We start from the raw sequence: 236,095 nt of genomic DNA on the forward strand, positions 1-236,095 counted from the left end.
GGATAAGAAATTTAGTGAGGATTCCAAAAATGTGCTTAAAACACTCATTTTCCCACTCCAAGTGAGTTTTACACGCGATTTTGTGCCTGTCTGTCCTTCCAAACAGTGTTTCTGGCAGTTCAAACCTTGACACCGCTTTTCTTCCTGACTGTACCTCTTTTTGTAGCGTTTTTAATGTCATTGGATAAGAAATTTAGTGAGGATTCCAAAAATGTGCTTAAAACACCAATTTTCCCACTACAAGTGGGTTTTACACGCCATTTTGTCCCTGACTGTCCTTTCAAACTGTGTTTCTGGCAGTTCCAATTTTGACACCGCTTTTCTTCCTGACTGTACCTCTTTTTGTAGCGTTTTTAATGTCATTGGATAATAAATTTAGTGAGGATTCCAAAAATTTGCTTAAAACACTTATTTTCCCACTCCAAGTGAGTTTTACACGCGATTTTGTCCCTGTCTGTCCTTCCAAACACTGTTTCTGGCAGTTCAAACTTTGACACCGCTTTTCTTCCTGACTGTACCACTTTTTGTAGCGTTTTTAATGTCATTGGATAATAAATTTAGTGAGGATTCCAAAAATGTGCTTAATCCCTCATTTTCCCACTCCAAGTTGGTTTTACACGCGATTTTGTCCCTGACTGTCCTGTCAAAAAGTGTTTCTGGAAGTTCAAACTTTGACACCGCTTTTCATCCTGATTGTACCAAATTGTGTAGTGTTTTTTAGGTTATTGGATATAAAATTTAATGCGGATTCCAAAAATGTGCTTAAAACACTCATTTTCCCACTCCAAGTGGGTTTTACACGCGATTTTTTCCCTGACTGTCCTTTCAAACTGTGTTTCTGGAAGTTCAAATTTTGACACCGCTTTTCTTCCTGACTGTACCAAATTGTGAAGCGTTTTAAATGTCATGGGATAAGAAATTTAGTGAGAATTCCAAAAATGTGCTTAAAACACTCGTTTTCCCACTTTAAGTGGGTTTTACACGCGATTTTCTCCCTGACTGTCCTTTCAAACTGTGTTTCTGACAGTTCAAATTTTGACACCGCTTTTCTTCCTGACTGTACCTCTATTTGTAGCGTTTTTAATGTCATTGGATAATAAATTTAGTGAGGATTCCAAAAATGTGCTTAATCCCTCATTTTCCCACTCCAAGTTGGTTTTACACGCGATTTTGTCCCTGACTGTCCTGTCAAAAAGTGTTTCTGGAAGTTCAAACTTTGACACCGCTTTTCATCCTGATTGTACCAAATTGTGTAGTGTTTTTTAGGTTATTGGATATAAAATTTAATTATTAATTATTTGTTTGATTGTAGCAGCTCTTACATGGGAGTGTATAATTTTTTTAACTCCAAACATTTTTACTAATTTTAAACATAAAGGTCACAGAAAAATATCACTTAAAACTTAGAATACCAAGTCAAAGTATTATGCATACACTTTTAAATTAGGTTGTTTATATTAAGTTGACTATAGTTGGCAAAACTGTTTTAAATTGACAGCTTTTATATTAAAGTTTGATTAGGTGTAAAATGAAACAGTTAACCATCCAAGAAAGTTGACACATTTATTTGATGTAGAACTTGATAAAATAAGTTTGTACAACTTCTTTGAACTCAAATTTTTGGTGTAAAGCCCGCATAACAATTGTTCTGCAAATATTAATATTTTGAAATCAATAATTTTCCAAGAAGTCAAATTAACATCCCCAAAAATTATTGATAACTTTTAAAAGAAGTTAATAAACAGTCTTGATTATTGTCAAACAGTCGATAGAATTCATTTTAAACAACTAATTTTAATTTTTTACTATTTTTTTAAATAAAAGTTGGGAGACCTAAAGTTTTAAAAATGGTGTTTTTGACATTTATTTGAAGAGTATTGAAAATCATTATAGAGTATGTTGCATGAAATATGTTAAGAATTGTTTGTAGAATCCAAAATCTCCCTTGGAAATAAAACATAAGGTACTGAATGGTTTTGTGAAAACTACCTAACCTAACCTAACCTAAGTCCCTTCCCTAAATTTATGCAGTACTTTATAAAGACACTGTATAATACATATTAACTCAAGGTTGAGCAATGCAGTTTACTAAAGTGTATAATGAAAATTATTGTGTTAAACATAAAACAATAATGAAAACTGCAATGCTTTTCAGCATATACAGGAAACAGATCTGTGAAATAGGCCCAATTTGTACTTAAACCATCCTTAAAAAAATGTCAAGACTATAAAAATTTGGTAGTAGGTTTGAAAAATTGCTATTGCAATCTTACCTGGGCCAGCAGGCATTGTATCCATTATGACCATTGAAAAATATACTGTTACGGTTTTCCCGTGGTTACTACACTACTAACTACTACGCCCAGTCTGGTTTTCAACTTGAAACGTATCGCACGTCTGTTTCGTGGGTGCCATTTTTTTGTCGCTAAGAAACCACGTTTCTTGAAACGGTGCTCAGAGAAATTTGAAGTTGACGACCGAACTCCGCAGCCGGTCGAGTGGAGATGGTGGGAGCTCTAAGTGGAAACGTCGATTCCTAAAAGTCTACGGGGAATTGTCTTGTGCGGTGCACTTCCAAAAGGCGGAAAGGGTGAAAACCTAGGAGAAGACCACGTGGATGTGACAGTGACGGTTATAGTTTCCACGAGGAAGGACTACATCTTTTGCTCGGATCGTGCCTTTAAGCGATTTTTTAGAACTTTTAGTAGCTATCTGGGGCTCAGGGGCACAAGCCCGACTATCTGAGCCTCTTTCGTATCGAGCTGGCAAAATACCCTAGTTGGTGACGCCATTAAACAGAGCAAAAAAAAAAAAAAAAAACTACTACGCCGTCGTCAACGCCGCTTCTTTTATATTCGCAAACCACGTTCTAGAATGACCGCGAAACGCTTCGTGATTTGCCTCGATTCTTCCAGGTATGCCGCTTCCTAAGTGTGGCCTACTTTAATACGCGCCCGGCCAGATATTGCGGCGCATCGGTTCATCCCGACTCGAGTATAGTAGGCCCAAACCGTAACAATACATTTACTTAATTTTAGTGTATAATCTTCACCAATTATTGGATTAAAATTGTAATAAAAATACAATCATTATTTTAGCTGCACGTTAATTTTTTTGACACAACGACAACAATCAACAAAACAAAAACCAAAGCAAAGTCACAAGTTGGCATTTGACAACACAACAGATCCAAGATGGCCATATCAGCGGAACTTGTTTACGCAAAGCGATCCGCCGGGTGACGTCACAGTGGATGCTCAGGTGGACAATACAGTGTGGTCCAAATTGGTGATGCATGTGTGGGGATATCCGTTATCGTAAGAGAAACAGGATCGGTTAAATGGGAAAAGTTTTAGAGAATTCAATGACAAATTCATTCCCGGTTTTGAAATTAGATTATCATTTGCCGTTTTCCGGGAGATTGGGAAAACGTGAAACACTGCATTTTTAACTTTGCCTTATAGGTCCTTAACGAAGATAAAAATGTTTTTCAAAATGTTACCTTATTAGAGCACTTTTTGACGTAGAATACGATGGTGTAATGAGAAATTTTTTATCGGCACCTGTTTCGAAGTTATGCATGTTATATCAGGGTCACCACCAAGACCATCTAGAAGCGGACATCGACCCATTAAATTGCCAACTCAGCTTAACGGAAATAGCGTTACGAAATAGTTATAATAGTTGAATTGTGCAATAAAGCTAAGTCAGCTGAACTACATTATAAATTAAGTATCAAAGTTTCAATTTGCGGATATTATCGTCTATACGTGTTAAAAGTTAGTAGTACCATTATTTTTATTTATTTTATTAGAAAGTGTAATCTTTAAAATGATAAATAATTTTTTAAAAAGTGCTTTTTAAGAATAAGCACCCAACATGCATAACTACTTTGGAAAATCTTATAGGCGCCATCTTAGATTTTTAAATTTTCGGAAAGTGCTCAAAAAGACCTTTTCAATAATGTACCTATTGATGCCCTTGTGAGACTTACCAAGTGCAAAATGGCCATTTTTCTATTTTCGACATAGTAGGCTTTGAACATTTGGGCAGCCATTATGAAAAAACAGAAGATAATCGTAGCGCCAAAAACCAAAGGCAAAACTGAAAGGTGCGGGCTATTGAAGTGTCAAAATTTAATCGTTATCGTTAGAGTGCTTTATTAAAAGTAACAGAAATGCTGAGGTGGCATTAAATAGATATTCGGAAAATTTTCCAGAAAGGCGGCAACCTAATATAAGGTATTTTGCAAAATTGGTAACAAATTTACGGTTGCATGGCAGTTTCGCGAAACCGCGTCCAAAGAAATATGCGAAAGACAATGACAATCGCAATGATCAAATTGTTAATTATTTTAATGACAATCCAACATCATCTACAAGAAAATGTAGCTGGGAGATAAATCTTCCGAGAACAACGGTTCTAAGAACTTTGAAGACCCGAAAGTACCATCCGTACCAGCCTATTATTGTGCAAGGACTTCACGAAGGCGATTTCCAGAGGAGAATAGAATTATGCAACTGGTACGTCCACAAATGTGAGAAAAATGCTCACTTTAGCAACAACGTCATATCGACTGAGGAGACATACAGTGCGTTTTTTTTAACGCGCAACATAGGATTTTACGTGTTAATTTTTTAAGCATATGTTAGACCATGTTATTTTAGAACTACAGGTGTAAAACTTGACGAGTGGCTGTTTCGTACCCTGAAGCTTAAGTAGGGTTACCAATTTGGTCAAAAAAGTGATTAGAAACTGGCAAAAACCATCTTCTTTCAAAAATATTTTCTTTCCATACTCCCTGTATGTATGGTAGGTGGTGTGTGGTTTTTGATACTGGCAGGACAGGTAGCAGATAAAATTTGGCATAGTAAGTAAAACCGGGTGGTCAAAATGCGAATATTATCTTTATATCAAGAAAATTAAGTAGAAAAGAATTAAAAGAAAAAATAAAAAGAATTAAACGGTCATAAAATGCCCTTTTGACGTTCAAAAGATGTCGGGCAGCGATGCTTCGAGGCGCCTCAATAATGCGATCCTTCAGATCTTGCACATCCGCAGGCCTTCCTCTTGAATTATCGTACACTTTCCCTGCAAGATATCCCCAATAAAAGTAATCTAATGGCGAGATATCTGGACCTCGCGCTGGCCATTTAAAAGGTCCAAAACGCCCAATCCGAAATGTGTCATTCAAGAATTCCTTCACAACTGCGGCACTGTGGGCTGGAGCTCCATCATGTTGAAAAATTACTTCTCCGATAATGTTTAATACTTCAAGAACCGGGCCCATTTCAGTTTGAAGAAGTTCCAAATACTTCTCCGCTGTACGCAAGCCTTCTATAAAAATTGGACCGATAATTCTATAACCTAGAATTCCCGCCCAAACATTCACTTTTTTACGCATTTGAGTATGTGTTTGTTGGATTACGTAGGGGTTATCTCTAGCCATCCAGTACTCACAAAACTCCATCCTAGCAAAATAATCATGTGGTAACAGCTTTTGGACATTACGTATTTTAAAGGATTTGTACTTTTCTTTCTTGAGGGCTTTATAGCAACTACTTCGAGATCTTCTATTATTTTCAGCCAGATCCGTAATAGTAGCTGATGGGTTCTCTGTGATTTCTAGACAAATGTCCCTTACAAAGTCTTTATTGAATACAAAACTGCTTCTTTTTCGCTTTACGTGAGAATTGACGACACAGCCTGTTGTCATAAATTGTTTGTACATCCGAAATACCGTTGTCCTGTTAATAATTGGTCGTTCTGGATAAGCGGCTGCAAAGTTGTCGGAAACTTCTTGAAAACTCATTCCCCTTACACAATTAGGAACCATTTCTATCCGCTCCTTAATAGTATAAATCGACATTTTGTGAGCCAAATCAAAATATGTCACTCTACCTGCTACCTGTCCTGTCAGTATCAAAAACCACAAGCACCTACCATACATACAAGGAGTATGGAAAGATAAAATATTTCTGAAAGAAGATGGTTTTTTTGCCAGTTTTTAATCATATTTTTGACCAAATTGGTAAACCTACTTAAGCTTCAGGGTACGAAACAGCCACCGGTCAAGTTTTCGAGCTGTAGTTCTAAAATAACATGGTCTAACATGGGCTTAAACTGTGGAATTTTTAATAAGCACAATTACCATCATTGGTAAAAACGAAGAACGAAGAACGTTTGAAAGTGACCAAAAAGGTCATGTTCAAACACTTCCACCTTTTACATACTAAACATAATTCTAACTTGTCGTATTTAAGATTATTATAACAAAGTTTAACAGAGTTCTCATTTGATCAGTAGGTATAATGTGAGATGTGAGGTCCTGTGAAATGGTTGCATTGGATTACTAGCAGACTTTTTCTCTTTAGAGACTTACTCGGGATTGTAGTTCCGCAACTAGACATTCAAACACTCTCTGCTCACTAAACATTCCTAAGGTAATATCTACTTTCTGAGGCGCTTAAGGACAAAATGTCTCTCGAAAGTTTTGGTAGATAATTAATCTAGCTACAATTTTTCCTTTAGACGTTTTCTCAATTCCGCCAAGCGAAAAAATACAGAAGGTTGAAATTGTTTTTCAGGAAATTTGATAATTTTAGGCACGAGAAACCAGTGATGAGCGCGTAGTCTACATGATGTAGAATATATCGCATCGCGGCGCAGAGAGAAGACAGCACACGTCTTCCAATGGACGTCCAGATACATTGTCATGAGTACATACATTGTTAGTAGATTCTTTCTTCTTTCATTTGCCAAACTTGTGCGTCACATAAGTTTTACTTGTCAAAGTTGACTTTTCGGGTGAGGTAGACGGTAGAGGGGGTTTTCTTTTGGCGTGGGGAAAAGAGCTAAAAAGCATTTTTTGGTTTTCTCGAAGCTTTCTAGTTTTTCCGACTTTCCCAGGTTTTTTTTAACGTTTTTTGGCAAAGTTTGCGAGCTACTAAACTCCTACACAGTATCTGACAGGGGGCGCCACCTATGTCAAGGTAAGTAAGCAATGCGTCTTCTTGCTTCTTGTAATGCTAGTCTAGAGGTTAATAATAATTGGCACCAAAAGAGAAAAGACTGGAAAAAAGAACCTGCATATTACAAAAATTGCACCGGCTTTTCCGTGTTTACAGTATAGTACAATATGATAGTATGGACAAAGAATAGCTATTTAACAAGAAGAGACAGTTGAAAAGAGAAAGCGAATTAGAGAGAGATAGACTTTACCTACCAAAGTTAAGAGACAATCGACTGATATCGGCTTTGATCTGTAATTATCAGGAGTTTCATTGGTTGATCATTCAGGTTGTTAAAGAACGTTGCCATATCTCAGACCACATTAAATATTTATTTTAAAACATCAGTTTAAAGTTAATAATAGTTAATAAGAATTGATATCTTCCAATGATTAAGAGACGAACTTAAAACACTGACTCAAAAAAAGTAAATAATGATTATAAGAAATTAGTTTATACTTGATCCTGAAAATTGGATGCAATTTTTATTTCATAATGAAATAAGATAAGGGACAACCGGCAACATGTTGCCTACCAAAGGCAAACCGAGGTCAGCCTTAAAGTTTAAGGTGTTTTAATGAAGAAAACTTAAGTAAACATTTATTAGTGGTATTGAAAAGAAGTAGTCCATATGCATCCAGTGGAGTAGTGAGTGTAAGTGAAAGCAAACTCAAAGTCGACTTTGTGGAGATTCAGTTTGCTTTCACTTAAATTTATTAGTTTAATAATCAAATTAAATGTTTAATTTATTAGTTTGTGTTGTGGGCTGTATAAATACGTTTTATTAATACAATGCCAAAAGTTAGTCGAACAAATTATCGCCATGCTGCAAAATTCAAAGCTAATAGTCCTACTGAGACTCAAAGTTCACACAGTGATTTTCAAACATCTTCTGAGGTCCCTCCCATAAATGAATCAGAAAAGTGTTTTCAACATCTAGTGATAGAAGAACATGGGCAACCTTATTTTGATATCCAAGTGAAGAACAAACAAGCCCCACTGAAATATTTTCAAATTATAATATAAATCCCGATAGCTCTGATAATCGAGCTGGAGAGCAAGGCTCTCAAGATTCTCGCCTCAGAAATAGCTTAGCAGAATGGGCCTTAAAACATAATGTTACTCATGTGGCAATAAATGACCTACTAGTTATGCTTCACCCATTTCATAAAAGTTTACCCATTGATGCTAGAACAACTAAAGTAATAGCCCCTGGACATTATTATTATTTTGGGTTGCGTGAGTGTGTCTTAAACCTTTTATCCCAATGTGATATTAACATTTCTGTTAAAAATAATGTTAAAGAAATTAGGCTTTATAGTAATATTGATGGATTACCTATAGCAGAAAACCCTCCGTGAACTATACCTAATATTATGTTGTTTAGACATAAATCCAACTATAATAGAAATGGTAAATCAGGGATCACAAACACCCCAAAATTCAAAGACTTTATAATAGACATAACTTCACTTGCGGAAACAGGAATAACTTTTAATAATGAACTTTTTTCAGTAAAAATCAAGGGATATATTTGTGATGTGCCTACCAGAGCTTTTATTTTACAAACAAAAGGCCATTCAGGATATTACTCTTGTTTCGAATGTGATATTCGAGGGTCTTATAATGAGAGACAGGTTTCTTTCTGTAATAGGAATTTTAATTTAAGGTCAGATGAAAGCTTTATAGATCAGAGTCAACCCGAACATTCTTGCGGCAGAAGAAACTTAGAATTAATACCTAAACTAAATATGATTCTTCTTTCAGATCCGATGCATCTCATATATCTGGGCATTGTCAAAAAGCTTATACTTTTACGGTGTTCCTCAAAACCTACCAAAGGAAAGTTGTCTCATAATCAAAAAAGTTTAATTTCATCTGCCTTAAGTTCTATAGGTTTAAATATTCCATCTGAGTTCAATCGGACGCCAGATTCTCTCTATACAAGTCACAGATGGAAGGATTCAGGGGCTTTCTGGATACTTTTCAAGTTTTATATGGATAAGACAAAATTCCTCGACCTCGCTGCGCTCGCCCTACAAACATTCATTCGTTACACAAAATCGAACTTTTCGTAACTGGTTACATAAATAGCTATTTGTTTTATGCTTACTTAAGCTATATTTTGTTTTAACACAAATCCTTCTATAATAACTTATATTATTTCTATACAAAAAAATCAACTTTTTATTATGCGACTTTGAAAACTATCTATTTCTCGACTGATTCATTGTCGAAAAAATGTACCTTTTCCGTGCATCTCGAACAGTAACAGCCCTACTAATTTCAGACAAATTAGAAAACCAAACTTTGTCATCGTTCAGTAAAGCTAAAAACATTTTTTCAAATATTTTTTTACTTTGTGCTATGTTTAATTAGAGGTTTAGTTATAATCTCTTACTTTCATTTCGATAATTATCTGACAGCCAGGCAGAAAACCAAAACAGCTGAGGCATTTAGTGATTTAAGTTAAGAAAATTGATGGTCTCATCTACCACCCCCTTTCAGATATATCGGTGAACCAACACCGTCAAACTTATTTCACAGAGGAAAGATGATGCAATTTTAAAAAGAAACAAAAAAAAAATAGCAATTGCTATGAGATTAACTTCCCCGTTTGAGTGTTTTAAAAATATGCCCTCTCTAGTTCTTCAATTAAATAAATGAAATCGGATATGTTTACTTATATGCTGTTTTGCTTTAAAATGGCCTCACAATTCCTCTGTCAAAGTTTTAAGGTAAGCTAAAAAATCACCATCAATGTATAAGTACATACAAGTATAATTGATTAAATTACATAAATAGGGACAGAAGAGTTTTGTATAAGTTGCTATGAGCTGACAAAACTTTTTTTCTTTCACCTTATACTATACTCCAAACTAAAAAAATATTTTTTTTTGGATTTAATTTTTTTTTATTCAAACATGACTTATTTTTAGGTGAAAATAGTGCTTCAAACATAAATAGAATGTCCCCACATGATTCTCAAGCAAATAGTAAGTTTTAACTTTTATTTCTTCAAATTTATTTTATTTTTTCAGTGAATAGGTATCATCCAAATGGTTACCGAACAACAACGTCCTCAAAATTTATCATGTGATCACTCCAAAATTGGTATGTTTTTGTCAATTAAATAGATAACAATACAATTTGGCTATTTTGTTATCTGCGTTTCAGCATGTAACAAATTCGCAATTGAGATATTTTTTTGCCTCAATTCACATAATAGTACTGTTTTTAGAAAACATGCTGCAAAAAGTGTTAGATGCCCAAAACAGCTTGCCGGCTCAAGTTCTTCAGTTTAGAGAAGATGTCATCGCTGCAGGGAGTGGAAATTCAACTAATGCCCCAAACTCCTTAATTGAACATTGTCCATTAGATAATGGTGTCCTAATAGATAGATGTTTACTTATATGATGTTTTGCTTTAAAATGGCCTCACAATTCCTCTGTCAAAGTTTTAAGGTAAGCTAAAAAATCACCATCAATGTATAAGTACATACAAGTATAATTGACTAAATTACATAAATAGGGACAGAAGAGTTTTGTATAAGTTGCTATGAGCTGACAAAACTTTTTTTCTTTCACCTTATACTATACTCCAAATTAAAAAAATATTTATTTTTGGATTTAATTTTTTTTTATTCAAACATGACTTATTTTTAGGTGAAAATAGTGCTTCAAACATAATTAGAATGTCCCCACATGATTTTCAAGCAAATAGTAAGTTTTAAGTTTTATTGTTTAAACTTCAAATTTATTTTATTTTTTCAGTGAATAGGTATCATCCAAATGGTTACCGAACAACAACGTCCTCAAAATTTATCATGTGATCACTCCAAAATTGGTATGTTTTTGTCAATTAAATAGATAACAATACAATTTGGCTATTTTGTTATCTGCGTTTCAGCATGTAACAAATTCGCAATTGAGATATTTTTTTGCCTCAATTCACATAATAGTACTGTTTTTAGAAAACATGCTGCAAAAAGTGTTAGATGCCCAAAACAGCTTGCCGGCTCAAGTTCTTCAGTTTAGAGAAGATGTCATCGCTGCAGGGAGTGGAAATTCAACTAATGCCCCAAACTCCTTAATTGAACATTGTCCATTAGATAATGGTGTCCTAATAGATAGATGTTTACTTATATGATGTTTTGCTTTAAAATGGCCTCACAATTCCTCTGTCAAAGTTTTAAGGTAAGCTAAAAAATCACCATCAATGTATAAGTACATACAAGTATAATTGACTAAATTACATAAATAGGGACAGAAGAGTTTTGTATAAGTTGCTATGAGCTGACAAAACTTTTTTTCTTTCACCTTATACTATACTCCAAATTAAAAAAATATTTATTTTTGGATTTAATTTTTTTTTATTCAAACATGACTTATTTTTAGGTGAAAATAGTGCTTCAAACATAATTAGAATGTCCCCACATGATTTTCAAGCAAATAGTAAGTTTTAAGTTTTATTGTTTAAACTTCAAATTTATTTTATTTTTTCAGTGAATAGGTATCATCCAAATGGTTACCGAACAACAACGTCCTCAAAATTTATCATGTGATCACTCCAAAATTGGTATGTTTTTGTCAATTAAATAGATAACAATACAATTTGGCTATTTTGTTATCTGCGTTTCAGCATGTAACAAATTCGCAATTGAGATATTTTTTTGCCTCAATTCACATAATAGTACTGTTTTTAGAAAACATGCTGCAAAAAGTGTTAGATGCCCAAAACAGCTTGCCGGCTCAAGTTCTTCAGTTTAGAGAAGATGTCATCGCTGCAGGGAGTGGAAATTCAACTGATGCCCCAAACTCCTTAATTGCATTGTCCATTAGATAATGGTGTCCTAATAGATAATAAAAGTGTCCTATTAGAATAATATGTATTTATTTAGCATAACATCTATCCAATAAACAACTTAAAAAGTATACAATGCAAAAAAATGACTTATACAAAACACAGATAGAAAAAATAAGAAAAATAAAGAATTCAACATTTGACTAGAATGACATTTTTTCATCAATACAAAATTTGAACAATTTCTTGTGCCATAACTATGTACATCTTTAAAAACCTTAATCCTATCACAAACATATGAGGGCAACAAATTATTTTTTATTTTAGATACAAACACATACACACTACTCACTACAAAGTCAATTTTTTGCTTAACAGACAAAAAGTTTAAAACATTGAGCATAGTTGCGATCGGAGTATAACGGTTCCATTTCAGAATAGTTCTCATTGCTCGGTTTTAGATTTTCTGGATCTGGTCAATTTTAAAAGCTGGTAAGTTATACAGTATGGAGGAACAGAATTCGAGATGACGAGCAGCTATCGTGTTATACAATAACAATTTTGTAGCGAGTGATAACTGATGTCCTAGTCCTAGACAGACAGAAGAAATTCATGAAATTGAAGAATTCCCTCAAACACGCGAAGTGTAATACAATAATTATAGTTTCCGTAAATTACTAATTAATATTTATTAGTAATTTTCAATTGCAGGGAAAGGAGTTCTGTAATATGGGAGGGAGAAATGCCTATGATCTGGTAAAAAGATGCCTCTCTGCAATCTTAACCAACAGTCTAGTACAGAAGTTCTCAGTCAGTGCCTATCCTCTATGGATGTTGGCAATCATGTTGCTCCATATAATCCTGTCGACAGCCAGGGCGTACGTCATTTCCGTCCACTGTCTAATATTTTTCAGCCACGATGTTCGTCGGCGCCCCTTACCTCTTCGAACAATATTAGCTACTCTAATAAATCACTTATTTTTATATAGCATGTAATGTAAGTATGTATGTATTTGTAAGCAGCAGAAGTAGGAGAAAAATCTGTGAAAAAGTGGCTGAAAAGAGCTAAAGAAAGAAAAGATAATTAATGATAATTAGGTTTCTAATTATTGATAGATAATTATGTTAGTAAGAATACGTATGTTTGGGTTATATTTTTTTATTTTTTATCTTTGAGAGAGATGTGGCTTATTTTTTTTCCTTTTGATGTCAATAAAAGCAAAATTCATGTTAAATCGTTTAATTTATAGCTAAAATTATACTAGAAAGCTATTCCTTAATAGTTAAGAGAAGACACATTTCCACAAATTTACTTTAATTTTTATACGACTGGTATTATCTATTTTTTTGTGATTATGATATTGAACAGCAAGATTAAGCAATGCGGGTAAGTATATTTTTGATGCGTGTATTTTCAGTCAAAATCCAATTAAATTTATAGTGAGTGTCAAATTGCCATTGGCTATTTTTGTAAGCACTTTACTGCACCATGAGGAGTACAATTATAGTACAAAATAAGTCTATTTTCATATCGATTGACGTCCATTGTGCCTTCATTGGACATCCAAGTATGTATGTATGTATATCCGCCTAACAATGTACAGGGTGTCCCAATAAGCCGTGCACGCGGCTGTTTCTGGAAAACTATACATAGTATGGCTACAAATTTTTTTTTATTAGTAAATGTGGCCAAGAGAAAATGCTGGAAATAATTTTCAGCTTTCTAAATCCACCGCTAGGAGGCGTTTCGACACCACTAAAATGAAAAATGTCGAAATACTATGAAAATGTAAATGGAAAGGTATAGTAAAAATCTCATTTCTCAACGAAGAATTTTCCTATTTAACTTCTTTTTCTATCTCTTCAAATAAAGTGGTGGGAGTAGTCTAAAGTTTGCTTTAAAAGAAATGAAATATCTCGAAAACGGCTAATCGTAGAGACTTCGTTTTTGCGGCATTTTAAAGAGCATTTTCTGTCCTGTAGAGTGTCATAAAACAATATTCCATTTAGTTTTCGGTCTTTTCGATAGAGGGCGTCTTAATAAAAAATGCACTTTTATCTTAGATATCTCGAAAAAATCAAATGCAATGATAATGCTTTCTATTACATGTTCTATAAAGAATCCGATTATCTAGCGTGCTAACGTGCTGTGAAAACTGCAGTACTCTATCTCTTCTGTAACACAAAATATCTTTAAAAAATCGTTAAAAAAAAGGTCTTTTTACAGGTGTAAATATTACATTACTAACTAAATAAGATTATTATATGTTTCAAAATGGCTAGTTATAATAGCAGTAATTAGTGTAACCAACTCCGTTTCCATTAGAAGCATTAGAAGCGTTTCCATTAGAAGCAAGTGTACTTTTACGCCAATGGGCTTAAAGTTAAAAAAAAAACGCTCAGCCGAGTTTTTATGTTTTTTTCAGCGAAACCTCGTGAAATAAAGTCAACATACGAGATGACTAAAGTGATACTTACTTACCTTAAAGGTTAAACATATAATTATTTAATTATTCCCGTCGTACAAAAAATGTTGTTTGCACCTCTGGCGTAAGAAAGGTTGAATATTTAAATGTTAATATTTGTTCTACTTTTTTACAAAATAACGAATATCTGAAAAACTGTAAAGTTTAGACCCATCAAATATTAGTGAAATTACCTTTTGGAAATATGCAAAGAAAGTTAATTTTATTTCTAGAGTTGGAAAAAAATTGTCATTGTACACCAAACTATTGCTATATAATAGTATCGCTTCGCCTCATTTGCAGTTCTGTTCCACTCTTTATGATCTACCCAGTTTTAAGGTGCGGGAGTTTGAGATCGTACAGAACAGAGCGATGAGAACCATCCTTAAGTGTAACAGATATGTCTCAATAAGTACCATGCAGAAAACTTTGAATATGTTGTCCGTAAGTCAGATGATAATGTTTGATGTGTATTTGTTTATTTTTAAAATGAAACGGGGGTTACTGCCGGAATACCTGTGTAGAAAAATAACAACCTTTTCTGAGGTCCATAGTTACAGCACAAGAAATTGTGATGATTTTATTATTTTAAGACATTGTAATACAGATCAAGCCCTAAATTCGCCTTTATATAGAGGACTTCTTAATTATAATCAGCTACCAAAATGTATAAAACAATGTAATACTGTGAGATTGTTTAAAGTCCATTTACGCGAACACATTGTAAATATGTCCGCATTTTGAAAATATTTAGAATTGTATACCTATACTTACTGTTGTGTGTTTTTTGTATATAGCTATTAGCTAAATAAACAAATATATTATTGTATTATTATTATTTTCAACGTAGATACTGAAAATAAAGTAATTACTAGGTGTTCCATTTGAAAAAACATGACTTTGATACTTTTCCTGCATTTGGGACAACTGGTACATTTTAAAAATGTTTTTAAAAGATACCTTCAATTGGTCTATATCTATCCCAGAATCAAAACTTTTTTGAAAGTGAATACTTTAGTCACAATCTTCCGTGTCGAATAACGTGAATAACCCTGTATATACACTACACAAAATGTTTGGTTTTACCAATAAAATATTTACAACATTAAACATGGTTTCAATTGGTGTGTATCTGTTACACCGCAGTACAGATCTCATAGCGCGGTTCTGAATCATTTGAATTGCCTTGATTTTAAAATTAGGTAGGCCGTAGAGTAAAGTGGAGCAAAACTCAAGATGAGGCGCAGCTCTGCTGTTATATAACAGCATTTTTGTTCCCAAAGACAACTGTCTACCAACTCTGGCAATAAAACCAACGTTTTTAGAAAACTTTCTAGTGGTGTAATTTGCATGTTCATAAAAGTTTAAATTTGCGTCAAAAATTACTCCTAGGTATTTGATTTGTGTTTTGTATTGTATTGGACTCTTATTAATTGCTATTTTAATACTTTCAGTAGTAATATTTTTTAAAGTTATGCTTTTCTCCAAATAGTCAATATTTAAACAGTAGTATTAATAGAAAGTTTGTTCAGGCAAAGCCAGTCATAAAGCCTATCGAATATTCAAATCCTGGTTAACAATCTGCTACATCTCATCCAAATCCGCTCCAGCCAAATACATCATCATATCACCCACAAACAATTCAACATTACATCCGCTCATCACCTTTGCTACATCATTGATATACAGAAAGAATAACAACGGACCCAGCACAGTACCCTGAGAAACACCATGCGGAACATACAACGAATCAGAAAAAGAAATTTCAATATCTATCTTCTACCTGCCAAATACGATTTAAACCATCTTAAAACCGTACTTTCAACTAGTTTAGATATCAAAATATCCCTGTCAAGTGTTTCGAATACTTGTTTGAAATACAGCCAACCCTTATCTAATTCTTTTTTTTAATTATCCCAAATATTAATGACTGCAGTTTAACATGAGTGCCATTCCCGAAATCCGGACTGATTTTCAACTAAGACGTTATTATTTTTGCAATGATCTTGAAGTTGCTTCTTAACAGCAAATTCCAAAACTTTTTCATAAATTTCAACAGTGTTAACATGTTTAAATTCATTATACTTCTTCGTACACTGTATCTTTGGAACAGGAATCACAACCGATTCCCTCCACTTATGTGGAACTAGACCACTTGAAAGAGATGTATTTATAACATCAAAAAAACGATCACCAACAACATAGCACACATCACACAATTTTTATTTAGAAATACCGGACCCCCAACCCCTAACATGTTTTAAATCCCTTAAAATATTTTTCATTTCTAACATAGATAATTGTTCGAATTTGGAAAAATTATTTTTAACTTAGGGATTGAAAGAAGAGTAACCTCTCCTAGATGGGTAGGTACACTGTGGGATGCCATTCACACTAGTAACGAAGTATTCATTGAATTTATTTGCAATAGACACCTCATCAGAAAATGCATCATCTTATCAAATTTAATTTCATCAGGTGCTGATGCACTTTTCCAGAAAGCAAACTTGGCAAGTTTTTTCCGTTACAGCTCTCACATACAAATATCCTTAAGTCTCATATTTTCCTTAATATCTTCAGTTATCCAAAGTTTGTTCATACATTTTTCTTTAATTACTTTCTTTACAATAGGGCACATTAAGTTCAAAATATTTTCTACACCATTTACAAAACAATTTGCCAAAACATCAACATTACCACTATCACCCGTCCATACAGTATCAATCATACATTCTTGCATTCTGTCAGGATTATATCTGTTAATATTTCCACTTTTATTATTGTCAGATTCACGGTGTACTAACTAAAAATTCAATGATCACTTATTTTTGGTGTTTTATGTACGTTAGTCTTCAGCATTTTGTTATGATATACCTAGTCTATTAATGTTTCACTTTTATCGGTTATTCGTGTGGGAGAATTGACTATTTGCCTGAAACCATTTAATTACACATTTTCTAACAATTTTTCACCATAAGAAAAACGTTTTAATAAATCAAAATTTAAATGTTCCATCACAATATTAAGGCCATCAAACATACTCACATCATTCAAATAATTATTAAAATACTCTACAAATGTTCCATTTTTCGTTTGAGGAGGGTGGTATAAAACTGTAAATTACTATGAAACTATTTCAATTACTCTGAAAGCAATTGAATTACTTTAAATAATTAAACTACTGAAAAAGCTGTAACAACAACACAATAAGTGTGTTTTTGACAAGTGATCCAATTACAGTAGGTAGTTCAATAATTACTTAAAAATAATTGAATTACATTTTTCAATTAAAGTAATCCAACAATCCACAGCTCTGTTTAAAACTGACTATAAAAAATACATCAAAACTGGACAGTTGCTTTAAAAAATGTCGATGCCATATAATTTGTAGGGAAGAATACTTGAAATTCGAAACATCACTGGTTTTGAAATCTCAATTACAACGTTGCCAGCAAGGTTTGGTTTTCTTGGATGGGGTGGAACGGTGGAAATAAATATGTATAGTACAAAAGACTTTTTAATTCGGGACATTTAAAAATTAGGGAAACCTAGTAAAGCCTAGTCTTATTAGTAAATATAGATAATACTGTGGAAGTGAGCTTTTAATATTGAAAACTGTTTAAACTAAATTACTTATAGTTTGAAATTGACAGATTCTGTTTTAAGTGTCTTAAATATACGCAACTTTTACAGTTCAAGATTTTAGATCCTTTATTTAATATTAGAAATTAAATATAGCATATTTAAGAAATTACAGTGAGCCTAAAGATAAACTTTCGTCCATCTAGGTATTTTAAATAGTAGTAGTAGCCACTTGGCAACCTTGCATCAACGTCAGTCATCAACGGTTACCGATTTGGACGGTGATCATAGGAGTCCATTAATTTGTACACACGAGATGTACAATATTTTATCTACGATTAACACAGAAATTAGTAATTTTTTAACTCTAACTTTGAGTTACGTAATGAGAGATTTTACAGCCACTAGTGCGATAATTATTGTTTTATTGTACTCTTATGGTATTTCATCACACTAGTGCGATAAAATTGCTCATTACGTAACTCAAAATGAACTACGTAATGAACCGTAATTACCATGCTAGGAGCATAGATAAAATAATTAATCATTAATAATTAGTTGTTTTATCAGAAAATCTAGACGTATTGGAAGAAATAAAATGTGCGTATATTTTATGTTACAGAGTGTTTATTTTCTTCTTTCAAGCCTTAGGTTCTAGTTAAAGTTTTAGATACATATAAGTACAGTTTACTAACAATACTCTACAATTAAACTAGTGGCATATTAAAATTTACATTTATTTTAAACAAAATCAGTTATCTATAAATATTGTACATGTGTTTAAATTAAACAAAAGTAATGCTTGTAAGAACCGTATAAACCAACGTCTTTATTTTCATAACAATCATGCACAATCAAATATTTTCCATATTATATTTATGGTTTTCAACTGCTCAATTTGATCAATTTTGAACTTAGTAATAATTATATATAAAAAATAATTAAATGTTACAGTAAACCAAAACATACCAAAGAGTCTCAAATTACATGAAAAATAAGTAGGCATTTCTTGTTATGTCACCATTTTACATTATTGTGAATGACGAAATAGAAATTATGTATTCTATAAAAAATGTTTATCACATTAGGTATAATTGTTTTACCTTAAACAGAAAAGAAGAACCAACCTTTTTAAAGAAGCTTTTTTCATTTTTAAATGTTTATCCCATTTGCTACTTAGTAATTGTTTATTTGTGGATGATGCTGTATGTACGATGATGAGGATGTTGGGTATTAAATGGTCCAGGTTGAGGTTCAAATAACTCATAAGATCCTCTAGGATCGGAAGACAAACTAAAAAAATAATATTAAATAACAATTATAAATATAAAAAATGCTAAACTTACCATTGAACAGCCTCTGAAGATACATTTCATCTTCATCTACTATTTCATCGTTTTGAAGACTGCAATAAAAAATATTTAGTTTTTAAGCATGTCACAAAACAAAACTTTTTCTGAATAATAAAATAAATCATTTACACATACGGGGGGTTCCGAAACTATTGTGCCAAAATTAGGGGGTTAGTTAGTAGTTTGCTTATAAACCCATAGGCGCAATCGTCTTGTTTCCATACTACAAGTGTCACAAAATAAAAAAACCTTAAACTTTGGCACAATAGTTTTGGAAAACCCTGTATACAGAAAAAAAAACTAAAAAAAGACATATACCTTTCAATTCCACTTAAGAACCTGCCTTCTCATCTTTAGTCTCAACAACTTGAGCACTAGGACTTGATGAGCTAAAATATTGGAAATATTTTAATTACAAAAAGCTTTTAATATAAATGAAAGTTAAAAAATTACCTAGATCACACAGGAAATTCAACCATCTTTGGTACAGCATCCCTGTTGATTGAGCTATTTTCTACCATCTAATTTATAATGATAATCAGATGGCTGAAAACGGGATGAACACACCAAAGCATTTGGGTCAATTGCCAATGCTGCAACCCAAACATTTCGTTTCTCTACATTGGCAGGAAACCTAAAACATTGATGTTAGGTATTATTAGTTACTTATAGCTTTCAAAAAACTTTGTCTTTTAGGTGGGGCTTCCCATATTAATGGTCGTAATCGTGATCAAAATCTTCATCAATTCAATTCAATTCAATCTATATGATAAAATTCCATAATGCGGGACTAAAATTGTTAACTTAGGCCGAGTTGTACAATCACGGTCTAGATAGGAGTATACTGAAAGGAGCAACAGGAAAATACTACTAATATACTACTAATATACAGCAACACTTTAACTTGGCTATATGTTTTAACTGTTCCGGATTTGGACATGTTGGGAAACATTGTAGGGAAAAGACATGTTGCCAGAAATGTGGAGAAGAACACCAAACTAAAGACTGTATAAGTGAAACATCATATCTTTTTGAACTGGCTCAAATAGTAAAGATATGTAAAAATTCTCAAAGTTGTAATTCAAAAAGATTATATAATGATCATGGCATAACCCAGGGTAGTATATTCGGACCGCTCCTGTGTGTAATTTTCATCAATGACATCTGTTGTCTGATACAAAGTCCTAAGCAAGAAATAATTAATTATGCAGATGATACTAGTCTGTTAATTACAAAGGACAATCTTTGTCAACTCTCAACAAACACCAATCACCTTATGGAGACAGTAAGTAAATGGTTTGCCAAAAATCGTCTAATCATAAACGTTCAAAAGACTAATACGTAGTTATTCTTCTATTTCAAACCAGACAGTACCCTTTAGAAAAAAACAATTATGTAAATATAGGCAGTGACAGCTTTCCTACAACAGAGAATACAAAGTTTTTGGGTCTGTGGGTGGATCAGCATTTGGATTGGTCATTTCACATAAATAAATTAATTAAAAAATTAAACTCCTGTCTGTTATGGCATTAGAGTGATTGCAGGTAGGTATATGGGTGAGAAATGTATGAAAATATTGTATTTTGCAAATTACGAATCCATATTAAAATATGGAATAATTTTTTGGGGTAGAAGTGCAGGTATTCAGGATTGTTTTGTTGCTCAGAAGAGGGTTATTAAGATAGTTAAAAAAATGGACTTTAACCAATCCTGTAGAAATGTTTTCAGACAATTGGGAATTCTGACAGTGTATGCATTATATATTTTTGAATGCCTCATGTTTCTGTATAGAAACAAACATCTTTCCCAACAATTAAGTTTGCATCAAAACTACAACACAAGATCTGAATATTTTTGTTACCCTAGGCACAGAGTGAACCTGAGTGAAAAAAGTCCAGAATATATGTGCATAAATTGTTTAACAAGTTACCTCGACAAGTTAGTCAACTAAAAAGCATATCAGTATTTAAGAAAAAAATTAAAAATTGCTTATTAGCCTTGAGCCATATACTCTGGATGACTACATGAATATGTAAAAATACCTATAGTTAACTTTAGAACTTTCATTTAGATTAATATGATTTTAACAATGTATACAGGCTGTTACAACTTTATTATTGATTATTTCAAAAAACCAATGGCACTTTCTGGAGGCACTTTTTTGTGCTCTTCAAGAAAATAGTTTTAGTTTTAGGCTACGACATTTCGTTTTTTAGATACCATTATCAACTTCAATTTTTCAAACATGACTCTGTACTTTTTATTTCATTTTTTAGGAGCTACAGACTTTCCGAAACCAATGATATGTCACACTTGTCAAAAAAGTACGTCTAGTGTATTACATACTTGGTACTTTAAGTTTTTTAAATAAAGTAACCAGTTGAATTAACCAGAATATTTCCCTCATGTGTTAAATGTCCCATATGAGCAGTGCATTTTCACCAGAATGACAGCAATAATTGCATTCTAAAGTGATAATTGCATTTCTATAATTGCACTGTACGTTTCTATAACAACTGCATTGTTGTAGAGCCTATTGCTAGTACACTAATTGTTGTCCATGCGCATTTTTTTGACTTTTTATAACCAAAAAATGTCAAACGCGATGTCAACAAAAATTAATAAACGGTTTGGTTGCTCATTGAGCTCCATTGAGCAATCTATAGTTGCAGCAAAATGAAAACATTTTCTCCACCTTCGGTGTCGGGCTCTTTCGCCAAAAAAATATGAAAACAAACTCATGCAGTTAAGAGATAACAAGTTTTCATGCAAAATTATCGGTAATTTTTATGCACTCGTGCAATTACCCCCGACAATTCCACTCATGTACAAAAAATGCCATATATACGTCATCGAAACACGGTTTGCTATCGGCTAATAAGGAAGGAAGAGAGTTTGCTAGCGGATAAAAAAATCGGATAAATTTTGTTGTTGATTTCATCGTTTCCCCGGATTTTCACTACACTTCTATTGTTGCAATGTCTCACCTTGAGGTGAGGCTGGCACTGTCAATTTTGATTTTTGTTTGTATTGTTTTGGTTATGGCTCGCTTCGGATAGAATTCTACTGCATAAAATCAAAAGAACCAGAAAAATGTATTTCTGCACAAGGCATTCGCAGTCTTATTATATTATTAATTATATTCATGGAATTGTCTTATCAAATACCATTCGAGCTCAGATTTTGAACAGGATAATTTTTCCGCTTGTCTTCTCATACTTTCTTTATGGTACAAAACTCGACCTATTTGGCAAAATCACTCGAGCTGCGCTCTCGTGATTTAGTTACAACAGGTCTCGTGCTGTTACACCAAAAAGAAAGTGTTCTAAGACAAGCACAAAAATTATCCGGCTAAATCTGAGCTCTTGTGGTATTGCCCCCGATAATTTAGTTTGATGATTATTTATTTTTCAGATACTCACTCACTCATGTTTGAATTCAAAGTTGAATTTTGCCCTATTTTATTATTCTTTGTCTTTTACGGCCTGGAAGCTCCCCCACTGACCGGCAAGCAGCGGCAATTTTAGGTTATTTTCCGGCAATTTTAAGGTTATTTTCCACTTACCTGTGAAATTTTAATTAACACTAACTGAGTTTTTCAGCACAGAAAACACTGATTCACCATAATAATTAATAATAATGAACTAAACTAACCACTTGAAAAGAGATAAGAAACAAAAGATAAACACGAGACCAAACAGCACAAGACAACGGCAACCAAAACAAATCAAATATGGCGTCAGTTTACTACGAAACGGTACTACGGCAAATACGATTTTTGATTCGCTAGAGATGAGGTGACGCATGCTCGAATATCACAAAGAGTTCATATAACATGGAAACTGTTTTTTCGGCGTTGTCACGTTTACAATACAATTATCATAAATGATTATAGTAGCCATGTTTATTAAATTAAATTGTTATGTTGTGTTTGATAACTAAAATTTATCCTTCCGGTTACTCTCAATGCAACTGCTGTTAAATACTAAATAAATTGGATAGACGTCAACCATTGTTTCAACTAGGTATACATTTCCTCGGCACTGCATAGAAATCAACTGAAATTTGAGGAGTTGGCATAAGCGCCTAGTGGACTGTAGTGGGGTGCAAACTGAAGAAAATCGCGTTTATAATTTGGAATTCCCCAAAAAATAACCAAACTTCCTAGCAATAGCAAATTCTAATTTCAAGTTTCAAGACTTTTTATATTTTAAAATGATGGAAATTAAGACCTTTGCATTTCTCGACTTAGAGACAACAGATTTGCCATGCAATGACAATAATACTACCAAGATAATTGAAATTTCATTAATAACAGTTCAAACTAATCATTTATTTGTTGAAAGGTCGTGTTCAATTAAAAACAAATTAAGTCTATGTTTTAACCCCAGGAAAATGATATGCAGTGATACTGAAAGGATGACCAATTTATCCAACGCAGACCTTGAAAACGCAGCCCCATTTAGTGCTGACACTGTGAGCATGATAGTGAACTTTTTGAATCACAACCCGAAACCGATTTGCCTTGTGGCACATAATGGCAACAGATTCGATTACCCGATTTTACGAACGGAAATTTCGAAGAATGGATGCAAGTTTCCAGATGATATTTTGTGTATAGATTCTCTACTTGCTTTTAGAGTGTTGGAAAAACAGGAACCAGTCCAGCTGAGGTTTTATGATCTTGATTTGGCAGTCTTCGAAGATGGATATAACAAAATGCTTTGCAAGGCTGTCGATGAGTATGAGAGCAAAGGCATCACTCGAATTAAATTCAGGGGGTGTAAAAGTGGAAAATCAGCATTGTGCAAACCAAAAATACATGGAAATACTAGACCAATAGCCCAGTTGAGTGAAGGAAGTGGACCCAGTAATGCAAGGACAGCCAAACTGTGTGCACTCAAACAGCAAAGCAAACAACATAGACAGAGGTAAGTTTTCTATGATTTTATTAATGATTGCTGAAATCATTCTGTACCTTGTTTGCCATTTAATGTATTATTTAGAGCAGAACCACAAACTAGACAGGAACTAGTTTTATTTTCAACTATGTATGTAATATAGTATATTACAACGTATATAATATAATATAGTATATATAGTATATTACAATGTATATATAATATAGAATAGTGTATATGTAATATAGTATATTACATACAGGTGTAAAGTGTTTGATTTCTGTCGAGATATTAGGCAGTTTTTTTAGCATCAGCAGAACTTTATCTCGAGACAGAAATTAAACTTTCCACCCTGGTTAAATACTATTTTATTTTCAACCATTTATCAGAATCTTATCAAACTTTGAATAAATCATTTAGTTGAAATATTGATTGCTAATAGTCTCTAACAATAAGATAGTATAGGTGTAGTAGTTATGACTTCAACCATGATAAACGACTGGTGATTTGTTTACAATCTTGTCTACGTCATTATTGTGCTATTGTGTTTTCAATATTTTGAGTTGAAACGTTTTTTAAAGTGCTTTTAATATGGAGATTTCTGAAGATGCAGATATCAGATATTACTTAATAATATAATAATTACTAAACAGATTTTAAATTTTGAACTTCCTCTGTAGCATCTAAGGCAAGTTATATGCATAAATCCTTTTTGTCCTTGCTGTAAAATGTTCCTACCAAATATGGGTATTCTATACTATCATCTAACAATGGAAATACAGTCAACTTTCCAAGAACACTTAAATTAACCTTAACATACTTTAAAAACCCTAAGAAGGTGGTGTTTACTCAATTTAGTTATGATAACAAAAAACAAAGGTAAAAACTAAAAAATATAAGTAAATAGCAGACTATTTAAATTAAGTTTATAAGTGAGTAGTTAGAAGAGTGTAAAACCAATCAACGGCAGCGCGACCAGCTGACCCAGGAAGTCGAGATGTCGACTCTCCTCGGTCAAGAAGATCAAGTTAAGTAGTCCGTTCTCCAAAGTAGTTCCAACGCGAAAGTGACCAAGCCAGCCGCCAGAAAATGCTAAGTCCTTAGCTTATGATATGTAAGTACGAATTGTTAAATTGTCAGCTTTTAGTGTGTTCATGACTGTATTGTTTGGTTAATAGATTTAAGTGTTTAATAGAAAACTCAGTGTTTGATTCCATCCTTAAAACTGAGATCCCGGCACGACGTTTAACGTCGTGAGTCAGTTTAATTGGTGAACCCAGAAGGGCTCATAAATTAAACGTGACATTTGGTAAGGTTGAGTAAGTTCTTTTATATTATAAATGTTGCGAAGCGAACTTTTGATTATTAGTTAGGATTTCTTTAGTTATTTGTTGTTACCCCTGTATGTTACGTTGCTTTGTTTACGTTCTACATTCTTTTGTCTGTGTTCTAGAAAATCCTGGCTCCGTTGCTTATATAGAGAGAGATTAATGTTATAGCTTAATGAGTGTGAGAGAGAAAGTCAATTTCATGAATATTTGGGAACTTTCTAGAAACCATGGAAGCCTATACAGTGCGTTTTTTTTAACGCGCAACATAGGATTTTACGTGTTAAATTTTTAAGCCCATGTTAGACCATTTTATTTTGGAACTGCAAGTCTATAACTTGACGGGTGTGTCTTTAGTACCCTGAAGCTTAAGTAAGTCTACCAATTTGGTCTAAAAAGTGATTAAAAACTGGAAAAAAAATCACTTTTTTTCGAAAAGATTTTATCGTTTCATACTCCCTGTACACATTGTTGTTCCTTGTTGTTTTCGATACTGGCAGGGCAGGTAGCAGGTAAAGTGACATATTTTGACTGCATCACGATCCGACATCTTTTGAACGTCAAGAGGGCATTTTATGATTGTTTGGAATACTGTTTGGCTTCAAACGGAGGTCACTTTGAACAATTCACTTATAAAATAACTTCTTTTGTTCTTAACTTTCTTGATATAAAGTTAATGATCACCCTGTTTTACTTTCTACGCCAAATTTTACCTGCTACCTGCCGTGCCAGTATAAAAAACAACAAAGAACAACAATGCAAGAAGATGATTTTTTGCAAGCTTTTTAACACTTTTTAGGCCGAATTGGTAAACTTACTTAAGCTTCAGGGTACGAAATAGCCACCCGTCAAGTTTTATACTTGTAGTTCCAAAATAACATGGTCTAACATGGGCTTAAAAATTTAACACGTGAAATCCTATGTTGTTCGTTAAAAAAAACGCACTGTATAAGCAGCTGAACCAGGCCTGGTTAGTTAGTTGTTGAGTTGTTGGTTGTAGTGAAGTTGAAGTTGTCAGATAACGAGGTTAAAAGTCAGTGTCAGTTTATTGTTTGTAAACAATATACAGTGTTGTACAAGAAGTGTGTCACTAAGGAGTACGACGGTACAATACCATACTTAATAAAAGTTAAATTGTTTAGTAAAAGCTATCGTAGTAAGTAAGTAGAAAATAGAATAATGCACAGGATATTAAACTTAAAAAAGTCAAAAGTTCTTAAGTTGAATTAGTCAAAACGTATTTTAAATTTTGAACTTCCTCTGTAGCATCTAAGGCAAGTTATATGCATAAATCCTTTTTGTCCTTGCTGTAAAACGTTCCTACCAAATATGGGTATTCTATATTAACTTCTAACAATGGAAATACAGTCAACTTTTCATCATAATACAAAATAATATTTTTATTATTTTGTATTATGTCGGAAAGTTGACATGAGTATAATAATATGCTTTTTGTCACCACCTGAGCAGATATGACAAAATTCTTGTTAATTATCGTCGTCGTTAATTATCAGTACCTAAAGCTAATGGTGTTTCTAATATTTAAATTTTTCCATAAAAATATTATTTTGTACTATGATGGAAAGTTTTTTAAAGGTTTTTAAGGTATGTTAAGGTTAATTTAAGCGTTCTTGGAAAACTGTATTTCCATTGTTAGATGTTAGTATAGAATACCCATATTTGGTAGGAACGTTTTACAGCAAGGACAAAAAGGATTTATGCATATATTTATGCCTTAGATGCTACAGAGGAAGTTCAAAATTTAAAATACGTTTTGTCTAATTCAACTTAAGAACTTTTGACTTTTTTAAGTGGAATATCCTGTGCATTATTCTATTTTCTGATAGCTTTTTCTAAACAATTTAACTTTTATTAAGTATGTTATAAACTTAATTTAAATAGTCTGGTATTTACTTATATTTTTTAGTTTTTACCTTTGTTTTTGTTATCATAACTAAATTGAGTATACACCACCCTCTTAGGGTTTTTAAGGTATGTTAAGGTTAATTTAAGCGTTCTTGGAAAGTTGACTGTATTTCCATTGTTAGAAGTTAGTATAGAATACCCATATTTGGTAGGAACGTTTTACAGCAAGGACAGAAAGGATTTATGCATATAACTTGCCTTAGATGCTACAGAGGAAGTTCAAAATTTAAAATAAGTTTTGACTAATTCATCTTAAGAACTTTTGACTTTTTTAAGTGGAATATCCTGTGCATTATTCTATTTTCTGATAGCTTTTACTAAACAATTTAACTTTTATTAAGTATGTTATAAACTTAATTTAAATAGTCTGCTATTTACTTATATTTTTTTATTTTTGCCTTTGTTTTTTGTTATCAGAACTAAATTGAGTAAACACCACCCTCTTAGGGTTTTTAAGGTAGGTTCAGGTTAATTTAAACGTTCTTTGTTAGACTTTTCAATCTTTCAGCCTCTGATGATGTGCTCGAAACTAGTTAAGCGCCCCCTCTAATAAATATTTTTGTGGAAAAGGCTGTGTGTTCTTTCCTCTCATTTTAAATTGAGTAGCTTATGACTAAACAAATATGCAAGTGTTGTCAAACTCTGTCATGCCAAGTAAGTAAGTTAAGTTTTTTTGTAATTAAGTGACAGAACTAAAACAATTATGAATTTTCTTACGAATTAATTACTTTTTTGTGGCACAGTGGCTCTTGTAGACGTAGTAAAACACTTTGGGAACTTAAACTGTTTAGTGAATGTCTGGTGTCTGGTAAAGTGCGAAAAATGCGAATTATTATATTAAAAAGACCTGCTCCTACTACTTGCCAATTGACGTAAAGTGATGCCACATAAACTAATTTTCATTGTCTTCAGAAATATTTTTTTTTAGACAAATTCATAAATATTTTATCTATGAATGACCGCAAAGAAGCTACTTTGCGCACACTTTTACATATGCAAAGTAGCATTTTCCCACACACTATGCAGAAAAATGTCCAATAAAAATTTAAAATTAAAAATAAAACGTATAGTTATTTCATTCGTAGACAAAAATATTTTTCCTAACACGTGCGCAAAGTAGATTTTCCGCATTTAAAGCTTATCCGAACTCGCGTCGTTTTGTCTACTGCTTCCACCGGGAAGACATAACTTTGCGCACTGATTAGGACACCTACTATTGACTTTTTCTACTCTTACAGGGATATTGGTTAATTCTTTAACAGTTTAAAGAACGGATAAGTGGGCAATTGCCACCAGTTGAACGAATATAGAACCCTAGACTTTCCGCAACTGTGCGATATGAAATAGGCCAATCACAGACAATCTTCAGCGTGCAATATAAAATAGACCAATTACAGCTAATTTTGAACGTAAAGAAAGTTATTTGTTTCATTGTCATCCTCACTGACAATTGGCATCAAAACATTGCATTTTGTTGGAAAACTTACAACAACAATTTAATTTTTTTATATTCTTACTCAATTGATATGTGAAATACAATACTCAGATTTTATTTTAGTAATTGTACAAAAAAACAAAGGTAAAAGTTAAAATTGGAGGATATATGGTTTGTTATTACACCAATACAAAGAATACTCTTATAGCAAATTTAATAAGAAAAACTAGAGACTTCCTAAAAATTAATAATAACATTATTATCTCCACTGCAGACAAAGGAAACACTACTGTCATAATGGATAAAATAAAATACAATGATAAAATTGCCCAACAACTAAACGACAAGACCACCTACCTAGAACTAAAAAAAGACCCCACTACCACCATACAAAATAAAAACAATAAATAAATAGACCTCCTTTTTAAAAAATCGTATATTGATGCAGATCTGTTTAAAAAACTAAAGACAAACACAGGGGTATCCCCTGATATACAGGGTGTCTCCCCCCCACGACGAAAGACATCGATTGATATTAGAAAAAGTATAAATAGGAGAGTTTTGAAAATTTGGGTATGCCCAATCTAACTAAAATATTTTCAAGATGGTTGCACTTTCGTTTATACCGGAAGTCGATCACAACTTTTTTATTTTAAATAGAACACCCTATGTATTATTACATATTTGGATTCCTCACAAAATTCTGACCAACTTTTGTTTACAGTGCCGTATGTCTATCTCTAGCCGTTTTCGAAATATTTGATGTTTTTCCAAAAAAGTGACAGTTGCAACGCTCAACATATTTTTGTACTCTGTCAAAACCGTATTTCATTTTCCAATGAAACTTTGGGTTATTGTAAATAAAGTATCGTTTTATTAAACTGAGGGTGCGTAATGACTCATTTGTATACAGGGTCGTCAAAAAAAAATCATAAACTTGTCACTAAAAAAAATGAAAAATTTCAAGGTTTTTAAATAGAAACCCACATTTTTTATGACGGAATCATTTTTAGCATTAAAAATTACTATACGTTTCAATTTACTTGCCTATACCAAAATCCAACCCATTTCGTTTTATTTGAGAATAAACATTTTTTATTATTAAAACTCCATGTTTCTTGAAAATTTCTCCCTTTAATTACGTGTGGATTTATGTCACACCAGTAGGTAGTGTGAATTATGTCTATTGAACATTCCATTTTTAGTGAATTTGGCTCGGAATTTGGCCTCGTCGCTCTAAATAATATTATTCAAAAACAATTCTTCTCCATAGTGACTAGTCAGCAAAAACGCACTAAAAACCACTCTCTTCAGAAAGTCAACCTCTTTTAAGTGTTGCACTAATTTAAATGAAAAGGGGTGAAATTTATGTTTCTTCAGGATCCTTTGAATTGAGCTTTTGGATATGCCTGATTCTACGGAAACGTCATATTGACGAAGTTGGATTTGCAACAAAATAGCCCAAAATTGCAATTTCTACATTTGTATTATTAAGGATTGGTTTTGTTTTAATAGCTTTTCTCTTCACAGATCCCGTATTTTTAAAATTTTCAATTATTTGCTTGACAGCTTTTGGTGATAGCTTTGGTTTTTCTGGATAACGAGCGGCAAATACCTCACATGTTCTACTCACAACTTTATTACAACACATTCTCCGTAAATGATAAACAGATTTAAGTAATCTTGGTTTGAATAACGTAACCGCGACGGCATATTTGCAGTTGTCAAAACACTCAAAACTAATGTTATTTACATGCTCTGCAGGTCTCCAATATCACCGTGTGTCAAAAGCATGACCAACTAGAGTACCAGCTAATCCCAACCATGCAGCCTAATAAAAAAAAGGTTAATTCTCAAATAAAACGAAATGGGTTGGATTTAGGTATAGGCAAGTAAAATGAAACGTATAGTAATTTTTAATGCTCAAAATGATTCCGTCATAAAAAATGTGGGTTTCTATTTAAAAAACTTGAGATTTTTTATTTTTTTTAGTGGCAAGTTTATGATTTTTTTTTGACGACCCTGTATACAAATGAGTCATTACGCAGCCCCAGTTTAATAAAACGATCCTTTATTTACAATAACCCAAAGTTTCATTGCAAAATGAAATACGGTTTTGACAGAGTACAAAAATATGTTGAGCGTTGCAACTGTCACTTTTTTGGAAAAACATCAAATATTTCGAAAACGGCTAGAGATAGGCATAGCGCATTGTACACAAAAGTTGGTCAGAATTTTGTGAGGAATCCAAATATGTAATAATATATAGTGTGTTCTATTTAAAATAAGAAAGTTGTGAGAGACTTCCGGTATAAACGGAAGTGCAACCACTTCCGATTGATTGATTGGGCATGCCCACATCAGTATCCTGTCAAATTTTCAAAACTCTCCTAAAATACACAATAGTCTCTTTTGTTGGCTCCCCACTATACAGCCTCACAAAGTATTTGTCAAATGTCCTGCAAAATGCATTTACCAAAGATGATAAATATGTTAAAAATTCATTTGAGTTCCCAACATTTATAAGAAATTAAACAATACCGGATAATTATGAAATTAGAGCTCTCAATGTAATTTCCTTATTCACAAACATTCCTACAGACATTGTTTTAGACTTGGTAATTAAAAAATGGGAACTAATAAAAGACCACACTAAAATTCCAAAAACAGAATTCACACAACTTCTAAAGTTTGTGTTTGACAATAATTACTTCCAGTATAAAAATCAATTTTTCAAACAAATATACGGACTAGGAATGGAACTGTCTATCACCAATTTGCACCTCCAAAATACTTGCATTGCTAAGTTGCCATTTACAGTACCCTTCTTCAAAAGGTATGTCGCTATGACATTAGAACAGCTATACCAAAAACTAATGAACAAAAAAACTTTAGACACGTTTAACTTCTACCATACAAAGTTACAATTTACAATAGCAGAATAGTATGTTGCCGTTCCTAGATGTACATGTAATCAAAACAGAGACTGAACAATTGGAAACAGACTGGTACCACAAACCAACATTTTCAGGGAGATTCCTAAACTTGAACTCAGAGCACCCTGAAAACAGAAAATACGTACGAAACCGCAGACCACAAAATAATAAGAATCACTGAAAAAAGCCAAAATACTATAAAAAGTAAATTCTTTTCAAGACTCAAAACCAAAAACCCACCGAACATCAAATCAAATGTCGTCAATAACATCCCTTGTAGCAAATGTAACAAAACATATACATATAGGCCAAACATCTCGATATCTTAAACAACGGATTAAAGAACACCAAATGATGAAAAGAATTATATAAGACAAACCCAACAGCACTTGTGGAACACAAAATAAAAACAGGGCCTAACTTCCTTCGAAGGAACGACAATTTTGGACATACAAACTACAAAAAATGACTTATATCAGAAATGATCAATATACGCAAAAAAAAAAAAAACCAGTGTGAACAAACGTACAGACATAGAGGGGCTACACACAGCATACTTTAACCATCAATGACCATCAAACTACCATCTAAAACCAATCAATGACAAAAACACTAAATCAACTAATAGTAATAGTTATACCAGGTATCCAAGAGCACCCTGGACATAGGAGATTAACATGGGAAAACGGTTTTGATTTTTTTGTGCCTGTACGGTTTATTTAATGGAAAAACGCTTTAGATAAAAGTTGTAGAGCACATTTTCAGCTATCAACTTGTAATTTTTTAATACCGTAGATTTGACCATTAAGACGAAAAACGGATCTAAAATTCGGAAATTTTAAATCTCGCGCCAAGCGGTCGTTAAAGAAAGTTTATATCGGGTCTCGCTAATAACCTCATTGAATGGGTCTACTCAACTTATTTACTTTGTAGCAAAACTCTTTAAGAAAACACTGGTTTTGCTTGCAAATATTTAATGAGAATGACCGAATCACCTATCTCAAGCCTCTTCATAACACTACCAAACGATTTAAAGTGATGAAAACAGTGGACAATGAAGCCAGATCTTTGAAGATAAGTTTCCTACTGGACAGGAACAACAACAAAGGGGCCAAATACTTCCTTCAAAAGTGGTGTGATTTAGCTTCAATGTGCTTAACTTCATTTACTATCATCAGCGAGGGTCTTCATCAGTGTTGCAACTAAAACTTAAAATGATTCAGTGTTGATATCTGACTTAAATCTCAAAATTTGATGTGACTGTGAAATGTGAATAATCTTAAACTGGCTATAAAACCTATGAGAAACCCCTTCTAGGAACAGAATATGGACTTACACAGTCAGGTGACAAAACTTTTTGTATATGGGTAGGTATTGTCAAAAAACCAACTTTTCAATTGAGCTATCTACATGAGCTGTTCTATTCTAGGTTTAGGTATTAACATTATAATTGTGTGCTTTTTTCCACACACTTAATTGTTCCAAATAAAACTTTGTACACTGAACGTTTGTATTAATTATTTATTCACAGTTCAAGGTAGGGTAGGTAAGGTAGTATACATTTTCTTCAAGTGAAAAGCTTAGGTACAATAGGTGGCAGAGCAAACTGGTCTTACCACATAAACAGTGATTGTTCCACAGATTGAGGGTGAGTGGGTGAACCAACCTTTCACCATACAAGCTATGCTAAAAACCACTTTGTCTTATTAACCTAATGTTTGTTTGGATAATAGTGTCCAATCAGCTCCAAATTAGCGAAGGTAGGTGAAATGTAGTGATTGAAAGTCTCTAAAGAGAAACAGCTTGCTTCTAATTCAATACACCATTTCACAGGACATACCTTTACTAATCAAATGTGAACTCGAGTTACACATTTCTTGCAAATAAATAATTTTTGGTTAGTAGACATTTTACCGTATCCTTGTAGGTGAATGATGTTCAAGTTAACTAATAGAGCTAATTAAATATCAGTACTTACCTTACCCTGTAGAACTAGGAAAAAAACATTGACAATCGGTTATAAAAAATGCCTTTTTTTAACATCATACAATATAAAACCACTTAAACACTATGGTGTTTTGATAACACTACAAAACAGAAGGATACAATAAAACTAGCAGTCACATAGGTCACTAAATTAAATCACTTTTGAGGGAAGTACTTGCCCTCTTTTGTGGTTCCTGTATAGTAAAGCAACTTATCTTCAAACATCTGCAGGCCTTCCTAGTCCATTGTTTTTATCACTTTAAATAGTTTGGTAGTGTTATGAAGAGGCTTGAGATAGGTGATTCGGTCGTCCTCATTAAATATTTGCAAGCAAAACCAGTGTTTTCTTAAAGAATTTTGCTACAAAGTAAATAAGTTGAGTAGAGACATTGAATGAGGTTATAAACGCAACTCACCAGATTTTTGAGCTGTGGCTACTGATAAAGTATCTTTATCACGATTTATTTGTATTTTCTTTGCAATATGTGGGTAGTAACCATTGACATACTAAATATGGACCGGCCTTATAGTCGCTCTCCCACATTAAGCATGCGAGCCGGAGGGTGGAGCGAGAGAGAGAGAAACTAGTACGGGTAGCCTGCTCCTACCATGCTCGTATTTGCTCGTACTTTGGAATAATTTTGTGGGCTATTTACTTATCAATGTTTATTTATAGAGTTTTAATAGTTTTGGATATTTCTAAACTAATTTACTGATAAATTTCAACTATAAACTACAAGTTAAAGTCACATCTACATAGAATTATATTATAAAATTATTATTTATTGACGTGTACTTTTTGTCTTAATATAAAATGATTTTAAAAGCATTTGATATTAAGACAAAAAGTGCACTCTCTCTGAGGATCTTGTATGTATACTTGTGTGAGATTGGAAGTACATAAAACCAAGCCTAGACCTAGAACACATTATCGCAATAAGTTCCTAAATAGGTATATTTAAAAGTTTTATAAAACATGAAAGTAATCAAGTTTTCAATTATAGGTATTAATTGAAATTTGAAACTGGTTGAAATAATTTATATAATGGTCTTGATTTATTCTTCATCTGCTGCATGTGAATAAACAATAAAATTCGTTTACATTTGAATATATACCTACCTATATAAAAAGAGAAAAGAAAATCTACATGTAGGTAGGTCTACAAATCCTTTTTAAGCAATAATACAAAACACTCTTACTTATGTTTTACAAATAATATGTGTAACGTGAACTAATAATCTATATCTATATCTATAAGTACCTTATAACCTATAGGTACTATTAATAATAATGGTTTTCTACACAGGAGAATTTATATCCATATCTGGGGGTAGAAAATGTTTATTTTCAAATCCAATTGCATCTTAATATACTTTTTAATAATAATCCCATAAATTAATTTAAAGTTATAATGCTTTTTTTTAGTTTTATGTCATATATTACTTCTATGGTTTAATGGCTTTTTAATTCTACATATTATACAGGGTGTTTCGGGTGGAAAGGGAAATATTTTAGGAATGCGTTCAGGAGGTTAAAATAAGATAAATGAACCCATATTGTTTAATCCGATTCTTAACCGTTGCTGAAATAATCGGTCCTTAAGTTTTGTATGACTGTTTTTCATTTCAAAAGCAATACAAACAAATAATTGTGGTCTAAACAACAAAACTAAACTAATTTAGAATATTTTCGAAAATACCCCCACCAACTTCAATACAAGCTGCAGCACGCTTGCTAATCGGTCGAGTGATACGCTGAATAGCTTTGGGATTGTTTCTAATAAAATTTGCAGAATTGAAAATTAATAAAATAAGTACACCAAAATTTTACCCACCTTCAAAAAAAACGACTCATTTGAAGTTAAATGATTTTGCTTTCTAAGATGGTCAACTAGGGAGTTCATACCGGCTATTTTAGACTCTCGTCGTTTTAAACAGGCCTGCAGAATTTTAGTCTTTCTTGACAACATTTTTAGTTTATCTTGAGTTTGCATCCAATAGCGTTTTCTCTTTATAGGACACTCAAGATCCTTTTCTCTAAAATCCCCAAGGAATACTGGCTCAACTCTGATTCTAAAATAAATCAGCAAACCTTAAAAACATGGTCGAGAACATGGTGATCAAAGAGAGAGTAGTAAAACCCTCTTTTTTCAGTTTTAAAGCCCTATTTGTTTTATTTTAACAATACCTATAAAGGGATTTAGGTACACACTGCTCAATAATATAGCCTTACTTCCATACCTTTTCCTATGACTTGATTTTTTCACTTCGAGGACAGTCTGTGTTTTTAGTAAAACCTCTTTCTCCCCTGCTGTGGTTTGAATAACTTTGTTATCTGGCTTTGATGTGGTAATGTCTAAATTATTAAAATGTTAATGAAAAAATGTTGCCAGCAATATGAATCATGTTTGTTCTTTAACTTACCAAACTGATTAGGGCTGAACTGGGTACTGGCTTGCTCGGGTTCATCATTATTTATATTAGAATTACATACCTCAGCTACTTGCTTAGCTAAAGGCAACAAACATGTATCTATAAATAAAAGTGCATAGTTGAACAACCAAGTTTGAGAACACTATTTAATGATTACCTTCCTCATCTTGTCTTTTTCGAATTAACACTCTTCTAGGTTTGGTTGTAGGGGTTGAGGTATTAATCAATTTGGCAGGAAAGTTGAATAAAGAAGGGACTGCTTCCTTTTTCAGAACCTTAGTTTCCATCACAGTTTCTTTGTAATCACTTTCAAGAAAATGTTTTTGGCAAAGCACTGAAGTTTTGCTAGGCTTGAAGTTTTTTCTCTTAGTGGCGTTTACCCATTTTCTTTGAAGCACAGGATCTTTAGCGAACCTAAGGAATGTTTATTCACTTTAATAGAGACTTATGAACTAATTGGAAGGATTGTTTAGCACAAGTTCAGTGAACTTTGCCTGATGCTAAAATGGCCTAACCTAACCCCATACCTGTGAAACTTAATATTGCACCCGCCAATACTTTTGGATGAACATCCGAACGCAGAGCAACTTTGAACCATTGTTCAGTGGGTTAGGTTTTAAAAAAACCGTTTTTGAGGGTAGGGCTAAAAAACTATTAGAAAAATACACTTGAAAAAGTAACAACGACACTGAAAACACATACAATTAAATGGGTGGGCGTGGCTTGTAATACTGTACTGTAGATCTGTCTCTCTCGTTTAATCTCGATTCGTTCTTCTCTGTCTTTCGCCGCGTCCATTTTAATAATATGTCAATGGTAGTAACTTAAAATTATTACTAAATAAACTTGTTTTGAATGTTTTGATTACAGAATGACTGACAGCGATTTGTTATGATTTTGAAAGGTTGGTAGCACCGCCGGATAAAAACTTTCTTTAACGACCGCTTGGCGGGAGATTTAAAATTTCCGAATTTTAGATCCGTTTTTCGTCTTAATGGTCAAATCTACGGTATTGAAAAAAATACAATTTGATAGCTGAAAATGTGCTCTACAACTTTTATCTAAAGCGTTTTTCCATTAAATAAACCGTACAGGTGCAAAAAAATCAAAACCATTTTCCCATGTTAATCTCCTATGTCCAGGGTGCTCTTGGACACCTGGTATAACAGCCCAAATCAATTGGCGATATTGGAGGCGCTGAAGATGCAAAAATAAATTTGCGAAAGGTCGGCTATACTGTTGTAGTTTGATTCTACGTAAACCCGATGCAACTCCCAAAATAGAAAACATAACTATCAAACCGAGGATCGTAAACCAAAAATCATTGAGTGTTTATTTGTGTGAAATTTGGTAAGTAATTCCAATTAGTCGTAGAAAAAATAGCCTGTAAAACCCGGGCGAATTGTCCATATTGCCCTCGTCCTATTCAAATTTTCGTCCTCGTGCGATAGGGACGTCTTATTCACCCTTGTTGTACAATATACTATTAAACATCTAATGAATAAAAAATTGTTTAAATCGTTGCTAAGCGTTGAATAATTATTGACTACTAACAGGACGAAATATAATAAAATCTTAAACTCCACTATGATCTACGACCCCATTACGGTACGCTATGTTGGACTCTGATAATAATCGTTACTGATTAATTATGTATCATAATACTGTTTTCAATTTGTAATCACTTTACTTATAAAAGATTATTGTTCTAGATTGAGCTATAAGTTGGTCGACGTGTACGAGCGCCTACTAAAGAAAAAAGTTAATCCTAAGCATAGAGCTGAAGATGACGCGACAATGTTGTACTTATGCGTGGCCACCTTAGGGCAAAACTTTGTGGAATGGGCTAATAAAAACCACAAAATATTCAACCAAATGCCCCCTATGCGTTAGTAGTTCTTTTACTCTTTTTCTTAATTTTACTTTTTTAATATCTTTAATCTGTTTTTATTATTTGCATGTTTTGCTGGTTTTTTGTTCGATCTTTTTATTAGGAAATAATTATTTTTATTTCTATATTACCTACGTTTTATATTTGTATATTTTGTGTTTGCAGTACCTATGAGAAAAATCAAACAAAAATTGGATGACGTTACAATAAAATCGACAGATAAATGTTTTGAATGTAACATTTACTTCTTTGTTGGTTGCGTTCAAAATAATTATCTGTTTATTACATTTTTACGTCATCCTATATTTTCGTTTGACTTTTTGCATAGTACCTATAGAGATTATTTTGTGTTGTATTTTCTTTATTTATGTTTTTGGTGATGGATGAATATTAATATATCTGCATGTTCAATAAGTTTATTTGGATACGTTATTTCTTTTGTTTTCTGTTTGGCTGTGCTGATGTCCCTGTAGCAAAAAGTTTTATTGGAAACTTTAATTACGGATTTGGAGGTGGATGCATGTTTACAGGTTGTGGTGATATCTTGTGGACCATTTTAATAAAAAGAGCATTTGCTTTTCCCCGTCAAATTTAAAGTAAATACTTCAAATCTGCTATACCAGTATCTATACTCCTCAAAGCATTTATCTGACATTTTAGAAATACAAGGTGTTTTTAATAATTGCAAAAAATTCACCATCGATTCTACATCGACAAATAATACGAGCGGCTATATAAACCATACTTCAAAAATTAATCGTGGGTTGCCAGTTTAGATCTTAGACGTTTTCAAAAAAATTTCGTACGATTACTATCCTACTACTCGGGAAAAACCAGCATATTTAAATTGTAGCACATTAACAAGTAAATTAAATAGCCACTTAAACAGAACATGTAAAAAATAACTAAATATAGCGCATAATTCAACTATAATAATTTAACGAAAGACATTAAATTATCGTTTGTGTGAAGTTATCCATAAACCGTCAGCCATAAAACCGTGTCGGTCAGAACAGGCGGGCGTAAGGGTTACTATGATATAAACAGGCCCGAATAGAAATAGTAACTTTATTTCAAGATTGTCATAAACAACGTATACAACAAAATGAAATTGCGTCAGCAAAAGAAAGACTACTTAGGTATATTATTATACTTATGATATAGTATACTCATTCAATACAGGAGAGTTCAACCTCTACATGTTTAGGTAATCGTCGAGATGATAGGGTTCCAATTGTATTAATAACTTTTTTAGCTCCCTTTTAAATTTTTGGTTACTCACAATTGTTTTAATATCCATAGGTAACTTATTGAAGAGCTTTATACACATATAGTGGGGAGTTTTTTCTGTTATTTGCAGCCGGTGTGTTGGATACATAATTTGATGGGTTGATCTTGTATTATATTTGTTTACCTGTGGATTCTGAAAAAATAAACTTCTGTTGTTGAAAAAGAACATTAAGCATTCATATATATACAGAGCGTATACTGTCATTAGTCCCATTGACCTGAAAGTGTTTCTACATGATTTCCGATAATCCATTTTTTTAATTATTCTCATAACTCGTTTTTGAGCAATAAAAATGTTCTGAACCCTACCATCTCGACCCCAGAACATAATACCATACTTCAGTCTAGATTCAAAATTGGCGCTATACAGAATTTTTAGACATTGCTCCACTTAGATATTTACCAGTGAATCGTATTCCGTAGCAGATAGTTCCCAAAGTTTTCAAGAGTTTATCCAAATGAAAAGACCAGTCAAGGTTCTCATCCAGATAAACCCCTAGGAACCTCGTGTTTTCAGATACTGTTATGTCTTTCCCGACAATCGGGAGTCCTTCCAGTTTACCAAAGTTTGATTGTTTTGTCCTGAACAGGACTAAATCAGTTTTCTCTGCGTTCAAAATTAAGCCGTTATCAGCAAACCATGCTTCAATTTTAGACGTTAAATATTGACTATTGCTTACTAGGTTCAAACTATTTTTGTCTCCAATCAACAAGTTGGTGTCATCGGCATAGTTAATAATAGTTTACCATGGTTCATCTGCTACCGAATACAAGTGGTTTATGAAGATTACAAAGAGGACCGGCCCTATAATGCTAAATTGTGCTATTCTATAATCGTTCGAAAGAGTACCTGATTTACAAGATTGACCATCATTAGTGACAGCCACTATTTGCTGCCTGTTTTGCAAGTATGACCTTACCCACTCCAATGGTTGCCCCCTTATCCCATATTTTTCCATTTTATTTAATAAGATTTCTCGATGTAGACAGTCATAGGCCTTCGAAAGATCTAGGAATATTCCAAGTGCGGCCTCTCTATTTTCAAAGTGCTTAATGATTGATTGTATAAATTGATATAATGCCGTTTGTGTTGATTTTCCCTTTATAAATCCGTGCTGGTTTGTGTTAATTAGATTACAGTGGTTCATAAATTCTATAATTCTTTTACACATTGCAAGTTCAAAAAGTTTGGAAAATCCTGGCAGAAGGCTTATAGGTCTATAGCTATTCATTATTTCTGGATCACCCTTTTTATACAATGGTTTAACAAGAGCAGTTTTTAGTTGATCTGGAAACACACCAGATTTAAAAGAATTGTTAATTATAAAACACAGTACATCTTTTAATTCGCATATGGAAAGTTTTATTAAGCTGGTTGGTATTTCGTCAAACCCACTGCTGTGTTTATTCTTAATTTCGTGCGCAAGTTCACAGACTTCTTCCGGCGTAAGTGGTCTTAAAAACATTGACTTATCATTAAATGGGATTTCACATTTATAAGAATTCGTATCTACTTTTGGAACTATATTTGGTATGCTGTTTACTAAGAATAAGAAACTATTAAAATTATTGGCTATGGCTTTAGCATTTCCCTTCAACTGTATGTCACGACGATCACTAATTTTTCCTGAGATTTCTTTAGTTATCGTCCACATACATTTCATTTTGTTGTCCGATTTAGTAATCCTATTTTCATAATTTTTCTATCTGACATTCTTTAAAAGCTCATCATATTTTCTTTTGGTAGATTTGTATGCCTCCTTATAGGTATTTGTCATTATAACGGCTCAAGGTAAGAAGTAAATCTAACTTTTGTTTGTAATTGATAACTTCCGGATCGTGTTTAAATGATTTTAACTTTTTTGTTTTGACTATTTTGAGCGGGAAGTTTTGGTTAAAAATTCTTATAAATTTATTTATAAAGATATCCCATTGATTGTTTACGTTATTACTAATTACACTATACACACGTTCCCAATTTTGGCCTTTTAAACAGCGCAAAAAATTATCTTTATTCTTTTGAGAAAATGTTCTTGTTTTGGTATCACTAGAGACTTAGACTGCTTTGTTTCAAAAATAACTTTTTGCGCCTTATGATCTGAGATAAAGTATTCTATCACACTACTATGTACAGGGTGCTGCATTTTCGATGGTTTTACGGGGTACAGAGAAAACGGTAATAGATAGAAAAAAAGTAGCATACGTGTTCTGATCTCTTTTTCTGAGCTGAGATTAGTGGCGAAAAGTGGGCGGCGCAAACTTCTTTTGTTTCAAAGATTGAACGCCCCGTGGTTTTCGAAAATTGTTAATTTTTGAACCTCTTCTGTACAGTTGCTCTTAAAGTTATCAAAAAAGGAAGAACGGTTCCCGGTAGTAGTTTTCATGTAGAATCGAATGGCGTAGTCAGTTTTTTCTATTCCGTTTAGTTTCTGACATAAGACAGTAAGTTACATTTTTTTAAATGGAACATCCTATATATTTTTACGTCATTTAATTCTGTTTATTTTTACCTTTTCAACGGTGTATTACAACATATAAGTTTGTAGAGGTTAATCCGGTTATTTTAAAAAAATACCTTTGCTAAGCTTAAACAAGGCCAATATTTAAAATACCAAACAAAATCGGAAATCATATAAACTAACACATCAGAAAATTAAATATTTTTAATAAATCTTATTAAAAATCTAAGTTACAAACAGTTCTACCGACACTTTAATAAGAAAAGTGGCCATTTCTATTTTCTACTATTTTTAAGGTAGAAGTTGAAAAAACTGTTTATAAACGACATGTAACATGTTAATATGAATATAGCCAAATTTTGTTTCGATTGTGGGTATTTTTATACATATTATTTAGCACTTTTTTGTTAAGGAAACGCTTTTTTTTCTAATTACCAAGATTAACGTTTACAAACTTATATGTTTTAATACACCGTTGAAAAAGTAAAAATCAACAGAATTAAATGAACTAAAAATATATAGGGTGTTTCATTTAAAAAAATATAACTTACTGTCATATGTCAGAAACTAAACGTAATAGAAAAAAAAACTGACTACGCCATTGGATTCTACGTCGAAACTTCTACCGAAAACCGTTTTTCCTTCTTTGAGAACTTTAATAGCAAATGAAATACAGAGGAGGTTCCAAAATGACCAATTATCAAAAACCCCCGTATCTTTGAAACAAAAGAAGTTTGCGCCGCCCACTTTTCGCCACTAATCTCAGCTCAGAAAAAGAGATCAGAACACGTGTGCTACTTTTTTTCTATCTATATATACCGTTTTCTCTGTACCCCGTAAAACCATCGAAAATCCAGCACCCTGTACAGTATTCACATTTGTAAAGATATTGTCAATGCAACTGCTAGACGTTGCAATAACACGCGTGATTACGGTTACAGTTTGTACCACATTAAAGGAACTTGTTAACGATATAAATTCGCACCCTACTTTATTGTCTTTTAACAGCTCTATATTAAACTCACCTGCTAGGATTATCGTTTTGTTTTCTTTGGCCACGCTAGTGATTAATTGTTCTGTTTTTTCCATAAATATTTTTATGTCTCCTTGTGGGGGTCTATAAACGGTAAAACGGTTACTACAACAAAGTTCAAGTCACCAACTTTACACTCTGCTACCGCACATTCAAAAGTTTCACACATCGACAATCTTTTATTTGTTGCACTCACCGTTCTGTGGACATATATGGCTGATCCTCCCTGTCTTCCCTATTCTCGACAGAATGCTGATATTAGGTTAAAGTTATTTATACCTAGGCTTTTTAGTTGTCCCTCTGATTTACAATGCTCCGATAGGCAGAGAATTTTGCAGAGTGGTCTTGTAGCATTTGATTAATCTTATCTATGGAGTTTCCCAGGGATTGTGCATTTTGGTGGATAATACTTGATAAACAGATACATTTTCTTTGGTTTACCTCAACATTGTCATTTTGGAGTTGTTCATCGGTTTTGCTTTCAGTCACACTGTGCATCTGCAAGTCCTCCATTGCCTTATTCTTCATAAAAAATCGCCTGTATAGTTGATTGTATTTCTAACACAACAACAATTCTGCTCTGCGTTTAAATACGGCATTGGTGGTCCCTAGCAGTGTGATTTAAATTTGAAAGTTTTAGTTTTTGGCAGTTTGGGCATTTATATTCTGTTACTTTACACTCTTTGGCACTATGGGTTCCTGCACACTTGTAACAAGTCTCGTCACCTTGGCAATACTTTGAAACATGACCAAAGCCGCAGCATTTGAAGCACATGGCCAAATTAATATGCTCCTGTACTGTATCCTGTATCCTGTACATATACCGTTAGCAAATCAAAATGTATTGTCTGTTTCCTAATAAACCATTTGGTTATTTGCGCAAGGGCTTGTAATATCCAATTCTCTTTGTTCGGGTCACGGCACTGTCATCTTGTAATTACTCTGATTTTGTCTTTTACTGATGTTTTTAGTTCTTCAACGATAGAGTAGTTCAGTCTCTCCAATTCCTCAAGAAATTCATCGTTGCTAAAACCTTTCTGAATACCTGTCACTACAAACATTGGATCTTCACTTTCACTTTCTTTTATTTGAATTTTCTCCACTCCATTCATGGCTTTTTTCAGTTTTTCCTGTTGATCTCGGTCGTGGCCTTCTATTACTAATCCTCCATTTTTTGTGTGCCGTATGTTTTTGAAAGTTTTACCCACATCATTTATATTTATTTTGCTTCTGATTGCCTTGAGTGCTTCCTTTGAAACATTTAGGTTTTCGATTCTTATTATTGTTTCATGTCTGTTTCTCGTTTTAGGTGTTGTCCATACTTCTTTTCCCGTTTGCCGCATTTGTTCCGTTTTATTGGAGCTGTCGCTTGTTGCGTCCGCGTATGTTCTTATGTTGTTCTTCTCTGTTGACTGCATTGTTGTATCTCTGTCATTGTGTTTCTGTGAGTCTTTTTGCAAGTCGAATTTGAGTCTGATGTTTTCTTTTCAGTTTCTCCTAGCTTGAATACTAATTGTGTGAATAACTGACTAATTTTAGACTGTTCTAATCTTAAGAAGGTTATATCAGAGTTACTTAGTTGTCTGTTTCCTTCTTGAGTCGATTTTTGTTCTAAAAGAATCGATATATTCCACATAGATTTTAAAAAAGTGTCAATTATCATCTCAGAGCAACTTGGCGACGGATCACCGTTGATCACTTGATTTGTTTCTTGATGTCCCTCTTTACTCAACTGATGTTTTCCCTGAGGTTGGGGTGTATTCCCGGGGTTGACCCTGTCTTCGCATTGTCGTTTCTCAGGGTTATCATTGATAGGGCTGGTCTCCGACCGTGCACGTTTGTTTCCATCTTTTTTCTCAAATGGACTTCTGGATAACTTGCCCTTCGGAGTAAAGACATCATCATAGTTTTCTTTTTCCGAATTGTCAAACTTTTCGGCGTCCTCTTGTAAGACCAGTGGGTTTGTTTGTTTATCTCTAAGTTCTGCGTGCCAATGATTTCGCTTATTTCTGATGTGGTATAAGTAATCGAACCCAATGAATTGCTCCTTTGTTCTTTAACTCGGGAGGTTTTGAGTTTTACCAGAGGTTTTTGTCTTTCTCTTCATTTACCATGATGATAAAATTCCTTTAAAACGTCGATTTACACTTTAAATAAACGGTTTTTTCGGAACTAACGATTTAACGATACACACGTCCGGCACGCCGTCGTACGTCTATAAGACTATATACAGGGTGATTCCAAAGTTGGTGCTTTCCTTTCACCTGCGAATAGGGCTTTAAAAAATAAGTTTTTTTTTCCTTTGACGCTTTTTCGAAATATGAACAATAACGAAGATAAAAGGGTGTCAAAGTTTTACTGAAAAAAAAGAAATAATAAAAAATAACTTAAATTTAATTTTAACTAACTACAGGTTATTCCTTATCAACAGACATAAACAAAAACAAAAGATTTCAGCCGCCTTTGAACTAAGTTAATAATCTGACATTTTAAATTAAAACAGCATTTAATTTTAGGCACGCATTTTAGGCGATGCACAGAAACGGTGCGTCGTAGCAAAAATAATAAAAGGGGTTTTATTTTTAGAATTGAACAAGGAATTCAATAATAAATTTTATGTTTGAAAAAAAAAACCAGTAGGGTATAATTTTTTTTTTTTAATGTTTTTAAAAAATGATACGCGCGCCACTGGTAAACGCAAGAAAATTTTTTTTTCTTGGAAAATTTGCTTTCCACGTAGCTACTGACACCTACAAAATTTTGTTTAATTACTTCAAGTGGTTTGGCCAAAATCATTAAATTTTTATTTTTTCAGTAAAACTTTGACACCGTGTATCTTCGTTATTGTTCATATTTCGAAAAAGCGTCAAAGGAAAAAAAACCTTATTTTTTGAAGCCCTATTCGCAGGTAAAAGGAAAGCACCAACTTTGGAATCGCCCTGTATAATATATCTTTATTAGAAATAACGAATACATCTTTATTTATAAGGAAGTGCGTTGTTTACAATTTTTTTGAGTGAATGCTTTCATCGAACATTTATGGTTAATGGACATTCCTAAAAATGTCTCACACTCATAAATTGCAACAGGGTCTGCGAAGTTGAAAAAAAACTAAACGCAATTATCGTAATTCATCGCTTAGACTTTGGACAATATCCTGGACCATTTTTAAGTCCGAGGGCCACAACTTGACTGTGCTAAATCGATGTGAGGGATGTCCCTGGACAATTTTAAGGACATCTCATAGAATGCTTCACCGTCTGAGGGGTTAAAAAAAAAAATTAAAAACCTATGCTAATAAACGACATCCGTCGTTTAGACTGTCGTTAACTAGAGTTTGTGGAACAGAAAAGGATGCCTTTTCTAATAGAAAATACTGTCACAAGGAAACAGCACATATAGGTATTTACTTACGCCCAAGAAGAGTTTTTACAAGAACACTACAAAAACCAAGTTTATTCAAGCCAGTGGTTCTCGAAGAAACATGGATATAGAGTAAAGGTGTATTTAGCAGAAGCTGACAAGGTGATTTACCTAATATTATAAAAAGGACTGGTAGAGGTATTAATGAGCTGCTAATACTAAATAGCTTATGTTTCAGGTACCTTTATTTGCCTAATCTGGAGTTTGCTTACCTGCTTTGAAAGGGTCCAAATTTAAAAAGTCGCATTATCAATTGCTCTAAAAGACTGAACAAAAGGTGTTTGAAGCTATGGTTATAATGGTGTTGTCAAAATCCATATGCAGAGTGTTGAAAAAACAAATTTCTAGTTGGGTTCAGGTAATATTAGAAATATATAAGTTACTTAATATGTAAATTTGATCAAATGCCATTATTTTGCAGCATTAGCCCTTATAAATTTTGCCATATCTTCTCTGACTATATATAAGGCTAGAAACAGATGGTGCTACTGTTAAATACTTTTACTATCAGATAGTAGGTTAAATTACTTTTAATTGTATTATTTACACATTATGAAATATACAAATAAAATTTTTAAGAAGTAGGTACACACACACATTTCCTTTTTATCAGTCTAGTTTTCTTCATAAATAACCATAAAATTAGATAATTTCTTGATGACGTAACTGCCACGGGAAAAAAATGAACCATAGGTTTATCAATTCGGTCTAAAAAGTGATTAAAAACCCGCAAAAAATCATCTTTTTGTTCAAACGGACGTAAAGTACTCACTTCACGTACTGTTTAGCGGCCGTGAAATGCACTTTTACGGCCGGTGTCAATAGCAACGGCCGAAAAAAATACTATGTCACCGTCTACGCTTTGGTTGCTGGTTACGATTTCTCTATGTGACCACTGTGTGCACCAATTACAGCAATACATCCATCGTAAACTCGGTCGTAAGACGACCTCGGACGCCAAACTTTCTTTCGGCCGCAAAAATACCATTTCTCGGCCTAGGTATACAAATAACTATTTTTCCATAAAATGCAAATTAGTTCTGAATTCCTTATTCAATTTAGAACAGAAAAGCTGTCTAGTAACTTTTCGGTACACCTTTCCGTTTTCCAATAAAAAATCATGAAAATATAATACATACAATCAATAATAGATCGTTGACTTTTTTAACGATGTAATAAAAAAATTGTTTGTAAGGAAAAAATACTCCCAAGCAGCATTTTAACGACCTGTGACTTTAAAACTACGGTTTTCAAAATTGGAATTCTTACAAAACTAGTCGGTAATACAAACGTTGTCTGCCTGACGTTAACACGTACTACGAGACAACGTTAGGCTAAAATAAGTTTAATATTATACACATTTCCGGACGTTGGGAGAACGTTGAACGTAAACGTCGCTATTATTATATTCCCAACGTTGGCGCAATGTTTAATTTGGTGACTTGAAGTTCCGTTAGTTACTGGTGATACTGCGGAAGTTGGACCACCGTCAAAAGAAGTCAAGGACGGTGTTATGTTGGTTATTCTAGTTTACAAATAATTCTTCAGTCGCAAACGTTGTATGTAACAACGTCGTATTTAACGAAGATTAGTAGTAATAATTTAACTTTTACTTAAGGGCATCGGTAAAGCAAAACGTCTTATGGGAGATTCAATGCATTTTCTGACAATCTTTTAACCCAAATTAAAAAAAAGCTAGGCTAGATATTGGTTTTTTAAACGGCATATGAAAGAAGAAACTTGCTAAAATGTGCGAAAGTCAATATAATTTTAATAGTACGTCAATTAAAATATTTAGAAGCATTTTAACAAAATCCTAAAATTACCATAATTTTCAAGTCACTATTTTTCCTACCTGCAAAACTTTTTTGGTGACAAAAATAACTTTCGCACATTCCCCAAACCTTTAGCTATTTAATAAAAAAAAATCACGCAAATAAGTTAAAAATTAAAGTCGTAATTTGTGACTGCCGTAGTTTTATCGACAGAAACAAAGAACGAACAGTGTTTTTTATATATTTTTCTACACGTAAGCCAAGCATCGCGATCGAAAAACGTAAAGTCTTTACCGATCCCCTTAACCCCAGATATTTTTCGTATTTTGGCACTGGTGTAAAAATTATAAAATTATAATTATATGTAGAATTCTGTCCTAGCGAGTTTTAAGGCGCGCATGTTTTATGGGCTTAACATAATCATATTTATCAATAAACCAAGTTTCTTTATGTATTCAGGTTACATTTATATGATGGTTTTCCAATATTGAAAATCTGAAAATAAATCCGTTCGTGTGTGAAGGAACACGGTGAACAGTGTTTCGTAAGGTTATATTCTTTGTCTACCATCAATGAATAAATTCAAAGTCAAGTCTCAATGTCTCATATAGTTTATATTGGGCAACTACGTGACCCGGGTTTCGCCTTCAAAAGGCATCATCAGACGTTAACACTAACAAGAAAAGACAGGGACGCTGTATTGTTTGGGTTACAATAAAAGAAAATATAAAAACTTACATGGTTAAAACACACGCACACAACTACCACATTTTAAGAGTTCATATAAAATAGAATTTTTAAAATCGAATCATTCGGTACCCTCGCTAGAAAAGTTTATGTATGGCATACCAAGTTTATCAGCGAAAATCCCAATTGGACATTTCATTAATGCAAACAATGTTGGGATTCTTTGCCTTATCAATCTCTAGTTTTTCTCATAAGTTCAACCTTTTACCTTTCGCGCATTCATGGAGTATGTATGTCCACTGAATCAAGGGGCGGCAAGTCATTCCCCGATGTCAGAAGGTGATTAGCAAAAGTAGAATTGCTCTCGGTTACGTCAGAGTCTTTGTATTTGTTGTAAGAGTTGAAATGTTCTCGAATTAAATGAGAAGTCAGACGGAGTAACTTTTAAAAAAGACTTTATTTGTTGAAATAGGACGTTTACTAAACTAAAAACTTAAAATTATGGTGAACAATTAAGCCGAACAGCCTGAAGCTTTGACACGGTCTTAATGATTACGGTTGCAGCGTTACAATCGCCTTTATAAAACTTAATACTAGCGTCAGCAGAAATATTGGGTGCATCAGCAGAAGTACTAGGTGCATATATGGTTTAGGGATATTTCTCCTCCACCCTAAGTTAATTCAACGTCCTCGTTGATAATATTTTGAAGCGTTTTTAAGGGAATAACTTTAACATCTTTATGTTTTTTCCATTGGTAAAATATTACACAAAAAGCACAAATTAAAACTATAATACAAATACTAGTAATAATAACTAAAGTTAAGTGCGAGTTATTCTGCAAAAGTAATTCTTCAAATTTAATAGGTTCTAAAAGATCGTCTTGAACCTGACCTGGATTATCTAAGTGTTTAATTTTAAGATTTAGAGAAAAGTTGGTAATTTGTAAACTTGGTACATCTGGTAAAAGTGTGGTTACATTATTAATAGCTAGTGAATACTTTTGCTTATCAATAATTACATCACATTTACTTTGTAAAAGTGTACAGCCATCTATTAACACTTTTTCAAATCTAAAACAATCTTCATAAATTATTTCTGATGTTTTTGTACAGAACAATAAAGCATGTGCATGTGTTAATGTGTGAACTTTATAATTATTGTAAACTAACGCATATTGACAATTTTTGGATAAAATACAGCTATCAATAAGTGGGTTCGAACATATCCACTTGTCACTTATTTCGTTACAAACTTTATACCAAAGTTCATTACAATAGAACTTGCTAGGTGTAATCACAATTTGCGACTCGTTGTTGGGTACGGGGTAAACAAATTTTAAATCACAAGCACTCACTTCAAACACTGGTATTTTGATTGCAAGAATGACCATATCGTCCATTATTAATAGACCAGTTTTACAGATTAGGGTTAATTCTGTGATATGTTGTATAGGCCATAGAGCTTTTTTAGGATAATGAATTTTTAGATATTTCCAAATTTCATTTATTTCGCTTGGAGACAAAATTTCCAAATCTAGTGTTTCTAAGTGTGCAAAAGATATCATCCTTAATAATTTTTCCAATAGTTGATTTAGATCATTTATTTGGATGTATTGATCTTGTAAACACAAGTTTAATGTTAATTCATTCGATAGTTTTGAAAAACCCATTTTAATGGTGTTTGAATTTTTATTGATGATATCTAAAGTATCCTTGAATTTATTCATTATATTACCTGCAAAGGAACTAAGTTCGTTGATCTTATGCATCGAATTTAGTTGATTTCGCTTTAGTATATCAAAGTTCTGAGTAATTGTATCCAGGTCTTTATCGTCTAGGTTGCCCGTGATAAATTTAATACCACTTCCAAGAAAGTTTATTAGTCCTCGCTTCCTGCGATTTTTGCTTTGCATTAACTTTAGTTTCTCATAATTGCTATATGTATGGTTAATAAGCTTGTATGTATGAAAATATAAAGTGGTTACTGCTTTGTTATTTTGTTCATCTACTAAAGGTTTTAAGACTACAATGTTAGTTAAGAACTGAGATAAAGTAAACTTAATACTAGATATGTTAAATGGTATATACGTAGTATGATAATGGTTAGTAATAAGCGATGGGGATACATTTTCCATGTAGTACCCTGTATTAGGTAGTCGGTGTACTTGAAGGGCCTGCGTCTGAAGGATCAGGATCGGGAGGCTGAAAAGAAGTAGGATTTTTCCTAAGTCTTTTGATTTTTCTTAAATGAACGTTTACAGGTCTTGTTTTAGAAATACCTGTAATTTTATTTCTGTTAGTCTCCGTAACTCTCGTGCGAATGTACTGAGGGTTCATTTTGTTACGAAGCGGGTTTTTTCTGTACACAGTATCATCCGTTTGAATGTTAGGTGTTTGTTCAGGATTTTTGTTTTGTTTTTGGGTATTTTGGGATTGTTTTGTATGTGCTGTCTTATAAACATGCTCGTAAAAGGGTAAAAGTTCTTTCTTTCTTTTGTCGTTATACTGCTCATAAATAGTTAAATCATTATTTAAACTAGGTTCATTGAAATACGGACCGTACAAGATTGAAAAAGGTGAATGTCCAGTTGTTGAATGAATGTTTTGATTGTAAATTAAGATTGCCGATATCATGAGATTTTGAGGTGTTTCATCTGGATTTTGCATTTTTAGTACTCTTAATTTCTCAAGTATTGTTGAATGCAATCTTTCTATTGGACTGTTTGATGATGAATTTCCTGGTGTAGTGTAATGAATTTCTATATTAAATAATTGACAAAATTCTTTGAAGGTGTTATTTTGAAATTCTTTACCTTGATCCGAAACTATTTTTTGAGGAGTGTTATGATGAGCAAAGTAATGTCTAAGTTTATTCAAAATTGTTACAGCGTTTTTGTCTGTAATGTAATATGCTTGGGCGTATTTTGAAAAAGAATCAATGATGGTTAGGAATTGACAGTTCGAAAATTGGAAAATGTCTATGTGAAGAGTTTTAAAAGGTTTATCTGATAGTAGTGGACCTTCGAATGCAATTCTATACGGGTGTCTTTCGTATTTATTTTGTAAACATATTTCACATTTATTTATGTAATTGGTTATTGATTCTCTTAATTTTGGCCAGTAATATTTTGTTTAAGGTGGTTATAGGTCTCAGTTATACCATTATGATTGTGTTGATGGTATTGTGAAATTATTTCTATCTGCTGTTCTGTATTCGTTACATCGGTTAAGTATATGTTTGATAACACAAGTTTAGCGGTGGTATTTAAATTTGCAGCGATTAATCTTTGAAATTCAATCCGTAACTCTGTATTCGGAATATGAACTGTAAAAGTCACGTCTGGTTTAATTATTTCTTTTAGGATTTTCAAAATATGTTCTTGTCTGTCTTCTTGAGAAATGCGAACAAAGTGATGATTTTTATTAAAAGGTCTTGTGAATTTGTGTTCGAAATTTTTGCCGTAATCGATAATTAATCGATTAGAAGCGTGATTTACTGGTAATTCGGAAATAGGAAGGTATTTTCCTTCGGGGTCATTATTTGAGTGAACAGTGGTATCAGTCAAGGTTTCATTTCCTTTCCTTTGTTTATCAGTGGTAGACTGTGGTGTTGTGTTCGGATCATTTTCATTAAGGTATCCTTGAATTAACATATAGTCAGCTAAGTCAAAGTCTGCAAGATTTGCAACTGTCTCGTCGGTGTTAGGTACAATTGACTGCAACTCGTTATCTACGCAAGATCGAGTTTCTTTCGTATTAATGTCTATCCGAGACAATGCGTCGGCAATGACATTTTCTTTTCCTTTTTTGAACTTAATTTCAAAATTGAATTCTTCTAGTTTTAATTTCCAACGTATTAATCTTGAGTTTGGTTCTTTAATTTTTGAAAGCCAAACAAGAGGATTGTGGTCAGTTTCAATTACAAATTTAACACCATAGAGATAGCAACGAAATGTTTAGTTGACTCTACGATTGAAAGAAGTTCTTTTTCTATAGTAGAGTAATTTTTCTCAGCAGAATTGAGAGTTCGAGAGTAAAAGCTATAGGATGGTCGTTTTGAGATAAAACACTACCTATTGCTATATTGGATGCATCAGTTGTCAATTTGAAAGGTTTGTTAAAATCTGGATATTGAAGAACAGGTGAATTACTAATAAGTTCCTTACATTTCTGGAAAGCTTCTTTAAATTCTTGATTTCCGATATAATTTTCACTTCCTTTACGAAGGCATTTTGTCATTGCAAAAGTAATTTTTGAAAAGTTTTTAATAAACCTGCGATAATAACCAACTAGTCCTAAGAAAGCCTTTATCTCTTTTTGAGTTTAGGAATTGGATATCGTTGGATTGCTTCGATTTTTAAAGGGTTTGGTTTAATACCTTCGGACGTTATAAGATGTCCAAGAAAAGCAACTTCTTTACGCAAAAATTCGGATTTATCTAATTGAATTTTTAGATTTACTTCTTTGAACTTTTTGAATATAATTCTGATGTTGATCAATATGTTCTGATAGAGATTTCGAAAATATTACTACATCATCCATATACACAAAACAAATCGGTAGAGATAATCACGTAAAATTTCATCCATCATCCTTTGAAAGGTCGCTGGCGCGTTTTTAAGCCAAATGGCATGCGCAGATACTCATAATGGCCATTATTTACTGAAAAGCTGTTTTTTCAATAGATGAAGGATCCATTTCAATTTGATGAAAACCTTGAGCTAAGTCAAGTGTAGTAAAATAAGTACATTTACCAAGATTATCTAAAATTTCTTCTATTCTGGGTAATGGGTATTTTTCTTCAACAGTAACATCGTTTAGTCTTCGATAATCGATAACCATTCGAAATTTCCGTTTTCCCAGATGCGTCTTGTTTTTTAGGAACTATCCAAACAGGGGCAGAATATGGTGATATTGAGGGTCGAATAATTTTGTTGTCAAGCAGTTTTTGAATCTGAGATTGAATTTCTTGATTCATGCTTGGGGGGTGTCTAAAGGATTTTACATAGACTGGTCTATCGTCTGTAGTTCGTATGAAGTGGTTTTGTTTGAACTTGTAAATGTCAAATCACAATCTTCATTGTACATTATATTTTTAAATTCATGACATAGTGGTAAATTTTTGATTTTTCTAGATGGGTTAAATGATCAAGTCGTAATTGATGTTCAGGGTTAAATTTTATATTACTTGTCGGTGGGTCAAGTAAGTCGAATTGATCTTGCGGGATTACTTTATTCTTTGATGGAAATTAACTTGTACATTTGGTGTTGGATTAGGAACTTTACATAAACCATTATTTACTTCGACTAGTGAGTCTGGTATATATGTTCATTTATGTTAAAAGATGGTAAAATTGCTGTACCTTTTCATAGTTTACTGGTATGACTAAAAGTTGTTGTTTAAATTTTCTATTGGTCTAGTCAGAGGTTTGTTGTATGCAAGAGAAAATGGAATTTTTAGGCCATTAAGGGTTAGAGTTTTAGTTTTATAGCATAAATTAGCATTTAAGTTCTTCAAATCTCGTGTGCCTATAAGCAGCATCAAAATCATTATGCCAATTTAAACACGAAGCTTAAATGTGTAGTTAATACCTAATTCTTCTAGCAAATTTAATTTTAAATTCCTATTTTCTTGATGGATTTGTTTACAAGAAATTATTTCGAAAGGTTCAATGTACATATTATTTGAAAATAATTCTGCAAATTTTGGTGAAATTATAGAATCGGATGCTCCAGAGTCTATAAGAATTGTCATTTGTTTTCGGGGTAGTTGGAAGTAAGGCAACTCAATCATTTGAGCGATATTATTTAAGTCAAGGGTATATCCGAGGCTACTTTCTGAAAATTTTCATTATTTATTTCCTCTGTCTCTTGACAAGTTTCATAGTTTGTGTCACATCATTTTGAAACGCAAGGTTTGTTCAAAATCATTTTGAGGAAAAACGTCGTTTTGCTGTTGAAGGTAATTTTCATCAGATTGATTAGACATAAAGGAGTCCTCATATAGGGGAGTCTGTGAGTTAACTTCAACGTTGGTAAGTTCTTGAGATATAAAGTTACGTGGTCCTGTAGGAATAAATGTATTATGTCTCACTAGGGGTTGTCTTTGTTGATGTAAGAAACGAGAAGGACCGGCAGTTGAAATAGACATAGGTGTAGGTGTATCTTGTCTAGGTCTATTTTGTTGAGGTATTGTCTTGACTTGCCAAAAACTTGTGAGTTTGTGGGATAATGTCTCGGAACAAATCTAGGCTGAACATTTATAGGTTGACTTGGAAAAGGTTGAGGTCGAATTTGGTTAGTATTATGTTGATTAGTATGAGGGTTAATAAAATTATTATTAAAACCTCTGTTATTGTGATTTAATGATTGGTGTGGTTTTTCCATATGATTTCGCATAGGAGAATGGTTGTTAGTAAAATTTACTTGAGATTCAATCATATTATAGTAATGACATGTTGAAGAGCAGTGTCTAATGTGTTAGGTCTTTGTATCATTAACATGGTTTTTAAAGTTTGTGGTGAATTTGCAGTTAGTAATAAAACAGATGTATTTTCTACTTGAGAAAGTAAAGTTGTCTTTGAAGTGACATCGGTAACTTCGCATTGAATTTTAGCAATAATTCGTTGCACAAAGGTCTTTAATCGGTCAACAAATTCTAACATTGATTCATTTCTATTAATTTTAATGTATTGCATTTGTTGCATTAAAACAAGATAAGTGACTGGATCGCCAAACTTTTGTCTAAGTGCTGCTCTAATAGCAAAGCCAATATTTAAATCTGGTCTAGAAAGACAGAAATTCTAGCATCATCAACTAACTTTGATTTAATTGCAGCTGTTACGAGCTGTTTTTGAGCTTCACTATTGCCGTAATATAATGCATAAAATTCGTCGATAGCTAGAATAAAGCTTTCAAGGTGTTCTTGTTTGCCAGAGAAAGTGGCAAAAGAGAGGTATGGAATCTAATATTTTCCATTTTAAAAGTTAATATTATTACTACTTTGTACCTCCTTACTTGTATGACTAGAGTTCTCTAAAATTAAGTTGTCAAATAAATCTACTAATTCCTTTTCTTTAGGATTTGTATCGTATCTTGTTTTCCTCTTCGCTATCTGAGCTTTCGTTCTCACTTGAACTTGAATCTGAACTGTTTCGTTCTTTACTAAACCTAAACGAGCCCTATTTCTATACAAAATTTCTTTAAGTCGTTTTGACGCTTGAGACATGAAAAACAATGGTCATTCAGCAAAACTTACAGTAGAGTCAAGGAAGAATCCATAAAGCCTTGTACTGCAGCGGTTCACAACCATAGGAGTCCTATAAAGGCGTGGCTGATGTCCTGGGTTTTGTTTGTCTTGGAACGTCAATCTTCGTCTTTTCGGGGTGACTTCTTGGTACTCCTCTTACTTGGAATAGTACGACGTCGCGACGAATACCGTTTGGTGTAGCACGTTACACGTACAAACAAAATGTCCCGAAAAATTGGTTACAGATAGTGCACTAAGATTTAAAAACCACTTTCGCACAACGGAATCCGATAAAGGGCGAAACTGCACTATCCTACCGGCTGCGCCAATTAAATGAGAAGTCAGACGGAGTAACTTTTAAAAAAGACTTTATTTGTTGAAATAGGACGTTTACTAAACTAAAACTTAAAATTATGGTGAACAATTAAGCCGAACAGCCTGAAGCTTGACACGGTCTTAATGATACGGTTGCAGCGTTACAATCGCCTTTATAAACTTAATACTAGCGTCAGCAGAAATATTGGGTGCATCAGCAGAAGTACTAGGTGCATATGGTTTAGGGATATTTCTCTCGAACCCTGACAGATATTCTACGGCCTGATTGTCCAATATATGTGGCTGTACACTCTGGCATACACCTTCGATTTCGTGAACTTCTCTGTTTTATCTTTGAGTCTGATTATCTGGCTCCTCAATGTGTCTACCACCCTAAATGCAACTGAGATATTGTAAGGCGAGAAAAAGCGTACGAGGCCCTGGGAAATAGTTCCAAAATAAGTTAAATATTTGAAATGTTTTTGTGTTGTTGTGATTGATTATGTATTATGTTATAGGATAGTTTATATTTGTTAAAAAATTTGTAATGTATTTCATTATAGTTTGTATTTGGTTGCCATTATATATATATAGTATTTATCGCTATTTGCTTAATGATGTCAAGTTCTTTATTGAAGGCTGGCTTGGATAGAGGTAAATTAAATAATCTGTAAAATAGAGAGTTGAATGCTGCAAATTTGTGTGAGTATGGTGATTTGGAACGAAACGGGATGATACTATCAGTATAAGTCAGTTTTCTATACTTCAAATTCCATACATGTGTCTGTCCGGGTCATTAATAGGTGAAGGTTGTTCACAAAGTGAAGAAATTGCGGTAGTAGTGAGGGGGTCACCGTTCCACAAGATAAAAATATCATCCACGTACCTACGGTAAAAAATTAAGTTTACTTTATGCTGGCTGTTCAGTATTTTTTGCTCTACAGCATTCATATAAATTACCATGAAACAGAAAAAGTCCTGATCAAGTACAGTAGAAAGGAGGAGAATCAAGTGATCACAAATTAATGGTGGGACATGTTTTTTAATTAGCAGAGACTTTACTAGCTCAGCCCACTCCGCCGGTGGAATGCTAGGAAAAAAGTTTTTAACGTCTAGTGAGAACATTGCTGAAGAGTGGGCTGTTTCGATGTCCTTCAACTCTTTGGCGAAAGTTATTGAGTTATTGGTGGAAAAGTCTGCAGTGAATCCTATGATATCCCTCAGAATGGTATTCAACCAAGAAGAAAGTTTGTGGCAGGGTGAATCCACATAGTTTAAGCCGTAAAGACGAGAGGTTTTTGGGTTCATGGGGTACAGTTTGTACTTAGAAGTGTTAAAGTATTCTAAAGTTACCTGGCAGTGGTCTAGTGTGTGTTTTAATTTAGTTAAAAAATGTTGTTGTTGGATCTTTGAGGATTAAAGAGAAATCGTCAGAGTACAGAAATTGGGTAACTTCATCCACGTAATCTACCCTACGCATCACAACTGAACAACCCCCCTTGTCAGCTTTACACAATCAAATCGTTGTCCTTAATTTTCTTTTTATAAAATTAAGATATTTTTTCTAATTATGGCATATAAAGTGACACTTTTCAAAACTGATTAGAGTGACAAAACGTTTACTTTATGTAACTAGTTATGAAATGTTCATTTCATCACTCCCTGTTTTTTTGCATTTCCGTAGAAACATATGGGCGACATCCATCATAACATGTCGTTGTCACAGTTTATACAAGGTGCTATGAAAGTGAATATTTGTGTTAAATCACTTTAAAAGATGCTTTTTACCGCTTTTTGGTCAAAATTAGAAAAAATTATGTATGCAACACGTTTCGAAAATGTCTTATTGTGTAACTCGTTCAAATTGTAGGACCTCGCTGCGCTCGCCCTACAAACATTCATTCGTTACACAAAATCGATCTTTTCGTAACTGGTTACATAAATAGCTATTTTCTCATTTTGGGGCTTGTTTTATTTACCTGATTCCGAATTTATAAAATGTGTTATCCTAGCCCGCAGAATATTTTTATTAGGGATATCTGTTGTTTGGATTCTCTGCCTCGACTGCCAAGACCTCCCTCTCCTTCAAAGTAACATGGCGATTAAACTAACTTCACTTCAAGTTGGAATTAAGTAATTTTTCTTCGTTATTATCAAAAACGACGTCAGTCAGATTGAGAAACCTGGAGTGAAAGGAAATATTGTTTTCGTTTTTTGGTACACGTGGTGTATTTGACGGATTTTGAGCCTGTCTTAAATACTTGATCTTATTAAACTTTGAAGGTGAGCTTATTAAACTTTGAAGCCCCGAACGATTCGTCTTCGTCTCTAAATCTAAGATCTGAACTATTAAATTCTACAAACGAAGGTAAAAAAGTCAAATATACAAATTTTAGCTTTGAATTAATAATATTAAGCGTTCTATAATTGCTTAGACGTACCTACCATGTGGTTACTAAATGGGGAATAGCTTTAGCTTTTATAAATGTGTTTTAAGGCATGATTAAAAAAACCAAACCAAAGCCAAAACAAGTAATTTGAACTTAGAACTATGAACATTGATAAAGATTATGAATTTGGAATAGAAACTAGCAATTCCACATTAAGTAGTTTACATGTATTAGGCTTTTATTAATGCAGTTGGATTTACTTCTTTTGCATTATTTTCAATCTTCCAGATGATACTGAAAAGCAAAACATTTGGATAGGACTTTTAGGAAGTCTTAAAGAAGTACATATTCGAGATATTTTAATCCAAAGAATTTTGAAGAAAGAAGGAGCTGTTCCATTACCTATTAAATCTTTCTATTGACAATGAAAAATTTAGAAAATTAATGTAATTATATCCTGCTCTATCGAATGTTTTTGAAGCAGTATGGCAATGCACCAGTTTTGCACTAAACATGTCAATCGAAAAGGCCAACGGTACTCAGAGTACCGAGTTCAATACAACTATTTTTATTGTCTGCTTTACACAAATCACTCGAGGCAGTGTGACTTTGTCTTTGTATATACAAGGAATGTTAAAAACTCTTAAATTAAATTAAACTCGTAAATTAATTTAGTTTTTTCGATGACCCTGTAAAGATGAAATTTAACACCTTTGATGTTGCTCTGCCACAATCCACCAAAGTTAGGTGTATGTGGAGGTATGAAATGCCATGTAATATTTTGATTTGTACATGCAGAAACGATATCCTCTTTTGAAGACATTGAATGTTCATATAAAGTCCTTAATTCATTAAGTGCTCCAAGAAAATTGGAACCATTGTCTGAGTAGTTGTGAAACCCCTCAGAAATGATTCAGTAGTCAGTTATCAGATCTAAATGAACTGCTGAAAGAGTTGAGAAACAGATAAATAAACAAATGTAAGATTTAAAAGTTTTATATCCTTTTCTATCTTTTAAGATAAAAGAAACTGCATAATTTAAACCAGTAATACTAAATGGTGGTGAAATCTCTACTCTATGTTTTGGTAAGTCTGCCATTATTGAAGTTAAAGGCTTAGGTTTATATCTGAAACACTTCACACAATTTCTAACCACAGATTTTGATAAAGATATACCTGATATTATCCAATAATTCCGTCTAACACATGCTAGTAACAACTGTGGACCAGCATGATGCATCTGCAAGTGTTCAAATTGAAAAATCAATTTACTTAGAGGATGATGTTGATCCAATAATAATGGATGCTTTTCATTATGTGAGAGAAGATTTGTTAAGACGACCACCAACTCTTAGTAATAATCGATTGGTAGATGGTAAACATTTGTTATTCTTTAACAACATTATTTCTTTGTAAAATGATTCATTTTGTGCCAATTTAACAAGTTGTAACTTTGCATTATTAAATTCTGTGGCAGAAATTGAGCCCTCATTTCGTTTAGCCCTTATGTTTTTAAGTTTGATATAAATCTCAAACAATAAGTGACAATTCTTATTAACATTATCAAATTTGAAAATTTATTAAACAAAAAAGTCATCTCATGTTCAATACAGGCTAAAACTTGTTTTTTCTTTTTCTCTTCAGGAAAGTCAACTAATGGAGGTATATTTCGAAATTTACTTATTAAGAAATGAACAGTTAAACATTCAGGACCATTAAACCATAAATGAGAAATAATTACTTCATCTCCCACAAAAGCTTGAAGATCTGCTGTGTTACTATTTAACCAATGCAGGACTACCTAAGAATCACACCAGTAAAAAGATTCAAATTTAAATGAAACTGCATGTGTCAAAGTTCTCATCAATCGAACAAGTAATAAACAACTACATAATTCAAGTCGTGGAATTGACAATATCGTTACAGGAGTTACTTAAGTTTTAGCACAAAATAATTTAACACTTATTTGACCCTTAGAATTAATACATCTTACATAAACAGTAGCACAATAACCATTTTTGAGGCATCACTAAAACCATGAAGCTCAATCAAAACTGTATCATATAATAAAACAAACCTTGGATTTTGTAAACGATTCAAATGATCAAGTTTTGAATAAAAACATTTCCATTGCGAACACAATCCAGTAGGAACCTCACTGTCCCAATCCAATTTAAGAGACCATAGCGTATATTTTAGCTATTACTGATAACATAAATCTCTTAGTGACTTTTTTTGATAAGTTAATATCATCAACATAGAATGAAATTGTATCTGCTAGACCATTGTATCCCTAGTGTTTTAATTGTTTCATAATCACCTAAATTTAAAACCTTCAAGGGATCAGAATTATCGGGGGTAATTGCACAAGTGCATAAAAATTACCGATAATTTTGCGTGAAAACTTGTTATCTCTTAACTGCATGAGTTTATTTTCATATTTTTTTGGCGAAAGAGCCCGACACCGAAGGTGGAGGGCTGTTTTAGAAAAAAATATGAAAATGACCGAATGCAGTTTGCAAAGATAACAAGTTTGAACGCAGAATTATCAGGTCATTTTTAAGGCACGAATGTAATTTTGGGGAATATTTCCCGAATAAAGAAAATGTTTTGGTTTTGCTGCAACTATAGATTGCTCAATGGAGCTCAATGAGCAAGTTCCAAACCGTTCATTAATTTTTGTTGACATCGCGTTTGACATTGTTTGGTTATAAAAAGTCAAAAAACTGCGCAAGGACAACAATACTACAGTACTAGCAATAGGCTCTACAACAATGCAGTCGTTATAGATACGTACAGTGCAATTATCGAAATGCAATTATCACTTTAGAATGCAATTATCGCTGTCATTCTGGTGAAAATGCACTGCTCATATGGGACATTTAACACATGAGGGAAATATTCTTTAAAATGATTTTTTTTGAAAATTTTATCACTATTTGAACTCCATTTTCTTAATTTGAAAGAAGCTGATTCTAGAATTGTAACAATCTTATCACATACATTGATTGCTTCACTCTCATTGTTAAAGCCACTAATCAGGTCATCGACATAAAAATCTTTTAGTATAATTTGCGACGCAATAGGGTAATTTTTTTCATTTTTAAATGCCAACTGTCTAACACAGCGCATTGCTAAATATGGAGCATTATTTGTGCCATACGTCACCGTATTTAAGTGATAAGTCGAAATTGGTTAAGATGGATCATTTCTCCACAATATATGTTGCATAGGACGATCCTCTGAATGTTCTAAAACCATTCGGTATATTTTTTCTATATCAGAAACCACTACAATGCCATGTTGTCTAAATCGAAGTAAAATATCTAAAATATTATTTTGAATAGCTGGTAAAGAGTATTGAAGATCATTAAGAGAAATGCCATTAATGGTTGCTGTTGAACCATTAAAAACAACACGTAACTTTGTTGTTAAACTACTTTGTCTCATTACCCCATGATGTGGTAAAAAATAAAATAGAAAATTATTATGATGCAAAGAATTAGTCAAGGTTATGTGATTTAATTTCAAATACTCAGTCATAAATTCTTTATATTTATGTTTAAATTCTGTATTTTTGTTAAACCTATCTTCCAAATTCAATAAACGTTTAGTTGCTAATGGCTTTGAATCACCAATACCCGACTTATTTGATTTCCAAGGTATTTTTACTGTAAATTGTCCATTTGCTGATCTAGTAATAGAAGACTTAGCCATTTCTTCACAAATTTCATCATCTTTAGAATATCAATTTTTTGATACAGGCTCTTCAACCAACCAACATTTTTCAATTGATTAAAATCATAAGATGACTAAGATGTACACTGATGTGAACTTAGCAGCCAATTTCTAGCAGCCAATTTGGCGGAAACACCCGAATGACCAGTGGCGTCGGGTATTTTTTAAATCATCAACTAATTGCGTCAGAGGATTAGTTATGTTTATCATAACTAAATGTTTTGTCATTAACAACTGAAAAAACGTCTTCAGACCACTTGTTATATAATATATTTATAATATTCGAATGCTATTAATGATAAATATTCAAATGCTAATATCTCAAAATCTACACATACTAACACCTTCCAAATTTCAGGACTAATAAAGTACTACCCGAGGTAACAGAATCTGTAGAGAACAGCCCTTGGACAGCCGTCAGACATTTGTTATAACACATTGTTTATATCGGTCGATAAATATTCAAATGCTAATATCTCAAAATCTACACATACTAACACCTTCCAAATTCCAGGACTAATAAAGTACTACCCGAGGTAACACAATCTGTAGAGAACAGCCCTTGGACAGCCGTCAGACATTTGTTATAACACATTGTTTATATCGGTCGATAAATATTCAAATGCTAATATCTGAGAATCTACACATACTAACACCTTCCAAATTTCAGGACTAATAAAGTACTACCCGAGGTAACAGAATCTGTAGAGAACAGCCCTTGGACAGCCGTCAGACATTTGTTATAACACGTTGATTATATCGGTCGATAAATATTCAAATGCTAATATCTCAAAATCTACACATACTAACACCTTCCAAATTCCAGGACTAATAAAGTACTACCCGAGGTAACAGAATCTGTAGAGAACAGCCCTTGGACAGCCGTCAGACATTTGTTATAACACATTGTTTATATCGGTCGATAAATATTCAAATGCTAATATCTCAAAATCTACACATACTAACACCTTCCAAATTTCAGGACTAATAAAGCACTACCCGATATAACACAATCTGTAGAGAACAGCCCTTGGACAGCCGTCAGACATTTGTTATAACACATTGTTTATATCGGTCGATAAATATTCAAATGCTAATATCTGAGAATCTACACATACTAACACCTTCCAAATTTCAGGACTAATAAAGTACTACCCGAGGTAACAGAATCTGTAGAGAACAGCCCTTGGACAGCCGTCAGACATTTGTTATAACACGTTGATTATATCGGTCGATAAATATTCAAATGCTAATATCTCAAAATCTACACATACTAACACCTTCCAAATTTCAGGACTAATAAAGTACTACCCGAGGTAACAGAATCTGTAGAGAACAGCCCTTGGACAGCCGTCAGACATTTGTTATAACACATTGTTTATATCGGTCAATAAATATTCAAATGCTAATATCTCAAAATCTACACATACTAACACCTTCCAAATTTCAGGACTAATAAAGTACTACCCGAGGTAACAGAATCTGTAGAGAACAGCCCTTGGACAGCCGTCAGACATTTGTTATAACACATTGTTTATATCGGTCGATAAATATTCAAATGCTAATATCTCAAAATCTACACATACTAGCACCTTCCAAATTTCAGGACTAATAAAGCACTACCCGATATAACACAATCTGTAGAGAACAGCCCTTGGACAGCCGTCAGACATTTGTTATAACACATTGTTTATATCGGTCGATAAATATTCAAATGCTAATATCTGAGAATCTACACATACTAACACCTTCCAAATTTCAGGACTAATAAAGTACTACCCGAGGTAACAGAATCTGTAGAGAACAGCCCTTGGACAGCCGTCAGACATTTGTTATAACACATTGTTTATATCGGTCGATAAATATTCAAATGCTAATATCTCAAAATCTACACATACTAACACCTTCCAAATTTCAGGACTAATAAAGCACTACCCGATATAACACAATCTGTAGAGAACAGCCCTTGGACAGCCGTCAGACATTTGTTATAACACATTGTTTATATCGGTCGATAAATATTCAAATGCTAATATCTGAGAATCTACACATACTAACACCTTCCAAATTTCAGGACTAATAAAGTACTACCCGAGGTAACAGAATCTGTAGAGAACAGCCCTTGGACAGCCGTCAGACATTTGTTATAACACGTTGATTATATCGGTCGATAAATATTCAAATGCTAATATCTGAAAATCTACGCATACTAACACCTTCCAAATTTCACGACTAATAAAGTACTACCCGAGGTAACAGAATCTGTAGAGAACAGCCCTTGGACAGCCGTCAGACATTTGTTATAACACATTGTTTATATCGGTCGATAAATATTCAAATGCTAATATCTCAAAATCTACACATACTAACACCTTCCAAATTTCAGGACTAATAAAGCACTACCCGATATAACACAATCTGTAGAGAACAGCCCTTGGACAGCCGTCAGACATTTGTTATAACACATTGTTTATATCGGTCGATAAATATTCAAATGCTAATATCTCAAAATCTACACATACTAACACCTTCCAAATTTCAGGACTAATAAAGCACTACCCGATATAACACAATCTGTAGAGAACAGCCCTTGGACAGCCGTCAGACATTTGTTATAACACATTGTTTATATCGGTCGATAAATATTCAAATGCTAATATCTGAGAATCTACACATACTAACACCTTCCAAATTTCAGGACTAATAAAGTACTACCCGAGGTAACAGAATCTGTAGAGAACAGCCCTTGGACAGCCGTCAGACATTTGTTATAACACGTTGATTATATCGGTCGATAAATATTCAAATGCTAATATCTGAAAATCTACACATACTAACACCTTCCAAATTTCACGACTAATAAAGTACTACCCGAGGTAACAGAATCTGTAGAGAACAGCCCTTGGACAGCCGTCAGACATTTGTTATAACACATTGTTTATATCGGTCGATAAATATTCAAATGCTAATATCTCAAAATCTACACATACTAACACCTTCCAAATTTCAGGACTAATAAAGTACTACCCGAGGTAACACAATCTGTAGAGAACAGCCCTTGGACAGCCGTCAGACATTTGTTATAACACATTGTTTATATCGGTCGATAAATATTCAAATGCTAATATCTCAAAATCTACACATACTAACACCTTCCAAATTTCAGGACTAATAAAGTACTACCCGAGGTAACACAATCTGTAGAGAACAGCCCTTGGACAGCCGTCAGACATTTGTTATAACACATTGTTTATATCGGTCGATAAATATTCAAATGCTAATATCTCAAAATCTACACATACTAACACCTTCCAAATTTCAGGACTAATAAAGTACTACCCGAGGTAACAGAATCTGTAGAGAACAGCCCTTGGACAGCCGTCAGACATTTGTTATAACACATTGTTTATATCGGTCGATAAATATTCAAATGCTAATATCTCAAAATCTACACATACTAACACCTTCCAAATTTCAGGACTAATAAAGTACTACCCGAGGTAACAGAATCTGTAGAGAACAGCCCTTGGACAGCCGTCAGACATTTGTTATAACACATTGTTTATATCGGTCGATAAATATTCAAATGCTAATATCTCAAAATCTACACGTACTAACACCTTCCAAATTTCAGGACTAATAAAGTACTACCCGAGGTAACAGAATCTGTAGAGAACAGCCCTTGGACAGCCGTCAGACATTTGTTATAACACATTGTTTATATCGGTCGATAAATATTCATATGCTAATATCTCAAAATCTACACATACTAACACCTTCCAAATTTCAGTACTAATAAAGTACTACCCGAGGTAACAGAATCTGTAGAGAACAGCCCTTGGACGGCCATCAGACATTTGTTAAAGACATCGATCGATATAAGAAAAACTACCGATAGGAAAGTTTGAAATTTGGATTCCATAGTAAAATCAGTCATTTGGTAACATTTTTAATTTTGACTTGTGTCAAAAATTTTGCAACAGTAAAAAAAATTGACATCTGTCAAATTTTTCAATTTGACCACACAATAGTTGTCAAAGAGTTAAGGTAGGAACATGCCGTTATTCTCTATCTCATTCTGGTTAGGAGTTGTAACACTCTAAAATCTGAAAATGTCATTTTTCAACGTCAGTATCTCGAAAACCGTTGCAGGTAATTATAGGTTATGATACACAAAAAATATTTTAAAGCGATAGGAGTATTCAAAAATATAATAATATACAGGGTGTTCCATTTAAAATATGCAAGTTGGTACTTCCGGTATAACCGGTAATGTTATAAGGTTGAAAATGTTTTAGTTGGATTGAGCATGCTGACTTTACTATGTTATCAAATTTTCAAAACTTACCTATCGGTAGTTTTTCGTATATCGATCGTATGTCTTTCGTCATGGAATACCCTGTATAGGTAGGTATACTAACAGTAAGCATTTTAAAAACACTGCAGCATTTAAAAAAAAAGAAGTAATCAAGATGTTCGATTAGGTTAACTTTATGTACATATTAAAAAAATTAGGATCTGTATTATAAACTCGGTACCTACTTACCTTCACTATTTTGTAAGGTAATTATTAATACAAATAGCACAACTCGCATATTCCGTTTTTAATACAACAATGATCACCAAGCTTTATACATTTCGAATGCATTTTTCTTAAACAAGATTGACATTTGACAACACTGTCGGTTGACAAACAATTTCTGGAACAAAACATACATACTGTATTGACACAGGTGGCGTTATTCAAAATTTTGGTCTTTAAATACTTTCTATATTCCACCAAGTTACATTGGACTTCTGCATCCCTTCCTTTGTGAAGTTGTTCAAAAAAGTATATAATTAGAGGACCGCAATTATAACTGTCCTTTTGTAAAAAGTGTTTTTCTATTTTGATTTTTAAGTTTTGAAATTGCATATTAGTATTATGATAATGATTATACCTGTTAAGAAAGTTTTGTAGAATTAATAATTTTGTTTTAGATTTTTCATAGGAGCTTCTATAAGGGTCAATATTACTGAATGTTTGGTTTTGTAAGTCGACCATTGCTAGGCAGAAGTGATTTCCATTCACAATATGCGGCATTACTATTTTTGGTTTATCTAAATAAATATTTTTAAGAAAATAATCGCTGTACAATGTATCAGAAAATATTTTTGTGGCTATTATTTCATCTACTATTTGTGTACGAGAATCTTCGTTTAGTATGTGCATTAGTAAGGACACACTTAATCCAGTGAGCCAATTTTCGTTTGATAGTGAAATGAAATCGCTTATCCTTAGTTCTTTAATTATCAAATTATAATTATTAAAGTTGGCTATTGTAAGGTCCCGACTGCATGGTATTGTTTGGTAATACTCGATATCGTCTACTAGCCCATTTGGTAACAATTTGATATCTTTTAAAGTCCGCCATTTGAACTCCGATGTTAAAGAAGGTCTGATAAATTTTGGAAGATAGTAAAATAAATAAAATTCCTTTAACTTTGGAAAAATAACTTTTGAAAAAAATTTCACACTTCACACAACTTGCATATAAATATGCCCGAAAACGTCAAATTGTGATCAGGATTCAGACAAGATTCGTGAACCCATCCGTCACAAGAATCGCATTGAACCCAAGTGGCGGTGACGTTTAGTCTTCCTTGATAGCAATAAGTACAATATTCTAAATCAAAAACGTCGTCTTCATCAGCTAATTTATTGTTTTTATTCAGTAGTGACAAATCTGTAGACAAAGATTTATTAATCTTATGTAATCCCATTTTAAGGTAAGATCCGTTAAAATGATTACTAACAGTTTTTGATCGTTTATTCCACGATTCCTGTGACACCCTTTCATCATTTTTATGTTTCCTAACTTTGGTTAATCTAGATTTTGAAATATTTAAACTCAGTTCTTTAAATATTGCCAAAACGTGTTCGCGACTTTTTCTCAAAAAGCGTGAAACTTTTAAATTTTTTTCTCCTTCCAAAATGTTAATTTTCAAATTCATAAAATAATTTTCTACATACGAGTTACTGTACCGGTTTTTAACAGGATCTGTTATCATTAAAGCACTCCATAGAGGTACGTAGGGCATGTAGTGATTTAAAAGTATTTCGTGGAACTCTAAGCTATAAAAAGAGTTGGTTACCCCGCTTTTGGCAACTTGTATTTCGTTTTTTATATCATTAAAATGGTGATAAAATGGACTTTTCAAATATAAAGGATCATTATCGTCAAGTTGTGTATATAGGTTCTCACTTTTCAAATTATTATGTATCGAAGGTTCTCCAAGAGAATGATCCATTTCTAATAAAAACTTATAAGCTGCCTCTACTGATGTATCACGATATGGCGATAATATCAGAATTGTTACATTAGAAAACCAATCAGAAATTTGATCTAATGATTTAAGAGTAATACATGCGGCAAATAAGTCTTTAATAACCATTGCATCGTTTTGGTTTGGAAAATGTTTATTGACATGAACGGATATCATTTTTAGAAAGTGAGCACAGCACAAATGAATAGTTATCAGCTGACGTGAAGATTCTTTTTTAGTCGACGCAATATTATATATTTCTTGAAGATACTCCGATAAGTTCATGTTATTACAGGCTTTCACAATTGCATGAATATTTGCAAAACTAAAATCAGTGATAACACTACTAAATAACGGCCATTTAGATTGTTTCTCGCAAAATACACGGAATTCGTAAAACAATTTGAAAATGTCTTTAGCGTAGTGACAGGATGAAACCATTTCAAAAATGGGAACAATTCTTTCGGTTTCTGTGGGTACAACAGCTGAATACAAATAAACGCGTTTGACAGACTGATGTTGCAATGGTTTTCGAACGACTGTTCCTGTTGCATCAAAATACAATACCGGGAGTTTCTGAAAACTTAGTCTTTCTAAAATCGTTATTTGTTCTTCACTAAATACCTTGACTGTGAATGGAATAGTCACCTCTTTAATATACTCACTGTGGTCTAACTGCATTTTAATGATATCCAATAGGTCATCTTTGTCTCGGTCTATAGAACTGATTGCTTCCGATTTTATCTTTCGAATGGTCGGATCTGATTTTATATCTCCCAAATTTCCTGCTTCAGCCAAATTTTTTCGAGCTTTTAAAATACATTCCCGTTTGTAGGTTGACGGTTTTATCGAAAGCAACCTGTGCTTTACTATTTGTCTTTCTACTCGTTTGACGTTCGAAGTTATAGGTGCATTATGCAAAAAATGTAAAGAGGAACTAAACACTTTAACATTTTTACAGCTCTCCAAAATAATTTTAAATTTTTTACAATTTGGATGTTTGCACAAGCCATAAAATGAAAAAGCATTTATCTTTTTACAGTATTTATAGTATTTAAAATTAATAATGCATATGTTGTTGATATCTTTCTTAATTACACTTCTCAGCAAATGATAAGCATAATTTTTTGTCGGTTTTTTATTAACTATTATTAAACTAAAGACTTTATCACTTATGCTGGTCGATCCTTCCAAATAATTACAGTTTTTGAAACTAGAGGGTCCGAGTAAAGGGTCGTTTACTGCACCTACGGGGATCAGATTGGTTCTTGCAGGTTCTGTTGTAAAATTGAGAATTGCACATGGTATGTCAGTTTTAATAGGTGTTATGGATTCAAAATCAGTCTCGTCGTTTTCAAATTCATTGTCGAATTCTAAAAAACTATTTTTGGTTGTGCTAAGTTTGTCTTCGCTGTTATTAATATCAGGGGACTCAGTATTTATCGACTGGTTATCCAAAATAATAGGAGACGTGTTATCTGGAACTACAATATCATAATCGATCAATGAAATATCACTTTTAGGTGTAGAATGACCTAACTTTAATTTAATCGGTAGAACGTCATCAAAATTATTAGAAATTAACCCATCAGATATATCCCCCTGGTTTTTGAAATATTTTACTCCATGGTAGTATATGCGTAATCGATTTTTTAAGTTATATTTTAAACCCAATTTACAACATGCTTTAAAATAAAACTTTGAAACATCGGATCTAACTTTTCTGACGTCATGAATACTAACGGGGTTATTTTGAAATAATTCCAGCAATTGGAGATTATCTAGTTCAGGTTCGGCTTTGTCATCATTAGAACTTTTGTTTGTGTACTTTTTCAAAAATGACTTTAAAACACCAGGAGTTGAAACACGCTTGTCATTTATCGTTTTCACTAATTTTTCTAACACCGGTGCCTCAGCAGTTGCTAATTCGGCAAAAGATAAATGTCCATATTCATGCTTAACCACTTTACTTATCTTAAGTTTTAAGGTTTCAGCTTTGAATACCATCGTGGTTACGTGATTTAAAAAGCTAGAAAATAAACTCAAAAAACTCTCCTTCAAATTAAAATAAAAACAAAAAATAATCCAAACATACTGCTACTAGCTAACTCTAATATATAACTCTAATATATAAAATACCTAAAATATGAATGATAAAAACACGACAAAACAGTCAAATCAACTTTAATATATAGTTTAAAGTAAAAATATTCTTAACTAACCAAACAACAAATAAGTGCTTATTATGCAGCGCCCGTATCCATACAACACAAACTGCGTGATCAAGACACTTCGGGCCGGCCGGCCGGGCTCATAAGGTAAACACGAGAACTTGAGGAAAGATGCAGTTCCAAGCATGTGCCAGTAAACCAGTGGATCAGAGTATAGAATCGTGTGTAGACTCGTAGCGTAATAGGCCAAATTCAAGGATACCGTCGCGATTAAAAATGTATAATGAATATATTATCAGTAGAGGAGGTACCTATGTTAAGACTATTGTTTAAATCATTATGTTAAAATGTAAAGTAAAGTGTAAATTATGATATCAAATGTCTGACGGCTGTCCAAGGGCTGTTCTCTACAGATTCTGTTACCTCGGGTAGTACTTTATTAGTCCTGAAATTTGGAAGGTGTTAGTATGTGTAGATTTTCAGATATTAGCATTTGAATATTTATCGACCGATATAAACAATGTGTTATAACAAATGTCTGACGGCTGTCCAAGGGCTGTTCTCTACAGATTGTGTTATATCGGGTAGTGCTTTATTAGTCCTGAAATTTGGAAGGTGTTAGTATGTGTAGATTCTCAGATATTAGCATTTGAATATTTATCGACCGATATAAACAATGTGTTATAACAAATGTCTGACGGCTGTCCAAGGGCTGTTCTCTACAGATTGTGTTACCTCGGGTAGTACTTTATTAGTCCTGAAATTTGGAAGGTGTTAGTATGTGTAGATTTTGAGATATTAGCATTTGAATATTTATCGACCGATATAAACAATGTGTTATAACAAATGTCTGACGGCTGTCCAAGGGCTGTTCTCTACAGATTCTGTTACCTCGGGTAGTACTTTATTAGTCCTGAAATTTGGAAGGTGTTAGTATGTGTAGATTTTCAGATATTAGCATTTGAATATTTATCGACCGATATAAACAATGTGTTATAACAAATGTCTGACGGCTGTCCAAGGGCTGTTCTCTACAGATTCTGTTACCTCGGGTAGTACTTTATTAGTCCTGAAATTTGGAAGGTGTTAGTATGTGTAGATTTTGAGATATTAGCATTTGAATATTTATCATTAATAGCATTCGAATATTATAAATATATTATATAACAAGTGGTCTGAAGACGTTTTTTCAGTTGTTAATGACAAAACATTTAGTTATGATAAACATAACTAATCCTCTGACCCAATTAGTTGATGATTTAAAAAATACCCGACGCCACTGGTCATTCGGGTGTTTCCGCCAAATTGGCTGCTAGAAATTGGCTGCTAAGTTCACATCAGTAAGATGTACCAGGGAAATGACAAGAAACGTTTTCAATTGGAATAGAACATACTGAACCAGTAACTCCAAACTGAGTATTTTCAAGATAAGGTAGGTTTTTATCTAGCTTTATACGACCATCCAAAAGTACGACCCAAAACAAAGAGGCACCTAATAAAATATCAACTTTACTGCTCACATTAAAATTACCATCAGCTAAAACTACATAAGTTGGAAATTTACATGATGTTATATCAAATGTAAGTTCTGGTAAATGACCTGTGACTTTTCGGACAGCTGTGCATTCAACCTCTACTGAAAAATCATTAATTTAAGACCTAACCTTTACTAAACATTTTTTATTTAAGGAAGACAGAATCATTAAGTCTAATAACACAAATGTTAGCCTTTAAACAATGGTAGTTTAAGTATTTTACAGAAGTTCTCTGTTATAAAACAGGACTTACTTCCAGAATCTAAGATTACTCGAGCATCATGCGCAATATCAAACTGATCATAAACTTTAACCATACATGTGCTTAATAAAACATAACTTTCTGTTAATAAGTTATTACGATTATGCAAAGTGTTAAAAGACTGTAAATTTTCAGTCATTTGATACAAATTCACATTGTTGGTTCTATCGAATAAATCATTTGAATCTTTGTCTTTATGTAACAAAGAATTATGTTTTTTTCTACATACACGAAAACTTCTCCCAGCACATTGCTTACTAGAACGTCCAGTACATAAACAATTATATACCACAGAGTCTTAAATCAATTATTTTTTTCCATCTAGTTATCAGAAATAGAGAGATCAAGAAATTTTTTGCGACTATAAATCAAATGATTACCTTTACAAAAGTTACACATACTCTTACTTTCAATCAAAAATTAAAGTAAAGACTTTTTGTCTTCACCTTTACCTTTATTATAATTATGTTTAAAAATATTCTCGTTAAGATGATCAAAGTTTCTTCGTACTCTACAATCTAGTGTCTCTAAAAAGTCTGCTCTACTCTTTAAAAATTCGTAAAACTCATTTAGTGAAGGTAAAGTTTTATTACATTTAAATTCTTCCCACTCAGTAAAACTGGTTTTATCTAATTTTTGTAAAACTAAGTGAATCACAATTTCATCCCAATGTTCAGTAGGCAAATTTAAGGTTTTTAAAGCGTACAAGTGCTATTTAACAGTGTCAATCAAATTTCTCAACCCGTTAGCTGATTCTTTGACTAAGATATCAATCTCAAATAGTGTGGTTTCACCAATATGGCAGAATTATTGCTGAATCTATTACACAAAGTTTCCCATGCTGTAAATTCTAAATTCTAAATTTTAAATAACCTTTTGAGCATTTTCAATTAAACTGGATCGAAGATAGTGAAACCTTTGAATGTCAGACAAAGTTTTATTGTTGTGAATTAAAGATTCAATAGTTTCTTTCAATTCAGTCCATCTTAAGTAATCACCATTAAAATGGGTAATTTAATTGGAGGTAATTTTACTGCTTTAAGGCCATTAAACATTTGATTATTATTAGAAGTCCGCTTAACATTTACAGAAACTGAACTAGAAGAGCCATGCTCACTTTTTAAATCAGTTGTGCATTTTTTTAATAAAGTCCTACCAACAGAAAGATTTTTGAAAGTAATTCCTCAGTATTTCCTCTGTGTTCATACTCACCAGAAAGTATTATTTGTACATCATCAAATTCTGAGAAAATCTGTTCCAATCTTTGATTATTGAACTCTAATTCATTATTTGATTATCAGTCAGGTTATTAATTGGAATTACTTTAATAAAATCAATACATTTTAAAATTGTATTTGCTTTCTGTTCAACTATAGCTCTTTTTCTGTAAAGTTGTTTAACCTCGGTTGCTTTTAATAGCATTTTGACAAAATTATAAAAAAATCAAAACATTAAGCAAAAGTAGCACAAATTAAATGCAACAAATCAAAATCCTAACAAATATGACTAACTTTAATCCTATAATGTCTTTGAGAAAAAACAACATCAAAAGTCAAATATTTCTGGTAATAAATCAGTAAAAATATCAGCAGTAATCAGAAAAATCTACATCAAAATCACGAAGGTCATTGTAAAAATCAAAAATCAATCACGACCACATCAAAAAGGAAAGTAATTAAATGGAAAGAGGAATGACAGGATAATCGGAAAGATCTTACTTTCCAAACCGATACAAATTTATCCATATTTATTTATTCCACTTATCCGGTTTGTTCGGACCAAATGGTATACTTCAATAGAGTGGACTGTATAATCTTGAGTTTGACTTTTAATTAAATCATTTTAGTTTAAGAAAAGTTTTCCGTTACGTAAAGACCCTCTTTACGCACAGTAAAAAAAACGCACAACTGTAAAAAAAGCTTTTGTTTCCATTTCTTGCTTTATCAGAGTATATTAGATGGAGATCATTGTAATGTTCTTTAATTAACACACCGAGATACTACTCGAACAGAATATTTATTAAATAAAATATGAGACAAAATAGCCTTGTTACTCATTAATTTTACATGTGGCTCATCTCCACATAACCTCTCTTAACCTTGACCGATGTCTAATAACTGTCCCACTGTCGCAGTCTTATTGGCAGATAGTAGACAGCCCAACTTATACCACGATCTTATACTAAAGTTATAGGTAGAAGTGCATAACATGCCCTGACACCTCCCCTTTTAAAACAAACAAAAATTTAAACTTTAATTAAATTAATAACAAACAAAATCCTTATACTTAGCCGGAGCCTTCACAAATCGACCCGATCTTGTCTGTAGTTCCGTCTTATTTTTAACTTCGTCATTATTTAGTGAACGAGATTGTGGCCCAGTGCCACAGGTATTTTCTCTTGTTGCACAAAATGAATGACTAATGGACTGTATTTTCTATTAAAACGTTTATTACTACTTGTCTTAACCCAATTCTAAAAACATGCATGAGAATTCCATTCTATTTTTTGGCGGTGTCGCGGTTCTAAAACCACGCAATGTTAGGTTAGGTTAGGAAGAAAACCGTTTGGCGCTAACTTGGTATTTCTTCCATGAACGACCAATTTAGTACAGCGTTAGGTACCGCATTCTGATTATTAGTCACTATTAGGTTTTCACTCAACACATTTCTTCCCCTTTCACAAGGAAAATTATCTAACTTATCATTATCATTTACATTGTTGAAATCATTTTCAATTACATTAGGGAAATCATCAGTCCCTGCATTCACTGCAAACTCCGTTTGACTAGATTTCAGGTAATTAGATGTTCTACGAACTATATTTCCATTTTGATTTAGAACAGTATATGCTCTAGGACTCTGATGACTCGACAATATTTTAACAGGTTTCCAAGTATTATCATGCACAGTTTTGCTAACCACATTATATCTTTCTTTAAATGAATGATTAAATGGTCTACATCTTTTATCATGATAAAACTTGTACTGAAATTGATTGTTACTGATTTTATTATGAGCTGATATGTCAATTTTTGGTTTCAACAGTTCAGAATGAACTGGCAACTTAGTCCTAGTTGGTCGAGAAAATAAAATTTGAGTTGGCGATAAATCTAGACCAGATATAGGTAAATTACAGTACTCCAGAAGACACATAGAAAGATCATTACCTGATTCTTTACTTTTTTGTAATAAATTTTTTGCTGTTTGTACTGCCCGTTCTGCTTGACCATTGCTCCTTGCATAGTGAGGAGAACTTGTTATTAATTCAGTCATAATCTTTAGTAAACTTCCTAAACTCAAATGAGTCAAATGGTACATTATCACTACAAAGATATTTTGGTATGCCGTGGGTCGAAAAAATAGCTTTTAATTTTTTAATTACTTCTGATGCTGTTTTGTTTTCCAACACTGCTATTTCCAACCACTTTGAGTAATAATCCTGTAACACTAGAAAATCTTTACCAAAACATTGAAACAGATCAGTCCCAACTTTATTGAAAGGAATATCCGGGATATCATGACATAACAATGGCTCTTTAGGCTTAGAATTGGAAAATTTTTCACATACTGAACAAGATTTAATTAACTTTTCAATGTCTGAATTCATAACACGTAAAGCAACTGGCGCGCTCGTTGTTTGGTTTTATTTATTCCAAAATGACCCTCATGTATAGTATTTAGAACTTGTTTTTGCAAATTTTTTGGTACAACTACTCGAAAATGTAAAAACAACAATCCGTCCTCATAATGAAGTTGATTTCTTAGTTTAAAATAAAATTTAGCTTTTCGATTTACCTGATATTCATGACTTGGCCAACCTTGCTCACAATACCTAATAACACTGCTTAAAATTTCATCATTCTGTGTAGCATTTTGAAATTCTTGTTTTCTTACATCTGACATATTCAGGTTTATTGACAGAATGTATTTCTTCAAACAACCAAGGTTCATTACCATCATTACTATTAACATAAGCACGAGACAACAAATCAGCTATATGCATAAATTTTCCAGGTAAGTATTGCAACTCTATTTTATACTTTAACAAGGTTAAAACCATTCTTTTTAATTTACTAGAAATAATATCTGATAAGGACTTTTTTACTAGTGCTAGTAATGGTTTGTGATCTGTAATTACAGTTACTTGGTAGCCATAAATAAAATAGTGAAACTTTTTCGAAGCAAAAATGATACTAAGTAGTTCTTTTTCAATTTTTGGTAGTCTCTGTTCTATTTCTGTTAGACTTCTTGATGCAAAACTTACTGGTTTGTTGTCTTGTAACAAGACACATCCAAGTCCACTTTGTGATGCATCACATTGTATCATAATTGATTTTTTCTACGATTGTTTGCAAATAAGCTACTTTGCATACGTAAAAGTGTGTGCAAAGTGGCACTTTCCCGCACACTATGCGGGAAAAATTTTTTCCCGCACACTTTTTAAAATGCTGATTATACCTTGCAACAGTGGTTTTATATATACTATTATACATAAAATCTGCTTAGAATTTTGCATAGAATTCAAAAATGTAATAATATTCAGGGGTTTCATATAAAAAACACGACTTTTTTCACATTATTCTTCCGTACAGTTTAGGTAAATAAACCACCTTGTCTCTGTCTTTGAAAATGAGGCTTGTTTCCTTAGAAACCAAAGCTCATTGTCAAACAACGCATTTATATGCAATTTAAAGTCTACAACAGTGTTTATTCTTACTTATTTAAGTTAAAAAAACTATTTTAATAATGGATATCTTCTTCTTCTTTCTTCTTCTTTAGCCTATGTCCATCCACTCCTGAATGTAGGCCTCTTCCAATGATTTCCATGTCCGTCTATCCAGGGCAGTTTGAAACCAGTTTCTTCCTGCTATCTTCTGGATGTCATCCCGCCATCGCTTTGGGGGTCTCCCTGCATTTCTTTTTGTGGCTCTTGGGCGCCACTGCATTATTTTATTAGTCCATCTAGATGGATCCTGCCTTGCAACATGACCCGCCCATCGCCACTTTAGTTCGGCTGCTCTTCTCATAACATCGGTTACCCTTGTTCTTTTTCGGATCTCTTCGTTTCTTATTCGATCTCTGAGGCTGATTCCCAGCATGGCGCGCTCCATGGCTCTTTGAGTTGTTCTGAGCCTCTCTGCACTTCTCTCTGTAAGTGTCATAGTCTCCAGTCCGTATGTTGTGACGGGTAAAATGCAGGCCTCATAGACTTTCCGCTTAAGGTTGATTGGGATACTTTGGGATTTCAGAATGTAGCCTAGCCTACCGAATGCTGCCCAGCTGAGTCTTGTTCTCCGGGATATTTCGTTTGTTTGGTTTTGTTTTCCCAGTCTGATAGCGTGGCCCAGGTATATGTATTCCTCAACGTGTTCTAGAGTGCAGCCTTCTATGGTTATTGCCGTCTCTTCGCTGGTCATTATTTTGGTTTTGTTTAAATTCATCTTGAGCCCGATTTGTTTTGATATTTCCTGCAGTTCTTCCAACATATCTTTCAGCTGATTGATGTCGTTACTGATGACAACAATATCGTCAGCAAAACGTAGATGATTCAGTCGGGGGATAATGGATATCACTGAAGATGAACTTCCGGAAGATGTTCTAAAAGCCGCCAACATGGCTAGTTTGCAATTGCTGCCTCTCAAATCGCGAGAAAAATACGAGAAACAGTACGAGTTGTTTACCCAATGGTGCGAACAAAAGGGGATAAAAACCTTAAAGGAAGAGGTACTTTTAGCGTATTTTGTTACTTTAAGCAAAGAATTCAAACCTAACACAATGTGGTCAAAGTATTCAATGCTCAAAAATGTAATAAAAATAAAAAGAGTCATCGATATCGGTGAATTTTATAAGCTCACTGCATTTCTGAAAAAGCAGAATGTTGGTTTTAAACCTAAAAAGGCGAAAATTTTTACAAAAGAAGAAATATTCAGTTTTATGAACTCCGCACCAGATGAAATTTACCTGTTAATTAAAGTTGCCACTATATTCGGACTTGCTGGTGCATGCCGAAGGGAAGAGCCAGCCAATTTAACCACTACAGATATTGAAGACAAAGGAAACCTCATAATTGTTAAAATTAGGGATTCCAAAAATCATACAGCAAGAAACTTTATAATATCAGTAGAAGGTCATAACGGAACCTACCTGCAACTGTACAGAAGATACACCGGCCTACTTCCAAAAAAGTCAAACAATCGTTTTTTTCCTAGTTTACAGAAAGGGTAAATGTTTTTCGCAAAGTGTTGGAGTAAACAGTTTTGGAAAAATGCCTTCTGAAATAGCTATTTTTTTGAAATTGCCAAATCCAGAACTCTACACAGGGCACAGTTATCGTCGATCATCGGCAACGTTCCTGGCCGATTCTGGAGAAGGAATCACTGACATAAAACGCTTGGGGGGTTGGAAATCGGCTACGGTAGCTGAAGAATACATTGATGAATCCACAAGTTATAAAAAAGGATTAAGTAACAAAATTCTGACCTTCAATCCTAAAGAAAGTGAAGCAGTTCCAAGTACCAGTATTTTACCTTCAGTTGCTCAATCTGCGATCAATTTAAAAAACGCGACCAATTGTACATTGAAGCTTATCCGAACTCCGCTTCGCGTCGTTCTTCTAACTGCTTTCGCGTGTGGGAAAACATAACTTTGCACACTGAATAGGAAAACTACTATTTTGACATCAAAATTTGACAAAACTGGTGCACACTTGACTAAATCATTCAGTTTGTTTATGGCATTTGTATGATATTGTTACGGTCTGGGCCTACTATGCTCGATACTTCTTAACGAGCGCTCGCCTCGGGATGAAACCGATGCGCCGCAATATCTGGCCGGGCGCGTATTAAAGTAGGCCACAGTTAGGAAGCGCCGCACCTGGAATATTCTTGAATGATCAAGGCAACCCGCGAAGCGTTTCGCGGTCATTCTAGAACGTGGTTTGCGAATATAAAAGACGCGGTCTCGACCGCAGTAGTAGTGAATTTGGGAACGCGGTTAAGTTTAAATAGTGGAATAATTGTGGAATTGTAGTAGTGTTTTTAGTAGCTGTGTTAATTATTGTACGGAGTGTTTTGAAGTGTAATAAATTTATTAATTGTTGAGTTAAATTGACTTTGTGTGAACCCACGGGAAAATCGTAACAATATGTAAGCCATTTAAACTCAACATTTTTTTTTCAAGAGTTGTCTTAATGGTGCTGATATCTCTGAATATTGTAATATAAATCTCCTTAAATAATTAAACATACCAAGGACACTTTGCAATTGTTTAACATTAGTAGGGTTTTCTATAGCATTAATAGCTGTAATACGGTTTGTATCAACCTCCTCCTGCCTTTGAGAAAATGTGTCCCAAATATTTCACACTATTTTGCCTTAGCTGAACTTTATTACTGTTAAACTTTACACCTAACTGTCTAGCTCTCTGCAAAACCCTTTCTAAAATTTTGTCATGCTCCTCCACTGATTCAGCCGCTATCAATACATCATCAATGTATATCAAAACACCCCCCCAAATCTCCAAAGTTTCATTCATTTACCTGTTGAAAATACTCAGGAGCCATAGATTTTCCAAAAGGCAATCTCAAAAATTTAAAACAACCAAATGGAGTTGAGAATGTGCATAGGTCTGATGATTTGTCATCTAATTTAACTTGCCAAAACCCTTCTTTAAGATCTAACACTGAGAATACTTGCTTACCACTAATCTTTTCTGAAAAATCATTCAGAGTTGGAATAAGTACCTCTGGAGGTCTTTTTATTACTTTATTAAGATCCCTTGGATCTAGACAAACCCTCAATTGACCATTTGATTTTTCAACAATTACTAAATTACTTACCCAACCCTGAGGATTTTCGACCTTTTCTGAATATTACTGAAAGTAGGTAGTACTACTTTTAATACTAATAATACATAATTTAGTTGGGGTGTATAATTCTTAATAACTGTAATGTCACCATAAATAATTATTTTAAGAACAACACTAATAACTAGATAAGTAACATAACATGTGAATTTTTTTTTATTACTTTATTATTTTTTCTTTAGTAGCATAATACCTATGATTATAGTACAAAAAATATGATATTAATACGTTGAAAACATATTTTTTTGTTGAAAAATTACTCTGAATTCTTCCTGCGTAACTTTTTCCATATCGTGCGTAAAATGCTTCTTACAGCACTAGTTACATAATATACCATTTCATAAAGTTGTTAATCAAAATCTGAACGCACGAACACACGTTCCTTAGCAACAGGTAAAAAAAACACACACGTCTAGTCTGCTATCTAGGAAAGGCCTGCAATTGGCTGGCGGCTGGTGTCATGATTGCATAAGAATGAGCCACAGGATCGAGAACGCAAATCACGCGTACGCCATTAAAGATGTGCATTATCGAATAATTGTCTATACTTTTTAATACAAAAGAGTCGAAAATGGGACACCCTCTAGGTACATGTAAATGCAATAAGGCGTGTCAAAGTTGCAATCCATTTAATCAGTAACATTTCTTTTTTACGCAACTCAAGAATAGTTTACAGGGTGTCGAATTAAAAACAAAACAAACACAACATTTAGTCAGCTTTATTATCATTCAGTTTCAGTGGTAGAACCAGTAAGATAAATCAGTCCTTTTCCATTTGTTTCAAATGTCACTTCAGTACCAACCTAAAGTAGAAGTAAATTTTAAAATCCCGCAACTTTTCGATATAAAAAACTTACATCAAAGTATAAATCTAAAGCACACTGCATAACTCTTGCATATTGTAGGGTGCATAGTAAATATTTTTGACCTTTATGTATGCAAAACACCTGTGATGGATGTCCATCTGAGGTTCTCACATCTTGTAACGCCATAGAGATGTGAAATGCTTTTTTCGCTTTTTGGCTGTAGCTTATGTTAGGCTCCATCATCAATTCTATTGGGAAATTAATAATATTAACATTACATTATCCACTACTACAGCTTTTTGTACAAAATAACTTACGCCAAAACATCTTGGATTATGTAGATTTTAGTGTTTCAAAAACTGGGACACGAGACAGGACAATATCACAAACGAGCCGGCGTCCTTTGGCACACTGGTCAACTCAACTGTCAACTGGAAACTGGAAGGTGAACCTGGTGAACGTACGTGGAACAATCGTCATCCTCATTCGTCGGTAGATTAGTTTATGACTGCCCGCACCAAAGTATTTCATAACATATTTATGATCGGTCGCAAAGGTTATTTTTTTAATGTAAAAAACAAAAAAATGCTGAGTAAACCTATGCTAACCAAGTGACTGATCACATATAATAATCAAACAAATACTGTTCTGTTCTCAACATCTCAATTTCAAATGTTTTTCCTGAATAACAATATATTCTGCTGGGAGAAAGCAAAATCTTGCAACACCGTAACTTGTCGCCAGACAAAACAAAAGACCAGACGAGACAAACTTATACGCAGTAGAGAAACCGAAAATTACACAGTTGACCCCACCTAGTTAAAACGCGCAGTGCGCAGTGGAGCAGTCAATGTTGCCAGGTCTACCGTTAAAACGGTGTATGTACCGTTTTTGTGGTTTTTCTACCGTTCTTTTTTTATATAAACTAACGTTTTTGATAATATTGCCATTTTGTGGGTTGTAAAAAATTTTATACAGGGTGGTCCGATTTTAAATTTCAATAATTCACCATTCGAGAGCCCATCAAAAAATAAGTTAACATGCATTATGCCATTTTCCTGAAAAAAAAAACACAACACACAGTTCTTCAACGTAATGTAAAAAATTGGTTTCTTGTCATAACTCTCAGACGGTTGGAGCAACTTTGTTCAAATTTAGAACAGATACATATGAAAATAGTAATCATTATATGTTCATTTTTCCACAACATGTTAATGACGTTTGTCGAAACTGTCCATAGGCGTATAGGTATACAGAGAGATGGTTTTTATTTTTCCGCCATATTTTCTAGGTCACTGAATATTTTTCAAAAAATACAGTTTCTTTTATTTTTCTTCTTCAATTTAAAAAACTAAGTATCTTTTATTAAATTCTGATTTGAAAGTTCGTTTACGAGATAATTGGTTATTACGTTCAAAGACCCAAAATTAACTTTTTTTTTTTTGAAAACGGTGAAATTTGAATTAAGAAGCTTAAAAAATGTTTTTGTAGCAAGTTTTCATAGTTTCCAGACAAATTGGAAAACTTTTGTTTTGAAAATTGACTTGACCAATAAATTTACTTTGAAATGGTGAAAATTGTCTTGAGAGGCTTAAAAGCTGTCTTTATTGTAGTCAGTCGTCATAGTTTTTAGAAAAGTTAAAAAGCTTTAAAGAAAATTGATTTGTAAGCAAGAAAAACTACTTTCTCTACAATTTTTTTAGTACAAATTCACACATTTAAACCTTGAAAATTGACTTGGACACCAAAAAGTTACTATGAACCAATAAAAAGTGATATCAAAAGCTTAAAATTTGCATATGAAAAAAGTTTTCATAATTTGAAAACACATTACAATATTTTAGTCTCGAAAATAGTCTTAAATACAAGATATTGCCATTAGATTCATAAAAATTCCAGGCTATCTTTATCAAGTTTTTGACATGGTAGATTTAAAAAACAATTTTTACATTTTCCATAGGCTTATAAATGTCATTTCAAGCTTTGTCACTATTAAATTGGATTCTAGACACTTCGGGGTTAAAAATTCGAGCATTTCTTAAAAATCTAGATCGATCTTCATACAGTTTTTTACATATCAGGCCTGAAAGCCAGTTCGTACACTGTCCATAGTCTTGAAAATGTTATTTCAAGCTTCTTCACTATTATATTGACTTCTATACTCATCGGTGCAAAGAATTGGAGCATTTCTAAAAAATTCGGAATGTTTTAGTGCTTTAAGACTGAAAAATCGAGTTTAAATTTATTTATAATAGTGAAAGTTAAGTTACAGACTCTTCAGTGATGAAAGTAAAAAATGTTGGCACTAAATGCTAGGATATTAGGCTAACACCCATTTTTAGAATTGAATTAGTCCGAAAATTAAATTTGGACTGTTACCAGTGTTTAATTAAATTCTAGTCTGGTTTTAAAAAAATTGAATTGTACACCAATTAAAGTCTTGAAAATAGACTTTAAGACTAACTTTAGTCTTAGTAAATTCATTTCTAGCCTTAAAAGTCAACTTTTCGACTATTTTTATTAGTAAAAATGAGTTTTATGCACAACAATCTTTGTTTTCATTTCCGGACTGTTTTTAGTGCTTGAAATCCAGTTTCAGACACTCGTCAATGGATGGTAGTAGTAGTAGTATAGTAGTCTAACTATTCCTAGTAGTAAATAACAAGTATTTAGAATATTCAGTACAAATTTGGACTGTCACAAGTCTTGAATGATCAGTTTTACTACTAGTCAAAAAAATTAAACGCCAGTAAAAATTAGTGCAAAAATTCTGTTTTTTGACTATTTTCAGTGTCAAAATTCAATTCGTAAACCTCACAGATGACCAGATTTTAAAACTATTGAATCATTTTAAAGTAAAATATATAATATCCCAAGTAGACATTTTGGTCAATTTTGAATAATATCCAGTGAGCGTAGAAAATAAAGCGGAAAAATGAAGACTATCCCCCTATATAGGCGGCTCTAAACAATTTTGACAATAATGTCATTTCATAAGTACTTATTCCAAATTTGATCAAAATTGGTCCAACGGTCTAACAGTTATAGCAAAAAGACGACTTTTTAAACTTTGGAGATCTATGTCTTCCTTAGAAAGCGTTTGTCAGGAAAATGGCATGTCAACTTACTTTTTGATAGGCTATCGAATGGTGAATTTTAGACACTTAAAAGTGGACCACCCTGTATAATGCGAATTTGCCGGATCCATATGTTTTATTTTCTAGTCTTTTTTTAGATTATTGGAGAGGAAATTTGATGAGGATTTCAAAAATGTTCTGAACCCTACCATCTCGGCCCCAGAACATACTACCATACTTCAGTCTAGATTCAAAATTGGCGCTATACAGAATTTTTAGACATTGCTCACTTAGGTATTTACCAGTGAATCGTATTCCGTAGCAGATAGTTCCCAAAGTTTTCAACCATGCTTCAATTTTAGACGTTAAATATTGACTATTGCTTACTAGGTTCAAACTATTTTTGTCTCCAATCAACAAGTTGGTGTCATCGGCATAGTTAATAATAGTTTGCCATGGTTCATCTGCTACCGAATACAAGTCGTTTATGAAGATTACAAAGAGGATTCGTCCTATAATGCTACCTTGTGCCATTCCATAATCGTTCGAAAGAGTCCCTGACCTACCAGATTGACCATCTTTAGTGACAGCCACTATTTGCTGCCTGTTTTGCAAGTATGACCTTACCCACTCTAATGGTTGCCCCCTTATCCCATATTTTTCCATTTTATTTAGTAAGATTTCTCGATGTAGACAGTCATAGGCCTTCGAAAGATCTAGGAATATTCCAAGTGCAGCCTCTCTATTTTCAAAGTGCTTAATGATTGATTGTATAAACTGATATAATGCCGTTTGTGTTGATTTTCCCTTTATAAATCCGTGCTGGTTTTTGTTAATTAGATTACAGTGGTTCATAAATTCTATAATTCTTTTACACATTGCCAGTTCAAAAATTTTGGAAAATCCAGGCAGAAGGCTTATAGGTCTATAGCTATTGATTATTTCTGGATCACCATTTTTATACAATGGTTTAACAAGAGCAGTTTTTAGTTGATCTGGAAACACACCAGATTTAAAAGAATTGTTAATTATAAAACACAGTACATCTTTTAATTCGCATATGGAAAGTTTTATTAAGCTGGTTGGTATTTCGTCAAACCCACTGCTGTGTTTATTCTTAATTTCGTGCGCAAGTTCACAGACTTCTTCCGGCGTAAGTGGTTTTAAAAACATTGACTTATCATTAAATGGGATTTCACATTTATAAGAATTCATATCTTATTTTGGAACTATATTTGGTATGCCTGTTTACTAAGAAACTATTAAAATTATTGGTTATGGCTTTAGCATTTCCCTTCAACTGTATGTCACGACGATCACTAATTTTTCCTGAGATTTCTTTAGTTATCGTCCACATACATTTCATTTTGTTGTCCGATTTAGTAATCCTATTGTCATAATTTTTCCTTCTGACATTCTTTAAAAGCTCATCATATTTTCTTTTGGTAGATTTGTATGCCTCCTTATATTTGTCATTATAACGGCATAAGGTAAGAAGTAAATCTAACTTTTGTTTGTAATTGATAACTTCCGGATCGTGTTTAAATGATTTTAACTTTTTTGTTTTGACTATTTTGAGCGGGAAGTTTTGGTTAAAAATTCTTATAAATGTATTTATAAAGATATCCCATTGATTGTTTACGTTATTACTATGTAATTACATTATACACACGTTCCCAATTTTGGCCTTTTAAACAGCGCAAAAAATTATCTTTATTCTTTTGAGAGAATGTTCTTGTTTTGGTATAACTAGAGACTTTGGGCTGCTTTGTTTCAAAAATAACTTTTTGCGCTTTATGATCTGAGATAAAGTATTCTATCACACTACTATGTACAGTATTCACATTTGTAAAGATATTGTCAATGCAACTGCTAGACGTTGCAGTAACACGCGTGTTTACGGTTACAGTTTGTACCACATTAAAGGAACTTAGTAACGATATAAATTCGCACCCTACTTTATTGTCTTTTAACAGCTCTATATTAAAATCACCTGCTAGGATTATCGTTTTGTTTTCTTTGGCCACGCTAGTGATTAATTGTTCTGTTTTTTCCATAAATATTTTTATGTCTCCTTGTGGGGGTCTATAAACGGTTACTACAACTATGTTCAAGTCACCAACTTTACACTCTGCTACCGCACATTCAAAAGTTTCACACATCGACAATCTGTTTAAAGTTGGTTTATTTGTTGCAAACAGAACGGTGGACATATATGGCTGATCCTCCGTGTCTTCCCTCTTCTCGACAGAATGCTGATATTAGGTTAAAGTTATTTATACCTAGGCTTTTTAGTTGTCCCTCTGATTTCCAATGCTCCGATAGCGTTTCCCAGGGATTGTGCATTTTGGTGGATAATACTTGATAAACAGATACATTTTCTTTGGTTTACCTCAACATTGTCATTTTGGAGTTGTTCATCGGTTTTGCTTTCAGTCACACTGTGCATCTGCAAGTCCTCCATTGCCTTATTCTTCATAAAAAATCGCCTGTATAATTGATTGTATTTCTAAATCTATCTGCTCTGCGTTTAAATACAGGGGATTGGTGGTCCCTAGCAGTGTGATTTAAATTTGAAAGTTTTAGTTTTTGGCAGTTTGGGCATTTATATTCTGTTACTTTACACTCTTTGGCACTATGGGTTCCTGCACACTTGTAACAAGTCTCGTCACCTTGGCAATACTTTGAAACATGACCAAAGCCGCAGCATTTGAAGCACATGGCCAAATTAATATGCTCCTGTACATATACCGTTATCTAATCAAAATGTATTGTCTGTTTCTTAATAAACCATTTGGTTATTTGCGCAGGGGCTTGTAATATCCAATTCTCTTTGTTCGGGTCACGGCACTGTCATCTTGTAATTACTCTGATTTTGTCTTTTACTGATGTTTTTAGTTCTTCAACGATAGAGTAAGTTCAGTCTCTCCAATTCCTCAAGAAATTCATCGTTGCTAAAACCTTTCTGAATACCTGTCACTACAAACATTGGATCTTCACTTTCACTTTCTTTTATTTGAATTTTCTCCACTCCATTCATGGCTTTTTTCAGTTTTTCCTGTTGATCTCGGTCGTGGCCTTCTATTACTAATCCTCCATTTTTTGTGTGCCGTATGTTTTTGAAAGTTTTACCCACATCATTTATATTTATTTTGCTTCTGATTGCCTTGAGTGGTTCCTTTGAAACATTTAGGTTTTCGATTCTTATTATTGTTTCATGTCTGTTTCTCGTTTTAGGTGTTGTCCATACTTCTTTTCCCGTTTGCCGCATTTGTTCCGTTTTATTGGAGCTGTCGCTTGTTGCGTCCGCGTATGTTCTTATGTTGTTCTTCTCTGTTGACTGCATTGTTATATCTCTGTCATTGTGCTTCTGTGAGTCTTTTTGCAAGTCGAATTTGAGTCTGATGTTTTCTTTTTCAGTTTCTCCTAGCTTGAATACTATTTGTGTGAATAACTGACTAATTTTAGACTGTTCTAATCTTAAGAAGGTTATATCAGAGTTACTTAGTTGTCTGTTTCTTTCTTGAGTCGATTTTTGTTCTAAAAAAACCGATATATCCCACATAGATTTTAAAAAAGTGTCAATTATCATCTCAGAGCAACTTGTCGACGGATCACCGTTGATCACTTGATTTGTTTCTTGATGTCCCTCTTTACTCAACTGATGTTTTTCCTGAGGTTGGGGTGTATTCCCGGGGTTGACCTCAGGGTTATCATTGATAGGGCTGGTCTCCGACCGTGCACGTTTGTTTCCATCTTTTTTCTCAAATGGACTTCTGAATAACTTGCCCTTCGTAGTAAAGACATCATCATAGTTTTCTTTTTCCGAATTGTCAAACTTTTCGGCGTCCCCTTGTAAGACCAGTGGGTTTGTTTGTTTATCTTTGCTTATCTCTAAGTTCTGCGTGCCAATGATTTCGCTTATTTCTGATGTGGTATAAGTAATCGAACCCAATGAATTGCTCCTTTGTTCTTTAACTCGGGAGGTTTTGAGTTTTACCAGAGGTTTTTTGTCTTTCTCTTCATTTACCATGATGAAAAAATTCCTTTAAAACGTCGATTTATACTTTAAATAAAAGGTTTTTTCGGAACTAACGATTTAACGATACACACGTCCGGCACGATCGTCATACGATTAGCAAATTTAATGAAGATTCTAAAAATGTGCTTAAAACAGTTATTTTCTTACTCTAAGTGCCAAGCTAAATTATCCTCTAAAACCAAATTTGCCTAGAATCTGTTAATTATTCTGTTAATAATATAATTATAAAGTTAAACACAGTTTTCGAAACGAGACGTGTTTCTGAGATTTATATTTTGGCATTTATCACGTGACAGTCTAGCTGAATAGAGCTAGCGTGTTCCAGAACCACGTGACAACTGTCACTTACGTCAAAACTGGTTGACCGTCAAAAAGTTGCACAAATCAGGGTTTAGAAAAGTTTGTTCGCAGTATTAGATATAAAACGTGTTTCTTAGATTTATAACAGTTATTTTGACAGTTACTAAATTATCCTGTAAAACCACGTGATATTTATCAAAACTGTCAAACTTTGGTTAGAATTTGTAAAAACTACACTTTAACGCAGTTTTCAAAACGAAACGTTTTTCCGATATTTATGACAGTTATTTTGACAATTGTGACGTGACCGTTAGCTAAATAGTGTTCTGAAATCACGTAACAACTGTCACTAACGTCAAAACTGTTAACCTGTGCTCAAAAGATTACAAATCAGAGTTTAGAAAAGTTTTCTTGCTGTGTTCGATATAAAACGTGTTTCTGAGATTAATGACAGTTATTTTGATAGCTCTCACGTGACTTCCTAGCTAAATTATCTTCTAAAACCACATGATATTTGTCACTAACGTCAAAACTTGACTTGAATTTGCAAGAATTATAGTTTAATACAGTTCTTGAAACAAGACGTTTTTCTGAGTTTTATGACAGTGATTTTGACAATTTTCACATGACTGCATAGATAAATTAACCTCTAAAACCATGTCATACCTCTCACTAATGTCAAAACTGTTAAAATTTGATTAGAATTTACGTGAATTACAGTTTAATACAGTTTTCAAAACAAGACGTGATTCTGAGATTTATGATAGATATTTTGACAATTAGCACGTAACCGTTTAGCTAAATAATGTTCTAGAACCACGTGACAACTGTCACTAACGTTTAAACTGTCAAACTGATCAAAAGTTGCACAAATCAGGGTTTAGAAAAGTTTTCTCGCAGTATTCGATATAAAACATGTCTCTGAGTATCATGTCACGTGACTGCACAGCTAAACTATCCTCTAAAACTACATGATGTTTGTCACTAATGTCAAAAATTGACTTGAATTTGCCAGTTTAACATAGTTTTTAAAACAAGACGTGTTTCTGAGTTTTATGACAGTGATTTAGACAGTTGTCGTGTGACTGCCTAGCTAAATTATTTTCTAAAATCACGTGATATTTGTCACTAATTTCAAAACTGTCAAAATTTGATTAGAATTTGCAAGAATTACAGTTTAGAACGAGGCACGGTGACAAACGAATCAAACGATGTACCTTTGACAGTTTGACATTTGATAATTGATATTGGATAATGGGTACGTTCACCCAACGTCAAGAGATTCGAAGCAAAAGTGAAGTAAGCACTAGCCGGCAGTCATATCTAACCTGATATGATTGTTTAATTTGCTTTTAAATTACTATGTATGTAATTTAATATTTATAAAACCTAAATTATGCGCTGTCGATTTATTTTGAATACACTATTTCAAATCTTGAAATAAAATTCCCGCTCTCGTCTGTCTTTTATGTCATATACCCCCATTTGCACCGTCGTACTTTAAGCCAAGCTTAAGTTAAGGGTGGTTCAGAGTGTGTAGAATACAGTGACAGACTGTGTGAAAAAAGTTACAGTCTGGACCATGCTTAACTTAAGCTGGGCTTGAACTTCCACGCTGCAAATGGCGGATAATGACATTGGACGTATATTTAACAACACCGAACCTCACATTATTCTGAATTAGTGGAATCAACCCTTTTTTACACTATTATTCAGTATACGATACGATTTCTTATTAAGATCTATTAAATGTTAGGCCTTTTGGACGTGGTCTGTAAAAATGATTCGGCTTGCTGTGTGGGTAATTTCTGTTGAATGTTGTAAAATCGTAGTATTGTGTTCCTGTCTACATCAAAATAAATACTTTTGTTGCACCCCTCAAGTTTTACTTAAAAAAAAATCAGAAAAATTACAGTCCAGTTGAATATAAGTTCTTGAAGGTCAGATAGTGCCTTCCCCTTAAAGAATTTGGAACCTGAATATAATTTCAATCCAAATCAGTGTCTTTTACACATTACTCATTTCTCAAAACTAATTAATATATTAGTTCCACCCCTTTAGTTCTAGCAGTATATTGCTAGTATTTACACTCAACAACTATCATAACGTCATTAATTTCACGAATAACGTGGATATCGTTTCCCTCTCTCCCTTTTCTGATTCGTATGCAGGAAAATTGTCTTTTTTTAAATTAGTAGTATAAGTATTTAAGTTTTTATGATTTTGTTATTTAAAACTAGCCAAAACTAGATTTATTACACGGTTTGTAAATACGGCAGTTGCTTTATTCTCCAGTCTATAAAAACAATTGCAGTCCTACTATTACAGTCCCAGGAACTATTAGTTTTCTTCCTATAATGGTGTTTTGATCTACGAAACTCAACCTCCATTCTGTATTGTCACGTTTAGGGGTAGCTCAGAAGAAGGAAACACAGGTGTACAAATAACCCACTTTTATTCAAGATAATAACTACAATGGTCTTACACCCAGATTGCCAACATGGCGAAGATCATGATGTACGGTGTATCAGCGGGAGTAGTTACAGAGGTTCGCGGAGGTCACACGCTTACCGGGGGTGAATAGAACCCTAGACTAGTGTCCCAGGGCATTCACCACGCCGACTAAGACGCTATGGTACTGCTAAAGGGAGATAAGCCGGTAGGGCAACTAATGCTGCTCGCCCGTGCTATTTCCTTTAACAGGCTGATTCCCGTGTGTTTGCACTTGGTTACCACCTGCTCCACTAAAAGCTACACAGATGGTAAACCCAAACTAACCCAAAGTTCAGTCAGTGACCTCCCTCTGGGGAAGACCCCAGAGTTCGGTGATTAGTACGTGCTTTGAAGCTGTATTTATACCCACATCATGACCCCAATGCGCCGATCTTGTTTACATAAGTCTGGTATTGGGGGAGACTGAAGCAAATGCAGATACGGAACATAGTGTAATTACTATGTTACAATATCATTACTTTGTTTACTCCCAAATATTCTAAATTGGTGCAATCCCACCAAAGACGTCAGCGGATTGCGCTCTTGCCTTAGGGACGTCCGAGTGTCTATTGTACCTCCGGAAGCGTGCTCCCGATCATTAGAGAATTTGACTAAACGCTCGTTTTCCGAACGAAACCACTGAATGAATTATATAGAGTGGTCAACTGTCAACTATAAATAAATAAAATCAACACTGGACACCTTACAGGGTGTCTCAAATTCGATGGTGTTACAGGGTAACTCCAAAGCCAGCAACGGTAGAGGAATGCGGTTTTCGCAAACCTGTGATCTATTTTTGTGAAAGGAACGATGGAGTAGTCGTATTTTTCACAGTTTCTGAGCAACAGGATGATTTTGAAAATATGACAATTTGGAACCCAGATCCTATTTTCTTTATTAATAGCGACGCAGAAGAACTACAAATGGTTTCCTACAGAAAATGTAACGTGGATCCCATATAACTAATCCGTTTTTTTTCTGAAACACATCGTTTTTAAGATATGAACCAAATATACTTTTTTTAAAGGGTATATTTTTCAGATTAAGAGTAAGCAAAAAATTACCTTTTCAAAAATATATGGGCAAATGTTTATTGTTTATGGGTCGTTTGTGAACCGGTTTCGGCCCTTTAGGCCATCATCAGCACTCAAATTCGTCAAATCAAGGCCGATCCACCCGTAACCACCACGCAATCAGCCACAGAACAGATATCCAAGGCTGAAGGACAGGACTCAAGACGCCCTGTATATACTTGCTGCCCTTATTAAATTTTTTCTACGAACATTCAATAATGAGGCATTTTTCGCTTCCAACTCTCAACGAAAAGTTACCCTTTACTGAGGAGTTTACTTTATCGTGCGTTGCCAAGGGTAGCGAGCGATAATAGTATATTATTAACCAAAGTTTAGACAGAAGCTCTTATTGAGAATTTCAAATCGAATTACTTATTTTTGGGATTTAAGACATAAGGTCAATAAAAGCTGTCTAAACCGTGGATAATATAGCGTTTTTTTCCACTATTAACCATATTTTTGATGGGCCTTTTATTGAAAATTTAAAAACTTAGGATAACAACATGAAAAGTTAACCTAATTTATCTGTCTCTGTCATGTCAAGTATATTTCATGTGTCATATGTCTTAATAGACATTGACATTATTATTTACCTAGGTCAATAATATTTCCTTTCTGTTGTGTTTGTGCCAGACTAGAACTAGAGATTACACTCTATTTTTGACCTAGGTCAACAATGACCTTTAAGGTAGAGAAAACTAATTTCTCAAGTTACTAATCGGTCAATAATGATATGTTTATCATGTTAGTAGTGGAAACAAATTTTTTCGCTTGCTGTCCAGAGCAACTGCCTCACTGCATACCATTATTGGAAATGTCAGTGTCACCAGTATGATGTCAGTATTTACGAAAATTTTAATCATGTTTTTATAAATGCTATTCTTAGAACGACCAAAGCACTTTGTAGAACGCCGCGGGATTGCGTGGTGATAAGCGGGGATGTACTACTGGAGTTTCCAACGTTTGAAAGTTGACAAATAATTATTCAGTCTGTATATGGATTTTTGGAAGTACGTCTAACTTATTGTTTTGGATGGTCGACTAGAAGTTAATGGTACATACGTTGCGAGTTACATATGCCTGGTAGTACCTCCCAGTAACGTTGTAGTTTTGTGCTGGCTGGGTAACTTGTTTGATTTTTGTTTAAACTAATTACATCCACATACTAAGAATAATAGTCCATAGCCAATAAATATGACTGATTAAACAAATGAAAAACATTACAACTTATTAAATGGTATATTGCTTCAACCTCATGCGAAATCACAGGTTCTGGCTTTTGATACCTTTGATTGGACTAACACAAGTAACAGGACGAAATCATGTTACTTATCTGTAGAGTCCGCATTTCTAGAAATTTTGCTTTTTGTAAATAATAAAAGCAACCAACCTTTGACATGTAATGTGAACGATTCATGCAAAAACACTTCATTTGACAAATTTGTTTCATGTTTTGCTTTTTTTCTTCTTTTTGTGCTTATTTCCTGCTATTTTCTGTATGGTTTAACTAGTTTTTGACAAAAAACGCAGGAGTTTTACGTAATCCTATTGGTTCTATAACGTCGCACAGTGGGTCATTGGGCCCTAACTGGTAATAATGACTTTAGCTATATTGGTATATTGAAAGCTTCTGAGAGACAAAAACATACCAATTAATGTGTTGCAAAATGGGTATCAGTTTACAAATTTAAACTGACCAAAAAATTTCCAAATGCTCCTGAAGTAGCCTAAAAAAATTTAAAGACATTTCAAAACACTATAGAAGCTCTAAAATGCCTTGTAAAAGCTTGCAAAACAGAATAGAAGCGTCCGAAACCTTTTAGAACAGTCTAAAAGCTTCCAAATGCTTTTCATCTTATCTAGAAGCTCGCAAAAGACTTTAAGACAATCGAAAACCTTGTATGCTTCTAGAGCAGTTTAACAGCTTCCAAAAGTTTCTAGACCCGTCTACAAGGTTTTCAATGCCTTAAAAGCTTAAAATTGTTGGTGGGTCATTCTTTTTGCTCACCCTGTACAATTTTTGTTTTGCTCTACACCACTGAAAAGAGTAGTTTAAGACGATTTTTTTGAGTGATTGAACCACACTGAACTCCTAAAAATAACCAAGATACAGGATGTTCAAGTTTTCAGCTAATTTTCGGTAAAAAATGCATCAAAGTAGTTTTTGAAAAATATTCCGAAAACGGTTAGATTTACATAAAAACTACAAGAATGCAAAATTGTTCCTAATTGATCACTAAACCAAACTACGTAACGTTTGAACTTCAATACAGTTACCTGTATACAGGGTGCGCACGAAATTGTTAGTGGGTCATTATTTTTGCTCACCCTGTAAACAATTTTTTAGATACAGTTTTTTGCTCTCCACCACTGAAAAGAGCAGTTTAAGACGATTCTGTTGAGTGGTTGAACCACACTGAACTCTCAAAAATAACCAAGAGACAAGGTGTTTAAGTTTTGAGCTAATTTTCGGTAAAAAAGTAAGTAGTAAAAGTAGTAGTAGTAGTTTTTGGAAAATATCACACACACAACACTACAGAAACGCCAAAATGCTTCTTAAGCAGTCCAAAGTCTTCCAAAACAGTCTCAAAGCTTCCAAAACCTTTTAGAACACCTTAAAGACTTCCAATAAATGATCCTTAGCTAGTTTAAAAGCTCTAAAAAAAATTAAGGCAGTCTAAAAGCTTCCGTATGCTTCTAAAGCAGTTTAAAAGCTTCCGTAAGTTTGTAGAACCGTCCATATGTTTTCAAATGCTTTAAAAGCAGTCCAAAACCTTCAATGCTTTTTCAACTGTCCAGAAATATTCCACATGCTTTTAAAGTAGTCTAAAAAGATTTCAAGAAACTACAAAAACTCTAAAATGTTTCTAAAGCAGTCGGAAGTTTTTCAAAACAGTCTAGAAGTTTCCAAAAGCTTTTAGAACCAAAGATTTTAAAAGATTTCTAATGCTCTTCAACTAGTCTATTCAAAGCTTCCAAAAGATTTCAAAATAGTTTAAAGCTTCCAAAAAATTCTAGAACCGTCTGAGAGTTTGCAAATGCCTCTAAAGCATTCCAGAACCTTCAATATGCTTTTTAAACTGTCCAAAAACCTTCCCAATACTTCTCAAGAAGTTTAAAAAGGTTTTAAAACACGGGTTTCCACAGGTAACCCACATTATTTGAGAAGTTATATCAATTGGTACAGTAATCTTACCCCCAGATTGCCAAGATAGCGTAGAGCATGATGTGATGTGGGATGCAGGATCGAGAAGACGGAAGGTTCACGGAGGGAAAACGCTTTATCGGAGATGAATGAACCGTAGACTCGTGTCCGAGGGCATTTACCGGGTCGGTAAAGTCGTTATAGTTCTAGCAAAGGGAGGTAAGTAGGTGCGGCAACTATTTCCTTTGCTAGGGCTGATACTCGGGTGTGGCACTTGGTTACCGGACTAACCCAGAGATCTATGATTTCTACGTTCTTTTGGTGCTGTATTTATACCCACATCATGACCTCAATTCGCCGATCTTGTTTACACAGACATTGTACTGGGGGAGACCGAGGCAAGATTTGGTAACGGAACAGTGTAATTTCCATGTTACAAAATATAAGAATAAATAATAAATAACGAATATAACTATAACTATTGGCAACACCGATGAAAAATATTGTCTTGACATATTACTTCTATAACCTTTTTTTTTTCCTTTGTTTTTCGGCTCCACCAACTATGGTATTTCGCCAGCTCGAAACGTAAGAGGCTCAGATAGTCGGGCTTGGAGCCCCTGAGCCCCTGAGCCCCAGGAACACACAAAAAAGCCAAAAAAATCGATTATGTGTACAATCCTAAAATAAAATACATCCTAAAATATAATAGTGACGGTTATAGTGAAATATATCACTATAACCGTCACTGTCACATCCACGTGGTCTTTTCCTAGGTTTTCACCCTTTCCGCTTCTTGGAAGTGCACCGAACAAGACAATTCCCCGTAGACTTTTAGGAATCGACGTTTCCACTTAGAGATTCCACCATCTCCACTCGACCGGCTGCGGAACTCGGTCGTCAACTTCAAATTTCCCTGAACACAAAACTGGTAAAAAATGGCACCCAAAACTGACGTGCGGTACGTTCCAAGTTGAAAACCGAACTGTATACCAGGTGTCCAAGAGCACCCTGGACATAGGAGATTAATATGGGAAAACGGTTTTGATTTTTTTGCGCCTGTACGGTTGATTTGATTGAAAAATCGTATTAATGAAAGTTGTAGTATCTATCACGGACTAGTTTTCCGTATTTCAGATCTCTAACTTGAGCCCTTTCGTCGTAAAACACGAACAAAAATGAGAAAATTTAAACTTTTTACCTGCACTGTAAAAGCGGTTGTCGAGCGGTTTTTTTTTTTTTTTTTTTGTGGAGAAGGCTGTGTGTTCTTTCCCATCACTTTTACACTTACACCTCCACTTTGAGAAAAATGGACTACTACTTCACAATAAAGCATTTGCTTTGAGCAAAAAGAACAAGTATCAGGAGGTAGCAAATCCCCCATTTGTGCATTAAGAGACCCGGGACGGAAGTCGCCATCTGTGTCCCCTACATTCACCTACTGCGCAATTGAATGAAACTTCCGAAGTTAGTCGTAAAACAGTTTTGTTTATATTTGGTGGTACGTGAAGTTAGCTAAAAACCGCAAAGATTTGTTTTTGTTTGTTTTGCTTTTCGGTTCGTTAAAGATTAATTTTTGCAAACCTAAATTAGTTGAATTATTATTGACGAGTGGATCTGTGAATAGTGGACAACAGCAGATTGATTAACGTCACTGATTTTCTGACAGTTTACGGCGCCATACTGTCCCCCATTTTTTTTCTCTCTTTGATTGTATTGCTCCTTCCTGCTATATTTTTTTATTCATTGAGTATTTGAATGTGTACTGCTAAAGGTTAGATACATTACAAATTAATGTACTGTTCACACTTGTATACTGCGGAATTAACAACTTAATAGTAGTGCCAAACCTATATAGCTTTTAGCTTTTACCTTAATACAACCAACCAATAAGGAGAGCCATTTCAGACGTTTGACACATGCGTATTTTTGTTGTCGGTTAACTGTTCAAAATTCGAAAATTTGAAACAATGCTTTTTTGTATTTGTTTATGAATGTCTGTTCAGTTTGTACCTAATTATCTTTTTTGAAACAAATACTCGAGGTCTAGGGGATGGTTACTGTTATTAGTATGACGTTTATGTCTTGTGTTTTTGAAATCCTAACCTGATTCCTATTTTCTAATTTTAATTTTGAGTTTATTGTGAATGATGTTATTTGTCTACTTCTTGCAGTGCACTTACCATTAACAAATACACTACATGTTATGTGAATGTTACTTAAGAGTTGCGTTTGTTCCCTATTTTCCTACAATATTGTAGGTTCACTTCTAACTTGAAGGTTACAGGATTCGTACTTTCATTAATAGTTTAGTCTTAATTATCCTTTGTATTACAAAACTTAAAAAATTACAAAAAATATTTAGTTAATAATAAAATCCATTAAGGTTGTTACGTGCTGGTCCATATTACATTTAAAAAAAAATTTTAAAGATGCCTCAACATTGTCGCGGCGCATGCGCACTCCGACTTTTCGACCAATATTTTTTATCGCCCACCTTTATCGAACAAAACTAACGGTATATAACTATAAAGTATTTGGAATCCAGGAATCTCAAGATAGTGGTGGAGAAATATCGATAGCCTTCAACCTCGATAGTTATCGATAGTGGTTTTTTTCCCTATCGATAGTTATCGATTGTGATCGATAGTTCATAGCTCCAGGTTACGTAAAAACTTTTCCATGATCCAGTTATTTCCGGATTTTCCAAATTCCACTTTTATATCACATGTACATAATTTTCCATTAACCACGCTTCTACCACCAGTTTTCACTTTTACTTTTCAACATAACTCAAATGATTACAAATTTTAGGTTAGGGTAATTCTAATTCACAGGTTTGTTTCGTTTTGCTTGTTAGATGGCGCTGCTACAAAGCTATTTGCCAGCACGATTTAAAAAGAAAATATACTAGATACTAGTTTTAGTAATGGTGTTTTATTTTATCGAGTTTTTAATTTTTATTGTCTTAGCTAGTGGGAAATAAAATTCGAAAAATCTCAAATAATCGGCTATCGTCAGCTATCGATAGCTAGTGAAAACTATCGATATTCGCTTGACATCAAAACTATCGATGATTATCGATAGTGTCATCGATAGTTCTCCATCACCATCTCAAGACCGAAAGAAGAAGAGCTTTCCAATAATCCTACCTAACCTCAATTTTTTGTGTACTTGACAATTGTACTTTGAACTTGAGCCCCAGTTTGTTTTGTTTTGATTACAATTTATTTATTTTATTTTTATTTGTTAGATCATTTTACCTATTAAATTCTTATTTAACGCGACTACGGAAATGTTAAGTGCCAGTAATAAGAGGCTACAGAATTTTGTAAGGATTTTGTATGGGGCCAAACCAGAAACTTTGGAGTTTATTAATTTGAGGACATATGTTACTTCTCATACTGTTGCTATAGGCGAAGTTGTTAAGACTGTTCAGCAGCCAGAAAGTCCAGAATATGTCCCAAGAATGTATTGTAAGTGATTTTTTTTTCATTAATTAGGTATTTACAAAAGTTTGGACTTGATTACAGAATCATCATTGCTACAATTAGTACAATTTATTCATCAAATGGTTTTTGTAAACATTAGTACAGGGTGATTGGTTACATTTGCTCTTATCCTTATTTCATAAACTATTGACTTTTTTTTTGAAAACATCATAATCATAATTTAATTAGTATTAATACTTTTTAATATACCTTATTTCCTTAGGAAACAGGCTATCAACCAGCTTTGACTTTCTGCTATTGTGTATAATAATTTATACATACAGGGTATTTACAAAATGTGGTGCTAAAATGATAGATCATTGAAAAATAAGGCCATTTTGATTAATAAAGTAGTGTCTGCAAATCAATACTTTTTAAGATACAGGTTATTAAAGGTGCTTTGTTAGCAGTTTGAATTTTATTTGTAATTTCACCAGTGGAGTACCCAGCAATACCAATCTAGGTATTTTAAAGAAACAAATGCGTACTCCAGTGCTCCTCTTCAAAATAGAAATTATTCACATAATCCCTGTTCTCACCATTCAATCTACACACCAGGTGGTTGGAGAACTGTGTGGTGTAAAGATATGGGTCACAGCTTTTATCGAAAAATTACAGCTTGCTGTATCTGGTGTCAAGAATGTAAGTTCTGAAATACAAGGAGATATGAGAGAATACAAATTGATTTATTTTACATTTTTTTTTGTATCTCACTACTTATTAATCAAAATGGCCTTATTGTTCAATGATCTATCACCCATTTCATTTTGGCACCAGATTTCATAAACACCCTGTATATTGCCTGAATTATATATAGGGTGTTACAAATTCGATGCATTAGAATTGCTATCTCAGAAACTAGAGTTGATAGAGATTTAGTTAAATGGAGGCAAAGTTGCACATTTTATTGCTAAATAATTTGGTAAAAAAAATTTAAACAATTTTCATTACTTTCCGACAAAAAGTGAAAAAGTCAAATTTCTATTTTATTTTTTTACCACTTTATTATTGGTTATTTTAGAAAATCAATGACATCTTTTGGAGGTACTTTTTTATGCTCTTTAAGAAAATGGTTTTAGTGAGAGGTAGATCGCCGAAGTATTTTGGTGTACACACTCGAGGTAATTCGAAGGATTATGAGGCACTTTGCCAGTATTTGGAAACATTTTGAGGTATTTTTAAGGTAAGTAATAATAAGGCATTTCAGAGTATTTTGAGACATTGACTATATATTTCAAAATGTTTTGCAATATTTTTATTGGAATTTTGAGCAAAATAAAGCCTAAACAAAGGAAATTTTGCGATATTTTAAGGAATACATTGTAGTAGACGAAGCAGTAGACAATATAGTGTAATATAACAAAATTGACCGCACATGTAACTATTATGGTAAAATCTTTGTTACATGATATTAAGTTGAAACAATATTCATTACAAATTATTATAATAATTTACCAATTTTTCAACATTTGAACCACATTTTTAAGGTCACGTGACTGTTTTTAACAGGTGTCAACTGGACTTTACAGTGTTGCAAGCTCTAAAATTGCATAATCAAAGTCATGTGATTTGTCTCCTACAATTTCAGCTTTTACAACTGTCTAAAATAGTCTAAATTTAATTTACCAAGTTTTTAAAGTTTAAACCACATTTTAACGGTCACATGATTAATTTTGACAGATTTCAACTGACCTTTACAGTGGTGCAAGCTCAAAATTGTATTATCAACGTCACGTGACGTGTACTTTGCAATTTAAGTTTTTACAACTGTCCAAATCGTATTTATCAATTTTCCAAAGTTTAAACTGCATTTTGAAGGTCACGTTACTGTTATTGACAATGTCAACTAGACTTTACAGTGTTGCAAGCTCAAAAATTGAATTATTAAAGTCACGTGACGTAGTTCTTACAATTTTACCACTGTCTAAATTTAAAATACTATATAGGTCAAGTGGGGTAATTGTAAACGATGTTATTTTCCTGTTTAAAGTGACCCTTAGAAAAACTGGGAGTTTTGACATAACTTTACAGTTCCAGTAAGGCCGCGCGCATTATTTCAGCGCCAAAGGTGCTCGGCTATACATCAAGTTGTGTCGCAGAAAGTTGGTCGCCAAATAAATTAAATTTCAATTCGAAAGTGACAAAGTATTGTGAAGAAATAACATTCCCATCACGGTAAATAATTGTTCTAAAGTTTTCTGTACTTCCAAATGTGTGTTAGCTTTATTATAGTGGGTGTAATTAAATGCTTTTGTAGTAGATTACTCTGAATTTTAAAGTGTTTACATTTACCCCTTTCCTAATCTACTAGAGAAATTGTAAACACGATAATGGGGAAAAGGTAAACGTTAATTTAATAACGTAAGATTGTTCCTATTACTTACGTTTAATTTTTAAAATTTTTGTAGATGCCGAGAAATTATATAAAAAAAAACAGCTGGACCGTCATACCAACAGGAAGATGTCATCAGGGCTGTAGAAGATGTTAAAAATAAAAACTAGACCTACAGACAAGCACAGGCTTTTTATGGAGTTCCTGCATCTGTAATCTGTCAAAGACTAACAGGAAAAATCAACAACATCAACTTCAAATGAACATGTGTTATTGCCACTATTACCAGCAACTACAATTGACACTCAAAAAGACACTGACAGAGTAGAGATAGGCAAAGCAGTGCCATCAACCTCTAGCTGCTATGGAGAGTTGAACACATTGTTTTTTAAAACCCCTGAACAGAACGTTACAGGGGATTCCACAGCTGCACCAAAGTGTCGCCTGAACCATGGGACTTATTGCGAAATTTTAACGACAGCATGCGTCTTTAAACGGTTAAAAGAAGCTGAAGAAAAAAAAACAACATAAAAAGAAAATACAGAAGATTCTTTAAACGAAACTGAAGTAGAAAACAAAAAAGAAACAAAAACAAATTCTTACTGTGGAAAGTGATGATGAAGAAATTTTAGAAATAGATATAAAATCATGTAACATTGAAGAGTTGACTCCAGGAGACTTTATTTTAGTTCAGTTGAAAGGGGGAAAAAGAGGAGCAACTACTTTTAAATATGTTTGTGCTGTAGAAAGCATTCAAAACACAGAAATTGAAGTGGTAGGGTTAAAATCTAGGGACGACACTAAGTGCAATTTTTCTATTGTAGAACGTGACATTAGCTTTATTTCCCTTGACCAAGTAATTGGGATTTTGCCAATGCCCCTCATTAAGAATAAAGGCCAGCGCATTTCTTATTATTTTTATAAACAAGTACCTGTAATAGAACAATATAGTTCTTACTTTTAATATTGCCCTAATTCATACTTTAATGTTTTATGTTCAATAGTTATTATTTCTAAGTTTTGAATTAGAATTCATAAATTTGTTATAAAAAATAATATAAAAATAACAAAAAATTATAAAGACTTTTAATGAAATCACCGACCTAGGGGGTAAATGTAAACATCCGTATGTAACTACTCAGACTTGAATTTAAAACACTTATCAAAACTGTTTACATTTACACCAAATAAAATCTCATAAAGAGCAGTGGTTTAAATGTAGAGTGTTTACATTTTCCCTAATTTTATGGGAAATTGTAAACAGGACCAACAAATTTCAAAGATTAAATAGACAAAATCTGTGATATTTAAGTGTATCTTGACTACCCAATGACATACTAAATACAATAAATGATGGTGCTATGCAGAGTAACTGCATTTTTTGGCTAAAATACAAAAAAAAATTGTATCACTTGGGAAAAAGTAAACAAATATGCAAATATAGTTTTCAATTACCCCACTTGACCCTAGGTATTTAATTTTTCAACTGTTTCTTTTAAATGATAGGTGTCTTTATTTGACGCAACTTGGTTACTTTGACAGTTAGAAGATTCGTTTAAACGTCAAAATATAACCCGTAATTTCAGACAATCGTATAAAAAATATTTTTGTTTGTTAGAATTTGAAAAAACAGTCACCTAACCTTAGAAAATCAATTTTAAGCTTTCGGCACAAGGTCAAATCAAGTGTCAAAAATTTGGAAAAACCTTTACGTTGTCACCTAACCTAACCTAACAACGTCACTTGACTTTTAAAAAAATGAATTTTAAGCCTTTGTGTCTTCAAAATTTGGAAAAGCAATCAGGTAACCTGAGGAAGTAATTTGTTTTTGAATCATTAATCTTTATGTCAAAATGTCATGTACAAATTGTAAAAGCAGACCTACTACTTAATTAATCTGACCTAAAAATTGCCACCTGACCAAAAAAAATTGACAAAAAAAGATTTATCATTGTCTCAATACCAGGGGCCTTATAATTAAATTTAAGAATGCCACAAATGTGTAGGTAAACATTTGAAGGCATTCTGAGGCAGTTTAAATAACTTAAAGGCATTTTGAGGTATTTCAAGGTAATATGAGGCATTTTAGGCAGTTTTAAGGCATTATTACTATGAGGCATTTTCAGCAATAATGAAGCATTGTGAGGTATTTTAAAGACATTTCAAGGTATTTTGTATGCAAAAAGGCATTTTGGTGTACAGAAAAATTATCGGCGGTCTACCCCTCGGGTTTTAGTTTTCAGCTCCGACGTTTTGTTTTTTAGATAGGTACCATCCCTAACTTCAATTTTTCAAATACGGACCTGAACTTTTTATTTCATATGAAGGGTGCACGGGAAAAACAAGCTAAGTCAAATTTTGAAGTTTTTGAGTACAGCAGTTTTATCTCTAAAATCGTTGTTAACTGGTCACCTATAGGCATTAGAAACATAAATATTTTTTTATATATAAAGCAGCATGCTTTTTTATTTAATATAATAATTACAAGGTTTTTGTTGAAGAAGATACAAAAATAGGTCTTGACTTAGCCTGTTTTTCACCAGATTTATATTATAAATATTAAATTCATCAAGCTTAAGTAGCAAACAAGGTAATTCATAAATTAAAATGTATGTCAAAAAATAATTAGTTGAAAACTTGTTTGTTTTTTATTGATAAAAAATTATTAAACTAATTAGTTACTAAAAAGATTGTAAGGTAAGTAGGTCATTCCCGTGTACGCCTATCCTAAAATATGTTCTATTAGACGACGTAGCTCGATTTTCTTCTGACTAAGTTTGGACCCTGTATAGCATCGCTATTGTCTATCAGGTGAAGCTGTTTTCTCAATTTGGCCAAAAATTGACTTAGCTTGTTTTTCCCGTGCACCCTTCATATTTTAGTAGCTATAGACCTCCCCAAACTAATGATGTGCCACACTAGTCATAAAATTATACCTACTGTACTTAGGTACTTGTTTTTTTTTGAATATGCATTTGGATTACATATGTTGTCATAATGAGTAGATAATTTAGTTTGATAGATAGATAGATAGACCTTTATTCATTACAAATGTGTGCCAGGCATGTAACTTGTCAAAGGATTAGCAAATAACCTAGGTAAAAAATCTTAAATCTATTGCTTAATGTATTATTAAAACAACAATCAAACAAGGAATTAGATTCATAATTATTTACAGTTTCCTATATCACATGAAAAATCCTCCAAGGTGTAAAAAGCTTTGCCAATTAAATACCAGGTGTCCAAGAGCACCCTGGACATAGGAGATTAACATGGGAAAACGGTTTTGATTTTTTCGCGCCTGTACGGTTGATTTGATTGAAAAATCGTATTAATGAAAGTTGTAGTACCTATCACGGACTAGTTTTCTGTATTTTTTTCAGATCTCTAACTTGAGCCTTTTCGTTGTAAAACACGAACAAAAATGCGAAAATTTAAACTTTTTACCTGCACTGTATAAGCGGTTGTCGAGCAACCGTACCAGCAACAATGATCTGTTTACCCGTTGCTCGACAACCGCCTATACAGTGCAGGCCAAAAGTTTAAATTTTCTCATTTTTGTTTGTGTTTTACGACAAAAGAGCTCAAGTTAGAGATCTGAAAAAAATACAAAAAACTAGTCCGTGATAGGGACTACAACTTTCATTAATACGATTTTTCAATCAAATCAACCGTACAGGCGCAAAAAAATCAAAACCGTTTTCCCATGTTAATCTCCTATGTCCAGGGTGCTCTTGGACACCTGGTATGTTTTTAGTGTTTGAGCCCCATTGAGTCTAGACAGTCATCTGCAAACACCAGCGTTGCGTCATCCGCATGCAAGACCGTCTTCTCTCCAGTAACCTCTGCCAACTCATTAGTGTAAAGAATGTACAATAGTGGACCCCCTGGGGCACTCCCTTAGTTAATTTAACCTTGTCAGACATATTCATATTTCCTCGGAGGTCATACTCTACAACACGCTGCATTCTCCCGTCTAAATCTAAGATCTAATTAATTCCAAAGGCTTTCCTCTAATTCCATATTCATACAGTTTTCATATAAGAATCGTATGATTTACGCAGTCAAAAGCTTTAGAAAGGAAAATACACATTGCTAAGGTGTTTTTTTTATTATTGAGAGACTCAATTACAGTTGTCAGCGTTTGGTAAATTGCTCTTAACGTTGACTTCCCTTTTCTAAATCCATTTTGTTTATCGGATAAGACTGAATGTTTCTCCAGAAAGTCTATCCTTCTATTATATATGATGCGTTCAAATACTTTGCTAACGTTAGATAATAATGATATTGGCCTACAATTGTTCTCTTCACTCTCAGTTCGGCTTCGCCTCAAGCTGCAATTTTCATGTGCAAGCGGCAAATATGTACTTTCCGCTCTTAATATAGAATATACTATTTTGTTGAAATTTGGAGTGTAGCCTAGCTTGGGTCCAAACTCTATCTAAAATATTTTAAACTTTGCAGTGTTGCCAGAGAACCCCAACTTTTGATTTTCAAATTGAACACCCTGTTTCTAATCTCATTTTTGAATTCCTCTCAAGAAGGCTAGTAATTAATGTTGATACTTTCCTATACCTATCTTGTACTGTTTCTTAGATATTTCATAAAAATGGTAAATTTTAGATCACATGGTTGAAACGTTCAAAGACAATGAAAGAAGAGAGAGAAGAGAAAATGTAAAAAACTACAGGGTGGTCAATATTTACCTTTAAGTCGGATAGCTAGAAAAACTGCCAGAAGTTCGTTTTTTTAAATGGAACCCCCAATGTATTATGGTTTGTAATAAAAGAACATTAAATTCGTAAATGTTTGTTGCAAGATTTTAAATTTCCGAATTTTAGAGCCGTTTTGCGTCTTAATGATCAAACCTACGGTATTAAAAAATTACAAGTTGATAGCCGAAAATGTGCTCTACAACTTTTATCTAAAGCGTCCTTCCATTAAGTGAACCGTACAGGCGCAAAAAAATAAAAACAGATTTTCCATGTTAATCTCCTATGTCCAGAATTCTCCTGGATAGGCTATATATTATACATAGCTATTAAGGGAAAACCGTTGTCTATTGCCATGCGTTCCAAAATTATAAGGTCTTTATTGAAGGCCAGTCTTGAAAGGGGTAAATTAAATAACCTATGTAAGAAAGAGTTAAAAGCTGCCCATTTATGATTGTAAGGGGAGTTAGATGAGAATTGGATGACGTTGTCAGTTGTTATAGGCTTTATGTAGATGTCAATCTCTATTTTAGTTGTTGATTGTCAGTAATAAGTCAAGAAATCTCCATCCAGCTCCACCGAATGCAAAGCTCATTTCTCTCGATTTTAAGAATTTGTTTCCAAGCATTTTCCCAAAGGAGTGTGTAGACTTAATTGAAAGATTGCTAATAGACAAGGGTGTTACACGGTTTTTTGTCAACGATTTAATTAAATTGTTACGGATCAGCATTTTTGGATTTGATATCAATATTCAATTATTTAGTTTATGTCCGAATTGTAAACTTTATGGTGAGTGTTTCCGTCTTGTATTGTATTTAAACTGTTCGTCCCCGATGTACGCTTTCATGGTTTGTTTTGTTTTTATAATAGTGTATTTTGTAACTTTAATTGACAGAACACGTCGAACATTTGCAGAAATTAAAGCCCATCCTATAATATTAATAAATGCTCTAAAGAAGATAGAAAAACAATGTTTAAAATGCGTTAGAGCTAGTGGCTTTCAATTTGAACAATTTCCCTTAATATTTTTTGTTAATTAGTTAATCATTTCTTTTTCAATGTATTATTATTCTATTAACAAGTAAAATATTTAATAAATTGCATAATTCGTTATCAGCAGACTTTTTGTAAAACTATTTAAATTAATTGAAATCATCTAAAACTTAAAAATATTTAGGTATTTAAAGCTAGACTTCACGCCAATTAAAATGTAAATTTTACGCCATTCATTTGTTAAACCGCCATACTATTTTACTCATGATTTGCTAGATTACAAATTAAAATTTGCGATTTATACGTTGTTTTTCAATTTAATTTTCTGATGTTATATATTTTTGAAAAAGTTTTTTTTGCTTATTCCAAATCTGCAAAAATATCATCATCATTTAAAAAAGGTATGTTATGGTAATATCTTAAAAACGATGCACCCCAGAAAAAAATAATACATATTTGGATTCTACGTGAAATTCTCTATGGAAAGCAATCTTTAATTTTCCCATATGGCTAATAATAAAGAAAATACGATGGAGGTTCCAAATTGACCAATGTTCGTTTGACAAAAATCGAGCACAGGTTCGCGAAAACCGCATTGCTCTGTCTTTGCTAGTTTTCGAGATACCCTGTAAAACCATCGAATTTGAGACACCCTGTACCCTTGGAGTTTTTCTTCGATTTTCGTATAATAATAATTTTGTTTAATGTTTTTAACTGGTGTCACGAGGTTGGTAGAAGGTATAAAACGTATGATCGGGCAGTAGATATCCACTATATTACTCAACAAACTCGTGCTAGGCTTAATTTTGCCACTTTTAAATCATTCAATAGTTAAATTTGTTAATGTTGATATCACGAGAGGCTTCACAGGCCACCTAGCAATAATAATGTCTATGACTTTGTAGTGCCCATTATGAAGGGCTTGCAGCCCAATTAATTGGAAAAATATCACATTATAATACTCAGCATTAACTAAATTGTTCTGTATGTAACTTTCTGTAAGTGATTCTTTTACTTGCTTGCCCGGTAATTGAAGTTTTCATAGTCCGCGACAGTGAAGTCAAATTCATTTAGATATAACCCAAAGAATTATTTAAAATATCTATTCTAATAACTACCGAAACGTCTGATCTGAGAGATGATATTGCCACGTTGTAGAGGAGAATAAGTGGCAATGGTAAACTGTTACTTATTTTCAGTAGTCTCATGAAAGAAATCAATAAAAATATAATAACTGAATTCCAAAATTTCGCTTTTTTTGAATATCTCCGGTAATTGAAATTACTAAAATTTGAAACGCTTTATTAGTAAACTCCAAATTGCGAAATTTTGCCTTAATTTAACCAACTCTGTATCTCTTACCGATTCCGAGGTCCACTTACACGCGAGTTTGTGGCACCCTGTATTTACGAGAACGTTTACTAGCAGATGGCTAGTAAATACCGGCCGTTGATATATTATAAAATTTCCCTTTTAAATTGTAACCCTAGTTCATGAGATTGGAACGACTTGTACAGTTTTGAATATTTTTATGTAATTAATTGTAACTTATACTTCCTTTGTTTGAAAAGTAATTGAAAAACGATAGAGATGAAAATTAACAGGACTAACTCATAAAGGGTATGAAAAACAGATTTTTAATTTGTCTGGTTAGTTTACCTAATCAGTACAAAAAGGCTAAGTGGTATTTAATTGCTATTAAATTGTGTTTTTAATCAGTATTAAACTGCTGTTATTGATTGAATTTAAAAAGTTGGTTGACTTAGGTATTGGATGCAAGTATAGCTTGGGGTACAGCGAAGAAAATAATCAGTAATTATTATTTGTACCTATAATTTTCAGAATATTATACTATAGGTATACTAATATTATTATTAAGATAATTATACTCACAGTTTGCTAACAGAATCACAGATTATGGAATTAACAAAAAGTAAATTCGTGATTTTTTTTAGATCGGGATAGTATACCACAAACGACAATTCATCATTTGAGATGGATAATGCAAAAAGATCTTCTTGGCCAAGACGTGTTTCTAATAGGGCCTCCGGGGCCAAGAAAAAGACTCCTAGCAATGCAATATATCGAATTAACTAATAGGGAACACGAATATGTGGCTTTGAGTCGAGATACTACCGAAAGTGATCTTAAACAGAGACGGGAAATTATTGATGGAAGTGCAAAATATTTTGATCAGGTAAGTAAGCAATAATAATTAAAATAATCAGTATGTCTTAAACTTGCTCCAAAACCATTTTATCTACAATTGTATCTACATACTTTTGTACTGTTTTTAGTGTAAAAAGTTAAGTTATAATTGTGCATATTTGCAAAAACTATTGCTCGGTTTGTTTTTTAGTCCAAGCCGCTATTCCAATAAACATAGCTATTTATGTATTAAGTGCGCAATACCTGATTTTTATGCGCAGAGAATGAAGTTTAATGAACAATCATTCGAGAGCATAAAAGCGACATTGTGCGCCTAATACATGTAGAAAAACGTTGCTAAATATCTTTACAACTAACGTACTGCGTAGAGACTCAAAAACAGGATCAAAACTATACACAATTGAAGACTGACATCAAACTGGTAACACTACCATTTTCAATAATGGCATGATTAAATTTTTTTTAATTAAAATTGAGATTATTAATCACTCATTAATATAATAGTTGATTACAACATTTTTCCGTTGTCTGCATTCTATAATAAATGTTTATAATCCTAAAAGGTTTAAAGAAATACTAATTGTCAATTGAATAATTGAATACACAACACCGCAAATTGAAATCACAGGCACCTTTGACAATGACAGTGACAGTTAGTTCGGTCGGTAATGGTGTCTGTCTAAAGAATGTGCGTCTATTTCTCTCTGTATAAAAGATAGAATTATACTATGAGCGTATTTGGTTGCCTACGAAAACTAGTGCTGCAAGAAGCATTTTACGCACGAAATTGAAAAAGTTAAGCACCAAGCCGCTTAGTGTACAGTGTGTAATTCTATAAATGCGTAAAATGCTTTAGAGCACGTGTGACGTACTACACTTTACCTACGACCAAGTGTCAAGTCCTGTTTTCGCCACTCATATAATTCAGAGTAATTTTTGTTCATAAAAAAAGTATATTTTCAACGTATTAACTCTATATTTTATCAAAGATATTATGCTACTAATTTTCACAAAAACATGTTATCTAATTATTGTGTTTTTCTTAAAATAATTATTTATGGTGACATTACAGTGATTAAAAACAAATGCCGTATCTGTTGTCTTGCTTTTCTTATATTACTGGCTTAATACTCCTCAATTGAATTATGTAAGCATTATTAGTATGAGAAATAGTACTTTCAGTAACATTGCTTGTTAGTTTGCTATTGCATATGATATTCTAGACGATCTGGTATTTACTTCAAACTGTAGGAACGTGCATTACGCGATGATCTCCATTTAATATACTCTGATAAAGCAAGAAATGAAATCGAAATCAATTTTTTTCTACTCGCGTGTGCAAAGAATCTATTTTTTGTTCAAACGGACGTGGCCGTGAAATGCACTTTTACGGCCGGTGTCAATAGCAACGGCCGAAAAAAAACTACAGGGAAAAAGGTAAATTAACAATCACTATGTCACCGTCTACGCTTATGGTTGCTGGTTAGGATTTCTCTACGTGACCACTGTGTCCACCAATTACAGCAGTACACCCATCTATATCAGTACAGCAATCTTCGTCTCCCAATTTCATTTTCGCGTATATGAAAAAATGGAAAATATTTCTGACAAAAGTCAGTTTATTATTTAACGTCACATCAACAATGCATAACCAGCAAACATAACAATAAACACCTCAGCCGTATCGTTCGTATTTACGAATCGAAACACCAGTCGATGACAATGGACAATTCGCCCGAGTTTTACAGGCTATTTTTCTACGACTAATTGGAATTACTTACCAAATTTCACACAAATAAACACTCAATGTTTGAAACGTTTCCGTGTTTACATTGTCATTGACGCAGCCAAAGTTTGACTGGTGTCCCAGATTGTCACCGGGTGACAGCTGATTAACTTTGTCTTTTAGGTTGAGGTGTTGAATGGATCTGATTCATTGTAAGTTTGTATCATTTCCTTTATCACATAATAAAGTAGATGTTTTTATTCTTTAATTGAACACTAACTGAAACTTGAATGGCTTTTTCATTGCCTCAAAACATAAGCCAAAATTCAATGTTTTGATGCCAACTGTCAGTGAGGATGACAATCAGAAGAACTATTTGTTAATTTCTACAGCTTCCTTTATCCCTTTATGAACTGGTCAAAGAGATTGAAGATACTTTTATTAGATTTTATTCAACTCTATTTTACTGACATAAAACAATGGAAAGACACTTCCTTAACATGAGTATCTTAAATTGTCAGTAGATGACATAATGTTTATGTAGTATGTTCCGTAAAATTGATTATTTTAACATTCCCTTCCAAGTTTACAATGCATACACATCAGTATAATAGTAAAATGAATATCAATACAAAAACTTACTTCTATAACAATTTCTGGAATAACTTATAAGTTCAAAATATCTACAACATTTAGTTTTTTAATAAAATATTTAAATTTTGGTAGCGGTAGAGCTTTTGTAAATACATCAGCTACTTGCTCTGCTGTACAAACATACTTTAAAATTATTTGTCCTTTTTCAACACAATCTCTTAAAAAATGATGTCGAACATCAATGTGTTTGGACCGTTTGGTCACTAAAGTACTTGGCATCTTGATACAAGATTGATTATCCTCAAAAATCTCAACAGGATAAACATTATTGTTCAAAATATCACACAGAAGAGCGGAAATAAAAATACATTCAGTCACATATGCCGATAAAGATACATATTCAGCCTCTGTACTCGATAAGGCAACAACTGATTGTTTTTTACATTTCCATAAAACTACATTATCATACACATTAATTAAAAATCCTGAAATACTTTATCGATCAAAAACATTATTAGCAAAATCAGCATCGACATAACTAGATATAATGACATTGTTATTTGACTTGTTTGATTTAACATATTGCAGTCCAAAATTTTGAGTTTTCTTTCAAATCCAGAAATTTTAACGGAGTATAAGTCAAATCTCTCATTTCAAATCGATAGGTTAGTCTTAATTTTATTTCTTTTAGGTGCTCTAAAGATTTTGAAATGAGAATTATGTCATCTACATGAATTACCAAATATACATGACTACTGTGATATAAACATAGATATGCATTTGATCGACTAAAATTTATGTTTAACAGATAATCATGCAACTTATCATACCAACACTTGGGCGATTGTTTCAAACCATACAAAGATTTTACTAACTTGCACACTTTACCTGAAGAGTCTTTCATGTCCATGATTAGTTCCACTCCTTTTGGTATTTCCATATACACAGGCTGCGGCAAATCTCCATTCAAAAATGCACACTTAACGTCAAGCTGATGAATGAACATATCATGTTCTACACTCAGGGAAAGTAGAACACGAATAGTTTGCATTCGAGCCACAGGTGAATAAATTTCTTGCTGCACATCACACTGTTTGAATCCTGTGGCCACTAAACGTGCTTTTTTCACTGTTAATTTCTACAGCTTCCTTTGTCCTTTGACATGTATTCACCCCCATTGTCACATCGTAATCTATCTATTTTGCTTTGGAACTTAGCTTCTACCATTGCTACATATTGCTGAAATTTTTCCAGAACTTCACTTTTATTTTTCATAAGATAGCATACTGTAAAATGTGAAAAATGGTCAATAAATGTTACAAAATACTTCATGCCGTTGTAAGTTACAGGAGTTAAAGGTCCACAAACATCTGACGAAATAACCTCTAACAATCTCCTTGCTTTTAAGTTTTCACTTAAAGATTTATAAAGCTTTTGTGTCTGTTTACCTTTTAAACATGTTTCACATAGAGTTTTACTAGGGTATTTAGTAGAGTGTCCCATTCATTTGTGCCATAAATCATTAAGTTCAGATTCAGTTATATGCGCTTTCCCATTATCAATATTCATGCATACTAGATATAAATTATTCTTTATGTTACCTTCTATTATTGTTTGGCCTTTCTTCTTAATCACAACTTGTCTTGTTGTTTGAATTTCAGTTTCCTGCATTCTGATTTTTTGTGTCTCCTTATACCACAATAATGACACTTGTATGGACATGTTTCACTTGAGGTCGCACCGCTTCTATAATCAGGAAATGCATAACGATTTGTAGTTGATGGTCGTTTGTTTACTGGCTGACTTCCTGGATGTCTATATCCTTTTCCAAAATGTTTTCTTTCTTCATCTCCTCTACCATAAAAAGCATGTGGCTGTGATGTGTCTACATTCTCTTCTTTTACCTTTTCTTGTCTTGATTCCTCCATAAGTAATTTGTTTTTTACAAAGTCAAGAGAGATGTTACTTTCACCTTGACAAAAAATAATATCAATTGCAGTGCTGGTATCTACTTGATAGTTCTCTGGCATTGCAGACAATAACTGTGTTACTAGATTTTCCTTTTCCAAAGTATTTCATGTTTCTTAATTTCTTTTGCAAATGTACCTGGTTTGCTATTCCTTGCTTTTGAAAAGTACCTTTCAACTCATTCATGATTTCTTTAGCTGTAGTTTTGGTTTTCACCATTTCAAGAACATTATCAGCCAATAACTGAACAATTAAATTCCGAGCTTTTACATCGTTTTTATTAAAAACTGCAAGTTCATTTGTGGCTGTTGATTCCGGAGGATCTTTCTCCAACATTTCCAAAACACCTTGTTGCTCAAGTCACAATCTCACTCGAAACTCCCAATTTGAGAAGCCGTTTCCATCAAATGGCTTTACAATTAAATTACTTGGGATTGTAGCCATAATTTGTCTTATCCTTCAGGTTTTCAAAATACGTTTCACAACAGGATAATTACTGCATACTTTTCCGGTTTTCCTGGACTGAGCCCATAACTTGTTAATTTCTACAGCTTCCTTTATCCCTTTATGAACTGGTCAAACAGATTGAAGATACTTTTATTAGATTTTATACAACTTTATTTTACTGACATAAAACAATGGAAAGACATAAGCACATTAGATGACATAATGTTTATGTAGTATGTTCTGTAAAATTGATTATTTTAACACTATTTTGTTTACGTTCAAGATTAGCTGTAATTGGTCTATTTCATATCGCAGGCTGAAAATTGCCTGTGATTGGTCTATTTCATATCCCAGGCTGAAAATTGCCTGTGATTGGTCTATTTCATATCGCACAGTTGCGGAAAGTCTAGGATTCTGTAGTCGTTCAACCGTTGACAATTGCCTACTTATCCGATCTCTAAACTGTTAAGGAATGAACCAATATCCCTGTAGGAGTATAAAAAAGTTTTTTTGCTTGCTGTCCAGGGCAACGGCCACAATGCATGCCATTATTGAAAATATCAGGGTCACCAGTTTGATGTCAGTATTTAATTGTGTATGTGTATAATTTGAATCCTGTTTTTGAGTATCTCCGCAGTAATGCTCTAGAATGATTGCTGTGCTCCGTTGTGCGTCGCGCAGCAGACTTCATTCTCAGCGCATTAAAGTCATGTGTTGCGCGCTTAATACATAAATAGCTATTAAACAGTCATTATTCATTTTATAGAGTGCAGTAAAAGCCGCAATTAACGGGAGAATACTAGTATTGGAAGGAGTTGAAAAGGCTGAAAGAAATGTTCTGCCCGTTTTGAATAATTTGCTTGAAAATCGGGAAATGCATCTTGAAGATGGGAGGCTACTCATACCCGCTGAAAGATACGACAAATTACTGATGGTAGTATTTTATATACAAAAAAATAATAATTAAAAATATGCATTGGGTATTTCAGGAACACGGCGCTAAAGAATTGGAGAAGTGGAAACTTGTTAGGGTGGATGAGAATTTTAGAGTGATTGCTGTAGGACTGCCAGTTCCAAAGTGAGTATTAGAGATTTTATTTTACTAAACCAAATTATCGGGGGTCGGGGGTGGTGATAGAAATAAACTGGGCGGTTGTCAAGTTTTATTTCCTAAATGATACAGGGTAATTCAAACTCGACCCTCACCATTGAGATTTAGAAAACTATAAAAAATACGAGAAAGTTTAAATGATGGCACAGTTGCGCACGTTAAACCTGAACCAAATGCTGTTTTAATAATGTCGCCTTGTACTTCCGAAGATATCCGAAAAAAAAACGTCATATTGTTGCTAAGAAGACAAAATAGTGCGTTATATTTTGATGTCAGTTATGTATGTTTTTATGAGCAGTTATGTATGTTTTTATGAGATTCTAATGGTTAGGACTGAATTTTAATTACCCTGTATATTATGGCATTTTTCAGTTACTTTAAAAATAAAGTCCTTTTTTTAAGAAAAAAACATAGAAGAATATTTGGTCAAATTTGACATCTTGTGGTATTTCCTCCTGAAAAAAATATATACAGGGTGTCCCAGGACGAAATACATCGATTGATATTGGAAAAAGTATAAATAGGAGAGTTTTGAAAATTTGGCAGAATACTGATGTGGGCATGCCCAATCTAACTAAAATATTTTCAAGATTAGGTTATACCGGAAGTCGATCACAACTTTCTTATTTTAAATAGAACACCCTATGTATTATTACATATTTGGATTCCTCACAAAATTCTGACCAACTTTTGTGTACAATGCCGTATGTCTATCTCTAGCCGTTTTCGATGTTTTTCCAAAAAAGTGATAGTTGCAACGCTCAACATATTTTTGTACTCTGTCAAAACCGTATTTCATTTTGCAATGAAACTTTGGGTTATTGTAAATAAAGGATCGTTTTATTAAACTGAGGGTGCGTAATGACTCATTTGTATACAGGGTCGTCAAAAAAAAATCATAAACTTGGCACTAAAAAAAATAAAAAATTTCAAGTTTTTTAAATAGAAACCCACATTTTTATGACGGAATCATTTTGAGCATTAAAAATTACTATACGTTTCAATTCACTTGCCTATACCTAAATCCAACCCTTTTCGTTTTATTTGGGAATAAACATTTTTTATTCATAAAACTCCAGATTTCTTGACAATTTCTCTCTCTAATTACGTGTGGATTTATGTCACACCAGTAGTGTGAATTATGTCTATTGATCATTCCATTTTTAGTGAATTTGGCCTCGTCGCTCTAAATAATATTATTCAAAAACAATTCTTCTCCATAGTGACTAGTCAGCAAAAACTCACTAAAAACCACTCTCTTCGGAAAGTCAACTTCTTTTAAGTGTTGCACTAATTTAAATGAAAAAGAGTGCAATTTATGTTTCTTCAGGATCCTTTGAATTGAGCTTTTGGATATGCCTGATTCTACAGAAACTTGTCTTATTGACGAAGTTGGATTTGCAACAAAATAGCCCAAAATTGCAATTTCTCCATTTGTATTATTAAGGATTGGTTTTGTTTTAATAGCTTTTCACAGATCCCGTATTCTTAAAATTTTCAATTATTTGCTTGACAGCTTTTGGTGATGGCTTTGCTTTTTCTGGATAACGAGCCTCAAATACCTCACATGTTCTACTCACAACTTTATCACATTCTCCGTAAATAATAAACAGATTTAAGTAATCTTGGTTGGAAACGAATAACGTAACCTCGACGGCATATTTGCAGTTGTCAAAACACTCAAAACTAGTGTTATTAACATGTCCTGCAGTCTCCAATATCACCGTGTGTCAAAAGCATGACCAACTAGAGTACCCCAATCCCAACCATGCAGCCTAATAAAAAAAAGGTTAACTCTCAAATAAAACGAAATGGGTTGAATTTATGTATAGGCAAGTAAATTGAAACGTATAGTAATTTTTAATGTTCAAAATGATTCTGTCATAAAAAATGTGGGTTTCTATTTAAAAAACTTGAGATTTTTCATTTTTTTTAGTGGCAAGTTTATGATTTTTTTTTGACGACCCTGTATATAAATGAGTCATTACGCACCCTCAGTTTAATAAAACGATCCTTTATTTACAATAACCCAAAGTTTCATTGCAAAATGAATTAAGGTTTTGACAGAGTACAAAAAATATGTTGAGCGTTGCAACTGTCACTTTTTTGTAAAAACATCAAATATTTCGAAAACGGCTAGAGATAGGCATAGGGCATTGTACACATAAGTTGGTCAGAATTTTGTGACGAATCCAAATATGTAATAATATATAAGGTGTTCTATTTAAAATAAGAAAGTTGTGATCGACTTCTGGTATAAACGGAAGTGCAACCATCTTGAAAATATTTTAGTTAGATTGGGCATGCCCACATCAGTATCATGCCAAATTTTCAAAAATTCTCCTATTTATACTTTTTCCCTTAGCTGTGAGTCTAAAATGCGTCTCCCACGGATTTATGAACAACTGTACAGGGTGCTGCATTTTCGATGGTTTTACGGGGTACAGAGAAAACGGTAATAGATAGAAAAAAAGTAGCATACGTGTTCCGATCTCATTTTCCGAGCTGAGATGACTGGCGAAGAGTGCGCTGCGCAAACTTCTTTTGTTTCAAAGATACGGGGGGTTTTTGAAAAATGGTCATTTTTCAACCTCCTCTGTATTTCATTTGCTATAAAAGTTATTAAAAAAATAAAAACGGTATCTGGTACAACTTTTCACGTAGAATTCAATGACGTAGCCGGTTTTTTTCTATTACGTTTAGTTTTTGACATATGGCAGTAAGTTACATTTTTTTAAATGGAACACCCTATATATTTGTACGTCATTTAATTCTGTTCATTTTTACCTTTTCAACAGTGTATTACAACATATAAGTTTGTAAAGGTTAATCGTCTTATTTAAAAAAAAAAGTCGTTTGCTGAGTTAAAAAAATGCCAATATCTAAAATACGAAACAAAAACAATCGGAAATCATATAAACTAACACATTATAAAATTCAATATTTTTAATAAATCCTATAATTAAAAAAAATCTAAATTACAAACAGTTCTACCGTCGCTTTAATAAGAAAAGTGGCCATTTCTATTTTCTACTATTTTTAAGGTAGAAGTTAAAAAAAACTGTTTATAAACGACATGTAACATGTTAATATGAACATAGCCAGATTTTGTTTTGACTGTGGGTATTTTTATACATATTATTTAGCCCGTTTTTGTTAAAGAAACGCCTTTTTTCTAAATATCAAGATTAACATTTACAAACTTATATGTTTTAATACACCGTTGAAACAGTAAAAATCAACAGAATTAAATGACGTAAAAATATATAGGGTGTTCCATTTAAAAAAATATAACTTACTGTCATATGTCAGAAACTAAACGTAATAGAAAAAAACTGACTACGCCATTGGATTCTACGTCAAAACTTCTACCGGAAACCGTTTTTCCTTTTTTGATAACTTTAATAGCAAATGAAATACAGAGGAGGTTCCAAAATGACCATTTCTCAAAAACCCCCCGTATCTTTGAAACAAAAGAAGTTTGCGCAGCGCACTCTTCGCCAGTCATCTCAGCTCGGAAAATGAGATCGGAACACGTATGCTACTTTTTTTCTATCTATTACCGTTTCCTCTGTACCCCGTAAAACCATCGAAAATGCAGCACCCTGTACAGTGTGTTCTAATAAGCCGTCGCCGCTGCTGTTTCTGAGACTGATCTGGTAACACCGCAAAGTTCAAAATATTTTAGATGGAGAGTTTGGATCCAACCTAGGCTGCACTCCAAATTTTAACGAAAAATATTGTGTCGTTCTCTAGATACTTCTAATATACTATCAGCGTGATTCACCCTGTATATATATTTAGAGTTAAGAAGATTAGCAAAATCTCCTTGGGTCCTTGAAAAATATAATGTGTGAAAAATATAATGTAAAAGACAATAACTGACGTTATTGTATGGTGAAAATTGGACGGTAATAACAATTAATAATGACATACAAATCGCGTGGTTTCCTTTGGTTAGCTTTGGGGCACTCCTGCTAAGACGTCGACGTTTCTGATTTGTGCTTGTGTATACAGGGTAATTCAAATTCGACCCTCACCATTGGGATCTCAGAAACCATAAGAGATACGAGAAAGTTTAAATTGAGGCAAAGTTGCGCAATTTAAAGCTCTACCAAATGCTGTTTTAAAAATTTCGATTTTCCGAGTACTTCCGAAGATATCCGAAAAAAACTGAAAATTTGACTTTTTGTTTTTATTTATTTTTAACCTTATTTGAAGAGATATCCCAAAACTAAAAGCATCTTTTCATTGCCACTTTTTCCTAGCTATTCGATGATGGATTCAAATTTGCCACACGACGTTTCGTTTTTGGTCAGTCATCATCAACTTTCTTTTTTCTTATGGGCGCCATATTGGATTTTTATCCCACCAAATATTACGTTTTATTCTGATTTTAGTGATGTATAATAACTTATGATTTGCTTGGTAAATGACAAAATAATTCAGTAAAAACTATTTTTACTTTAGTTATTGGCTTGAGTTAATGGGCCGTTTTCTAAAATGTCATTATTTGACAGTACTTGTCAAACACGATAATTCGGACGAACATTAGAGCAAGTCAATCATAGTTAAAAATGTATCTAGATAAGAAACCCCCCGCTCAAAATGTTATTATTATCAAGCATTGCTGAACTATTTAGGCTAATCGGAAGAAGAGATTTGTTAGCATTATTTCTAACTTAAACAGTTAATTTATGTTTCCAAGAGAAAGATCATCAATTTAGGAACTTTATTTTTTGTCAAATTTCAATTTTTTATAATGTTAAATGCAAGTTTATAGTTATTTATACATTAAGTGACTTAAACCATTTTTTATTCATTCATATTTATTCGAGTGAATAAACCGGTTTAAGTCACGTGTTTTATACAGTATTTTATTAAATTTCGACTTCTTATATTACAAAAAAACTAAAATGACAGTTCTATTAAATTTGCACCGCGCCCCGTAGATGTGATATTGATGTTTGTTTGTTTACATCTGTAAATAGGCGAATGTCATTCAGAGTGATTTAATAGTCATTTATACAGCAAGTGACTTAAACCATTTTTTATTCACGAAAAGAACAACTTGGTCCAGAGCGGAGCGAGTGGCCTAAGCTCTTCGAGTGAATAAACCGGTTTAAGTCACGTGTACACCTTTGTGACACAGAGTATGTTCAGACCAATTGCGTGTGACAAGTACTACCAAGTAATCTTCATGAAATGTCTCATTAACTCAGAGCTAACTAAGGTAAAATTAGTTTTTATTGAATTATTTTGTCATTTATGAAGCAAATCATATGTTGTTATACATCACTAAAATCAGAATAAAACGTACTATTTGGTGGGCTAAAAATCCAATATGGCGCCCATTAGAAAAAAGAAAGTTGATGATGGCTGCCAAAAAACGAAACGTCGTGTGGCAAATTTGAATCTATCATCGAATAGCTGGGAAAAAGTGGCAATGAAAGATGCTTTTAGTTTTGGGATATCTTTTCAAATAAGGGTAGAAATAAATAAAAACAAAAAATCAATTTTTCAGTTTTTTCCGGATATCTTCGGAAGTACTCGGAAAATCGAAATTTTTAAAACGGCATTTGGTTGAGCTTTACATTGCGCAACTTTGCCCCAATTTAAACTTTCTCGTATCTCTTATAGTTTCCGAGATCCCAATGGTGAGGGTCGAATTTGAATTACCCTGTATACAGGGTTATTCACGTTATTCGACACGGAAGATTGTGACTAAACTATTCACTTTCAAAAAAGTTTTGATTCTGGGATGGACATAGACCTATTGGACGTATCTTTTAAAAATATTTTCAAGATGCACCGGTTGTCCCAAATGCAGCACCTAGTATAGTACTTTATTTTCAGAATCTACGTTAAAAATAAAAGATAATTTCATTGTTTGATAGGTCTAAACTTTACAGTTTCTCAGATATTCCTTAATATGTAAAAATGTAGAACAAATATTAACATTTAAACATTCAACCTTCCTTTGAGATTTATTGACCAAAATTGGTTTGGGCGCTGATAAAAGATTAAGTTTCATGATCCAAAAGTGATAAATTGTCTACCTCATACCGGGTATATCAAAAAATTTACTCAAAAACTAAAATGTTTAAGTAAGTATAAACTTGTCAAAATCAAATGGAACCCCAACCAATTTTATGGTTACTGTATACAGTGCGTTTTTTTTAACGCGCAACATAGGATTTTACGTGTTAAATTTTTAAGCCCATGTTAGACCATGTTATTTTGGAACTACAAGTATAAAACTTGACGGGTGTGTCTTTAGTACCCTGAAGCTTAAGTAAGTCTACCAATTTGGTCTAAAAAGTGATTTAAAACTGGAAAAAATCATTTTTTTTCGAAAAGATTTTATCCTTTCATACTCCCTGTATGCATTGTTGTTTTTGATACTGGCAGGGCAGGTAGCAGGTAAAGTGACTTATTTTGACTGCATCACGACCCGACATCTTTTGAACGTCAAAAGGGAATTTTATGATTGTTTGGAATATACTGTTTGGCTTCAAACGGAGGTCAATTTGAACAATTCACTTAAAGTGATTGTTCAGTTAAAATACTTTTTTTGTTCTTAACTTTCTTGATATAAAGTTAATGATCACCCTGTTTTACTTTCTACGCCAAATTTTACCTGCTACCTGCCATGCCAGTATCAAAAACAACAAAGAACAACAATACATACAGGGAGTATGAAACGATAAAACCTTTTCGAAAAAAGATGATTTTTTGCAAGTTTTTTAACACTTTTTAGGCCGAATTGGTAAATTTACTTAAGCTTCAGGGTACGAAATAGCCACCCGTCAAGTTTTATACTTGTAGTTCCAAAATAACATGGTCTAACATGGGCTTAAAAATTTAACACGTGAAATCCTATGTTGCGCGTTAAAAAAAACGCACTGTATGCAAAATTTAATTACTTTTCGAAAATTATTAAAGCTTCATACCGCTAATTGTTTCGACAATGGACATTTCTTAAACTAGAGCTGAATGACTGATTTTTTATATCGTTCAAAGATCACTTGGTTTCTTTTCCAATTACATATCTATTGTTCTAATCTAAGTAAAGCTTAGAATAAAATAAAGGCTTAATACTTTGTAAATTTGCTATACAAGTTACAAAAATAATTCATAAAAATGTTTAAAACGGCGACCATTTGACTACAAACACAAACCTACCAACTCCGTTTTTGAATCCTTCAGCAACATTATTAAGTATCTTAATGGATATACTCCTAAAAATTTCGCTAATTCGCTATTTAAGCTGTCATTTAAAACAGTTTGAATCGGTGGTAATTTCTCAAGGGTATCAAAAATCACTCAAAATCGGTGCGAGTTCGAGAAATGTTGACTTTCCGAGAAAACGCGAACAGTTAGCCATAGGAGACCTCAATATGTTTCGATAGATAATTAAATTTTGCATCTACGTTAACCATAAAATAGGTGGTGTTCAACAAATTGGATTTTGACAAGTTATAAAGTTTAAGGGCGTAAACGCACTGAGCGACCAGGTCGCAACGGCCAGCTCGCTGCGACCATAAATATTATTATATCAAATGGTGCAACACGTATTACCGACTGCGGTGGTCGCTCAGTACGTTTACGCTCTAAAGGTTGCAATTATTGGGTAAAAATTTTGAGACATCCTGTATGAGCTACACAATTTCTCACCCATGGATCCTAAAACTTGATCATTTAGCAGTTCCCAAGCCAATTTTGATTAATAAAAATCAAACAGAGGTTGAGTGATTAAACCTTAAAATTTGTTCTAAATTTTTACAAAATAACGAATATCTGAGAAACTGTAAAGTTTAGACGTACCAAACCTCTATGTAATTACCTTTTATTTTCAACGTAGCTTCTGAAAATCAAATAAAATACCAGGTATTCCATTTGAAAAAATATAACTTTGATACTTTTTCTGCATTTGGGACAAGCTTCTCAGTCTATACAACGTGATGCTGTATCACGTATTGGTGTTTTGCTCCTGCAGTAATGTGCCAAGTACTAGTGGCTCCACTAGCAATACGAGCATTCATCATCGGATGGAGGTTCTCCATTTATTTTTTAATGCTGGTAGATGGCGTGACTGCACAAGTAGTGCGGCCGCCTTTTGCGGATTATTAATGACGTACAAATAAAGTGGTTCTTTAGGTTCTGGTTTTCCTCGTATTACATGCTAACACCGCATGGTACGATGGAAAATATACTACTGCCGAGGGTACAAAGACAAAGGCTAACTGTAACTGATGACGAGTACAGGGACAGGCTCAGAAACGTCGACGTCTTAGCAGGAGTGCTACCTGTGCTACTGCTCCATCGCTAACCGAAACCGAAGAGAGCCACGCGATTTGTATGTCATTATTTTAATAATTGTCATTACCGACCGATTTTCACCATACATCCATACAATAACGTAAGTTATTGTTTTTTACATTATTCTTCACGGTCAAGAACCCACACCACAACATACAATGCCGTATGTCTATCTCTAGCCGTTTTCGAAATATTTGATGTTTTTCCAAAAAAGTGACAGTTGCAACGCTCAACATATTTTTGTACTCTGTCAAAACCGTATATCATTTTGCAATAAAACTTTGGGTTATTTTAAATAAAGGATCGTTTTATTAAACTGAGGGTGCGTAATGACTTATTTGTATACAGGGTCGTAAATAAAAATCATAAACCTGCCACTAAAAAAAAATGAAAAATTTCAAGTTTTTTAAATAGCCCACATTTTTTATGACGGAATCATTTTGAGCATTAATTTACTTGCCTATACCTAAATCCAACCCATTTCGTTTTATTTGAGAATAAACATTTTTTATTATTAAACTTAACTCCAGATTTCTTGAAAATTTCTGTCTCTAATTATGTGTGGATTTATGTCACACCAGTAGTGTGAATTATGTCTATTGAACATTTTTAGTGAATTTGGCCTCGTCGCTCTAAATAATATTGTTACGGTTTGGGCCTACTATACTCGAGTCAGGATGAAACCGATGCGCCGCAATATCTGGCCGGGCGCGTATTAAAGTAGGCCACAGTTAGGAAGCGCTACCTGGAAGATTCTTGAATGGTCAAGGCAGCCCGCGAAGCGTTTCGCGGTCATTCTAGAACGTGGTTTGTGAATATAAAAGAAGCGGCGTCGACGAGAGAGTAGTGTAGTAGTGAATTTGAGAACGCGGTAAAGTTTAAATAGTGAAATAGTTGTGGAATTGTAGTAGTGTTTTTAATAGCTGAGTTAATTATTGTACGGAGTGTTTTAAAGTGTAAATAAACTTATTAATTGTTCAGTTAAACTGACTTTGTGTGAACCCATGGGAAAATCGTAACAATTGGTGTCAGAAGTGCGATCAGACTTTAGTGCGACGTGAATTGGAAGTAAACTTCGGGTTAGAGACTTGTGTTCAGAACCGGACTAGAGATTTTCGGAACAGTTGTGTGTTAAATTTTTTTTATGCCAATAACAAGACGTCAAAGTGCAAACATGGAGGCCCAACTTGCAGCTATTATGGCAATGCTTGAAAAACAAGAAGAGATTCGACAACGAGACAAAGAAGAACAAGAAAGGATTCGAAAACAAAACAAGGAGGAACAAGAAAGGATTCGACAACGAGACAAAGAAGAACAAGAAAGGATTCGAAAACAAAACAAGGAAGAACAAGAAAGGATTCGACAACAAGGAGAAAGAATTCGACAAGAAGACAGAGAGTGGCAAGAAAAGCGTAATGTAGAAATATTGGACGTTCTAGCGAGGACCAAGACAGAAATCCATGAGTATGTAACCCATAGTCTCAATAAAATTCAGAATGATGTTCGGGAGGACATTAATAAAATTCAGAATGATGTCAAGATAAAGCTACGCGACTTAGAGCGGAAAATTGACAGCAGAAGAGTCAACTCTACAGTGATCACCGGAAACGGGCTCAACAAGATCAAGCCTCCCACATACGACGGTCAAACTTCATGGGCAATGTACCAACTCCAATTTGAGGCCGCTGCAAATGCAAATGGATGGAGTACCAAGGAAATGGCTGTAGCACTAGTAGTGGCATTACGAGGACCTGCATTGGAGCTGTTACAGACGGTGCCTATCGCCCAACGAAGCAACTATGAAGCATTAGTAGCTGCATTAGAACGTCGTTATGGGGATCAACATAAGAAAGGACTGTATCGAACGCAATTAATGGCAAGACAGCAGAAAACTGGTGAAAATCTAGAAGAGTTTGAAACCGAAATTCGTCGCCTTGTGCATCTGGCTTACCCAGCCGTCCCGGATGAAATCCAAGAAGAACTTGTGGCACAGTATTTTGTAGATGGGATTCGAGATCCGGAGGTAAAGAAATGGCTGAAGATGTTCAAAGGGAGCAACAACAGCGAATTACTGATTCGAGCGCTGGAAATTGAAGCTGCGTGCAATGACTTTCAGCCAGAGACTATTCAAGAGGAGAGAGAACCGCCAGCCGATCATGTTGCTACATCAATAAATAAAATTGAATCAATGGTCGGCCAAATAGTGCAACAAATGGCAGCATTAGGAAATGGTCTTTCCACACAGTTAGAACGATCACGCCCGATCACGAGAGTGGAGTGTTATCGATGCGGACGTACGGGACACATTAGAAGGAATTGCAGACAGCGGTCTTGTTCTCCAAACCCACAGTGCCGACGAAATCAGGACATTAGAACAAATCACCGGAACTCCTCTGTTAAAAGAAACATTACATGTTATATTTGTGGACGTAAAGGACATTACCAATGGAATTGCAGACAACAGTCTCGTTTACCGACCCCGCAGAACTGGCGTAACCAGGAGCAGGAAATGAAGAACCCGGAGGGACATTTACCGCGATATGTAGAGGATCGTCACTTAAGGTATCGGAAAGGACAAATTCATAATGGTTGGAGGATTGGTCAAATCGCGATGGTGACAGATAAAGAGGCTACAAAAAGAATGAAGAGCAGCGTTTCTAAGGAGGACATAATAAAAGGACAGCGCTCAGACTCTGATTTGAAAGTAATCAGAAGATGGTTGGAGAAGGATTTGAAACCGGATTGGCAACAGATTTCCAGATATGGACCAACAGTAAGGGGTTACTGGTTGCAGTGGAATTCGCTTCGACTGCGAGATGACTTAATTACTCGCAAATGGGAAAGTCCAGACGGAAAACGTTTTATTTACCAAACAATAGTGCCCAATTCCTGCAAAGAGAATGTGCTGCGAGAACTACATGACAGTCGCGGAGGAGGACACTTTGGAGTAAACCAGACTTTGGCTAGAATAAGAGATCGATTTTACCGGATTAACTTCAGAAAGGACGTTGAGGAATGGTGTAAACGGTGTGACCAGTGTTCGTTACAGAAGGGATCCAGCACAATTCGGGAACTTGAGAGAGAGAAGATGAAACCAAACAACGACCGTATGAAGATGACACTGGACCACAGACCAACTGGTGGCAATTATAAGGAAGGTGATGCCGTGTGGATGTTTCAACCCAGGAGGAGCAAAGGATTAAGTCAAAGATGGCAACGACACTGGGTCGACAAGGGGGACCTTACAATGTGGTAAAAAGGTTAAACGACGTCGCATACAGAGTCCAACGCAGCCCCAAAGGCAAGATGAAAATTGTCCATCTGGACAGACTCAAGAAATACCAGGGATTAGTTGAAGCGGATCGGGACGATCAGCTTTAAGAGGGGGGCAGTGTTACGGTTTGGGCCTACTATACTCGAGTCAGGATGAAACCGATGCGCCGCAATATCTGGCCGGGCGCGTATTAAAGTAGGCCACAGTTAGGAAGCGCTACCTGGAAGATTCTTGAATGGTCAAGGCAGCCCGCGAAGCGTTTCGCGGTCATTCTAGAACGTGGTTTGTGAATATAAAAGAAGCGGCGTCGACGAGAGAGTAGTGTAGTAGTGAATTTGAGAACGCGGTAAAGTTTAAATAGTGAAATAGTTGTGGAATTGTAGTAGTGTTTTTAATAGCTGAGTTAATTATTGTACGGAGTGTTTTAAAGTGTAAATAAACTTATTAATTGTTCAGTTAAACTGACTTTGTGTGAACCCATGGGAAAATCGTAACAATATTATTCAAAAACAATTCTTCTCCATGTTGTGACTAGTCAGCAAAAACTCACTAAAAACCACTCTCTTCGGAAATTCAACCTCTTTTAAGTTTTGCACTAATTTAAATGAAAAAGGGTGAAGATTATGTTTCTTCAGGATACTTTGAATTGAGCTTTAGGATATGCCTGATTCTACAGAAACTTGTCTTATTGACGAAGTTGGATTTGCAACAAAATAGCCCAAAATTGCAATTTCTACATTTGTATTATTAAAGATTGGTTTTGTTTTAATAGCTTTTATCTTCACAGATCCCGTGTTTTTAAAATTTTCAATTATTTTCTTGACAGCTTTTGGTGCAACCATGCAGCCTAATAAAAAAATGTTTATTCTCAAATAAAACGAAATGGGTTGGATTTAGGTATAGGCAAGTAAATTGAAACGTATAGTAATTTTTAATGCTCAAAATGATTCCGTCATAAAAAATGTCGGTATCTATTTAAAAAACTTGAAATTTTTCATTTTTTTTAGTGGCAGGTTTACGATTTTTTTTGACGACCCTGTATACAAATGAGTCATTACGCACCCTCAGTTTAATAAAATGATCCTTTATTTACAATAACCCAAAGTTTCATTGCAAAATAAAATACGGTTTTGACAGAGTACAAAAAAATGTTGAGCGTTGCAACTGTCATTTTTTTGGAAAAACATCAAATATTTCGAAAACGGCTAGAGATAGGCATAGGGCATTGTACACAAAAGTTGGTCAGAATTTTGTGAGGAATCCAAATATGTAATAATATATAGGGTGTTCTATTTAAAATAAGAAAGTTGTGATCGACTTCCGGTATAAACGGAAGTGCAACCATCTTGAAAATATTTTAGTTAGATTGGGCATGCCCACATCAGTATCCTGCCAAATTTTCAAAACTCTCCTATTTATACTTTTTCGAATATCAATCGATGTCTTTCGTCGTGGGACACCCTGTATTTTACATTATGTTTTTCACGGTCAAGAACCCAAAGAGATTTTATTAATCTTCTTAAATCTCAATATATACAGGGTGATTAATGTTTTAATACACACATTTTACCAACATATTCTACGTCCAAAAATAATCCTTCTTTGCTCTATAAACTATATCCCGGAAATGCTTATTTCAGGAAATACAGGGTGTTGAGGTTTTATAAAAAAAAATATAAGGGTGCCAATTTTACGAGCAGTCAATTCTTTAGTCCACCATTTTGAATAATTATTATAATTTTTTATCAAATGTTTAGTTCTTTTTTGCTCAGAACAACAGGTTATTGCCTCGATAAGTTCGAATTTCGATTACTCGAAAACGGTGCGTCGCGTCGGTAGGAAAATTTCCAAGAGACCTTTTTCCTTCAAAATTAAACGGGAAATGGAAAAATCAATTTTATTTTTATAACACCGGCGTGTGGGTTTTGGGGTTACTGTAGACGTCCCTGATTGGCATTCCGGACTGTTTTGTTGCTTGAAAAATTTTCCTGGTGAAGAGGCCAGTCCCTTGAAACACATAAGTACATAGGATCAAGCATGTGATCTGTGTTTTATTTATGGACCACAACCCAAGAACCCGCCCACAGTTGTAATTAAAAGGTCCAAGAACAACGCAACGTTCAACACATAGCAACCATAATGTATAAACAATCTTATTTTACTTTTCAGATATCGAGGAAATCCTTTAGATCCCCCGCTAAGGTCGCGCTTTCAAGCCAGGGATGTTTCCAGTTTAACCTATCAGGTAATAAAAGTTCTCACTAGTAAATTATTATTATACATTGTTTGAAACACATTACTTAAACTTAAATGAAGACTTGCTACTACTTAATAAACTACTATCACAATCACTAAATTTTTTACTCGGTAAGTTTGGCATGAAAATATGTAGTTGTCTTCTTTCATAGTTTGGTTTAACATCATCTTCATATTCTTCACTCCTTGTACGTGGTGTTAGCACGTGATAAAAGTGTTCATTATCCACGGTTTGGAGTTCTTCACTACTGTAAATAACCATGTTTTCAGTTTTTTCTTCTCTAGGTGTTTGATTTTTCAATACTGAAGATTCTAATATGTTGTCAAAGTCACAGTTTTTTTTCTCTAAAATTGGTTCTACTGATTCGAAAATTTCGAAATTAGCTCCAGGTTTTTCAATTTGAGTGTCCTGATGGTTTGCTAAGTCTAGCCAAACCATAACTTTTTCGCTTAAACTGCTTTCTAGTACTTTAAATTGACTATCTTCACAGAAACTCACTTCTAATGGTTTTGTTACGGTTGGAGGTTTATATCCACGAATGGTCTCAAAATTCACTTCGTTATTCAAATTTCGGCAGGTTGCTTGTCGGTTGTAAGTAGAACTACTCCAAGTTTTCGGTCTTTCTAGTGACTTTTCTCTGAAGTCTTTACAATTTCGGAACCCTTTCACACCAGTTAAGAGTACTCGCACTGAGGAGACGTTGAAGTTTAGGGATCCAGCACTTTTAGTGGTTCTCTGCGTAGTTGCGGGTGGACGTTTTCTAAAGCTGGGCGATTCTTCCTGGTGTATTTCTTTTGTTTTATCCAGAACAACGTGGTGTTGGCCGTCTTTCCACACCGTACGTATGTACATTGGTCTCTTGCTTGATTCCCAGTGAATCACCATAATGCTCTTAATTGGGTCATCACCTGAAAGAGTTTGGAAAGTTTTGAAAAACTACAACGTGATACAAAGTTGAAGATGAATACAGAAACTTTGTAAACTGCGGTTAGGGATTTCAGGTAAATTATATGTATCGTGTAGTGAAACTATAGGTACATACAGTGAGGACGCGTAGGTTGAAACAAATTCATTTAAAATTAAGGGTTTCGTTTTTTAGAAATACGCTCCTACACATCGATATTTATTTTTGTCTGCGGTTTTTTTGTATGGTAAATGCATGTATACAGGGCGGCCCAACAATAAGTTACTACCATCAATTTCATTTTTTCAAATGGAATTACCTATTTCTGGGATTTAAGACATAAGGTCAATAAAAGCTGTCTAAACCGTGGATAATATAGCGTTTTTTCCACTATTAACCATATTTTTGTGGGCCCTTTTATTAACAATTTAAAAACTTAGGATATCAACATGAAAAGTCAAGCTAACTTATCTGTCTCTGTCAAGTCAAGTATATTTCATGTGTCATATGTCTTAATAGACATTGACATTATTATTTACCTAAGTCAATAATATTTCCTTTTTGTTGTGTTTGTGCCAGACTAGAACTAGAGACTCTATTTTTGACCTAGGTCAACAAAAGTAAAGTACTCACTTTCCACCCGGGTGAATGTCAATATGCGTTTTGTCATATCTGTGCTTACTTTTTATAGTTAGACTGTGCCGCTACTTCTGCAACAGCTCGCAGCTCAGGTGATGATAAGTAACATCTGCGTTTTCGGAAATCTTTATGTTAAAAGCACTTTAAGAAACGTTTTAGCTCAAAGTATTAAAGACAGAATAGCACAATAATGACGTTGTCAAGATTGTAAACAAATCACCAGTCGTTTATTGCGGTTGAAGTCATAACTACTCTTATCTATAATACCTTATTGTTAGAGACTATTAGCAATCAATATTTCAACTGAATGATTTATTAGAAGAACGATGAGATTTTGATAAATGGTTGAAAATAAAATAGTATACAAACCACGGTGGAAAGTTTAATTTCTGTCTCGAGATAAAGTTTACCTCGACTGCGTCTCGGCGAACTACCTAATATCTCGACAGAAATCAAACACTTTCCACCTCAGTACGTAATATACTAATTCGCGTATATGAAAAAATGGAAAATATTTCTGACAAGTCACTTTTTTCCTACTCGGGTGCGGTAAAGTTACTTTTCCACATTGCAAGATTAATTTAGAATAAATGTATAATAAACCTTCAATTTTGAAGTTTTTATGTGTGAGCGAAAATATCCATTTGCACTAACCTTTGCGAAAAAGTAACTTTACCGCACTCATTTTATTTCTCAAAAAAATACATTTAAAATCTCATTTAAATCAAAAAACAATAACTGTATATTTGATTTCTCAATTAACAATACACTTTTAATCATCTTTGCAAACAGAGGCTTTTATTTTAGTAATTGTACTATACATTTTCGTTGCATTTAATAAAAATTGATACTCGTAGGAAAAAAATTTTTTTCTACGTTTGACACGTAACGTCAGACATCATATGATTCATTTCCTACAAGGAAATGATTGTTTTCTAGCAACGGTAAAAATCTCCATATCAAAAAACAGCGCATTAGTAGTCACATTTTACTTGGAGGCAGTATCCGTAACAACAAAGACAGGCGCACGCAATTTTGACACATTCAGTTTGTCAAATGCCAATTTCTCCGGATTAAAATTCGATTTTCTATAATGGATAACAGTTGTAATAGTGATAGTGAGTTGGAGTGTACACAACCAGCTATTCTCGAAAAGCCGCCGGGAGTGCTTCTATGGACCTTATTCCATCTACATCAAAGAATAAGTATATTGGTTACTACAACTCATTAGTGAAGTGACAACAAGGGCAAGGAGTAAAATTATACTCAGAGAATGTTCTCTTGGCTTGTAATGGGTTTAATGGGAGCGTGCCGGCGCGATGAATTGTATTGAATGACTACAAGCGATTTCCAGGATCTCGGTGAAGCTATTTTGGTTCAAACTCCCAGAACAAAAAACAAAATCCAAAGAAAATTTTCAACAACAGGAAAGTATTATGATATATTTAAGAAATATGTTAATTTGCGTCCAAGCAATGTACCAACTAATCATTTTTTTATAAATTACCAAAAAGGAAAATGCACTACCCAAAGAGTTGAGATAAATAAGATAGGCTATATGAGTAAAACTATTGCTACATACTTAAAACTACCTAATCCTGAGTTGTACACTGGGCATTGTTTTAGACGATCTTCTGCCACTGTACTTGTAGACGCTGGTGAAGATATCACTAGTCTAAAGCGCCACGGTGGGTGGAAATCTATGGTAGTGGCGGAAAGTTATATAGATAAATCCTTAAAAAATAAAAAAAATATTGCCAATAAAATTGGATTTTCTATAACAAATGCTTCAGCTAACAACTCCAATACTGCAAACACCAGTTCAAATTCATCCCAAAATTGCACAAACATTAACAACAGTGTTGAAAATATACTATCGACATCAAATACACCAGGTTTTTCTCTAGACAATTGTTATTACGCAACTTTTAATTTTTTTTCATAATGCTAATGCTAATAATAGTTAATACTCTAAATAATAAATAGATAACAAAAATGTTGACAAATGTTTTTTATAATTACAGACGTAGAAAAAATATCGTATATAACTCGCACAGAATGCTTATTTCCTCTACTCATACGATTTACTGCACTCGCCTTACGGCTCGTTCGCAAACATCGTACTCGTAGGAAATAAGTATCATTCCAATGCTTGTAATATAATATGCTAGTACCTAACACATGCGGAAGGGATCTTTTTTGCTCTTTAACTGCTTGCCCAAACTGCACTTTGCGAGGAACTGCAGTCTCGTGCGGTAAAGTACCACTTTCCGCACTTAGGTAAATAACTATTTCCTACTAGCCTGTGGAAAATCGTGCGCAAAATTGAATTCTGCGCATACCTGTCAAGTTTGCAGTACTGTTTTTGCAGGGATGGTGTTTTTCTTGTTGTGTTTGTATTTATGAATCAAATTACAAGTCGTAAAACTTGGTACAGTGAAGTTGAAAGTTATGGTTAAATATGACACAAAAACTATGCATATGACAAGCTGGTACATACAACTTCAAAGTAAACAATATTAAAAGAAGGTTACGAAATTTATATTTATGGTGCAAAATAAACAAAGTATGGGGTTCCTCGTAGCAAAAAAAGGTTTTTCGTGACATTGACAGAAGTTTGTTGATTTTAGGTTAGATAAAATAGGTTTTAGTATACAGTGGTTGTCACAGCAAATCCGTCGATATTTTGCAAATTAAACTGAAGAACGTTTGAAAAAGAATCGGATCACTTACACTGGAGTAGAATGCGATAATTATGTTCCGCTCAGATCTGAGCTCATCAATAATCTTCTATAACATAAATATACAGGTATGGAAAATCTAAAACTGGCCATAGGAAAACCGTGTAACTGACAGAGAAACATAGATAATTCCATGTGCGAGACAAAGACATAAAACGCAATACAATATCTAGTAGGCTATGACTCTGCGGCAGCGTTGCCAGATCTGAACCCATCAACTGGATTAGTTACACTCAGTTGGAGTTACATAATTTTATTATTGGACTATTAGACCAATCAAAATTATTTCGATGAAAGGATATTTACTGTTTGGTTTGGTTACTGCATTTATTTTTAAATATAATGAATGAATGTTTGCTTTTTAGCTGTGTAGCATTCTAATGGCGTGTTTGTAACAGCTCTCTAATGCTTTAATTTATATCTATCAATAGTAAATACGTTCTAACAATCTAAAGTCAAAATCAAACAAAGCTACAAAGCAAAACCTGGCTTTTAACAAACTTTTTGTAACATTTTGACAAAACAGCAAAAGTTTGCCCTACAAAAAGTGCCTCCAGAAGGTCCAGGCCCACTCAGCTTAATGAAGAAAATTCCCCTGTTCAGTTGTCAGTTTTGAGAATCTTGCAGAACTACATAGAAGTTGATTAATGAAAGAAGAAAAGGATTCATAGATCATAGTGTTAGTGAGTTTCATTAAAGTTCCTGTAATTTTTAATAGTGTCTTTAGTACGCATAGTGCAAGTGTGAAAGCTAGCTTAAAAGCAAGATAAACCACAACTTTCAAAGTGTCCCATTAAACCATTCTTAAGAAACCGATCAAATGTTCGAATGATGACTAAAAAAAGGATATAGCATGAGGCTTCAGAAACTTAAAGGGCTTGTTTCACTAAGCAATCTGCAGCAAAATACCAACACTCCATTTGAAGTGAAATGTGATTATAATTATTATTTTTTGATACTCCTGGAAAGTTTTGCTTTTAGAAAAGGAAAACAGCAATCTTTAAACGAAAAATTAAATAAGGTTCTAAAAAAACATAAATAAAATTTACGTATAAAACGATTGTGTCTTTTTTCAACTTCTCTATGCTTCTTCCTTTATTGTGTATAAAACATGGACTCCTTTTTCACTCGAAAAGAAAAATTAGTTATACACTTACCTAAAGAAATCTCTGAGACCAATTTAATGGCGTGTGTACCTACCTATAGTAGTAAGTTGAGACTTACTCTACTTTTACAGTGCGTTATGCTAATTAACCAATTTTTGTTATTTTATTTACTAAATAAGACCCAGTTTTAAATACTTATTATTTATTCATTTATTACATTATTTTACTATTGATATAATAAATACCAAATACATTTTGGGTGCATTCCTCAACAGTATAGCCTTCGAGTCTGCCTGTGTGTTTATAAGTTCTAGGTGGCATTCACGGTATTCTGAAATTAAATAAATAAAATATAAGAAATTAAACAACAGCTATGATTACCTTAGATTTAAGGTCTTGTAGCCTTATTCAACAAGGCCTATTATTAAAGTTGACAATGTCCTCAAAATCCTCCATGAGTTTGCTGGTCTGTTAAATAGAGTTTGCTGCTTTCAGATAACTTGGTAGATCTAGTGATTCCTCATACGAAACATCACAACAACTTTAATAATGCACACAGTACACTATCACTGACTTTCTGTTCTATCATGAACCATTCCGGAAAAAGTTCAACAGAATGCTTATGGATATGAATTCTACATTGAGTTGGTGGTGCTACTGTCTAGAGACTCTCTTATTATGGCCATTTATGGTGTAAATTGGGCACTAATTGTATATTAGTTTGCTAATATCTCACAATGCCCCTAAACGCAAACAATACAGAATTATGGGTGGGTTCTTGGGTTGTGGTCCATAAATGAAACACAGATCAAATGCTTGATCGTATGTATTGTTTTCCACTTTTGAAGGCCTCTTCATCAGGAAAATTTTTCAAGCAATAAAACGCAGCCCGGGAAGCCGATCAGGGACGTCCACAGTAACCCCAAAACACACACCCAGGTGTTCTCAGTCTTCCACACCGGAAACACACCACTCCGACACCGACTCCGACGGTCCATTTCTGGTATTCGGATGGATACGTTTCGGTGGAACCGTTGGGGTGTAATTCGAACATTTTTCCCCAGCCTATTTTGAGACCTATTTTGACCTCTGTGGTACCCCGTACGCGCGTCCCACACACTCACCTTGCAAGGCGACCGTAAGACTGAGAACACTCGGGTGTGTGTTTTGGAGTTACTGTGGACGTTACCTGATCGGCATCCCGGACTGTGTTTTGTTGCTTGAACATTTTTCCTGATGAACAGGCCAGTCAGCCTTGAAACGTCGAAAAAAATACATACGATCAAGAGCATTTGATCTGTGTTTTATTTATGGACCACAACCCAAGAGCCCATCCATAGTTGTAATCAAAGGGTCCCAGAACAACACAACGTTCAACACGTAGCAACCGTAGAATACAGATTTTATTTGACAGATTAAAATCAACTTCTATGTTAGCGACTACTTGCAAGTCGTTAGCAATTTGAACAAATAACTTTATTTCATGGAGGACACACAGAGCGTTTACCGCAATCTAATAACTTAACTAAATATTAAATAAATGGTAATTTAGGAATATCATATTAGCATAATGAAGTAGGTAGAAGTTTATATACGACGAGTTTAGATAAGCTGGTGATAACATGACAACGCCGCGGCAAAATTCATTGCATTAATTAGCAATGTTTCTTTGTCTGTTACATGGATTTCCTATTGCCAGTTTTGGATTTGCCACACCTTTATATGCGTCTTTTTCGAAAACACCCCGTAATTCGTTTTTTAACCAAAAATTGTAAAATCCACAAACATGTCCCGCGATACTAACCAAGCTCATGAAATGATATAAGAATGTGGTAAAATAATCTCAGCTATCAAATGCACTGGATTGAATATAAAGAAATTTGCAGCACATTTTACTTTACCTTGTATATCTGTGAAAAAATACTTGATGCCAAAATGAATGATGGAATTTAATATCTGTTTATTAATTAAAATTATTAATTTTAATAAACAGGGAGTATTAGGATGGTAGCTTTCTAATATTTTGAGTAATATACAAATATTAATGTAGTTGGCTATTATCTGAATGTGCGGTGTGCGGAGCTGGCTTAACGAGTATTATAAGTAATGGTAATCATTACTTCTGAACTTTCTTTTGAATATAAAACTGTGGAGAATATGAGTCAAGGCGAGTTTTGAAATCATTTATACCCATCACATGCGAGAAAATTATATTGTACAAGTATAGTATATCAAGTTTTAAACCCCTAATTAAAATTAGGAGTTTAATACGAATATTTAGGGGAATATTTATTACGAATTAAGGAAGGTAAGAAGTTAAATTAAAACCAACCAGTTTCGAGAAATTTGAGTTTAAAAAATTTTAGCAAAGGACAACAGGTTTTATTGTTGACTAAAATACCAGTTAAGCTCAAATTGGATGGTGGATCAGGGATGAGAAATGTATACATTAGCTAGATATGTGATTTCACGATCGGGGAATGTATTGTTGAATATTGCTCGTGATTGGATATGTGAACGTCTTCTGTCGTCATATATAACCATCACGAGTAATGTTATTTCTCTTTTGTGTAATTGAAACCTTTTCTATTCAACTTGCAATACGACTTGACACATCATCTATGTTTGTCACAAAGTGTCAACTTATTTTGAAAGTTTGAAAACTCGTCCCTAATCCACCTTCTAATTTGATATTAACAGGTAGGTGCCTGTATTCAACAATAAACCCTGTTGTTCCGTGCTCCAAGTTTAACCCTTAACCACAGATATGCGGTCTATTAGGCTTCTAGTAGGTGCCAATTTGGCAGAAAATCTTCTCCATTTCCATTTAACTCGTCGCGCCATCCTGTACCCTTTCAGCTGTCAGAATAATAGTCGCTTTCAGAAAAGGAGTTTGTTCGGCGGAAAAATGAACTAATAATACGCCATATAACCTCGTGTGGGGCCTATGAGACCTCACGTCTGTGTAAGCGCAATTACTTTTGTTTCAACAGACAAACAGATGTTGAGAATGAATTCTCGCAATCCGGGGGGAAGGTCTTGGGACTGAACTCTCCGCCCGCTCGGTCCGTTTATATATGTGCGGTTTATGCTTCTTGCAGCTTCCAGAATGTCTGAAACGTCCTTCTTTATCGGCCACTAAACGATTATGATGTCTCGAACATTCTAGCCAAGCCTTCCTTAATGATACCGGGACGTGTTCATAAGTAGATGTTCGGGGACTTGTATTTTACATGGGGAAAAAGTAAAAATCAACAGAATTAAATGAACTAAAAATATATAGGGTGTTCTGTCTTAAAAATATCCATTCTTTTTAAGATTTGTTTTTTTTTTTTTTTGTGTGCGTAAATTAAAAAATTATAAGGGATGCTAGGGTGATTCAGGTAAAAAAAGAATGTAGAGGATTGTCAATTGTTGACTTGAGATTGATGTCATTACTTTAGAATACGATTTAGTCGCGAATTTTGAGCTGAAAACCGAAGAAAAACGCGGAAACGATAATACGGTTGACGAGTTATCGCGTGGTGAATTTGGTTTTTCTTCCCTGCTTGTTTTTTTGGACAATACTTTGGCTGTGCCCTAATCCTAAACCAGTGCTGGCGTCAAATGAGAAGTTTTGGACGATCGGTTTGAGGTGAACAGGATAGGCCGAGATCTGAAGTACTACACACTGGTACACGACGATACCGACAGTGGGGCCAAAGAAAGCAGATGAGGAGAGGTCCGTCATTGTGACTGACACATAGGAGGGACTCTTTCAATTTAAACAGTGAACCTGAGCCTAAATTAACAATTTCAGAGACTGTAAGTAGTAGATAAGTTGTTTAATCTATTTAGGGATTGTTGGACAGGATGTAAATTTAATTACAGTAGTGATTATTGATTTCCAAACAGTCGCCTGTGTTAGAAATTAGATAGTAAATTAAGTTAGATTCGCGGTAGGTAATTATAGTTAGGTTTAGTTATTTCCCCTTGGAAAAATAAAAAAAATATAAATATATATAAATTCTTTTTGATTTTCATTTTTCTTCAATTTAACTTATATCAAAGAATGGATAAAAATCAAGAAAATCACTCTCGAGAAAGTTTAGATGATATAATTATGCGAATAGATAAAAGTCCAACGGTTCAGGAACGGAGACCTTCGGAACGACCTAGTCCCGAGAGTGATTCGCTTAACAGTTCCACTTAAAAAAATGTAACTTACTGTCATATGTCAGAAACTAAACGGAATAGAAAAAAACTGACTACGCCATTGGATTCTACATCAAAACTTCTACCGAGGACCGTTCTTCCTTTTTTGATAACTTTAAGAGCAACTGAAATACAGAAGAGGTTTAAAAATGACCAATTATGGAAAACCCCCCGTATCTTTGAAACAAAAGAAGTTTGCGCCGCCCACTCTTCGCCAGTCATCTCAGCTCAAAAAAGAGATCAGAACACGTATGCTATGCTATGCGTCAGAATAGTATATTATAAACCTAGGGACTAAAGTGGTTCTTTTAATCCCGCGGCGAAAGGTTTCTAATTCGCTAAGGGATTAAAAGACACTTTAGTCACGAGGTTTATATACTATTTTATGCACTTTAGAATGCGAGAAACTAAAAATAAAAAAAATTACAAAACTAACAGTGGTTACAACGGTACTCTCGTATTACTGATAGTTGTTATTGATTGTTGTTGGCATGGTGGATTCACTTGCCAACAAATTTATTGTGCCCTGGAAGTGTTGCTATGACACAAAACAAATGTCAATCAGTTGTTATCAAACGGTGAGTCCAGAAAAATTGGACTTTTAATCCCTAAAGTGCATAAACTAATTTTTATGTTCAATCACAAATAGTAAGTTAATGTTAAATCCGAGAATTGAGGTGTCAGTTCTGTTTGAGAAATCACACAGCAATGCTTCTGTTTCCTAGTTTGAGTGAAAATCTATCCCATAACTTGAATACAGTAATTTATCTTGCGTGACTTTTCTACTGAGTTCAGATACTAAGCAGGAAACAACACAGCTGTGCGTCACAATATGCGCTTACAGACGCATCACATGCGTGCCTTGCCTTGCGTGGTTTGTGTTTCATGCGTCTCAATTTGCGCCTAGCCTAAGACGCAGCACAGCATAGGTCATGAATGTCTCAATGAAAACGTGCGTCCCTCAGTGATTGAGACACAGATTTCGTGTGCGTCCGTGCGTTTTGCAATTCAAGCAAATGAAAAGATTCCAAAAAGAACTAGTTGAGACTGTATTATTGTTATTAGTCTTTGAAATAAAACATTTATATATATATTTAACAAGTTTAATACAATGGAAGTGGAAAAGTAATTTTTTATATTCTTAGAACATGTTCATGGCTTTTTATCCAATCTTCTAACCTCAAACATCAACTCTGAGCGGAAACGATCTATCACTCAATTAGTTCATACAGTGCGTTTTTTTTTAACGCGCAACATAGGATTTTACGTGTTAAATTTTTAAGCCCCTGTTAGACCATGTTATTTTGGAACTACAGGTCTAAAACTTGACGGGTGTGTCTTTAGTACCCTGAAGCTTAAGTAAGTTTACCAATTTGGTCTAAAAAGTGATTAAAAACTGGCAAAAAATCATTTTTTTTCGAAAAGATTTTATCGTTTTATACTCCCTATATGCATTGTTGTTCCTTGTTGTTTTTGATACTGGCAGGGCAGGGTAGAGTGACATATTTTGACTGCATCACAACCCGACATCTTTTGAACGTCAAAAGGGCATTTTATGATTGATTGGGATACTGTTTGGCTTCAAACTGAGGTCACTTTGAACAATTCATTTATAAAAATACTTCTTTTGTTCTTAACTTTCTTGATATAAAGTTAATATTCGCATTTTGATCACCCTGTTTTACTTTCTACGCCAAATTTTACCTGCAACCTGCCGTGCCAGTATCAAAAACAACAAGCACCTATCATACATACAGGGAGTATGAGAAAGATAAAATCTTTTCGAAAAAAGATTATTTTTTGCAAGTTTTTAATCACTTTTTAGGCCGAATTGGTAAACTTACTTAAGCTTCAGGATACGAAACAGCCACCCGTCAAGTTTTATACTTGTAGTTCCAAAATAGCATGGTCTAACATGGGCTTAAAAATGTAACACGTGAAATCCTATGTTGAGCGTTAAAAAAAACGCACTGTATACTAAACCTAGTCATGATACAGAGACCGTCCGAAATCAGAAACTGATTTCTATGTTCAATCACAAAGAGTTGCATCCGAGAATTGAGGTATTGAATTAAATTCGCCATATTTTTCTATTTTATTCAGGTAATTTTTTTTCCAATATAATTTAGTTTGTTTTTGAGAAATCACACACCAATGCTTCTGTTTCCCAGTTTGAGTGCGAATCCATCCCATAACTTAAATATTGCAATGGGCGCCTAGCCTAAACTCAGATTTCTCGAAAATGACTGAATAAAACTTTGTCAAACATAACCTGCTGATTATAGAAATTATGGAAAAACATAACAATTTAATTAAATGACCCATTCATTTTAAAAAAGAAAGTGGATGTTGCTGGTTCGAAGATTTAGGTCCTAGAAATTTGAAATGACCATCAAGATTAAGATTTTGTAACATTACATGATATTTCCAAAATTGCATTTTTGCGGCTTTCACCTTGTGGAACAAGGTAGATCATTCCAGAACATGGAAGAATATGGTTATGTGGTGTTACTTTTGATTAACCAACAGCTAGTAGAGTAGAATCTAATTTTGAATACAGGGGTTGTGCAGTTGATCATTTTAATTATCACTTGGAAGAAATGTTTTGCTAGTGGTTGAGAGAAACTATTGTTAATTCCACGAACAAAATAGACCTTGTATCTCTTCCGGTTGAACTAAACGGTTTCCGTGATTTCTGTACTTGTCCTCAAATTTGTAACACTATATAAGCATGACAAAAAAGGCAAAACAAATTCAATCAAAAGTATGTTAAAATTACAATAAGTTTTCTTTAAAATTTTTCCTTTATCATAGCGTGACGTTTCAAATTATGTTAAGTATTTCAACATTGCTTTTAGTTTAAAGGTCGAAAGTCTAAATCTTTTAATTGAAAATTTGCGTGTTTTAAATCTTTATTTATTACGAGTTGAGAAACGTTTGACATTGGTTGACCAAATAACAGGTTATATTTGATTGTTAAATTATGAAACAGTGGCTTAATAATATGATTGTTATTGGTTTCTAAGACATACAAATTTATTATACAAAACCACAATAAGGGATAAAAATTAAATTAATAAAACTTACCTATTGTATTTCTAAGTGAATGTCTCGTTGTCACCGCTTGAAAGGGGCTGAATGGGGTTAAGCGAGACAGTGCAACCGCCTTGTCACCAACACAATGCCACAGGAAATAAAGAAAGCGAGACAAACGAAACCAGGCTCGTCGCTTGATCTGGAACAGAGTGGCACACTCTAACGAATTTGCGCAATGGATGCAATGCTGATCCTATACAAACGTATTTCAACACGATTCGGACATTTGATAAGACCAAATTGCACTTTGAAAGAGGTTTCAACCTTTCAGTTTTTAGTAAAACAGTTTAAACGCAGTTTAATTCAATACTAACACAAAGATAAAAGTCCTTGATCCAACTTAGTTTTGCTATAAAGTGCTACTTGGTAACCAACCAACACGTTTTATTTCAAATTGACATGCAACTTTCTGTATATGTATATTTAGGGGATAACGCCCTTGTTTTACTTTCTAATTTAGTTTATTTACCTAATTTAAAGATGGTAAATTAAATTGAACGTTCAAAAACTGATAAGTAGTCAATAATAATTGAAGCGACTTTAAAGAAGAACGTCAATCAGGCACACGACAGCGATATTAACATGAAATATTACCGAAGATTAAATGGAAGTTTTTAGTGGATTGAGGTCAGAGCAGAGACACATTTATGTTCACTTTGACCCTGTTTCGCCCGATGCATATATGCGAAATGTTCCGTCAAGACGGCAATTTTGCAGTCGATCGCTATAATATTATTTGAAAATTTCCTTCTAAATCGATGAAATCTTGCATATTTGTTTTGCTATTCCACTCTCTACAGGGTCGTCTGTTTTTAATTTTAGTCGATTGATTTTTTTTACTACTGTTAAGAGAAATATCGGGGGCAACAGATCTAAATCTGCAGGAGCTGCCGCTTTGATGATTGACTTCGGTAGCTCTTCATCTAACAAATCCATTATATCCATAAGTTTTTGATATGTATGTGTATTATGATTCTGATCACTGATAATAAAAAGTACGCCTTCACGTCATAGATGAGCAATGTAGCCAAATTTCTCAACATTTGTGAGATGAAAGACTGATTCTGCTAAAACAGGTTATTTGTCAAATGACAGTTTTGAGATAGCTTAATACATTTTCATGAGTTTCCATCTGTTAGCCAGTTAACGACTACCTTTATTTTTTCCTTTTAACTTTAGAAGAAATATGCCATTTTGTAGATACTCATTTCATTTATTTTTTTAGACTATATCCGTATTTATAGTTTATTTAAAAACTAGGAGGAGCGATTGTGAATTAGGTTGTCAATAGTGGTCAAATGTAATTGGCGGTATGTTTTACACAGCAGAAATCGTAAATAAACAGGTTATGTCAAAAAACACCGGCTCGGTCACCATTTGAATTTTCAGGTTAGTCACTGTCAATCTGTTTCTTTAGCATCCTTAAGTTTCTTGTTGCATCAGATTCGTTTAAAGTTGTTTTTCTACTCCTACAGGGATATTGGTTCATTCCTTAACAGCTTAGAGAACGGATAAGTAGGCAATTGCCAACGGTTGAACGAATACAGAATCCTAGACCATCTTCAGCGTGCGTAAAGAAATAGACCAATCACAGACAATCTTCAGGGTGCGTAAAGAAATAGACCAAGCACAGACAATGTTCAGCGTGCGTAAAGAAATAGACCAATTACAGCTAATCTTGAACGTAAACAAAATAATTCATCTGAATGTCATCCTCCCTGACAGTTGGCATCAAAACATTGCATTTTGGCTTATGTTTTGAGGCAATGAAAAAGCCGTTCAAGTTTCAGTTAGTGTTCAATTAAAGAATAAAAACATCTACTTTATTATATGATAAAGCAAATGATAGAAACTTACAATTTACAATGAATCAGAAGGCGAACTCCCTAACGATGCATGAAATAGAAAACGTATAGTGATAGACAAGAAAGAAAATTTCTTTCTATTAACAGTTGGTACTCTCTAAGCTGTTTTCTATCACATTCGGTAGACATCGGCAACAGAAAATGGGAACCTATCCGACCTGAAAACATTGACTCATTTCTAGTAATAAATCTAGGGATTTTACTTGTTTCGTTTTATTCCGGTAAATTTTAAATATTTAAATTTTTAGTTCCGTTTGATTGTGGATGGTGGATTTCAAAGTTTACAGTATATTATAAAATAGATCGTTTTGCGTTTCTTTGTCATTATTGTTGTTTTTCTGGTTGTTTCTTATTTCCTTGTTAGACCATAAACTTTTGTTTATTCCTTGTACATAAACATGCTACCAATGTTTATGCATTTTGTGGAGGAAGTAGAAGGCGAAGAAATCCTGGAAGGATTGCGGGTAGAACGAAGAGCACTACGAGACCATTCTAACCCATTTGAGTTTCCTGAAACGGAGTTTCGCAAGCATTATCGCCTAAGCAGAGATTTAACCCGAAATCTTATTGAGGAGCTAACACCTCATTTAAATATGGGCAGAAGGAGCACAAAGATTTCGATACCAGCCAGAATATTTGCCGCTCTTAGATTCTTTGCACAAGGGTCTTATCAAAGAAGTGCTGGGAATGAAGCACATGTTGCATTGGCCCAACAAACTATGAGTAGGGTACTTGATGAAATTTGTCAAGCAATTGAAATCATTGCCCCCCGATGGGTGAAATTTCCGACAAGTCCTGAAGAGAAGGAACAGAAAAAGTTAAATTTCATGAGAGCATTTGAGTTTCCTGGGGTTTTAGGATGTGTTGATGGGACCCACATAGCCATAACGCAACCATTCCATGATGAACATCTTTATTTCAACAGAAAAGGATTTTACTCAAAAAATGTACAAATTATTTGTGACTCTGATTTGTTAATTTTAAATGTGAATACCAATTTTGGAGGGGCTACTCATGATGCTTTCATTTGGCGAAACTCTGCAGTCAAAACCCATATGGAACAGAGTTTTAGGGCAGGTGACAGAACTAGTTGGTTGTTAGGAGATAGTGGTTATCCTCAGGAGCCTTGGCTCATGACACCCATAAGAGGTGCTCCAGAAGATAGTCCTGAAGGTCGGTACACACGGGCTCTAACAAGAACTAGGAATTGTGTGGAAAGATGTATAGGTATGAATATTTACTAGTTTATTATGAGTAACTAACTATATGATACCTCAGTTCTATAGTGTAACAAGTCGAAAATCACAAACACAGATTTGGAACATGATAACAATAATGTATTTTTTGTACTATTATACTTCCATTCCTAACATCTTCTGTACAAATTAACAATTTTTACAATATTGAAATTGGTGGAAAGTTATATTAGAAACATCATGACTTCAATAACTAAAATTTGATATTTTTGGACTTGTTACACTACAGAACTAAGATATCAATAATATGAAATATTACACCCTTGTATGTATTATAAAAAACGTTTTCGTAGGTGTCTTAAAGATGAGGTTTCGCTGTATATTGAAAGACAGAGTATTGAAGTATCAACCCCACAAAGCAGGGCAAATCATAAATGCCACTTGTGTTTTGCATAACATGGAAATTTGCCTTTTGAGGAAGCTGAGATCATCCCTCCAGAAGAAGTTGACCAACAACTACAAAACAATGATTTAGTTGCAAGAGATGACCTAAGACAGGCCCAACAAAGAAGAGAGGAATTAATTCACCAATATTTTAATTAATATTTCATATAACATTAACTGATAACTGTTAAGTACTTTTTTATTACATAAGTACTTGTTTATAGACCATATATTATTCAAGTGTAAATAAAAAGAAGAATATATAAATCCATCATCTTTATTATTAAAAACATGAAACAAACCAAAAATTAATTCTTCATACCCATAGCATTGAAATAAAAATCAGTAAATGGACTCATAACATTAGAGCAATCTTTAATAACTAGTTTTTAACAAATAAATATAAACCAGCTTCAACATTTCTAATACCTTAAAAATATTAAACTTTAAACTCATCACAGAAAAACAACAACAGGAACATCACTTAAATGGTTCTATTCACTAATTAAGAGTACATGTAAGTAAGAAATCACAGCTATTTCAGTCTTAATGAGGCTACTTTTATAGCAGTAATCTTCATAAAAAATATAAAAGAAAAAACCTGAGTAGCCCTAACAATTAATGGTCAAAAACTAAAAAAGGTAAATTCTAAAGTCACAAAAAAAAATAAATAATTAAGGCTGTACAAACATAATAACTAAGTAAGTAGTAACCTAATAATCTTTCATTTTATGTTGACAATAGGCTGTTAGGGCATTGCTCATTTGTACTAGGGCACTTGCCATTGTACCCACATTCTTATCAATACTGCTCAATTTTTCCATGAGCTCTGCGTGCATTCGATTCATATTAACAAATCTTCTGGTTTTTTCACCAGTAGTTCGAATTTTTTTTCTTGGGGGAGCACCTGTTGTACTTGTCTCAGAACCCCTTTTTGCTACTTTTGGAGTCAGAGGTACCAGGGGGGGTAATATTTCATCAGACCCTTTGATGAGGCCACTAGCTTCATCTATGGTTTCTACCACTGCTACTGGGGCCATTGGCAAAATAGTGTATGTTGACTAAGATATTGATTTTTTATGTAAACATTGCAATTTTTTAAATCATGCTTATATAAAAATACTATATAATACTCACAAAGCCTAATTCTTTATTCATGTCCCCGGTGATGGACTTGTACCCCAGAAGGTTCCTTAACCGTTCCTCCGTTGTATTTAGAGGTGGGGCAATAGCTGGACCTCCTCCAGTTCTTTGAGAGTCCAGTCTTATGGCACTGGCTTTGGCCTTAGTTTTTGATTTCCATCTTCCAACTGCCTGGAGAAAATTATATTTTATATTCGGTTAATCACTCTTTATTCCCTATTAAATATTGGACTTACAGCTTGCCATTTGGAGACAGTTCTTATTCCCAGCCCCATTGAATTTAAATGGGTTGCAAGGTTTTCCCACAATTTTTGGTGTTTCTCATAATCACCATCTGAAGATTGAAATTTGTTTTTTAATAGAATGGGATATTCTTCTAGATATCCTACTATTATCTTCCATTGTTCTGGAGACGTTTTAAATTCCCTTTGTCTAGTTTGGTCCTCTGCAATGAGTTAGTGCAATGTAAAGTGATATTAATTTAATAATTTTAAGTGATGTTATCTACTTACCCATTTTGAGAAAGTTTATTCACTTTGATAAAATTCAGTACGGATCAAACTTAACCAAAACTAAACACAAACTCTAAAACAAAAACCACACAAAAACTAGTAAATAAAAAAACAAATTCTAAACTTTTTTTTATTGATTTATTGATTAATCAATATAGCCTATATAGGGCACAACCATCGACCTGGCACAACTCACAACATTTATTATTAAGATGGGTACTTTAACCACACTTTTACGTCTAGGGAAAAGACAACGGAAAAGAAAGATAGACATATGTAAAACTTCATGCCCCAAAAAGAGATAAAATCAATAAAATCATAGCAAGACCTTATTTGGTCTTTCTATTTTGCACATCCCGAATAGCTACGTTAAGTGCCGATCTTCGCCGATCGAAACATAGAGAGTGCCGTGTTTTACGATAGAGAAGAGTTTGCTATAATAGCAAAGAAATTTCCTTGCTATTCGTTAGAGAGTTCGCCTGCAGATCCATTCAAAACCTCAACCTAAAAGACGAAGTTAATCAGCTGTCACCCGGTGACAATCCGGGACACCGGTCAAACTTTGGCTGCGTCAAAAGTCATTTCAAACCAGATTTCAAACATTGAGTGTTTATTTGTGGGAAATTTGGTAAGTAATTTCAATTAGTAGTAGAAGTCCGCCTTCTGCGTCGTGCTCAAATTTTCGTCCTCGTGCGATAGGGACATCTTTTTCACCCTTTTTGTACAATATACTATTTTGAGTCTTTATAAGGGCGTTTGTTGTATTTATATCACAAAATAGTATATCGTACAGCAAGGGTGAATAAGATGTCCCTATCGCATAAGGACGAAAATTTTATCACTTTTGACGCATCCAAAGTTCGGTCGGTGTCCCGGATTGTCATCGTGTGACAGCTGATTAACTTCGTCTTTTAGGTTGAGGCGTTGAATGGATTTGATTCATTGTAAATTGTTGTAAAAGTTTGTATCATTTGTTTTCTCATATGTTGTGAAGTTGATGTTTTTATTCTTTAATTGAACAGTAGCTGTAACTTGAACGGCTTTTCATTGCCTCAAAACATAAACCAAAGTGCAATGTTTTGGATTGACCAATTGTCAGTGAGGATGATAATCACACAAATTATTTTGTTTACGTTCAAGATTAGCTGTTATTGGTCTATTTCATATCGCACGCTGAAGATTGTCTGTGATTGGTCTATTTCATATCGCACCCTGAAAATTGCCTGTGATTGGTTTATTTCATATCGCACAGTTGCGGAAAGTCTAGGATTCTGTATTCGTTTAACCGTTGGCAATTGCCTACTTATCCGTTCTCTAAACTGTTAAAGAATGCACCAATATCCCTGAACGGAGTAGAATTTTTTTTTTTAATCACTCAGAATGACTTTTGCCTATTTACAGATGTAAACAAAAAAACATCAATGTCACATCTACGGGGCGCTGTGCAAATATAATAGAAATGTAATTTTAGTTTTTTTTTAATGAAACACGTCGAAATTTAATAAAATATTGTATAAGACACGTGAATTAAACCTGTTTATTCACTCGAAGAAATTGTTCTTTTCGTGAATGAAAAATGGTTTGAGTTGTATAAATAACTATTAATACCTACTTTGAAATACAACTTTACTAAATACTAGTGTTTAGTACAAATTGTTTAATCAATTTTTCGTCTCCTGATTTTAAAACAGAACGAACAAGCTAAGTTGTTGCATAATCCATTTAAACATTCCATTAAAACATTTCGACGATAACAAATCTAAAGTTTCAATTTATTTCCCTCGTAATGGTGCCAACTTCACCAGCCAAAGTTTCTTCATTTAATTCTAAAAGTTTATTCCGACCGCAACGCGGTTTCACGCGAACCAACCATTATGTTCCTACCAAATTTTGCCAAGTAATTAGAACAGACCACAAACATAGTTTTGTAAAATAAGTTTAATGCAAATGTTAAAACGAGAAAAGTAACGTGCAAAAAGTAAGTATGGTTAAAAAATAGCTATTTATTTAACCAGTTACGAAAAGTTCGATTTTGTGTAACGAATGAATGTTTGTACAATACACAACACAATTTGAATGAGTTACACAATAAGACATTTTCGAAACGTGTTGCATACATAATTTTTTCTAATTTTGACCAAAAAGCTGTGAAAACCATCTTTTAAAGTGATTTAACACAAATATTCACTTTCATAGCACCTTGTATAAACTGTGACAACGACATGTTATGATGGATGTCGCCCATATGTTTCTACGGAAATGCATAAAAACTAGTTACGAAAAGTAAAACGTTTTGTCACTCTAATCAGTTTTAAAAAGTGTCACTTTATATGCCTAATTTAGAAAAAGAATATTAGAGTGGACTTTTTTTGCGGTATAATTTATAAACCACTTTAACAACATAAAACCTAATGAGCAAACTTCTATGTAGCAAACATAATTGTAACAATCGCTAAACTCATAATCTACTCAATCTAAAATATGATCTGTCCTGTCACCATCTAACTGATATTTAACATTTAGAAATGGGGTTTTGCCACGTATTTCGCCAAATTTCAGTATGAAATCGAACATACTACATAAATGACTATTTTTATGCATACTAAAAATTCACGAATAGTTTTGAAATTTCGAACTGTAAATGTAAATGTATGTCGTCAAATAATGACTAACTTTTGTGTTGATCGTAGATTGTACCGGTTGTCCCAATAAGCCGTGCACGCGGGTGTTTCTCGGAAACTAAAATTACATAGCAACGCTCCAGGCAAAAAACTGTCTTGTAAATGTGGCCACGGAAAAATACTGGAAATAATTTTCAGCTTTCTAAATCCGTCGCTAGATGGCGTTTCGATACCTCTAAAGTAAAAATGACCGAAACATTTGAAAATTTAAATGGTATTGCAAAAATACGATTAAGGTTTCCTGTGTTTCCTCCTTCTTCCTGTATTTCCTGTTCTGGACGAACAATTGTGCGATTTAACTTTTTTGTGGTGGGTGTGGTCCAAAGTTTGTTTTGAAATACATGAATCATTTCGAGAACGGCTGATCGTACTGGCGTTTCAAGTAAACCGCCATAAAATCCTCGATATAAACAACGCAGATTAACGATCTGGATTGACTGTAGTCGATCCTAAAATTTAACACGATTGAATTATTTAACACTGAATCCGATTAAAACGCCACTTTTTAAACGAGATATACGGGATTGAATAATCTGGCATTTGATAACTGACGTTAACAAAGACAAGTGAATGAAGTCACAAAGACAACTCCTATTTTTTGTTTTTTCTTTAGAAACAACTTATTTTCTGCTTTGACTTTTCTTTTAAATTTTTTTAAGCGCTCAATTTATTCGTTTTGATTTGTTGGAGAAAAAAAAAACCGAAAACGAAAAAGATCGTTTGACAGCTGACTGCGACAAAATAGGAATGTCATCAGTGTCAATTGTTGTTTGTTTTATTTTGTTGCTGCCATGCTCTGGTTCTATCGGCTTGTCTATATCGATTGACCAATCCAAACAAAGCTAAATACGAATAAAACGGGATTCAACTTATGATTGTTTTATCCGCTTCAATAATCTGATTCAGATTACACGATATAAACGTAGTCAATGTCACTTCATATTTATGAAACCATTGCTGAATTCCTAACCAAAATCAGTGTAAACAAACGGAGAAATGACAGTTGGAATGCCCGAAACTGTTTTCAAAACTGATCACCAGAGGGAATGTCACTTATCTTGAAACGCCAATAGATAGACTTCCTTTTTGTGGCATTTTCTGTCATAGAAGGTTTAAAATAATGTTTTATTTAGTTTTCGGTAGGGGGCGTTTTTCCAAAATGTATGTGGGCGATATGTCGTGCAACTACGGTCTCTCACAAATATTTAGCCAGCCCTTCAATCCCTAAATCTCTATAATATCACGCTGTCATTCCAAGACAGTAGATAGAAGATAGATTTGAATAAGTTCCACTTCACATACTGACGTGTGTATAAGGCAAAGGGCTGACAAGACTTACTGACCAGTCCAAAGGGAGGTTCTGAACCGAAACACACATTACTTTGTCATTCTTCCTCCATAAACTCAAAAAACTACATACTAATTACTGTCATTATTATCACTCCATTTGACACATATAGTAACTTATTTGGTCAGCAATGTACAGTTTACAACTGTAAAAAGAACTTTCTTAACGATTTTTTATTGATATTTCGTGTTACAGAAGAGATAGAGTACTGCAGTTTTCACACCATAATAGATAATCGGATTCTTCTATGGAATAGGTTATTTTGGAAAAACGGCCTCCGCCGGAAACACCGAAACCAAATGGAACATTGTTTTGGGGCACTCCACAAGATAGAAAAGATTTTTCAAATTCTGCTAAACAAAGTCTCTTCTATCAGCCGTCTTCAACATATTTAATTTTTTCCAAAGCAAACATTGAATCCCCACTTCTTTATAAAAAAAGGTAAAAAGCTAAATTGTTAGTCAAGGACAGGAAATTAAATAACCATTAAAAAAATGGTTAAGTTTGAAGCTTTCTAGCGGCCAAACGGTTTAACCTACCAACGAGCATATCTTTAGAAAAGAAACACTGCACTAAAAAAAATGGAAAATAAATTCATCAACTTTGACGCCCTCTAGCGTGCCAATAAATCAACCAACCAGTGTTGCTATATCGTTGAAAAGCCCATTTCATTAGCTATTTATTTGATGTATAAACGTTTACACAAAGTGTAGAAGATTGACGAGACCTTTACGATTAAGTAAAACACTGCTTGTTGACCAACTTTGACGTCCTCTAGCGGCCAAACCTTTAAACCAATCAACCAAAGTTAGTCAAATAAGAAAGTTACTGCGGTTCAAACAAAACAGTGCATGAAAATTAAACAGTCTACCTTGGTCAACTTTGATGCCCTTTAGTGGCAAAACGATTCAACTGGTCAAGCAAAGCCCATTTCATCGGCTTTCCATCGACGTCTAAAGACCATACATTATGTGTCAAAAAAGATAATTATTAACGATTGAATGAAAGAGTGTATGAAAAGTTTTAAAACACGAAAATTTAGCGGTACGTGTCACGTGATCTAGAAAACACATGGAAAAAATGGTTGGGTAATGATGAAAAAAGTTACGTGATTTTTCTTCATTTTAAATGAAAAAAAATTCAGATTTCAGAAAAATTCAGCCAAAAGTCACGTGGCACTTCACCAAAAAATGATCAAAATGGCGGAATTATGGGTGCGTGTGTCACGTGACTTTGACAGGACAGAAAAGTAAAAAAAAATGTAGGGAAGAGAAAATCAAAATAGCCGAGAAAAATCACCACACCAGACTCTTAAAAAAAATGGTTTTGATGTAAGAAATAACACGTTTTAAATATCGCATGGGAAACCCCATCAGTTAAAAACAGCGTACCGAAAATGGGCACTTTCGTGCGTTCTCATGGAAAAGATACATTTTCTTGACAATAAATCAGCCGAGACGTAGACAGTTTTCAAAGTCGTATAATGAAAAACAATTAAAGTTTTAGAGCTAATATTAAAGTTAAATTAAGTTTTTCGACACGTCAACGTCAAAAAGTATTTTCGACGCGTCGACGCCCATCCCTGGTTAAAAGTCATAACTATTGTCAAAACCGGGTTGAACTGTCAAAACCGGGGACAACTGAGCTTCACTTACTAACTCACAAACTTAACATACGGTCAATAATAGCTTCTGTCTAAACCTTGGTTAATAATATACTATTTTCCACTACTAACATGATAAACATATCATTATTGACCGATTAGTAACTTGAGAAATTAGTTTTCTCTAACTTAATGGTCATTGTTGGCCTAGGTCAAAAATAGAGTCTAATCTCTAGTTCTAGTCTGGCACAAACAACAAAAAAGGAAATATTATTGATCTAGGTAAATAATAATGTCAATGTCTATTAAGACATATGAAATATACTTGACTTGACAGAGACCGATAAATTAGGTTGTGTCTTCATGTTGTTATTTGACTTGTTTGGTTGTTAACCTAAATTTTTAAATTTTCAATTTAGTAAAACGTAAAGTATAAAAGTAGTAAGTATAAGAAAATTGTAAAAGGGGAATTTCTACATTGTTTTTTATTTAACTCCATAGTGTCATATACCAGGTGTCCAAGAGCACCCTGGACATAGGAGATTAACATGGGAAAACGGTTTTGTTTTTTTTGCGCCTGTACGGTTAATTTGATTGAAAAATCGTATTAATGAAAGTTGTAGTACCTATCACGGACTAGTTTTGTGTATTTTTTTCAGATCTCTAACTTGAGCTCTTTCGTCGTAAAACACGAACAAAAATGGGAAAATTTAAACTTTTTACCTGCACTGTATAAGCGGTTGCCGAGCAACCGTATCAGCAACAATAACCTGTTTATCTGTTTATTGTAAATAGTTTATTTCATTAGGAGTACAAAAATAAAGGTTTTCCGTGCGCGTATGGCCGAAGTCATGTAAGCACGGAAAATCTATTTTTGGACGAATTTTGAACGATATTTTTCATTATACTTCTTTGAAAACAACGGCATTAAAACCAGACTTGAGAAAAAAAGACATGACTGACACCTAACTGATTATTTCTATGACTAGTTTAAAGTAGTTCAAAGGTGATTTAATTGTTGTAAGTTATCACAGTCAAGCAATGTCCATAAAACGTCAACAAATACTGCGTATAAAAAAAATATAAAATATAAATCTAAAATGTTCCATAATTTACATATTAAATATGACAATGCAAGTTTGTGCTAAATATTTGTCGGCTTATAAATTGTCTTAAATTTATTATATTGTGCAGTACGTTTCTATTTTATAGCCATTTACTCAGCATTTTAATTCAGCGCACGGAAAAAAATTTACACATACTGGCTGCCATTACACACATTACACTCTTGCGCTTTCCTGTTCTTTATAACCCTAACTAACTTAGCTTAAGTTTTAGCTTTTTGCTAATCATACGTCTTTTTTTGCTGGTCTATTACTTTTATCGTGTTTTTGCTGATCGATTTAAATTTTCTTTGGGCATGAGTTTTTGGTCATTTTTCATTTTAGTGGTATCCAAACGCTTCTGGGCCGTAGATTAGGAAGCTGAAAGTTATTTCCAGCATTTTCTCGTGGCCATATTTACTAAACAGATTTTCCAATAATCTGTTTTATAAATTAAATTATTATTACTTAATTATTTTTTTTTATAACAAACTTACCACAACAACACACAAAACAGCTGAGTGCACGGCTTATTGGAACACCTGGTACATACTTTTATTGTGTAGGAATGGTTTAGAGAACTAACCAGGACAGCCGCAGATGCTTCTAAAGACAAAATAGAGAAGCTTCTATCCTGCGCCTTTGCTTTGATTAATCAGGAATCAAGATTTTTAGGACTGCCCGACTTCCCAACAGACAATTTACCTGTAGCCGCGGAAATCTTGGTATGGATGAGGATTTTTATGATAAACGCTTTACTTAAGTACGTTTTTTATTGTTTTAGAGCAAAAACCCAAATATAACAGTCTATGAACTGTTTTATCGACTATATCCTTATAAAGCATTTCTTTCGGACTCTATTCAGAACGTTGAGATGTTATTGAAAACGTTTATTGAAATTCCGGAAACTGGAAAATCTAACTTTAGTGCAGTGTTTCGTGCTCTGTTTAAAGGAATTTCAGAGTCACGTAAGATGTTTTTGCTAGCCACACTTTGTTTGCAAAAATAACGGTTAACTTGCAGCTGTCATTATGGGAGACTATGTGGAGACTGAATACCAAAATACTGTTCTTGAGAGTATGTTCCAAACTGCGCAAGTGGCTGATTTTTGTTTTGTTGGGCCTAGCGGTTCTGGAAAAACCCTTCTATTAAACCAGTTGTCCCGATTGTTAAATAGAGAAATTGAGAACATAGTGCTGTACCAAGATATGACGTCACGGGATCTGCTTCAACAAAGGACTACATTGGAGAACGGTGATACTGTCTGGAATTTCTCTCCTTTAGTTAATGCAGCTTTGGAAGGAAAAATGGCTGTGTTGGATGGGATTAACCGAATCCATCCTAGTACACTTTCAGTTTTGCACAGGTAGTACTACTTCGTACGTATCATTTATCATACATTCAATTTATGCACGGCTTCCGTTCGGGTGTTTGACAAATTAACTCGTCAAGTTAACAAAAGGTTTTTTAGCATCACTTAATATGCTATGATCACATAGAGACATTAGATATTTTATTTTTTAATCTTGGTTTTAGGTCATTTATGGAAATTAACTTCTACATATTAGTTCCTTTAAACATTTATTGACGTTACGATCTTACACGGTCTTCTTTAGAATAAAACATAAGCCATTAGTATCTATAGATCTAGAACGTAAATTTTTGTTTTACGGTCTTCAAAAACTACAATTTTTTATATAAAATGTTGCTTTTTAATGAAATAATGTAACTTTTTGGCCGTTTCATTTTGTTGTTTCTCGTTCTATATCATCACTTGGCAAAAATGTTGATGACACTTAACTTAGATACTGTAATACAAAATGACCGGACCACTTCCAACAGTTGAAAAGTCTTGTGTGGTGTCGTCCTGTTTGTATCTCTAATCGAGTAAGAAAAATTTGTATTGCTGTGGCAACAGATATAGGTACTATTGTTAAATTGCTTTTGTCAACCATTGTCAAAGTTTCGTCGAAAAATACACATTTTAAAATGAGTTCAAGCGATGACCTGCCATCAGACATTGAAAACGAGCTTACAATGTTGTGTCAAATCTTACGCCACAAGAATCAAGAAGAAAATACCAAGAAGGGTTTGAATGTTACCAAAAATTGTGCAGTGAAGAAAGGTTAAATATAACTGTATAAACTATAAACATTTTACCGTTAATATTTATCCATAAATAAAATCTGAGGAATTTTTTGGTAACTTTTAGGCTATAGTAATTCTCGCTTGTTTTGTAATCCAAGCAACTCTTGCAATAAAGTATTACTTTTTACGCTATCTAGCTATCTTTGTAACAATATGGTTGAACATTAAATTTGTGAAGTACTCTGATAACCATACAAGGCTAGCAACTCTGTAAAATGCAAGCAAAATAATGGTATGTGTAATTTTTAAAGTAAAATAGCCAAGTCTTTAATATTTTCATTAAACTTTTTGTATCAATCAATAACTGTTATAATTAAAATATCAATGACCGGAAAGTGTTTTTTGGGTAAAAAGTGAAGCAGAGGGGAACATGGATGATAACCCGGTGACACGTGTATCTGCTTTTTGGCTTCATCAAGCATGTTGCATACAGATGTCTTCATCTGTATGAAAGGAGGTTCAAAAACCAGCTGACATACACATGGTGAAAAATATACGAGTGTCAGCTGGAAAAGGAGGGACAAAAAACAAACATGAATAACACAAACGGCCAGCAACGACCCATTTGTGATTTCCGCAAGAAGATCCACATTATCGTGGACAACATCTCGCTTCAGCACGGGTGAGGCTAAAGCCAACCGTTGCGAGTGATCCTACCCAAGAAATTGCAAAACATGGAAGAGTTTAACGCGAATGACAGGAAAGTGTTTTTTGGGTAACAAGTGAAGCAGAAAGGAACAATAACCCGGCGACACGTGTTTCTGCTTTTTCGCTTCATCAGGCATGTAACTCCATCTGTATGAAAGGAGGTTCAAAAACCAGCTGACATACACATGGTAAAACGTATACGGGTGTAACCTTTTTTTTAACATATACGGGTGTTCCTTGTTCCTTTCTTCTTCACTTTTTTTTGCGGAATTTACCCAAAAAACACTCGTGCGTTTTACTCAATACTGCTAATTTGTCATATGTCATTTGCTATCTATGCCCAGTCCCTTCAGAAAATGTTTGCGTAATTAATCCTTCTTTGTTTCAATTACAGACTAGTGCACGACAGAGATTTGCAACTATACGACGGTAAACGTCTGATTAGTAACGAACGATACAACTTTCTAATTGAAAAAGTCGGCTTGACTCAAGAACGTTTACTAGAAAAAGGTATTTTTGCTATACATCCTGATTTCAGTATAGCCGCAGTAGGTGAACCACCTAACGTTCATTCAAAAGAAGGCAATTGGATGACTCCGGAAATGTTGAGTTTGTTTGTGTTTCACGATTTGAGAACCCTAAGCAAAATAGAAGAGATGCATGTTATTACTTCTAAAGTAAATAGTTTATCAAGTTATTTTTCAGCTAGTGAGTTGAAGTTATTTTTTAGTTTGGGCCAATTGACAAGGAAATTCATAAAATTATTGACTTGGCCCATTTAATTCGTGATAGTAAGGACCAGACTTTACAAAATTTGTCTGGCCACCTATCAACCAGAAAGATATTGCGTATTACCGAGAGACTGGTCCGATTCCCTACTGATAATATTTACGCTCTGTTGAAGGAAACTTTTATGATTAAATTTCTTCCGTCGATTACCAGGAATTCTTTAGAAAAACTCATTCAGAGCGTGGGCATAACGCCTCCAAATAGTATACTAGATCACGATTCATCGAATATCAAATGCGAGGTTGTAGACGGGGTTCTTACCATAGGTACGTAGCTTCTCCAGTTATATATGGTTACGTTCATTTAAAAAGATAAACAATAATAAGTTAGGCTATTTGTTTCACTAAAATAAAAAATGTCCGCGAAACACACGTTCAATCTGTGTCATCAGGTTACAAATTTTCAAATTGTTCTAAAAAACGGAATAGTTTCATATTTAGGACCTTGACTTTTCGCATAGTTCACTTACTTTTAACCCTTCTCAGATTTTGTTCAAACTGTTAAAATAATCAGTTTTACAGAACATACTACATATTATCATGTAGTATGTAATTGTCATCTAATGACAATTTAAGATAGTCAGGTTAAGAAAGATAGACGGTAATTATTATTCGAGTGTGCTGATGTCTTTCCACTGGTTTAATGTCATAAAAATAAAGTTGTATAAAACCAATTAAAAAAGTGTCTTTAGTCGCTTTGACCAATTTACAAAAGGATAAGAGAAGCTGTAGAAATTAACAGGTTATGGACCCAGTCCAGGAAAACCGGAAAAATAAGCAGTAATTAACCTGTTGTGAAACGTATATGGTGACAATCCCAAGTAATCTAATTGTAAAGCCATTTGATGGAAACGGCTTCTCAAATTGGGAGTTTCGAGTAAGATTGTGTCTTGAGCAACAAGGTGTTTTGGAAATGTTGGAGAAAGATCCTCCGGAATCAATAGCCCCAAATTAACTTGCAGTTTTTAATAAAAACGATATAAAAACTCGGAATTTAATGGGTCAGTTATTGGCTGATATGTTCGTGAAATGGTAAAAACCAAAACTACAGCTAAAGAAATCATGAATGAGTTGAAAAGTACTTTTCAAAAGCAAGGAATAGCAAACCAGGTACATTTACAGAAGAAATTAAGAAACATGAAATACTTTCGAAAAGGAAAACTCAGTAAATTTCTTTTTGAGTTTGAGAAAACAATCTCAGAGTTAAAAAACTGTGGTGGAAACATAAATTACACAGGTAGTTACACAGTTATTGTCTGCAATGCCAGAGAACTATCAAGTAGTTATCACTGCAATTGATATTATTTTTTGTCAAGGTGAAAGTAACATCTCTATTGACTTTGTAAAGAACAAATTACTTATGGAGGTATCAAGACAATAAAAGATAACAGAGGAGAAAGAAGACACATCACAGCCACATGCTTTTTATGGTAGAAGAGATAAAGAAAGAAAACGCTTTGGAAAAGAATATAGACATCCAGGAAGTCAGCCAGTAAACAAACGACCATCAACTACAAATCGTAATACATCTCCTGATTATAGAAGTGGTGCGACCTCAAGTGAACATTTTTCATACAAGTCTCAATATTGTGGTACATATAAGGGGAGACAAAAAATCAGAATACAGGAAACTGAAATTCAAACAAGGAAAATGCAGAGGAAGAAGAAGTAGCTTTTTGCAGTTTTATAATGAAAATAGTAAAGCAATGACAAGTGGAACTAGTAATGAGATACAGTTTATTGTGAACAGTGGAGCAACCCATCATTTAATTGGATCAAATCAAGGACAGTATTTAACCCAAGTGAAAAATATTGACATTAAAATTAATATGGCCAAGAAGTGAGAAACTGGAACAGCAAAGAGACAAGGAATTTTAAAACTGGAAACAAGTGATGGTAGAAAAATAACCATGGAAAATGTTCTTGAGTGTGAAGGTTTGATTTATAATCTTCTGTCTGTGAAAAATCTGGAGCAAAAAGGACTAAAAGTTGTTTTTGAACATGGACAAGTTGTGATTAAGAAGAAAGGCCAAACATTAATAGACGGTAACATAAAGAATAATTTATATCTAGTATGCATGAATATTGATAATGGGGAAGCGCACATAACTGAATCTGAACTTAATGATTTATGGCACAAAAGAATGGGACACTCTACCAAATACCCTAGTAAAACTCTATGTGAAACATATTTAAAAGGTAAACAGACACAGAAGCCTTATAAATCTTTAAGTGAAGACTTAAAAGGAAGGAGATTGTTAGAGGTTATTTCGTCAGATGTTTGTGGATTTTTCACTCCTGTAACTTACAACGGCATGAAGTATTTTGTAATATTTATTGACCACCTTTCACATTTTATAGTATGCTATCTTATGAAAAATAAAAGTGAAGTAGGTACTGGAAAAATTTTAGCAATATGTAGCCATTGTAGAAGCTAAGTTCTAAAGCAAAATAGAGAGATTACGATATGACAATGGGGGTGAATACATGTCAAGGAATTTTAAATACTTTTGCAGGGCAAAAGGCATAATAGTTCAATCAACAATACCACATACACCTCAATAAAATGGGTCTGAAAAGATGAACAGATATTATAATGGAAACTGCACGATGTATGCTTTTTAGTTCTGAACTGGAAAAATATTTATAGGGAGAAGCAGTGCTGGTAGTAGTTTATATTATTAATAGACTACCAACAACAACATTACCAACAAATATTACTCCTGCGGAAAAATGGTATAATCAAAAGCCAAACATGGAGAAAATCAAAGTTTTTTGGTCATATGCCTATGTCCACGTCCCAAAAAGTAAACAATCAAGTAAGTTGGACGCCCAAAGTAAGAAACATTTTATGGTTGGTTACATTGAAAATGGATACCGACTTTGGGATCCAGAAAAACAAATTATCACTGTTGGCAGAAATATTAGTTTTGACGAATTTCTTTTGAGACAACACGATCAGCAGAAACGGTTTACATATGACACGGATGAAAATATAGAACATAACGAGTTACCAGAAGAATACCAAGAAAAGAAAATAGAATCAATAGAGCTAGAACTGGAACTGAAAGACCTTAGAGAAATAAAACCACCAAAGTATCTACAAAACTAAGCATACCATATGTGACTATACATCTGATCCTTTTGCTGCTTTATCTATTGGTGACTTTACATCAAATATACCAGACTGTTATGAAACTGCACTGTTAATGGGAAATGGCTGGATTGAGGCAATCAAAGATTAATTGATCTCTCTACAAAAGAACCAAATATGGGAAATTACCACAAACCAGATGGGGAAGAAGTTATAGACTAAAAGAAATTGATAAAAAAAAGAAAAACTGAAAGTACTGAAACTGTTTTGAAAATTCTTAACTAGTGGACAAATATGTCTACCTCGAACATGAAATTAGCGTCTTGAGAGATAACCAAACAGCAGAACTGAACAAAAGAATCAACATGGCATGGACAGCTTACGGAAGACTAAGAGTGACGTTTAACAGTGGTATACCAATCTGCTTAGAAGGAAAGTGTATGACCAAAGTGTTCTACCAGTACTAACGTACGGTGCAAAGACTCTAACTCTAACAGCTGCATGTACGAGAAAATTAAAGATACATCAACGAAAAATGGAAAAGCGAGTCATGCTTGGCATATCACTGAGGGATCACGTAACGAACGACGAGATATCGCGAAGAACAGAAAAAACCAACTTGATCGAGCATGTGGCAAAGCAGAAATAGAAATGGGGCACGTAGCTAGAATGCGGGACATGAGAAAATCGCGGCTTTACACTGGGGGTCTCTTGGGTTGTTTTCTATCAACCGCCGGTGGTGTTTTTGGGTCAATCAACGTGTAGCACTGTTGTGCTGGGGCTTGATTAGGATCAGAGTTTCAAAGGTTTTCAAAGTTTCAGGGTTTTCTTCACTAGCAGAACACAAAAATGTCTGTTTCAACAACCTTAAAATTCGACTTAAAACAGTTGTACTAAAAACAGTAGTATGTGGCAAATGGATAGTTCTCGAAGCCATTAAATACTTTGACGGGTCACACTTCAACTAGAAATAAATACAGTGTGTCCCAACACACCACACCAACCACATTATTAAGGCACTTTTTTACGTAGAACACGATGACGTAATTAGAAAAAATCTATCGTCATTGGAAGTATGTCTATAGTTAATCTTAAGAATCACTGAGATATTAAACTTTTTTGTTTTCATTCAAGTTGGCTTTGACTTAGCTGTCAAAAGTCGTTTATTTATTTCTTGTTTCTATAACAACACTTGAATATTTAAAATTACTGCGTTTTTAACTTTTGAGTCAAAGTTTCATTTTTTTTTTCTTTATTTTATTTTTAATTATGTTCTACCGTTAATTTAACAATTAGTTCTCTACTCGTTAGTTATTTCAATGTCTGTGAAAATACTGAAAAAGTAATTTGTTATTAGGTATCTGTTACTCATTGCAAGTTAACTTCATATTTCAGTCATTTGTAGAAATAACTATAGACATACTTATGGTCGGCGGCACTAATAATGGGAGTGATGCACGTCATCAGTGAGTTTGACGTTTTGAAAATGCATTCGTATTGCTTAGCGATTAGTTGCGACCTGTAGCGCTCTCTTTCTTACACGCGCTTATTAACTGATCGCAATTCTGATACAAACGTAACCTTCTCGATCTCGACGTTTAACGAGTTGTGTGCGTTGTTGCCAGATTGCTAGTTGACCGTTTGCTGTTTTTGTTTATGTTGATGATGACTTGACCATTACTTGATTGAAAACTGCTTACAAAGAGACAAAAAAAAACCTCAATATTGACTAATATTGTTATTCAAAATTCTCTGTTAAAAAACTGCGTCAACTTCTATGTAAGAAGTAAATAAAAATAAAATTTATGTAAAGTTCGGGTTTTAATGAAAAAACCAAACATCTGGCAACATGGTGCGTTAAACGTCAATGACGTGCATCTGCCGATATATTGCCGTCTATTGTATATCATAGTAAATGTTTAAAAACAGACATTTTGTTAATGTTATATTCAATTATGACTTCCATTTAAAATAAGAGTTATGTCAATTATTGAGAAAACGGAAGGCAGTACCAAAAATATAAGCACGCCACTGGAATCACGTCGAAAAAGTGCCTTTGAGAATGTTTTTGTTTCACTTCGATATTTTGATAAACAAAAAAGTTGTGAAGAGTTTTCAAAATGAGCGAAATTCGAAAAACGCCCTCTACTCCGCAAACTGACAAGATATCGAAATACGGTTTTTGACATTAATCTTTTTTCAAAAATCGAGGCTTAGACATGTATACTAGTTTTTTCCTATCTAACTGGGAAATGGGGTTTTCCTGTCAAAACACACTAAATCCGGACACCGTGTATATTCCAAAATTTTAGAAGAAAAATTCTGTTGATGTTTGAACAAAATCTGATAAGGGTTAAGATTAAGTGAACTATGCCAAAAGTCAATGCCCTAAATATGAAAATGTACAACTGTTAGTTAACCAACTGCATTCCTCAAATTTGAGAAAAGTTCTGCAAAAATTTTAACACAGCCGAGAATGTACCAGTCAACTCTGTGCCAAAGGCCAAAGCTCGAAGAAAAGGCAAAGAAAGTTTAATATAGTAATTAAGGTACCAAGGGCATTATAAGGACAATAATGCATGAGGTCGATAGGGCCTCCGGCCCGAGGGGTCTACTTCGACCGTGGGCATTATTTCCTAGAATGCCTGTGGTGTCTTCAATACTTAAGCCAAACACTAGTTAATTGTTACAAAGGTCGGGGCAGTACCTACTGCATTTCGTCAAGTTTGAGAAGGCAAAATATGTAAAAATTTGAACATAACCTCGGAAGGAGTCTAGTCAATTGTGCCAAGAGTAAAGGCTCTATAACGGGAATTGTCATAAAAATGTTTTGCCGTATTAGTGCAACTTTATTAGACATTCATAATAAGATGATCGTAATTTTGGATTTTTCTGTTTTTACGCCGCCTTTTGTGACAAAAAATGTAATAATTTTTTGTTGATTAGATGGTATACCTAACGTAACTAACTATGTATTTTTTAGGGAAAACATCGGTACCGATATTCCAAACCAAACACCACACTAAAGTCCCTAAAGTGTTTTTTTACGACATACCCCAGCACGTTCGACTAATGGAGAGTCTTTTGCAAGATTTCCAGTTAGGTTACCATCTCTTACTAGTTGGAAATCAGGGAGTTGGAAAAAACAAAATTGTTGATCGTTTTTTGGAGCTTCTGAACCGACCTAGAGAGTACATTCAATTGCATAGGTGCGTTAAACAGTTTATCTATAAGATTTCCAGTTAAAAATAATATCTTATTTAATTCAGAGATACAACAGTTCAAACCCTTACCACTCAGCCAACTATTATGGACGGAGTGTTAGTTTACGAAGATTCTCCACTAGTAAAAGCAATCAAGTATGGGCACGTTTTGGTGGTAGATGAGGCGGATAAAGCCCCCACTCACGTGACATGCATTTTAAAAAGTTTAGTAGAATCCGGCCAGATGATACTGAGTGATGGGAGAAGAATAGTAAACCAACTTCCGGCAACAGAAGACAATAAGCAGTACATACAAATTCATCCTGATTTTCGCATGATAGTACTGGCAAACCGTCCAGGGTTTCCTTTTCTCGGGAATGACTTTTTTGGCGCTTTAGGTGACTTATTTAGTAGTCGAGCGGTAGAAAATCCTTCGAGGGAGTCTGAAATGGAGCTTTTAAAGAGTTATGGGCCTGGCGTACCACCAAAGATTATACGTAAATTAATTGATGTATTTGGAGAGTTGAGGAATATGGCCGATCAGGGACTACTGAATTATCCATATTCAACTAGGGAAGTGGTTAATATTGTAAAACACTTGCAGGTAAGGCCTAAAAAAAGTTAAATGGCGGTTACGCATCATTTTATTACGTATCATTTCGTGATAATTCAATGCGAGCGCGTCAAAATTTCGACGTTATACGACAACGTGTTTACAAAAGTTCGTATAAACATAAGTCTGTTTCGGAGATACTTACAGGGGTCAAAGTTTGTTTTACATTTGTTTGACTGCTTGACTTTTAAACTTCTACAGTTTTTGAGCTGAATTTTGGAAAACAACCATAACTACTTAGAGCTTACATCGTTAGGCATGCTAACTATTGTTAGTTTTATTTGCAAATGCTTCTTCTCTGCGGTCCGCCCACTTTTTACCACTCCGTTTTTTTTCCAGCGCAACACTGAAGTACACTGACATTTTCTGCAATTTGTAGTTTAATTTAGAAATTGTTTTGTCTCTTGTATTTTTTTTGTACCTCTCATCCTTTTAAGGTTATTTGCAAAAAAATTGAATTTACATTCTAAATTTAGCTTAGTTTTATAGTACAATTTAATTCAACGTCGGTCCTCTAACCAAAATCTCTTGAGAGAATACTTTCTTACTGGTGCTTAAAGGTTACACACATTTTCGAAAATTATGGTTCTAAAGATCCTGAAAACTGTGAGCCGTATTTTTTCTTAGCTTTAGGCCCGAATTCAGAATCACAATTGAAACCCTCACCTTACAAGCTTCTAAGTTCACTGGAGCATAAACTGAGGCCAACAGCAAAATATTACAAGTGAGGTACTGAAAAAAGATTTAATAAACGAAAATAAATAAATGTACCCGCAATGGCGTCACTGTTGGTGCTGACGGGTCATAGTGTCATGTTGACTTCTTCTTCTAGTGCGTTTTTTGACATCAAAGCGATATACAGGGTGTCCCACGACGAAAGACATCGATTGATATCTCTAGCCGTTTTCGAAATATTTGATGTTTTTTCAAAAAAGTGACAGTTGCAACGCTCAACATATTTTTGTACTATGTTAAAACCGTATTTCATTTTGCAATGAAACTTTGGGTTATTGTAAATAAAGGATCGTTTTATTAAACTGAGGGTGCGTAATGACTCATTTGTATACAGGGTCGTAAAAAAAATCATAAACTTGCCACTAAAAAAAATGAAAAATCTGAAGTTTTTTTAAATAGAAACCCACATTTTTTATGACGGAATCATTTTGAGCATTAAAAATTACTATAAGTTTCAATTTACTTGCCTATACCTAAATCCACCCCATTTCGTTTTATTCGAGAATAAACATTTTTTTATTATGCTGCACGGTTGGGATTATCTGGTGTTCTAGTTGGTCATGCTTTTGACACACGGTAATATTGGAGACCTGCAGGGCATGTAAATAACATTAGTTTTGAGTGTTTTGCCAACTGCAAATATGCCGTCGCGGTTACGTTATTCAAACCAAGATTACTTAAATCTGTTTATTATTTACGGAGAATGTAATAAAGTTGTGAGGAGAACATGTGAGGTATTTGCCGCTCGTTATCCAGAAAAACCAAAGCCATCACCAAAAGCTGTCAAGCAAATAATTGAAAATTTTAAGAATACGGGATATGTGAAGATAAAAGCTATTAAAACAAAACCAATCCTTAATAATACAAATGTAGAAATTGCAATTTTGGGCTATTTTGTTGCAAATCCAACTTTGTCAATAAGACAAGTTTCCGTAGAATCAGGCATATCCAAAAGCTCAATTCAGAGGATCCTGAAGACATAAATTTCACCCTTTTTCATTTAAATTAGTGCAACACTTAAAAGAGGTTGACTTTCCGAAGAGAGTTGTTTTTAGTGAGTTTTTGCTGACTAGTCACTATGGAGATGAATTGTTTTTGAATAATATTATTTGGAGCGACGAGGCCAAATTCACTAAAAACGGAATGTTCAATAGACATAATTCACACTACTGGTGTGACATAAATCCACACGTAATTAGAGAGAGAAATTTTCAAGAAATCTGGAATTTTTATAATAAAAAATGTTTATTCTCAAATAAAACGAAATGGGTTGGATTTAGGTATAGGCAAGTAAATTGAAACCTATAGTAATTTTTAATGCTCAAAATGATTCCGTCATAAAAAATGTGGGTTTCTATTTAAAAAACTTGAGATTTTTAATTTTTTTTAGTGGCAAGTTTATGATTTTTTTTTGACGACCCTGTATACAAATGAGTCATTATGCACCCTCAGTTTAATAAAACGATCCTTTATTTACAATAACCCAAAGTTTCATTGCAAAATGAAATACGGTTTTAACATAGTACAAAAATATGTTGAGCGTTGCAACTGACACTTTTTTGGAAAAACATCAAATATTTTGAAAACGGCTAGAGATAGGTATAGGGCATTCTATACAAAAGTTGGTCAGAATTTTGTGAGGAATCCAAATATGTAATAATATATAGGGTGTTCTATTTAAAATAAGAAAGTTGTGATCGACTTCCGGTATAAACGGAAGTGCAACCATCTTGAAAATATTTTAGTTGGATTGGGCATGCCCACATCAGTATCCTGCCAAATTTTCAAAACTCTCCTATTTATACTTTTTCCAATATCAATCGATGTCTTTCGTCGTGGGACACCCTGTATATCTAGTGTTGTATAGTATGTAATATGGACTGATATTGTTATTAAAATCTATAAATTGAAAAAAACATTTCTGTATAAAAAATAGAAAATACAAAATGTATGTAAAGTTCGGGTTTTAATGATAAAGAACATTGGCAACGCGGCGCGTGTATTTACTACATTAGCAGAGTCGTAATACATCGAATTAGTTGCAACCGTTGTTTCATTATTTTTCTTAAAATTTTCTGAAACTTTCTCATTATGATGGTAGGTATCAAATCAAAGTATCAAATTAAGCTCAATTTTTAGAAATTTCCCAACGCTGATCTGGAGGAAGTGGTTTTTAATGTATTCGACTTTGACAAATATACGCCAGAGGTATTGGAAACTTTAGGCGAGGTATTGGGAAAACATGGATTTTCCAAAAACGTCGTATCCAGTGAATATTTAGCTGCTAAAAGAGCCGCGGAAAATGTTCAAATAACCGTTAACAGATACAGCGGGTAAGTAAAAATTCTTTTAGTAGACAAGATTATTGATAAAATTTAACGGTTTATTTTCTAGCTTAGACGTATCCAGTCCAAAACATGGTAAGGAAGACCCTAACAACGATCCGCATGTGGGTGGAAACACTTGGGCTGGAGGAACTGGTGGTAGAGATACCGCAGGTTTAGGGGGTAAAGGAGGCCCTTATCGTCTCGATAAAGGACATAAAGTACATCAGGTAAACAACAACTTGTAATGTAAAGATTTAGTCATTATTTTTGTTTTCATTTTGCCGGTTAAAGCAACATCAGACATTTTAAATCACAATTAAAGTTAAATTAAAAACGTAACATTTTTGTGTAGATTAAGTTGTTTCGTGTAATATACATATTTAATTGAACTTTAATTGTGGTTTTATAGGTCTGATCCATCCAAACGATACATTCCCAAAACTCTCAGCGTGACGTTTACTACACGTAAAAGTTGGTTTAGAACATGAGATTAAATGAAAGTAAAAAGAACAATAACAGTCGTAAAATTGAAATTTAACAATTAAACTCTGGATCAGTGAACTAGCTTTATTGATACGTGTGCAAACACTCAGGGGTTCAAAGCGCCACCGACTTTAAGTGAGCAGGAACTAAGTCGGAAACCTTCAGAGTATGCTGATCCAAAGTATTACATAGCAAAAGATATTTACAAAATAATTACTCTTACTTACGTGATACTTACTATAACCAATGAAGCTATGAACAAAGCGAGCTAATCATATGATGATAACTAGCTTATTAAAGAACCCTGTGACCTGAGCATTAAAACATCGGCCACAATACAGTACAAGAGCAATCAATTAAAAATTAAGTAAATTAAAGCTAATAAAAGTTATCAAGGAAAAGGACAATGAATAATGAAAGGTACATCAAATAACTCCAATAGGTAGCTCAATCAACGGTAAAAAATCCAATACTATTAATTCAGATGGCCGCCAGAATTACCAGTTATAGCGGTTAGTTAGGTTAGGTAAATGGGCTTGCCTGACAACTCAACTAGGTTTCGGAGGCTCAAGATGGATCAGCCCCAAGATGAATTCCTGTCCCACGACCAAACTGTGCAATGGGAATCTACGGTAATCTGTTCAGGCTACAATTCAGATACAGGCAGTTCCGGTGGTTGCGGACCCAGATGTCAGACCCAACGGGCTTAGTCACGTCACCCTCGAGTTTTGCCCTTTAGTTGATGTCAAACAAGGGTAGGTTTCGCCCTCTGGACACGAATGACTTAGCTGGCTCTAACCCCTGCCGCAAAAGAAAGCACTACAAATCGGCATAAGCGACAACTCTTAAAAACTGGCAAAATCCTGAACAAGTGAGTAACAAAGAGTCGTTTAAGTTGGCCCACTACTGCAGCTAAAGTTACTGGCCAAGAGAGCGTCAAAAGGGCCTCCCTGTGCTTAAATAGCCAGGGCACAACTGGAAACGAGATGGGAGTTCGCGGAGCCAAACGAAATTGCGCATCTTTGTCCTAATTTAACCGAGTTTGTATCTCTTCAAATAACCGAGATCTCCATGGTCGAGCTCGTAAAACGGAGACACGGGTCTGCCTACGCGACGCTTGGTCTGTCTTGGTCGTCAATGTGTTACTCGCGCTGTCCAACTGTCATGGTTCTGTCTGGCCACATGCCCCACCCATTGCCATTTGCTTTCCGAGATACGCCTTATGATGTCCACGACTTTATTTCTTCGTCGGATTTCCTCATTTCTGATTTTGTCTCTTAGACTGATTCCAAGCATGGTGCGCTCATTCGCCACTCACTTATTAGGGTCATAGAAGAACATTTTTGCATTTTGAATCAGATTAGATCACAAACATTTAGAAAGATTTCTGAATTCCGCCCTTAGTCATAATTATATTTTGATTTTTTTTAAATTAACATGTCTTGTTGTATGCGAATGACAACCAGCTGTAGATGGGCTATATTAAGTATGCCCTTGATGCTAAGTTGTCACGTACGCTCGAAATATATTGGGCTTTTGTGGTGAAATTGAGAGCCGAATAAACTTATTGTGGAGAAAACCATGTATTTTTGTTTTAAAAAACTTGTTAGATTTTTATCAGACTAATTACAATAATCTTCATTATCTTATAGGTGTCAGATGAAGAAAAGGCAGACGTTCCAGAACACGTTAAGCGAGCTGCAAGAGAAATGAACAGAAAAGCTTTCGCCGAAAAACTGAAGGAAATTGGAATGTCGGGATATGACCACAACGTTTATTCACAATTCTCCAACGCAGTGGCCAGACAAGTCCAATCACTGCGAGTTATTTTAGGTAATTTACAGGCCAAACAGAAGGAAAGAAATTGGTATAGACACCAGACAATTGGAGAACTGGACGACTCTAAGTTGATAGATGGTAATTCATTCTTTACTTATAGTTTAGTTTGATTAAAACAATAATTGTAATTGATTTTTCGATTACTAAAAAAAGTAGTAGTAGTAGTAAAGTTTTTAGTTTTTTCAGTTGTAATTCAGTCAATTACTTTGTTTTAAATGATGAAAGGAGTACAGTTAATTTTTGGTCTGATTATTTTCTTCTGCCTTAAATTATTTTTATTATATTTGTACCTATCAATTAATTATAAGGGACAAGACCTCTGGGTTCCTGGAAAACAATTTTAACTTTCTGTATTTTCCTTTTTTGTTAGAATTCATCAAAATCAAAAAGTCAAAATCATTCTGATCAAAAAGTTTAAACGGCAAAATTATAGCTAGAGTATTTCTTCTTCGAAAGCGTAGTGAGACGTTTTGTCAATAAGATCTTCAGAAGGTATTGATTTTCTTGGAATGTCTCGTGAGCGCAAATGTATGCTTACTCGGCTACATGGCAAAATTCAGGGAAATGCTAAAAGACAAAAATTGTAATAGTTATTTACATTACTAGTGTGGTATGAGCATTTTTATAGTCACAAGTGGCAAGCATTGTAATCACACGAGTCCATTAATTTGCCATACCACACGAGTATTGTACAATATTTTATCTACGATTAACACAGAAATTATCAATTTTTAACTCTAACGTCATGAGTGATTTTACAGTCACTAGTGCGACTATAGTTATTTATACAACAAGTGACAAACCATTTTTTATTCAGAAAAAAAACAAGTTCTTGGAGTGAATAAACCGGTTTAAATCACGTGTCTTATATAATATTTTATTAAATTTTGACGTCTTATATTAAAAAAAAACCTAAAATCACAGTTCTATTAAATTTACACTGCGCCCCGTAGATGTGACATTGATGTTTGTTTGTTTACATCTGTAAATGGGCGAATGTTATTTAGACTGATTTAAAAAAAATTTAAACCTCTAGTGAATAAAAAATTGTTTAAATCGTTGCTAAGCGTTGAATAATTGACTAATAATAGGACAAAATTTAATAAAATCAATTATTATCGCACTAGTGACTGTAAAATCCCTCATTACGTAACTCAAAGGAAGCTATGTAATTGACCATTACCGTGCTAGTAGTAGATAAAAAAAATATTTTTTATGACAACCTAAGAAAGACATTTTGTCTTCAAGGGCGCCAGAAGAGAGTGATTTTTCGAAAACTAAGATCTGTGAGTATCTGGAAAACATTCAACCTTCTGTAGAATTTTGACAGAATTGAAAAAAAATTCTCAAGGGAAAAACTGTAGCTAGTTTAATTCTCAGAAATTTTGTTCTTAAATGCCTCAGAAGGGAAATATTTGATTAGGAGTGTTTAATAGGGACAAAGTGTCCTAAATGTCTACTTACAGAACTTCAATCCCTTTATATTTTATATATTTTTGCTAAATAAACTGCGCGCCATCTCAACCGGGACAGTGATTTTTTTGGGTGATTTTTATATCTTCGCCATTTCGAAGCGAAATATCAGATTTTGATGCGGTTTGGACTATCATCGAGCTTGATTATTGACTTTTTTCTGATAGAAAAAATTTTGACTTTAATGCACTACAACTGTACTATAAAGGGTGGAAAACGAGCGCGTGCAAAAAAGTTAAATTTTTAAGTAGCCCACAATTAACCAGTATTTTTTTTGTTTTATTTTATTTTAACATAGGAAATTGTTGATTAGGTATACAGGGTGTCCCACGACGAAAGACCTCGATTGATATTGGAAAAAGTATAAATAGGAAGGTTTTGAAAATTTGGTAGGATACTGATGTGGGCATGCCCAATCCAACTAAAATATTTTCAAGATGGTTGCACTTCCGCTTATACCGGAAGTCGATCACAACTTTCTTATTTTAAATAGAACACCCTATATATTATTACATATTTGGATTCCTCACAAAATTCTGACCAACTTTTGTATAGAATGCCCTATGCCTATCTCTAGCCGTTTTCGAAATATTTGATGTTTTTCCAAAAAAGTGACAGTTGCAACGCTCAACATATTTTTGTACTATGTTAAAACCGTATTTCATTTTGCAATGAAACTTTGGGTTATTGTAAATAAAGGATCGTTTTATTAAACTGAGGGTGCGTAACGACTCATTTGTATACAGGGTCGTCAAAAAAAAATCATAAACTGGCCACTAAAAAAAATGAAAAATCTCAAGTTTTTTAAATGGAAACCCCCATTTTTTATGACGGAATCATTTTGAGCATTAAAAATTACTATAAGTTTCAATTTACTTGCCTATACCTAAATCCAACCCATTTCGTTTTATTTGAGAATAAACATTTTTTTATTAGGCTGCATGCTCGGCTGCATGGTTGGAATTAGCTGGTACTCTAGTTGGCCATGCTTTTGACACACGGTGATATTGGAGACCTGCAGGGCATGTTAATAACACTAGTTTTGAGTGTTTTGACAACTGCAAATATGCCGTCGCGGTTACGTTATTCAAACCAAGATTACTTAAATCTGTTTATTATTTACGGAAAATGTGATAAAGTTGTGAGTAGAACATATGAGGTATTCGCCGCTCGTTATCTAGAAAAACCAAATCCATCACCAAAAGCTGTCAAGCAAATAATTGAAAATTTTAAGAATACGGGATATGTGAAGATAAAAGCTATTAAAACAAAACCAATTCTTAATAATACAAATGTAGAAATTGCAATTTCTAACCAACTTTTGTGTACAATGCCCTATTACTATCTCTAACCGTTTTCGAAATATTTGATGTTTAAATAATCTAAAACTGACATGTCTGGCGAGCGGGGTGGCCATTGAAACGGTCCGTTGTTAGCAATCCACCGGTCGTCAAACGTAGCTTGTAGAAAATTATTGACAATATGACCATTATGAGGAGGTGCGCCATCATGCTGATAAATTACCCGTCTTCTGTCGGCTAGAGGTAAATTATCCAAGTATTCCCTTTCTAAATCTTGAATTATAGCTAGATATCGATCACCTACAATAAAAACATAGCATTAAATTAAGTTTCAGAACTTCACAATTTGTCGTTTAACATCGTCGATATACCGTTTAAATTTTCTTCATAAAAACGTATCATAACAATTTGGTCATTCCTCACAGCACAATAAACATTAAAACTCCAGATTTCTTGAAAATTTCTCTCTCTAATTACGTGTGGATTTATGTCACACCAGTAGTGTGAATTATGTCTATTGAACATTCCATTTTTAGTGAATTTGGCCTCGTCGCTCCAAATAATATTATTCAAAAACAATTCATCTCCATAGTGACTAGTCAGCAAAAACTCACTAAAAACAACTCTCTTCGGAAAGTCAACCTCTTTTAAGTGTTGCACTAATTTAAATGAAAAAAGGTGAAATTTATGTTTCTTCAGGATCCTCTGAATTGAGCTTTTGGATATGCCTGATTCTACGGAAACTTGTCTTATTGACAAAGTTGGATTTGCAAGAAAATAGCCCAAAATTGCAATTTCTACATTGGTATTATTAAGGATTGGTTTTGTTTTAATAGCTTTTATCTTCACAGATCCCGTATTCTTAAAATTTTCAATTATTTGCTTGACAGCTTTTCGTGATGGCTTTGGTTTTTCTGGATAACGAGCGGCAAATACCTCACATGTTCTACTCACAACTTTATCACATTCTCCGTAAATAATAAACAGATTTAAGTAATCTTGGTTTGAATAACGTAACCGCGACGGCATATTTGCAGTTGTCAAAACACTCAAAACTAGTGTTATTAACATGCCCTGCAGGTCTCCAATATCACCGTGTGTCAAAAGCATGGCCAACTAGAGTACCAGCTAATTCCAACCATGCAGCCGAGCATGCAGCCTAATAAAAAAATGTTTATTCTCAAATAAAACGAAATGGGTTGGATTTAGGTATAGGCAAGTAAATTGAAACTTATAGTAATTTTTAATGCTCAAAATGATTCCGTCATAAAAAATGTGGGTTTCTATTTAAAAAACTTGAGATTTTTCATTTTTTTTAGTGGCAACTTTATGATTTTTTTTTGACGACCTTGTATACAAATGAGTCATTACGCACCCTCAGTTTAATAAAACGATCCTTTATTTACAATAACCCAAAGTTTCATTGCAAAATGAAATACGGTTTTAACATAGTACAAAAATATGTTGAGCGTTGCAACTGTCACTTTTTTGGAAAAACATCAAATATTTCGAAAACGGCTAGAGATAGGCATAGGGCATTCTATACAAAAGTTGGTCAGAATTTTGTGAGGAATCCAAATATGTAATAATATATAGGGTGTTCTATTTAAAATAAGAAAGTTGTGATCGACTTCCGGTATAAGCGGAAGTGCAACCATCTTGAAAATATTTTAGTTGGATTGGGCATGCCCACATCAGTATCCTACCAAATTTTCAAAACTCTCCTATTTATACTTTTTCCAATATCAATCGAGGTCTTTCGTCGTGGGACACCCTGTATATCCCGAGACGTTTTTGGCCGTTTCTCAATTAACGTTCTGTGTATCAACGACTATCGATTTAACCGTAAAATACGCTATAGCAGTTCTCAATCTCGAGTTAAGGCAGTAGCTTTGATCCGTCATTCTAAGTCAGGTGTGTGTCATATTATACAGTGCGTTTTTTTTAACGCGCAACATAGGATTTCACGTGTTAAATTTTTAAGCCCGTGATAGACCATGTTGTTTTGGAACTACAAGTATAAAACTTGACGGGTGGCTGTTTCGTACCCTGAAGCTTAAGTAAGTTTACCAATTCGGCCTAAAAAGTGATTAAAAATTTGCAAAAAATCATCTTTTTTCGAAAAGATTTTATCTTTCCATACTCCCTGTATGTATGATAGGTTCTTGTTGTTTTTGATACTGGCACGGCAGGTAGCAGGTAAAATTTGGCGTAGAAAGTAAAACAAGTTGATCATGAACTTTGTATCAAGAAAGTTAAGAACAAAAGAAGTATTTTTATAAGTGAATTGTTCAAAGTGACCTCCGTTTTAAGCCAAACAGTATTCCAAACAATCATAAAATGCCCTTTTGACGTTCAAAAGATGTCAGGTCTTGATGCAGTCAAAATATGTCACTCTACCTGCTACCCGCCCTGCCAGTATCAAAAACAACAATGCATACAGGGAGTATGAAACGATAAAATCTTTTCAAAAAAAATGATTTTTTGCCAGTTTTTAATTACTTTTTAGACCAAATTGGTTAACTTACTTAAGCTTCAGGGTACTAAAGACACACCCGTCAAGTTTTAGACCTGTAGTTCCAAAATAACATGGTCTAACAGGGGCTTAAAAATTTAACACGTAAAATCCTATGTTGCGCGTTAAAAAAAACGCACTGTATATTATTGTGTTGCATAATTTTAAGTCAACTACCTTCACCGATAGAACTATACAGGTTGTCTAGAGACAGCTAGTGTGTGGAAGAACAACTTGTGCACACAATTTCAACTTTCACTTACTGTCACTGGACATCCTGTACACATGGTTGTTTACCAAACATGGGATTTGTCCTAAAAGATACTCAGATTATGTAACAGATAATGTTGAACCTACAACGGTATTTGAATGATAGATAAACTTGCTAATATAGCTTAATTTAAGATTGAACACTGTTATATCAATTTTCCGATAAATCGATTTTTCTTCGGACACAAAAAGCGCCGCAAAACGTCCCGAGGTATTATCCTAGACAACAAGTTACTATGTAAGAAAATAGTTAAAAATATTTAATAGTAAAGTGACTATAACTTAAGACTTTGCCGCACCTTACTGAAACTTAGTATTTAGGATCTATTTTGCTTATTCTTTTGACCCTATTACCTGACGTGTGTAAACATTTTTGTATGTAAGTAACATGAATAAATTATTGATTAATTACTAATACCACCAAATTACAATAGTTTTAAGTTGTTCAATTATTTTGTCCGTTGTGGGTTAAGATTTTCGGGTGTAGAAAATTAACCCTCAGTGGAGCCACTTTCTAGTCTTGTCAGGGAGGTTTTCTGAAGTCCTTAGAATCTCCTGATACCATAGAATCTCTTTGCCGCACCTTACTAGTACCACCAAATTACAATAATTTACAGTTGTTTAATTATTTTGTCCGTTGTCGGTTAAGTTTTAGGGGTTTAAAACATTAACCCACCCCACCCGCCAAATGGTTAACTTCGAATTTTATCCCCTTGCCGACAAAGAACAATGCAACAAAATATGAGGACCACAGACTAATCAGCCTCATGAGTCACACACTGAGGATATTCCTTAAGATTATCCACTACAAATATCAATAAAGTGCCAAAGAAACATCGGATCCACACAATTTGGATTCAGACGAGGTTTAGGCACGAGAGAAGCATTAGTTGCGACACAAGTACTTTTTCAGAACTGCAACGATCAGAGATGCAAAGGAAAAGGCGTTCGACAGAGTCCAACATCATAAACTGATCCAAATCCTAAATAGATTGAACATAGACCAAAAAGACATTCGCTGCGTTCAAAGCCTATACTGGAACCAAATGGCTGAAGTCAGAGTTGGTAACGATCTCATAGAAGCAAGACCAATTTGTAGAGGGGTCAGACAAGAGTGTGTTCTCTCCCCACTTCTCTTCAATTTATATTCATTAAACGTCGAAAAACAGCATACCTCTTGTACCGCAACGAGAGGTACAAATTCCTGCAATTGATAATTGAGGGAAAGAGAGGAATCGGTAGGAAAAAGATGGCTCATCAACGTTACGCAGTGGACAGGATTGAGGACAATGCAAGAACTAATGCATCCTATACGTGATAGGGAAGAGTAGACAAATGTGATCGCAAACATCCACTAATGGACACGCAGCAGAAGAAGAAGAAGATTAACCCTTAGTGAAGCCATTTTCTAGTCTCATTAGAATTGTTTCCTGCAGTCGTTAGAATGTCCTGGTACCATAGAACCCCTTTGCCGCACCTTACTAGTACCACCAAATTACAGTAGTTTAAAGTTGTTTAATTATTTTGAACGTTGTTGGGGTACTTTCAGAAGTGTAGAAAAATTAACCCAATACAGTGTGTCCAAGATTCGATTCTCTATCCAGGATACTTGCTTTCCGTAAGAGCTACGGCAAAAGTTAAATGGGAAATGTTTTACATAATTTAATGGACAGTCCAACACCGTTTTGACAACATTGCATTTTTGCTTCATCCTAGAAAGATATTTTCGAAAAATCAAAAGCGAGCGCTTTCAAAAAAGTGCTGTATTATCTTACATAATATACAGTTTAGAGCGATTTTTAAGGACCATCTTCCTGTGTAAAAGTGTAGATCGTTTTTAATTCCGACGTTTCTGTTTTGAAATATGATCATCAACTTCTTTTTTTCTTATAAACACCATTTTGCTTTTTTATCTGGTTAAAATGTGCAAATTAAAAACAATTTTTTTTTTATTTTTTACTTACCAATACTTACTACTATACCCTGTACATTCATAAATTTTGGAGTACATAGTTAGTAATTGTAATTCAATTACTTTTTTTGAGTGATTGCGACAGTTCTGGATTCAGGCAATACAATTTTCAGGTTTGTTGGGGGAGAAAACCATATTCAGACGAAGAGCCGAACAGGAACCCGAAATTGGCGCTCCTCAAATCAAACCTAAATATTTTCGAGTTTTGGTTGATGTTTCTGGAAGTATGTACAGGTAAATTAAGAACTGATAATGTTTACTAAATTCACTATTGAATAACTACAATTATTATTGTTTTATTGTTATACTCATTACAGATTTAACGGCTATGATGGGCGCTTAGACCGAGAACTGGAGGCGGTTGTTTTAGTGATGGAAGCTTTCGATGGTTTCGAGGACAAAATAATTTATGATATTATAGGCCACTCGGGGGAAGAACACAAAATCGTTTTTGTAGCTGGAAACGATCCACCGAAAAATAATAAAGAGCGTCTGGAAGTGATTCGAGTGAGTAACCAGATTTCATTTTGATAATTTAATTACAACCGGCATTGAAATTGACTTGACTTGACTAGACGAATGTTTGCATACGCGTGCAATCATTCGTCTAGTTCAGAAGTTCAAAGCGCCACCGACTTTCAGAAGTAGGTACTAGTCGAAAAGCATCTGATTTTCTGATCCAAAGAATAATTTAAAAAAGTAATCACTCACAAAGAAGCCTGATACTTACGGTCAAAAAATGCAGCTAGGAAATTAAATGAGCTAATTGTATGTCGATAACTAACTTATTGGGATCGATAACCTGGACATTAAAACAGCAAAATGTAAAATATCAGTAACATCATTGTATAACCAAATATAGTAAGATATTGCTTACGGGATAAATTCTCGCCTATTTTGGTAAAACTACTATAGTTCCATCTGCTCACAGTTTACAGAAGTCAATCTACTTACTACAATACAGGTTTATTTTATATCGCGGCAAGGGTTTTCGCACTCATTTTTAAAAAATCAAAAAACCAGATCTGGCTTCAAAATTTAATCGCCACTACAAGGTCAACTGTAAGCGCGGCTTTCGACTATTCCAGTCGACCATCCAAAACAATAAGTTAGGCGAACGCTCAACTGGACAAAGTCCAAAGAGCGGCGTGCCTGACGTTGACAGGGGTAATGAGGACCACTCCTTCTATGGCCCTGGAGGTGATATTAAACCTCATGTCCCTCGAACTGTGCGGGAAAATGGAGGCCACGCGCGCAGCTTACAGGCTGCACGTGGGCGGCCAACTACAAGCCTGCTCATTTGGGCACGCCAGGATATGGGGCTGGGCCACAGACCAGTGTCCGCTCCTACTGATACCAGGCGATCATCAGATCTCCAAGCTCGTGCCCTCAAATCTCTTCAAAGTCATAGTTCCTGATAGAGAAGAATGGGGGGCCGATTACGGACCGGAATTCCTCCGGAATAGCGACGTCTGGTACACAGATGGATCGTTGGCAGCAGGACGCGCGGGGGCCGGCATTTTTGTCAGCTCCAGACGCTTGTCACAGAGTATCGCTCTCGGTAGTGTTATGATGAAACCTCACGTTAATGAGATTTCAACATTTTTAAAATAGATTGCTCAAGGTCGTGGATTAATTGCATGAGTTCATAATTAGCTATAGATGAACACACTTGGATATTTTGCAGGAAATCAAACGAACCGTTCGTTAGTTGTATATGTACACGTGTATATTACAAGTACAATACAATACTACAATATTTACAATCTTACAAAATATTTACAAAATTTACAAAAGATTGCCGCAAAAATGTTGAAAACAAAAGGAAAGTTAAATTTGAAATAAATTTAAAAAAAAAGGAAAAGTTTTCCCAGTGCCAAACTGTAACTGACTGCCCTTACCAGTTGTCAAAGACGATGTTTGGGTCCTGGAACCTCCAGTATCCTCTTCCCAGTAGTCAGTAGTGGCCACCGCTGATTTCCAGGTAGGAAATGGGGTCCAGAGACTGGTGACAGGTACCTAAGGCAGAAAACAGCAGAACACCAGGGAAAACGAACAAACAGCTTCAACACTTGTTCCGGCAACCAAAAAAAGTGACCAGAGGTGATGACAAGTGTTGAAGTTGTTTAGAGCAAACTAATATTAACTAAAAAATAAAAATTAAATTAAATTAAATAAAACTAAATCAAGTGAGGAATTGTGGTGATTCGACTCTGACCTTCTGACACTCTGTGGCCGCTGGTCGGCTTTTCCAACACGTGGGTTGGTCCGGAAAACTCTGCAAGACAAAGCAGTCCCGGTCAGGCTGATTCAATCCCCGATTGAAATGTTTTTTGGTCGGGAAAACCCTTAGATCTCTGGTCAGAAAACAGGTCAAAAAATTGGCCGATACAAAATAATTCAAAAGAACTAACAATAAAACCAATTTACCTGTAATTCGGCCAGATGATTACCGATCAAAAATTCAAAGTCACACACGCGCCACACCGCTCAGAAAAAAGAAGTCAGATGTCGGCAGTTCGGGTGCTGTAGTGGTAAAGAGACCGATATCACAAAGTGGGGTGATTAAATAGGCCACATGGCACGTGACACAAAGAAACACGACCACAAACCCACGCTTCCCCGACAAAAATCGAAACTAATCACGTGACTACGGCACCTGATAACTTATCAGGTCACGCACCCACATTTACAACAAAATGTGCACAAAGTGCAATTGGAGGATTTAAGCGATCGGAATCGGTCTACTAGTGTAACTAGGCCCACGGACATTAAAAACACAAACCAAACGACTAACGGACGAAAACTCTATTTCGTACGTAACAGTAGTTACACTACAGTCTTTCAGGCTGAAGTATATGTCCTCCTTGTCTGCGGGCGGGTTCTCCTATCCGACCCGAAGAGGGGTGATAGAAGTCATCTGCTCCGACAGTAAGGCTGCCATCAGGGCCATTGAGGCCGATGAAGTGCGGTCCAAGCTGGTAATGGAGTGTAAAAGTACCATGGAGGCCCTGTCTCGGTGCGGCGGGGTATACATCGCGTGGGTGCCGGGACAAACGGGTGTCTCCGGCAACATGGAGGCTGACAGACTTGCCGGCCGTGGAACTAGGGAACCACTCTCGGGACCTGAACCTAGTGTGGGGATCTCCTATAGCACGGCGGTCCGCTCAATAGAAGGCATGGCTGGAAAACTCTTTCAGCAACGCTGGGCAACTGCTCCCAGCATGAGACAGGCAAAGGCCCTAATATCTAGTCCGTGCCCCAAACGAACTTCTGCTAAACCTAAACAGAGGCAGGCTACGAACGGTGACTGGTCTAATGACGGGTCACTGTCACCTGGCGCGACATATGCACAGACTGGGAATTCACGAAGACGCAGGCCGGGTCTTGGAGGCTGCTTGGAGGACGAAGAAACACCGGAGCAAGTACTAGTGACTGCCCCGCCTTTTCTCGCCTTCGTCACACCTACCTGGGACAGCCAACGCTGTGTCACAGGGAACTAAGGGAGCTGCATCCGACCAGCATCGTTAGATTCTTTGAATCAACGGGACTGCTGTAGCTCCGGCTAGCGGGACGCGACGGGTCCATCTAAGGCCTATGCGTATACCTGGGCTAATTAGCCCCCCGCATCACCAAACAACAACAACAATAAGTTAGGCGTACTTCCAAATACAGGGTGTTACAAATTCGATGCATTAGCATTGCTATCGCAGAAACTATAAGTGATAGAGCTTTAGTTAAATAGAGGCAAAGTTGCGCATTTTATTGCTAAATAATTTGGTAAAAAAAATTCAATTTTTTTTTATTAAATCCGGAGATATCCAACAAAAACCGAAAAAGTCAAATTTCTATTTTATTTTTTTACACATTTGTTATACTCTGAATGACATTTGCTTATTTCTCTGAATAACACGTAATTTAAACCTGTTTAGTCACTCGAAAAATGGTTTAAGTTACTTGCTGTATAAATAACTACTAAGTATACAGATGTCGCGACGTTATTCCGCGATGTTCTACGATGGAGAATTTAAAAACAAAGGAATGGCTTAGCATAATTTGGTTTTACAATGGTACCATGTATTCCACATGACCTGTCACAATTTAATTACTAATTTCACAAGTATACACGGTTTTGGACCTCGGCATCTAAAAGTAGTTTCCAGAATAGTTTCAAACGCTGAATCCGTATCTCATTTTTGTTTCTTCTGATTGGTTCTAGTTTTTGAGATATTTAATAAATAAATATTTTGCATTTTTTCAATTAGAAAACAATTTATTAAAATATATATATATATAGGCCGGTTTAGAACGTCTTTCGACGTTGTCCGACACCTAATTTCCAGCCTCTTCGGTCTTCACAATCTTCAGGTGTTAGATTTCTCTCACTCATGCATTTATGCATGGTTTTCTGCCACTCCTGTTTTGGCCTTCCTCGTTTTCTTCTGCCTGTTGGTTGCCAATGAAGTACTCTTTTAGGCCATCGGGTATTTGACATTCTTTCCACGTGTCCGTACCACGTAAGTTGCTTGTTTTCGATATCCTGTGTTATTGCGTCTTCTATTCCCATCCGTTGTTTTATGATGTCGTTTCTTATTCTTTCTCTTCGTGAAATGCGCATCGATCTCCTAATTGCATCCATTTCAACTGCCTCAACTCTTTTCTTGTGTCTATCTGAAATTCTCCAGGTTTCTGATCCATATAGGAGGGTGCTTTTTACCATTGCCTCATAGATATTAAATTTCCGCTTCTTGGTTATTTCTTTGCTCCATAGGATTCCATTCAGAGCTCCGATTACTTTTTTGGCTTTGACTATTCGCTTTCCGATTTCTTTTACATCTGTTCCTGTGTTGTCGAATGTAATGCCCAGATATTCATATTCCTGACACTGAAGGATTTCTTGGCCATTGTCCAGTTCCAAATTTCCGTCCTGAGTTCCCACACATAGATACTTTGTCTTGGCTATGTTGACTGTTAAGCCCCATTCTCTGTATTCCTCTATTAGCTTTCGCATCATGTACTGCACATCCTCTTTATCATTGGCTACTATGACTTGGTCGTCTGCGAACTGTAGGGTAAACAAGCAACTATCATCAATTTCTATTCCCATTCCCTGGACCTTTCTTTTCCAGTTTTTTAGTGCCATCGCTATGTATATTTTAAAAAGAGTGGGAGAGACACAGCATCCTTGACGCAATCCTTTATTCACCATAAGCTCTTCAGTGACACATTTGCCTACCCTAATTCTTGATTTTGATTCCCTATATAGTTCTTTAAGGGCTGTTACGTAGGTGTGATTAATGTTGGATTGCTCTAAGACCCTCCATAGTTTTGATACTGGGACTGTATCGTAGGCTTTTTGTAGGTCAACAAATGCTAGGTGCGTTTCCAAGTTTCTAGCACTTCTCTTCTCTATAACTTGTTTTAGAGTAAACACGTTGTCTGTACATGATCTTCCTGCTCTGAAACCGCATTGTTCTTCCTCTTCTTTTCCTTTATAATCCTCTTCAATGAGATCACGTAAAATTCTACCATACAGTCTGCTCAATGTGCTTGTAACCGAGATGCCCCGATAGTTATTGCAGTCCAGTTTATTTCCTTTTTTGTGAATGGAGGAGATGAGAGCCATTTTCCATTCCTTAGGGACGGAATGTCCGTTCAAGCATTTATTAATAATAACTGTTAAATTTCTAAAGAGCTTTCGAGTTCCATATTTTAACATTTCGGAATATATTCCTTCTGGACCGCTAGATTTACCTGGTTTAAGGTTCATAACAGCTTTTCTCACTGTTTCCTCAGATACCTCAACTTCCTCTCCTTGCACATTGAAGTGTCTTGGAGACTCAGTTAAATATTCTTGTCTAGATTCCTGAAGTAGGTCTTTGTAGTGTTTTAACCATTCTTCGGGTTTAATCACTTGAATGTTCGCCCCGTCTTTTCCTGGGTTCTTGACAGTTGATATAAATTTCCATACTTCTGAACATTTTCTTCCTCCTATATAGCTGTTAATTTCTTCACACTTCCTATCCCAAGACTCGTTTTTTGCTCTGTTAATTTGCACTCTTAGTTGCCTTTTAATATATTTGTACCCTTCAAGGTCTTCTTCATTTTTTGTAGTTAGCCATTTCAGATATTTTTGTTTTTTTTCTTGAACCATTGTCTCTATCTCCCCATTCCACCAATGTTTCTTGTTGGTGATGTTCTTCTTTATTCCTATTGACTCTTGTGTGGCTTCTGTCAGAGACCCTATAATGTTCTCATAGACTTCGCCAAACGTGTGTTCTTCAGGACTGAGGAGTTTACTATCGAGTCGTCTCTGATAAAGGAATACTGTGCTCTCATCCTTAAGACTGTCAAAGTTGTATTTTGGTGTGTTAATTGTCTCCATGGTTGCCGTACTATTACTTTGATCTTCTTGATGGTTTCTAGTTTTTCGAAAATGTAGCCTTATCTTGGCTTTTAATAAATAGTGATCTGATCCGCAGGTGCTTCCTCTTAGGACTCTCACATCGTTAATTTGCAAATTTGTTTTTTGTTGGCTGATGATGTAGTCAATAATTGACTTAAGGTTTCGAGTACTCTGTATCCATGTATAGCGATGGATATTTTTATGCTTAAAGAAACCATTATTGATTTTTAGATTGTGAGTCTCGCAAAGGTGAATGAGTCTTTGGCCGTTATCGTTGATTGTTTCCTCTCCATAAGGCCCCACAGTTTGATTGTTAAGTTGTTTTCCCGTTCTTCCATTGAAGTCACCCAGCATCACAATTTCTCTATTTTGCCCGATGTCTGTAAGTATTTCATCTAATTTTTCGTAGAATTCCTGCTTAATATCGGCTCTTTCATCATCTGATGGTGAATAGGCTGCGATGATGGTTATGTTATGACCCTGTAGTTTTAGGTTAAGTATTAGAATGTTTTCATCAACAGCTTCCCAGTTACTTATTTTATTCCTCCAGTCTTTCCTTATTAGTATTGATACTCCTCTCGCTGCTCTCTTTTCTTTTGACACTCCGGTAAATATATGGACAAAGTCTCCGACAAATCCGGTGCCTTTTCCTTTTTTCTTAGTTTCAGTCAAGGCTACTAAGTCGATTTTCCTTTCCTTAGTTTCTGCGGCAATAATGTCAATTTTTTGTCTAACACCCTGTACATTCCATGTGGCAAAATTCATCGTCCATTTTCTTTGCTTAGTTCGTCGTCCAAGTGATCCATCCGATGCTCCGAGGCTTTGTTTAGGTTTTTTGGTATGTTTATGTTTTTCCAAGTATTAGAGAACCAGTCTAATGCCTTAACCCCCAACTTGGAGGACCAGGTCAGTTTTTGTGACAATTTATTAAAAAAAAGTGAAAAATCAGAAATAGGTAGCAATCAAACTCAATCGTTTGTACTGTTTAGGGTCTGTTCCCATATTACAAAAAAAAATAAATAATATGTTTACGTATTTCAGTACAATCTCCAAGAAAAACACAAATTACAACAATACCATAAACTAAGTTTTAAACAAAATAAATTAAGGGCCGGTACTTTCATCTCAGGATAAATTTATTCTTAAGATAATTTCTATAGAAATGACGGAATTGACCAATAATAGCGTCAGATTTCTTAGTTTCTATGGAAATTATCTTTGAATAAAATTGTTCTGAAGTGAAAGTACTGGCTCTAAATAATTATTTAGCCGCGAGACGTAAAAAGTTAGTGTGCTAGTTAGTTAGGTGCAGTTACGTTGCACACCCAATAACCAGCACAGTCAGCAAGGTTAGCATAATGAGGTCGCTGACGAATATAAAAGATGCACCGTAGCTCGACTAAATCACCGAACTCTGGGGTCTTCCCCAGAGGGAAGTCACACCCTGATCTCTGGGTTAGTCTGGGTACGCCTGCAACGCAACTGGTGCAGTAGGTGACCAAGTGCCACACCCTTAGATTAGCCGTAGCAAAGGAAATAGTGTGGGCGTGCAGCACAAGTTGCCGTACCTACTTACCTCCCTTTGTTAGGTACTTAACGACTTTACCGTGTGAATGTTAATTACCCGGTGAATGCCCTCGGACACAAGTCTAGGGTTCATTCATCCCCGCTAAAGCATCGCCCCCCGTGTTCCTCCCGTCAACCCGGACAACATCATGCTCCTCGCCATCTTGGCGATTTGGGGTAAGGTTATTGTAAAACTATGAATTATTACATTCAAATAAAAGTGGGATACCTGTGGGAGTATTCTTCCCTCTGAGCTAACGTGACAATAATGTAAAAGCTATTGTCACCAAACTCTCATAATAACGAAGTAAGCAGGGACTTGTCCAAAATGTGAAAAATTCTAAATTTGCCAATTACAAGAAAACAAAAGACGATAACGAATTCTGGTGACGCCATCGAACTCACCTTGAAAGAATGATCCGGCAACGCCTTTTTAATTTTCAAATTCGTCAAGACAAGCAAATTAGGCCACACTGTACAACAAATAACTTATTAAAAAAATATACCAGGTGTCCAAGAGCACCCTGGACATAGGAGATTAACATGGGAAAACGGTTTTGATTTTTTTGCGCCTGTACGGTTCATTTAATGGAAAAATCGTATTAATGAAACTTGTAGTACCTATCACGGACTAGTTTTCTGTATTTTTTTCAGATCTCTAACTTGAGCCCTTTCGTCGTAAAACACGAACAAAAATGAGAAAATGTTAACTTTTTACCTGCACTGTATAGGCGGTTGTCGAGCAACCGTACCAGCAACAATGATCTGTTTACCCGTTGCCCGACAACCGCCTATACAGTGCAGGCCAAAAGTTTAAATTTTCTCATTTTTGTTCGTGTTTTACGACAAAAGGGCTCAAGTTAGAGATCTGAAAAAAAATACAGAAAACTAGTCCGTGATTTTTCAATCAAATCAACCGTACAGGCGCAAAAAAATCAAACCCGTTTTCCCATGTTAATCTCCTACGTGCAGGGTGCTCTTGGACACCTGGTATAAAAAATGTTGAGGTCTGTCGTTTTTTTTTGAGTATGTAATAAAAATATTGTCACATAACTTTACGAGCAAAATCTCTATTTGAAAAAAGAATGCTTGTTACAGACAATGCATGCCCATTCTCAGTTTTGCTGGTCGGGCGATCACACTTTAGAGGCCACCCAATGGGCGGTTAACAGTCTAGCTGAAGAAGATTGTGACGAGGCTATTTTAGTGTTACTGTCAGATGCCAATTTGCAACGTTACGGAATTCCTCCCTCAAAACTGGCTGAGGCGCTTACTATGAAGCAAAATGTCAGTTCGTATGCGGTGTTTATTGGAAGTCTAGGAGATCAGGCTGAGAAGTATAATTATTAGTACATGGTTGAATTTTTGAGAACGATTTATTTTTATGTTTAGATTAACGCAGAGACTACCGTCTGGACGAGCGTTTATTTGCAACGACACCAAAGAATTGCCACAAATTCTCAAACAGATATTTTGGTCTTCTGTTAATGTTTGATAATTAAATACATATTATGGGATTGATTTAGGGCAAATTTGATTAATTTATATGGGAAGGTTTTGTTATCAATTTCAAGAGAGAAAAATAAAAATTTATGGTGAAAGCATTGTCTTTTTTAGTTTTTAGTTGGATTTTTTAGTTGCTCCAAATTTCCTAACTAACTGTTTAAACTTTAAACTTTTCAAGAACTGCCTGTTATAAATTTCACATTTACACTGTGTAAAAAACGTCCGACAACCCTGTTATTTCGAAAAAAAACTTCTGGAAAAACATCCAGGGTGTTACAAATTCGAGGCATTAGCTTTATTGCTACATCAGAAACTATAGTTGATAGGGCTTTAGTTAAATGGAGGCAAAGCTGTGCATTAAAACGCACCTTAAGCCGCGTACCGATGGTGCGCGGCAGCCTCACGACGCCTGCTTCGCGAAATTTATACCTGCTTTGCGTCAGAAGCCGCTTCACTTCTGCCGCGCTCGCAAAAAGTCAAAATGGACAACGAAAAGTGTATACTTTTAATTGATTTATATAAAGAACATCATTTACTTTGGGATCCAAAACATAAACATTATCACAATAATACCTTCAGAGAAGATGTCTGGAAAGAAATAAGTTTAATATTGGAGGTTCCTGTGGATATACTAAAAACTGAAGTCATTGATGGGCACCTACAGAAGACAAAGATCAAGACAAAAACAAAGTCAGATTACAGGATCAGGTATGGTTTTTACTATTTAAGTAGATATAGACTACAATTTAACTTTTTTATTTTATCTTATTTATTTAAGTTAAAATTAAAAAATGTCAATATTTGTGTATTTTTTAGGAAAGAACAGTGTTTATGAATCTAAATGGTTTGCTTTCGAAAGTTTTCGTTTTTTGTCTTGTAAACGAATCTCCTGTAGCCAGAAATGTTAATGTGATGGCTAATCTTTCTTTGACAGTAACCGCTTGTCTTAAATGTGTATCAATTTTTTTCCACTTTAGGACTAATTAATACCACTAAGTTTTCAAAGTCAGCCAATGTCATACGGGTAAAATTTTTGACAGAATCTTCAAATGCCATATCTTGAAATAGCCTATTTCCATACTGTAGTCGTTTTTTGAATAATTATTTCTTCCACCAACGCGGCTTTCGTCGTCGTTTCTTCCTATTTGCTGAAATTCGATGTATCACAATAAAAAAAAATGCCGCAACAGCTGTACGTGAAAAAACCGGTGACATGGTGAAACGCCTCGACTTGACTGATGGCTCGCAGTGCTTCGCGAGCTTGCCTATTCCATCCAGAAATTATCCGTTGCCGCGCACAATCGATGCGCGGCTTTAAGGGTACGCGTTTACTAATCGGTATCAGCACGGACGGTACGCATCGCATGAATCGCATTTCCAATCAACTACATAGAATCAAAAACGACTGCGTTCACCTATCGTCATCTAACCCACCGCACTTCGGCATTTTAGACCGAGATTCCGAAGACGAAATCAAAATCCGTCAGTACCGACACTGCCGATGCTGATAGTGCGTATACCGACAAGTAGACGCATTCAAACTGTACTTTCTTTGAAGACTTTTATGGCAGGTAGTAATATTGTCACACCCGTGTTAGTAGTTACGGTGCACATCCAGTAACCACCATAGTCAGCAAGGTTAGCGTAATGAGGTCGCTGACGAGTATAACAGATGCACCGTAGCTCGGCTAAGGCACCGAACTCTGGGGTCTCCGGGTTGGTCGGCGAGCAACATTCCCTAACTTGAAGTGGTGGGTCGGCTCGCTACCCTCTTAGGATCCCAGGCTGAAAAGAGAAGGGTTCTCTCGAAACTTGAAGTGACCGTTAGAACCCTTAACCCTATCAGTTGTCTACTTGGTCCTTTGGTCACATTGTACAAGAACACCTTGCGTGCCCCCTTTACGGTGTAGCTGAAGGGCTAAAACCTAACTCACCATCCCCGAACATTCATGCATTCGACGGCGATTATGGCCGTGATGGCCCTTCTATTCTGGGGGTAAGAATAACCCCTCTTAAGTGTTTGGTTTACATTATTTTTATAATAAACAAAGCTTACCTGTGACCTGAGCTGTTTCTCTACCATCCCTCACTACGCACCCTTAAATATTATTGCAAATTGTTAGTTTTTTAACGTTTTGCTTTATTGATGTTGTAAAGAATAAAATTACGATCTCTATGGATATATGGCTTATCACTATTGTTCAGGAATATGAAAAACTGTATATTGTTGGGCCTTCAGAATATTCCAATATTCTTCGCAGGGATAATATTTGGGATGAAATTGGAATGAAAATGAATTAATCTTCATTCAGATACGACATCGCTTGTCTTCAACACCACAAAGTAAAAATGGCAGATAGAAAATGCTGATGTGAATTACCGATTTCGATAATCCGTGGTAGTAAACGCAGTACGCAATAAAATCCGATCCCTACGATGCGTAACGTCCGTTCCGATACCGATTAGTGGACGCGTGCCTTTAAGCGGCGTTTTCCTAGCGACGTGATTAAGCTTGTTACGCTGCGTGCTTCGTGCTCCCTGGTTGCCGGAATCGAATCTCTTGTAAACCAATGAGATAGTGTTTTCTTAGCGACACGGTGCGCGCCTAACTGCCAAACGCACATTTAGTCCCATAAATCAACTGCTAACGCGCCGTCGGTTTTATGCCACTGGGAGACAACTCAGTACAATTGCAGATTTTATAGAAAATGGATGTTACAACAGCTTCTAGGATAGTTATATTATTTGTTGCTACATTTGTTCTATTAAAAGAGGCTTATTTTCCTCATCAATACATCATACTTTCTTTCCAGAACAAGCACTCCTTTATATCATAATTTTTTACAATTTTGAGTATAGAATTCTAAACTGATTTTTAAGTTTTGTTTTTTTTGTTTGCAAGTTACTGCATCCGTTTTTTTTTACTTTTCTAGCCCGGTACATAGTTGGACAAGTACTGTGTCTCTAATAATAATTACATAGAGACACCTGATAATGATAAAATCTTCCAATATAACTTTTTCTTATTTTGTTTTCCATTTCATGATCACGCAAGACGAGTATTCGTAGGGCTTAATTAACAGCCAGAGATTCTGAAGAAATTAAAAATCAGACTAATCTGACAATGAAATGAAAATCTGAAAATAAAAATCCTTCTTTTTAATGCCAATTCACCAAATAACAATTCGACAAATAAACTTGTCTTGAAATACGGATACAACTTATTCAACAATTGATCTTTGGGATACACTTTAGTGGCCAAATAGTTATTAGCTACTTTTTAAGGCGTACCCAGAAACAGCTAATCATATTCTACTATTGCTGACCCTTTTTACTTCTTACATAAGAAATACCGGCCCTTAGAGTATCAAGGCATAAAAGATAGATTTAATCTTTTACAGTCATTCAAAATAACATCCGTGATTTGAGTATTTTAAAATATTTATCTGATCCAATGTAAAAATTTAAGTTAAGTACTTACTTAGCTATTTTATCTATACATGCTATTTGAATTAATTAGATGCTCAAAAATAAGTGCTTTGATTTTAGATAGTTACAAATATTACTTAGCCGTACATTGTCATGGCTGAATCTTACAAAATGTTTAATTCTATGACAATATTAATATATTTTTTCACTTACTGTTTTTCGCATGCCGTAAGTATAGTTTACTTTTTAAGCAACCTGAATTAGTAATTGCTTCAATAATATCCAGATTGCTTATGATGAAATAGTTGAAGTCCAGCAAGGTCTGATAAGGGGACGTTTACTAACAACACCAGGTAACACCACTTATCGTGCATTCCAAGGAATTCCATTTGCAGAGCCTCCAATAGGAAAACTACGGTTTCAGGTCAGTGGCAAATAGTTCAACTTTGTTTAAGGGCGAAGTTTCAGTCGGTTTCGATGTTAATTTTGCGAAATGTTTTTATTTTATACAACATTTGGTAACCCAGCCTTTTAATAGTTTGAGTTTTTCGATGTTCTTTGAGAAAACATATACTGACATATAGCTAGGAATTGACTATATCAGTGATTTTCTGTTTTTGGTCCTAACATTTAAAAACAACTCATAATCGACTAATAACTTTCCGGCTGTATGCGGCACTTCTGGTTATGAAGCTTTTTAGAGAAATAATAAGGGACAAGATTGAAAAAACATACTAGAATAGATATTTACATGATTGCTAAACCAAAAACCCATCTTTCCCAATTTTAACTTTGTGGTGTATACTGTAAATATTCCAGGAAATTGTCTGTTTCTTTGTCTGTTTTGTCAAACTGAACCAAAAATCACTATTTTGTAAATCACCACCAAATCGTAACTCTTTTCCACAAATCGAGCACAATATTATAGACTTAATCGCTATACAAATTCTTAAATTTAAAGAAGTTCAGAAGTATCAGTTTCCTCTTGAAATTCTTATCAATTTAAGAATTTGCATAGCGTTTAAGTAAGTCTAGAATATTCTGCTTGATTTGGTGTCTTTATTAAACTGGTCACTCAAACTTCTATTGGGCATCAAATAACATTTTAATTTTAATATTTCGTGTCGTAATATGTACTATTTTTTGTTCTGTGGACCAAACATTATGCAATTGAAAATTTTCAAAATAAGTTTATAGGCATTGGGAAAAATTTGTCTGTAAGCACTAAGTTATTACTACAGTCCGGATTGAAAAGCACTAAAATAGTAAAAAAAAGCAAAATTATTTTTCTCAAAAAAGCATAAAAAATTTAAAAAAGCACAAAACTCTTTCAGAGATGCAATTTTTTTTTTACTTTTTTTGAGTTTAAGTTCTAAGAATTTTTTGAAGCTTTTAAACTGCTTTAGAAGCATAAGAAAATTTTAGACTCTTTTGAAATCTTTCACAATTTTTTTGAACTCTTAAGGAGCCTTTGGAAGGTTTTTGGACAATTTAAAGAGCATATTGAAGATTCTGCAATGCTTGAATGCTTCTAGAATTTTTGGAAGCTTTTAGACTGTTTTAATATCTTTTGGGAGCATCTAACTGAAGAGCATTTGGAAACTTTTAGACCGTTTTGGAAGGCTTTCGACTGCTTGGGAAGCATTTTGGAGGTACCGTAGTGTTTTAAAACCTTTTTAAACTTCTTGAGAAGTATTTGGACAGTTTAAAGAGCATATTGAAGATTCTGGAATGCTTTAGAGGCATTTGGAACACTTAAGCGGTTGTTCTGAAAGCTTTTGAAAGGCTTTCGGCTGCTTTAGAAGCATTTTGGAGTTTCTGTAGTATGTTGAAATTTTTTTAGACTACTTTAAGAGCATTTGGAAGGTTTCTGGAGAGTTTAAAAAGCATTGCGGACTGCTTTTAAAGTATTTGAAAAGTTATCTACACTAGTTGAAGATCATTTGGAAGCCTTTAGAGTGTTCTAAAAGCTTTTGGAAGCTTCTAGACTTTTTTGGAAGGATTTCGACAGCTTGAGAAGCATTTTGGAGTTTCTGTGGTATTATAAAACCTTTCTTGACTACTTTAGGAGCACTCAATTCGCCCCATATTCACAGGCTATTTTTTCTACGACTAATTGGAATTACTTACCAATGGACGGCGATTAAAAATTATGCGATTGCGGTTTTAATTTTTGAATGAAGTCCGCCTTTAGTCCGGGAGGCCCCGAAACGCAGTTCGTTCACATTCTAAGCAAACACATTCACTTGTTCTTTTTTTAATTATAATCACCTTTTCAGTCTGTGCTTAAGACTGTGATATCAATCAACTAAATTGAGATAAAAATTCCTCTCATTATCAAATCCTCTCATATATCAAAAATCAACACTGAGGCGATAATTGTTGTCTGGCGTTCCTTTTGCGACCAAAATCGTATCCACATACGTTATGAAGTCGTAAATAGTCAACGGCCAGTTTCCATTTGCAGAGTTAATTCGGCCACACGTACCATATTAGCCCCCCTTTTGATATGGGAAAGCCATAAACGAGATATGGGAAGAGGCTTCCATAACCATAAAAGGGGGCGGCAGCTCTTAATGAGCTAGACTGGCAGTAGAGGCGACTGTTTGGAACAATCAGCTAATTAGTCTGGAACATGACGATTCGCGTTGTTCAATGTGAGATTTTTTATTAGATAGTCTGTTTGTAAATGGCCTTTCTGTCTGTGTCAAAGGATACATCAGAGACGATTGCAAAATTTGCAACTTGGCACTTTCATTCAAACTGAATTTCTTTGCGGAAACTCTGCCTTTATTCCTTTAGGTGCAGCACTATTATAATTAAAGTCCAGCTATTAGCAACAAAAGTATTTGTTACTTCGCATTCCACTACCACAAAAGAACCCCCATAATGTATTGGGATCTCGGTAACCGTAAGAGTTTCAAAGTCGGTTAAATGGGGAAAGTTTTAGAGAATTTAAAGTGAAACTTATTCCCGGTTTCCAAAATACATTATCTTTTACCGTTTTGCAGAAAATTGGCGAAAACGTCAGAGGCTGCATTTTAAACAATTGTTAATTTTTGCGTACAGAATGATGTAAAATTTGGCTGGCATTATAAAAAAAAATCAAAACTGTGCGATCGCGTTTAGTTTTGTTTTAAGTAAAAGTTTTTGTAAAGTTGCTCTCTCACAATTTTGACGTTATTTAAAGTTTTTTTAATTCCTACTTTAGGCTCCACAAACTCCAAAATCATGGGAAGGCATTTTAAATACCACTCAAGATGCCAATATATGTTTTGCCATCGAAACAGATTCTTCTGAAGAAAGTGAAGATTGTTTGTACCTCAATGTGTACACTCCAATTTTGAATAACGTAATATTTTGAAAACCGTATTAAAGTTTATCGTAGGTTTTGTGATGTCTCCCATATTTTAGAATGATGACAGGAAGCTTCCCGTATTTTTTTGGATTTACGGAGGAGGTTTCACCCATGGTAATGCTCTGTACAGCAATTTTGGTCCTGACTTCTTAATTGAAAAAGACATTATTATCGTCACAACAAATTACAGGTTTTAACGTGAAATATTGGTGTTATTTTTATTTTACATTTTTTTGTTTGTTTGTTTTCAGGTTGGGTCCTTTTGGATATCTGTCTACTGGTGATTCTATTATACCTGGAAATTGGGGTCTTAAAGACCAAAAGGCAGCTATTAAGTACACTCATGAAAATATTGCTGCTTTTGGCGGAGATTCAACCAAAATTACTATTGGTGGTCAAAGTGCTGGTGCCGCTTCTATAGGTTATCAGGTGTTACACAAAGCCAATGAAGGTAAAAAGCATTAAAGCTCACTAAATTGTACCATACTAGGATCGTTATAAGAGCGTGTCTGGTGTTCTGATCACTGTAAAAGTGGATATCCATTTGTTGAGTTTGCCCGTATCTTACAAACTTTGCATATCGCGGTATTGTTTCATTTAGTGATGATACGCTGCAATTTTCACTTATCTTCTCTTTTCTGAGTGCGGCTAAAAGAAACTCTATTTTATTCTTGCATTTATCAGCGGATCTATTGACTTTTCCTGCAATTTCTTTTCAAGCATCTTGTTTACGAATTTTAATAGAATCAAATTTGGCCTCTCAAATAAGGTTAACTTTGAGTTTTGGTAAAAAATGAATGCATACTCATCGTTTTACGTTCTTATTGCAACACAACGGTCATACGATACGGGTAAATGCAACACATGGATACTCGCCTTAACATCAGCATCATATTCCCCTATACAGCTCGTATGATAGTTGACCGTACAGGTTTGGCATTATTTTGAATCATCATTACATCAAATGATTTTTGCACCATTTTTTGAGCGAACTGCAAAAAAAACCTGGATGATCCCGAAAATTATAAATCTTATTGAAGAAAAACGTAACTATAAGGACTAACTCACAAAAATACACGCAATGGAAAAAGCAAATGGAACACCACATAAAGAGCGCCAAAGAAAATTGGTTGGAAGAAAACTGACGCAAAATCAAAGAACTGAACAAACACACGTAGATGATTATTTTAATCTACATAAAAAGTTGAAGAAATTAACTGAAAATACAAGGATACCGGTGGTCACAAGAAACACCCTATCCCTGGGTGTTCCAGGGATAGGGTGTTGTTGTCCTCCATCCAGTTGACAGAAGATGACCCAAAACTGACTTGGAAATACTACTTCTATCTATTTACACCAGGACAGGAGAAATTACAAAAGATTGACATAAATCGGTCTTCATTCCCTAACCTAACCTAACCTAAAAAAACAACCCTAAGTCTTGTGTTGAATACCGGATGATAAGTTTGATGAGTCACACACTAAAAGTACTTTTAACAATAATCTAACAGAGAATATATATCACAAATGTGAAGAACAACTAGATGAGGCGCAGTTCGGCTTTAGAGCAGGAATGTTAACTAGAAAAGCAACATTGTCTAACACAGTACTGCTACAGAAAAGTAGAGTCATAGTTCATCAACCTATACAGGCAGTTTGCCAAGGCTGCATCTATCCCCACAACTATTTATTCTATATTCACAGTTTGTGTTTAAAAAACCGCTGGAAGTGAAACACGAGGGAGTAAACATTGGATAAACATTAATAAACGACTTAGAATTCGCCGATGATCTTGCTATAATGGCAGAGACTGCAGAAGATCCTCAAATCCTATTAGAGAGAGTCAAACGAGACTCTAAAAAAGTAAGACTCAATATAAATATCTGATATAATGTTTATAAGCAAAAGCGCAAACACTAACCCTGTTCTTTCACTGAACGGAAAACAAATAGAACGGGTACAAAAATACAAATATTTTGGTTCAGTCATAAGTTATGAAATGGAACCAGACGAAGAAATTAAGATCAGAATGGAAATATGGCTCGAAAAGCATTTGTCAAATACTCCTCGTCCATGAGGTTTAAAGTTGAATGCTATGTGTGGTCAGTATTGTTGTACGAAGTGACAACTTGAATACTCAAATGTTTAAAAAACTTAAGGCGTTTGAGATGTGGCTCTATAGACGTTTCCTGAAAATATCATAGACTGACAGAATCACCAACTACAAAGTACTAAGACGCATTGGTTACAAAAGAAAACTGTTGAATCTAATTAAAATAAGAAATACATCTTACATAGGACACATTTTACGCATATGTACAGTAGTACGATAAATACTTACTTCTTCAAAACATAATTACATGGTAGAGTAGAGAGGGAGAAGGGTATCGGCAGGAAGAAATATCGTAGAACCGAAACGTAAGGGAATGAACAAATCTCGGTGTCGAAGAGCTGTTTCATGTTACAAGAGAACAGAGAGAAACGTGGTAGCCAACCTTCAAGGAGAAGACGGCATACAGAGAAGAATGATTTTGGACAAAGAGGAAAAAAAAAACAAAATAATAATAAATCTGTTTTCCATTGGCTTGGATAGCTTCTTAACGTAAAACGATCCCGTGGGCAATCTCTTATTACTATACATGCAAAGATTGTTAGTTTGCATGTGTTGATCCGGTTGCGGTCCTAGTATAAGTACAGTACTACTACTACACTTTTAAAGTGGTGTTTAAATTAGCGTCCATAATCAGGCGTGATCTTGCTTGGCTAATATTGTGAGGCATGGAAAAATCAAACATGTAACTTTTTTTGCCTATAGTCGGTGTTTTAGGATGGCGTGACATCAAATTTTCTAGCAAACGTTTGGTTGAAAATGTCGCAGCGATGTATCCTAGAAGATTTTTTTTTTCGTTATCATTCATCCGATAGCTTCACAGAAAGACCAATAACTTACTTCTTCAGATCCACTTTCTAACCTACTATCTTATTTGCTTTCTACTACTTTTTTAGTTATTGAATCAGCCAATAGTATTTCATCAAAACATTTGCCACACATCCAGAACACTCCTTCCATTTTGTTGTCTGTAATAATATTGGAGATAACCATATTTGTTCAGCCGTATGATACTCTACAAAAACCACACTGTTTATAAATTATGCCAAGATCCAAACGTAACGGTTTAAATACCTCTTTTTAAGCTTGAATACAGAGAGCCCAGCACCTTCTTCACGCATGAGCACTTGTCGAGTTCTAGCACGCTTATATAAACACCGCTTATGCGTAACCTGCAAGATTAGCCTGAAAAAGTGTTGTTCTGAATGTAGGTTACTTCAGAGGGGCTATTCAAGAAAGTGGTAGTCCCTTAAGTATTTGGAGCCATATAGACGCAGATGAATCTAGAAAATACGCGTTTGACTTAGCAAAACTGATCAATGACACTGTTGAATTAGGAAATAACTCTTCAGCACTTTTGGACTTTCTGCAGAGTTTGGATGCTAAAGTTATTGATGCAGCATCTCCTCAAATGACATTTGTAAGTAAAAACAAGCCGTACACGAGGCTGTTCCTGAAAAAATAGTCATTGTAGGACTTCGGTAAAAACAATCTTCCCCCGAGAAACTGCTGGAAATTATTTTCAGCTCTCTAAATCTGTCATTAGAAGACGTTTTGCTACCACAAAAATAAAAAAAGGTTTGGTAACTACTTTTATCTTTATTTTTTCTTCTTCTTCTTACGTTAGGACCGAGTCCTGTGTTTTCATCAATAGTTAGCCACGAGCAGTTGGGATGTTGAAGACCAGATTTCAGACCATTTTATAATTTATTCTATTATAGGTGGTCGTCCAGGAGGTCGAGATGAATTTGGATCAACCGGTAGCTCAAAAAACAAAGTCTGCGATTTTCCGTCCCTGAAATAATCAATATCTTTAAAACAAACTTTAAACTACCCCTAGTTTTTTTGAAGATATAGAAAAAAAATGTGAATAGCAAAGTTGTTCAACAAGTAGTGTTCAACAAATATGGAACGCAAAATTCATTATTTGTTTACCTTTTAAATGTCAACTGTATAATAAAGATTAATTTATTTTATTATAATTAAACCTTGCACATAAAACAACTCCTACGATGATTAATCTTTGAGGAACAACAGCGTGCACGGCTTATTATGATACCCTATACCAGGTGTCCAAGAGCACCCTGGACATAGGAGATTAACATGGGAAAACGGTTTTGATTTTTTTGCGCCTGTACGGTTGATTTGATTGAAAAATCGTATTAATGAAAGTTGTAGTACCTATCACGGACTAATTTTCTGTATTTTTTTCAGATCTCTAACTTGAGCCCTTTCGTCGTAAAACACGAACAAAAATGCGAAAATTTTAACTTTTTACCTGCACTGTATAAGCGGTTGTCGAGCAACCGTACCAGCAACAATGAAATGTTTACCCGTTGCCCGACAACCGCCTATACAGTGCAGGCCAAAAGTTTAAATTTTCTCATTTTTGTTCGTGTTTTGCTACGAAAGGGCTCAAGTTAGAGATCTGAAAAAAATACAGAAAATTAGTCCGTGATAGGTACTACAACTTTGAATAATACGATTTTTCAATCAAATCAACCGTACAGGCGCAAAAAAATCAAAACCGTTTTCCCATGTTAATCTCCTATGTCCAGGGTGCTCTTGGACACCTGGTATATTACGTCTGCTGAAATATTTATTTTATACAGAAAGTTATTTTTCTGTTCACTTGGATGGAATCTTTACTTATTTTTATTATAGAGACCTTTGCCAGTTATTGAAGTAGAAGGCGAAGCAGCATTTTTAACTGAGAGGCAGTACACACTTTTGGAAACCGGTGAATTTATTCGAGTTCCTACACTAATTGGAACTAATTCTGAAGAGGAAATTCATCAAGCAGCGAGTATATTAAATTTGTTTATCACCTCGTCTGTAGGCAATCAAACTAAAATTTGTTTTGTCTTTTAGATCTTACAAGTTTAAGTAAAACTTTAGCCTCGTTTGAAGAAAATCCAACAAGTTATTTTCCAAAAGATTTCGTATTAAAAAGTGATGCTAATTCAACTTCAATAGCTAATAACATTAAAGATCTTTACCTGAAAGACGTTCCAGACGATGAGAAAATGGGTCATATGGTTAGAGTAAGTATATCTAAATAAATATGAAATCTACTTAATTTAAACTAAAAGTTTTTAAGTCACACTACATTTACAAACCCGATGATCAAGCATGCCGATTTGGTTGCCAACTATACTGACACGTACTTTTATGTATTTTCTTATGATGGTATAATGGGAAACGTAAACGTTACTATAAAAGGTAAGTTTATACTTTTTGTATCAGTGCTTTAGAACAGAAAGGTTAAACTCTTCACAAAAACACCAACTTCAATAAAATATTAAATTTAATGTTAGAATTTAGAAATCAGATGTAGATAAATGTTAAAAGTAATTCTTTGGATAAAATTTTACCAGCAGCTGAATTCCAGTATTTATGGCGACACACGCGTCATACCTGGCGAGGCAGCACTTGGTAAATTAGCTTCATGCAAGCATACTAATTTTGAGAGTGCTCTAAAACTCGTATTTTGGCCATCATAACCTTTAAAAAATTGTTTCAATTTATTTACCAGCAGTGGCTACGCAAACTAAAGCAAGAATATGTGGGGACTCACAATAAACATGTCTAAAACAGATTATCTAAAAGTGGGAGAAGATACTGTTAGCGATCTATAAATGGATACTGATATTGTTAAAGGGTGTCATAGCTTTAAATACTTGGGTGTAACTCTGTTGTAAAACGGTAGAAGCATGGATGATATAACCAACATAATCGCAAAAGAGCCATAAAACAAGAAAATATTGTATTACATGGGGATCAGATCTATGGGAACTCACTCAAAGGCAAAGAGAGCGCCTGTTGGCGGTGGAGATGGATTTTTCGAAACGCGACTGCGGCACTTTTAGGCTTGATCATGTTAGAAAGGGCAGAATCCGAAAGATCATGAACGTCGAAAGTGCAATTATGGACGCTGTGGTAAGAAAACGCTTGCTATGCTATCAGCTATGGGCTCACTTACAAACGATGCCAGACACAAGGTGGTCAAAACGTACATATATGGGAATGGAGTCCACAACAAACGAGAAAACGTGGTAGACCCCCAAGTTTGTGGAAAGAGGACGTTACGGATGCAATGGCGGCAAGAGGCCATAACGAGGAAGACTGGAATGACTGCAAACGATGGAGATTGTAAAGCGAGAGACGGCGACAGCCGTAGAAAACTCGCAGATATTCAACTGAAAAATGCTTGTAACACCGTCATTACTTAGAGTGATTGACTCGGCTTTTTAAGCTTGTAGATCTTTGACTCCGGGTCCAGATTAAGAAGCGTACACATCAGTTCATCAATCTTATTGATAGGTGATTGATATGCTGCGCTAGGAGAACCTCCTTACAAACACCTCTAAGTTTTGCTTCAATATCGTCAAATAGTTTTTCTTACTAGAAAGTTTAGTCTCTCTTAAGGTACAACTCCTCAACAAGAACGTGGATGTAAAGCCATACACTGATTAATCAAGTAAATATCGTAGAGGTAACAAAGAGCAGACGTTGGATGATTCATAATAACTTTCAAATACAAATAAAAGTAAATAAAACACTTAAAAACTGATTTGCTTTACTCCAAGTTGGGACTTGGTTGTTGCTGTTTCCTGGGTCTGTGGCAGATGATACCAAAATGCAGATGTTTCAGACGTAGAAGGTCCTTTTATATTGTCACGTTAAGGGGTAACTCGGAGGGAAGAATACGCGGTCCATTGGTAACTCGCTTTATTGACTAAAACATACAGAGCGCACGGAGGGCGAACGCTTAGCGGGAGATGAATAGAACTTTAGACTCAGGTCCAAGGGCATTCACCGGGCCGACTAAGTCGCTTTGGTACTAATAAAAAGAGGTAAGCTGGAACGGCTACTCTTGCAACACGCCCACACCAAATCTTTTACTAGGGCTGATTTCCGGGTGTGGCACTTGGTCACCTCATGCTCCACTTTCGTTGCACAAGAGGCGTACTCAAACTAAACCAGAGATCAGTGACCTCCCTTTGGGGAAGACCCCAGAGTTCGGTGATTTAGTCGAGCTACATCTTTTATATTCGTCAGCAACCTCATTATGTTAACCTTGCTGGCTATGCTAGTTACTGGGTGTGCACCGTAACTACTAACACGGGTGTGACAATATCCTCCCTGCAGGCTCCCTTATTCAGAAGACAAAACAATAGTAAAAAATAAATTGTGGGTAGGGCCGACAAGGGTCCATCGTCGAAACGGTGGTAAATAATCTAGTCGCTGATTTTTGAACCATATAGGGCGGTGAAATATAGTTTGAATTGTTTTCCCTTTAAGTACGGTTTTATTATTATAGTTAGTTAGTTTTTATTCAAAATTTAAACAGTCAGTTTTTGAACGATGAAAGTCGGTTTTTCTTCAGAAAGAAATTACAGTCGACCACGGCTTACAAGCCCGAAAACCCTTCAAATTTCAATGTCGATTATGTATTTTATTTAACGTTATAACACCAATAAAAAAAATATATAAAAAATATACTTTCTTTCTGTTCTAGAACGTTATTATCACGCAAATAATTTTTTGGAACATTTAATATTTTAGGTGCGGACAGCGTAGATCATGCCGAGGATACTAAATATCTGTTTAAAAAAACTGGTTCCACTTATTCAAACGAAGACCTGTCAAAGTTCCCGGCAGCTGATGTTCTTACTCATTATAGATTGATTGAAATGTGGTCTAATTTTGTTAAGTATTTGTACGATTTCAACAGTGTTAAAAGGCAAAAAATTTGCTTAGGTAATTTCTTTTTAGGAACCCCACACCGGAAACATCGAATTTGCTGCAAAACATAACATGGCCAAAATACATTGCAGGTGACTACCATTACATTGATATTGGTGAGAATTTGAATATAACTGCCAAACCGAAATCGCCATATTACGAGTCATGGGTCCAATACTATGAACAATGGGTGGAAAAGCCATTTACAACTTTTTAAAATGATTCTGTTCCGTTTTTTTTATGTAATAGTATATTAACAGCTGTATGTGCAACACTTTTGGTTTTAATCTCGCTTAAATAATTGTCATTAATATGTTATGCACCACCATTCTCTATTTACGAATTAGTTAATCTTTAAAACAAATTTGGCGCCGCTGCAAAATTAAACCGAAAGAAGAAGAATATATGCTTTAACCAAACTTTTGTGTTGATTAGTTGACATTTTTGATTATTTGTAATTTGTTTTTGTTTGTGTGCAACCATGGAGAAAGTGTGCAACTTTTGAAGAGGTAGGAATTCGTTAAACAAAGATTTGTGTTGTGTTAAATAATTGTGCAGATTTATTAACTTAAACACGTTAATATTAACGTGTTTAAGTTAAAACATGGAGTTGAAGTGAGAGAGAGAATGACAGGGATGGCGCATGATGTTGATGTCATGTGGACTTGCCTGGGGCGTGTTGCCTATTCACCGATAAAGTGTGTTTCGGCCCGGGAGCTGTCGATGGACTCGTCAGTAAGGCTTGACAGCTCCGTGGCTTATACACATGATTGAATGTGACTTGTAACTGCTATATGTAGTTAAATCGTGACACGCGATGTGGGCTTGATGTTAGCAGAGTTTTTGATGCGTGGTGCCATCTGTGTGGACGTGTGCGAAATGAGTCGCCACAGTACTCCCCTTCCAGTGACAACGAAGTAATGTATGATAGAGTAGTGAAGAGTAATAGTGGATTGACTGAAGGCAAGGACGAAGTTGGTAACGAGTTGCGGCTGTGCAGCGATGGACTTGAAAATGCGACCGTGTTAGCATTGAATGTGATTCCATATTATCTGCAGCCAGAAGATTGCGTGTTGCTTGTCGAGGGTCACCAGTTATGGGGATATAGTTCCCATAAAGTTGAAGGGAGTGAGAGAATGACAGTTTTATCGCAGAAATTTTATCGCGTAAGATGTAAGAAGTTAAAAGTGAGGTTAAAACATTAAGATATGACGACCACGTTTATAATCACGTAAGATTTAAGAACGTAAAGATTCTTACGCGAAAAACTATCAAAAGTGTCAAAAACATACAAGTAGTAGGACACAGAAACCATGTGTTTCTGTAGTTACGTGATAAATCTTATGCGATAAATATTAAATGAATATAAACCAGGCATACAAAATATGCCGATGTTTTAGAAGATAAAAAGACTAACGGGAGGTCAATGGATATGAAAAATAGAGTCTGGAAACAAATTGAGGTGAATTTAATTCTAGCGGGGTTTGTTCTATTTGCTACAGAACTGCGGAATCTTTATTATATGAACACAGAAAAAAACTAATTAAAAAAAAAGTCAGCAGAGGAGAGAAAGGAAAGGTTTGCAACAGGGGGAGGGACAATATCAATCCAGAAACAGGATGATACCGATAAAGTGTTAATGTCACAAAACAAAAAAAACTTTAGTTGGGTTTCAAAATAAATTTGATAATGATGCAGATTCAACAGCAACTCTACAATCTCAAACAGTGCAGAAATATATAGTATTTGAATTCATGCAAGATCTGGATATAGAAAATGACATTAAAGTACATTTTTTTTTCGAAAAATTTGAATTTAATTAACCCAATTTTAAGGACATTGCTCAGAATATTCCTTGTAACGCCCCTTTTGCAGGGTATTTTCCACCAAAACTGCCCCGAACCTGCAGGGTTTTTCCATCAAATACCCTCTGGTCGGTCAGTCTCGGGAGCCACCTATTGGATTTTAAAGTGACAGTTGGTGTAGGTTAAAGTGACGTAAAAAAATTAATTAAACAACGGAAAGCGAAGACAAAGTGGACAATGAAGCGGTTTTCAAACAAGGAAAAACGGACGGTATGGTACCAGGGTAGCACTTTATTTTGTACGGTTTTCGTAGTTTACTGGTAATCACAAGAGCTAGAACAAAGTCAAAACTAACCGGTCGGCCACCAAAGTGCCCCCACGAATCCTTGCAGGCCCTTTTTCATCTCGTATGGGTCTCCCCCCTCTGCAGGACAATTCGATGGGAGTAATTGTTGGTAGAAAGGACAGCAAAAGTCTCATTGCCTAAACTGATGGTAAAAGGGCGTGGAGAACTCGGAAAAGGGTTGCTCGATCCTGTTACACGGTTTTGAAAACAAGTTGCGGTTAAACAAGAGAAAAAACATAAATGACGAACTTTAAATGGTGAAAATTGGTATAAAGGAACAAAAATTAGTTACACAACTAATAACAACACAACTTCGTTACACACCCCTTTAGCTTACGGAAAAAAAAGGAAACTAATTTTCTTTCTTTTCTTTTTTTTTAAATTCTACCCTAGAAAATCTTAAAAAAAAAAACCTAAGCTTACTAAATCCGGTAAACAAATCAATATCTTACATATCTCCTATATACATGTTTCTTAACCAAAACCAACTTTCTACTTTCCAGATCCAATGACCACATTACCTTTTCCATTTATCATAAACCCACCAGTACTGATTGCTGAATACCTTTCAACTCTTACCACCCCTTTAACCAAAAGGTTGCTGCTTTAAATTCCTTTTTTGTTGAAACGGACGTGAAGTATTTACTTCCGGCCGTGAAATGCACTTTTATTTTCAACTACGTATGTAATAACATTATTTCTTACGTGTAATCCAGGTGGAAAGATGAAAATTACCCGCTTTTCCTTTCCACAAAGTACTTTCCAGCCGGTTGAATGTCAATATGCTTTTTGTCATATTGTCACGTTTAAGGGTGCGTAGTGAGGGATGGTAGAGAACCACTCAGGTCACAGGTAAGCCTCGTTTATTATAAAAAATAAAGTAAGTAAGGTATAAAGCGGGGTTAATCTTACCCCCAGATGAGAAGGGCCAATACTGCCGTAATTGCCGTCGTGTGCATGAATGTAGGGGGCGGGCGAGTCTAGTTCAGCCCTTCAGCTACACCGTAAAGGGTGACACGCAAGGTGGTCTTGTACGCAGTGACTAAAGGACCAAGTGGTGCACTGATAGGGTTAAGGATTCTAACGGTCACTTTAAGTTGCGAGAGAACCCTTCCCTTTTCAGCATGGCATCCTAAGAGGGTAGCGAGCCGTCTCGCCACTTTAAGTTAGGGACTGTTACTCGCCGACCAACTCGGAGACCAGTGACCTCCCTCTGGGGATGACCCCAGAGTTCGGTGGTTTAGTCGAGCTACGGTGCATCTTTTATACTCGTCAGCGACCTCATTATGCTCACCTTGCTGACTATGCTTGGTTACTGGGTGTGCACCGTGACTAGTAACACGGATGTGACAATATCTGGGCATACTTTTTACATTTAAGTGTCTGGGCTTACTTTTTACAGTTCTTCCGCGACCTCTGCAACAGCTGGCAGCTCAGGTGGTGACAAGTAGTAATATCTGCGTCTTCAGAAATCTCCATATTAAAAGCACTTTAAGAAACGTTTCAGCTCAAAATCTTTGAAAACACAAATAGCACAATAATGACGTTGTCAAGATTGTAAACAAATCACCAGTCGTTTATCATGGTTGAAGTCATAACTACTCGTACACCTATACTACCTTATTGGAGACTATAGGTATAAGCTAATCGCCCATTAGTCCGTCACGACAGTGCCATATACTGATATGGCTCCGTTTTTTCGTACTAAGGGCGATTCGCATTTTCCGAAACGTCTGCGGCACGTCACGGACCGGCAACGTCCGGCCAACACTAAAGCCAGTCAAACTACACAGACGGATGTTCCCTGACGGTCTTGACTATGCGAATATCACCATTGAAACTACACTACAGATAATTTTAGTGAGCGGAGATCCATTTATTTTTATGGTTTTGATTCTATCCGTCTTTTTGACGGTACGGTCCGTAGCGTGCCGTGACGGACTAATGGGCGACAAGCGTTAGCAATCAATATTTCAATTAAATGAGTTATTATCATCAGATTCTGATAAATGGTTGAAAATAAAATAGTATGCAAACCATGGTGGAAAGTTTAATTTCTGTCTCGAGATAAAGTTAACTACCTAATTGCTCGACAGAAATCAAACACTTTCCACCTGAGTATGTAATATACTATTACGGCCCGTGTCAATAGCAACGGCCGAAAAAAAAATACGGTAAAAAAGTAAATTAACAATCACTATGTCACCGTCTACGCTTATGGTTGCTGGTTACGATTTCTCGATGTGACCACTGTGTGCACCAATTACAGCAGTACACCCATCCATATCAGTACAGCAATCTTCGTCTCCCAATTTCATTTTCGCGTATATGAAAAAATGGCCGTAAGACGGTAAAAAGGCCGAAAAAATACCATCTCACGGTCTAGGTATACAAATAACCATTTTCATCGTTTATTTAGCGTCCCTATGTCCCAGTCTGATTTTAACATTTAACTTTCATGGATTAAAACCGTTGCATCGAATAATAAATTCCCTGATTTTCTAATAAATAAAATATATTTTAATCATTCTAATAAATTCATCAAGAAAAACTTAATTACTAAAGAACACATAACCGAATCCCGTTTCTTTTCCATACCGTTTTTGGGATCAATTTCACTGCAATTAAAGAACTTGTTTAAATCACAACTCACTCGACGGTTTTTATCCAAATCCAAATCCCCCACCCCTTAAAAACTATCCTGTTGCTTTACTCATTGCAATGCGTTTTACATTGGTCAGAAAGACAGGAAACTTGCAGCCCGTATCCATGAACATACAAGAGAAGCTGACAAATTTCGCAACAAACCCAGCCTTGATTCAAAGTCTATTAAATAGACCTTTACTAGACACCTCCACCTCAATCAGCTACTATACTGCTGCAATACTGCTTCAATATTGCACAAGGTTTTAAAGCATTGAACTTCTGTGATAAGGGCAACCTCCACAATCTGTTAGAGGTTCTAGAGATCAATAACGCCGCCCAGAGTCCTGGCTGCGACTGTCTTAATGATCAAGTAAACCATAATACCACTTCCTTCTTCAGATCTTTGAATTTTAAGTCCCATCGTTCTCATTTTCCTCTGTGTTTGTTTGTCCCTCCTCCCCTGTATCATCACACACACTTTGCCCTATAATTCTTTCTTTTTTTATTTTTTTTTTCATTACTTTGTACCCCCGTATTGTTGTTTTCAATAATCATTTATTTCTTTTTTTTGCTCGGTTTAATTGTGGCGTTACCAACAACGTATTTGCCAGCTCGATACGAAAGAGGCTCAGATAGTTGGGCTTGTGCCCCTGAGCCCCAAATAGCTACTAAAAGTTCTAAAAAATCGCTTAAAGGCACGATCCGAGCAAAAGATGTAGTCCTTCCTCGTGGAAACTATAACCGTCACTGTCACATCCACGTGGTCTTCTCCTAGGTTTTCACCCTTTCCGCCTTTTGGAAGTGCACCGCACAAGACAATTCCACGTGGACTTTTAGGAATCGACGTTTCCACTTAGAGCTCCCACCATCTCCACTCGACCGGCTGCGGAATTCGATTGTCAACTTCGAATTTCCCTGAACACCGTTTCAAGAAACGTGGTTTCTTAGTGGCAAAAAATGGCACTCACGAAACTGACGTGCGGTACCTTCCAAGTTGAAAACCGAACTGATTTATTTCTTTATTTTCGTTTCCTCTCTCCCAAATTTCTGGTGGTTTGACGGTTGTGACAGTTGGATTTGATTTGATTTTTGACGTTTATAGTGAACGATTTGTCAGCGCCACCTACAGGTTCAATTAAAGCCGACTGTGACGTCACGCCCCCCATTTGTAGTATAGGTTGAATAAACTTGTTGTGGAGAAGGCTGTGTATCCTTTTCATTAATTATAACTTTAGTTGCACCTCACAAGGTGAAAATGGGCGACGTTGTCAATGTTATAAAAAACGAACCGAAATTAAAGAAAATGATTTTACTTTCATGTGACATTTAATGTCAAAACCGTGTTTGTTTACATTTTGAGTTGCATTTGCAGAAAGGTCTGAGTGGTTTTTACTGTTTTAATTAAACTTTTGGGCTATTGAGGGTTAGGGAAGCTTAGTTTAAGCGTGTTTAGGAAACCCTGAGTTGAGGGTTTCAAGCTCTGATGTTTTACTCGGCATTTGTGTATAAGCTTTGACTAATAATGCAGATATGTTTGTTACGCCAATTTTTACGTAGGGATTTATGAATTCAATGATTTTTATTAGTTGGATAAACTTACATATGTTAATAAATGGTAATACTTAGTTTTAGTACTGCAGACACATTTTGAGATAAAACATTACACAATAATCTAATAAAATAAAGTTGTTTAGCGCCAGTATTCGACAGTTTTGGCATAACAGACATCTAAATGGCAGGTTGTTGGAATGTTGTTTATCCATGTACAAGTGAACCGTTGATTGATGGCCGCAGAAACGTAAAATAGGATCAAAAAAAATTGGAAAAGCTGTTATTTACGTCAAACTTTGGGACTTTGGCGATAATCGGTGATCGGAATAGCTCGTTAGCAAGAAAATCGGAAAACAGGCGACAACATTGCGCACTATTGCCAACATATTTTAAGGCGCGTAATTTAAATTTCCATATCTATGCAATGTTATTGTCCAGTAAGTTTGGTTGGCAATAGAATCACCTGTGTTATGACGTGCAACTAAAGTTATAATAATCAGGGTATATACAAATGTTTTCGATGTCAGTTTATGTTGGTATTACTTAAGTGATTTTTGTAGTACTGTCGACGGAACACTAGTTCTTCTGATTTGGTTAAGTAGCTTTCTTAAAACTCGTAAGTCTGTCGATAAGTGTGCAGTAATATTTTTGCTTTGGTCAGGAAATTTTATTAGTTCTCAGTGCGTTTCGATTACAATGTTACACATAAAAACGTTAAAGTTTAAAAAAAATCAAATTTAAAATTATCTGTAGTCACATTTTCTACACTATTCTAAGAAATTTAGAGAATGTAAATAAATAATTCTGAAAATTTTGATGCGTTATTTCTAACAAAAATTAAAAACCGTATTTTTTGAAGTTGCATAATTTTACCGTATTTAGATTCTGCCTCTTAAAAAGGGTGTTAAAACAAGAAGGTTTTTTTTTATTTTTCTCAAAAAGATACAGTATTCCTGGCTTTTTTTTTAATTTAGATTATTTGAAAAAAAAAATAGATAGACTGAATTTATTACGCGAATTGTCATTATTTCCATTTTTAATTAGTAGTAGGAAAAGGAGTTGATTATTTTGTTAAATGATTTGATATTACATATTATTGAAGAAGAGTTGATAAGACATTGTTAGCAACCCATAGGTTCAACCTTTTCTAATTTGGCATATTAAATATTAATAATCTACTATGTTAAGGTTTATGTTTTTTGTACTAAAAAAGTTGGATTGCAGTTGATTTGTTTCGTGTGTTGCTGCAATCTACGTTTATAAATGGGACAGTTTTTGTCTCTTGCAGAATGACAGCATTCTTCTGGTGGGTATCTCATTTTCAAGCAGTTGATACCAGACTTTTTTGGAACGGCAATCCTGAGGTGGATGCTCCTGCCCACATTTGTGACAGTTCTGTTTTTCTGAGCAGTGCTTTGCCACATGTCCATACCCATTACAGTTAAAGCAAATTGCAATATTAAGATGTTGCCCTCCCCAATGAACCATAACCAAGTGAAAGTTTACCTTTTTTCGTTTTATAAACCACTTTGAAACATCGGGTGGTGCCTGCATAATCCAACTTTCCTTTATAGCGTTTCTACATGTTTTTTTGCTACCACTTTAATAGTTTCAGCCACAGTGACTTGCAGTTCTCCTTCAATTTGCCAAATGCCAAAAATTTGGTTATTTAATCGTACCCGCTCGCTTATGAATTCATCATCCTGGATTCTTTTTTTGATCCCATATACAATAAACATAGGATCAATGTTTGGCGAATTTTTTATCTTAATATTTTCTTTGTCCTTTAGAGCGAGACTCAGCTGGTTTTGTTGAACTTCGTTTTAATTTTCTACTACAATTTTTCCACTTTTTAAATAAATGATGTTTATAAAACCTCCTTCAACTTTTTATGGATCAATTTGATTTTTCAGAATTTGAACTGTTTCTAATGGATCCGTGACGTTGTCTGTATGACAGATTCTAGAGTTTTCCTAGTTTCAGGAGTGTTGTACTTTTATAGAGAGTATTTATCGCTTGTCGTACTCCATCTTGGAGATACCATTCCAGTGTCATTCCAATCAGCTACAGCTCGGTCATTTGATTTACTTAGAAGTGGTGTTAATTTTCCGCATGGTTTTTTTAAACAATATTCCATAGAAGATGGGGTTCCCTCGTACTGTCTCTTTATTGATGTTTCATCCTGGTTTTGATTAAGCATAGATGGTGTACGCTGCATAGTAGTTTTGGGCGTAAAAACATTATCGTATTGTAACTGATCATTAATTTTATTTACAGAAAAATTCTTATTGCTTTCACAATTCTCCGGGATGTTATCTATGGCTGAATATATTTCACCAGCTTGTGATTCCAAATTTATCGTAGGGTTTTTCTCGCCGCCGATGTTTAAATTTTTTTGGTCGTTGTCGTTAGTACTGTTCTTATTTGATTCCATAGACAAATGTCTAGTTTGGTTTTATCACTTTTTCCACCATCACTTTTATCACCCATTATTTCAAATTTGATGAAAATAGCACGTAAATTAACGTCCGATAAATAAAACTAAATCAAGAGCAGATATAAACACGACCGACTCGATCGGAATACCCGAAGTATGCAATTAGTGAACGAGATTTGAGCGCCTTTTTATTTGAGATCAGTCTGTTCGTGATGGTTACACCATTTTTTGTACGACTGAATATTATAAACCATCTCAAATACTTAGTAAAAATGATCCGAAAATTTTCTGTAACAAAATAAATTCTAAAGTATCTGACATCGGCAATCTTTCTGATTTGATGTCTGGAATATAATTATTTATACTGTTACAAATGGATAACGTTACTTTTTGATCAGATATGTCAGTAATTTTCAATCATGCGTTTGAAAAATCTACAATAATAATTCTCTCAGGAGTAGGGATTTGAGTAGAATATCCAACTGATAACAATCGCAAATGTAACTATAGGTAACGTTCTTACCCCCAGGATTAGAAAGTCGTGGAGACCACGAATTGGACGAATTGCATAGTTTGATTGCGGGCAGTGTTTGTGTACCTTAAATGAACGATAAATAAAGCAAAAGGCTTCAAACCCCGCGTATTTATTATGTCCACGTAGCGTGTACTTGTTCTTCTTGGACTAACAGGGGAGATAAGAGATAAGTCAGACACCACCGCTTAAAGCTGTCCGTGTTTAATTTAAGATAGTTCACCGACCCGGAGATCACCGGTTATTTCGCTTTTTTAATGCCACTGACTTCATATATGTTACAATGTTAAATTCATATTCTCATTGTTATTTGTAAGCCGGCATTATTGTTTCCCAACCGATTAAAGCTAATGGCTTCTTTCTTTGTTCTAATTAGAAATACAAGGATAAGCAAAAAGTAATAAATACAAATACTTAAGACAAACACATTTTAAACGAATGCACGCTAACCACAGTTCGAAAAGCATAAAGTTATGAACATGTAAAAAACAAATTCAAATAAAAATTTTGAATTTATATCATCAAGATTATAAGAAGAAAAGAAAGAAGAAAATAAGAAGAAGATTATACCTTCTACAGAACACAACTTCTAGATTAATATCTAAGAGTTAAAAACTTAAAAAGTTCATGTTTTACGCGACAAGAATAGAAAACATCCGTCAATTTTTGTAGACATTGCCACTATATCCACAATACTAACGCATTTTATTAGTATCGTAAATCGAATATTGATAATGAATCTATATTTACTCATTTCAGAAGCAATAGTTAATTGACATTGGCTCATCAGAGAGGCTATAGGGCTTGATAACCTAAGAACAAAACCTTCATTCCAGTATAGTCAACTGGATGCCAGAAAGATAGTTGTTGTGCAACATCTGGTGACATCTGTACTCAATTCTATGAGTTAGAAAGAAAAATTTTTTATAGAGTTGAGTACAGATGTCACCAGATGTTGCACAACAACTATGGACTAAGTTATTACACATAACACAACACGTAGATCAAAGTATACGTGTTGTACCTTTAATTTTTCAATAAAAACTTGTAAACCTCTGTAAATGCTTTAAAATGTTCCACAGTAGAACAAAACAGTTATTTACCAAACAAGTGCGGGATGTGGTACTTTCCCGCATGAGACTGCAGTTGTACAGTTGTGCAAGCAGTTAAAAAGCGGGAAAGACGCTTTCCGCATGGGTTAGGTACAAAATGTTTCCTACGACTATTAATTTTCATTTAATTGAACAAATATGTAAAGTAAAATTACTAAAATGAAAGCCTCTCTGTTTGCAAAGATGATTAAAAGTGTATTCTTAATTGCGAAATCAAATATACAGGGTGCTGCATTTTCGATGGTTTTACGGGGTACAGAGAAAACGGTAATAGATAGAAAAAAAGTAGCATACGTGTTCCGATCTCATTTTCCGAGCTGAGATGACTGGCGAGGAGTGGGCTGCGCAAACTTCTTTTGTTTCAAAGATACGGGGGGATTCAAAGATAACATTTCACTTAGAATAAAAATATAATTTTTTAATCACTTTTTAGGCCGAATTGGTAAACTTACTTAAGCTTAAGTACTTAAGGAACGAAACAGCCACCCGTCAAGTTTTATAATTGTAGTTCCAAAATAACATGGTCTATCATGTGCTTATAAATTTAACACGTGAAATCCTATGTTGCGCGTTAAAAAAAACGCACTGTATAATTTGTATTTTGTAACAATGTGTATATTTTAATCTAAGTTCAACACCTCTCAAGACTATGTCAAACTAATACAAACTCATCTATTGACTGCCTTATCTTTTCTATTCATGCTGAAAAGCCTTCAAACACGTGCATGAGCAATAAAACCCCGTTAGAGCTCGAATCAGATGAGAAAAGGCCACCGCATCATCAATGACGCAGTTTTTAAAACTATTTCTTTCTCCTTCTACAGTTGCCGTCGCATTAGATATAATCAGAGGCGTCCTATTAAAATATTCCCGAAAATATATTGTTAAGCGGTCAAAAAGCCACTTGGCAACGTAGTACGGTTTTTACTTGGACACAATTAAAACAGATGCGGCAGCGGCCAGGTACATTTGGACCTTTTTATATGCTTTTACTAGCCGGCACTCTAAACGGTGTTGCCAAGTTTAAAAAAATGTAGTGGCGGACAGGGAGACTTAGGGGGTTAGGTTAGGTTCCGTTTTAGTCTGGTGTTTTGGTTGTATTGTTGATGGTCGCAGTTGAAGTTCACATAGTGTTATGAATAAAAAACGTTATTTTGTCAAAATGTCTTTCAAAAAGGTTGGAAAGAAAGGTGTTATCATATACAGCCAAGGCCGTGAAATCGTCAGTAACGTCTTACAATTTATGAAGAAAGAAGCAGAAGGAGTTTCCATTCCTTTGAAAAACTTGTTGTCTTTTATTTTCTTTATTAAAAACGACGAAAATGTTTCATTTTACTGATAAAATAATAGCACGCCACTGACTGGCTGCAACAACTTGGAAAGTAACGAGAGCAGCAATATTTAAAGCGAGACGTACAGAGATCGTGACATCATCGTTTGATGACGCCTGTGGCCTTTTCTTAGCTGATTCGAGCTCTACATTACTTAAAAATCTTAATCTGCAAAAATGTATTCGCCTTGTACGTTTCTATCCGTGTTTTTGTTATTTTTGGTCCCAGTCTGTAGAGGGGACTATAATAACTTATCAGAACTTTACCTTGAAGCGGAAGAGCTATTAGATGGTTTATCAAGCTACACACCCTCAGATAACAATAACGCTTATTTTGTTGGTTTGGATGAAGACAGTGAACCATTAGGTAAGGAGACAATAGTATATTACATACTCAGGTGGAAAGTGTAGGTAGTTACTTTATCTCGAGACAGAAATTAAACTTTCTACCGTGGTTACTATTTTATTTTCAACCATTTATCAAAATTTCATCAACTTTTAATAAATCGTTCAGTTGAAATATTGATTGCTAATAGTCTCTAACAATAAGGTAGTATAGGTGCACGAGTAGTTATGACTTCAACCATAATAAACGACTGGTGATTTGTTTACAATCTTGACAACGTCATTATTGTGCTATTCCGTCTTTAATATTTTGAGCTGACACGTTTCTTAAAGTGCTTTTAACATGGAGATTTCTGAAGACGCAGATGTTACTCATCATCACCTGAGCTGCGAGCTGTTGCAGAGGTGGCAGCACAGTCTCTTAACTATAAAAAGTATGCCCAGATATGACAAAACGGATATTGATATTCACCCGGGTGGAAAGTAAAAGCAGGTAATTTTCATCTTTCCACCTGGTTTACACATAAGAAATAACGTTATTACATACCTGGTTGAAAATAAACAATTTTATTTATTTACTTATTTAACGAAAATCATAAAAACATAGACATACATAAAATAGTAAGTAATTACATGTGGGATTAAAGTTACAACTACAATTACTGCATGTATGTATATGGTGATTGCACTGTATACTACGTATACTATATTTGACCTGGCAGCATAGGTTAACTTAAAAGTAACAAAGTTGAAGCATTTTCCTGACACGACTGATGTCAAAAATGACATGTCAAGCAGCATGTTAATACTTGGCTTTTTCGCATTATTTGCATGTAATAATCTTACTCATACAGGGTGGACCTCAAGTAATGGTACATAGAGCTATGCAAATATTAAGGGGATCGGTATAGTATATTGTACAACAAGAGTGAATAAGATGTCCCTATCGCACGAGGACGAAAATTTCGGACGAAGGCGATATGGACAATTAGCCCGAGTTTTACAGGCTTTTGTGTTTGAACTTAATTTTATCTCTTTTTGTTTCTAATTCCATTTACCTTAATTACCGTTTTGTTAGGTAATAGTATTGTTGGGAGTTAAGCTGTCAATGTCTGTTGGTTGTTTTGTCAAATGAGTTTTAGAACTTTGTTTTTTGTTAATCCTTAATAAACAGATTTAATAGTGGTGTCAGAAGTGGGATACCAACAATGAGCGAAATACCTTCCGAACTTCTTCAAGCTCTATCAAAACTAATCGTTAATGCAGTACAAACAGCCGCCACAAACGTTCCAACGCCGGCAGCTGGTGATGCATCTGAATTCAGTACATTCTCCCGATCATCAAGCAAACCCCCGAACTTTTCTATGGACCAATACCGTTCCTCTGAAGAACCAATAATACAAGATTATTTTAAGCGGTTTGATTGGGCGTTGCAACTATCTAGAATACCTGATGATGAACATGGTAATTATGCACGAGTTTACATGGGTGCAGAACTAAATAATGTGATACAATTTCTAATCAGTCCCCGTTCTGCTGAAAGTCTTTCATACACAGAAATTAAATCGATTCTTATTGAACATTTTGATCGAAGTAAAAATAAATACGCTGAAAGTATCAAATTTAGACAAATTATCCAACAAGAAAATGAAACTGTTGCACAGTACGTCCTCCGTTTAAGGAAAGGTGCAACTTATTGTGAGTACGGGTCATTTTTAGACAGAATGCTTATTGAACAGCTTTTGCATGGATTGCGATCGTGCGAAATGCGTGATGAGATTATTGCAAAGAATCCAGACAACTTTTCAGATGCTTACAAAATCGTACACGTCCTGGAAGCTACACATTTCACTGCAAACGAAGTGAAATCACCAACATATGTACCTATATCAGAACCAACTAACAAGTTAGGATTTACAAATCCGCAGATAAGACGTGATCAGAAGCTAATACCAACGCAAACCAATGTTGAAGACTAAGGACCCAGGAGTCCCTGTAATGCGTGATGGAGCAGCAGGCGAGTATGAAAATTCTCGTTTCAAATGTAATGGTTGTGGAGGTTTTCACTTACGTAGTCAATGTTTTTTCTTAAACCAAAATTGTAATACATGTGGAAAAAGGGTCACATTAGTCGGGTCTGCAGGTCAAAAAGACAACAACCTATCTCAAAAACATCTAGTATACTACAACCTGTCGAAGATCTTAGTTCCGAAAGTACTGATCATATTGACTATTTCAGAACAATTAACGATATTTGTGCTACAAGAACAATTGATCGTCATATGATTAAAGTAGAAATTGACGGACGTGTAGTAGACATGGAACTCGACACTGGTGCACCATGTGCCATAATTAGTGAAAAAACATTGCGATCAATCAAGCCGAAGTTTTCATTACTAAGATCCGACAGACAATTTGCTAGCTATACTCGTCATAGAATAGTCTGCCTTGGACGTCTTCCTGTACAAGTTAAGATTGGACAAAAATTAAGAAAATTAAATGTTTATGTGGTTAAGGGGATCGGTAAAGACTTTACGTTTTTCGATCGCGATGCTTGGCCTACGTGCAGAAAAATATATAAAAAACACTGTTCGTTCTTTGTTTCTGTCGATAAAACTACGGCAGTGTTAACGCAGACATTACTGTTTAAGCGACGATACTTCTAGAGTGATATGGAACAAAGATGCAAGATTTCCACTCCGAAATTCGAGCAACTTTTTAGTCCTATCTTTTAACCCAAATTACGACTTTAATTTTTAACTTATTTGCGTGATTTTTTTTTATTAAATAGCTAAAGGTTTGGGGAATGTGCGAAAGTTATTTTTGTCACCAAAAAAGTTTTGCAGATAGGAAAAATAGTGACTTGAAAATTATGGTAATTTTAGCGCTTCTAAATATTTTAATTGACGCACTATAAAAATTATATTGACTTTCACACATTCTAGCAAGTGTCTTCTTTCATATGCCGTTTAAAAAACAGCAATATCTAGCCTAGTTTTTTTTTAATTTGGGTTAAAAGATTGTCATAAAATGCATTGAATCTCCCATAAGACGTTTTGCTTTACCGATGCCCTTAAAGGTAATTTTGACGCTCTGCTAGGACGAGAATGGATAGTACATTTTATTGACGAAATAAATTTCAACAAACTCTTTTCGAAGTCTGAACAAGTAAATGGTATTTTAACGTCAGTGCCAAGTTTAAATGAAGAAAACAAAATTCGCCTGGATGGTCTACTGGCCAAATTTACAGACATTTTTAGTGATACCGCCGGACAACTAAAAGGACCACCTGAAGAATTACATTTAAAACCAGGAGCAACACCAATCTTCTCTAAAGCAAGAGAAATTCCTCTAGCATTGCGCGACGCTTATGCTAAGGAAATTGAATTTAAAATTGCGACAGGACTGTACAGGAAAGTTGATTACTCAAGATGGGCTTCAACGACGCATGTAGTTGGTAAGAAAAATGGGAAATTGCGCATCACAGGTAATTACAAACCTACGCTGAATCCTCAAATGATCATTGACGAATATCCAATTCCAAAGTGTGAACATATTTTCAATCAAATGAAGAATGCAAAATTCTTTTGTCACCTGGACATTACAGATGCTTATTCACATCTTACGATTAATGAAGAGTTTGCCGAGGCTCTGACCCTCAATACGCCAACTCATGGATTGGTTCGACCCACACGAGCAGTATATGGAGCTGCAAATATTCCTGCTATTTGACAACGTCGTATGGAATCAGTGCTACAAAATCTCCAAAACGTTAAAAATTTCTTTGATGATGTGGTTGTATTCGCAGAGGACTTTGATAAGCTGTTGGAAGTTTTGGACTTAGTTCTGGAACGAATAAAAATGCATGGGCTCCGTCTAAATAAAAGTAAATGCGTTTTTGGAGCAACTTCAATTGAGTTTTTAGGCCACCGAATTGATGCACAGGGAATTCATAAATCAGATAAGCATGTTCAAGCAGTTCGAGATGCGCCAAAACCAGTTTCAAAAGATGATATGCAGCTATTTTTAGGGGAAGCTACGTATTATAGTTCATTCATTCCAGATTTGTCAACGAGAGTTCGCCCTTTACGTGACATGTGCATGAAGGAACCATTTACTTGGACTAAAGAAGCAGAAAAAGCATATGAAGACATTAAACATGCATTGATTTCACCTCAAGTCCTTATGCCGTATGATCCCTCTCTACCTTTGATTTTGGCAACGGATGCCAGCCGAATAGGACTTGGTGCTGTGTTATCGCACAAACTTAACGACGGACGTGAACGACCAATTGCTTACGCAAGTAGAACTATGAACTCAACTGAACAGAAGTACCCTCAAATTGACAAAGAAGCACTTGCAATTGTGTGGGCCGTACAAAAATGTTTCCATTATCTTTATGCACGACATTTCACTCTGTACACGGATAACAAACCACTGTCGCAGATTTTACATCCTGAAAAATCACTACCTGTTCTTTGCATCAGTCGTATGGCAAATTATGCTGATTATCTCGCACATTTTGACTTTGAGGTTAAATTCAAATCTACAAAATTGAATGTTAATGCAGATTATTGTTCAAGAGTACCGTTACCCAATTTAGTAAATGTTGTTAGGCCAAGAACTTGGAACATAGTTGACAAAGAAGAAGAATTTGATGAATTCGACAATTTTATAATAAAGCAGATTCAGCAACTTCCAACTTCTGCTGAAAGTATTGCTCGGGAAACGGTAAAGGATCCTCATCTTGGAAAAATGTTTCGGTTATTGGAGTCAGGACAAAGTCTTGCTCGCGCCGGATATAAGTCGCCCGAGCTGGAATACAAGCTTGTCGGAAACTGCTTGGTTTTTGAACATCGAGTCGTTGTGCCATCTAGGCTTCGTCAGGCTGTTTTGAATGATCTTCATACAGCACACCTGGGCGTTGTAAAAATGAAGGGAATTGCTCGTTCTTTTGTATACTGGCCCGGAATTGATGCTGATATTGAATTGATCGCCAAATCCTGTAGTGACTGTGCTAGATATGCGCATGCGCCACCGAAATATCATGATCATCACTGGGAATATCCGCATGGTCCGTGGGAGCGCATTCATATTGATTATGCAGGACCGTTTGCTGGTAAAATGTTGCTTATAGTCTCTGATGCCTACAGTAAATGGCTCGAGGTTAAAATTACAAACAGTACAACAGCGACTTCCACAATAATGATGCTTGACGAAGTGTTTGCAGCTTATGGAGTTCCCATTACGGTGGTCTCTGATAACGGAACTCAATTTACCTCTGTAGAATTTAAAGAATTTTTGCAACAAGTCGGAGTTAAGTACCACAAACGTACAGCACCTTACCATCCTTCAACCAATGGTCAAGCGGAAAGGAATGTACAAACCGTTAAAGATCATCTCAAAATTATGGCTACAACACCAGGGACCTTACAGCGTAACGTAAACGAATTCTTGAGGCAGTATCGGAAAGCTCCCCACTCTACTACAGGGCAATCTCCAGCTCAGCTATTCCTTGGTCGTCCGCTGCGAACTCGCCTTGATTTACTTAAACCTGAAAGTCTGTATACAAAAATTACAGAGAGACAACAAGCAACTTTTGAACCTTCTTTTCGTGTTTTCCATCCGACACAAGCAGTTTATTTCTTATCTGGAAATCCGAGAATGGATAAATGGATTCCTGGGACGATTATTTCAAAGCTAGGAGATATACATTATGAAATTGATTATTTTGGAAAACGTTTCAAGAGACATGTAGATCAAATTCGAGCAAATCAAAGAGATAAAATTGTGCTACAACCTGGACAAGCCAAGAATGATACATCTAATCGTTGCATCACTAGAGATAAATGGAATCCTCGATTGTTGACTTTTCCTGGAACCAGCTCAACTTCTTCAAAAGCTATGCCAAAAACACCTGCAATGAACGAAACCGAACCAACAGTGTTAGTAACCCGATATCAGTTGGAAGCAATTTACCTCTAATCGAATGTACAGTTACACCAGATTCAAATCATCATAATAAAAATACATCAGAAAGAAGTGAGTCTTCCAACCACAAAGCTGAAACGCTCAACATTCCACGCAGATCCACTCGAATACACAGACCACCACAACGATTTTGTAGTGACTTTGACCACGGGACCTGTTCAAGCGATTGTACTTAGAATTTCCACAGGGAGGAAGAAATGTTGTGTTTGAACTTAATTTTATCTCTTTTTGTTTCTAATTCCATTTACCTTAATTACCGTTTTGTTAGGTAATAGTATTGTTGGGAGTTAAGCTGTCAATGTCTGTTGGTTGTTTTGTCAAATGAGTTTTAGAACTTTGTTTTTTGTTAATCCTTAATAAACAGATTTAATACAGGCTATTTTTCTACGACTAATTGGAATTACTTAACAAATTTCACACAAATAAACACTCAATGTTTGAAACGTTTTCGTGTTTACATTATCACATTTGACGCAGCCAAAGTTTGAGCGGTGTCCCGGATTGTCACCAAGTGACAGATGATTAACTTCGTCTTTTAGGTTGAGGTGTTGAATGGATTTGATTCATTGTAAATTGTAAGTTTGTGTCATTTGCTTTATCATATCATAAAGTAGATGTTTATATTCTAACTGAAACTTGAACGGCTTTTTCATTGCCTCAAAACATAAGCCAAATGTAATGTTTTGATGCCAACTGTAAGGGAGGATGACAATCAGAAGAATTATTTTGTTTACGTTCAAGATTAACTGTAATTGGTCTATTTCATATCGCAAAAATCTAGCGATATTAACTACGTTAAAGAAAATAAACTGTTGTAGAATATGGAAACTACGATTTTGTAATAGTTGGTGGAGGAGCTGCTGGTGGTGTGGTAGCAAACAGACTTACTGAAGAAAAATTTAGTTCATTCATTCATTTAGTTCTGCTAATTGAAGCTGGACCTGAAGATGCTGATGTAACGGCAGTGCTTGGATTAACATCCAACTTAATTTTTAGCAAGTGGAATTGGGGCTACAAAACAGTTCCACAAAACAAGTCCTGTCAAGGTACGCAAAACCGTACCTACCAATTATTATTCTTTTTAAATTAAACTAATATCATTTTAGGAGCAGTGAATCACGAATGCAATTTTGCAAGAGGAAAAATTTTAGGAGGGTCTAGTTCCATTAACGGAGGTTATTACGTTAGAGGTAGCCCTAAAGATTTTGATATCTGGGCTGAATTGGGAAACGAAGGATGGTCCTACGAAGACGTCTTGCCTTATTTTAAAAAATCTGAATATGCAAACTTTAGTGACACTATTGATTTGGATTACCACGGCTTCGAGGGACTGCAAAGTGTGGGAAGAGCGGAAGACACTCCCGGATTAGTATGTTGTTCACTGTCAAATTAAAGCAAAAAGTATTCAGTTTTTTGTTCTGTTTTCAGACCACTAATATACTAGACGGTTTTAAGGAAATTGGTCTTAGCGAACAAGATTATAATGGTCAAAAACAGCAAGGCTATAGTAGAGTTCAGTACTACTTGAATAACAATGTACGCTCCGGTACCAACTTTTCCTACATTCGCCCAGCAAGACACCGTTCAAATTTAGATATAGTACTTAACTCTCTAGCTACAAAAATAGTTATCAAAGACAAGAAAGCTGTAGGAGTTGAATTTGTTCGAGATGGTCAAAAGTACTATGCAAAGGCATCAAAAGAAATTATAGTGTCGTGCGGATCTGCCAACACCCCACAGCTTTTAATGCTTTCTGGCATTGGACCAGCAGAGGAACTAAACAAACACAACATTGAAGTTATCGCCGATTTACCTGTGGGAAAAAACCTTCAAGACCATGTATTCTATGATGGAGTGATAGTCAGGTATTTGTATTACTTATACTTAATGATCAATCACTTAAAGTAACTAACATTTTAGAACCAATCATACTTATTATAACTACACCGTTCTGGACCAGCTAAAGTTGTGGCAGAAAAATAGACGACCGTTAAATGCTGGATATGAAGGCCAAGCTATAGCTTTTTGGGACTTTGACGACGATGAAATTTCTGATATAATGTTGGTTACAATAGCAGTCAATAATATGACTGGAAAAATAGTAAATCTGTAATACCATAAATTATCTTCTCTATATCTAAAATTTAACAAACAAATTATTCCAGCTTTGATGAGGAACATTCTAGAAACTTCCTAGACGTTAATGCATATTCAGACTTCATTATGTTAATCATACTTTTACATCCAGTTTCTGTAGGAGAGATTACATTGGCTTCTAATGATCCACGTGACTATCCAGTGATCAACGGAAACTACTTTGCGGATAGCAGGGACATTGATAGTTTGTACAAAGGAATTGAATTTGCTTTGAAACTAAACGATACTTTAGGGTATCAAAATATAAGCGCCAAAGTAGATTTGATTCCAGTTTCCGAGTGCGACAACAAATTCGAAAAGAATTCAAGGGATTGGTTGTATTGTGTTTTACCTATTTACGCTACTGGGGTAAAAGGCATACGCAAATATGAAATTTAAACATAGTAAAAACAATTGTTATTTTAGTTTTTCCATCCAGTTGGAACAGCCTCAATGGGAATCAGTCCCAAAAATTCTGTGGTGGATAGAAATCTCAAAGTCCACGGCGTAGAGAGTCTTCGAGTAGTGGATGCTAGTGTAATGCCCAACGTAACTTCGGGACCTACAAATGCTCCCGTTGTAATGATTGCAGAAAAAGCTTGTGATGTTATTAAATCAACATATGTATAACACAACTGCAATTCTTACGATCCTTGTATTTACACCGTTGGTAGTTTGAAATATACATATGTTACTAACTTTTCTATTTATTACGCGTGACCTTCTCTGCTTGACATATCAGTGCAGGATACCGGGTTTTCACCATTTCATAAAAATGACACAGCATTGAAAATTCTGGATGTAAATAATATTGTAATTTAATACCAATGGAGAACAATACCATATATGATATCAGAGAACCAGTAATTTCAACAAACACGCAACAACTTACCCATGAAGTAAAGGGTAGACCATGAAGTAAAGGGCAGTAGTAAAGGGTGTAAATTTGAATATTTCCCTCATGTGTTAAATGTCCCATATGAGCAGTGCATTTTCACCAGAATGACAGCGATAATTGCATTCTAAAGTGATAATTGCATTTCGATAATTGCACTGTACGTATCTATAACGACTGCATTGTTGTAGAGCCTATTGCTAGTACACTAATTGTTGTCCTTATAACCAAAAAATGTCAAACGCGATGTCAACAAAAATTAATAAACGGTTTGGAAGTTGCTCATTGAGCTCCATTGAGCAATCTATAGTTGCAGCAAAATCAAAACATTTTATTTATTCGGGAAATATTCCCCAAAATTACATTCGTGCCTTAAAAATGACCTGATAATTCTGCGTTCAAACTTGTTATCTTTGCAAACTGCATTCGGCCATTTTCATATTTTTTTCTAACTTTTTTCTAATTTTTTTCTTTCTCTTTCGCCAAAAAAATATGAAAACAAACTCATGCAGTTAAGAGATAACAAGTTTTCATGCAAAATTATCGGTAATTTTTATGCACTCGTGCAATTACCCCCGAAAATTGCACAATTAATCTGACGGAATCATAGTTCGAATACAAACAAAGAAAATGTGTAGATGTTACATTTTTCTATTAATTGATATTTTAGGTTTGTTAATTGTGAATATAAGGTTTGTAATACGAACGAAAAAGCGAACAAACATGAGAAATCAGTGGTTTATTATGCCTAATAAAAAAGTTGAATTTACGATAATTTGTTAAAATGACAGTATATGGTTTTCGGTGTGTAACCAAATGATGACATTTCATAGTTAATTATTTTCTAAAAAGAAATGAAAGGTGACCACCATGAATCCTGGTATGTAGGGGAAAGGGGGGCACATTCAACCTTGGGGCACTTTCAACCAGTGTCGATTTTTACGGAATTAATTTGATTTAGCGCCGAAAAAATTCATACGTACCCGTTAGTAACCCCTCAGCCACTACCAGTAAGGTTTGTTGATGGTGTGTGCTTGTTGTGCGAAAAATAAAATAAATCGTGATTTTACCTAATTCAAGGTAAGTTTTGTCGTGTCAGAAAATTATTCTCTGTCCGTTCTTATAAATACTATCGAATTTTTCCACTATTATCGTTTTATTTTCTTTCATTTCCACCACATACATCACACAAGCTCCAACCTCTAGATGTCGGTGTTTACGGCCCATTAAAGAACTATTGCGCAACTGCCTTCAATGACTGGATGACTTCAAATCCTGGAAAAACGATAACAATTAGGCAGATTGCCCATCTAACGAAAATTGCTTACCAAAATGCTTTCACACAGAAGAATATTACAACATCATTCCAGAAACCAGGGATTTGGCCTTTGAATAGACTGGCGTTTCAAGAAGAGGAATTTTTGCCCAGTTTTGCAAATTATGAGGAAGAACATGACCAACAACCTCACCAACAACAGACTGATGCTGATTCTTCATTGTTCATGGCTGAGAATGGTTCGTCATCTTTAACAAGAGATCCAAAGCCAGAATGTAACTATGTTCGATCTTTTTTTATTCTATTATTAAATACATTTCCTCAAATTGCAGATACTCGATCAACGCCGCATAAAGACACTCCCAAAAATTCATCCTTAGAAGGTTCTTCTACACCTCCACCCTTAAGAAATATTTCAAGAATCTCGTTTGTTAATGAGAATCTTGACAAAAATAGGAAAGGTAATATAGCATAGCACTCTACTCTCTTGATTTTATTTGAAGCTTTTTTACAGACTTACTTTCAACATCTGCTGTCCACAAAATTACTCCGGAGACTGTCAGGCCGATTCCTAGACCCACTATAAAAAAAAAACTAAGAACATGAAAGAAAAGAAAGGAAAGTCTAGAATTTTTACAGAGACACCTGAAAAGAATCGCTTGGAAGAAATCGAACGTGAGAGCGAAAGGCGTAAACGGATTAAAGAAGAGAGGAATAGAAAAAGAGTTCTCAAACAAGTATTTCCAGAACAGAAAGAAGATTATGTTGCAACAAAGAAGAAAAGAAAGATAAGCACAAGTAGTTCAGATACTGACGAGTCGATTGAACTTGCATCGGACGATATGTCGGATGATTTTAGTGACATGGAGAGTGCCAACCTCCTTACAGATGATGATATAATTCAACAAGATAATTTTGTTGTGGTGAAATTTCCTTTAAAGACTAGCATATATTATTACATTGGAAGAGTCGTAGAAGTTATAAACTCGAATGAATTTGTAATAAAATTTTTGCGTCGTAAGACGCCAGGCTTCAAATTCTACTACCCCTTGGTCGAAGATACATCTACAGTTGGCCGTTACGACTTAGTTAAGACCTCTCGGACTTCTTCCTTACTAACTTTCAATATTAACTTATCCATGCATAATGTCAAATAAGTTGTATGTTTTGATTATACTTATGTTTCAATATTTTTCTCACTAGGTATTGTTACCAAAATAAAGAGTTGCACTGATCTGTTGTATAATTTCATTGCTGGTTGAAACTGCCCTATTTGTGTGGTGTGTGGGTATAGTGCCCCACCGGAGGGGCACTATCAACCACAGCAAGCTTTTTTTAACTTTGATAATTTTTTTGAATAAATAAATTTACAGATAATGTTTCCTAGACAAAATGTAAGTAAAAGTATCAAATATTGCTATGCCGGGAAGAAACTACAATTATTTGACAACATTTTGTCAATATCTGCGATCTTTGGTGATTTGGTTTAATGTTCCCCCCCTTTCCCCTAGGCTTGTTTTTTACTGAAAAAGTTTCTTAAAAATGTTTATATTTTACTTCAATATTTTTAAAAACAAAAAAGTTCTGATGACTTTTCAAAATGGCCGAAGTTTGAAAAATGCCTTCTAGCTCCAACAACTAGCTCTAGACATGTATGTTAGTTTTATCCTAACTGGTTGAGAAATGGGGTTTTCCGGTCAAAACATTTCAAATCAATACACCCGCTATACATGCCGCTTGAGAAAAAAAAAGCATGTGCCACACGGACGTAGAGTGTGATTATTGTGCTTTGCTCAGTTAGTTAGGACAATTCCGAGCTCAGCACAATAATCAATCGCCTCTTTCTACGCCTCTAGTAACATAATATACTATTTTATGTCTTTTTGTCCCATTTTCTGTGTGTGTGTGTGCATGGAGACAACAACAGTCCAAAATCCGTGCAAAATTTGCTGAGTGGGTCGGTTAGTCAAAATGTGCTGAGTCGGGCTTTCTGGAAGTGTAACGGCATTCCAGAAGACTTGGTTTTCAGTTCGTGGACGAAGAACGTCGCAGGAAACAATTTTCAAGAACTTTATCAACTAGATCAACTTTAAGAAGTCATCTAGAAGCCACTCAGCTGGCAAAATTTTTTGCCAGCCGGTTTTTCTTCAAAAATCATTTTCACGATATCGTCGTCGAGCCATCTAGGTCGCTCGGAAGTTAGTTAGTTATTATTTGTGTTTCGTGAAGTTTATTGTGGTTTTTTCTAGTGTTGTTGGTTAGTGTTTTGTGTTGTGCATTTATCAAGGAGTAAGATTTTTCCATTTTGCCACTGTCTATTTCAGGTTTCATCGTTTCATCATCAAGGTTCATCGTTTAAAATTTTATTTTTTCTTTAGTTGTTGTTTTCGATTAATCACTTTTAACCATTTTGTCCACGATCAACCAATAATGTACTAATATTCAGCGTGTTGACAGAAGCTAAATGAAGGTCATATAGCGTCAGAGTGATTAATGAAGAGGAATAATGATCATTATTCCCTCTCGACCTAAAGGTGGTTGCACACCAAGCATAAAACATGGGATATGCGGTATTTCTTGCATGTAGACATCCACTTATGTCTTTGCAATTACTGCTAATTCAGAATACCATTTTCTTAACAAATACACCGCAATAACACAGTACAGGAGTTTGCTAAATCATTAGGTAAATTCCATAATTTATATTTGAAATATTTTTGGTGTATGACCGTCCTTAGTTCTGTGGTTTTTTAAGTTGACATTGACAACGTCAGTGCCCTTGTGGTCGTAGGCGGCAACGCTGGGGGTGCGTTCAGAAATAGGGCTGGTGTGCGCACCGTGGTCTTTGTCACATGCCACCATATAGTTATGTAAATAAATTGTTCACGTGATCCATTTTTTTCCCAAATTCTGTCACGACTTGTACACCGACGGCCATTCTAAACGCGATCCTAATCGTATCGAGTTTGACATTTCAGTTGTTATGGCGGATTTGAGAGATTACCTATATTATTTATTATCTACATAAAAGAGTATCAACTTCTAATTTGCCTGCACTTGGCATTAGTGGTAATGGACAGTGGTCGTGGACAAAGTATAGTATTATCCTCGTTTTTTATGGCCATTAATCCCACGGGAGATTTGCGTCCCTCGCCTGCGGCTCGTGACGTAAACATCCCCCTTAGGGATTAATGGCTATCATAAAAAGCTCGTTGAATAATATACTATTATTGAAGGGTTGCCGACCAGCTCAGATTATTTTTTTAATTATCTAGGTTATTCGCAAACCTATTTTCTGTGAAGGTGTTAGGTGCATTTAAAGTTGAGGGATTTTCACTGGTAGGAATTTTTAGGTTTGGAGTTTGAGCGTTTAACGCTATCTGCTCGGTACAAGAAATAGTGGAACCCATAAACAAAAAGGCGGCAAAAAACACAGAAATATGCGTTCTGGTTCTGCTAGATATTGCAAACGCTTTCAACTCGGCACTCCAGGTGATCAATTCAATGGAAAAAGGTAAAGTTAGTGAGTACCTGATTAATTTGTTAAAGTCGTACTTATATAAAAGGCCCATACTAACACCTCCAGACAGCGAAGTAGTAACAGTTACCTGCGTGGTTCTATCGTGGTCCTAAGGATCGCCGTCAAGTCGAACCCTATCAAAAGACAGAAATCGTAGTTCTGACAGGGAGAAGAAAACTGAAAAACAGGTATCTAAGCATCTTCATAGACCACAACATGCGCATGATATAACACGTAAACAGAGCACATTCTATTATCAACTCACTACAGCGTATTACAACTGGAATAAACAGACCGTCGCGTCGGCGGGAAAAAAACGAATGCTGGCAAGCAATGGAGAAAGGACCTAAATTACAGCTCCTACATTAGCAAATTGGAGAGAGTAAACAAAAGGCTAGCGATACCACACCTACAACTGCACTACAAGTGATAGCTGGTTTGCCATTAATGGACCTATTAGTGGAGGAACGAATCCACATCCAAGAGAACGTAAAAACCATGTGAAAATGAGACTCGAGAACAATTGCTCCTTCATAGCTAGGAAAGTAGGAAATACGAAAAAATATTAAGTGATGGATGGAAATCAACGACGAAGTAGTAAATTACTACACCGCGCAGGCAATGACAGGACAGGGCTGCTTCGGGGAATACCTGAAAAAATCAAGAAAAGCGAAACTGATGGTTCTTAGACATGCGTTTTTACCTCGTTTTTTTCTCTTCTAACAGATGATCGTTTATTGTTTATTAATTTGAATGTAATATATTTTCACTGACATTTATCGTCTAAAGTATTCGTTTGTATTAATTTTTCATAAGTTCATTAGTTAGTTTTGTTGAGGATAAATATAGAGATGTGTTTTCACCCAATTTTTCCAATTTACAAAGGGGTAATCCCCCGAAGTTGAAGGAAAAAAAAAAGTTTTTTCTAACCTCCAAATAATGTAAACAAAACAAAAAGAATATAACAATATTAAATAAGTATATAATTTGTATGTAAGATGTATTGTAACTTACTCAAATTTAACGTCTAAAGTATTAGTTTGTATTACTTTTTCATTAGTTTTGAGAATAAAACAAGTTTATTTTGGCAGTTGACCACACTATAAAGTAGGGTTAAACTGAAAGAACCAGGGTCTTTCGAAGAAACTCTAGGGTTCAAACCCAACTGGGTGCCAAAGGTTTTTATGTTTTTTTTTCCTCCGACCCATCTCTGGAATTAGAGATTCTCGCCCTTAACATAAATAAAGAAGGTGTTAAACGATTCCCCGTCTAGATGGGGCGAGTGGTATTTGGTATTAAACACGAGTTTACGACATGCGTCGCGTCCGATAACGTGACCATATTTGGGCATAAAATTCGGTTTGCTACGATTAGAGTGGGGGGTCAAGACGCCGAGCCGAGCAAGCGCGGAAACGAAAAACCAATAACCAATAACGAGAAACGAGAACGAGGTAGTCGAAAATACAAAGTCAAGGTGCGCGTGTCGCGACGTGAAAACTGCACCCGCTTTGTGCATGCGTGTTGGGAATTCAATAATTTCAATCGTTTTCAAAGTATCTTGCTAAAAATCGTCGAGGTTGGAGCCTACGATTGGGAGTCGTCAACGATCTGTTGTCCATTTTGACTGTTTTTTTTTGGTTTTCTGGAACGGGGTTCCGAATGCCAACAGTCCAGGAGGGGAGAGCAAAGTGATCACGTTGACTGTCAGGTTTAAGAGGACTAAATCGAATGAAAAGTTCTTTAAACGAAGTTTCCAACGTTTGAATTATGACTAAGATTAGTATTTAGTTCGAAGAAGTTTTCTTAGATTTAAAATTTGATTAATTAACACAGACAACGCAGCGGTTTTGACAATATTTCAAGCGGTTTTTTCAAATTTAAGAGGTTTAATTCCTCGAAGCCCAGGAAAAAAAAGCCGTTTTTTTCCCCTCCTAACCTACAAATCCTGTAAACAACAACAAATATAATATAATAATAAGTAAAAAATAATATAATAATTTGTATGTATTTTCATTGAGATTTAACGTCTAAAGGGTTAGTTTATATTACTTTTTCATTAGTTTTGAGGATAAAACAAAACCATTTTGACCAGGGATGTAAAATTTCCGGAAAATTAAGTTTAGAGAAATTAATTTTAGAGAAAGTTAAAAATGCAGAGTTTCACGTTTTCCCAATTTCCCGGAAAACGGCAAATGATAATCTAATTTCAAAACCGGGTATGAATATGGCATTGAATTCCCTAAAACTTTTCCCATTTAACCGATCCTGTATCTATTACGATAACGGATATCCCCATACATGCATCACCAATTTGCACCACACTGTATAACTAAAAGGTATTTGGTCCAAGCCCGGTGCTTTGCCTGTTTAGAAGAATAGTAGAAGAATTATCATTTTAAATTTTGTTGGTTATGTTGTTCTACCTACCTAACCTATTAAACTTTGTGATTTTGTAATATGTACAATAAACAATAATATATGATAATAATTAAATAATATGTTTAATTTGGAGTTTAAAAATAGTGCATTGTGCATTAGTTGTAGGTGTTGTTCTGTGAAACCATCATAACCCCGCATTAAGTAAAAAAGAGGTACAATACAAAATTCTCAATTGTGGAACTTCAATCACCCCTCAGTCACTTACTACATAAGAATACAGTGATTTTGGTCTGCTTGAATGTGAATAAAGCAGTTCCATTCTCTCTTACTCATTGGTAAGTTCACTTTTTAAATACCTACTAGATTGGTTTTTTCAATTAACAAACTGTGTTTTATTGTGAAATTATTTAGGTAATATATTATATTTCAGTTTAAAGCAAACTGTGTGTCTGTACATTACAATTTTAGTACTTTATGCCAAGGTTAAGTGGCTTTGATTGTGATTTTTTTACTCACTCTCTGATTCAAAACCAAGAATCACAGTTTAAAATGTGCAAATGTGGGTAAATAGTGGTAAATAGGTAACTGTGTAAATTTAGCTTGTTAGTATTCTCATTCTACCAGAAGAAAGGAATAACCACAAAGGTATAATTAATTGTAGAGTTCTTTATTTACACATTTACAATATTTTGAATGGCTTCATTCACCGTCTATTATACTAGAAAGCCTAGAAGGTGCTTGTCAAAAATTCCAATATAGCAGAAATAGTGTTTGCAGAAATACAGTTTGCGTTTGTTTGTATTGTGGAAATTGAGTTTTTTGAGGATTAGATGAATTTTTATGGTTTAAAATCAAGACTTGAGGTTATTTGGGTAAGTTATTTTTGTTTGCTGCTATTCATAAGTTTTTCAAGCCACATTGTAACAGCAATTCAGGAAAAGGCCCAACATTGTCAGTTTTTTACTTCAACTCAACAGTGGTTGAACACTTTGAAGTGGGATGATTTTACTCAAAAAAATACTCAATGGTAGGTACAAGTGCTTTCTAGTACAGTAAACTTATTAGGTACTTGTTACATGCACAGGTATGTGAGTTACATTTTAAAGCATCCTTCATTGTGAGAGCAACAAAAATAATTTTGAATGAATGTTCTTGGTAATAACATAAGAACCATTTACCAGTTTTGCTTACCTAGTTTCAAGGATTTTCTTACATTGAACAGTGTTTAAACTAGTTTGCTGTGTGTTGTACTTTCCCAGGACAAATGTTCTAACCAATATGTTTAGGCTGGACTTGATTGTCTATAAAAAGCTCTATCTATACATATCTGGATCAGGAATGAACCTTTTTTTGATTTTTCACTTTTTCAACTTGCAATAAACTACACGAAACAGTTAAAAAAAACATATTGTTTCCTGTATCTGCATATGTTTGTGTATAAAACGAAAACCGCTAACGCCGCCATTAAAAGTGACATTTTAGGCTTTCTAGTATAGAGGGTGATGCTTCATTAGAATTGTTCGGCGCAATGTTGCCAAATGTTTACCTCCGACACCACGACAGTGCGATACAAGCATTACAGACCAATGTAACCGCACAGCACGTTTTAAAAACGTCGGTTCAAACTCTTTATAATTGACAAAGTGGCAACAGTGTGGCCAGTCGCGACAGGTAGATATACGCGCTTTTCTTCGGTCTTTCTCAATTTTTGATTCATAAATACAAATAATACAATTTGTTTACGTTTGGCATGTCGAAGATCGGTCCTTCGACCTCGACCCGACTTAGGGGGCATATTTTGACTCATAGACCGCCTATACATCGCAGACTTAATCAAGCCGCTTCACCAAGTCGACTCAGGTTAAGCCTTGTAGTTATCGCAGCTTTTCTTGATGATTGGAAAAATATAAAGTCAATCCTATCTTCAGCCTTTTACTATTGAGAAAAGATGGGATCAAATAAAATTAAAGATTTAAGCCTTGTTCATAATACAAATCGACAGAGAAAGACGTAAAATGTCATTTAAAAACTTCACAATCCATATATTCTTGTCTTCTTGTTCTAAGCGGCTTCAAATAGATTGAATTGAAGAAGATTCAAACTCTCAATTCTTTTCCTTTTATATTATCGCGCTCGCTATATTAAAATCTCGCTCGTGTTCAACACGACAACTCGCTCGAAAATATATCAGTTTATGGCAACACCATGTGCGTATTACTCGAGGTATTACTACTTAGAACACACAGTTTTCCCCACAAAATCATTATTTCAGCCTACAGGAGTTAAAGGAACACTCAACCAGTTTTGGGTATTCTAATACACATCTTCAGGAGCTAGAAGATTAAACTTATTCTACTTATGTGCACTTACAGTGAAAGGAACAATAAAAAACATACCTGACTTCTACAAAGAGATTTTTTTCTAAAATTTAAGATACTATCATATAAAGTTTACTAGAACTGAAAGAATGCTTGCTTACCTATAAACAATGAAAATCCAGTTTACTAGGGTTGAGAGATGTTGAAGAAGCAATCGGAAAACAAAATGGAAGTAATATAAAAGAATAGTATATTGTACAACAAGGGTGAATAAGATGTCCAGAGAGAATGGACAATTCGCCCGAGTTTTACAGGCTATTTTTTCTACGACTAATTGGAATTACTTACCAAATTTCAAACAAATAAACACTCAATGTTTGGAACGTTTCCATGTTTATATTATCACTTTTGACGCAGCCAAAATTTGCCCGGTGTCCCGGATTGTCACCGTGTGACAGCTGAATTTTTTTTCTTTTAGGTTGAAGTGTTGAATGGATTTGATTCATTGTAAATTGTAAGTTTGTATCATTTGCTTTATCATATAATAAAGTAGATGTTTTTATTCTTTAATTGAACACTAACTGTAACTTAAACGTTTTTTTCATTGCCTCAAAACATAAGCCAAAATGCAATGTTTTGATGCCAACTGTCAGTCAGGATGACAATCAGAAGAATTATTTTGTTTACGTTCAATATAAGCTGTAATTGGTCTATTTCATTACGCACGCTGAAGATTGTCTGTGATTGGTCTATTTCTTTACGCACGGTGAAGATGGTCTAGGATTCTGTATTCGTTCAACCGTTGGCAATTGCCTACTTATCCGTTGTCTAAACTGTTAAGGAATGAACCAATATCCCTGTAGGAGTAGAAAAAGTTGGTTTCCTAACCCTCCCTACCACAATAAATAGAAATATTTTGTTGACAATGATAATCTTCCCTTCTAATGGTCAGAGGAGGACCACCTTTAAAAAATTAATAACAACAACTTATCATACAGGGTGTCTCCTCGGGTGTCCCTTAAAAAAACGTTTCCAGTTTGCTTTACCAGCAAAAAGTTATAGCGACTTAATGCGAATTATGTGTTTGAGAAAATAATTTTATTTTTCAGCTCCGGCGTTTTGTTGTTTATCATCCTTCATCAACTTCACTTCAAATACGGACCTGAACTTTTTTTCGTTATTCAGTAGCTACAGACCTCCCAAAACTAATGATGTACCACACTTGGCAAAGAACTATAATTAGTGTATTACTTAGGTAATTACTCGGGTAATTAGGTAACAAGATTTTGGTCTAAGATAATTTATTGAAAAGTAGTAGTCCATATGCACACAGTGGAGTAGTGAGTGTAAGTGAAAGCAAAACTCAGAGTCGATCTCCACAAATATATATTAATAAAAAGTTGTTATCTGCCTAACATGTTTCGGGTGTATTCAGACACCCATCTTCAGAGGCTTAACTAGATCACTAGTCTGCTGGCTGTCATTCTAAAAGGGGGGACAGCTGAACCCAGATGTACTAAGGTGGTTTTTTTATTCTACACGGGGGAAAAAAACCTTGATCAAAAAACCCAGTTCTGGTTCTGAGGTGACAGGTTGCTCCGTTTTTTATTCTCGAAGGGGGAAAAAACTTAATCAAAACCCAGTGTTGATGTCAAAAAGATGAAGTTAGTTGCTTGGTTTTTTATTCTTGAAGGGGGAAAAAACTTAATCAAAACCCAAAGAAGTTGAATGATGTAAAATCTGCATGTTTATCTGAAGGAGACCAAATAGACACGAAAGGGACGTCACACAACAAAAACCGCGGTGGACACTCACAAGTTGGACATTTAAACAGATTAAAATAGGGGCGACTTTCCCTTTTGTTACTGTGGAAGTGTGACCGTGCAGGGCATCATGGCTTGGGTGCGGCCGGACATGGACTCCATCTGGATCAATCATGGATCGACTCTGAGTTTTGCTTTCACTTAAGATAATTTAGTTTAATAATTAGGTTCATTGCTCTTTCGAAAAATAGAGAGAATTTTCTATAGTATTTTTCATGCATTTTAAAAAAGTGTTTTTGGTTAATTATTTATTTTCATATACTCACATGTTGTTTGAATTTGGGAGTTCAATTTTGATCAAACAGCTTAAAATTGATTGTTAGTGATAAAAATAGCAATAAACCTAATTATTAAATCATATCAAACTAAATTATCTGCTCATTATGAGAAATTCAAGAAACGTAATATACAGGGTGTCCCTGAAAGGTGCGGAAAAAATGCTACCACAAATTCTTGTGGCTTAAATATGACGATATAACCCAACTAACCTCAGTCCAAAGTCGATGATTTGGGAGATGTCGGGTGTCAAAAGTTCAATTTCGTATTAGTTTTTCCGAATATTTTTTTATAATTGGTGTATTGTCACAATATTCGGCTAAGAGGCTCATTTCCCTTGTAAAATGTAGAGAGCGCCACCTACGATACCTTGTACACATTTAAAACCAAATAACTTTTTTGAGTAAATAATAATAAAGATTTTAATTCTTCAACATCTTTTATCTAAAAAAGGTATACGTGGTAAGAGTTGATTTGGGCAGTCGTTTTTGAGATATCTGGAGTTAATCTTCAGAAGATGAATTAAGGAAATTCAAACTGGAATTGACATTTTGAAAAATGATGACTAAATGCTACAGAGAATTTAATTTAATTTTTTAAAACGTATTAATCGTTGTAGTCACGAAAATGGAAGTTATTTTGAACATTTGTTGAAAGGTTTTTTTTAATTAGATTGTTTAAATTTTGGTTGTTGTTAAATCTCTTATTAGGTATTATTTTACTAGATAATAAAACTAACAACACATTTAATGTATTTTTTTTACTCTTTAGCGACAAATTTTACTGTTTAATGAGTTATTTCAATTAGACACCTACGCTTTAAATTGTGTTATTTTTTTTAAATAATTTAGACCTGTTCATCATGAAGTACATCTTTTAAATTCAGATATCCTAAAAACTGCTGCCCAAATCTAATCTTACCACGTATACCTTTTTTAGGAAAAAAACACAGGCGTTATGGTATGGAGAGTATAATGTCTATCAGGCCGAAACAGCCAGAGGGCCTATGGCCCTTCAGGACATTATGTTCCCTCTAACGCCCTTGGTACATAAATAGCTATTAGATTTTTTAATCTAAACTTAGAACTAACACCCTGTATCTCCGTAACGACCGTAACGAAACATCTTTGGTCCATGGATTATATAGCAAAGTAAATTTATTTTTTGACGTTTAATCAAAGCCTAAAATATGACGCATTTATCGTGAGACACCCTGTATAGTTGAAACCTCGCTACCTTTAAAAAAACGAATTAAAGAACTCCAAAATTAATTAAGAACTGGACACTTTCATAAATATAATATATGTCAACACGCGTTTGATAATGATCATAGAGTCAAATGGAATGAATGTAGTATCATAGATAAAGAAACTTTTTCAAAAAGACGTACAATAAAAAAAAGTGCATATTAGATTTAACTTTGACTCGTGTGTTGCGACTAGGGTTGGGCAAAATTTGATTTTAATTGAAACCGAGATAAAACCCTCAAGTCCGGAGTCCAAATCAGTAAAACTTTTGGATAGAAATTAGTCGTTTATTGCGTAAAATCAGGACATTTTATTTTTCTACTCAGTTTTCCAGTGTTTTAAACTTTTTTTGTTCTCATTTTGATCCTTTCTTTCCCATATATGTGATCGGTGGTACATAGGTGTGTAATTTTTGGATGTACACTCTGATTTAAGAAACAGCTTGAGAATAGAGAAAGAAGGAAAATTTGTTTTTTTTTGTTTAAGCTTTATGGTGAAGATAATGAAAAGTGATGCTTTATTTTTTATTTAATAATTTAGTTTTAGTAGGTAAGTGCCTGATGCATTTTATTCCAGATTTGTTTTTAAATAATTTTTGTAAGCATCTGCATTAGTAGTAGTAAGCAACAAGTAGTAAGCAACCGTTCCAACATATCACCTTGTAACATTTTAGGAAAACTCATCCTGTATAATTAATATTCATTGTTTTATGTGTCTTGGGATATACCTTCTTGAAAAATGTATAATTTTTGAACAGAAAAAAGCCGAATTGTTTTTTCACATATTTCCTGTTTCTCAAGTTTTCCATGATGGAAATATGAATTTTCATTATGATCCTTGCATCCTTGCTTCTTGCATACAAAAATTCTGTCAACTTCTTACTTTGTCCGAACAAAATATAATCCCATATCTAATGTGTGATTAATAACAAGTTTTAGGTAAGTAACTTTTTTTAGTGCGCATATTCAAAAATTTTTGACAGGACACTCATAAGAGATAACAAAACTGCACTTGCACTTTAGCAACAACGCAGTGCACATGATTCACTCATGACAGAGCTCTGCGCTGTCCTGCAAAGACAAGTGACGGCTTCAACATTTGTAATTTGAAATAGAAGTCCATTATCTCGCAGTGGAGGTGTAACAA

General features: G+C 34.5%; 9 protein-coding genes and 3 long non-coding RNA genes across 18 annotated transcripts; 6 read left to right on the forward strand and 6 right to left on the reverse strand.

The window, feature by feature from the left end:
- Nucleotides 1-9,841: 9,841 nt before the first annotated feature.
- LOC145730439 (uncharacterized) lies at nucleotides 9,842-10,427 on the forward strand. Its single transcript, XR_014178619.1, has 3 exons — nucleotides 9,842-10,006; nucleotides 10,059-10,124; nucleotides 10,252-10,427. It is a non-coding gene; the product is annotated as an uncharacterized LOC145730439 (long non-coding RNA).
- An 8,232-nt stretch (nucleotides 10,428-18,659) lies between these two features.
- On the reverse strand, nucleotides 18,660-22,963 carry LOC145730350 (uncharacterized). Its single transcript, XR_014178591.1, has 6 exons — nucleotides 22,778-22,963; nucleotides 19,666-19,846; nucleotides 19,531-19,601; nucleotides 19,207-19,265; nucleotides 18,988-19,153; nucleotides 18,660-18,923 (listed from the first exon to the last, which is right to left on the reverse strand). It is a non-coding gene; the product is annotated as an uncharacterized LOC145730350 (long non-coding RNA).
- A 381-nt stretch (nucleotides 22,964-23,344) lies between these two features.
- On the forward strand, nucleotides 23,345-38,462 carry LOC145731069 (uncharacterized). Of its 2 annotated transcripts, none has more exons than XM_081982655.1 (2): nucleotides 23,345-24,143; nucleotides 37,870-38,462. In XM_081982655.1, exons 1-2 carry the CDS (start codon nucleotides 23,428-23,430, stop codon nucleotides 38,048-38,050), a joined length of 897 nt encoding a protein of 298 aa, XP_081838781.1. In that variant the 5' UTR covers nucleotides 23,345-23,427; the 3' UTR covers nucleotides 38,051-38,462. The 2 variants fall into 2 exon arrangements, 1 of the variants encoding a protein (XP_081838781.1); XR_014178737.1 differs by lacking the exon at nucleotides 23,345-24,143 and adding an exon at nucleotides 25,073-25,227 and having other exon boundaries at nucleotides 37,870-38,033.
- On the reverse strand, nucleotides 35,051-36,981 carry LOC145731072 (uncharacterized). 2 transcript variants are annotated; one of them, XM_081982659.1, is made up of 7 exons: nucleotides 36,860-36,981; nucleotides 36,685-36,808; nucleotides 36,315-36,571; nucleotides 36,149-36,256; nucleotides 35,966-36,080; nucleotides 35,560-35,797; nucleotides 35,051-35,501 (listed from the first exon to the last, which is right to left on the reverse strand). In XM_081982659.1, the coding sequence occupies exons 2-7, from the start codon at nucleotides 36,753-36,755 to the stop codon at nucleotides 35,460-35,462; spliced, it is 831 nt and encodes a 276-aa protein (XP_081838785.1). In that variant the 5' UTR covers nucleotides 36,756-36,808; nucleotides 36,860-36,981; the 3' UTR covers nucleotides 35,051-35,459. The 2 variants fall into 2 exon arrangements, with proteins under 2 accessions (XP_081838785.1, XP_081838786.1); XM_081982660.1 differs by having other exon boundaries at nucleotides 36,685-36,800; nucleotides 36,860-36,963.
- Nucleotides 38,463-81,243: 42,781 nt separating the features above from the next.
- LOC145730971 (46 kDa FK506-binding nuclear protein-like) lies at nucleotides 81,244-82,113 on the reverse strand. Its single transcript, XM_081982511.1, has 3 exons — nucleotides 81,669-82,113; nucleotides 81,403-81,599; nucleotides 81,244-81,348 (listed from the first exon to the last, which is right to left on the reverse strand). Exons 1-3 carry the CDS (start codon nucleotides 81,676-81,678, stop codon nucleotides 81,271-81,273), a joined length of 285 nt encoding a protein of 94 aa, XP_081838637.1. The 5' UTR covers nucleotides 81,679-82,113; the 3' UTR covers nucleotides 81,244-81,270.
- Nucleotides 82,114-98,613: 16,500 nt separating this feature from the next.
- c12.2 (von Willebrand factor A domain-containing protein c12.2) lies at nucleotides 98,614-186,434 on the forward strand. Its single transcript, XM_081982634.1, has 19 exons — nucleotides 98,614-98,957; nucleotides 108,965-109,206; nucleotides 114,680-114,847; nucleotides 114,903-114,991; nucleotides 128,790-128,865; nucleotides 154,019-154,177; nucleotides 154,237-154,420; nucleotides 154,476-154,818; nucleotides 156,643-156,925; nucleotides 156,979-157,303; nucleotides 163,114-163,339; nucleotides 163,400-163,937; nucleotides 166,821-167,014; nucleotides 167,076-167,235; nucleotides 169,144-169,408; nucleotides 176,975-177,095; nucleotides 177,179-177,368; nucleotides 185,932-186,170; nucleotides 186,226-186,434. Exons 1-19 carry the CDS (start codon nucleotides 98,777-98,779, stop codon nucleotides 186,326-186,328), a joined length of 4,086 nt encoding a protein of 1,361 aa, XP_081838760.1. The 5' UTR covers nucleotides 98,614-98,776; the 3' UTR covers nucleotides 186,329-186,434.
- On the reverse strand, nucleotides 128,886-141,708 carry LOC145731071 (uncharacterized). Of its 2 annotated transcripts, none has more exons than XM_081982657.1 (2): nucleotides 141,549-141,708; nucleotides 128,886-129,785 (listed from the first exon to the last, which is right to left on the reverse strand). In XM_081982657.1, exon 2 carries the CDS (start codon nucleotides 129,760-129,762, stop codon nucleotides 128,917-128,919), a length of 846 nt encoding a protein of 281 aa, XP_081838783.1. In that variant the 5' UTR covers nucleotides 129,763-129,785; nucleotides 141,549-141,708; the 3' UTR covers nucleotides 128,886-128,916. The 2 variants fall into 2 exon arrangements, with proteins under 2 accessions (XP_081838783.1, XP_081838784.1); XM_081982658.1 differs by lacking the exon at nucleotides 141,549-141,708 and adding an exon at nucleotides 130,464-130,989.
- On the reverse strand, nucleotides 145,413-147,181 carry LOC145731075 (uncharacterized). The gene is made up of 4 exons (XM_081982662.1): nucleotides 146,718-147,181; nucleotides 146,442-146,650; nucleotides 146,200-146,376; nucleotides 145,413-146,123 (listed from the first exon to the last, which is right to left on the reverse strand). Exons 1-4 carry the CDS (start codon nucleotides 146,719-146,721, stop codon nucleotides 145,776-145,778), a joined length of 738 nt encoding a protein of 245 aa, XP_081838788.1. The 5' UTR covers nucleotides 146,722-147,181; the 3' UTR covers nucleotides 145,413-145,775.
- Nucleotides 186,435-189,845: 3,411 nt separating the features above from the next.
- Nucleotides 189,846-201,403, forward strand: LOC145731060 (juvenile hormone esterase-like). The gene is made up of 11 exons (XM_081982644.1): nucleotides 189,846-189,996; nucleotides 190,055-190,192; nucleotides 192,980-193,120; nucleotides 193,183-193,316; nucleotides 193,378-193,577; nucleotides 196,448-196,656; nucleotides 197,901-198,042; nucleotides 198,108-198,280; nucleotides 198,329-198,458; nucleotides 200,805-200,958; nucleotides 201,015-201,403. The coding sequence occupies exons 1-11, from the start codon at nucleotides 189,922-189,924 to the stop codon at nucleotides 201,199-201,201; spliced, it is 1,683 nt and encodes a 560-aa protein (XP_081838770.1). The 5' UTR covers nucleotides 189,846-189,921; the 3' UTR covers nucleotides 201,202-201,403.
- On the reverse strand, nucleotides 193,604-196,452 carry LOC145731080 (uncharacterized). Its single transcript, XR_014178740.1, has 3 exons — nucleotides 196,311-196,452; nucleotides 196,077-196,251; nucleotides 193,604-196,013 (listed from the first exon to the last, which is right to left on the reverse strand). It is a non-coding gene; the product is annotated as an uncharacterized LOC145731080 (long non-coding RNA).
- Nucleotides 201,404-212,161: 10,758 nt separating the features above from the next.
- Nucleotides 212,162-221,913, forward strand: LOC145731058 (glucose dehydrogenase [FAD, quinone]-like). Its single transcript, XM_081982642.1, has 7 exons — nucleotides 212,162-213,110; nucleotides 219,898-220,125; nucleotides 220,186-220,448; nucleotides 220,508-220,944; nucleotides 221,000-221,188; nucleotides 221,245-221,584; nucleotides 221,642-221,913. The coding sequence occupies exons 1-7, from the start codon at nucleotides 212,921-212,923 to the stop codon at nucleotides 221,843-221,845; spliced, it is 1,851 nt and encodes a 616-aa protein (XP_081838768.1). The 5' UTR covers nucleotides 212,162-212,920; the 3' UTR covers nucleotides 221,846-221,913.
- A 1,172-nt stretch (nucleotides 221,914-223,085) lies between these two features.
- Nucleotides 223,086-224,620, forward strand: LOC145731076 (uncharacterized). 4 transcript variants are annotated; one of them, XR_014178738.1, is made up of 4 exons: nucleotides 223,086-223,661; nucleotides 223,719-223,847; nucleotides 223,901-224,184; nucleotides 224,258-224,620. XR_014178738.1 is itself a non-coding variant. In XM_081982665.1 (4 exons), the coding sequence occupies exons 2-4, from the start codon at nucleotides 223,373-223,375 to the stop codon at nucleotides 223,990-223,992; spliced, it is 510 nt and encodes a 169-aa protein (XP_081838791.1). In that variant the 5' UTR covers nucleotides 223,102-223,190; nucleotides 223,317-223,372; the 3' UTR covers nucleotides 223,993-224,620. The 4 variants fall into 4 exon arrangements, 3 of the variants coding, with proteins under 3 accessions (XP_081838789.1, XP_081838791.1, XP_081838790.1); XM_081982665.1 differs by having other exon boundaries at nucleotides 223,102-223,190; nucleotides 223,317-223,661; nucleotides 223,901-224,620; XM_081982664.1 differs by having other exon boundaries at nucleotides 223,116-223,190; nucleotides 223,304-223,661; nucleotides 223,901-224,620.
- The last annotated feature ends 11,475 nt before the right edge of the window (nucleotides 224,621-236,095 follow it).

The sequence above is a fragment of the Ips typographus genome, linkage group LG6, assembly GCF_016097725.1.
Source record: "Ips typographus isolate SLU linkage group LG6, UJ_Ityp_2.0, whole genome shotgun sequence".
NCBI classification, from domain to species: Eukaryota; Metazoa; Arthropoda; class Insecta; order Coleoptera; family Curculionidae; genus Ips; species Ips typographus.

Coding starts and splice junctions, on each gene's coding strand:
- LOC145731058 (XM_081982642.1), top strand. CDS start 212,921: ATGTATTCGCCTTGTACGTTTCTATCCGTGTTTTTGTTATTTTTGGTC. Junction 213,111..219,897: donor TGAAGACAGTGAACCATTAG/GTAAGGAGACAA, acceptor AAACTGTTGTAG/AATATGGAAACTACGATTTT. Junction 221,189..221,244: donor ACTGGAAAAATAGTAAATCT/GTAATACCATAA, acceptor AAATTATTCCAG/CTTTGATGAGGAACATTCTA.
- LOC145731072 (XM_081982659.1), bottom strand. CDS start 36,755: ATGGTTCAAAGTTGCTCTGCGTTCGGATGTTCATCCAAAAGTATTGGC. Junction 35,798..35,965: donor AAATCAAGTCATAGGAAAAG/GTATGGAAGTAA, acceptor GATTTATTTTAG/AATCAGAGTTGAGCCAGTAT. Junction 35,502..35,559: donor ATGAGTCGTTTTTTTTGAAG/GTGGGTAAAATT, acceptor AAATTTTATTAG/AAACAATCCCAAAGCTATTC.
- c12.2 (XM_081982634.1), top strand. CDS start 98,777: ATGTTAAGTGCCAGTAATAAGAGGCTACAGAATTTTGTAAGGATTTTG. Junction 98,958..108,964: donor ATATGTCCCAAGAATGTATT/GTAAGTGATTTT, acceptor GATTTTTTTTAG/ATCGGGATAGTATACCACAA. Junction 128,866..154,018: donor TTTCCAGTTTAACCTATCAG/GTAATAAAAGTT, acceptor TTTATTGTGTAG/GAATGGTTTAGAGAACTAAC.
- LOC145730971 (XM_081982511.1), bottom strand. Junction 81,349..81,402: donor CTTTAGATTTATACTTTGAT/GTAAGTTTTTTA, acceptor CTTCTACTTTAG/GTTGGTACTGAAGTGACATT.
- LOC145731060 (XM_081982644.1), top strand. CDS start 189,922: ATGGCTGAATCTTACAAAATGTTTAATTCTATGACAATATTAATATAT. Junction 193,317..193,377: donor ATCGTCACAACAAATTACAG/GTTTTAACGTGA, acceptor GTTTGTTTTCAG/GTTGGGTCCTTTTGGATATC. Junction 198,459..200,804: donor CGTAAACGTTACTATAAAAG/GTAAGTTTATAC, acceptor TTAATATTTTAG/GTGCGGACAGCGTAGATCAT.
- LOC145731075 (XM_081982662.1), bottom strand. Junction 146,377..146,441: donor CTGTCTCCAAATGGCAAGCT/GTAAGTCCAATA, acceptor AATTTTCTCCAG/GCAGTTGGAAGATGGAAATC. Junction 146,124..146,199: donor TGAATAAAGAATTAGGCTTT/GTGAGTATTATA, acceptor TCAATATCTTAG/TCAACATACACTATTTTGCC.
- LOC145731076 (XM_081982663.1), top strand. CDS start 223,373: ATGACTTCAAATCCTGGAAAAACGATAACAATTAGGCAGATTGCCCAT. Junction 223,662..223,718: donor AAGAGATCCAAAGCCAGAAT/GTAACTATGTTC, acceptor CTCAAATTGCAG/ATACTCGATCAACGCCGCAT. Junction 223,848..223,900: donor TCTTGACAAAAATAGGAAAG/GTAATATAGCAT, acceptor GCTTTTTTACAG/ACTTACTTTCAACATCTGCT.
- LOC145731069 (XM_081982655.1), top strand. CDS start 23,428: ATGATGGAAATTAAGACCTTTGCATTTCTCGACTTAGAGACAACAGAT. Junction 24,144..37,869: donor AGCAAACAACATAGACAGAG/GTAAGTTTTCTA, acceptor TTATTGTTCTAG/ATTGAGCTATAAGTTGGTCG.
- LOC145731071 (XM_081982657.1), bottom strand. CDS start 129,762: ATGGTGATTCACTGGGAATCAAGCAAGAGACCAATGTACATACGTACG.